At 43.6% G+C, this 288358-nt stretch overlaps 2 protein-coding genes across 2 annotated transcripts; one reads left to right on the forward strand and one right to left on the reverse strand.

Annotated features, from left to right (window-relative positions):
• Positions 1–102688: 102688 nt before the first annotated feature.
• LOC122925332 lies at positions 102689–238341 on the reverse strand. Its single transcript, XM_044276721.1, has 17 exons — positions 238296–238341; positions 238040–238113; positions 234328–234439; positions 230885–230959; positions 227992–228080; positions 224914–225076; positions 221807–221887; positions 209733–209797; positions 183570–183647; positions 152932–152992; positions 152145–152286; positions 150578–150657; positions 146044–146107; positions 136282–136322; positions 135001–135063; positions 127186–127233; positions 102689–102904 (listed from the first exon to the last, which is right to left on the reverse strand). Exons 2-17 carry the CDS (start codon positions 238057–238059, stop codon positions 102689–102691), a joined length of 1398 nt encoding a protein of 465 aa, XP_044132656.1. The 5' UTR covers positions 238060–238113; positions 238296–238341.
• A 26713-nt stretch (positions 238342–265054) lies between these two features.
• EXOC1L (exocyst complex component 1 like) lies at positions 265055–274851 on the forward strand. Its single transcript, XM_044295193.1, has 3 exons — positions 265055–265175; positions 272172–272302; positions 274588–274851. The coding sequence occupies exons 1-3, from the start codon at positions 265055–265057 to the stop codon at positions 274849–274851; spliced, it is 516 nt and encodes a 171-aa protein (XP_044151128.1).
• Positions 274852–288358: the final 13507 nt, after the last annotated feature.

Genomic DNA, 288358 nt, shown 5'->3' on the forward strand with positions numbered 1-288358 from the left:
GAAGGAGAATTTACTCATTTATCGGGCAATCGGCGACAGCCATTATAGGCTGAAAAATCAGCCAGTGTAATACAGCCTTTAGTTAAATGGGATTATCCACAAGCTAGGTAATACATGTCTAATACAGGGGCCCCACCACTGCACAACAACAGTGGGGAAAAATTGAATGGAGTGGTGGTCACTGGTCACACATGCGCCCAGCTTTTTAATTTTTTCCTATGCAAACAACAGAAACAGCACAGTGTACTCTGTGCTCCTAAACATTGGCGGTAGTGATGGTAGATTCAAATTTGTCCTATTTGGATGAATCTGAATAATTTTTCTGTGAACAGTAAATATAATGAGTTCCTGATTGCCGTATGTAAGACTTAACTTATTTGCCCCCGTTGCTGCTGAATGAACATGAACGCTAATAAAACAAGATTAAGGGAGTCAATACATGGCGTAATTTGGTGCAGAGGAGTGATTAGATGGACAAGAGCTCATCTTTTTACTTCTTTCCTGGAAATAATACTCCATATATAACAATCAGAGAGAAAATAGGGGATAGGTAGCATACGCTGAAGTCATATTATCTTCCCTCTGGGGTAATGAGAGAGGATGTTTTTTCTCTCCTACTGTAGCCTGTCAGTTCCCCCATTGTCCCCTCATCTGCTCCAGGCTGGCTGAGAACACAGCCAGCTAAAAGGGTGTGGTCTGCTTTAACCCTTCATATCTTGCACGGAGTAGAAGCTACAATAAGGACCAGGATCAAAGCATTAGCTGCCATAGGTAGTAAGATATAGCCTTTAGAAATCAAGTCAGGAATTAAATTAGTTGAAACCTGCTATCAGTTTTAGCTGCTTTCACTTTGATATCCTGGTCTTGGTTCAAAGATTAGATTTCCAGCTTTCAAACAAGAACAAGCCTATATCTCTTGCTGCTACACAGCCTGAGATATGAAGGCTTAAAGGGGTTGTCCGAGTTATGAAAAAAAAAAATATAGCACTGAAAATCTGATATATAACTGAGCTGAGCAAGTTTTATGCAAAAAAAAAAATATATATATTTCCTCATTTCCCTGGTTCTTTTCTGGCCCTTTGTTTACATGCAATAAAAACAATATCTGCCCCTCCCCCTGCACTGCTAAGGGAGTGAATACGAGAGCTGCCCTGAGTGACATGTCTGCCTGCTGGGAGACTCTGCAGCATGTTGTATGTGTAGGACTACAAGTCCCAGCTGTATAATGACACTGCTAAGGGAGTGGATACAAGAGCTGCCCTGACTGCTGGGAGAAAACAGCAACTTATAAGTGTAGAGCTACATGTACCACCTGTATAATAACACTGCTAATACACACAGGATCTTCCCCCTACCTTCTTGTGCAATGCTCTCTCTAGTCTGTCAACTCCAGTGCCCAGCATTGTCTCCTCACTGCCTGCAGAGCTGTGCAGCTGAAGGGGTTAAGAATCCTAGCAGAAAGTAGACGGCAGTGAAGGGGGGGCGTGGCCAGCACAGTGACGTCTCGTTTACAGGCTTGTAAACAACCTTTATCAGCACAGGGAGAGAAGCTGACATCACAGGTCATATGACCCTCAGTGAAATCTGAGAAACCAGCCACTGCAGATAAAGTGAGTGAATTGGAAAACTGTTACATTTGCTTAGTTAGGAACATAGAAAGAACAAAAAAGTAACTCGGATAACCCCTTTAAAGACACATAGCTTTAGTTCACCTGATTAAAACACAGTTGTTGTTTTTGTTGATCCAGTGCCCCATTTTTGAGTTATGGGCTTGGGCTCAAGCATATTAAGAAAAAGTGTCTTAACTTAGGAACGGAGCCTCAGATCAACAAAAGAAAAACTGCTTTTTAATCAGGTGAACTACAGCTATGTGTCTATGCAAACAGTTTGATAGGGAGGTCGCTAGTGACAGATACCCTTTAAAGCAGCCCTCCGCCCTTCCTCACCCAGCTGCTCTAGCTCTGTTAAAGCTAACCTGTTTTTTTCCTTTTCCCAAAGCCCGAACAGAGCTTGGGCAAAACTTTTAGAGGTTAAAACAAGACCTAGCTCATATCTGTTAGCTGCAAATCAGCTTTTTTATTTCTGTTGTTCTGCCAAAACAACAAAAATGGAAGCGGCATTTCTGTCAAAGGACCGAAACGAATTCCACCTGATACACCAATTGACTGTAATGGGGTCTGGTGTCCATTAGATAACCTGCATTTAACTGGACAAAACAAAGCAATGCACGTTGCACTATTTTGTCTTATATTTTTTACTAAATCTTTGACGGAGTCTCCGATACAGTTGTGAACAAAGTCTAACATGAACTTCTGTGCATGTAATCAATCCCCCAATTATTGTTTGTGGCACTATGGCTGATGGCCCTCAATTGGTTCTTTATGGATTCCCTATTAATCCGAGGCAAACACTATTCCATTGTCAGGGGCAAAGACACAGCAATGCAACTCAATTCTCTTTAGGATACAGTTCTTACACCAGGTGCCCTTTATACTTGGGGACAGGCTAGTTTCACATCTGTGGCAGGGCTATCCGGCCGCCAGTTCCAGCAGAGAGTGCTGACAATTGGCTGGACAAAGACAGTTCTTGTTCAAGTCCTGCAGCTGAGCCCTGCCTACTCCCTTGCATAGGCTGTTTCTGACAGTAAGCCCTTTGCTGTATGATCCATGGGCAAGAAAATCAGCACAAGGGGGGACCCTGAGCACTCTTTTGCTTTAAGGAATAACCCACTAATTTTCAATGATTGCGCTTCATGTTTTTGCCTTCCTTTCTGAAAAAACACTGCAAAGCGATAGAAATTTGCAGTCAATACTTTAGGTTAATCGCAGCAAAATGGTACAGTTTTACTGCGTTTTTACAAAAATCACAGCAAAATGGTATCATTTTTGGAGAAATCATGATAAGCAAATGATGCACAATCATTGAAAGAGGAGACAATTCCTTATATTAAAAATATCTGTGCCCAGGGAAGTAGTTTAGTGGTGTGCCTGTCTTCTGTGCCATGAATCCTGCATCAGGGAAATCTATTGGGGAAATTTACCCCCTCCCTATGCCAGTTTTCTGGCATAAAGAAGTTGAGAACACAATGTTTGAGACTTTTTAAACTCCACTTGCAATAGATTTCTGAAAAGGAGTGTACGGTAGGAGCAGGGCAGTGGGCCTTGGATATTTACCGTCTTTTGTAAGAGCTGCTGTAGCTTTTATTCTGATGCATGGGCTGCCAGAGAATGGGCCTTACCTTGTCATAAATTTGGTGTATCCTCTAGCAGCTCCTTAGATTTCAAAGACCCACGTAAAACGGCACGCTTTGATAAATCCCACTATTGGAACTAGCTCCCAAAAAACCTCCTCCCCCTGAGCTTCAAACATTAAGGCCTCTTGCGCACGGCCAGTTGTGCGGCCGTTCTTTGCATTGGGGACCACAATTTGCGGTCCACAATGCATGGGCAACGTCTGTGCGGCGGCCGGGACGGATCGAGACCCATTCAACTTGAATGGGTCCGTGATCCGTCCACACCGCAAAAAAATAGAGCATGTTCTATTTTTTTGCAGTGCGGAGGCATGGACAGAAACACCACAGAAGTACTCCGCAGTGCTTCCGTGGGGTTCCGTGCCTCCGTTCTGCACCGCAGCTCCGGATTGCAAGTGAATGGGTCCGCATCCATAATACGGGGAGCACATGACCGATGCCCGCATATTGTGGACCCTCTGTTTGCGGGCTGCAATACGGCCACGGCCGAGCAACGACCGTGTGCATGAGGCCTAAATCATACCAGAAAATGCGCCCACAAGGAGGCAAGACCATGGTAGAGAAAGAGGAGAGAAAGTGTGTGAGAGAGTTGCTTAGCTGTGGACCTGTCTGAGTATGCTGTCAGACAAGGCTACCGAAGACAGAGAGAGTAGACTAAGGTCTGATGCTGGGTTTGGAGGCCATAGTTCTTCCCTGGGACTAACTAAATAAAAAAAAAACAGGCTGGCACTACTTTGCATGGAACTCCCTACTTCTACTCATTTCAGCTGCTTGGTCTCCTGGCCTCCTTCATATTGCCAAAAGGGTAAAAGGGTCAAAATTAGTCCTAGCTAGTTCAAGACTAGTTTAGGCTCTGTTTGCATTTATCATATAATGGATACTGAAGGCACCCAACAGACCATATCACGTTGTAATGAGGCCCTTTGGGATGCCCTGAAATGTTTGTTTTTCTTTGAATGCTGCTAAAAAAAATTACAGCATCCTTAAACTAAAGAGAGAACATTTGTATGTAACTTTAAGGTGGACCCCCAGAGTCAATTCTACTGGTGGGCCATAAGCATCCTAGTCTGATACTGCATGGGTAGATTTAGACATAGTGGTAAGGGTTTGGTTAAATCTTCACTGGAATAAGATGCATGTGGTTTTGATGTTGTGTTTGATTAAGTTGCAATTTTTGCTAGGGAAAAACGTAAAAAATGCTAATACATTGAAAACCGTACAGCCTGTAAAGCTAAATAGACAGATTATTATTGATGTTTAAAAAACACACAGCCTTTTCCACCACTTTTAGCATCCTAATAGGAAGTCTGATGGGAGATTCTGTCACGCGTTAGCATTTCAGGAGCTCTTCTATAGTCAGTAAGGCAAGTATAACATGAGCATCCGAAACAGGGAAGTACTTTTTAGTAGTTGCTAGGAGCCCACAGACGCAAGTAGAATAATGGAAACAGGTAGGGGCGTAACTACCAGAGCGGCAGACCATGCAACTGCAAGAGGGGGCTCAGTCTTAGTTGGGATTTTCTCCTCTTCTACTAGAGGTAAAAACTTGGTCAGGACTCTACCCTCTAAAGCAGGGCCGGCGTCAGAACCCAGCATACCCGGGCAAGTGCTGAGGCCCACTGTAAGTTAGGGGGCCCACTCGTCTCCGCGGCGCGGCGGCGGCGCCTTTAAATTTTTACATACAAGTTAATTCATGCTGCTCAGCGCCCACCGCCCGGCCCCTCTCTCACATGATCTTCTGACTCCAGGCAGTTTCCATAGCAGCGCACGCCGCACAGGCACAGATCTGAGTCTGACTGTAAGCCTGCCCTCAGCCAGCAGCAGGACTCATTTCGGCGCAGCTGCAGAAGATTCAGAAATCAGGACTCATAGCCGAGCCCAGAGCGGGCCAGCCCAGAGGAAAGCCAAATGCTGCTGCTGCTGGACTCGTTTTAAATTTAGAATTTAGGTGAACTAGTAAGTTACTAGTAGTAACAGACAGTCACAGACCAAGACCAGTTCTTGTAGTGTGTTACATGGGGGGCCTGCCGCCTGGGGCTATCTGCAGTGTCACTAGTCTACACCAAAACAGCTAAATAAAGGCTCAAAGGAGCCAATAATTGAATAAAGAACAATTACCATGTGTTGCTTTGCTCTTGCTCAGCATCAGCAGAAAACATGCCTGTAAGGCCGAATGCACACGGGCATGAGCGGTCCGTGGTATCCCGGCCTGGCATCCTGCTGAGAGCAGGAGCGCACGGCGTCATTGGCTGCTATGACGCCCTGCACTTCATGCCGCCGCTGCACTACAGTAATACACTCGTATGATCTTTACTAGTGTTTTACTGTAGTGCAGCGGCGGCATGAAGCACACGGTGTCATAGCAGCAACCAATGACACTGTGTGCTCCTGCTCTCAGCAGGATGCCAGGCCGGGATACCACGGACCTCTCACGGCCTAAAACACAATATAAACTCCTATAAGAAAATACCAGAACACATGAAATCAATTATACAGTTTATTGGCAAAAATTCATAAGAGGAAATTTTTCTTGTAACGAGCCCCTGCTCGCTCTATTCTGCTCTCACGGCACTCCCTGATGTGACCACAATATCTGCTGGTTCCGCCGCTGATGATCCGGCCTCAAACGACCGCTCGTGTCGTTTTAATTCTCACAGAACTACAGACATCCCAACCTGCAAAAACTCATTTCAGGGAGGTGCACTTCTCATTTCAGGGAGGTTTTTTTTTTTGGTTTTTTTCACGAACTTTTTATTACATTTTCCAAACATATGAAGTATCTGCACACTTTTCTCTATGGTGTGGAGGACCGGGCTCATTACCCTGCCCCAAATTATCATATTTATATATATGATTAAAGCATCCAGGGGGTGTGAATTTAACTGGGGTAAATAATAGAATTAAAATGGAGGGTTAAATGTGTAAATGTATTTAAAAAAAAAAATGCATCTCTTTCAATAGTTATATAGCTACTGAATGAGACAGAAGGGATGCCTTTAACATATATATCTCCTTGAGAAGCCAATTTGACCCTAAAGGGTTAATTCAACCTGTAATCTAAACTCTGTCCTGTCACTTCTCTTATCTCTCTGCTCTGCTATCTGACTGAGATAAACCTTTCCGGGAGATATTGTTTCACATGCGGGTGTCAGGGAGCCGCTATCTAATAGCGGGAGACTCCCTGAACCTCCGGGAGAGTTGAGATCCCTGGAACTAACACCAGTCAGGCTGTATGTGAGTTCAAACTGACAAAATCTTTATTAGGGCCCTTTCACACCTGCGTTATAGTCTTCCGGCATAGAGTTCCGTCGTCGGGGCTCTATGCCGGAAGAATACTGATCAGGATTATCCTAATGCATTCTGAATGGACAGTCCGTCCTTCAGGATGCATCAGGATGTCTTCCGTTCCGGAACGGAACGTTTTTTGGCCGCAGCAAATAGCGCAGCATGCTGCGCTTTTTGCTCCGGCCAAAAATCCGGAACACTGCCGCAAGGCCGGATCCGGAATGAATGCCCATTGAAAGGCATTGATCCGGATCCGGCCTTAAGCTAAACGTCGTTTCGGCGCATTGCCGGATGCGACGTTTAGCTTTTTCTCAATGGTTACCATGGCTGCCGGGACGCTAAGTCCTGGCAGCCATGGTAAACTGTAGTGGGGAGCGGGGGAGCAGCATACTTACCATCCGTGCGGCTCCCGGGGCGCTCCAGAGTGACGTCAGGGCGCCCCAGGCGCATGGATGACGTGATCGCATGGATCACATGATCCATGCGCATGGGGCGCTCTGACGTCATTCTGGAGCGCCCCGGGAGCCGCACGGACTGTAAGTATACCGCTCCCCCGCTCCCCACTACTACTATGGCAACCAGGACTTTAATAGCGTCCTGGGTGCCATAGTAACACTGAAAGCATTTTGAAGACGGATCCGTCTTCAAATGCTTTCAGTACACTTGCGTTTTTCCGGATCCGGCGTGTAATTCCGGCAAGTGGAGTACACGCCGGATCCGGACAACGCAAGTGTGAAAGAGGCCTTAAATGCATCACATATATTTATATTGACAGTTGGAACACCTTTTTCAATTGGTAAATTGAAAAACCCCCTCTGATTGGCTATGCAAATGAGGTAAGCAGGGATTAGTTCAAGAGCTTGGCTGGGAGGCAGATGGGTGTGGCCATTGTCACAGAGATTCAAACCATGACATTCCTCTTATGAATTTTTGCCAATAAAGTGTATTATTGATTATTATTTTCTTATAGGAGTTTATGTTTTAGGCCTCATGCACATGGCCATTGTGTGCCCATGGCTATATTGCGGCCCACATACGGCAGGTCCGCACCGCAATACACGGGCACCGGCCCATGTGCACTCCGCATCACAGAGATGCAGAACGAACGCATGGATCGGAACCCCACGGAAGCACTACGGAGTCTCTCTCAGTGTGTCTGTGAAACTGCATGCTGTGAGAGGGAAGAGAGAGACATTGCTTTAGTCAGATATTAGTAATGACAGACTCACTGCTGGCTGAGACTTGTAGTTCTCTCAGAGACCTGTCTACAAGGCTTAGCATGTCCAGTCTGTTATTGCTGATTACCAGAGGACAGTACAGGGAAGACGGGCAAAGAACTATAAGTCCCCTTTCACACAAGCGAGTTTTCCGCGCGGTTGCAATGTGTGATGTGAACGCATAGCACGCGCACTGAATCCTGACCCATTCATTTCAATGGGTCTGTGTACATGAGCGATGTTTTTCACACATCACTTATGCATTGCGTGAAAATCACAGCATGTTCTATATTCCGTTTTTTTTTTTTTACGCTGCCCTGGCCCTATAAAAGTGAATGGTGCTTCAGTGAAAAACGCATCGCATCCGGAAGCAACTGCGGATGCAATGTGTTTTTCAATGATGGTTGCTAAGAGATGTTGTTTGTAAACCTTCAGTTTTTTATCATGTGCGTGAAAAACAGTATGAAAACACATTGCACCTGCGCAGAAAACTGAATGCAATCGCAAACAATAGTAACTGTACTTGGTTGCAAAATGGTGCGAGTTTTACTGAAAGCACCCTGAACGCATCCGGAGCCAATCCGTCACGCTCGTGTGAAAGAGGCCTAAGGCTCAGCACGTCCACTTAAGCCTTTGTCATAGTAGTCTGCTGCAGCCTGCCCTGCTGTGCCCCAAATTAAAATATCATCATATTGATATTTATTGGGCATTGGGGGCACAGGGGCAGGCAGCAGCATAGTGCTATCAGCATTCATATTGATATTTATTGGGTCACATCAGATCACATATATACAGCTGATATATACTTAGATTTTCATATGTGAAGTGAAAAATTTACCAATTTTCTTATATATGGTGACACAGATGAATGTCATGCTGGTAGGGAACAGCTTCCCAGGGTTGTCCTTTTGAGGTGATTACCGTGGAAGGGACTGAATAGGTGATATTGGTAGGGGCAGTTTATCTACATTGTGTTTACTTCAAATACCTCCAGGTACTGATGCTCGCACGCTTACAGATACCAAGTCATCTGAACTCACCATCTGAAGCTCACCATTTTTGCGTGATAACAGCGTGTCACTGCAGTCACAGAAACCTATACTTCTTATCTGGGACCTACGATCTATACGTGGATTGGTGAGTGACCTATGGTTATGTCTGGCATTATTTGCTAAATTATGACGTTGTTGTTTATTCATTTTGCACGTACCATGGAGGAGAAAAAAAAACACACAGCTGCCACCCGTATGCAACCATGTGCTGTCAAAGGTTTCCTTAGACTGCGCATTGACACACCTATTCTGATCCATAAAATACAGATCACAATAGGACAGGAGGTGAGTTTTTTCACATGGACTTGAATTCAATGGGGCTGTATGCCGTCCGTAAAATATGGCCTGAACAACGGCTGCATTTCACGTTTGCGTGAGCTCTTACTAAGTGAACAGTAGGGTTGTCATTCAATCTTATACATAATACTATCCTGTGTGAAGTATGGGCCTCCCAACCTTCCCTTCATAATGTTGGGGAGAAGTAAGATGAATTATTTTGAATTTGGTCATGCTTGCTACTATCTTCGCCTTTGTCTGACAGCATCTTACACTCCTCTCCACTGTTAAAACACACGTATGCTCAGCAGAGCATGCATGAGCATGCTGGAGTCAGGAGGCGTTTGGCTGAACAAGTGTTTGGTTGACAAGTATTTATGGTGTTTGAGCACCTTCTTTAATCCATTTGTGCTGATTTCAAAGAAGTACAGTGTAGGCCATTTATATGGATACACCTTAATAAAATGGGAATGGTTGGTGATATTAACTTCCTGTTTGTGGCACATTAGTATATGTGAGGGGGGAAACTTTTCAAGAGGGTGGTGACCATGGCGGCCATTTTGAAGTCGACCATTTTGAATCCAACATTTGTTTTTTCAATAGGAAGAGGGTCATGTGACACATCAAACTTATTGGGAATTTCACAAGCAAAACAATGGTGTGCTTGGTTTTAATGTAACTTTATTCTTTCATGAGTTATTTACAAGTTTCTGACCACTTATAAAATGTGTTCAATGTGCTGCCCATTGTGTTGGATTGTCAATGCAACCCTATTCTCCCACTCTTCACACACTGATAGCAACACCACAGGAGAAATGCTAGCACAGGCTTCCAGTATCCATAGTTTCAGGTGCTGCACATCTCGTATCTTCACAGCATATGCTGTGCAGCACCTGAAACTACGGATACTGGAAGCCTGTGCTAGCATTTCTCCTGCAGTGTTGCTATCAGTGTGTGAAGAGTGGGAGAAGAGGGTTGCATTGACAATCCAACACAATGGGCAGCACATTGAACACATTTTATAAGTGGTCAGAAACTTGTAAATAACTCATGAAAGAATAAAGTTATGTTAAAACCAAGCACACCATTGTTTTTCTTGTAAAATTTCCAATAAGTTTGATGTGTCACGTGACCCTCTTCCTATTGAAAAAACAAATGTTGGATTCAAAATGGTCGACTTCAAAATGGCCGCCATGGTCACCACCCTCTTGAAAAGTTTCCCCCCTCACATATACTAATGTGCCACAAACAGGAAGTTAATATCACCAACCATTCCCATTTTATTAAGGTGTATCCATATAAATGGCCCACCCTGTACATTACATTTTTAATTGTAAAATACTGCCAAATTAAAAAGAACACATATTGGAGGGTTAATTAAGCTATGTGTTGCCAAATGGCATTATGAATTGTCTCACACATGAAGCAGGGACTTTACTAGAAGTTATATTTGCTACCAAAACAAGTTGACAAAAGCATGAATACATCATTAAGAAGAAGACACCAAGAAGAAGACACAAGTTTGGGAGAAACAGAATGACTGCAATAAATGTTGCATGGACACAGCTACAGAAGAGAATGGCCTTCATTTTATTCATTTTTTTTAGGCCAAAATGAATAGGGATCAAGACCAAGAATTGGCAGGTCAACAAGCACCTTCCACCAAGAAGCACAAGTCTGGAAGCCAAAAAAGAAAAGAGAAGCAGATACTGGAAGACAAAATCAAGAAGCTAGCTTCCATTGACCGCTTCTTCAGGAAAAGTACACCTAAGGAGAATAAAGAGTCCTCCATTTGCACTACATCAGATATTCAACCAAGTGTCACTACCTCTCAAGAAGCATGTTCGAGCATTGAAGAAGTCAGTGAACTGGTTGTAGACCGGCCAGACCAGCGAACCTGTGTCCTGTAATTCTGGACCTCTTCCAGAGCTTAGTGATGATCCAGCAGAATGGCTGGATGTAATCACCTGATCTACTGAGATGCCAAACTATGAAAAGGAGCCCTAAGCAAGTGAAGCTGGAAGATTTTCCACTTACAGATTTTCCATATGGTACAAAAAGAAGATTCTTATGTTGTCATTATTACAGATTGCTGGGTAGTGGGAAAAAGGTTCCACGAGATTGGCTCATTTACTCAGTGCTTGGGGATTCCATATATTGCTTTTGTTGCAGGCTATTTGACAATGAAGCTAAATCAAATTTCTCAAGCCCATATGGATTTAAAGACTGGAAGCATGTTAGTGGTAAGGGATCCTTGCATTCCCATGAAATATCTAGCAGCCACCTGTCTAATTATGCAAAATGGAAAGATCTGGAATCTAGCATAAAAAAAGAAACTACCATTGACAAAGATTTGCATCGACAACTGCATTTGAAAGAACAAAGATGGCGCAAAGTATTGTTGCATTTACTGCAAATAATTAGCTGGATGGCAAAAGACAATCTGCCATTCAGAGGATCATCAGATACTGTGTTCACAGAACATAATGGTATTTTTCTTCAATTACTGGAGCTGATCTCTGAATTTGATTTTGTTCTGAAGGAACACTTGCAACGTGCCAAAGAAGGAACCAATGCGTATTATCTGAGCAAGGATATGCAAAAATAAAATCTGCATTTAATTGCCGATGCAGTAATTGAAATAATCATAAAAGCTAATATTTTAGCATCATTGTAGACTGCACACCAGACATTTCCAAACAAGAGCAGTTGTCACTTGTGTTGCGATATGTGGACATGATGTTAGCAAAACAGTGGAAGTCAAGGAAAGCATTCTGGAATTTCTGGCTGTCACAGATACAACTGGAAAAGGTCTTGCAAGTGTTGTTTTGGAAAGACTGACAGAACAACATGGACTGTGCGTGTCAAGCATTCGAGGTCAGTGCTATGACAATGGTGCTAATATGAGGGGACAATACAAAGGAGTTCAGGCAATTGTTTTAGAAAAAAATCCTCATGCCTTCTTTGTACCATGTTCTCCACATAACTGGAATCTCGTAATAGTGCACGCTGCAGAGAGCTCAAGCCGAGCAAAACATTTTTATGATCTGTTGAATCTAATTTATGTGTTCTTCTCCGGAGCAACTAAGAGGTGGGAAGTGGCTTCAGAGCATTTGTCACATCTGACACTTAAAGCTCTGTCTCAGACCCGATGGTGTGCTCGCCTTGAATCAGTGAAAGCAATTTTGTTACAGTTTTCCCAATTTGTTGATGCTTTAGAAGTTTTTACATGGTACCCAATATTCCAGTGACACATACAGTGAAGCAAAGATTTTATTGGATTCCATATGCACATACCCCTTTGTTGTCTCTTTATGTGTATGGTATGACATTCTCCTCCAAGTCAACCAAATTAGCCTGGCTGTACAAACAAAAACCATGAATGTTTCAAGCGTTATTCCACTTGTAAAATCTATTACCACAGCTTTTAAAGAATATAAGGTGTCAGGTTTCAAACAAGCTGAATGTAAGGCATCAGGTATTTGCAAAAAAGCTGATTATACCTACTGAATACCCGACACACAGGGTTAGAAAGAAAACTCGGCAATGTAGTGACAAAAACTATCAAGAGCCAGCATGCAAGCAGGCAAGTGGAACATCGTTTTTAGATGCAAGGCAAGAATTTGAAGAAATATTCTTCAAGCCTCTGCTTGAAACTGTCCTTGGTGAAATTGAAATAAGGTTCAATTTTTTGCAAACATTTACAGACAAGTTTGGATTTCTATATGACATTAAGAAAGAAGCCGCCGACTTGTCTAACTTACAGCTCCAGTGTTTAAAATTCTCTGACCCAGCAGTTGATGGAGAAGTTATGCTTGAGGAGATCAAGACACTGGCTAGGATGTTACCTAAACATCTGTGCCCACAGGAGACTTTAAAGTATATATTCTCCCACTCACTTAATCTGGCATTCCCAAACCTTGTTTTGGCATTGCAGTTGTTGTTAAAGGGCTTCTGTCACCCCACAAAAGTCATATTATTTTTTTTTGGGCTAGTTACATTCCTTATAGTGCGATATATGAGAATATAATGTTGTCACTTACTTTCATGCGGCCGTTTCTTGAGAAAACGAAGTTTTATAATATGCAAATCCGGTCTCTACCAGCAAGTAGGGCGTCTACTTGCTGGTAGCCGCCGCAGAAAACCGCCCCCTCGTCGTGTTGATTGACAGGGCCAGCCGTGATCTCCTCCTCCGGCCGGCCCTGTCAGTATTTCAAAAATCGCGCGCCTCTGTTCATTCGGCGCAGGCGCTCTGAGATCCCATGGATTGAAAGATGAAAAACAGCATGGGTTTACTTCAGTAAAATCGCGCGCCTCTGTTCATTCGGCACAGGCGCTCTGAGATGAGGAGGCTCGTCTCCTCAGAACTCCCTCAGTGCGCCTGCGCCGATGACGTCTTCTCTTTCGGTGATGTCATCGGCGCAGGCGCACTGAGGGAGTTCTGAGGAGACGAGCCTCCTCATCTCAGAGCGCCTGCGCCGAATGAACAGAGGCGCGCGATTTTACTGAAGTAAACCCATGCTGTTTTTCATCTTTCAATCCATGGGATTTTAGATGTTCCACAATCCTTTTCTTAAAGGATAACTGTCACACTTAGACCCTAATTTCAATTTTCATATATGTAGTTACTAATAACATGATATTCCAGAATCAGTTACTATTAGACTGACTCACCCCATATTTAATAAGATTCAGCCCTTAGCAACCAGTCTGCATAAAACTGCAATTTATCTTCTCAGTTAAGATGGCTGCCACTGCCCTCACCCTGAGGCTAATCCCGCCTGCCCTCACTAGCCAGTAACAATAGCCCCCCAAAAGTGTCAGTAACCAGAGCCCTCCCCCTAAAGGGTTAATCTTCTGCAGCACAAAGGGGTCCTCTTACCACATGTTGCTTTCATTTATACACTGAGCAGACGGCAGATATCCCTTCCCTGCTCTGCGCTACTTCGGCTCTGCATTCTCCAGCTCTGCTGAGTGAGGGAGCGTCTGCCAAGCGCAGGGACAGGGAGAAGTGCACACAGCCCAGGCACTGTTATCAGCTGCTGGGGAGGACCTGGCTTTAATCATTTACACACAGTCCCTGGCTGTCTGTAATCTGACCTTGCAGGCTGCGTGCTGCTGCGTGCTTCTGCGTCCTCCGTCCTTCAACACAGAGGACGGACCTGCCTAGCAACCTGATTTTAAGCACAGATAAAAATAGGCAGTACAGGGAACAAAACTGTGGAATTAAGGGGTAATTGAATACAAAGTGAAAAGTTGAAATAGGGCCACCAAGGAGATATTAATCACCACAATCCAATACTTCAAAAAAAAAAAAAAAAGATGACAGTTATACTTTAAGTATAGTTTCCATTAATTTCCCCACTATTGATGTCAGGCTTACTGGCCTATAGTTGCCCGATTCCTCCCTACTACCTTTCTTGTGAATGGGCACAACATTTGCTAATTTCCAATCTTTTGGGACAACTCCTGTTACCAGTGATTGGTTAAATAAATCTGTTAACGGTTTTTCTAGTTCACCGCTAAGCTCTTTTAATAGCTTTGGGTGTATCCCATCAGGCCCCTGTGACTTATTTGTATTCATTTTAGACAGCTGAACCTCTTCCTCTGTAAAGACACATGCATCAAAAGATTCATTAGTCTTCCTTCCTAACTGAGGTCCTTTTCCTTCATTTTCCTTTGTAAAAACTGAACAGAAGTATTCATTGAGGCAGTCAGCTAGTTCTTTATTTTCTTCCATATACCTTCCTTCTTTTGTTTTTAATTTGGTAATTCCTTGTTTTAGTTTTCCTTTTTTCATTTATGTATCTGAAGAATGTCTACTCTCCTTTTTTCACTGACTGCGCTAATTTCTCTTCTGCCTGTGCTTTAGAAGCTCTTATAACTTGCTTGGCCTCTCTCTGCCTAATCTTACAAATTTGCCTGTCATCCTCATATTTTTTTTATTTTTTATAATTACTAAATGCTATCTTTTTGTTTTTAATGATTTTGGCCACTCCTGCTGAGTACCACAGTGGTCTCTTCCTTTTTTTGCTTTTACTGACACGCCTAATGCAATTATCTGTTGCCTTCAATAGTGCCACTTTAAAGTAGTCCCATTTCTCCTGGACTCCATTGAAACTGTTCCAATCTGATAGGGACTCGTATACCACTAATCTAATTTTAGAAAAGTCAGTTTTTCTAAAATCTAAAACTTTAGTTTTTGTGTGGTGTGACTCAGTCACTGTACTTATAGTAAACCACACTGACTGGTGATGACTAGAACCCAAGCTTTCCCCTACAGTAATATCAGATACCAAATTTCCATTTGTGAATACTAAATCTAAAATGGCATCCTTCCGGGTTGGCTCCTCCACTACTTGCTGTAGAGATAATCCCAGTAGGGAATTTAGAATTTCTGTACTCCTGGCAGAACTAGCTATTTTGGTTTTCCAGTTTACATCAGGAAAATTAAAGTCTCCCATAATGATAACTTCCCCTTTCACTGTCATTTTAGCTATTTCCTCAACTAGTAGATCATCTAATTCTTTGACTATCTTTCACATACAGGGCACCCCCCCTTTCTTGCCTTCTCTGTCTTTCCTATATAGAGAGAACCCTGGTATTGTCATATCCCAGTCATTACTCCCATTGAACCATGTCTCAGTAACAGCCACTAAATCTATATTCTCAAATGCCATTATCGACTCAAGTTCATTGATCTTATTCCCTAAACTGCGAGCATTTGTAGACAAGACTCTGAGCTTGTCATTTCTTAATCTATGTGCTACTGGCATCTTCTGGCATTGTTCCGGGGGGCAGTCGGACTGCTGGATTATCACTCTTTTGCCCCCCTTTTCTTTTCCTTCATACTTTGAACTGTTCACTGAGGACATTCATTCCCTTGAGAGAAAGATGCAAACCATCTTTCTTGTACAGTTCTTTTCCATTCCAACGAGAGCTAACATAAGACACAAAGCCAAACCATTCACCATTCACCAAGCCATACATTGACTTCCTTAATGCGCATCTTCCTGTCATGCTGAAGCTTATGCACAGGCAAAACTGCAGAGAATCAAACAGTCAATGCAACCTCCCGTATATCATTACCAAGTGTGTGAAAAGCTTCCTTCACCTTTCAAACCTCATTGCAAGCCAAATCATTTGTCCCAAGATGGACAATATTATCCACCTCCATTTCCTGCATTGCTTGCCTAACAATATTAAGGATATTTTTTCTGTCCCTGCTAGAAGTAGCACCAGGGAGACATCTCACAAAACAATTTTCCTCAAACGTTACACTTTCTATGATAGAATCGCCAACCAACAGCTGCTTACTATCAGTCCACACCTTCTCCTTTTCTGTATTTGGCTGCAGTCTTGCATACTTTAGGCATAGGAGATGATTGTTCCTCATCCACTGTGCCTGAGACATCCTCCATGTTGCTCTTGCGCTCTGAAAGTGCTTCAAATGAATTATGGAGAGCAACAATTTGTGGGACATGTCTTCTATCCACAACTCTAATTCTACCAGAACCTGCAGTAACCCATCTTCCATTTCTAGGGGGCCTCTGTGGCAGTGCATTGCAACATTCCCAGCCTGAGTTTGTTTAACAGTTAATTTGCAAATCTTGGATTTCAAAATTGCAATTTCCTGCTGCATTATGCAGAGATGTCTACAGATCAGACAGCATCCAAACCTCCGAAGAGTGGAACCTGAAATAAAAGCACAGCAATTCCAGCACAGAACCAGGTCTGCCATTTTAAAGAGAGGAAAGATTTTAAACAAACAAATCTTACATTTTTAGATTGATTACCTCCTGAGTATCTCCTAAATATCTCAGATGCACTTAGTAATGCTGCACTTGAGAATGCTGCAAGCTATAATTAGGCAAGCTAATACTATGTTGCTATATATACACACACACTCCCACAAAAGCTCCTCCCCAATAACAATTGTAACACCTTAATCACCCTATGCTCATTTGCAATCAGACAATAGCAAAAACCAGTCTAACGAATTCCTTACCTGTTTTGAAGCACAGTATCTGAGTAGCCACCAAAAACACAGCTGAAGGTCGGCTATAGTGGAAAAGCTCTAAGTTAGTCCCCTGAATATCTCAGATGCACTTAGTAATGCTGCACTTGAAAATGCTGCAAGCTATTGGTACTTTGCGAGCTCCAATTTTTGTAGGTTCTATGTATTGTAATTGGCTTAAAAAAGTGCCTGCATTTATGACAGTGTGTGTATGTAAGAGTACCTGCATGTATGACAGTGTGTGTATGAAAGGGTGCCTGCATGTATGACAGTGTATATGTAAGAGTACATGCATGTATGACAGTGTGTGTATGAAAAGGTGCCTGCATATATGACAGTATGTATATGTAGAGTGTCTGCATGTATGACAGTGTGTGTATGTAAGAGTGCCTGCATGTATGACAGTGTGTGTATGAAAGTGTACATGCATGTATGACAGTGTGTGTATGAAAGGGTGCCTGCATGTATGACAATGTGTGTATGTAAGAGTACATGCATGTATGACAGTGTGTGTATGAAATGTTGCCTGCATGTATGACAGTGTGTGTATGAAATAGGGCCGACATGTATGACAGTGTGCATATGAAATAGTGCCGGCATGTGTAGAAGTATGTGTGTAACAGAGTTCTGTTGCTGTATCTATGCACAAAGCTTGGTTCTGTTACTTTATCTAAGTACAGAGCTTGGTATTGTTATGGTATCTAAGTACTGAATTTGAAGGGGGTGCCTAAGCTCAAATTTTTGAGGCCAAACTACAGGGATGCTGTTAAAATAAAAAAAAATTTAAAAAAAAACAACACTTAAACTCACCATCCTGATCACTATTTCTCACTCGTATCATTGAGGGACACAGGACCGTGGGGTATAGCTGCCTGCTGCCACTAAGAGGCGACACTAGGCTGAAAAAAGACTTAGCTCCTCCCCTGCAGGCTATACCCCCTCCAGCCTGGAGAGAGCATTTCAGTTTTTAGCTTAGTGTCTGTAGGAGGCAAACTTCCCTGCATAATGTAGGGCGGCTTACTTTATTATTTTTTCTTTTTCCATTTTAGGTTTTGGGAAACCTAGCCACTCTGTCTACCATGGGAGCAAGGCCAGTGTCAGAATCCCTCACCACCCGACCTCCCCAAAAAGAAAAGGTGGACCAGGGCAACCCAGCTTCCCTGCTTCCCGCCAGCCAAGGGGTCACCTGAATCCGGCGAGACCCCCCAGCCATTCCAGTCTCCTGCCACTTCGGGTGCCAGCTGCTGAAGAGGGGTGAAGAGAAGAGGATGAAGATGGGGTGAGTAGTCTGGATTAGGTGAGTATTGGTGGCACCGTACCCTCCCCACACCCCCCTCTCCACTACGGTTCTGGGCCTTTGGAGACCATGTCTGGGGGGGAGCAAACACAAGGCTACCATTCTTAAGTCCACAGGCCTCCCCCTCTTGCTCCTTAGGCCCTGCGGCCTACGCCAATTTTTCCCAGCCTGCGAGGGGGGAGCTCCCGCGGCCGGTAACTACAAGCAAGCGCCTTCTGCGCTCCATTCCGGGTCCCCCGTTCTTCGACCGGGCGTGCTTCCCGGTCGGCCAGGCACCGCACTTTATTAGGCAGCGTTATATCTTCTCGGCGGTGAGTCCTGGTCGGCCGGCACCAAAACTATAGGCCCCGCCTTTGCGGCCTACTAGGTCGCAAATTTCATCCCCAGGTATGGGGGGGTGGGTTCATCTTTCTGGCACGAATTCTTCCCGCCCAGCTGTCCCACTCCCCTAGGAGCCCGCTGACTCCGCCCCGGTTCTCAAGGCAGTTATAACCCTGCCTGGCCAACCACCTTTCAAAGACCGGCACCAGATTATCCGGGGTTTCTATCTGCAGGCAATGTGCCTTAATATTGAAGTATTCAGCCCTTCCTGCCTCTTGTCCACTTGAGGATGGGGCATCCCATACAGGTCCTGCCCCCTTCAGCCCACATCAACGCAGGACAACACTGACTGTGTGTACCATACTGGGCCCGTGTCCTATCCCGGACAGTGGAGGATTTCTTACAGTTTCCCAATCCGCCCTCCTGGGCCGTTTGGTTGATAATGCTCCATCTGCGCAAATCCAGTGGAGGACATCTGAAGGATTCCCAGTCCACCCTCTGGGTCGTTTGGTTGATATTTCTCCACCTGCGCAAATCCAGTGGAGAACATCTGAAGGATTTCCAATCCACCCTCCGGGGCCGTTTGGTTGATATTTCTCCACCGGCGTAATACAGTGGAGGACCTCTGAAGAATTCCCAATCCACCCTCTGGGTCGTTTGGTTGATATTTCTCCACCGGCGTAAATCCAGTGGAGGAAATCTGAAGGATTCCCAATCCACCCTCTGGGTCGTTTGGTTGATATTTCTCCACCGGCGCAATCCAGTGGAGGACCTTTGGTTGATAAAGCACTGCCTGCGCAATGCAGTGGGTGGACCTTTAGAAGTTCCTATTCCACCCCCTGGGTAGTTTGGTTGATGAATCCCCACCGGCGCAGCCTGCAACTGCCATGGGCAAGATTATGAGGGGTAGAACTGCGCACAAGCGGGCCAGAGCAGGACATGTTCCTCCTCGGTCATCTCCGCATTCCCCTCCCTTCCTCCCTAGGATCACGCTCAGACGCACCCTCCCTATCTGGAGAGGCTGAGTCCGAGGGGGGATCAGCAATTGGGACTCTGACATTCATCCCGTACAATCTTCCAAGATAGCATCCACGGTAGACAGCAGTATTTGTCATATGCGTTACCTCAGGAGGAATAGGATGGACTAACAGCACTAGCACTGGTGTCGGTGCCGGCCTTAGGCGTTCCCCCTTCCGTAGGTGGTGGAATTGCATTCCACTGGTACTGTGTTTGCCGTATGCATTACCCTCTTCCATAGGTAGTGTATTTGCACTACCTCGGAAAACTGTACTTGCCATATGCGTTACCTCCCTTCATAGGTGGAGTAACTGCACTACCACTGAGTGCTGTGCTTACCGCAGGCATTACCCCCTTCCATAGGTGGGCTAATTACAGTATCATTGAATACGGTCTGACTGTCGCGCAATTCCCTTCCTTTAGCGGAGTATTGCCCTACCACTGGATGCTATTTCATCAATTGCATTGCCACCACCATGCTTCCTGTTGCATTACCCCCTTCCACAAGTGATCCGCTAACGGGGGAATAACTAAGCATCTTGGATGGTAAAATTCAACTACGCCACGGCACTAGATGCCTTGGCTTCCTTCACAGGTGGGGCGTGGCAAGAGTCGATACCCGCTGTTGCCTTGTTCTCTTCATCTAGTGGCATATCAGTACCGCCACTGCATACTGCGGCTACGTATCCTTCGGTTCTTCCGGTGCTTGTTGGGGGCACCTCTCTCTTTCAGGGGGGTAACCCAGCAACACTTATGTGTCCTACAGACCCCCCATCCCCATGGGCCTCCACAGTTCAGGTCGGTCATGATATTGGTTCTCGACAACATGTAGTGCGTAAGCCATTGCACAGAATATTGTGTTTATGTTCCAGCGAGCCGAGTGTTGCACTGACTCTGTATTCTCTGTCCACCTCTCCTCCTTCTCTAGGTGTAGTGGTTATGCTGGCACTCTGGATTAGCTACTATAGGGTGTTCTCCTTGCAGGTGCAGTTTTCTCGCTAGTGCTAGAGAGTAGGGCAGCCCCCCTCAGGCAGAGGCTCTACCTGGGCGCTGGCTTCGGCGGTTGCTCCTGTTCAGCGCCCCTACTTAAGTGGGGCAGTGCGGTACCATGGCTCCTACTGGATGTCCTCAGGCCTCCTCCTCAGTTCTGCGCTGGAGGGGCATGCTGTAGCTATTACTGAATAAGGGGTATTTGCGTTACCACTACATACTAGGGTTACTACTGCATGGCTCCTTCGTCAGGTGATGGATTCTTCTAGCACTGGAATCGGTGGCCTCTATTGTGTGACCTCCTCCTCAGCTGGCGTATAGCGTTAGAATTAGATTTGTGGCTCCCCTTGTATGGCCTCCTTCTCAGGCAGAGTATTGCACTACAACTAGATTCTGTGGCTACTTCGGTATAGTGCTAGTATCAGAAGGGAATGGGCTTTACCCCTAGCCTCTTACTCATTTACACTACTGATAATTGCCATTTCTCTGACAACTTTGTCCTTCTGTTGTCAACACAGGGGTTTGCGATTGCATAATTGCTATAGCGGATCAGCACCTCACTTCGGGTGCGCTTTACTGGGTAGCTTAGTCTCTATGGAACTCGTCTACCACTAGGTTGCTGTTATAAGCGGGACTTGGGTGCTAATAGTGGATGCTGTGATGCCATCGGTGCTACCTCTCTTTAGACATGAGTAATGACTACGTCATGTCGGTCCGATGGTGGTCATACCTATCACTGCTCATTCCGTGGGTGGACTACAAGTCTCTCCACACCAGGCAGAGTGGGTGGCTGTCACACCTTGCCACTGCTGGTAGGGTTTCATTCCTACACGGGACACCCTTTCTATTTCTTGTCCCTCCTTGAGCTGACCATCTCCCCCTTCTGTCTACCTGACCAGTAGCCATGTATGGTACAGCTCTGGCATCCCAGCTCTATTTTTTCCCTACGTGACTGGGTTTCTCGGGTATAGTGGGGGTGTTGGAAGTCGTCCTCGCACTCCAATAGTATTTCTCTCATCTTGGTCCAGCGCATTTGCCCCTTCTGGCAGAGTTGCCTCACTGTCAATATATGATCACTGGTGATTCTCACGTCGGCTTTACTTCTACCTATCTCCAAGGTATTGGGTATTGGTTCTTTGGCATGCAGTTGGGCATGCCTGATTCAGGCGTTTTTTTCTTGGTGGTTCTCACCACAAGCCTCTACAGCTCTGGGGGAATCGATCTACTAATTTACCGCCTCCTACGGAGCGTTTCTCCTTACTACAGGAGGATCCTGCGGCCCTGGATTTTTGGTTCTGCTTCCAGAGTTGCGGCCAGGTAAACGGCGAATTTCGGATTTGGTAGCACTTTCTTGTACGTACATTTTTCTCTTGTTATGCACCCACATAAGGCGGTGCTCCGAACAATTCCTTAAATTTTTTTTGCTGAAGATAGTCGCCGCCTTTCACGTCATCCACCCAGTGGAGTTATAGCCCACCCGACCAGCAGTCGGCGCTTTGTGGGTTCATCTCCACCATGCATAAGCTTTACTGTTGTATAAGGCAGTGTCTTGGTCTTCCGGGCACGCGTTCACCAAGTTTTACCAGGTGCTTTCCTAAGCATCGGCAGATCCTACTCCGGGCTGCAAGGTCTTGCAGGCGGCGATGGATTATGCATCCTCGAGGGCGTTTTTTCCATGGGTGTGGGATTTTTTTTCCCTCCCCGTGGACTGCTTTGGGACTTCCCACGGTCCTGTGTCTCCCAATGATACGAGCGAGAAAACGAGATTTTTGTGAACTCACCTGTAAAATCTCTTTCTCGCTTAGTTCATTGGGGGACACAGCACCCACCCAGTATTTATTATTGTTGATGGTGATGGTTTGTTGCCAGTCGAGTATTCAGCTCGGGTTCGCTCCCGCCGTCAGATGTTTCTACTGCTCCTACTGCTTGAGCACACTGACATGCTCTCTACAGGCTGGAGGGTCCTGTGTCCCCCAATGAACTAAGCGAGAAAGAGATTTTACAGGTGAGTTCACAAAAATCTCGCTTTGATCCAGCACAAATACCCTTTTCTCTCCGTCGGGCTGCAGCTGGGACATAATGTTTTGGCTGTTGCTGTAAAATACCTGTGTACCGCACCTGACTGCTCTAACTAATAACTGGCCTCAGCAATCCAAGTGATTAGCTGCAGCACTCATGTGCGCTATTACACTACAGCTTCCTATATAAAGGACTATTTTAAAGAATGTTGATGCAAATCGGAAAACCCCCTTAAAGTGTTTCTGTCAGCAGGAAAATGGTTATTAACCTGGCTGACATTAGTGATGTACTAATGTCAGCTGAACATAACTATATTAGTGTCATCTCACTGCGTGCCGCAGTTATTGAGAAAAAAATAACTTTTATAATATGCAAATGAGCCTCTAGGAGCTCTTAGAGGCTCCGTTCTCCAACCTCTGGCCACGCCATGCTACACTTGATTGACAGGGCCAGGCAGCACTGGTCTCCTCTTGCCAGCCCTGTCTGCTGTGGAAATCTCGCGCCTGCGCCGTCCTGTTCAGTATTCGGCCTGCGCCAAATACTAAACGGGACGGCGCAGGCACAGGCCAGCTAACGCTAGCCCATATGTGCCACCGGAAGTCCGCTCTGGCCCCATTCTCTATAATAGGTGTGGGCCGGAGGTCCGGTTGCAACACGGCAAACAAGCTGAGAGGAGGCCAGACAGAAACCACAGAGTGCTGTCGTTTATGTCCGGCCGCCTCTCGGCATGTTTGCTGTGCTGTGGCCCGACCTCCGGCCCGCCCCCATTATAGTGAATGGGGCTGGAGCAGACTGTCGTTGGCACGGTGGGCTAGTGTTAGCACGGATCCTGCCGAACAGCCTCCCAGACCCTGCTGCCGCAAGTGTGAAAGTAAAGACAAAAATCCTCTGAGTCAATACTTTGTAGGGCAACCTTTCGCTGTAATTACAGCTGCGAGTCTTTTGAGGTATGCCTCTACCAGCTTTGCACATCTAGAGGCTGAATTTGTTGCCCATTCTTCTTTGTACAAGTTAGTCTTATATACCCCACAGGGTTCATTTTGCAAGATGGAAGTGGTTTCTACTAGTTACTAGAAATGCATTTGTTTGATGCAACTCCACTATGCGCACATTACCTATCTATATGTACTATAATATCTTTATTCTTAGTCCTGATACAACTTGACAAAGGTCCAGTTGGTGATCGAATGAACTCTCATTTATATGGATTATCATTTTCTGAAGTATGATTAGCACTGTTTGGAATTTGAACTGTGGATGGAGTACATATGCTACTGCTTTTTCAGGACCAAATAAATATTGACTGTAAACTCCCGAAATGTATTACAAGCTGTACTATGGTTTCTTTGTACAGATTGGATTGGAGTATCCTTCCGCTTGGCAACCAATGTGTAGAGGTGTACAGTACCATAATGCTATCTAATATATTTACTGTTACCTTTGTCACATTAAAGGGAATCTGTTATGTTGAACATGGTGTCTGATCTGTCTGATATGTGTAATGACAGGGATAGGCATATCTCCCAACTTTAGAAAAAGGGAAAGAGGGAGAATATGTGTGCCCAAACCATAATTATACAGACCCAGTATCTTTAATACCTTAATGTCCCCACATAGTAATTATTACCCCTTTATGCTAGCACATAGTAGTAATGCTCATATGTGCCTCGTCACAGTAGCAATGTCCACACTGTGCCCCTCACAGTAGTAATGCTCACATGGGCCCCCTTCACAGTAGTTATGGCCAGATATGTGCCCCCTTCCCAGTTGCTATGCCCAGATATGCCCCCTCACAGCAGTTATGTCCAGAAGTGCTCCCCACAATAGGTATGCCCAGATATGTGCCCCCTCACAGTAGTTATGCCCAGATATATGCCCCCTCACAATCTTTATGTCTAGATATGTGCCCCCTCACAGTAGTTATGCAAAGATATGTGCCCCCTCACAGTAGTTATGCGAAGATATGTGCCCCCTCACAATCGTTATGCCTAGATATGTGCCCCCTCACGCCAATTATGCTTAGATATGTGCCCCCTTTACAATAGATATGCCAAGATGTGCCCCCTCACAGTAGTTATGCCAAGATGTGCCCCCTCCACAGTAGATAAGGCAAGATGTGACCCCTCAGAGCATTATGGCCACTTGTGCCCCCTTTATAGTAGTTATGCCCACATGTGTCCCCTTCACAGGAAGTAAAGAAAAACCCAGAAAATACTCACCTGGTTCCTCTGATGATCACAGCTCAGCTGTAGCCCCAGCAGCGGCACGATGAACTGTCACACATTGTGCTTGCTGTGTAGGAGGAGCCTCTTTGAGGACATATCAACCTATTTATGTCACAAATCATGACACACTGCATATGGGCACCATAGTTTGCAACGTTTTAAACTTCTTAACGCTTTTCTAAAGTGACGGAAAGCAGTGGGGCTTAACTTGAAGGGCAGGGCTTTGCACATCCTGCAGGATTTACTATAACTTAAAGAAACTGGCATAAGTTATAGCTGAAGTCTACGCCAGCCCCTAGCTGGCGTAAAATTCAGTTTCTGGCGCTCGGAGTGACTAATTTACTAAGAGTCATCTGTCTCTTAAAGGGGTTGTCTCACTTAAGTAAATGGGATTTATCATGTAGAGAAAGTTAATACAAGGCACTTTCTAATGTATTGTTATTATACATATTGCTTCCTTTGCTGGCTGGATTCATTTTTCTATCACATTATACACTGCTCATTTCCATGGTTACAGGCCACTCTGCAATCCATCAGTAGTGGTCGTGCTTACACACTATAGGCAAAGCGTCAGCCTCTCTGGTGGCAGGGACCATGGGAGCTCACATAGGCTGGTGCTTTTTCCTATATTGTGCAAGCACAAACCACCACTGATAGATTGCAAGGTGGTCGTAACCAAGGAAACGAGCAGTGTATAATGTGATGGAAAAATGAATCCAGCCAGCAAAGGAGGAAATATGGATAATAACAATACATTAGTAAGTGCCTTGTATTAACTTTCTCTACATGATAAATGCCACTTGCTGAAGTGAGACAACCCCTTCAATAAATTAGGTAGATCTCACTCAGGAGCACAGGGATCAAGACTGGTGTATGGGTGTCAACACACCGTAAATGTCCAAATGTCCCTCCTTGTGTTTGGACCGCAAGCTTGTAAATATCAACTAATAAAATTATTGTAAAGAAACCAAAAACACCTCTTTACATAATTTATAGTATGCATCATTTTGGCTGCATTTTATAAAAAAAAAAAAAAAAAAAGAAAACCAAACAAACCAAATAACAGCCTATGATAAGTTGTGCCCTCAAAACCACACACCCTCTTTACCTCTGTAAACTTGGCTGGTGTGTTTTGTTGAGAAAAGTGGCAACCCAACCATAAACCACTAGTTATATTGAGCAGAATGCGGCTGAACAGAGCATATTTGTGTAGACCAGTGATGTCCATTAGATGAATGGTTACGTTTAACATATAGAGGCAGATATACAGTGTGACACTATCAAAAGAAAACTATGTTGCCCATAGCAACCAATCATAGACCAGCTTTCATTTTGAATTCTGCACTTGAAAAGTGAAAGCTGTGCTGTGATTGGTTGTTATGGGCAACAAAGAAAGTTTTCTCATCCATCTTCCCCACAGTATTTATTACATTGACAATGTATGCTGTACATACTGCGGACACAGAAAACGCGTGTCAGGGGTCTAAAGCAGTTACAGGAGCTCTCTGGTTCACATCATCCTGTTGTCAAATAGACTCCGAGTCATGTCTAATATTCTCAGGTCTGTAAGTCTGATTAGATGGACTTATTCAAATTCATAATTAATTAATGTTTAGCATACTTTTGACAAAACAAGCTGTGAAGTGGAAAAAATAATTACTAATCATATCATTAGTAATAGAACAAAGAACGAAAAGGGAACTTGCGGTCCGTCCACATACACAGGTCTGGAGACATGAATGTATTTGATTGCTGAACTTTACAAATGTCACAGGATGTTCATTTGGTTTTCCTATAATGTATTATCTACAGGCCTATTAATTGTATCAGTTAAATGTATAATGCCTGATCTTATAATTGCCGTTTTATATGTAAACTAGCCAGTAATTACATACTGCAAACGCAACTTTAAAAAGGAAAATGTCAATTTTTCTTATATGAATATTATCTTAATTAGAGGATATGTCCACCTTTTTAACCAATTTTTAAATGTCCCAATGCATCTATAATAAAGAAATGAATTAACAAACATCCTAACCACTTTATCTTTACCTATGTGTCTCCATGGTAACAGAAAGCAACCATTAGCATACAGTAGGGGACAAATGAATAGATTATATGGGGGACTGCTTGTTGTATCCTACCATGCATTGTCTGTACAGGAGCTGTAGAATCAAAATTACTGGATATTTTTAATTAGGACATTATAAATTTGCTCACCTTTTTATTTTAGAACCACTGAGACAATTTATAACATGGTTGTAAAAGAGGACATATGGGGTCATTTATCAAACTGGTGTAAAGTAGAACTGGCTTAGTTGCCTACAGCAACCAGAGAGATTCTACCTTTCATTTTTGACAGCTCCTTTAAAAAATAAAAGGAGGAATCTGATTGGTTGCTATAGGCAACTAAGCCATATCTACTTTACACCAGTTTGATAAATGACCCCAATATTCTTTAGTTAAAGGGGTTCTCTGGGAATTAAGAAAATTCAAATACCGTACTTAAAATAGTACTGTGGTACTCAGCAGAAGTGGCCAAAATCATTAAAAACAAAAAGATAGCATTTATGAATTATAAAATAAAAAAAACAAGGATGACAGGCAAATTTATAAGATTAGGCAGAGAGAGGCCAAGCCAAGTTATAAGAGCTTCTAAAGCACAGGCAGAAGAGAAATTAGCTCAGTCAGGGAAAAAAGGTGATAAGGCATTCTTCAGATACATAAATGAAAAAAAGGAAACTAAAACAAGGAATTACCTAATTAAAAACAAAAGAAGGAAGATATATGGAAGAAGATAAAGAACTAGCTGACTGCCTCAATGAATACTTCTCAGTTTTTACAAAGGAAGACTGTTCAGTTAGGAAAGAAGACTAATGAATCTTTTGATGCATGTGTCTTTACAGAGGAAGAGGTTCTAAGTCAACTGTGTAAAATTAATACAAATAAGTCACAGGGGCCTGATGGGATACACCCAAAGCTATTAAAAGAGCTCAGCGGTGAACTAGCAAAACCATTAACAGATTTATTTAACCAATCACTGGCAACAGGAGTCGTCCCAGAAAATTGTAAATGAGCAAATGGTGTGCCTATTCACAAGAAAGGTAGTAGGGAGGAATCGGGAAACTATAGGCCAGTAAGCCTGACAATAATAGTGGGGAAATTATCAGAAACCATACTTAAGGAGAGGATTGTGGAACATCTAAAATCCCATGGATCGAAAGATGAAAAACAGCATGGGTGTATTTCACAGAGATAATGTCAAACTAATCTTATTGATTTTTTTGTTTGGTTGACTAAAATAATAGATGGCGGAGGTGCAGTAGACATCGCTTATCTAGACTTTAGTAAGGCTTTTGATACTGTCCCACATAGAAGGCTTATCAATAAATCGCAGTCTTTGAGCTCGGACTCCCATATTGTTAAATGGATTAGGCAGTGGCTGAGGGACAGACAACAGAGGGTTGTAGTCAATGGAGTATATTCAGACCATGGTATTGTTACCAGTGGGGTACCTCAGGGATCTGTTCTGGGACCCATATTGTTTAATATCTTTATCAGCGAAATTGCAGAAGGCCTCGATGGTAAGGTGTGTCTAGGCAGACAATGTCATAGAGCAGAAGGAAATGCTAGCAGAATGCTTGGGTGTATAGGGAGAGGCATTACCAGTAGAAAGAAGGAGGTGATCATGCCGCTCTACAGAGCACTAGTGAGACCTCGTTTGGAGTATTGTGCGCAGTACAGGAGACCATATCTCCAGAAGGATATTGATACTTTGGAGAGAGTTCAGAGAAGAGCTACTAAACTGGTACATGGATTGCAGGATAAAACTTACCAGGAAAGATTAAAGGACCTTAACATGTATAGCTTGGAAGAAAGACGAGACAGAGGGGATATGATAGAAACTTTTAAATACATAGAGGGAATCAACAAGGTAAAAGAGGAGAGAATATTTAAAAGAAGAAAAACTGCTACAAGAGGACATCGTTTTAAATTAGAGGGACAAAGGTTTAAAAGTAATATCAGGAAGTATTACTTTACTGAGGGAGTAGTGGATGCATGGAATAGCCTTCCTGCAGAAGTGGTAGCTGCAAATACAGTGAAGGAGTTTAAGCATGCATGGGATAGGCATAAGGCCATCCTTCATATAAGATAGGGCCAGGGGCTATCCATAGTATTCAGTATATTGGGCAGACTAGATGGGCCAAATAGTTCTTATCTGCCGACACATTCTATGTTTCTATGTTTCTAAGTTACTTTTAAACACTGAGGACGGCGGCCATTTTATTTCTCCTAATGATTGCTCCCTAGACAAAATGATCCATTATAACTAATAAAAGATATTTGGGAATATATTTATAATAACGCAATATTTAAGTATTTTATATTTTTCAATTCCCAGAGAACCCTTTTAACCACCTAACTGTATTCCCCGAATCCTGACAAGCTGCAAGAGGAGAGAAAAAAAACTGTAAAAAATATATAGAAATGTGGCATTAGAATCAATGTACTGACCCGCATAATAAAATTAAGTTATTTTTACCGCAAAAAATTTGCTAAATAATGTAAAAATTGCAGGTTTTTTAATCTTTCCCCTAAAAAAAAAATATTAGGAATAGGATGCAGACCCATTCATTTCCATGGGTCAGCAAAAAATGTGGACAGCACACCATATGTCCATTCCTTAGCCCCACAAAAAAAAGAAAACATGTCCTATTCTTGTCCGTTTTGCAGACAAGGATAGGCATTGTTACAATGGATCTGCAAAAAAAAAAAAAACGGATGCCATACGGACGTCATCCATTTTTTGGGCGGATCTTCAATTTGCTAACCTAAAATCACATACGGTCATGTTAATGTAGCCTAAGGCTAAAATTAATGATGTTTCTAAGGGATTAAAAATGAAATAGGGTCCCCTGAGTTGTGCGCCAACAAGATTTACTGCAGATACACATTAAAAAATCTACAATAAAAAAGTGACTTTTTGGGGAGGGTTTTTCCAATTTTAACATGACTGTTAGAAGGTTAAAGGAGTTATCCGACACTAGCAAATGCCACCCCATATGCCGGGCCTTTGACACTAATTCTACTTACCTGGCTCCCCGCACTGCTCCTGGTCCCGCAGCTGCTTCTCCCTGTGCGCGGATGAAAACATCCGGTGTTGGTGGGGGAGGCAGCCAATAGCAGGCGGTGACGAGCCTCCCTATCATCGCGGGTGATGCCATTGGCTGCTTCCCCTCCCTACACCAAATGTTTTCATCCGTGCATGGGGAGAAGCAGCTGCAGTCGTGCAGAGACCAGGAGCAGCACAGGGAGCCAGGTAAGTAGAATTAGTGTGAGGGGTCCGGCATATGGGGGGGCATTTGTTAGTGTCGGATAACCCCTTTAACTTGTAAGTTTTCATGCATAAATCCATAGTACATATAAATATATGCAATTGTCATGTTCACCGACAGCCTGTGCTTCCTTTTTCATTTTTTGCATGCTTTCTGCAAATATTCAGAAACTTTTCCAGTCACTAAAAATAAATCCTCTAGTTTTAAACAGTTCTCTCATGAATACACCCCAGTTGCCCATACGCCTTATTACCATCCTCTATGAGCTAAAAGGATGGCCATTCATATTTTCCCCACGGTGTTCTAACGGCACACCCCAATTTCCATTAGGATATGAATACTCCATATGCTAGTTCCACCACGGATAGTGGTGTCGGGGACAAATGAATTTCCACGAAATGTAATAAAATTAAACTCCAAAAAATACATTCTTTTTTTTTCTTAAATAAAACCCCCATAAAAGCAGAAAAGAGCTAATGTAGAGTGGAAATAATTGTATGATCTGTGCAAATACATACACATAAATCTGAAATTAGGGTGGCAGATGCTTAATGAAATCCTCTTTATACCTACGTAAAGATCGTGACTGATTTATAAATTAAGGTAAGCTTGAAAAGTTGTGCAGTTGCATTCTTCGACCTGGTCTTCTGTTTTCTTTCTAACACAATGGTATCCTAAAGGCGAATGTAATTTCATTCTGCATCAACAGTTCTGAAGGTAGGTAATGCAGTGATCCAAAAGATAAAATGCTTCAAAGGCTTTTTACACCAGAATAATTTCATAATGCTACAAAAAATAGTAACAGCTTCTCTTCTGTTAGGGTCAAAATATAGCAATACATGTTTAAGTTTAAAAAAAGTCCATAGAACCCACTTGCTAATGAGTAAAAGACAGTGTGGAAGTCATTAACAATACTTTGTGATGTAATTGTATGCAGTAACACCCTTTCTGGACCAACGGTTCTTAAAAATGGCACCCACTTGTGAACGCAGATGGCGCATAGCTGCTGGGTTACTGTTGTTTTAAACAGCAGACACCTGGGGCTAATGTCTGCAATCAGTGATAATGCTGATCACAGATTTTAACCGATAGCATCTGAGGCGGCTTTCCCCAGGAGCACTTTGCTCCTGTGGCCTGAACAGCTCCACCATCCAGTGATTGGGGGAGGAATTCATTCTCTTCAATAGCCTTGGTTGCTCTGAAGAAACCCATGCTATTGCAGTTGTAGTTCAGATGGAGCCCTGCATGTGGCAAGGCTCCATAAGAACATTTTGAATCTGCAATGCTTTGCAATGGCATTTCATTGCAATGTATTGGAGAAGAAATTTAATAATTGCTTGTTATAGCCACCTAGGGTGACTAAGAAAAAAGTCAAATATATATATTTTTTATATTAAAATTCAAATCACTCGCCTTTCCCTATAATAAACATAAACAATAAAAAAAGCATCATAAGCATTTCTGCTTCCAAAAATGCCCAAACGTTAAAAATATAAACATAGTTATCCCATACATTGAACACCGTAACAGGGAAAAAAAACACTGATTGAGTTGTCACTGAAATAAAGACATGGCCGAAGACCTCCATCCACTGGAGATTTGGATGGTCTTATGTGTCCTTTAGTCAAACTGTCGGCAATATACTCTCTCATGGTCAGTCTTTCAGATCCAGAAAAGTAATACAATCTAGATTAGCTCCGGGAATAAGGTTGTGTCATGGTCTTACCTTCTTGCTGTTCTCCTTCGTTTGACATGTGCTGGCGGCCATCTTGGTTTCTGGGTTTCTTGTAGCCTCCCACCCTGCGGCTTCTCCTTCCCACTGGGAGGAGCTGGATGCCTAGCTAATATATATAGGAGGTCTGTGGCTTCAGTTCCTTGCTTGGTCCTCCTGTGTTCACATGCTTCTAAGACTGCTGCTGCTTCTGGTTCCTGATCCTGGCTTCGTCTGACTACCCTGCTGGTTCCTGATCCAGGCTTCGTCTGACTACCCTTCTGGTTCCTGACCTCTGGCTTCGCAAGATCCTGCTTCGGTTTAGCCATCCGTTTGGACTTTTGCCTTACAGCTTGATTTTCAATAAAGCCTTCTTATTTCCACTTATCTCTTGTTGTACGTCTGGTTCATGGTTCCATGACATTAGGACCAAGCCATGAATTCTGACGGTACAGGGCCATCCTCGCTACCTACGCTGGTTGCCAGACTTGATCAGCAGGATCACCTGTTGGGTCGGTTCGCTGTGGCGTTGCAAACCCTGCTTGAACGCACGGCTCATTTAGCTTCCGTTGCCGATGGGTCGGTTGTCGCTCCTGGGCCCGCTCCTACTGCCACTCCGGTTGTTGCGCCAGAGTCTACCCCGACACCTGTTGCTGCGCCTGCGGTGTTTCGGGGTATGACCGGTTCTGCCCCCCTTCCACAGCGCTTTGGGGGAGAGCCAACTCAGTGCCGAGGTTTCCTTAACCAGGTGGGCATTTATTTCGAGTTGCTGCCACATGCCTTTCCTACTGAGAGATCAAAGGTGGGTTTCTTGATCTCGCTGCTCTCGGACAAGGCCTTGGCCTGGGCCAGCCCTTTATGGGAGAACAACAATCCGGTGGTTGCCGAGTTTTCCGGTTTTGTTGCTTCTCTTCGGAAGGTATTCGATGTGCCGGCTCATGCTGCCTCTGCTGCGAAGCTCCTTATGTCCATCAGACAGGGTTCACGATCCGTAGCTGAATACGCCATTGAGTTTCGTACCCTGGCAGCAGAGGTGGGCTGGAATAATGAGGCTCTGGTCGCTGCTTTCTCTCATGGTCTCTCGGATGCCTTGAAGGATGAGGTTGCAGCTAAGGACCTACCAGTGGAGCTCGAGTCCCTTATTTCTTTCCTGATTTTGATTGACACCAGACTCAGGGAGAGACCTTCCTTTAAGGAGAGCCTGCGGAGGTCTTCTAACAGATTGGCGCCTACGTTTGCTGTCCCACCCGTGCCTCCCTCTCCTCCCACGCCTCCTGGGGATGACTTGTCTGGGGGTGAACCCATGCAGCTGGGGTTTGCTCGCCTGTCCGAGGGGGAGAGGGTACTCCGGAGACGCGAGGGCCGATGCATGTACTGTGGTCTCGGTGGGCATTTTCGGTTGGCATGCCCGAACCGTCCGGGAAACGCTCGCACCTGAGATCCTGTCGGGGGCAGATCTTGGGTGGAGTCTCCTCGTCCCCGGTTTCCCGTGTTGACAAACCACTGATTACTGTTGTCCTCTCCTGGGTCGGGGGCTCGGTGACGACCCAGGCATTGGTGGACTCTGGTGCTGGTGTTTTGTTCATTGATAGTGTGTTCGCTGCCGCCAATTCCATTCCTCTGCAGCCTCGAGGTTCCCCACTGGCTCTTGAGGCGATAGACGGCAGACCCCTTCTGCCGCCACACGTGACTCAGGAGACCCTTCCAGTGGGGATGGCCATTGGTGCCGTTCACAGAGAGTCGGTCTGTCTCCAGGTTATTTAGTCTCCACACTACTCGGTGGTCTTGGGGTACCCCTGGCTCCAGAAGCATAATCCGACTTTCGATTGGAGATCGGCCGAGATCCTCTCGTGGTCACCACAGTGTGGGGCTAGTTGCATTCATGGGCTTGTCAAGTTGCTGTGTACTTCCTCGGACTCCCTGTTGCCTCCTGAATACGAGGAGTACCGGGATGTATTCGATAAGGTGCGTGCGGTTGCCCTACCTCCGCACCGCCCATACGATTGTGCCATAGAGTTACAATCTGGTGCCGTTCCTCCTCGTGGCAAAGTCTATCCACTGTCGGTAGTGGAGAATGAGGCCATGGAGGAGTACGTGAGGGAGGCGCTTTCACGCGGACACATTCGCAAATCCTCGTCCCCGGCAGGGGCTGGATTTTTCTTTGTGAAAAAGAAGGGCGGTGAGTTGAGGCCTTGCATCGATTACAGGGGTCTCAATCGCATCACGATCAAGAACGCTTACCCGATACCCTTGATTTCCGAGCTGTTCGATCGCCTCAAAGGGGCCACGGTCTTTACCAAACTCGACCTGAGGGCGGCATATAACCTGGTAAGGATCAGGGCGGGCGATGAGTGGAAGACCGCGTTTAACACCAGGACCGGTCATTATGAATCCTTGGTTATGCCCTTTGGGTTGTGCAATGCGCCCGCAGTCTTCCAGGAATTCATCAACGATGTTTTCCGTGACCTGTTGCAGCAGTGTGTGGTGGTCTATTTGTATGACATCTTGGTATATTCTGAATCCATGGAGGCCCACATTCTGGATGTCAGACGAGTGTTGCGACGGTTACGAGAGAACAAGCTGTTCGGTAAGCTTGAGAAATGCGAATTTCACCGATCCCAGGTAACCTTCTTAGGTTACATCATTTCCGCTGAGGAGTTCTCCATGGATCCTGAGAAGGTTTCGGCTGTCTTACAGTGGCCCCAGCCCAGTGGTCTTCGTGCCCTGCAGCGCTTTTTGGGCTTCGCCAATTATTATCGGAAGTTCATCAGGGACTTTTCCATGCTAGCCAAGCCTCTCACGGATCTGACCAGGAAGGGCAGTAATCCCCAGGTCTGGCCGCTCGAGGCCATCCGAGCTTTTGAGGCTCTAAAGTCCGCCTTTGTGTCGGCTCCGATTCTGTCGCATCCCAACCCTGGGTTGCCTTTTGTCCTCGAGGTGGACGCGTCTGAGACGGGAGTAGGCGCCCTTCTGTCTCAGCGTAGAACACCAGAGGGTCCTCTGCTTCCTTGTGGGTTTTACTCCCGGAAACTGTCTTCCGCGGAGTGCAACTATCAGATTGGTGACAGGGAGTTATTGGCCATCGTGCAGGCCCTTAAAGAATGGAGGCACTTGCTCGAGGGCTCGGTGGTTCCGGTTCTCATCCTGACGGACCACAAGAATCTGACCTACCTCTCTGAGGCCAAGAGATTGACACCACGTCAGGCCAGATGGGCTCTGTTCTTGTCACGTTTTAATTACGTGGTCTCCTACCTACCCGGTTCCAAGAACATCAGAGCGGATGCCTTATCACGGCAGTACTCCGAGCTGTCCGGGGAGGAGTCGATTCCGACTTCGGTCATACCTCCGAATCAGATCCTGGCCGCTATTCGCACCAGCCTGACCTCTCCCCTGGGTGAGCAGATTTTGGCGGCTCAATCTGGTGCTCCCTCTGGGAGACCCAACGGCAGATGTTTTGTGCCTGAGGAGTTGCGCACTCGGTTGTTGCGAACCTACCATAACTCCAAGGCCGCGGGGCATCCTGGAAAGAATCAGCTGTCCTGGGCTGTTTCACGTCTGTTCTGGTGGCCTTCTCTACGTTCCGACATCGCCGCATATGTAGCGGCATGCTCCGTTTGTGCCCAGAGTAAGTCCCCTCGGCACCTTCCGTTGGGCCTTTTGCAACCCATAGCCACCGGGGAGCGTCCATGGTCACACCTGGGGATGGATTTCATTGTGGACCTCCCTGCATCCCGAGGCCATACGGTCATTCTCATGATTGTGGATCGGTTTTCCAAAATGTGCCACTGTGTTCCTCTCAAGAAGTTACCCTCTGCACAAGAGTTGGCCTAGATTTTTGCCAGGGAGGTCTTCCGGTTGCACGGTTTGCCCAAGGAGATTGTGTCGGATCGGGGGAGTCAGTTTGTGTCCAGGTTCTGGCGCGCCTTTTGCTCCCAGTTGGGGATTCATCTCTCTTTCTCCTCGGCCTACCACCCTCAGTCCAATGGGGCCGCAGAACGATCCAATCAGGCCTTGGAGCAATTCCTTCGTTGCTATGTCTCCGATCACCAAGACAATTGGGTTGACCTCCTGCCTTGGGCTGAGTTTGCCAGGAACACGGCGGTGAACTCTTCCTCTGGGACGTCTCCCTTCATGGCCAATTATGGGTTCCAACCTGCCGTGTTATCGGAGGTATTCTCTCCCCAGGATATTCCGGCTGTGGAGGATCACCTTTCCGTCCTACGTGCTTCTTGGGTACAGATCCAGAGGTCCCTTGAGGTCTCTGCGCAGCGCCAGAGACTCCAGGCTGATCGCAGACGAGCGCCCGCTCCTTCCTACCAGGTCGGAGACCGCGTATGGTTGTCCACCCGCAACCTCAACCTTCGTGTGCCCACTCCCAAGCTGGCGCCTCGCTTTGTTGGTCCCTTCCGAGTGCTTCGCAGGGTAAACCCGGTAGCCTATGCCCTTGCGCTTCCTCCTGGCATGCGGATCTCCAACGTGTTTCATGTCTCCCTGTTGAAGCCACTGGTGTGTAATCGTTTCACTTCCTCGGTTCCTCGGCCTCGTCCGGTCCAAGTGGGCAATCGTGAGGAGTATGAGGTGAGCAATATCCTGGACTCACGCCTGGTCCGCGGTCGGGTGCAGTTTTTGGTCCATTGGCGTGGTTATGGTCCAGAGGAGCGTTCCTGGGTTCCCTCCGCAGATGTCCATGCTCCTGCCTTGCTCCGAGCCTTCCACGCACGCTTCCCTCAGAAACCGTTCTTTACTCCGCGGAGGAGGGGCCCTTGAGGGGGAGGTACTGTCATGGTCTTACCTTCTTGCTGTTCTCCTTCGTTTGACATGTGCTGGCGGCCATCTTGGTTTCTGGGTTTCTTGTAGCCTCCCACCCTGCGGCTTCTCCTTCCCACTGGGAGGAGCTGGATGCCTAGCTAATATATATAGGAGGTCTGTGGCTTCAGTTCCTTGCTTGGTCCTCCTGTGTTCACATGCTTCTAAGACTGCTGCTGCTTCTGGTTCCTGATCCTGGCTTCGTCTGACTACCCTGCTGGTTCCTGATCCAGGCTTCGTCTGACTACCCTTCTGGTTCCTGACCTCTGGCTTCGCAAGACCCTGCTTCGGTTTAGCCATCCGTTTGGACTTTTGCCTTACAGCTTGATTTTCAATAAAGCCTTCTTATTTCCACTTATCTCTTGTTGTACGTCTGGTTCATGGTTCCATGACAGGTTGATAGGACAATCATATTCCCGATGCGGGGATAAATCCTGGCATCCACTCTCAGAAAATACATCGGCAAAATCAAATATAAAAGATGGTAATGTCCTAGTTGGTAAAACAGAAAAAGATGTATTTAGAAAATTTGTCAATGAAATACAGCCAGTTCCATAAATATTTATAAGTATGTCTTAATATATAAGACACCGACACAATTCTAACACTTTTGGCTCTATACACCACCACAATGAATTTGAAATGAAACGAACAAGATGTGCTTTACCTGCAGACTGTCAGCTTTAATTTGAGGGTATTTACATCCAAATCAGGTGAACGGTGTAGAAATTACAACAGTTTGCATATGTGCCTCCCACTTCTCAGCTGTTCCATGGCCAGGTGTGTGTTATTCCCTCATTATCCCAATTACAATGAGCAGATAAAAGGTCCAGAGATCATTTGAAGTGTTTGCATTTGGAATCTGTTGCTGTCAACTCTCAAGATGAGATCCAAAGAGCTGTCACTATCAGTGAAGCAAGCCATCATTAGGCTGAAAAAACACAACAAACCCATCAGAGAGATGGCAAAAACATTAGGCGTGGCCAAAACAACTGTTTGGAATATTCTTAAAAAGAAGGAACGCACCGGTGAGCTCAGCAACACCAAAAGACACGGAAGACCATGGAAAACAACTGTGGTGGATGACCAAAGAATTCTTTCCCTGGTGAAGAAAACACCCTTCACAACAGTTGGCCAGATCAAGAACACTCTCCAGTAGGTAGGTGTATGTGTTTCAAAGTCAACAATCAAGAGAAGACTTCACCAGAGTGAACACAGAGGGTTCACCACAAGATGTAAACCATTGGTGAGCCTCAAAAACAGAAAGGCCAGATTAGAGTTTGCCAAACGACATCTAAAAAAGCCTTCACAGTTCTGGAACAACATCCTATGGACAGATTAGACCAAGATCAACTTGTACCAGAGTGATGGGAAGAGAAGAGTATGGAGAAGGAAAGGAACTTCTCATGATCCTAAGCATACCACCTCATCAGTGAAGCATGGTGGTGGTAATATCATGACGTGGGCATGTATGGCTGCCAATGGAACTGGTTCTCTTGTATTTATTGATGATGTGACTGTTGAAAAAAGTAGCAGGATGAATTCTGAAGTGTTTCAGGCAATATTATCTGCTCATATTCAGCCAAATGCTTCAGAACTCATTGGACGGCGCTTCACAGTGCAGATGGACAATGACCCAAAGCATACTGCAAAAGCAACCAAAGAGTTTTTTAAGGTAAAGAAGTGGAATTTTATGCAATGGCCAAGTCAATCACCTGACCTGAATTTGATTGACCATGCATTTCACTTGCTGAAGACAAAACTGAAAGGAAAATGCCCCAAGAACAAGCAGGAACTGAAGACAGTTGTAATCGACTGCAAAGGATTTGCAACCAAGTATTAAAAAGTGAAAGTTTAAATTATGATTATTATTCTGTCCCATTACTTTTGGTTGTTTAACAAATGGGAGCACTTTGTAAATCCTACACCGTTCACCTGATTTGGATGTAAATACCCTCAAATTAAAGCTGAAAGTCTGCAGTTAAAGCAAATCTTGTTAGTTTCAGTTCAAATCCACTGTGGTGGTTTATTGAGCCAAAAATGTTAGAATTGTGTCGATGTCCCAATATTTATGGACCTGACTGTAATTACCCCAATCCAAAATCTGCCTAGTTTGCCAATCGATGGTTGAATTGTGCTTGCTTAACCATGGTAAACCCAGAACCACTGGAGCAGGGAGACCCTCAAACACAAAACACAAGATAAATTCTTGATGAAAGTCACCCACTCTTAATCTGATATCATGCACCACTTGAGATAAACACTTCTAAGTTAGAGGTGCAGAATCAATAGCAAAAACGAAAATGTTTTTTTCTAATGTACTCGGTGATAACCTGTGCATACAGACAAAATGAGCATCAATCAGGTTCACCCCAGCCCCGCTGTCGATAGCGCCACCTCAGCAGTCAGAAGAAATTGGGTACTACCAGACAAAGACAAATGCACATTTTCTGACTATCCTCTCACCCCCCCAAGAGTCAGATGGGAATTAAATGTCCCTATTTTTTCTTTTTGCCGTGGAATGTATGCACATACTCTGATAAAATGTCCCTGCTGTCCGCAGAAAAAGAAAAAAAACACTACCTTCCTATTACCAGTATGCCTAAAAGTAAATTCAGGAGTAGCTCCTCCCAAAAAATCTGTCCGGGAGGGCAATTTTAGGCTCCAGATAGGCTTGGTTGCCACCACTATCACTACCACAAGGACCAACAGTCTGTGATCTCTGCATCTGCGAGAGGGTCGTGCGGAAGTCAGTTACCTCTAAAGTTAGCCCTTGCAGATGACCTGCCAGTGCAGCAATAGGATCCATGGCTGCACACAAACAACCCAAAAATGATGGTTTTGTCGGTTTATAATGTCACACTTCAGTGTGGGAGGGAAACACCACACCGAACATAGGAGGAAGGGGGGAACAGGGAATCAGGCCTGAGAAAAAAGGAAAATGGACACCTCCTAGTGAAAACCCTAACCAAAATCCTGACTGACTACCAGTATGAACAGACCCCAAAGGTAGGTGAGTTCATACGCAGGAATACCTAGAGTCCTATCAAGCCCTATAGGACCCTGGTACTAATGGCAGGGACAAGACTACCTGTTCCTTCAAAAGGAAAGACAAACAGGAGTCTCCTTCAGGCCTAATACAAACAATAGGGAAATGCAACACACAGAACCCAAACAAAATACAAAAAGGAAAGGAAAGACTTAACTTCAATGGAGCAATGTAAGCACCAGGAACTCAGCCGAGATCCAACCAGCCACACCTGGGGAAAGCACCAGAAACAACACAGACGTCATTTGATCCAAACGGAAAACATGTCAGATCAAACCACGTGTTGCCAGTCTCACCGATCTTCTGCCACCTGTCCCGGGAATGTCTGTGACAAAATGTTAACAAAATAAGGATATTAAAGGATGCTGTCATAGGCTCTGTTTTAAGGCTCTGTCAACAGTTTCTTCAGATTTGACAAAAAGAGTAGCACAGCATGCAGCACTAAGCTTCCTGTCAAAATGACAGACACCATACTAGGAGCCATGATGGATGACAATTACTTTTTAGATTACATTCTGCACTACCAAGCATACGGGAGAACACAGCACTATATCCACTTACATCCAGTGATGTCCTCTCTGATGTACATTTTCTGTTTCCTCATCTTCTCCATTCAGACCAGATAGCCATGTCTCGTCACTGCACAGAGTTGGTACACAGACATCTTAGTTTTCTACGTTTCCATCATACTCCCTCCTTCTGAACACTCCATTCTGCCACCTCCAATACTGTGTCCACTGAGCTCCCCAATACTATACTGCAGAAACAGATTGTCTCCCCTAAAAGAAACTAGTACCTCACAAATAAAGCTTCCTTCAACAATTATTGCCATACTGTGTCCCCTAAAATAACTGCACGCAACAAATAGTGTCCCTGACAGTAATAGTGCCTTAAACATGGTGTCCTCAAAAATAATTGTGCTAAGGCCCTGTGCCAGGGTGCCCCCACAGTAACAGTGTTCCCAAAAGTCCTACCAATAGTAAGAATTATTTTCCAGAGTAGTAGTAATAGTGCCCCAATGTGCTTCCATTAATTATGCCCCCTTATAATGTGTGCCATTGTGCTCCAGAAGTAATAATGCTCCTCATGGTCCCCCCAGTAGTAATAAAGCCCATCATAATGCCCTCAGTATTAATAATGTCCTCATAAGTAATAACGCCGCCTATAGTGCCCTATTAATACTAATGCCACCTATAGTGCTCCAGTAGTAGCAAAGCCCCACCACAGTGCTTTTCAGTAGTTATAAAGTCCATCATATTGCCACCTGTAGTATTAAAGTCCCCACAGTGTGCTCCACTAGTAAATATGTACCCTAGTGGAATGGGCATACCTTTGGAAGGTTATGTATGAGTTTAATCTGGGAGAAAAATTTATTGGATGGGTTCAGCTTCTATATAACAACTCAAAAGTTAGGGTAAAAATTAATGGAGTAATATCAGAATCGATACCTTTGCAGAGGGGAACCCGACAGGGGTGCCCACTCTCCCCATTATTGTTCGCCATATTTGTTGAGCCGTTGGCTTGTAAGGTTCGAGCAGACGATAAAATAAGGAGGTTTGGGGGAAATGGTATACTGGATAAGATATGCCTTTACGCTGATGATATTTCGTTTTTTGCGGATGGGGGGGTACCAACGGTACTGTACCTGATGGAAATAGTAAATCAGTTTGGTCTTATCTCCGGCTTTAGGGTGAACTGGACAAAGTCGGTACTGCTCCCAATTGGCCAGGAAATTGGGCCGGAGGAGATAAATGTCAAAATTTTGAAACCCACGGAGTCGTTTGAATACCTGGGTATTAAAGTTAGTTCAAGGATACAGGAGTATCTAGAACTCAATATTGAGCCTCTTTTAAAAAGGGTTCTGGGAAAAACCAGCACCTGGCAAAAACTGTTAATCCGACAAGTGGATCGAATTGCGGTAATAAAGATGGTTCTGTTACCACAGATTTTGTATGTTATCTCCTCCTGCCCAGTCTGGATAGGGGACCATTTTTTCAATGCACTAGAAGGAGTGATAAATGACCTTATCTGGGGGAGAAAAAGGGTCAGGCTGAAACAAAAATACTTATGGCTAGATGAGGAAGATGGCGGCCTCTCCGTCCCATGTTTTCGGGGTTATTACTATGCATCCCAGCTTCAGTGGTTAATGATGGAGGATGATAGACTGCGCAGTTTTTTGGAAGGGGAATTAGGAGGTCTCCAATACAATATCATTAGCACTTTAGAAACTGGAGTGATAAAAATAAAGGGTAGGCAGTGCCCAATTAGCAATATGATACACTTAGTCTGGGTTAATGTAAAAAAATTACTAGGAATAAATTACTCACTAAAGTTTTCCCCCATTTGGGAAAATTTAAATTTAAAAGAATTTTGGAAGTTTGAAGATTTTGTGTTTTGGGATAAAAAGGGTATTAGGTTTGTGTCCCAGATGGTGGTGGAAGGACAGCTGAAGACAATGGAGGAAATGGGTTTAAATATAGATAAAGATTGCCTCACATGGTTTAGATATACTAGACTAAAACATGCATTTGATAAAACGGAGAACAGAGAATATTTCATTACGAAACACTCAGATTTAGCTGAATTTTGTTATCAAGGAATAGGGAGTAAAGTATCAATTTCACAGATTTATAAAAAAATAAAGAAGGGGTTGGGGGGGTGATTAGATTTAATAGTGGAAAGAAATGGGCACAAGAGGTGGAACCCTCAACTCTGGACTGGAGAAGTATTTATAAAAATGTAAAAAGGAGTACCATCTCCAGTAGTTTCCGACTGACGCAGTTTTTTATCCTCCATTGGACCTATATTACCCCTAGGGTACTGAGTAAGATGTACAAAACAGGGGAGGCAAAATGTTGGAAGTGTGGAGAGGAGAGGGCCGATTTTGTGCATTTGATTTGGTTCTGTTCGATTGTACAGGGGTATTGGACTCAAGTTTTCCAGGACCTTGGGAGAGAGATTGGTAAATCTGCACCTCTGGAGATCAGTATAGCAGTGCTGGGAGATACTGGAAGAATCGGGGGCGGATAAAGTAAGCGAAAGGAAATGGGAAAAGGGGTTGATGTTGGCACGTGTTGTATTGGCTAGAGGATAGGGAGCGGACAGTCCGCCAAGTGTCGCAGAGTGGAAAAATCTATGTCAAAGGGTGTATAGATATGAGAAAGTTAGCCAGGTGAAACTGGTGGGTAATAAGGAGTAAGAAGGGGAGAACATAAGTGCCTGAAAAGGGGTCATAGAAAGGAAATGCCTTGAAGATACTCCCAAGACAACCAAGAGGGTGGAAGGGAGGGTGGGGAAAAAGGTTTTTCTTTTCCTGGGTTTTTGAATTTATTGTGAAGCAAAAGTAAATTGGATGGGGGAAAAAAAAAAAATTGTCTTGGCACACCTTTGTAATCTACGACGGTGTATATATGTATATTTGCAATGTCTACCCCCTACCTTTGTCTTTTGTCTTGTTTTATTGTGAAGAAGAAAATGATAAATAAATATAATTTAAAAAAAAATATAAAAAAAATATGTACCCTAGTGCCCACGTAGTAGTACTGATACCCACCATAGTATGGTCCAGAGGTAACAATGCCCTTATATTGTGCCCCAGTGGTAATAAAGCTCCCATAATGTGTGCCAGTAGAAAAAAAATGCCCCCTTATAGTGCATCCAGTATTACCAATGCCATCTCATAGTGCCACCAGTAATACTAAAGCCACTGGAAAAAATGCCCCCTTATAATGTGTGCCAGAAGAATGAAATGCCTATTTATAAAAATATATGTATTAGAAAAAAATACCCTATTATACTTTGTGCCAGGAGAGAAAAAATGGCTCCTTATAATGTGTAGTAGAAGAAAATACCCTATTATAATATGTGCCAAGCGAGAAAAATGCCCTTATAATGTGTGTTAGTAGAAAAACTATGCGCCCTTATAATGTGCGCCAGTTCAGAAAATATGCACCCTTATAATGTGCACCAGTTCAGAAAATATGCCCCCTTATAATGTGTGCCAGTACAGAAAATATGCCTCCTTATAGTGCACCCAGTAGAACTAATGTTCCCATAGTGCTTCAAGTTAAAAAAATGAACCCCCCCATAGTGGTCCAACATCTAGACAGTGAAGTGGATCATTACAGCATGCCTTGAAGTCTTAAGGGGCCTTTACACGAGCCGAGAGTCCCGCAGATAATCACTAAAGATTGTTTATAAAAACGCTCGTTAGTGATTATCTGGCGGTGTAAATGTGCTGCCGTACGTAGATCATTTGTGCATAGGGCTGCAATGACTACACGATTAACTTGACACAGAAAAATCCTCAATGCAAATTTTTTGCACCGAGGATTTGTTTGTGTCATGTGACCAGGGAGCGTAAGTGAAGCTCTTGTTATTACTTAGTCTGACATATCGCCGTTGAAATGGGCCAGTCTCATGAAGGAGGAGATTATACAGCCCCCAGCTAGTAGCTAGAAAAGAGGGGAATAGATATGTGAAAAACTATAAGTTGATGAGGATTACAGGATGTGATCTAAATGGTGAACTGAATGTTGAAATATGGAAAATAGTGTTACAGCAATGTCAGGGAAAGTTGAGTGATGAAAGTTAGCTAGGTGCAGAGAAAGTGTGGTGCCAAACAGCAGGTCGTCTGGCTGGCAACGGGGATATAAGTCTGTAAGACTCTGTGAAGTTAGAGCTCGCAGACTGTGGACATCAGATCTCCTGTGAAGTTAAGGGGGGTTCTGATGGGTTAGAAAACAGAGCAGTATCAGGATGTTAATTTATGGCACTTTAGCAAGAGAGAAAGCGCCCTAATGTCTACAATCAGAAAGGCACTTGTGTTAAATGTTCAGAAAATAACTAGTTACATTTGTTTTGTACACTAATGCTATGTGTGTGTCCCAGAAGAAAAGATTTGTGGCCATAGCTTTAAGGATTAGAGTAGTATGGTAGGATGGTCTGGCTCTGTGTTAATCACAAAGTCTCGGGAAAGTTGGATGGCTCCTTGAGAGATAATCAGAAAAAGGGGGGCTGACGACTGTGGTGGGCTAATTTCCATCCCAGCTTTAACAGAGAAGCATGTATTTTGCTAGGCAAACATTCTTTAGATAAGAGATGCAGGCAATGCAAAAGGGACTATGAAGAAGGGGGAGGGAATATTCTATGCGGAGTAGGTATTGTGATATGTGTAATAACCTTTTGCAAGATGAAGAAAGGTGAAGATTTTCTTTCTTCTTTCCCAAACAGCTAACCTAATGTGGGAATCCAGCCTTCAACAAAAATTTATCTATTACTGTATGTTCAACACCAATTAAGACCACGTGGCATATAGGATAATTTGGGTTTAACAAAAATGATTACTTGTATGCTGTCTTCTTATAAGATTTTGATTAATCACAGAATGAAGACCAGAAGGCATTGGAAATAACAGCAGAAGAGCAACAAAGATTATCAACAATTCTGGCTGTGGTGTGTCTATCTGTTTCCAGGAAAGCTGTGTTTGTGCTGCAAGTTTTATGATGAAACAAAGAAAACTGTGTGGCTGGGATGGAAGCCATAAATGATTCAGTGGAATGTGAGTGGGTGTGGATTTTAGTTGTAGTTGAGTCGAATATGTGTGAAGACTGATGGATGCTTAGCAGAGTTGTGTGTGCAGTTTGTACGTAGTTACGTGTTATATGTTACGGTAAATGTTGTGATAACATCAGATATGTCCTCATGAACATTCAAGACAATACTGACGGAGAGAGGGAGGATCACACCGTCCAACTGGAAGGGGTGGACTTAGATGAATTAGAGGAGAGATTGGGGAGGACAGTGTGGATGTCACAGAATATGACATCTCTTGTGCCCATCTCCTAGTTACAAGACACCCCCATAAAAGATGAGAAGTCCTGTGTTTCATCTATTAAATTTCACATTAGGAAAAGCTGGGTACTTCTGTAAGCCAAAATGCAGAGTAACATCAAACAGCATTGGTGGTTCAGTGGTGCCAACCACAGATAGTGTTCCCTGGGCATTGCCTCAGCCCTGATGCAAAACGCCTAATTGAAGTGAGGAAAAATGGTCCTGGGAGATGCTGCAAAACGCCTAATTGAAGTGAGGAAAAATGGTCCTGGGAGATGGACCTGCAGAGTCTGTGGGACCCAGAACCCAGAAGAGAGAGAGTTGTGCTATGTGTGGTACTCCTCGTCCACACCACACGAGAGGACTGTATTCTGTGTTGACCATGCTCAGATCACTGTACGTTCCTACAGACACCCATGTTTTTGTCATGAGGATGAGAAATGAGGGAGAAAAGTTAGACCAAGATTAGCAAACAGGCAATCCAGTATCGGCTGTGCTTTTAAACATTTTAGCAGATTCAAGTCCCTCATTCTGGGTGATACAGAAGTAGTCTCGTTTTTGATTGATACTGGAGTAGCCAAGACAGTTGTGCACAGCAAATATGTCCTACCCTGAATTAATCTCCAAGGAATACAAGAAAATGTAGACTAGAACCTTTAGAATCACAGGTGCATATCCATGAAGCAAACATGATTATAAAAAAGAAAATGGCTGCACACCATTATACATACAAACAATAGAGCTAAGAAATGAGGGTCATTCTAAATAAAAGTGGTATAATACCTACTATAAATGAGTCATTGGAAGCTCCTAGCGCACATATTTTATCAAATGTGTGTCGGGTCCATCAACCAGGTGTCAAGGAGGCTTCCGCATATGGGTCCCTAACACTGATATACTGCCTCTATCCGACACACGTTTCATCAAATATGTGCACAAAGAGCTTCCAATGACTCATTTATAGTAGGTATTATGCCACTTTTATTTAGAATAATCCCCATTTCTTAGCTATATTGTTTGTATGTATAATGGTGTGCAGCCATTTTATTTATTTTAATCTCCAAGGACACCAGTCTTAGTAGTACACTTCCCTTTTATCAGAACTCATCCGTATTAGATTTGGCCTTAACCAAGAAGTGCTTGCCCGTTTGCTGTCAGTGACAACGCCCCTTGTTGCCTCCTGAGTACAGACTTACTTGCCAAAGTACATGCTAGCATCTCATATCAGGAGGACGGCACTGTGAAGCTCACAGGTGCCCTTAATGAACAGGAACTTTGTTTGTTGGTCATTAGTGATAAAACTCCCTGGTCCATGTGTCAGTACTCCCAGAAGATGAGAAGGAAGGCCTGCTTGCGGTAATGTCGGGACATCTGTGGGCTACTGGACCCACTGATGTTGGCAAACTCTCAGTCCCTCCTGTGAAAGTGGAGAGGAAAATTGATGCTCCACTTCCCAGGAAATATCTATTGAGTATGGCACAGTCAGAAGCCATATCTCAAACAGTCCAAGACTTTTTGAAAGCAAAAGGGGTTATCAAAGAGATTGTAACTTCTAACACTCTTTTGTAGCCTGTGAAAAAGAAAAGTGAGAAGAGCAAACCCACTTCACTGTGATTGATTTGACAAATGTTTCCTTTTCAGTACTACTACATCCAGACAGTTGGTATTTGTTTGCCTTCACACATGAGAGTAAACAGTAAACCTGGGTGGTGCTACCGCAGGGAGCCTAGAACTCACCCAGTATGTATACTGCAGCCATGTCACTCTTGTTCTTTTTTAGCTGATCATGGCTGCAAGTGACGAAAAAATTAATAAAAAATAAGATAAAAAGGAGAAAAACTTCAGTTTTGTTTTATTACTGTTACCTTCCTGGGGTGAAACATTTGACCCCTGAACGTAAGAAGGCTGTGGAGGTTATTTTTGGGCCCTGTTTCTTATCGCAGACCTTGGATACACAAGTTTGATGCAGCCTCTTTATGATTGTTTGTCTTTTAGTCCCTTCAACCTTATAGATGAGGTGATAGATGCCTTTTATACCCTAACCTGGCAATTTTATGCTCCTCAGCACTGGGCCTAGCAGAATATAACATTTAGATTGTATTGTTCAGAAGTGAGTGGCCATGCCTCAGCTGTCCTCACCTAATTGGATGGCCAGCAACAACACCCTGTGGCCAGAAGTGCCCCTTTATGCATCAGAGCTGTAGTAGTTGTACAAGTCATGCTTGATAAAAGCTCTGAGATAGTCCTGAACCACAAAGTGACAGTAATATTACATCTATCCTCATGAAACTACAACCCAAAAATCTTTTTGTTGTCCGCTATTTGAGAATGCAGTGTTCCATTTTGTTGCCTGACAATGTTACTGTCCAAAGGTGTAATAATTTGAATCCAGCCACCCTGTTGCCTCTGGAAAAAGGGGGGAGGGAAGAGTTAAGGCACTTAAACTTTTCTTCCAGATCCAGAGGAAGAGGCTCATGACTGTTTGCAGATGATGTCACAAGAGACAGCGGGATGTGGTAAATCAGCCATTAGGTAACCCAGATGATCTGCTCTTTGTGGATGGATTGAGGTATGACCAGGATGGCAGGTACTACAGAGGTTGGGCAGTGGTGATTAAACAGGACACTGTAAAAAAATTATAGTCCTTAACACCACACATGTCTGCTCAAGAAGTGGCGCTAAAGACTCTGAAGATGGCTTGCAGATATGCAAATGGTAAAACAGACAGCATTTACACTGATTCCAGTTATGCCTTTGGGATAGCCCATGACTATGGGCCCATTTGGAAAGACAGAGACTTCTAGACCACTTCAGGTAAACCCATCAGAAATGGGGAAGCAGTGAGGTCTCTGATGGAAGTCCCCATGTCACTAACTTGAGTGGTGGTGATGACAACAAAGGGTCACTGTAAAACAGACCCAGAGGAGGCAGAGGGAAAAGCCACAGCAGATCAGGCTGCAAAAAAATGGCTGCCAAATTGCCTAGGCAGACCCCTGCCTTAGTGGACACAGGATCAGGTCCCTGAAATAACTCCTCCTGTCTCCCTGGAAGTCCTTAAGACCTTACAGAACTAGGCGGGGAAGGAGGAAAGGGACTAGTGGATGGAAAAGGGGGGACTATAAATGAGGAAGGCCTAATACAGTTCCAAGGGAAACTCTGCCTTCCCAGGTCCCTCTACCTCACGATGGCACAGGCAACACATGGAGTGATGCACCAGTCAAAAGCCTGCTATGTGTGATTTAGTACATAGCGCATGGTACACCCCAGGTTTCAGCACTGTGGAAGTCAGATATAACAAGGATGTATGATTTGTGCCCAGAACAATGTGGGCAAGGTGGTTAAGGTGCCCCAGGAAAACACGTCTTCCCTCTTGTATTTATTTCAATGCTTGCAGACTACCTTCAATTACCAAAGGTGGGCATGTATGAGTATGCATTGATGTGAGATGACTTTTTTTTAGGATGGCCAAAAAGCATACCCAAAGAAGATTATGGCCGAAGTTGTATGCATGTATGGGGTACCTGAGACCATTGAAAGTAACAGAGGTGTTCACTTCACAAGTGAAGTGATGCAGGAGATGATGAAGGTTTTGGGAGTAGAACAGGGCTTACATGCTTCGCACCATCCACAAAGCAGCGGTAGGCTAGGGAAAAAAGGAACTGAACGGGACACTCAAGTTAAACAGAATGCCTGCTGGTAGCCCTCTTTTTTAGTATGGTATAACCATAATCGTAATCATTAGTCCCTATAAGGTCCTTTTTGGGTCAGGCCCTAGGACAGTATTGTATTTCGCACAGCAGCTCCAGATGCAACATGGTTGTCTGACAGATTATGTGATCAGTTTGCACAAGCATTTTATTAATATATATATTCTCGAGTTTTTGCTTCACTTCCAGATCTTGATAAAGTACCAGGAACCCACCCACTTGTGTCTGGAGATTGGTTGGTGTAAAGGGGGAATATTAATCACCAATATTATGCGAATATCGGTAATTAATATTCCTAAATAGGAGGAGCCGTCTAGTGAAGACTCCGCCTATTAATACCTTTATATAACAATATCACAATATCTTCGCTATGCTTTACACTGATCACTATACTAACTGCATGCGCCTTACTTACTACCGCTAACAAGTACACACTACACAAAGGGTACAAGTAACACAGTATATACAGTAAATATACAGTACTCAACTACACTACACGTTCCCAAATTCCACCCACAAACTAACTATACAATACACACATACAAGTAACATTAACAACCCACCCACCTGACTAATTCTATTCCTAAGGTGTACGACGAGGATCTACGGTGGTCGTGCTGGGGTAAAGCAGACCACAAACACAAAAGGTTTACAATGGGGTCAAGGCAGGGGTGATAACCAAGGGAATGGGGGTATGGCAGGGGTTAATCAGGGGAATCAGATAATAACCAGGGGAATGAGGGTATGGCAGGGGTTAATATAATAACCAGGGGAATGAGGGTATGGCAGGGGTTAATATAATGACCAGGGGAATGAGGGTATGGCAGGGGTTACTATAATGGGGGTATGGCAGGGGTTAATATTATGGGGGTATGGAATAGGGTTTCGTTGGTGGGATAGTGGGGGGGGTTAATAGGGTTTCGTTGGTGGGATAGTGGGGGGTTAATGGGGTTTCGTTGGTGGGATAGTGGGGGGGTTAATGGGGTTTCGTTGGTGGGATAGTGGGGGGGGTTAATAGCGATACTTATGATCCTGCTCGTTGTCCAGGGGGGCTCGTCAGTCCAGGGGATGATCCTTCAGGGAGGGTGGGCGGCCGGCTCTCTTCTGCCTAGTGTCGGGCCAGCCGGACTTATATGTCCAGCCGCCCGCACTCCGTGCCGCCCACACAGCGGCGCGCGAGCGCGCACCACTGTGAGGGACACGTGGGCCGCGTGTACTGGCTGACAGGCGGGAGATCCTTTGATCTCCCGTCTGCAGCTCTCGGCATTCCGGACATCGCAATGGTAATTGCGATGCCGGAATGCGCATAATAGAGGGAGCGGAGGTGTCTCCTCTTTCTCTATTATGCTTTAATTATCTCCAGCCGGGCTGGAGATAATTAGAACAAAAGGATTCAAATTCATTAGAATTTGAATCCTTTTGAGGTCACCAGAATGACCGGACCTTATCCGGTCATCCTGGCGCCTTTACTCAGAATGCATCAATGTGAATGCTTGGGCCACATTCACATTGATGCATCTGGGTCCATGTAGGGGGGGTTAATGTTATATGGGGCTGTGTGTGGCATGTTCCGGGGGCACATTACTTCAGGGGGCATGAAGGGGCACATACATATATATATATATACATATATAGATTGAAGGGGCACACTATATATATAGATTAAAGGGGCACATATATATTAAAGGGGCCCATCACCTACTAAAGGGGCCCATCACATATTAAAGGGGCCCATCCCATATTTAAAGGGGCCCATCACATGTTAAAGGGGCACATATGCATTCGCGGGCCACACTATATGAATTCCCACAGGGGCATGGATGAACCCCTGGGGAATATCGGAGGCGGATGGGCGCAGGTGCTGGGCACATCTGCGCACATCGTCCTCTGCACCGCCAATACATACACATACACACACACCCACACAATACGCGCCACCCTTCCTCAACAGTTGGTAGTAGAAAGACATGTTAGAAAAGTCCTCAAACCCTGGTTTGATGGTCCATTCCGAGTGTTGTTGACCACAAATACAGTGAAGCTCAAAGGAAAGCCTAATTGGAGTCATTTCAAGAAAGTGTTGATTCTGGAGAGGTGAAAGGATGATGTTTCTTGTTCCCCCTTGTGTAAATGCTGATCCTGACTCAAAAGAATATGGATTTTAAACGAGATAGTAAAAATAGGTTTCTGGGCAGTGAAAAATTTGTGCAAAAGGAAGAACAAAGATGTTACAGTCCGATACTTCTAGCCCAGTTATCCATTGATAGTATTGCCCAAAGATTCTCAGGATTAATAGTTCTTATGCTCACAATAGGCAGAAGGGCTAGAGAATTGATATCATCATCATTGTTTTTGTTTTGCTTGTACTAATTATCTGTTGTATTATTCCCTGTGTAAAGAAATTGTTCAGCTAGACAGTTGACAAGGCCGTAACAGAGATGATGATGGGAGAGTTGTATGAAGAATTTGATCCAGGAAAATCAGAAGCACTGATGACCTCTAGTCTCTCCCCATATGATGTAGAGTTGTTGCGATACCAATTTTTTGATTCGGTTTCGATACCATGAAAAAGTATTGCGATACTCGATACCATTCGATACCACGCGAAAAAAATAAACAAAAAAAGCCACGTGCATTCCTCATTTTTAAAAATGGCGAATCGCGCAGTTTTTATTTTATTTTTTCTGTTCCGGCATTCACCACCTAGATTTTTTTAATATATTTTAATAGTTTGGACTTTTCTGACGTGGCGATGTAATATGTTTATTATTTATATATTTTATATGTGAAATTGGGAAAAGGGGGTGATTTATACTTCATATTTTAGTGTTTTTTTTTTTTACACTTTTTATTTAATAACTATTTCCCCCTTAGGGGCTAGAACCTGGGATCTTTCATCCCTTTTCCTATTCAGCCTGATAGATCTCTATCAGGGTGAATAGGACTCCACACTGTCCCTGCTGCTCTGTGCTTTGTGCACACAGCATCAGGGATGTTACCATGGCAACCAGGGCTTCTGTAGCGTCCTGGCTGCCATGGTAACCGATCGGAGCCCCAGGCTTACACAGCTGGGGCTCCGATCAGAAGCTGCCACTGCACCACCAATGAGGGGGGGGGGGGGAGAGGTCCCTGTGGCCACTGCCACCAATGATTTTAATACAGGGGGGTTGAGAGGGGCCGGCGCACTGTGCCACCAATGATTTTAATGGGATGGGTGGGTTGAGGGGGGGGGGCAATGATAACTACCTCTTTATACAGGAGGCGGGTACTGGCAGATCAGCGGCAGTTAACTGCCGCTGATCGCAGCTCCCTGTCAGGGGCAGGGTGCCGGCAATGCGATTCTGCTGCCGGCACCCGCCTCCTGTATGTGTTAAAGACTGACTACTGTATATGAGTCCAGACTTTCACTATCAGGCCACACAGAGCGGCGCCCAGCAATGTCCCAGCACTCACCATTAGTCCTGGGCGCCGCTCCGTTCGCCCGCAGTGCCCCATTACTGTCTCCTGTCCTGCTCCACATGCTGCTGATTACTATCGGAGCGATGGGAGGAGACATCAGATTCACTAGTGGGCGTTCCTTCTCCCTGGCTGTAGCGCTGTCCAATCGCAGCGCAGGGAGAAGGAACGCCCACTAGTGAAGCTGATGTCTCCTCCCATCGCTCCGATAGTAATCAGCAGCATGTGGAGCAGGAGAGGAGACAGTAATGGGGCACTGCAGGCGAACGGAGCGGCGCCCAGGACTAATGGTGAGTGCTGGGACATCGCTGGGCGCCGCTCTGTGTGGAAATAATACTATCATTGGTGGCGCAGTGCGCCCGCCCCTCCTCCGCCCCTCGCTTCTCATTGCCGCCCCTCCTCCGCCCCTCGCTTCTCATTGCCGCCCCTCCTCCGCCCCTCGCTTCTCATTGCCGCCCCTCCTCCGCCCCTCGCTTCTCATTGCCGCCCCTCCTCCGCCCCCCGTTTCTCATTGCCGCCCCTCCTCCGCCCCTCGCTTCTCATTGGTGGCAGCGGCAGCAGCACAGGGGGAGGGAGGACAGCTTCCTTCTCCCCGTGCTGCTGAGAGAGAACATGAGCGCGCCGATAGCAGCGCGCTCATGTTCAGAGATACTAGACTGCGCAGAAGCGCAGCCCAGTATCGAAAAAACGGAAATCCCGGTATCGTATCGATACCGGGACAAAAGTATCGATTGGGTATCGAAATTTCGATACCCGCAACAACCCTAATATGATGTCAGCGCAAGTGAAGGAAAGATCATCTGACTTCTCTGTGCTCAAATCCAGTGACATGGGAGGCTATTCATTAGGAATAAGCTTGTCATGGAAGCTGGTGAAGAGGAGTCGGAGCATTGGGACATATGTTTAGGGAAAGAATGATATTGAAGGGGGTACTGATAGAGATATGTGAATATTATTCTATATTTTGTATCTCTAGGACTGTGTAAATGTATGTTTTTTTTGTATTTGCTTTAAGCTGCTTGTTCCTTATCTGAAGCGTCTACCGGCCCCCTTTGCTCGGGCTGAAGGGGGGGAGGGGAGGGGGAGTCACGCAGCTGTTGGCCAAGCTCATTCTCTAGTTTCACACAAACTGTGTGAAGAATGAGGTATAGATAGTGTTGATCGAGCACCATAGTGCTCAAGTAAATGGGAGAGCCCAAGTATCACGATCCCTACTCTCGGGTCACATCACTGGGGTGAATTATACTAGTGAGCTCATCAAGTTACCACAGAAATTCCCACCCACCTATTCTAGATGATGGAATTATGCTAACTTAATCCCCTAGATTCTAACACCCCAATATTTTCTATCACAATAGCTGCCACCACCTATACTATAAGGCAATAGGGGCCTATAATCAGATATTCTCTCAACCCAAATTTAACACCGTAACACAAGTTATCTATATGGGACCTAAAATCCTCTGAAACACTACTGGTAACGTTATTCCCTCCGAAAGAGCAAGTTCTATAAGACCACAAGGAAGGGACGTATCAATTTTTAATTTAATACACAATAGTGCAGTGCAATACAAAAAGAAAGTGTCAGATAAAAGATAAAAATATATATACAATAACAATGCAGTAAATCAGATAAAATAAAAGGGATACAATACAAACTATTGGCTTACTGAGATGCAGCAGTTATATTCCGGCTGTGGGGACAGCTGAAGATATGGGCAGTCACTCCAAACGATGTGGATCCCCAAAATGGCGTACAATTACCTGTTCCCAAACACCCATTTTTATCCCGAAGGGTGGGCTGTGAGGGAACCTCCCTCCTTTCGGTCCGGCCTTCTGGGATGTCTGATATTATTCAGGTTTTTGCCACACCTTCTTACAAGGCTGACCGATGTCACAACATGAATCACGGTGATTCCTCGCCGTTTGACAGGGACTGTGGGTACAGGTAAGATCCCGTAATCTGAGTCGCCTCGTCCCGGTCATACAGACACCAAATATGATCGAGTTATTATTTCCAGAAGGCCAGATCCTGAATATCGAGAAACGCCTCATGTTCAGTATGGCGTGTAGAGTTGAGCGAACACCTGGATGTTCGGGTTCGAGAAGTTCGGCCGAACTTCCCGGAAATGTTCGGGTTCGGGATCCGAACCCGACCCGAACTTCGTCCCGAACCCGAACCCCATTGAAGTCAATGGGGACCCGAACTTTTCGGCACTAAAAAGGCTGTAAAACAGCCCAGGAAAGGGCTAGAGGGCTGCAAAAGGCAGCAACATGTAGGTAAATCCCCTGCAAACAAATGTGGATAGGGAAATGAATTAAAATAAAAATTAAATAAATAAAAATTAACCAAAATCAATTGGAGAGAGGTCCCATAGCAGAGAATCTGGCTTCCCGTCGCCCACCACTGGAACAGTCCATTCTCAGATATTTAGGCCCCGGAACCCAGGCAGAGGAGAGAGATCCCGTAACAGAGAATCTGGCTTCATGTCAGCAGAGAATTAGTCTGCATGTCATAGCAGAGAATGAGGCTTCACGTCAGCCACCACTGCAACAGTCCATTGGCATATATTTAGGCCCAGCACACAGGCTGAGGAGAGAGGTCCCGTAACAGACAATCTGGCTTCATGTCAGCAGAGAATCAGTCTTCATGTCATAGCAGAGAATCAGGCTTCACGTCAGCCACCACTGCAACAGTCCATTGGCATATATTTAGGCCCAGCACACAGGCAGAGGAGAGAGGTCCCGTAACAGACAATCTGGCTTCATGTCAGCAGAGAATTAGTCTGCATGTCATAGCAGAGAATGAGGCTTCACGTCAGCCACCACTGCAACAGTCCATTGGCATATATTTAGGCCCAGCACACAGGCAGAGGAGAGAGGTCCCGTAACAGACAATCTGGCTTCATGTCAGCAGAGAATTAGTTTGCATGTCATAGCAGAGAATGAGGCTTCACGTCAGCCACCACTGCAACAGTCCATTGGCATATATTTAGGCCCAGCACACAGGCAGAGGAGAGAGGTCCCGTAACAGACAATCTGGCTTCATGTCAGCAGAGAATTAGTTTGCATGTCATAGCAGAGAATGAGGCTTCACGTCAGCCACCACTGCAACAGTCTATTGGCATATATTTAGGCCCAGCACACAGGCAGAGGAGAGAGGTCCCGTAACAGACAATCTGGCTTCATGTCAGCAGAGAATTAGTCTGCATGTCATAGCAGAGAATGAGGCTTCACGTCAGCCACCACTGCAATAGTCCATTGGCATATATTTAGGCCCAGCACACAGGCAGAGGAGAGAGGTCCCGTAACAGACAATCTGGCTTCATGTCAGCAGAGAATTAGTCTGCATGTCATAGCAGAGAATGAGGCTTCACGTCAGCCACCACTGCAACAGTCCATTGGCATATATTTAGGCCCAGCACACAGGCAGAGGAGAGAGGTCCCGTAACAGACAATCTGTCTTCATGTCAGCAGAGAATCAGTCTGCATGTCATAGCAGAGAATAAGGCTTCACATCAGCCACTACTGCAACAGTCCATTGGCATATATTTAGGCCCAGCACACAGGCAGAGGAGAGAGGTCCCGTAACAGACAATCTGGCTTCATGTCAGCAGAGAATTAGTCTGCATGTCATAGCAGAGAATGAGGCTTCACGTCAGCCACCACTGCAACAGTCCATTGGCATATATTTAGGCCCAGCACACAGGCAGAGGAGAGAGGTCCCGTAACAGACAATCTGGCTTCATGTCAGCAGAGAATTAGTTTGCATGTCATAGCAGAGAATCAGGCTTCACGTCAGCCACCACTGCAACAGTCCATTGGCATATATTTAGGCCCAGCACACAGGCAGAGGAGAGAGGTCCCGTAACAGACAATCTGGCTTCATGTCAGCAGAGAATTAGTTTGCATGTCATAGCAGAGAATGAGGCTTCACGTCAGCCACCACTGCAACAGTCCATTGGCATATATTTAGGCCCAGCACACAGGCAGAGGAGAGAGGTCCCGTAACAGACAATCTGGCTTCATGTCAGCAGAGAATTAGTCTGCATGTCATAGCAGAGAATGAGGCTTCACGTCAGCCACCACTGCAACAGTCCATTGGCATATATTTAGGCCCAGCACACAGGCAGAGGAGAGAGGTCCCGTAACAGACAATCTGGCTTCATGTCAGCAGAGAATTAGTCTGCATGTCATAGCAGAGAATGAGGCTTCACGTCAGCCACCACTGCAACAGTCCATTGGCATATATTTAGGCCCAGCACACAGGCAGAGGAGAGAGGTCCCGTAACAGACAATCTGGCTTCATGTCAGCAGAGAATTAGTCTGCATGTCATAGCAGAGAATGAGGCTTCACGTCAGCCACCACTGCAACAGTCCATTGGCATATATTTAGGCCCAGCACACAGGCAGAGGAGAGAGGTCCCGTAACAGACAATCTGGCTTCATGTCAGCAGAGAATTAGTCTGCATGTCATAGCAGAGAATGAGGCTTCACGTCACCCACCACTGCAACAGTCCATTGTCATAAATTTAGGCCCAGTACCCAGGCAGAGGAGAGAGGTCCCGTAACAGACAATCTGGCTTCATGTCAGCAGAGAATCAGTCTGCATGTCATAGCAGAGAATCAGGCTTCACGTCACCCAACATTGGAACAGTCCATTGGCATATATTTAGGCCCCGGCACCCAGACAGAGGAGAGGTTCATTCAACTTTGGGTAGCCTCGCAATATAATGGTAAAATGAAAATAAAAATAGGATTGAATGAGGAAGTGCCCTGGAGTCCAATAATATATGGTTAAGGGGAGGTAGTTAATGTCTAATCTGGACAAGGGACGGACAGATCCTGTGGGATCCATGCCTGGTTCATTTTTATGAACGTCAGCTTGTCCACATTGGCTGTAGACAGGCGGCTGCGTTTGTCTGTAATGACGCCCCCTGCCGTGCTGAATACACGTTCAGACAAAACGCTGGCCGCCGGGCAGGCCAGCACCTCCAAGGCATAAAAGGCTAGCTCTGGCCACGTGGACAATTTAGAGACCCAGAAGTTGAATGGGGCCAAACCATCAGTCAGTACGTGGAGGGGTGTGCACACGTACTGTTCCACCATGTTAGTGAAATGTTGCCTCCTGCTAACACGTTGCGTATCAGGTGGTGGTGCAGTTAGCTGTGGCGTGTTGACAAAAGTTTTCCACATCTCTGCCATGCTAACCCTGCCCTCAAAGGAGCTGGCATTGACACAGCTGCCTTGGCGACCTCTTGCTCCTCCTCTGCCTTGGCCTTGGGCTTCCACTTGTTCCCCTGTGACATTTGGGAATGCTCTCAGTAGCGCGTCTACCAACGTGCGCTTGTACTCGCGCATCTTCCTATCACGCTCCAGTGCAGGAAGTAAGGTGGGCACATTGTCTTTGTAGCGTGGATCCAGCAGGGTGGCAACCCAGTAGTCCGCACAGGTTAAAATGTGGGCAACTCTGCTGTCGTTGCGCAGGCACTGCAGCATGTAGTCGCTCATGTGTGCCAGGCTGCCCAGGGGTAAGGACAAGCTGTCCTCTGTGGGAGGCGTATCGTCATCGTCCTGCCTTTCCCCCCAGCCACGCACCAGTGATGGACCCGAGCTGCGTTGGGTGCCACCCCGCTGTGACCATGCTTCATCCTCCTCATCCTCCTCCACCTCCTCCTCATCCTCGTCCTCCTCGTCCTCCAGTAGTGGGCCCTGTCTGGCCACATTTGTACCTGGCCTCTGCTGTTGCCAAAAACCTCCCTCTGAGTCACTTCGAAGAGACTGGCCTGAAAGTGCTAAAAATGACCCCTCTTTCTCCTCCTCCTCCTCCTCCTCCTCCTCCTCCTCCTGGGCCACCTCCTCTTGCATCATCGCCCTAAGTGTTTTCTCAAGGAGACATAGAAGTGGTATTGTAACGCTGATAACGGCGTCATCGCCACTGGCCATGTTGGTGGAGTACTCGAAACAGCGCAACAGGGCACACAGGTCTCGCATGGAGGCCCAGTCATTGGTGGTGAAGTGGTGCTGTTCTGTAGTGCGACTGACCCGTGCGTGCTGCAGCTGAAACTCCACTATGGCCTGCTGCTGCTCGCACAGTCTGTCCAGCATGTGCAAGGTGGAGTTCCACCTGGTGGGCACGTCGCATATGAGGCGGTGAGCGGGAAGGCCAAAGTTACGCTGTAGCGCAGACAGGCGAGCAGCAGCAGGATGTGAACGCCGGAAGCGCGAACAGACGGCCCGCACTTTATGCAGCAGCTCTGACATGTCGGGGTAGTTGTGTATGAACTTCTGCACCACCAAATTCAGCACATGCGCCAAGCAAGGGATGTGCGTCAAATTGGCTAGTCCCAGAGCTGCAACGAGATTTCACCCATTATCACACACCACCAGGCCGGGCTTGAGGCTCACCGGCAGCAACCACTCGTCGGTCTGTTGTTCTATACCCCGCCACAACTCCTGTGCGGTGTGGGGCCTGTCCCCCAAACATATGAGTTTCAGAATGGCCTGCTGACGTTTACCCCGGGCTGTGCTGAAGTTGGTGGTGAAGGTGTGTGGCTGACTGGATGAGCAGGTGGAAGAAGAGGAGGAGGAAGCCGAGAAGGAGGAGGTGGCAACAGGAGGCAAAGAATGTTGCCCTGCGATCCTTGGCGGCGGAAGGACGTGCGCCAAACAGCTCTCCGCCTGGGGCCCAGCTGCCACTACATTTACCCAGTGTGCAGTTAGGGAGATATAGCGTCCCTGGCCGTGCTTACTGGTCCACGTATCTGTGGTTAGGTGGACCTTGCTACAGATGGCGTTGCGCAGTGCACACTTGATTTTATCGGATACTTGGTTGTGCAGGGAAGGCACGGCTCTCTTGGAGAAGTAGTGGCGGCTGGGAACAACATACTGTGGGACAGCAAGCGACATGAGCTGTTTGAAGCTGTCTGTGTCCACCAGCCTAAATGACAGCATTTCATAGGCCAGTAGTTTAGAAATGCTGGCATTCAGGGCCAGGGATCGAGGGTGGCTAGGTGGGAATTTACGCTTTCTCTCAAATGTTTGTGAGATGGAGAGCTGAACGCTGCCGTGTGACATGGTTGAGACGCTTGGTGACGGAGGTGGTGGTGGTGGTGTTGGTAGTACATCCCCTGTTTGCTGGGCGGCAGGTGCCAACGTTCCTCCAGAGGCGGAGGAAGAGGCCGAGGCGGCAGCAGCAGAAGAGGCCGAGGCGGCAGCAGCAGAAGAGGTAGCAGGGGGAGCCTGAGTGACTTCCTTGGTTTTAAGGTGTTTACTCCACTGCAGTTCATGCTTTGCATGCAGGTGCCTGGTCATGCAGGTTGTGCTCAGGTTCAGAACGTTAATGCCTCGCTTCAGGCTCTGATGGCACAGCGTGCAAACCACTCGGGTCTTGTCGTCAGCACATTGTTTGAAGAAGTGCCATGCCAGGGAACTCCTTGAAGCTGCCTTTGGGGTGCTCGGTCCCAGATGGCGGCGGTCAGTAGCAGGCGGAGTCTCTTGGCGGCGGGTGTTCTGCTTTTGCCCACTGCTCCCTCTTTTGCTACGCTGTTGGCTCGGTCTCACCACTGCCTCTTCCTCCGAACTGTGAAAGTCAGTGGCACGACCTTCATTCCATGTGGGGTCTAGGACCTCATCGTCCCCTGCATCGTCTTCCACCCAGTCTTGATCCCTGACCTCCTGTTCAGTCTGCACACTGCAGAAAGACGCAGCAGTTGGCACCTGTGTTTCGTCATCATCAGAGACATGCTGAGGTGGTATTCCCATGTCCTCATCATCAGGAAACATAAGTGGTTGTGCGTCAGTGCATTCTATGTCTTTCACCGCTGGGGAAGGGCTAGGTGGATGCCCTTGGGAAACCCTGCCAGCAGAGTCTTCAAACAGCATAAGAGACTGCTGCATAACTTGAGGCTGAGACAGTTTCCCTGGTATGCATGGGGGTGATGTGACAGACTGATGGGGTTGGTTTTCAGGCGCCATCTGTGCGCTTTCTGCAGAAGACTGGGTGGGAGATAATGTGAACGTGCTGGATCCACTGTCGGCCACCCAATTGACTAATGCCTGTACCTGCTCAGGCCTTACCATCCTTAGAACGGCATTGGGCCCCACCATATATCGCTGTAAATTCTGGCGGCTACTGGGACCTGAGGTAGTTGGTACACTAGGACGTGTGGATGTGGCAGAACGGCCACGTCCTCTCCCAGCACCAGAGGGTCCACTAACATCACCACGACCATGTCCACGTCCGCGTCCCTTACTAGATGTTTTCCTCATTGTTATGGTTCACCACAACAACAAAAATATTATTTGGCCCAATGTATTGTATTCAAATTCAGCGGGATATAAATTTGAGGCCTAGTATTTAGGCGCTGGGTGACCGGTATGGATTTACTAACAGAATTGGACTTGGAAATGCACAGCAGCGTGTGTGTGAAGTTATTCTGAATGACCCTATGTGCACCTTGAATATTATATACCCTTTTAGGGATAGATTTCAAATAGCTCTGATATAGCAGAAACCACTAAATTTTTAATTGCTAAATTGGGAATTGTATTTCAACCCAGAACAAAAAATGTGCTTTGACGGACACTAAATAACTTTCCCAGCCACAACAGGACAGCGGTAACGAGAGATTTAGCGGGATATAAATTTGAGGCCTAGTATTTAGGCGCTGGGTGACAGGTATGGGTTTAGTGACAGAATTAGACTTGGAAATGCACAGTAGCGGGTGTGTGAAGTTATTCTGAATGACCCTATGTGCACCTTGAATATTATATACCCTTTTAGGGATAGATTTCAAATAGCTCTGATATAGCAGAAACCACTAAATCTTTAAAATTGCTAAATTGGGAATTGTATTTCAACCCAGAACAAAAAATGTGCTTTGACGGACACTAAATAACTTTCCCAGCCACAACAGGACAGCGGTAACGAGAGATTTAGCGGGATATAAATTTGAGGCCTAGTATTTAGGCGCTGGGTGACAGGTATGGGTTTAGTGACAGAATTAGACTTGGAAATGCACAGTAGCGGGTGTGTGAAGTTATTCTGAATGACCCTATGTGCACCTTCAATATGATCTACCCTTTTAGGGATAGATTTCAAATAGCTCTGATACAGCAGAAACCACTAAATTTTTAAATTGCTAAATTGGGAATTGTATTTCAACCCAGAATAAAAAATGTGCTTTGACGGACACTAAATAACTTTCCCAGCCACAACAGGACAGCGGTAACGAGAGATTTAGCGGGATATAAATTTGAGGCCTAGTATTTAGGCGCTGGGTGACCGGTATGGATTTAGTGACAGAATTAGACTGGGATATGCACAGTAGCGTGTGTGTGTGAAGTTATTCTGAATGACCCTATGTGCACCTTGAATATTATATACCCTTTTAGGGATAGATTTCAAATAGCTCTGATATAGCAGAAACCACTAAATTATGAAATTGCTAAATTGGGAATTGTATTTCAACCCAGAACAAAAAATGTGCTTTGACGGACACTAAATAACTTTCCCAGCCACAACAGGACAGCGGTAACGAGAGATTTAGCAGGATATAAATTTGAGGCCTAGTATTTAGGCGCTGGGTGACCGGTATGGATTTAGTGACAGAATTAGACTGGGATATGCACAGTAGCGTGTGTGTGTGAAGTTATTCTGAATGACCCTATGTGCACCTTGAATATTATATACCCTTTTAGGGATAGATTTCAAATAGCTCTGATATAGCAGAAACCACTAAATCTTTAAAATTGCTAAATTGGGAATTGTATTTCAACCCAGAACAAAAAATGTGCTTTGACGGACACTAAATAACTTTCCCAGCCACAACAGGACAGCGGTAACGAGAGATTTAGCGGGATATAAATTTGAGGCCTAGTATTTAGGCGCTGGGTGACAGGTATGGGTTTAGTGACAGAATTAGACTTGGAAATGCACAGTAGCGGGTGTGTGAAGTTATTCTGAATGACCCTATGTGCACCTTCAATATGATCTACCCTTTTAGGGATAGATTTCAAATAGCTCTGATATAGCAGAAACCACTAAATTTTTAATTGCTAAATTGGGAATTGTATTTCAACCCAGAACAAAAAATGTGCTTTGACGGACACTAAATAACTTTCCCAGCCACAACAGGACAGCGGTAACGAGAGATTTAGCGGGATATAAATTTGAGGCCTAGTATTTAGGCGCTGGGTGACAGGTATGGGTTTAGTGACAGAATTAGACTTGGAAATGCACAGTAGCGGGTGTGTGAAGTTATTCTGAATGACCCTATGTGCACCTTGAATATTATATACCCTTTTAGGGATAGATTTCAAATAGCTCTGATATAGCAGAAACCACTAAATTTTAAATTGCTAAATTGGGAATTGTATTTCAACCCAGAACAAAAAATGTGCTTTGACGGACACTAAATAACTTTCCCAGCCACAACAGGACAGCGGTAACGAGAGATTTAGCGGGATATAAATTTGAGGCCTAGTATTTAGGCGCTGGGTGACCGGTATGGATTTAGTGACAGAATTAGACTGGGATATGCACAGTAGCGTGTGTGTGTGAAGTTATTCTGAATGACCCTATGTGCACCTTGAATATTATATACCCTTTTAGGGATAGATTTCAAATAGCTCTGATATAGCAGAAACCACTAAATTATGAAATTGCTAAATTGGGAATTGTATTTCAACCCAGAACAAAAAATGTGCTTTGACGGACACTAAATAACTTTCCCAGCCACAACAGGACAGCGGTAACGAGAGATTTAGCAGGATATAAATTTGAGGCCTAGTATTTAGGCGCTGGGTGACCGGTATGGATTTAGTGACAGAATTAGACTGGGATATGCACAGTAGCGTGTGTGTGTGAAGTTATTCTGAATGACCCTATGTGCACCTTGAATATTATATACCCTTTTAGGGATAGATTTCAAATAGCTCTGATATAGCAGAAACCACTAAATCTTTAAAATTGCTAAATTGGGAATTGTATTTCAACCCAGAACAAAAAATGTGCTTTGACGGACACTAAATAACTTTCCCAGCCACAACAGGACAGCGGTAACGAGAGATTTAGCGGGATATAAATTTGAGGCCTAGTATTTAGGCGCTGGGTGACAGGTATGGGTTTAGTGACAGAATTAGACTTGGAAATGCACAGTAGCGGGTGTGTGAAGTTATTCTGAATGACCCTATGTGCACCTTCAATATGATCTACCCTTTTAGGGATAGATTTCAAATAGCTCTGATACAGCAGAAACCACTAAATTTTTAAATTGCTAAATTGGGAATTGTATTTCAACCCAGAACAAAAAATGTGCTTTGACGGACACTAAATAACTTTCCCAGCCACAACAGGACAGCGGTAACGAGAGATTTAGCGGGATATAAATTTGAGGCCTAGTATTTAGGCGCTGGGTGACCGGTATGGATTTAGTGACAGAATTAGACTGGGATATGCACAGTAGCGTGTGTGTGTGAAGTTATTCTGAATGACCCTATGTGCACCTTGAATATTATATACCCTTTTAGGGATAGATTTCAAATAGCTCTGATATAGCAGAAACCACTAAATTATGAAATTGCTAAATTGGGAATTGTATTTCAACCCAGAACAAAAAATGTGCTTTGACGGACACTAAATAACTTGCCCAGCAACAACAGTACAGCGGTAACGACAGATTTAGCGGGATATAAATTTGAGGCCTACTATTTAGGCGCTGGGTGACCGGTATGGATTTAGTGACAGAATTAGACTGGGATATGCACAGTAGCGTGTGTGTGTGAAGTTATTCTGAATGACCCTATGTGCACCTTGAATATTATATACCCTTTTAGGGATAGATTTCAAATAGCTCTGATATAGCAGAAACCACTAAATTATGAAATTGCTAAATTGGGAATTGTATTTCAACCCAGAACAAAAAATGTGCTTTGACGGACACTAAATAACTTTCCCAGCCACAACAGGACAGCGGTAACGAGAGATTTAGCGGGATATAAATTTGAGGCCTAGTATTTAGGCGCTGGGTGACCGGTATGGATTTAGTGACAGAATTAGACTGGGATATGGCCAAAAAATAACCACACTATTGCTGGTTAAATGCACTTGGTGACGGGCGCAGCTTGCCCCTGATGTAGTATATGGCCAAAAAATGAACAGACTATTGCTGGTTAAATGGACTTGGTGTCACAGCTTGACCAACCACACTACTGAGGGTTAAATGCACTTGGTGACGGGCGCAGCTTGCCCCTGATGTAGTATATGGCCAAAAAATGAACAGACTATTGCTGGTTAAATGCACTTGGTGTGATAGCTTGACCAACCACACTACTGAGGGTTAAATGCACTTGGTGACGGGCGCAGCTTGCCCCTGATGTAGTATATGGCCAAAAAATTAACAGACTATTGCTGGTTAAATGCACTTGGTGTGATAGCTTGACCAACCACACTACTGAGGGTTAAATGCACTTGGTGACGGGCGCAGCTTGCCCCTGATGTAGTATATGGCCAAAAAGTGAACAGACTATTGCTGGTTAAATGCACTTGGTGTCACAGCTTGACCAACCACACTACTGAGGGTTAAATGCACTTGGTGACGGGCGCAGCTTGCCCCTGATGTAGTATATGGCCAAAAAATGAACAGACTATTGCTGGTTAAATGCACTTGGTGACGGGCGCAGCTTGCCCCTGATTTAGTATATGGCCAAAAAAATGAACAGACTATTGCTGGTTAAATGCACTTGGTGTGATAGCTTGACCAACCACACTACTGAGGGTTAAATGCACTTGGTGACGGGCGCAGCTTGCCCCTGATGTAGTATATGGCCAAAAATTAAACAGACTATTGCTGGTTAAATGCACTTGGTGTGACAGCTTCACCCTGATGTAGGCTTTAGCCAAAAAACAAACGCACCATTGAGGGTTAAATGCACTTGTTGACAGGCGCAGCTTGCCCCTGATGTAGTATATGGTCAAAAAAATAAACAGACTATTGCTGGTTAAATGCACTTGGTGTGACAGCTTCACCCTGATGTAGGCTTTAGCCAAAAAACAAACGCACCATTGAGGGTTAAATGCACTTGGTGACAGGCGCAGCTTGCCCCTGATGTAGTATATGGCCAAAAAATAAACAGACTATTGCTGGTTAAATGCACTTGGTGTGACAGCTTCACCCTGATGTAGGCTTTAGCCAAAAAACAAACGCACCATTGAGGGTTAAATGCACTTGGTGACAGGCGCAGCTTGCCCCTGATGTAGTATATGGCCAAAAAATAAACAGACTATTGCTGGTTAAATGCACTTGGTGTGACAGCTTCACCCTGATGTAGGCTTTAGCCAAAAAACAACCACACCATTGAGGGTTAAAAAATGTGCTTTGACGGACACTAAATAACTTTCCCAGCCACAACAGGACAGCGGTAACGAGAGATTTAGCGGGATATAAATTTGAGGCCTAGTATTTAGGCGCGGGTGACCGGTATGGATTTAGTGACAGAATTAGACTGGGATATGCACAGTAGCGTGTGTGTGTGAAGTTATTCTGAATGACCCTATGTGCACCTTGAATATTATATATCCTTTTAGGGATAGATTTCAAATAGCTCTGATATAGCAGAAACCACTAAATTATGAAATTGCTAAATTGGGAATTGTATTTCAACCCAGAACAAAAAATGTGCTTTGACGGACACTAAATAACTTTCCCAGCCACAACAGGACAGCGGTAACGAGAGATTTAGCGGGATATAAATTTGAGGCCTAGTATTTAGGCGCTGGGTGACCGGTATGGATTTAGTGACAGAATTAGACTGGGATATGGCCAAAAAATAACCACACTATTGCTGGTTAAATGCACTTGGTGACGGGCGCAGCTTGCCCCTGATGTAGTATATGGCCAAAAAATGAACAGACTATTGCTGGTTAAATGCACTTGGTGTCACAGCTTGACCAACCACACTACTGAGGGTTAAATGCACTTGGTGACGGGCGCAGCTTGCCCCTGATGTAGTATATGGCCAAAAAATGAACAGACTATTGCTGGTTAAATGCACTTGGTGTGATAGCTTGACCAACCACACTACTGAGGGTTAAATGCACTTGGTGACGGGCGCAGCTTGCCCCTGATGTAGTATATGGCCAAAAAATGAACAGACTATTGCTGGTTAAATGCACTTGGTGTGATAGCTTGACCAACCACACTACTGAGGGTTAAATGCACTTGGTGACGGGCGCAGCTTGCCCCTGATGTAGTATATGGCCAAAAAGTGAACAGACTATTGCTGGTTAAATGCACTTGGTGTCACAGCTTGACCAACCACACTACTGAGGGTTAAATGCACTTGGTGACGGGCGCAGCTTGCCCCTGATGTAGTATATGGCCAAAAAATGAACAGACTATTGCTGGTTAAATGCACTTGGTGACGGGCGCAGCTTGCCCCTGATTTAGTATATGGCCAAAAAATGAACAGACTATTGCTGGTTAAATGCACTTGGTGTGATAGCTTGACCAACCACACTACTGAGGGTTAAATGCACTTGGTGACGGGCGCAGCTTGCCCCTGATGTAGTATATGGCCAAAAAATAAACAGACTATTGCTGGTTAAATGCACTTGGTGTGACAGCTTCACCCTGATGTAGGCTTTAGCCAAAAACAAACGCACCATTGAGGGTTAAATGCACTTGTTGACAGGCGCAGCTTGCCCCTGATGTAGTATATGGCCAAAAAATAAACAGACTATTGCTGGTTAAATGCACTTGGTGTGACAGCTTCACCCTGATGTAGGCTTTAGCCAAAAAACAAACGCACCATTGAGGGTTAAATGCACTTGGTGACAGGCGCAGCTTGCCCCTGATGTAGTATATGGCCAAAAAATAAACAGACTATTGCTGGTTAAATGCACTTGGTGTGACAGCTTCACCCTGATGTAGGCTTTAGCCAAAAAACAAACGCACCATTGAGGGTTAAATGCACTTGGTGACAGGCGCAGCTTGCCCCTGATGTAGTATATGGCCAAAAAATAAACAGACTATTGCTGGTTAAATGCACTTGGTGTGACAGCTTCACCCTGATGTAGGCTTTAGCCAAAAAACAAACGCACCATTGAGGGTTAAATGCACTTGGTGACAGGCGCAGCTTGCCCCTGATGTAGTATATGGCCAAAAAATAAACAGACTATTGCTGGTTAAATGCACTTGGTGTGACAGCTTCACCCTGATGTAGGCTTTAGCCAAAAAACAACCACACCATTGAGGGTTAAATGCACTTGGTCGCAGCTTGTGCTGGCGCACCACAAGACACAAAATGGCCGCCAATCACCCCAGAAAAATGTGACTGACAAACGGTCTGGGCAGCCTAAAAACAGTGAGCAATTGAGGATCAGCAGCTCAATGATCCACAGCTGCAGATCGATCAGTTAATCAAGTCCTTTGGAGGAGTTAATCTGCCTAATCTCGCCCTACTGTCGCAGCCGCAACCTCTCCCTACGCTAATCAGAGCAGAGTGACGGGCGGCGCTATGTGACTCCAGCTTAAATAGAGGCTGGGTCACATGGTGCTCTGGCCAATCACAGCCATGCCAATAGTAGGCATGGCTGTGATGGCCTCTTGGGGCAAGTAGTATGACGCTTGTTGATTGGCTGCCTTGCAGCCTTTCAAAAAGCGCCAAGAAAGCGTCACAAAAGCGCCAAGAAAGCGACGAACACCGAACCCGAACCCGGACTTTTACGAAAATGTCCGGGTTCGGGTCCGTGTCACGGACACCCCAAAATTCGGTACGAACCCGAACTATACAGTTCGAGTTCGCTCATCCCTAATGGCGTGTATAAACTCTCCCCCCGAAGCCCATGACAGGATGAACACAATTATTAGGGTTCTGAGGATGTGGGTGTTATGAGGTCGGAGTTATGGCTTCTGATATTATTTCATTTATCTATTGAATGGGTTAGACCCCCCCGCTGGTCTAGCAGACAACATGTCTGGGATTGCTCTGAATTTTTAATACCTCACTTCCAGGTCTTCATTAGTGTGCCCAAATGGCTTGTAATTAGCAGGCCAGTGTTAAATAGAAAAAAATGTGGGGGGTTCATCTCGCACAACCCTGTTTGCAGGTGCACATTGCTATGGCGAAATACAGATACAAACGCAAAAACACAAATGCAATCGCACTCTGCAAACCAGCACTCTGCCCTGCCTTTATGCTGGATGTTGAATAAGGCATTGGTGTACATTTTGGCCAAAGCGTAATAAGCCACTCACCACGTCAAGGTCGCCTTCATGAGTGGTCCCTAACACTAGTTCCTACCTGTTATGGGCCACGACAGCCACACAAAGTTCAGGGAGCGCAGATACAGCATACACGCCAAGCACACTCTGTTTTTAACCCCGTCCGGTGCCATTACAGCTTTAATCGGATCCAGGGATGCAAGTACCAACATGCATGCTGAACCCACTATATACTTCTCCTGGAGCCAAATGGCTACTGGTAGGTGCTATATAAGCAGACTCCGTTTTATACTGACTTTAAAACCAGCCTCCAGGGCAGATTAACTGGTTAGGTGTGCATGACTGCTTGGAGATCGCCACGCCTCCAATATATATTACAAAGAAAAAAATGTTGGGGGCTCAGCCCGCACAACCAGCATAAAGGCAGGGCAGAGTGCTGGTTTGCAGAGTGCAATTGCATTTGTGTTTTTGCGTTTGTATCTATATTTTGCCATAGCAATCTGCACCTGCATACAAGGTTGTGCGGGCTGAACCCCCCACATTTTTTTCTTTGTAGTATATATTGGAGGCGTGGCGATCTCCATGCAGCCATGCACACCTGACCAGTTAGTATGCCCTGGAGGCTGGTTTTAAAGTCAGTATAAAACTGAGTCTGCTTATATAGCACCTACCAGTAGCCATTTGGCTCCAGGAGAAGTATATAGTGGGCTCAGCATGCATGTTGGTACTTGCATCCCTGGATCCGATTAAAGCTGTAATGGCACCGGACAGGGTTAAAGGCAGAGTGTGCTTGGCGTGCATGCTGTACCTGCGCTCCCTGGACTTTGTGTGGCTGTCGTGGCCCATAACAGGTAGGAACTAGTGTTAGGGACCACTCATGAAGGCGACCTTGACGTGGTGAGTGGCTTATTACGCTTTGGCCAAAATGTACACCAATGCCTTATTCAACATCCAGCATAAAGGCAGGGCAGAGTGCTGGTTTGCAGAGTGCGATTGCATTTGTGTTTTTGCATTTGTATCTAGTTTTCAGACTGGCTGGTACCTGGAGGTACAATCTGCATTTACTTAATAGATCAACAGCCACTGCTATACAATCAGCTATTGATAATATGTTTAGGAAAATATGAAATCTATCTATCTATCTGTCTATTACCTCAGATTTTGTTACACCGAGCATTAAACCAGGCACCCCCTGCTCTGAAGAGGGGAGGGTGCCTGGTTCATAGGAAAAGGTCAGAAATTGATGGAAACACCACTGAAATGGTTCAGGAACAGCATGGGGGGGAGGGGGGATGTCTGGATGCATCTTGTCTCCCAGATCGCTGCTGGGAACGATGTTGTCCGAGTAGAGTAACAATAATACACACAAAACTGAAGATAAAATAGATTTTAGAGGGAACATTGTTAGGAAACATTCTTTCCTGTATATTTACTTGTATATAAAGTGCAAGTGCTGCCAAAAAATGTTTTCTTGGTCGCGAAAAATCCACAATGTAATATTCATGAAATGCACTAGAAATACAGACGTGGGTCTCTATAGCTACATTTTTCAAGCTGCTAGAAGTTTCCTGAGACTGGAGAAAATGGTTGGCATTGCAGAACATTACAATAGCTTTATATGCAGATAGAGTGCTCCAATATATTTGCGATTGCGAAATCAGCACCAATGATGTGAATATTTTGGTGCAATATATGCAACTTCACATTTTAACAGGTCTGACTACTTATTAGTGATTGGTGCACTAAGCATTGTTGTGAACTTGTGACATCACAGCACTATGTATGTATATATATATATATATATATGTAGCATGTATGTATGGACAGCAGAACCTACAGCTACACTATATCACTATCTAACCTACACTGACTATCTCCCACTAACTATCTGTATTATATATATAAGCTAACTAACTATCTAATGTAATGACACAGGAAAGCAGAGAGCACAGCAATAACACTGCTGTCTCTCTCAGATCTGCAAAATACTGCACACAAGGGCTGCTGGGGAGGTTCTTATATAGTAAATAGTAGGCAACTTTCCTATTGGTTGCTAGGGATGTTGCTAAGCTCAGACCAAGACACTGCAGCCTTCTCATTAGCCCACAAACAAGAAGGAAGGTTACTGTTGAAAAAACTAGAATATTTGAAATTACCAATATATATCACTATATTCAAAATATTTGCGAATTCTCAAAGTGCCGATATTCACGAAAAATATTCACTATTCGAATATTCAAGCCCAACACTAATAATTAGGTGAGGGCCCTCTGGTGAGCTGACCCTCTAAAAGATTGTAGGTGAGGGCCTGCAGGTGAGCTGACCCTCTAGAAAATTATATGTGAGGGCCTGCTGCTGAGCTAACCCTCTAAAACATTATGGTTGAGGGCCTGCCGCTGAGCTGACCATTTACAAAATTATTGGAGAATGCCTGCTGCTTAGCTGACCATTGAAAAAATGTACAGTGTTCAAAGCAGGCCAGGTCGCCTGAATACTTCAGCTAGGGATAATGGAATAGGACTCCAGTTCTATTTTGTTGGTTTTTGGAACTGGGGCCATGATTAAGAGGGATGGCCAGGGGCATCTGTATTGCACCGCTAGAGGTGAAATTCTTGGACCGGTGCAAGACGAACCAAAGCAAAAGCATTTGCCAAGAATGTTTTTATTAATCAAAAATGAAAGTCGGAGGTTCGAAGATGATCAGATACCATCATAGTTCCAACCATTAACGATAACGACCGGCAATCCGGCGGCATTATTCCCATGACCCGCCGAGCTGCTTTCGGGAAACCAAAGTCTTTGGGTTCCGGGGGGAGTATGGTTTCAAAGCTGACAAAGTACACTGTATGTCAAAGATAAATTTTTAAAGCGCACACGTTACACTGCAGATGTGGCCCTGGTAAGATCACTGTCAAAAGCGTACACTGTCTACAGAAAAATTAGAATGTATGTCACAGATTTTTGAAGTGCGCATGTTACACTGCAGATGTGGCCCTGGTAAGGTCACTGTCAAAAGCGGACACCATCGGGGGCGTGGCCTGGCCGGCGATGTAGGAAGTCGCATCTCACTGAGCTCCCGACTGCTCCCGCCCTAATCCTTCACCATCCTGCGGCTGAATACTACCTCACCTCTGATCCGGAGCGCTGCCACAAAGACTCCGGCTCCTCCTCGTTCACAGAATCCCCCAATGATCATGACGAGGTCCGGTAAGACGGACCGGGAGGTGGCTGGTGCAATATGCACGCTCCTCCTCTCCAGCGGGCGGCGCAAAGAATGCGGGTCCCCCTGAATCCAAAAAGGACTTTGATATAAAGATGCCCAATGCCCCTGATGATAAGGCCCACAGTGGCCAAGATGGCGGACACCATGAGGGACAGAAATGAGCTGCCCCAGAAGCATGCCCTGCGACTGCAGACCAGGCCCATGCGGCCCAAGCAGGGCCTTCAATCCTCCCCCTGCCACAAGTAATGGACCCCATTAGCAAAGATATATATGCTGCAGTACAACAGTGCAGCTCTGTTCAGCTTACTTTGAATACATCAGTGGGATCACTGCAGGAGAATATGTAATTTATCCGGCAGGATATGCAAAGATAACGGAAAGAGTTACAGAGATCGAGGACCAGGTGGGCCGCTTGGAGGATCAAGTTCCACTGGTAAAACGGGACTTAGCCAAGGTCATTCACAATATTACGCTTCTGATAAATAAATCTGACGACCTGGAAAATAGGTCCCGTCACAACAATCTTCGCTTAACAGGAATTCAAGAGAAAGCTGAGGGACAATATCCTATCAGATTTTTTGAAGATTGGTTCAGAAATACGGTCGCTAAAGAATCCCTGTCTCCTTTCTTTGCTATTGAAAGAGCGCACAGGGTGCAGTCCCATCCTCCGCCTCCGAGGTCCCTCCCACACCAGTTTTGATAAAGCTTCTACATTTCCAGGACCGGGATAATATTCTTCGCAAGGCCCAGATCTTTCCATCGGTGGATACAAAATCTCCATTTTCCCAGACTTCTCGGCGGAGCTGCAACGATGTAGAGCCTGCTTCCTGGATGTGAAACACACTCTAAGGTCCCATGGAATTCAGTACTCTATGCTCTACTCGTCTAAGTTACGTGTGCAAATCCAGGGCAATACCCACTTCTTTGAGTCGCTGGAGGACGCCTACCGTTGGACTGAACAACTAGGATGCCTGTCTGCCATGCCGAGGGAAGATCCGTTGTCACAGACCTGAAGATGTCCTTATGCAGCCTTGACAGACTTTTGCCTTCATACCAGGGCGGATGAGTATTCTGCTCTATATTTGCACTAACTTTACTTTTTTCCTGCAGGACAGTATCTGTTGATATAGAGGATGATGAGATCCGCACACCCTATTGGGTAATGGGTGCCCACGGAGGACGAAGGATCGTCACGTGGTACAATGAAGAAATTCGTGGCACACCACAGTAGTTTTGATGCAATTTAATTATAGGTTGATGTTTTACATCATTTCATATATTCATATATTCACATATATAATTGATACATCCGGGTAGAGGCAAATCAAACTTGCATAGCATGTCCCAACGTTTCGGCCATATGTCTGGCCTTTGTCAAGGGATCTATAAGAAATTGTATAAATTGGAATCATTTGTAAGTTCATATGAATGAAATGAGGATCATGAAAGAGATTGTAGAAAAATCAATTAAGGGTCCAGTATATGTCAAAGCAAGAATAAAGCAACTTAAAGGGGAAATAATTCCAAGAGTATCATCATTACAGCAAGACACAGTGAGGCATTGACGGACAGCATATAAGGGGTAGCAATGGTGGCGTCATATGTCAGCATGATAATTATAAGTCAGTGGAACACTTGAATATATACATACATAAGTGAAGTCTTATCATATAAATCAGGAAGTCTGGCTATAAGTCCCCTGATATGGTGTCCATAGATGCCTATTTGTAATGTACAAGTCGTTAAATAGTCTGTAGAGGAAGAGGGAAGAGACCAGTAATTACCTGAAGTGGTTAGCTGTGAAGAATTCGGCCGGATGTGAACGCTGTGTGGGGCGCGCTGGGCTTTATAAAGGAGGCTAGAGTGTACTGTCTAGATGGTGGCTGCGTGCGTCCGCGATGACGTCATGCCGTTGGCGCATGCGCAATGGTCAATGTTAGTCACATAAGGGCATATATGTTGCCCTTACTGTAGATATCATAAGATGGAACCTGCGATGAATGGTTAGCTCTACTGTAGTGTGTGGCTATGCAAAGGGAACTATGGTTCACTGTTGTTATATGATCTAATTGATATGTATAGTTATGGAGGCCGCAAGTATCACACAGAAGGAGATCATATAGATGAGGACATCGCATTAATGGATTGTAAATCACATCATATTATGGATAACATCTTATTATGAATAACATTATATCATAGATAACAATTATTAATGATAGTCACAGATAATGATATATAGTAATAATAATATATATTATTAATATCTAATGATTACTAGGTTATGTGGATGAGGGGGAAAAAGGAAAGGGGATGAATGGGGTAAAGGGAGGGAGGGAAAAAAGGGAAGGGGGAAGGGGCAAGGAAAGGGGGGGAAGGGATGTAGGGGAGGGGGGTAGGGGGGGGGGGGGGTTCTCACCCATATGGTCTAGATCTGTATTCCAATTCTATCGAATCTGTGAGGAGAAACATATAATAATCATTGTTAATAAACTAGACAAATAAGATACAACAATAATAATATATAGAGTCCATTATATATTAAAGAAGAAATCGCATTCCCGATTTAGTCCTTTGGGGCTCAGTGTGTCCAGGCGATGGATCCAGTATGATTCCCGTTGTTTAAGCAATAGTATCTGGTTTCCACCCCTACGTGGGGTTTTAATATGTTCTAATACCTGGAATCTCAAAGATGAGATCTGGTGGTTCCTTTCCTTGAAATGGGCAGGGATTGGTAAAAGTAGTTGGTTGGTTCTTATGGTGGATTTGTGTTTCGATATCCTATCTCTGATATGCTGGGTGGTTTCACCCACATAACATAGTCCGCAAGGGCATTTGATGAGATAAACCACATTCGTGGAATCGCATGTAAAAAAGTCATTGATTGTGTAGCGTTTGCCCGAATGTGGGTGTGTCACTGTGTTCCCTTTAATCACACTTGAGCACTGTGCGCAATGGAGGCAGGGAAAAGTGCCCGTTTGTGGGGGACCTAGAAACCTCTGGCGTGGAAGTTTTGTCTGGGGTCCAATGTCTGCTCGGACCAATCCATCCCTTATGTTTTTAGTGCGTTTGTAACAGGTTAATGGCGGAGTTTGGAACTCTGTTATCCCTGGATAGGCTTGTGTCAGTATATGCCAGTGCCGTTTAAGTATATGTTGTATTTTTGGTGTTAGAGGATGGTATGTGAGTATACTAGGTATACGTCTAGAGGATTGTGGCTGTGAGGTAGTCGTATCTGAGGATTTTGGTTTCTGTGTAAAGGAATGATCGGGGTAACCTCTCTCAGCAAATTTCTTGGTCATTTCGTCTAGTCTCTTTGCCTTTATGGAGGAATCGCTGACAATGCGTTCTACCCGAGTTAGGCTACTTTCACACTAGCGTTCGGGCGGATCCGTTCTGAACGGATCCGCTCATAATAATGCAGACGGAGGCTCCGTTCAGAACGGATCCGTCTGCATTATATTAGCAAAAAAAAGCTAAGTGTGAAAATAGCCTGGGACGGATCCGTCCAGACTTTCAATGTAAAGTCAATGGGGGACGGATCCGCTTGAAGATTGAGCCACATTGTGGCATCTTCAAACGGATCCGTCCCCATTGACTTACATTGAAAGTCTGGACGGATCCGCACGGATCCGCACGCCTCCGAACGGCCAGGCGGACACCCGAACGCTGCAAGCAGCGTTCAGCTGTCCGCCTGTCCGTGCGGAGGCGAGCGGAGCGGAGGCTGAACGCCGCCAGACTGATGCAGTCTGAGCGGATCCGCCTCCATTCAGACTGCATCAGGGCTGGACGGCTGCGTTCGGGTCCGCTCGTGAGCTCCTTCAAACGGAGCTCACGAACGGAAACCCGAACGCTAGTGTGAAAGTAGCCTTAATTGGGAGCGTGGTAGTGATTTCTTGGTGGCTTTTGGGTGGTTGCTAGAATATAGTAGAAGGCTGTTTCTATCAGTCGGTTTATTGTATAAATCAAAAGTTATGTTGCCAACTTCATCTTTAAGTACTAGGGTGTCCAGGAAACTAATTTGATTATTATCAATTTGCATGGTGAAGCTTAATTCAGGATATATGTTGTTAAGGTACTGATGAAAGGCTTCTGCACTAGATGTGGGTCCGCTCCATAGACAAAAAATATCGTCTATGAAGCGTAACCACACGCGAGCATGTTGCTGAAAAAGAGGATGTTGGTATACATATGTCTCCTCAAAATGGGTCATGTAAGCATTTGCGTACGGGGGGGCCACATTCGCCCCCATCGCAGTACCACGTTTCTGCATGTAAAACGTGTCGCCAAAAAGAAAAAAATTCTCAAATAGTACTGTGGAGAGAAGGGCTAGACAAAATGCTTGTTGTTGGCCAGTGAGTATAGATTGTGTTTGGAGTAAATTGGCTGTTGCTTCAATGCCCTTCTGGTGTTCAATGGATGTATATAAGCTATTTACATCCATGGTTATTAGTATAGTGTTCACTGTAGATGTGCTCTGACTTAATTTGGTGATGAAGTCCTGGGTGTCTAGTAAAAAAGAGCGTGATTTCTTAATGAGGGGGGTCAAGATCTTGTCCAGATAAACGGACAGGGGTGATAGTATAGAATCTGTAGAAGCAACTATTGGTCTCCCTGGTGGATTATTGAGGTTTTTATGGATTTTTGGAAGAGTATAAAAAACTGGCGTGATTGGGTATTGTTTTGTCAGGAAAGTGACAGTTTTTTCATCTATGATTGTTTGTTCTTGATATTGTTGGAGTATGTTTTTAATTTTTTTAGCAATACTCGGAGTTGGATCAGTTGTGAGGGGTTCATATGTGTCTCGGTCATTTAGTTGGTTGGAGATGTCTGTGATATACATTGATTTATCCATGATTTATCCATAAACGGCACTGGCATATACTGACACAAGCCTATCCAGGGATAACAGAGTTCCAAACTCCGCCATTAACCTGTTACAAACGCACTAAAAACATAAGGGATGGATTGGTCCGAGCAGACATTGGACCCCAGACAAAACTTCCACGCCAGAGGTTTCTAGGTCCCCCACAAACGGGCACTTTTCCCTGCCTCCATTGCGCACAGTGCTCAAGTGTGATTAAAGGGAACACAGTGACACACCCACATTCGGGCAAACGCTACACAATCAATGACTTTTTTACATGCGATTCCACGAATGTGGTTTATCTCATCAAATGCCCTTGCGGACTATGTTATGTGGGTGAAACCACCCAGCATATCAGAGATAGGATATCGAAACACAAATCCACCATAAGAACCAACCAACTACTTTTACCAATCCCTGCCCATTTCAAGGAAAGGAACCACCAGATCTCATCTTTGAGATTCCAGGTATTAGAACATATTAAAACCCCACGTAGGGGTGGAAACCAGATACTATTGCTTAAACAACGGGAATCATACTGGATCCATCGCCTGGACACACTGAGCCCCAAAGGACTAAATCGGGAATGCGATTTCTTCTTTAATATATAATGGACTCTATATATTATTATTGTTGTATCTTATTTGTCTAGTTTATTAACAATGATTATTATATGTTTCTCCTCACAGATTCGATAGAATTGGAATATAGATCTAGACCATATGGGTGAGAACCCCCCCCCCCTACCCCCCTCCCCTACATCCCTTCCCCCCCTTTCCTTGCCCCTTCCCCCTTCCCTTTTTTCCCTCCCTCCCTTTACCCCATTCATCCCCTTTCCTTTTTCCCCCTCATCCACATAACCTAGTAATCATTAGATATTAATAATATATATTATTATTACTATATATCATTATCTGTGACTATCATTAATAATTGTTATCTATGATATAATGTTATTCATAATAAGATGTTATCCATAATATGATGTGATTTACAATCCATTAATGCGATGTCCTCATCTATATGATCTCCTTCTGTGTGATACTTGCGGCCTCCATAACTATACATATCAATTAGATCATATAACAACAGTGAACCATAGTTCCCTTTGCATAGCCACACACTACAGTAGAGCTAACCATTCATCGCAGGTTCCATCTTATGATATCTACAGTAAGGGCAACATATATGCCCTTATGTGACTAACATTGACCATTGCGCATGCGCCAACGGCATGACGTCATCGCGGACGCACGCAGCCACCATCTAGACAGTACACTCTAGCCTCCTTTATAAAGCCCAGCGCGCCCCACACAGCGTTCACATCCGGCCGAATTCTTCACAGCTAACCACTTCAGGTAATTACTGGTCTCTTCCCTCTTCCTCTACAGACTATTTAACGACTTGTACATTACAAATAGGCATCTATGGACACCATATCAGGGGACTTATAGCCAGACTTCCTGATTTATATGATAAGACTTCACTTATGTATGTATATATTCAAGTGTTCCACTGACTTATAATTATCATGCTGACATATGACGCCACCATTGCTACCCCTTATATGCTGTCCGTCAATGCCTCACTGTGTCTTGCTGTAATGATGATACTCTTGGAATTATTTCCCCTTTAAGTTGCTTTATTCTTGCTTTGACATATACTGGACCCTTAATTGATTTTTCTACAATCTCTTTCATGATCCTCATTTCATTCATATGAACTTACAAATGATTCCAATTTATACAATTTCTTATAGATCCCTTGACAAAGGCCAGACATATGGCCGAAACGTTGGGACATGCTATGCAAGTTTGATTTGCCTCTACCCGGATGTATCAATTATATATGTGAATATATGAATATATGAAATGATGTAAAACATCAACCTATAATTAAATTGCATCAAAACTACTGTGGTGTGCCACGAATTTCTTCATAGTATCTGTTGATAATCATGTCTTTTTGCCATTTCCTGTTGTAGGTTAGGGGTGCTGCTTGCTGCTGTGATGGCTTTTTTGATACCGCACAGGACTAAACAGCCGCTTGTCATGCAAACTTATTAATGGCCGGGGTTGCTGTTTGGGAGTTCTGATGATTAATTCTAAGTCTACTTTTTATGTGGGCTTGTTATTGCTTCCTATGTTGTGGGTTGCAGGAGAATTTTCTGTGCCTCACACTCTTCGTTGGGACCGCTGAGTATGTCCCTTCTTGAAGGCTGTTATCTTATGTTTTCTTTTTTGGGGGGAATTTTTTGAGCAGAGAGACAACTTTCTCTATCGCAACACAGTTGGGCGATAGGCTCCAGCATAACGGATTTCTTGCTATCCTACAGATATATGCACTGTTGAGTGATGGCGGGTAAAACCAATATTATAGTGTGGAATGTGAGAGGCTTGGGTAATCCAATCAAGCATCAGGTGGTCTTCACAGCTATTCAACCATATCAACCAGCCGTTTTATGTCTTACTGAGACCCATCTGACAAGTCAGCATCATAGACTGCTGGCTAAGCCTTGGATTTCACAAGCCTTCCACTCTACCTTTTCTTCGCAAGCTAGAGGGGTTAGCATTCTGGTTCATAGAGCAATTCTGTTTGAATGTCATTCTAGTAAATTAGACTCAGAGGGGAGGTATGTGTGCTTACATTGTGCTATTTTTAGGGTACAGTTCCTGTTGATAGCTGTCTACATTCCGCCCCCATATTCCACTGTGGCAATCAAGGAAATTTTGGAATGGATCTCTTGCATGCCACAGATTCCAACTTTGATGGTAGGGGATTTTAATAATTGTCTTGATCCTGAATTGGACAGGTTTTCATCGTCGCAGGCTGCAGTGCCATCTGGAAAGACCTCATTGGCAAGACTATTGAGAGAGGTAGATTTATATGATCTCTGGATGATTAGATTTCCAATGGAGAGACAATTTTCTTGCTTTTCAGATTCACACTCCTCTCTGTCCAGGATAGATTTGCCTATTGGGTCGCTGGAGGCATCTTCTTATGTATCTGTAGTTGAATACTTACCTCGCAGCCTCTCTGACCACTCCCCTATTCACCTTGAATTGATGCGTGAGGAATCCGGGAGTCGTCGGGGTATGTCACTGTGGAAGCTTAATCCATTCTGGATTCAATTATTGGATGCGGAAGAGCTGTTGACCAAATTCATCATACAATTCTTTGATAATAATGTAGGGTCTGCATCTCTCAACTCAGTTTAGGATGCTATGAAGGCATATGTAAGGGGCCTCTTTATTCAAAGAATACAGAGGCGTAAATCTAAGTCTAGGGCACTTACTAAGGCCATGCAACTAGAGGTGCAGACATGGGACACCCCGTCCCCACATGTAGAGGCCCAGTGGAAAGAAGCACAAGCTAGACTCAATAATAAACTATTCTTACAACAAAAATATTTTGAGGCGGGTGAAAGTACAGGTAGCTTACTAGCGAGGGTGGTCCATTCACAAGATGGTCCTTCTAGAATTGCAGCCATACAGACTCTCGACTGAGATCTTTCCGTGGAGAATGATACTATATTGAAGACATTTCATTGCTCTTATAGGGAGTTGTACACCTCAAAAAAACCTGTGAATAAAGAGGATATTCAACGATATCTTGCTCATATATCGCTTACTAGGCTATCACCGGAATCCGCTGCTCTCCTGGAAGAACCCCTAACACTAGAAGAATTAGAGATGGCCTTGAGCTCCTCTCCTTATGAGAAAGCCACAGGATCAGATGGACTCCCGGCGGAATTCTTTAAGCGATATAAGGAGTGTCTCCTTCCTCATCTATTAAATACATTTAATGAAGCCCTACAAGTTGGTATCCTTTGCGCATCCATGCGTGAAGCTATAGTGGTGGTGATTCCAAAGCCAAATAAGGATTTAACTCAACCCGAATCTTATAGACCCATTTCACTACTACCAAATGATGTCAAAATATTAGCTAAAGTATTGGCCAATAGGCTTAATAAAGTTATATCTCCGATAATTTACAAAGATCAATCTGGGTTTATGCCAGATAGAAGCACGGCCGTTAATCTAAGGAGACTTTTTCTTAATACACAAAGACCAGTACACACAGGGGGATGTCGGGCTGTAGTGTCACTAGACGCTGCTAAGGCCTTCGACAGTATAGAATGGAGCTATATATGGGAGGTCCTGACCGCTATGGGTTTTGGTAAAGACTTTATCTCATGGGTACAGTTATTATATTATTTCCTAGTTGCAAGAATCAGGGCAAATGGGCTGCTCTCCGAATATTTTCCGCTACATAGGGGTACTCGGCAGGGATGTCCCTTGTCACCCTTACTATTCGCAATTGCCATTGAACCCCTTGCCTGTCTGTTGCGCACATCGACACACTGGCAGGGTTTTCAGCTGGATCAACGGGAAGAGAGGGGACCTACAATACTCCATAGAGTCTATAATGCAGGAAATTATTGAATTTGGGAATTAGTCTGGACTCACCATGAACTGGGATAAGTCCACGATTCTTCCACTTGATCCACTCCTAGCCTCACTAGATGTAAAAGGCCTGCCCTTACAAGTAGCTGATAGATTTAAATATCTAGGGGTGGTGGTGACCTCATCTCCGATCGACTACATTAAATTAAACATAGAACCACTGATTGCTAAATTTGTCACTAAATCCAATACTTGGTGTAAATTACCTTTATCATTTATCGGTCGCAGTAATCTTATAAAAATGGTGCTTATGCCTCAGTTGTTGTATCTACTCCATAACTCTCCAGTTTGGATTCCACAAAGGTTGTTTTTTTAAATTCAAGGGATTTTTAGATCCCTAATTTGAAGGAAAAAGCAGCCAAGAATAAGTATTGCAACGCTCCAAAAAAATAAAGAGGGGGGGGGGGGGCGGATTATCTTTACCAAATCCATGGCTCTATTTTATAGCTGCCCATATGCAACATTTTAAAGGATGGCTCCGGACTGAAGAGTTGGATTCTTCGGCTCTCATTATCTCATCCATAACAAAACAAAGGGCTCCGATTGCCACAGTGAAAGTGGGATCCTTGCGCTTGACCACGTTCCCAACTCTGTCCTTAGTGACCAAAGTATGGTCTAAATTTAAAAGTATGATTGGTAGCAATGGTTTTTGTGATGCTACCCCTTTATGGCGTAATCCCCAAATGCCTGACATATTTCGCCTGGAGGGTTTTTCTCCATGGGAGAGAAAAGGTCTATTGTTCCTGGGACAACTTCCATCAGAAGGAGTTTTTCAAATCCTTTACGCAGTTGCAGGAGGAGTTTAGTTTACCTAACACATTTTTCTACCAATATTTAATTAAGGCAAGGGTCCAATGGGAGAGGGATCTTGGTGCATTGTCCCAGGAGCAATGGACAGATATTTTGGCCCTCACTCCCTCTCTGAACGTTAGTGAATCCCAGCGACTATCACAATTATACCTTATACATCGAGTATATAGAACCCCACAATTTCTTTTCAGAATTGGAGTGCGTTCCGATTTAAAGTGTCCAGGATGTGGGGAAGGGGATGCGACATTGCTCCATATGATTTGGAACTGTGTACGATTGCGATCCTACTGGGAGGATGTCAGATGTAATATAACAATGGCTACTCAGATACGTCTACCTGATGACCCTAGGGTTTGTATACTGGGGATACTGGACTCTCCGGGACTGGGAGACAGAAACTTCCTATGTATTCATAGACTCCTGTTCCAGGCCAAACACTGGATACGAGGGGCCCCGCCCACAAAACAAGAGTTAATTAATAGGATGAATATAATTTTGAGATTAGAAAAGGGAGTATACGCTAAACGAAAATGACCAAATAAGTTTATATTTTTATGGCAGGGGTGGGTTGAGTCAGCGCAACTAGCGTCTCAGGCATTAGTTTAATACTATATACAGGGACAAATGTCTTTCTTACACTCCCTCTCCAGGGGAAACATATAGTTACCGTAAAATGTTCAAAAGGCTGGCCTATTGTAGATAGACGGAACTGTTTTGGGGTCCAATTGTATAACTACTTTTAACCATACAGATACGGATGTATCTCTGCTCAAGTTGGGTTGGGGGGAAGGGTGTTACTGTGTTATTTTATACAAGGTACAACGTTCAATTACTTAAATGCTGTAATATTCATATGGATCTTGATTTACCATAATTGTCATGGGTGTCTGCGTACACCAATGTTTTTGTAAGTTGATATACTTATGTCCGACTATACAAAAAACGACGGACTCCTTGATGATATTCAAGTGATAATGTTTATTTCAATAAAAATTAAACTGATAAAAAAAAAAAACGGACACCGTCTACGGAAAAAGTTACAATACATGTCACAGAATTTTTTTGAAGCATACACGTTACACTGCAGATGTGGCCCTGGTAAGGTTACTGTCAGAAGCAGAAACCATCTACGGAAAAAGTACAATGTATGTCACAGATAAATTTTTGAAGCGCACATGTTGCACTGCAGATGCATCCATAGCTGGTAAGGTCACTGTCAGAAGCGGACACCGTTTATGGAAAAATTAGAATGTATGTCACAGAAAATTTTTGGAAGCGCACACGTTACATTGCAGATGTGGCCCTGGTAAGGTCACTGTCAGAAGCGGACACCATCTACGGAAAAATTACATTGTATGTCACAGATAAATTTTTGAAGCGCACAAGTTACACTGCAGATGTGGCCCTGGTAAGGCAATGTGGCGCAGCTAATCTCACTATCCGCAGCGGACACTGTCTATTTAAAAAGTACACTGGATATCACAGATATTTTTTGGATGTGCACACTTTACACTGGAGATGTGGCACATCTAATCTCACTGTCCGCAGCGAACACTGTCTATTGAAAAAGTACACTGGATGTCACAAATATTTCTTGGATGCGCACACTTTACACTGGAGATGTGGCACGAATAATTTAACTGTCCGCAGCGGACACTGTCTATGGAAAAAGTACACTGGATGTCACAGATATTTTAGGGATGCGCACACTTTACACAGGAGACGTGGCGCAGCTAATCTCAATGTCCGCAGCGGACACCGTCTATTGAAAAAGTACACTGGATGTCACAGATATTTTTGGGATGTGCACACTTTACACTGGAGATGTGGCGCAGCTAATTTCACTGTCCGCAGTGGACACTGTCTACGGAAAAAGTACACTGGATGTCTCAGATTTTTTTGGGATGCGCACACTTTACACTGGAGATGTGACGCAGCTAATCTCACTGTCCACAGCGGACACTGTCTATTGAAAAAGTTCACTAGATGTCACAGATATTTTTGGATGTGCACACTTTACACTGGAGATGTGGCACAGATAATTTAACTGTCCGCAGTGGACACCGTCTACAGTAAAAGTACACTGGATGTCACAGATATTTTTTGGATGCGCACACTTTACACAGGATATGTGGCGCAGCTAATCTCACTGCCTGCAGCGGACACCTGTCTATTGAAAATGTCACAGAGTGGATGTCACAGATATTTTTGGGATACACACACTTTACACTGGAGATGTGGCACGGATAATTTAACTGTCCGCAGCGGACACCGTCTACTGTAAAAATACACTGGATGTCACTATTATTTTAGGGATGGGCACACTTTACACAGGAGAAGTGGCGCAGCTAATCTCACTGTACGCAGCGGACACCGTCTATTGAAAAAGTACACTAGATGTCACAGATATTTTTTGGATGCGCACACTTTACACTGGAGATATGGCACAGATAATTTAACTGTCTGCAGCGGACACAGTCTACAGTAACAATACCCTGGATGTCACTGATATTTTTTGGATGCGCACACATTACACAGGAGATGTGGAGCGGATAATTTAACTGTCCGCAGCGGACACTGTCTATTGAAAAAGTTCACTGGAAGTCACAGATATTTTTGGGATGCGCACACTTTACACTGGAGATGTGGCACGAATAATTTAACTGTCTGCAGCGGACAGCGTCTATGGAAAAAGTACACTAGATGTCACAGATATTTTTGGGATGCGCACACTTTACACTGGAGATGTGGCACAGATAATCTCCCTGCCTGCAGCGGACACCGTCTATTGAAAAAGTACAGTGGATGTCACAGATATTTTTTGGATACACACACTTCACACTGGAGATTTGGCACGGATAATTTAACTGTCCGCAGTTGTCACTGGATGTCACTATTATTTTAGGGATGCGCACACTTTACACATGAGATGTGGCGCATGCTAATCTCACTGTCCGCAGCGGACACTGTCTATTGTAAAAGTTAACTAGATGTCACAGATATTTTTTGGATGCGCACACTTTACACTGGAGATGTGGCACGGATAATTTAACTGTCTGCAGCGGACACTGTCTACGGAAAAGGTACACTGGATGTCACTGATATTTTAGGGATGCGCACGCTTTACAAAGGAGAGGTGGCACAAATAATTTCACTGTCCGCATCGGCCAATTACATGGTATTTAGCACAGGATGCGCTAAAAATATATATTGCTACTGTCACACACAATAGTCCTTAACAGGACTTTTGGGTCTCTGAAAAGTTTTTTGTATAAAAATCTTCCTATTACACTCCCTACACTGTCTGTCCCTTCCTATGCACAGCTCTCCCTAACACTGAGCAATTTAGCACAGGTTGCGAAATACAAACATACTGTCAGGTCCATAAATATTGGGACATCGACACAATTCTAACTATTTTGGGCTCTATACACCACTACAATGGATTTGAAATGAAACGAACAAGATGTGCTTTAACTGCAGACTGTCAGCTTTAATTTGAGGGTATTTACATCCAAATCAGGTAAACGGTGTAAGAATTGCAACAGTTTGCATATGTGCCTCCCACTTGTTAAGGGACCAAAAGTAATGGGACAGAATAATTATCATAAATCAAACTTTAACTTTTTAATACTTGGTTGCAAATCCTTTGCAGTCAATTACAGCCTGAAGTCTGGAACGCATAGACATCACCAGACACTGGGTTTCATCCCTGGTGATGCTCTGCCAGGCCTCTACTGCAACTGTCTTCAGTTCCTGATTGTTCTTGGGGCATTTTCCCTTCAGCTTTGTCTTCAGCAAGTGAAATGCATGCTCAATCGGATTCAGGTCAGGCGATTGACTTGGCCATTGCATAACATTCCACTTATTTCCCTTAAAAAACTCTTTGGTTGCTTTTGCAGTATGCTTTGGGTCATTGTCCATCTGCACTGTGAAGCGCCGTCCAATGAGTTCTGAAGCATTTGGCTGAATATGAGCAGATAATATTGCCCGAAACACCTCAGAATTCATCCTGCTGCTTTTGTCAGCAGTCACATCATTAATAAATACAAGAGAACCAGTTCCATTTGCAGCCATACATGCCCACACCATGACACTACCACCACCATGCTTCACTGATGAGCTGGTATGCTTAGGATCATGAGCAGTTCCTTTCCTTCTCCATACTCTTCTCTTCCCATCACTCTGGTACAAGTTGATCTTGGTCTCATCTGCCCATAGGATGTTGTTCCAGAACTGTGAAGGCTTCTTTAGATGTCGTTTGGCAAACAGAGAACAATATGAGTGAATAAAATATGTATTTATTTGAACCTTGATCATAGAAATATATATTGGGAGTGATGTCCATAAATTATAACTATAACTTGAGGGGAAAAAAGGGGGAGGGGGGGTGTTACCCTTCCAAAATTGGACTGGAAAAATAGTACATGTAGTAAATATGTAAAAAGTTGAATAAATTACAGTCATAAACTAATATATGATGCAAAATTTCAGGTTAAGAAGATATTTTTAAAATGAGAAATGAAAAAAATGCATATATTATGCGGTGTATGTATTGGTTTTACCCTTTTAGTGGACAAGGAGGTTCCTCGTGTTTGCAGTCCCGCGTCAGTATAGAGTGTATATACATTTCCTTGATGGTAGCCTATAATCAGGCGTGAAATAGTTTTTGTGAATAGTCACAGGTATGAGGATGTAAAAAAGAATATATAGGTGGTAGAGTGATCACTCTCCATCACATGTCCCTATGCATTCATCTCCCGATGGGTAATTCAATAATAGATATCGTTCTGTGATCACTGAATTGAGGATCTGTGAGTAGATCCAGATAGCTTTCAATGAGATAATTTCCTTAATTGGAAAATTTATAGGATGTTTGAGTTTGTCTCCTCATTTTAAGTTAAAATGTATACCAGTCACTGTTAACATTCGGGTAAAAAAAACAATGTATCTATCAGTCAGTTGTTGCGCCTGGTGTGGCGTCCCACACCTTGTTAAGGCTCACACTCTGACTCAAAATACCTTCTCCAGTGGTTTCGTTCCTTACAGCTGCCGATGCGCCTTCCAGGGTTGTATCCTGTGGATTTTCTCCTTTGGCGTCCCACGTGTAGGTGACGTCACTGGCGTCCCACGTGTTTCGGGTCTGTTGGCGTTTGCTGTATTCGCAGTCTTTGTGGAAGGTTTGGGATTGGAAGCGCTTTCCAAGATATTCAAAAATTGAATCAAGCTAATGATTTTGTTGTGGGTTTTTCTGTATTCCTATCACCATACGCGTTTCGGGGGTCTCAACTGCCCCCTTCATCAGTGGTTACCCGCCATCTATTAATGGGCTGGTTTATATATCCTGTGTCTAATTAACGTTGAAAGTCTGGACTGTATTGTATTGTGTGGATCTGGCAAGTCTCATGATGTTACTTCTTTTCCTCTTTCGTTAGTTTTTTCTGGTTAATGATTACATAGGAATCAATATTGTCGTCTTTAGGTGAAAAGAAAATGGAAAGTGGATAAAAGTTATATCGCTTATGTGGTATGGTTAGTGTGTTTTTTATATGTGGAAGTAGCTGATCTGTGTTCCTGAATGTATTCTATATTTCAAGAGCATTCCATGGGTTGGATTTTGTAGATGTGGTAAAAGGTGTCAGTTTTTTTATAACTTTTCTTTTTTCTTTTTAACATAGTAACATAGTAACATAGTACATAAGGCCGAAAAAAGACATTTGTCCATCCAGTTCGGCCTGTTATCCCGCAAGTTGATCCAGAGGAAGACCCCTCTCTAGTAGCTATAGCCTGTAATATTATTAAGCTCCAGAAATACGTCCATGGCCCTCTTGAATTCCTTTATTGTACTCACCATCACCACCTCCTCAGGCAGAGAGTTCCATAGTCTCACTGCTCTTACCGTAAAGAATCCTTTTCTATGTTTGTGTACAAACCTTCTTTCCTCCAGGCGCAGAGGATGTCCCCTCGTCACAGTCACAGTCCTGGGGATAAATAGCTGATGGGATAGATCTCTGTACTGACCCTTGATATATTTATACATATTAATTAGATCTCCCCTCAGTCGTCTTTTTTCTAAAGTGAATAACTCTAATTTTGATAATCTTTCAGGGTACTGTAGTTGCCCCATTCCAGTTATTACTTTAGTTGCCCTCCTCTGGACCTTCTCCAGCTCTGCTATGTCTGCCTTGTTTACAGGAGCCCAGAACTGTACACAGTACTCCATGTGTGGTCTGACTAGCGATTTGTAAAGTGGTAGGACTATGTTCTTATCACGGGAATCTATGCCCCTTCTGATGCAACCCATTATCTTGTTGGCCTTGGCAGCAGCTGCCTGACACTGGTTTTTGCAGCTTAGTTTGCTGTTTATTAAAATTCCTAGATCCTTTTCCATGTCAGTGTTACCGAGTGTTTTACCATTTAGTATGTACGGTTGACTAGCATTTTTCCTTCCCATGTGCATAACTTTACATTTATCAGTGTTAAACCCCATCTGCCACTTATCTGCCCAAGCCTCCAGTCTATCCAGATCCCTCTGTATTAGTATACTGTCCTCATCAGTGTAAATTACTTTACACAGTTTAGTGTCATCTGCGAAAATTGATACTTTACTATGCAAGCCTTCTACAAGATCATTAATAAATATATTGAAGAGAATAGGGCCCAATACTGACCCCTGAGGTACCCCACTAGTGACAGTGACCCAATCTGAGTGTGTACCGTTAATAACCACCCTCTGTTTTCTATCACTGAGCCAGTTACTTACCCACATACAGATGTTTTCTCCCAGTCCGAGCATTCTCATTTTATATACTAACCTTTTATGTGGTACAGTGTCAAATGCTTTGGAGAAGTCCAGATATACGACATCCATTGATTCGCCGCTGTCAAGTCTAGAACTTACCTCCTCATAGAAACTGATTAAATTAGTCTGACATGACCGATCCCTCACGAAGCCATGCTGATATGGCGTTATTTGCTTATTTCTGTTGAGATGCTCTAATATAGCATCTCTCAGAAAACCTTCAAACAGTTTACCCACAACAGATGTTAAACTTACCGGCCTATAGTTTCCAGGGTCTGTTTTTGGCCCCTTTTTGAATATTGGCACCACATATGCCATGCGCCAATCCTGTGGGACATTCCCTGTCAGTATAGAGTCTGCAAATATCAGAAATAAGGGTCTGGCTATGACATTACTTAATTCCTTTAGGATACGGGGGTGTATGTCATCCGCTCCTGGCGATTTGTCTATTTTAATCTTTTTAAGTCGCTGATGTACTTCTTCCTGGGTCAGACAGGACACTTTTAATGGGGAATTTATTTTTGCATTCTGCATGTCATCTGACAATTTATTTTCCTCAGTGAATACATTGGAGAAAAAAATATTTAACAGCTTTGCTTTCTCCTCATCGCTCTCTGCGACTTCCCCCTCATTACTCTTTAAAGGGCTGACACCTTCAGATTTATACTTTTTAACATTTATATAATTGAAGAACATTTTAGGGTTAGTTTTACTCTCTTTGGCAATTAATCTCTCGGTCTCTAGTTTGGCCGCTTTTATTTGTTTTTTATATGTTCTATTTTTTTCCTTATAGTTTTTCAGTGCTTCCGTGCTACCCTCCTGTTTCAGTGAATGATATGCTTTCTTTTTGTCATTTATTGCTTTCGTTACAGTTCTATTTATCCACATTGGTTTCTTTTTATTCCTTAACCTTTTATTACCATACGGTATGTACCTCTCACAATGAGATTTTAGGATGTTTTTAAAGATATCCCATTTTGTGGCTGTATTTTTATTTTTGAGGACTTTGTCCCAGTTAGTTTGGCCTATGGCCTCTCTTAGTTGGCTAAATTTAGCTTTTTTGAAGTTTGGTATTTTTGTTCCTCCCTGTAGAAACGCTCTTTTGAATGATAATTGGAAGGTTATTACTTTGTGGTCACTATTTCCCAGGTGTCCCCCAACCTGCACATCTGTTGTTCTGTCCGGCCTATTGGTTAATACTAAGTCCAGTATGGCCGTCCCTCTAGTCGGGTCCTGAACCAGTTGGGAGAGGTAATTGTCTTTGGTTATTGCCAAGAACCTGTTTCCTTTATGAGATATACAAGTTTCAGTTTCCCAGTCTATATCTGGGTAGTTGAAGTCCCCCATAATAACCACCTCATTATGATTTGCCGCCTCGTCTATCTCGTCTATCAATAGCGCAGGCTTTATAATAGGCAATATCTGTGATTATATTACTTTTGTGCTGTTGCTATAGTGACTGGAAGTCAATATTGTGGTGTTTAGTTCAAGACATTTTTGTTTTAGACGTTTATTGCTAATAAAATCGCTTGTGCGGTAGTGCTGCGTTTTTTTATGGCATTGATGCGTTTTTATATATGATTTGCAGCTAGTGATCCCAAAAATTTCCCATGGCAAGATTTCTTTTCCAGAGCTTTTTTTTTTAAAAAGAAATATTTTATATATTTATTCCTTAATATTAAAGCTGTCTAGATCTGTAATTAAAGGGAATTCCTTTGCTCGAGAGGTGTGGGTAGAGTAGAATAGATGGTCCCCCCATTGAAGATGTCATGTGAAGAACTTCTTTGTGTGGTTATTTGATGATTTTATTGTGGGGGGAAACGCGTGTTGAGCATAAATGGACACTATTGGGGGCATCTAGTTAAGTGGGTATATACAGACGTGGACAAAATTGTTGGTACCCTTTGGTCAATGAAAGAAAAAGTCACAATGGTCACAGAAATAACTTTAATCTGACAAAAGTAATAATAAATTAAAATTCTATAAATGTTAACCAATGAAAGTCAGACATTGTTTTTCAACCATGCTTCAACAGAATTATGTAAAAAAATAAACTCATGAAACAGGCATGGACAAAAATGATGGTACCCCTAGAAAACACAGAACATAATGTGACCAAAGGGACATGTTAATTCAAGGTGTGTCCACTAATTAGCATCACAGGTGTCTACAACCTTGTAATCAGCCATTGGGCCTATATATATGGCTCCAGGTAATCACTGTGTTGTTTGGTGATATGGTGTGTACCACACTCGACATGGACCAGAGGAAGCAAAGGAAAGAGCTGTCTCAAGAGATCAGAAAGAAAATTATAGACAAGCATGTTAAAGGTAAAGGCTATAAGACCATCTCCAAGCAACTAGATGTTCCTGTGAGTACAGTTGCACATATTATTCATAAGTTTAAGATCCATGGGACTGTAGCCAACCTCCCTGGACGTGGCCGCAGGAGGAAAATTGATGACAAATCTAAGAGACGGATAATCCGAATGGTAACAAAAGAGCCTAGAAAGACTTCTAAAGAGATTCAAGGTGAACTTCATGCTCAAGGAACATCAGTGTCAGATCGCACCATCCGTCGTTGTTTGAGCCAAAGTGGACTACATGGGAGACGACCAAGGAGGACACCATTGTTGAAAACGAATCATAAAAAAGCAAGACTGGAATATGCCAAACTACATGTTGACAAGCCACAAAGCTTCTGGGAGAATGTCCTGTGGACAGATGAGACAAAAATCGAAGTTTTTGCCAAGGCACATCAGCTGTATGTTCACAGACGAAAAAATGAAGCATATCAAGAAAAGAACACTGTCCCTACTGTGAAACATGGAGGAGGCTCTGTTATGTTCTGGGGCTGCTTTGCTGCGTCTGGCACAGGGTGTCTTGAATCTGTGCAGGGTACAATGAAATCTCAAGACTATCAAGGAATTCTAGAGAGAAATGTACTAGCCAGTGTCAGAAAGCTTGGTCTCAGTCGCAGGTCATGGGTCTTGCAACAGGACAATGACCCAAAACACACCGCTAAAAACACCCAAGAATGGCTAAGAGGAAAAAATTGGACTATTCTAAAGTGGCCTTCTATGAGCCCTGACCTCAATCCTATTGAGCATCTTTGGAAGGAGCTGAAACATGCAGTCTGGAAAAGGCACCCTTCAAACCGGACACAACTGGAGCAGTTTGCTCATGAGGAGTGGGCCAAAATACCTGCTGAGAGGTGCAGATGTCTCATTGACAGTTACAGGAAGCGTTTGATTGCAGTGATTGCCTCAAAAGGTTGCGCAACAAAATATTAAGTTAGGGGTACCATCATTTTTGTCCATGCCTGTTTCATGAGTTTATTTTTTTACATAATTCTGTTGAAGCATGGTTGAAAAACAATGTCTGACTTTCATTGGTTAACATTTATAGAATTTTAATTTATTATTACTTTTGTCAGATTAAAGTTATTTCTGTGACCATTGTGACTTTTTCTTTCATTGACCAAAGGGTACCAACAATTTTGTCCACGTCTGTATGTTTCATAACAGGAGTCTATATGGAATTGCATATATCGATAGTGCTTTAATCTTCCTTCATAGGGTCTTTCTGTTTTTTCAAATATGGAACAGGGATAGATATTATCACTATATAATGGCGATGTGATTTATCTGTTTTGAGTGTGAGGGTTTCTTTTGGGACCACTTCTAAAAGTATGTTGTGGACATATGTTGGAGATAATCACTAAGTGATCACTCTACCACCTATATATATATTTTTTTATCCACATACCTGTGACTATTCACAAAAACTATTTCACGACTGATTATAGACTACCATCAAGGAAATTTATATACACTTTTTACTAATGCGGGACTGCAAACAAGAGGAACCTCCTTGCCCACTAAAAGGGTGAAACCAATACATGCACCACATAAAATATGCATTTTTTCATTTCTCATGGGGGACAATTACTACTGTGGAGCAGTGTGGGGGACAATTACTACTGTGATGGTAGTGTGGGGGATGTCGCTATTGGGTAGGAACTATAGGGGCATTTCTATTACAAGGACATATTAGGGGACATTATTTTTCAGGGACACTATTATCTGGAGCACAATATAGGATGTTATTATTACTCGGGGTACTCTAGGGGACATTATAATTGCTGTAGACACCATAGGGACATTTGGGGGTCATTTCAACTTTTAATTTTAGACAGCTCCTTTTGAGACTGCAAGGTAGAATCTGATTGGTTGCTATGGGCAACTAAGCCAATTGTACTATGCACCAGTTTGATAAATGACCCCAATTATGAGAAATCTAACATGTCTGTGTAACAAACTCTGTAGAGACGCAATGCGGCTGAAATAATTTTTCATGGCGGCCTGAGTCAAACGGAGGAGAAGAGGAAAGAGAAGATCAACATGACAGGAGATGTCACTGGATGTAAGAGGTATGTGGTACTGTATTCCCCTATATGTAGAGCTGGCTCCCTACTGTGACCTGCATCTTATCTTCTCCTCCAAGTGTTTTTTTTTTTATTATAAGGCTACTATCACACTAGCATTAAAGTTCTCCAGTATTGAGTTCTGTCATAGGGTCTCAATACCGGAAAAAAAACACTTCAGTTTTTCCCCAATTATTGTCAATGGGGACAAAACTGAACGGAACAGAAAGGAATCCTCCAAAATGCATTCCGTTCCGTTTAGTTGCGTTCCCAGACTAGAGAGCAAACCGCAACATGTTGTATTTTGCTTTCCGTCCTGGGATGTGGAGCAAGACGGATCTGACACAATAGAAAATTGATCCGTCCCCCATTGACTTTCAATGGAGTTCATGACGGATCCGTCTTGGCTATGTTACAGATAATACAACCAGATCCGTTCATAATGGATGCAGATGGTTGTATTATCAGTAACGGTAAGTGTTTTTGCTGAATCTTTCTGAATCCTGCCGGATCCAGCCAAGACGCTAGTGTAAAAGTAGCCTTATTTATGTATTTTAAATTTAGCAACAAAAAATTTAATTTGGCTCCTGGGTATTTTTGCAATCCTATGTAACACTACAGATAACATAATGTAAAAGGGTTCTCTGGGATTTACATATTGATATAGGTGATGTGGGAGGTGCAATATGTGGGTGTGGCTTGAGAGTGGGCAGGGACACAGGGGCCCCATAATATCCTATTTTCCGTGGGCCCCATGAGTTGTCAGTCTGCCCCTGTCAGAGGACATTACAGGGAGGACGTATAAGAAGAGACAACTACAACTCCCAGCATTTTCCTGGCTCTTACGTTGAATCCATACTTCTCCACACAAAACTCGGTCCTCTCATGTCATATGACATCATCACAGGCCCTTCACTACCTCAGTGCATCCCCACCGCTGAGCTCCGCCCCTATAATCACATTGTGATGTCATCACAGGCCCTTCAGCTCTTGCTAATTGCTGTTATCAGCCATTAGCAGAGCACTCTTACTAAGGGCGAGACGGACATAGCGGGACATGCACGCAACCGCCCAGGACAATAGTGAAAACGGGACGGTTGAGACCTATGACTAAGGGTCCATTCACATGTCCGCATGAATGGGTCCAAATCCGTTCCGCAATTCCGGATTGGGACCCATTCATCAAAAAAGATAGAGCATGTCCTATTCTTGTCCACAGCCACGTTCAAGAATAGGCATTTCTTTCACAGTGTCGGCTTTGTGTGGTACGCAAAATGCGGAACGCACATGACCAGCGTTCGTGTTTTGTGGATCCGCAATTTTCAGACCGCAAAACCCTTGCTGACGTGTGAATCGACCCTAACTACTGTGTGTGGGACACTAAGGAGGCATAACTACTGTGTGGGGGCACTGAGGAGGCATAACTACTGTGTGGGGGCACTAAGGGGACTGAGTGGGGTTGGACATGTATATATAGGCACTGGGCAGAGTTACAGGTATGGCATAGTGTAAAAAATGTAGCCCAATAGTGTCCCTCCTCAGGTCTTTTAAAACTTGAGAGGTATAGCTGAGCCATTAGCAGAAGGAGCAGACATAAAAAACCTGAGCAATTTTAAGTTTAAATTTCTGGTAGAAGGTACTTATGCTTTAACTCTATCCAACTGTAGGTTACATTATTTCACATATCTAGTGGCACATTAGAATTTGCACAATATACATTATGATTTCCAATGACTACGAACCAGTTATCTAGTAAATCGTATAAATATATATACCGCACCTGCAGACACTATGTTAAATTTTAATACCTTAATTACTAATTAGAACATGAAATAAAACTTGAACGCAGATCTTCAGGCTTGCTTTTCATACTTAATTTTCAACATTAATAGCCTGATGTACAATACATTAGCTGCACGGCGTATTATAAATTGACAAGTAAATTGGTTTGAATTCTGAGGAGATTACAAATGACTTGATAAACACGGAAAATGAGGCTTATGGCTTTATAGTACAATATTTGACTAATTAGGCAAAGTAACAGCTTCAGAAATGAACATGTCTTCAGTGATTCACCAGTCAGACGATGAGCGCACAGCAGGCGCAGTTCTACATGAAGGTAACTTCCCCTGTGCTCATACAGATTCGAGACAAAGTCATTCAGACATAGTAACCATGAACACTAGGGGGGTCATTTATGAGGACCGAAGTCTAGTTAATAACCCATGCGCTTGCAGTCGATCCGCTGAAGTTATGAAGAGGCGCCGGCATCTACATGACTTTGGCGCATCCAGCTCCAATCAAAATCTAAGCCAGCTTCCTTGCTGGCTTAAATTCAGACCATTTTCTACGCCTAAAACAGACGTAGAAAATCATAAAAAAGACAGGCATGCCGGCCCGCCCACGCCACGTCCCCTTTATTAGACCTGACGTGAGCAGGGAAAAGTCACAGATTGTGGTGCAAATAACCTTTGCACCGCAATCTGTGCCAGAAATATGCCATAAGTAGGCAAATTTAAATGACCCCCTAGGTTTTCTTTATACAGTGGACATCTACAGGAAATACAGACAAGAGGTAACCTTTATGTACTCCATTTTTGCTGTATAGTGTACCCACACAGGAGGCATAGGGCAGAGATGATGGGAGTGTGAGTAGAGGTTCCGACAGTGGTCACAGTCCTCACGGTGGTGATGGACCTCTCCAGCTTTCCCTGGGTCGCTCACAATTGTTGGGAAGGGCGCATCCTTTCTTCCGCTCGAGGCACAATCTGGGTTTTAGGGTTTCCTGCCTGATGGTGGGTTGGAGTGCCCTTGGTGTTGGTGGTGTATTGTGGGGTTCAAGGCAGGTAGACGGGCAGGGAGGCATGCCCGAAAACAGTCCACAACGATGAAGCCGCTTTTGCAACAAACAATAGTTCTTTACTGGAAATAACGGTGGCAAAGCTCAAATACACATGCCCATGGTAGTAGTCACAGGCAGACACAGTGTGGGAACATAAAGTCATAGACAGGTCCAAGTTGACAAGAGTTGAGGCAAACTCAAGTAGACATTGACAACTCAAGTAGGCAGGGGACATTGACAGATACAGCTAAAAATATGAAACAGCCTTTAGTACGTTGACTTTTTACGGTGCTTTGCGGATTCCAGTTGTGAAGTGGGTACAGTTAACATATACAAGTGCGTTTTTCAGGTGGACCACGCTGCTCCAGAGCAAATAGATAATCCTCCTTTCCGAATCAAGCAGATATCACTGGATATGGGAAAGCATTCAGGTCATATAGATCCACTTTCTCCTTTCCTTTGTGCACTTCTATGGAGGATCAAGGTTGCTGCAAATAGTGAAGTACAATCACAGAAATTAAACTGTGAGGTAGAAGCCAATTTTCCCCACTTTAGGGGAATAAAAAATTCCTTCCTGACTCCAATCAGGCAATCAGAATAACTCCCTGGATCAACGACCCCTCTCTAGTAGCTATAGCCTGTAATATTATTACACTCCAGAAATACATCCAGGCCCCTCTTGAATTCCTTTATTGTACTCACCATCACCACCTCCTCAGGCAGAGAGTTCCATAGTCTCACTGCTCTTACCGTAAAGAATCCTCTTCTATGTTTGTGTACAAACCTTCTTTCCTCCAGACGCAGAGGATGTCCTCTTGTCCCAGTCACAGTCCTGGGGATAAACAGATGATGGGAGAGATCTCTGTACTGACCCTTGATATATTTATACATAGTAATTAGATCTCCCCTCAGTCGTCTTTTTTCTAAAGTGAATAACCCTAACTTTGATAATCTTTCAGGGTACTGTAGTTGCCCCATTCCAGTTATTACTTTAGTTGCCCTCCTCTGGACCCTCTCCAGCTCTGCTATGTCTGCATTGTTCACAGGAGACCAGAACTGTACACAGTACTCCATGTGTGGTCTGACTAATGATTTATAAAGTGGTAGGACTATGTTCTCATCACGGGCAGTTGTCAGTGTTAAACCTCATCTGCCACTTATCTGCCCAAGCCTCCAGTCTATCCAGATCCCTCTGTAGCAGTATACTGTCCTCTTCAGTATTAATTACTTTACACAGTTTAGTGTCATCTGCGAAAATTGATATTTTACTATGCAAGCCTTCTACAAGATCATTAATAAATATATTGAAGAGAATAGGGCCTAATACTGACCCCTGAGGTACTCCACTAGTGACAGTGACCCAATCTGAGTGTGTACCACTAATAACCACCCTCTGTTTTCTATCCCTCAGCCAGTTACTTACCCACTCACAGACGTTTTCTCCCAGTCCGAGCATTCTCATTTTATATACTAACCTTTTATGTGGTACAGTGTCAAATCCTTTGGAGAAGTCCTGATATACGACATCCATTGATTCGCCGCTGTCAAGTCTAGAACTTACCTCCTCATAGAAACGGATGAAATTAGTTTGGCATGACCGATCCCTCATGAAGCCATGCTGATATGGCTTTATTTGCTTATTTCCGTTGAGATGCTCTAAGATAGCATCTCTTAGAAAACCTTCAAACAGTTTACCCACAACAGATGTTAAACTTACCGGCCTATAGTTTCCAGGCTCTGTTTTTGGACCCTTTTTGAATATTGGCACCACATTTGCTATGCGCCAATCCTTCCCTTAGGATACGGGGGGTGTATGCCATCCGGTCCTGGCGATTTGTCTATTTTAATCTTTTGAAGTCGCTGTTGTACTTCTTCCTGGGTCAGACAGGACACTTTAAATGGGGAATTTATTTTTACATTCAGCATTTAACCCTGTAGAATGATCCGGTGTTGGGGAAAAATATCCCTGACCAACCGAGTGTGATTTTCAGGAAGGCTTTGAGTCTTCGCACTAGATTAGTTCACAGTTCTATACATGTTGAGGATCTAAAAAAAGGAAACAGATTTACCTGTTGTGGGTTCTGCCTGCCGTGTCAGAATAGGAAAAAAGAAAAAGGGACACACAGACTGTGTATTATAATCAGAAGGATCAGGATTATAAAGTAAAGGGGCTTATTATCTGTGAGAGTGTAGGGGTGGTCTACGTGTTGGAGTGTCCATGCGGCCTCCAATATGTGGGCCGGACTATGAGGAAATTGAAGGTGAGAATTCAGGAACAAAAAACACAGGGGACATTGACAACTCAAGTAGGCAGGGTCAGCAATACAATAGTGCAGCCCACAGTACCAACCTGCCAGAACCAAACACCACAGTGCAGCACAATATTCTGCCCCAGCGGAACTAAATACCACAGTGTAGAACTAAATACTGTCCCAGCAGCACAAAATATCTCCCTAGAAGTACCTGACGTTCCCAGTGTTGATTAACAGTAAGAAAGTAAGGTTGTTATGTACCTGGTTGGCAGCCACGAGGAGGGCTCAGGCCCTCCCCTGGACGTTGGCCCTCTAGGAAGTTTTCCTGTGGGGTCTTTGGCCAGTCCACCCCGGTCACAAATTTTATTGAACATTAATCCAACAGATCTTACACGTCTTGCAGTGCAGAGTCAATCATCCTATATATTCCTTACTTTCTCTCTCTTTGATCAGCCACAAGGGTCAATATCTCTCTTTATCTCTTTCAATCTCTCTTATTCAAAAAAATGCAGCACTATGAATGCCCATCTGCAGGGTATATTAGCAGATCTACAGTCTGCCTCCATAGTATGCCTGGGTCCTTTAAAACTTTCTATTCTCCGAAACAAGTGTGCTATGGAGTTATCTCTACAGATAAGCATTTTTTTTTTTTTTTTAGCACGCACCTCCTCTCACTGGCTGATATACTCCAGTATATCTCACTTGCTTCCTCAGAGGTTGGCATAAGGCACTGTCTCACTTTAGTTCCCTTGGTGCCTGGTTTCTCCTAGGGCTACTTTTTACTTCCTCCTTTCTCACTTTCTCTACTCCAAGCTCACTCATATGGAGAGGGTGAAGCAGCCCCACCTACCAACTGTTCCTAAGGGTCCATTCACACGTCTGCAAATGGGTCTGCATCCGTTCCGCAATATCGGGAACGGGTGAGGACCCATTCATTCTCAATGGGACAGAAATGGATGCCGAGAGCACACTATGTGCTTTCCGCATCCGCATTCTCCGAACTTCTGGGCTTAGGCCGCGGCGCCACAAAAAAAATAGAACATGTCCTATTCTTGTCCGCAATTGCGGACAAGAATAGGCAGTTCTATGGGGGGTGCCGGCCGGGTGTATTGTGGATCTGCAATTTGCGGATCCGCAATACACTACAGACGTGTGAATGGACTCTAATGGGTAGGTGTTAACTCTGTTTGCAACCTTTAGGATGGATCAAATAGAAAGACATTTAACCCCTTGTGCAGTGGGCTGCCAGCGCACTGCATTTATTCAGTGGTCTTTAAAGCCTCATTATAGTAAGCATCTATCACTTTCAAATTTTTGTAGAAGATCCATAAGCTAACATGAGCTATACTACGACATAAAGTAACACCAGTCAAGGAAACCAAAATTGTATTTATTTATTTTTTTCAAACGTGAACTTTTATTAATTTGATGCAATTTATACATAAGAAAAATATCAAAACCTGAGAAACTAATCATCAATCACCTCCATCCAATAACCATGTAAGACAAATGGACTGTAATTAGATTCAAATCAGGATTACAATAGGCAGAAGAACATTAAAAAGTAGGCCAAGTGGAACATAAATTGGTGGACACAGAATACAGTACGTTATTTGTATAAAGTATCATATGTAGGGCGTATTCTACTAATACAAAGTACTATGGCCTACTTTATCAAAGTATCTAAAAGAATAACTGGCCCATGTTGCCCATAGCACCTAATCACAATGCAGAGCTAATTTTCCAGAGCAATTTAAAGTTGTTGTCTGTGACACTAAAGGGTTTATCCAAGATTTTATATTAATGGCCTATGCTCAGGATAGGTCATCAAAATCTGATCAGTGGGTGTCCAACTCCCGACGCCCCTGCTGTTTTACGAGGCCACTGTGGTTGTGCTTGGTATTGCAGCTCAGGCCCATTCACTTGAATGGGACTGAGCTGTGCCTAGGCCCTGTGACCGATGAATGTGACATTATTGATTGGCGATGGTGCTGGTAACATTATTCACCTGATGAAGGGGAATTTGTCCCCAAAACGTGTAGTGAGCTTGCAATAAATATTTCTGAATATACGACATAAGCACCTGGTTGGTTCCTTGCGCTGAGGGATGTTTACAATCTGATATTGATGACTTTTAGCTTAGCATCCCATGCCTGCCGCTGCCTCGCTCGCCCGCTCGCTGTCTTGCTTATCCTCCTTGTCCTGCCCAGTGGCCCAGTTGCTGCCCTTATTCTTCCTTGCCCACGAAGGGCCCAGCCACCAGGATCTTATTCTGCTCCTACAGGCCACAGTCTTTTGGCGCAGGCACTTCTTGGCCTAGACTCCTCTGCCCACCTATGGGGTATGTGCGTACTTCCTTGCTTTTAAAGGGCCAGTGCGCACATCTTTATTCTTCCCCAGCCTATGGCTGGAGGTCTCTGAGTATTTTAGATGCCTTCCACAGTTGGAGGATGCCTGAGCTTAGGTTCTTAGTTTTCTAGTTTAACCAGTGAATGTGTGCTATTCTGACTGTCCACCCATGTACAGAACTTCTGCCTGTTAGCTGATTCTGATACTCTGCTGCCTGCTTTGACCTTTTTGTTTCGTTTTTCAGAATTGCTACCTGCGTTGACCTCAGATTAGTTTTTCAGAATTGCACAAACTCTGCCTGTCCTGCTCTCTGCCTGTTAAATGACTACGAGTATTGCCTGATCCCTTGGTGCTTTAAATCGGTGTATCTCACACTCGTGGGTCAGCTGCAACCTACTGTGGGACTATTCCCAGAGGTAGCGCCTTAGTTCACAACCATTGTCCATAACAATGACCTATCCTGAAGATAGGTCATCAATATCAAAATCCTGGACAACCCCTTTAAGGAATGAACACTGAGCTCTGGGTGCAGACATGTCAACCTAGAAGAGTCCTTTACAGGGTGATACTTGATCATTGGGTCATGGCAAAAATGGATTGGTATTTTCTAGCAGAATTGCTTATATAAAAGGGCTTGGATAACTTACAACCGATGATCTGTAACAGTACTCCCACCTCCATAGTAGCCAACATAATCAACCATTTAAACCCCACCACCGGGACCTCTTCCAAAATGCTCATGCAACAGGTGCAAACTGTGTACTTTGAGGTAAATCTGCACTGCTCCCTTTCCACCTATTTCCCAGGACTGTTGCCAACTATGCTCCTACTATGTGCCATCTATAATACTGGTACCTTAATATCTGATATCAAAGCTAATATGTATCAGCAATATTTAAATACAGATCAGTTTGATGCCTAATGTATGTTGTACATACCAAACCAGTATCTGATATGTGTTAGACTTTTTGCAATATACACCACTTTGTTAGTATTAGGCCTCATGCACACGGCCATCGCCCAGCCGTGCCCGTATTGAGGCCCGCAAACAGCCGGTCCGCTATAAACGGGGCATCACGGAAGGAGCCGGTGCATAAGGGAGGCATGGAAGCTAAAAAAAAAAAATTCTATATTTTTGCTGTGCGGATGGATCACGGACCCAAGTTGAATGGGTCTGAATCCATCTGCGGCAACCACATGGATGGTGCCTGTGCATTGGGTACCGCAAATTGCGGTTCCCAATGCACGGAACAGCCGTTAGTGTGCATGGGGCCTTATACTGTAGATCAGTATCATGTCCAGGAAAAGACACTGACAAATTCCAAATGGGCTCGGCAAATTAATCTCAATGTAGGCAGGTTGTCCACACACAAATCAATGTAAAATGTCAGAACCAACATGTCTTCTCTGAAAGTCACAAATATTGAGGAGGCCTACTATGAAGTCCTACAGCAGTTAACCTCTTGCTTGTTGTGACAGGCAAGACTGCGGTACAGTGAAGTAGTGTTTAACTCAGGCTGGATATAGTGCCCATACTTTTTGTACATTTTAAAGATTGAAAATTCCTCAACACTTATTTCTTGGAAATTTCATGCCTAATGGCTTTCGAATAATTTTTTCCTTGTAGAGCCTCCAAGTTTGCAGGGTGGCGTAGCATTCTCTGATCTTTGTCTCTGTTGGGAAACTGTGCACCATCTCTTGTGCAATCTGTCTAGCCTTCTCAGGTGCTTCAGCCAGGAAAAGTTTTGTTGGAATAAAAATGCAGTCAGCTCCTTCACTTATCTGTTAAACAAAAATTATTGTCATCCAAAAATAACCAATTAATTGCAGAATTGTCCATAGTGTCAAGTAGAAGTTGGAATATGCATCTACTGTATGTAGTACTTGTGTAGGTCTCAACTTTCTGTTCTGTGCATGGTAATGTTCAGGTTAGTGGACTGGAAGTAATGGTCATTAATGAACACACTGGCTACATTGATCCTCAGAAATATTTTTTGCTGAATAGAAAGTTGAAGGGTATCTGTCACCCGCATTCCTGACTGACTGATGCCATTAGTTTCAGCTCTGATATGCTATTGTATTGAGGCTAGCTACTGTCCAGGGGGTGGTACCCAGAACTGATTCTCAACAGGAAGTAGACCACAGTGATATGACAGTGTGCAGTCACTGAGGATCTACAACAAATCCAGATGAAAAAGATTTGAAGATTTTTTAAGAATTCTTTTTTGTTGAGTTATTACAGTTGTCAACATTTTAAAACATTTTACGAGGAAGGAAGCAGTTTTGGGTCAAGGATCCTGGGGCTGGGCAGAGACTGTAAAAAACTCGGGTGCCTTAAAATAGGGTCAGAATGGGGTACAATAACAGTGAGAACTCCCCATTACTGATCCCCCTGAAAATTTTTGATTCTGATGTAAAGTTTTTTTATACAGTTTTTTGAGCCAAAGCCAGAAGTGGGTTGAAAAGGAATGGGAAATATAATGGAACGGTTTATACTTCGCTTTTGGTGTGACTCCACCCTAAATGAGTTATCCCACAAAAGTTTTTGTCACCTATCCACAGACCCCATGTCATACCAATAATGAAGGTCCCTGAAGTGCCCTATCTGAATGAAGCGCTAATGCATATGCCAGTACACTGCTCCATTAACTTCTATCGGACTGATGTAGATTGTGCTCCGTCAATCTCATAGATGTAAATAACAGTGCACCAACATACACACTACTACTCTGTTAAGACAGGGCACTCGGGGACCTTCATTCTTGCGATCACTGAGGGTCCCAGCAGTTGGACCCCCATTGATCTGACATTTATCACCTATCACCACATAGGTAAATGCTGTTCACGGGATTGTGTCTAGTATATAAGGGCTATAAACTTTTGCCCACACATAGTGTCTTTAGAAAATGACCAATTGTCTTTAAAAAAAATTGGGGTGATTTCATTTTTCCATGTCACTATCTATGTTGAAAAATGCCTATATCATGCAGTTTTCGTACTGGCTACTAGGCCTAAGGGCTCTTGCACACAAACGTGTGAACCATATGGCTGCTGTATGCAGAGACAGAACCCATTCACTTGAACGGGGTCCGGGATCTGCATCTGACGGTCCACATCGCAAAAAAGTAGTACATGCACTACTTTTTACGCGGTGCGGCGGCACAGACAGAAACCTCTCGGAAGCACTCCATAGTGCTTCTGTGGGGTTCCGTGCCTCTGGTTTGCACCCGACCTTGAATAGGTCCACACCCATGATGTGGTGCACAAACCGCCGGTGCCCATATACTGCAGACATGCTGTTTGCGGTCTGCAATACGGGCACGGCAGGGCAACGGTCCTGTGCATGAGCCCTAAATATGTGAAGACTTCCTCTTCTGTACAGGCAACTTTACAGCAGTTGTCTTATTATCATCACAGGCAGGATTACAGTGGCAGATAGATAGACAGACAGATTGATCAATCTAGATCAGAAATTAAAAAAAATAGATTTTACATTTTAAAAAAAATGATTTAAGCTATTCAAGCATTTTGTGCCGACACATTGATTGAAAACTCGGATAATGCACCGTTTGTCATCCGCGTCCTTGATCCGTGTTTCCAGTCCGTCAAAAAAATAGGACCTGTCCTATTTTTTTCACGGACAACGGTTCGCGGACCCATTCAAGTCAATGGGTCCGTGAAAAAACACGGAGGCACACAAGATTGTCATCCGCGTCCGTGATCCATGTCTGTTTTATTATTTGCAAGGCAAACTTGACTTAGATTTTTTTTCTATTTCCTTCATGTTTGGTGATCCTCCAAAAATCAAGGAAGACACACGTAAACAAAAACGGAAACGGATCACGGAACAACGGAACCCCGTTTTGCGGACCGTGAGAAAATACTGTCGTGTGCATGAGGCCTTAAGATAATGATTTTTTTATTTCATGTTTTCAGTTGAAGTTTGCGGGGAAGGCTACAGAGAATACTTGTTGGTTTGTAGCACATGTTTTAGGGTACTTTCACACTAGCGTTTTTCTTTTCCGGTATTGAGTTCCGTCACAGGGAGCATTCCGTTCAGTACGCATCAGGATGCATCAGTTCAGTCCCTCTTACGTTTTTTGGACAGAGAAAATACTGTAGCATGCTGTAGTTTTCTCTCCGGCCAAAAATCCTGAACACTTGCCGGAATGCAGAATCTGGCATTCATTTCCATTGAAATGTATTAGTTCCGGATCAGCCATTAAAATTGCCGCATTGACGATTCCGTTCTTCCGTTTCGCTCATGCGCAGACCTTTTACTCTGTGAAAAAAAAAAATACCGGATCCGTTTTTCCAGATGACACCAGAGAGACGGATCCAGTATTTCAATGCATTTTTTAGACGGATCCATCTGACAAATGCCATCCGTTTGCGTCCGGATTGCCGGAACTGCCTGCCGGAATCCTCTGCTACAAGTGTGAAAGTACCCTAAGGCCCCTTTCACATGGGCGAGTTTTCCGCGCGGGCACCCACACTGAATCCGGACCCTTTCATTTCTATGGGACTGTGCACATGAGCGGCGATTTTCACACATCACTTATGCGTTGCGTGAAAATCGCAGCATGCTCTATATTGTGCGTTTATCACGCAACGCAGGCCCCATAGAAGTGAATGGGGCTGCATTAAAATCGCAAGCATCCACAAGGAAGTGCGGATGCGGTGCGATTTTCATGCACTGTTGCTAGGAGACGATTGGGATGGAGACCCGATCATTATTATTTTCCCTTAAAACACGGTTATAACCATGTTATAAGGGAAAATAATACAATCTACACAGCACCTAACCCAAACCCGAACTTCTGTGAAGAAGTTCGGGTTTGGGTACTAAACATGCCGATTTTTCTCACGCGCGTGCAAAACGCATTACAATGTTTTGCACTCGTGCGGAAAAATCACGCATGTTCCCGCAACGCACGAGTGAAACCAGCCTAAGGCATGTACTTGATATATCATTTTATTGAATGTATATTAAACAGCGCTTCCTGAAGAACCTTACAATGTAAGAGCAGAAATGACAGGCTGAGCACACTGGAGAGATGGTCGTTTGCTGCAGCGCTAATTGCATCAGAAATGAGGCCCAGGGGATCTCATTATTTATCAATATGGCAATTAAAATATTCAGGATAGTCAGTTTGTAGACATTTGTGGTTTCCGGATCTCAGTAATAATGTTATTAAAGTGTGCTTGCTACTGCTGAATCACTGCTTATTTCTCTAGATTCAATTCAACAATTTTACACGGTTTTTAAAATTCTAAGTGAGGGAAATCGACAGAACTCCTGCATGTCTTAGACCCTATGCTCACAACCATATCTGTTTTGTGGTCTGCAAATCTTAGGCCCCTTTCACGTGGGCGAGTTTTTCGCGCGGATGCGATGCGTGAGTTGAATGCATTGCACCCGCACTGAATACCGACCCATTTATTTCTATGGGGCTGTTCACATGAGCGGTGATTTTCACGCATCACTTATGCGTTGACTGAAAATCGCAGCATGCTCCTCTTTGTGCGTTGCGGTGCGATAATCCACGCAACGCAGGCCCCATAGAAGTGAATATGGTTGCGTGAAAATCACAAGCATCCGCAAGCAAGTGCGGATGCGGTGCGATTTTCACACACGGTTGCTAGGAGACGATCGGGATGGAGACCCGATCATTATTATTTTCCCTTATAACATGGTTTTAAGGGAAAATAATAGCATTCTGAATACAGAATGCATAGTAAAATAGCGCTGGAGGGGTTATTTCTGCTGTTTCTGATCGCCGCGGTCCCTGACCGCGCCGATCAGAAACTTTAGTGTGCTGAAAATATATATGTATCACCCCTCCTGCACCCCTGCATGATTTTAGCCCGGTGGGAGGTGCAGGGGGGGTGTTGCGGGCGGTGCGGGCGGTGGGATCGCAATCCCCCGCCCGCCTCCCGCCGAATAATCGTTGGTGTACAGTGGTTAAACCAGGGTGTCAAGTGGAAGTCAAAGAACACATTTATCACTAATTAAAAATGAAAAAAAAAAATTTGAAAATCAAAGAACACATTTATCACTAATTAAAAATGAAAAAAAAAAAATTCCTACACATGTTTGGTATCGCCGCGTCCGTAACGACCTGATCTATAAAATGGTCATGTTACTTTCCCCACACGGTGAACGCCATAAAAATTTAAACTATGAGAAAATTGAAATTTTGCCCACCTTACTTCCCAAAAAAGGTAATAAAAGTGATCAAAAAAGTTGCATGTATGCCAAAATAGTGCCAATCAAACCGTCATCTCATCCCGCAAACATTGAGACCCTACCCAAGATAATCGCCCAAAAACTGAAAAAACATGATTTTTGAATGAAATCATTGTGTAAAACTTACATAAATAAAAAAAAGTATACATATTAGGTATCGCCGTGTCCGGATCGGCCGGCTCTATAAAAATATCACATGAGTTAACCCCTCAGGTGACCACCGTAAAAAATAAAAATAATTTTTTTTTGTCATCTTACGTCACAAAAAGTGCAATAGCAAGCGATCAAAAAGTCATATGCACCCCAAAATAGTGCCAATAAAACAGCCATCTCATCCCGCAAAAAATGAGACCCTACTTTGGCTCTTAGGCTATAGAGACACTAAAACTTTTTTTTTTTTAAAAATGAAATCATTGTGTAAAACTTACATATATAAAAAAGATTGTATACATATTAGGTATCGCCACGTCGGTAACAACCTGCTCTATAAAATTACCACATGATCTAACCTTTCAGATGAATGTTATAAATAACAAAAAAAAAACGGTGCAAAAAAAGCTATTTCTTGTTACCTTGCCACACAAAAAGTGTAATATAGAGCAACCAAAAATCATATGTACCCTAAACTAGTACCAACAAAACTGCCACCTTATCCCGTAGTTTCTAAAATGGGGTAACTTTTTTGGAGTTTCTACTCTAGGGGTGCATCAGGGGGGCTTCAAATGGGACATGGTGTCAAAAAAAACAATCCAGCAAAGTCTGCCTTCCAAAAACCGTATGGCATTCCTTTCATTCTGCGCCCTGCCGTGTGCCCGTACAGCGGTTTACAACCACATATGAGGTGTTTCTGTAAACTACAGAATCAGGGCCATAAATATTGAGTTTTGTTTGGCTGGTAACCCTTGCTTTGTTACTTGAAAAAAAATATTAAAATGGGAAATCTGCCAAAAAAGTGAAATTTTGAAATTGTATCTCTATTTTCCATTAAATCTTGTGCAACACCTAAAGGGTTAACAAAGTTTGTAAAATCAGTTTTGAATACCTTGAGGGGTGTAGTTTCTTAGATGGGGTCACTTTTAGGGAGTTTCTACTCTAGAGGTGCATCAGGGGGCTTCAAATGGGACATGGTATAAATAAACCAGTCCAGCAAAATCTGCCTTCCAAAAACCAAACGGCGCACCTTTCACTCTACGCCCCGCTGTGTGGCCGTACAGTCGTTTACGGTCACATATGGGGTGTTTCTGTAAACGGCAGAGTCAGGGCAATAAAGATACAGTCTTGTTTGGCTGTTAACCCTTGCTTTGTTAGTGGAAAAAATGGGTTAAAATGGAAAATTAGGCAAAAAAATGAAATTCTCAAATTTCATCCCCATTTGCCAATAACTCTTGTGCAACACCTAAAGGGTTAACGAAGTTTGGAAAATCAGTTTTGAATACCTTGAGGGGTGTACTTTATAGAATGGGGTCATTTTTGGGTGGTTTCTATTATGTAAGCCTCGCAAAGTGACTTCAGAGCTGTAGTGGTCCCTAAAAATTGGGTTTTTGTAAATTTCTGAAAAATTTCAATATTTGCTTCTAAAGTTCTAAACCTTGTAACATCCCCCAAAAATAAAATATCATTCCCAAAATAATTCAAACATGAAGTAGACACATGGGGAATGTAAAGTCATCACAATTTCTGGGGGTATTACTATGTATTACAGAATTAGAGAAACTGAAACTTTGAAATTTGCAAATACTTTTTTTGACTTCATTTTACCATTGTCATGAAGTACAATATGTGATGAAAAAACAATCTCAGAATGGCCTGGATAAGTCAAAGCGTTTTAAAGTTATCAGCACTTTAAGTGACACTGGTCAGATTTGCAAAAAATGGCCAAGTCCTTAAGGTGAAATAGGGCTGAGTCCCTAAGGGGTTAATACACTTGCTCGCGTAGCCGGCATCTCCTTCTGTCTTCATCTTAGCTTTGTGTAGCAACAAGGACCTTTGGTGATGTCACAGTCATCACATGATCCATCACATGATCTTTTACCATGGATCATGTGATGACCGGAGTGACGTCACCACAGGTCCTTGTTGCTACATACAGCTAAGATGAAGACAGAAGGAGATGCCGGCTATGCGAGCAAGTGGACTAAGGTGAGTTAAATAATTTTTTATTTATTTTTAACCCCTCCAGTAGGGATGAGCGAACTCGAACTGTATAGTTCGGGTTCGTACCGAATTTTGGGGTGTCCGTGACACGGACCCGAACCCGGACATTTTCGTAAAAGTCCGGGTTCGGGTTCGGTGTTCGTCGCTTTCTTGGCGCTTTTGTGACGCTTTCTTGGCGCTTTTTGAAAGGCTGCAAAGCAGCCAATCAACAAGCGTCATACTACTTGCCCCAAGAGGCCATCACAGCCATGCCTACTATTGGCATGGCTGTGATTGGCCAGAGCACCATGTGACCCAGCCTCTATTTAAGCTGGAGTCACATAGCGCCGCCCGTCACTCTGCTCTGATTAGCGTAGGGAGAGGTTGCGGCTGCGACAGTAGGGCGAGATTAGGCAGATTAACTCCTCCAAAGGACTTGATTAACTGATCGATCTGCAGCTGTGGATCATTGAGCTGCTGATCCTCAATTGCTCACTGTTTTTAGGCTGCCCAGACCGTTTGTCAGTCACATTTTTCTGGGGTGATCGGCGGCCATTTTGTGTCTTGTGGTGCGCCAGCACAAGCTGCGACCAAGTGCATTTAACCCTCAATGGTGTGGTTGTTTTTTGGCTAAAGCCTACATCAGGGTGAAGCTGTCACACCAAGTGCATTTAACCAGCAATAGTCTGTTCATTTTTTGGCCATATACAAAATCAGGGGCAAGCTGCGCCTGTCACCAAGTGCATTTAACCCTCAATGGTGTGGTTGTTTTTTGGCTAAAGCCTACATCAGGGTGAAGCTGTCACACCAAGTGCATTTAACCAGCAATAGTCTGTTCATTTTTTGGCCATATACAAAATCAGGGGCAAGCTGCGCCTGTCACCAAGTGCATTTAACCCTCAATGGTGTGGTTGTTTTTTGGCTAAAGCCTACATCAGGGTGAAGCTGTCACACCAAGTGCATTTAACCAGCAATAGTCTGTTCATTTTTTGGCCATATACAAAATCAGGGGCAAGCTGCGCCTGTCACCAAGTGCATTTAACCCTCAATGGTGTGGTTGTTTTCTGGCTAAAGCCTACATCAGGGTGAAGCTGTCACACCAAGTGCATTTAACCAGCAATAGTCTGTTTATTTTTTGGCCATATACTACATCAGGGGCAAGCTGCGCCCGTCACCAAGTGCATTTAACCCTCAGTAGTGTGGTCAAGCTGTGACACCAAGTGCATTTAACCAGCAATAGTCTGTTCATTTTTTGGCCATATACTACATCAGGGGCAAGCTGCGCCCGTCACCAAGTGCATTTAACCAGCAATAGTGTGGTTATTTTTTGGCCATATCCCAGTCTAATTCTGTCACTAAATCCATACCGGTCACCCAGCGCCTAAATACTAGGCCTCAAATTTATATCCCGCTAAATCTCTCGTTACCGCTGTCCTGTTGTAGCTGGGAAAGTTATTTAGTGTCCGTCAAAGCACATTTTTTGTTCTGGGTTGAAGTACAATTCCCAATTTAGCAATTTCATAATTTAGTGGTTTCTGCTATATCAGAGCTATTTGAAATCTATCCCTAAAAGGGTATATAATATTCAAGGTGCACATTGGGTCATTCAGAATAACTTCACACACACCCGCTACTGTGTATTTTCAAGTCTAATTCTGTCACTAAACCCATACCTGTCACCCAGCGCCTAAATACTAGGCCTCAAATTTATATCCTGCTAAATCTCTCGTTACCGCTGTCCTGTTGTAGCTGGGAAAGTTATTTAGTGTCCGTCAAAGCACATTTTTTGTTCTGGGTTGAAGTACAATTCCCAATTTAGCAATTTCATAATTTAGTGGTTTCTGCTATATCAGAGCTATTTGAAATCTATCCCTAAAAGGGTATATAATATTCAAGGTGCACATTGGGTCATTCAGAATAACTTCACACACACCCGCTACTGTGTATTTTCAAGTCTAATTCTGTCACTAAACCCATACCTGTCACCCAGCGCCTAAATACTAGGCCTCAAATTTATATCCTGCTAAATCTCTCGTTACCGCTGTCCTGTTGTAGCTGGGAAAGTTATTTAGTGTCCGTCAAAGCACATTTTTTGTTCTGGGTTGAAATACAATTCCCAATTTAGCAATTTCATAATTTAGTGGTTTCTGCTATATCAGAGCTATTTAAAATCTATCCCTAAAAGGGTAGATCATATTGAAGGTGCACATAGGGTCATTCAGAATAACTTCACACACACCCGCTACTGTGTATTTCCAAGTCTAATTCTGTCACTAAACCCATACCTGTCACCCAGCGCCTAAATACTAGGCCTCAAATTTATATCCCGCTAAATCTCTCGTTACCGCTGTCCTGTTGTAGCTGGGAAAGTTATTTAGTGTCCGTCAAAGCACATTTTTTGTTCTGGGTTGAAGTACAATTCCCAATTTAGCAATTTCATAATTTAGTGGTTTCTGCTATATCAGAGCTATTTGAAATCTATCCCTAAAAGGGTATATAATATTCAAGGTGCACATTGGGTCATTCAGAATAACTTCACACACACCCGCTACTGTGTATTTCCAAGTCTAATTCTGTCACTAAACCCATACCTGTCACCCAGCGCCTAAATACTAGGCCTCAAATTTATATCCTGCTAAATCTCTCGTTACCGCTGTACTGTTGTTGCTTGGAAAGATATTTAGTGTCCGTCAAAGCACATTTTTTGTTCTGGGTTGAAGTACAATTCCCAATTTAGCAATTTCATAATTTAGTGGTTTCTGCTATATCAGAGCTATTTGAAATCTATCCCTAAAAGGGTATATAATATTCAAGGTGCACATTGGGTCATTCAGAATAACTTCACACACACCCGCTACTGTGTATTTTCAAGTCTAATTCTGTCACTAAACCCATACCTGTCACCCAGCGCCTAAATACTAGGCCTCAAATTTATATCCTGCTAAATCTCTCGTTACCGCTGTACTGTTGTTGCTGGGCAAGATATTTAGTGTCCGTCAAAGCACATTTTTTGTTCTGGGTTGAAATACAATTCCCAATTTAGCAATTTCATAATTTAGTGGTTTCTGCTATATCAGAGCTATTTGAAATCTATCCCTAAAAGGGTATATAATATTCAAGGTGCACATTGGGTCATTCAGAATAACTTCACACACACCCGCTACTGTGTATTTCCAAGTCTAATTCTGTCACTAAACCCATACCTGTCACCCAGCGCCTAAATACTAGGCCTCAAATTTATATCCTGCTAAATCTCTCGTTACCGCTGTACTGTTGTTGCTGGGCAAGATATTTAGTGTCCGTCAAAGCACATTTTTTGTTCTGGGTTGAAATACAATTCCCAATTTAGCAATTTCATAATTTAGTGGTTTCTGCTATATCAGAGCTATTTGAAATCTATCCCTAAAAGGGTATATAATATTCAAGGTGCACATTGGGTCATTCAGAATAACTTCACACACACCCGCTACTGTGTATTTCCAAGTCTAATTCTGTCACTAAACCCATACCTGTCACCCAGCGCCTAAATACTAGGCCTCAAATTTATATCCTGCTAAATCTCTCGTTACCGCTGTACTGTTGTTGCTGGGCAAGATATTTAGTGTCCGTCAAAGCACATTTTTTGTTCTGGGTTGAAATACAATTCCCAATTTAGCAATTTCATAATTTAGTGGTTCCTGCTATATCAGAGCTATTTGAAATCTATCCCAAAAAGGGTATATAATATTCAAGGTGCACATAGGGTCATTCAGAATAACTTCACACACACGCTTCTGTGCATTTCCAAGTCTAATTCTGTCACTAAATCCATACCGGTCACCCAGCGCCTAAATACTAGGCCTCAAATTTATATCCCGCTGAATTTGAATACAATACATTGGGCCAAATAATATATTTGTTGTTGTGGTGAACCATAACAATGAGAAAAACATCTAGTAAGGGACGCGGACGTGGACATGGTCGTGGTGGTGTTAGTGGACCCTCTGGTGCTGGGAGAGGACGTGGCCGTTCTGCCACATCCACACGTCCTAGTGTACCAACTACCTCAGGTCCCAGTAGCCGCCAGAATTTACAGCGATATATGGTGGGGCCCAATGCCGTTCTAAGGATGGTAAGGCCTGAGCAGGTACAGGCATTAGTCAATTGGGTGGCCGACAGTGGATCCAGCACGTTCACATTATCTCCCACCCAGTCTTCTGCAGAAAGCGCACAGATGGCGCCTGAAAACCAACCCCATCAGTCTGTCACATCACCCCCATGCATACCAGGGAAACTGTCTCAGCCTCAAGTTATGCAGCAGTCTCTTATGCTGTTTGAAGACTCCGCTGGCAGGGTTTCCCAAGGGCATCCACCTAGCCCTTCCCCAGCGGTGAAAGACATAGAATGCACTGACGCACAACCACTTATGTTTCCTGATGATGAGGACATGGGAATACCACCTCAGCATGTCTCTGATGATGACGAAACACAGGTGCCAACTGCTGCGTCTTTCTGCAGTGTGCAGACTGAACAGGAGGTCAGGGATCAAGACTGGGTGGAAGACGATGCAGGGGACGATGAGGTCCTAGACCCCACATGGAATGAAGGTCGTGCCACTGACTTTCACAGTTCGGAGGAAGAGGCAGTGGTGAGACCGAGCCAACAGCGTAGCAAAAGAGGGAGCAGTGGGCAAAAGCAGAACACCCGCCGCCAAGAGACTCCGCCTGCTACTGACCGTCGCCATCTGGGACCGAGCACCCCAAAGGCAGCTTCAAGGAGTTCCCTGGCATGGCACTTCTTCAAACAATGTGCTGACGACAAGACCCGAGTGGTTTGCACGCTGTGCCATCAGAGCCTGAAGCGAGGCATTAACGTTCTGAACCTGAGCACAACCTGCATGACCAGGCACCTGCATGCAAAGCATGAACTGCAGTGGAGTAAACACCTTAAAACCAAGGAAGTCACTCAGGCTCCCCCTGCTACCTCTTCTGCTGCTGCCGCCTCGGCCTATTCTGCTGCTGCCGCCTCGGCCTCTTCCTCCGCCTCTGGAGGAACGTTGGCACCTGCCGCCCAGCAAACAGGGGATGTACCACCAACACCACCACCACCACCTCCGTCACCAAGCGTCTCAACCATGTCACACGCCAGCGTTCAGCTCTCCATCTCACAAACATTTGATAGAAAGCGTAAATTCCCACCTAGCCACCCTCGATCCCTGGCCCTGAATGCCAGCATTTCTAAACTACTGGCCTATGAAATGCTGTCATTTAGGCTGGTGGACACAGACAGCTTCAAACAGCTCATGTCGCTTGCTGTCCCACAGTATGTTGTTCCCAGCCGGCACTACTTCTCCAAGAGAGCCGTGCCTTCCCTGCACAACCAAGTATCCGATAAAATCAAGTGTGCACTGCGCAACGCCATCTGTAGCAAGGTCCACCTAACCACAGATACGTGGACCAGTAAGCACGGCCAGGGACGCTATATCTCCCTAACTGCACACTGGGTAAATGTAGTGGCAGCTGGGCCCCAGGCGGAGAGCTGTTTGGCGCACGTCCTTCCGCCGCCAAGGATCGCAGGGCAACATTCTTTGCCTCCTGTTGCCACCTCCTCCTTCTCGGCTTCCTCCTCCTCTTCTTCCACCTGCTCATCCAGTCAGCCACACACCTTCACCACCAACTTCAGCACAGCCCGGGGTAAACGTCAGCAGGCCATTCTGAAACTCATATGTTTGGGGGACAGGCCCCACACCGCACAGGAGTTGTGGCGGGGTATTGAACAACAGACCGACGAGTGGTTGCTGCCGGTGAGCCTCAAGCCCGGCCTGGTGGTGTGTGATAATGGGCGAAATCTCGTTGCAGCTCTGGGACTAGCCAATTTGACGCACATCCCTTGCTTGGCGCATGTGCTGAATTTGGTGGTGCAGAAGTTCATTCACAACTACCCCGACATGTCAGAGCTGCTGCATAAAGTGCGGGCCGTCTGTTCGCGCTTCCGGCGTTCACATCCTGCCGCTGCTCGCCTGTCTGCGCTACAGCGTAACTTCGGCCTTCCCGCTCACCGCCTCATATGCGACGTGCCCACCAGGTGGAACTCCACCTTGCACATGCTGGACAGACTGTGCGAGCAGCAGCAGGCCATAGTGGAGTTTCAGCTGCAGCACGCACGGGTCAGTCGCACTACAGAACAGCACCACTTCACCACCAATGACTGGGCCTCCATGCGAGACCTGTGTGCCCTGTTGCGCTGTTTCGAGTACTCCACCAACATGGCCAGTGGCGATGACACCGTTATCAGCGTTACAATACCACTTCTATGTCTCCTTGAGAAAACACTTAGGGCGATGATGGAAGAGGAGGTGGCCCAGGAGGAGGAGGAGGAGGAGGAGGAAGAGGGGTCATTTTTAGCACTTTCAGGCCAGTCTCTTCGAAGTGACTCAGAGGGAGGTTTTTGGCAACAGCAGAGGCCAGGTACAAATGTGGCCAGCCAGGGCCCACTACTGGAGGACGAGGAGGACGAGGATGAGGAGGAGGTGGAGGAGGATGAGGATGAAGCATGGTCACAGCGGGGTGGCACCCAACGCAGCTCGGGTCCATCACTGGTGCGTGGCTGGGGGGAAAGGCAGGACGATGACGATACGCCTCCCACAGAGGACAGCTTGTCCTTACCCCTGGGCAGCCTGGCACACATGAGCGACTACATGCTGCAGTGCCTGCGCAACGACAGCAGAGTTGCCCACATTTTAACCTGTGCGGACTACTGGGTTGCCACCCTGCTGGATCCACGCTACAAAGACAATGTGCCCACCTTACTTCCTGCACTGGAGCGTGATAGGAAGATGCGCGAGTACAAGCGCACGTTGGTAGACGCGCTACTGAGAGCATTCCCAAATGTCACAGGGGAACAAGTGGAAGCCCAAGGCCAAGGCAGAGGAGGAGCAAGAGGTCGCCAAGGCAGCTGTGTCACGGCCAGCTCCTCTGAGGGCAGGGTTAGCATGGCAGAGATGTGGAAAACTTTTGTCAACACGCCACAGCTAACTGCACCACCACCTGATACGCAACGTGTTAGCAGGAGGCAACATTTCACTAACATGGTGGAACAGTACGTGTGCACACCCCTCCACGTACTGACTGATGGTTCGGCCCCATTCAACTTCTGGGTCTCTAAATTGTCCACGTGGCCAGAGCTAGCCTTTTATGCCTTGGAGGTGCTGGCCTGCCCGGCAGCCAGCGTTTTGTCTGAACGTGTATTCAGCACGGCAGGGGGCGTCATTACAGACAAACGCAGCCGCCTGTCTACAGCCAATGTGGACAAGCTGACGTTCATAAAAATGAACCAGGCATGGATCCCACAGGACCTGTCCGTCCCTTGTCCAGATTAGACATTAACTACCTCCCCATAACCATATATTATTGGACTCCAGGGCACTTCCTCATTCAATCCTATTTTTATTTTCATTTTACCATTATATTGCAAGGCTACCCAAAGTTGAATGAACCTCTCCTCTGCCTGTGTGCTAGGCCTAAATATATGCCAATGGATTGTTGCAGTGGTGGCTGACGTGAAGCCTCATTCTCTGCTATGACATGCAGACTGATTCTCTGGTGACATGAAGCCAGATTGTCTGTTACGGGACCTCTCTCCTCTGCCTGGGTGCTGGGCCTGAATTTATGACAATGGACTGTTGCAGTGGTGGCTGACGTGAAGCCTGATTCTCTGCTATGACATGCAGACTGATTCTCTGCTGACATGAAGCCAGATCCTCTGTTGCGGGACCTCTCTCCTCTGCCTGGGTGCTGGGCCTAAATTTATGAAAATGGACTGTTGCAGTGGTGGGTGACGTGAAGCCTCATTCTCTGCTATGACATGCAGACTGATTCTCTGCTGACATGAAGCCAGATTGTCTGTTACGGGACCTCTCTCCTCTGCCTGGGTGCTGGGCCTAAATATCTGACAATGGACTGTTGCATTGGTGGCTGACGTGAAGCCTGATTCTCTGCTATGATATGAAGACTGATTCTCTGCTGACATGAAGCCAGATTGTCTGTTACGGGACCTCTCTCCTCTGCCTGTGTGCTAGGCCTAAATATATGCCAATGGATTGTTGCAGTGGTGGCTGACGTGAAGCCTGATTCTCTGCTATGACATGCAGACTAATTCTCTGCTGACATGAAGCCAGATTGTCTGTTACGGGACCTCTCTCCTCTGCCTGGGTGCTGGGCCTAAATTTATGACAATGGACTGTTGCAGTGGTGGCTGACGTGAAGCCTGATTCTCTGCTATGACATGCAGACTGATTCTCTGCTGACATGAAGCCAGATCCTCTGTTACGGGACCTCTCTCCTCTGCCTGGGTGCTGGGCCTAAATTTATGAAAATGGACTGTTGCAGTGGTGGGTGACGTGAAGCCTCATTCTCTGCTATGACATGCAGACTGATTCTCTGCTGACATGAAGCCAGATTGTCTGTTACGGGACCTCTCTCCTCTGCCTGGGTGCTGGGCCTGAATTTATGACAATGGACTGTTGCAGTGGTGGCTGACGTGAAGCCTGATTCTCTGCTATGACATGCAGACTAATTCTCTGCTGACATGAAGCCAGATTGTCTGTTACGGGACCTCTCTCCTCTGCCTGGGTGCTGGGCCTAAATTTATGAAAATGGACTCTTACAGTGGTGGGTGACGTGAAGCCTGATTCTCTGCTATGACATGAAGACTGATTCTCTGCTGACATGAAGCCAGATCCTCTGTTACGGGACCTCTCTCCTCTGCCTGGGTGCTGGGCCTAAATATCTGACAATGGACTGTTGCATTGGTGGCTGACGTGAAGCCTGATTCTCTGCTATGATATGAAGACTGATTCTCTGCTGACATGAAGCCAGATTGTCTGTTACGGGACCTCTCTCCTCTGCCTGTGTGCTAGGCCTAAATATATGCCAATGGATTGTTGCAGTGGTGGCTGACGTGAAGCCTGATTCTCTGCTATGACATGCAGACTGATTCTCTGGTGACATGAAGCCAGATCCTCTGTTACGGGACCTCTCTCCTCTGCCTGGGTGCTGGGCCTAAATTTATGAAAATGGACTGTTGCAGTGGTGGGTGACGTGAAGCCTGATTCTCTGCTATGACATGCAGACTGATTCTCTGGTGACATGAAGCCAGATCCTCTGTTACGGGACCTCTCTCCTCTGCCTGGGTGCTGGGCCTAAATTTATGAAAATGGACTGTTGCAGTGGTGGGTGACGTGAAGCCTGATTCTCTGCTATGACATGCAGACTGATTCTCTGGTGACATGAAGCTAGATCCTCTGTTACGGGACCTCTCTCCTCTGCCTGGGTGCTGGGCCTAAATTTATGAAAATGGACTGTTGCAGTGGTGGGTGACGTGAAGCCTCATTCTCTGCTATGACATGCAGACTGATTCTCTGCTGACATGAAGCCAGATCGTCTGTTACGGGACCTCTCTCCTCTGCCTGGGTGCTGGGCCTAAATTTATGAAAATGGACTCTTACAGTGGTGGGTGACGTGAAGCCTGATTCTCTGCTATGACATGAAGACTGATTCTCTGCTGACATGAAGCCAGATCCTCTGTTACGGGACCTCTCTCCTCTGCCTGGGTGCTGGGCCTAAATATCTGACAATGGACTGTTGCATTGGTGGCTGACGTGAAGCCTGATTCTCTGCTATGATATGAAGACTGATTCTCTGCTGACATGAAGCCAGATTGTCTGTTACGGGACCTCTCTCCTCTGCCTGTGTGCTAGGCCTAAATATATGCCAATGGATTGTTGCAGTGGTGGCTGACGTGAAGCCTGATTCTCTGCTATGACATGCAGACTGATTCTCTGGTGACATGAAGCCAGATCCTCTGTTACGGGACCTCTCTCCTCTGCCTGGGTGCTGGGCCTAAATTTATGAAAATGGACTGTTGCAGTGGTGGGTGACGTGAAGCCTGATTCTCTGCTATGACATGCAGACTGATTCTCTGGTGACATGAAGCCAGATCCTCTGTTACGGGACCTCTCTCCTCTGCCTGGGTGCTGGGCCTAAATATCTGACAATGGACTGTTGCATTGGTGGCTGACGTGAAGCCTGATTCTCTGCTATGACATGCAGACTAATTCTCTGCTGACATGAAGCCAGATTGTCTGTTACGGGACCTCTCTCCTCTGCCTGGGTGCTGGGCCTAAATTTATGAAAATGGACTGTTGCAGTGGTGGGTGACGTGAAGCCTGATTCTCTGCTATGACATGAAGACTGATTCTCTCCTGACATGAAGCCAGATTGTCTGTTACGGGACCTCTCTCCTCTGCCTGGGTGCTGGGCCTAAATTTATGAAAATGGACTGTTACAGTGGTGGGTGACGTGAAGCCTGATTCTCTGCTATGATATGAAGACTGATTCTCTGCTGACATGAAGCCAGATTGTCTGTTACGGGACCTCTCTCCTCTGCCTGGGTGCTGGGCCTAAATTTATGAAAATGGACTCTTACAGTGGTGGGTGACGTGAAGCCTGATTCTCTGCTATGACATGAAGACTGATTCTCTGCTGACATGAAGCCAGATTGTCTGTTACGGGACCTCTCTCCTCTGCCTGGGTGCCGGGGCCTAAATATCTGAGAATGGACTGTTCCAGTGGTGGGTGACGGGAAGCCAGATTCTCTGCTATGGAACCTCTCTCCAATTGATTTTGGTTAATTTTTATTTATTTAATTTTTATTTTAATTAATTTCCCTATCCACATTTGTTTGCAGGGGATTTACCTACATGTTGCTGCCTTTTGCAGCCCTCTAGCCCTTTCCTGGGCTGTTTTACAGCCGTTTTAGTGCCGAAAAGTTCGGGTCCCCATTGACTTCAATGGGGTTCGGGTTCGGGACGAAGTTCGGATCGGGTTCGGATCCCGAACCCGAACATTTCCGGGATGTTCGGCCGAACTTCTCGAACCCGAACATCCAGGTGTTCGCTCAACTCTACCCTCCAGCCCTATTGTACTATGCATTCTATATTCAAAATGCTATTATTTTCCCTTATAACCATGTTATAAGGGAAAATAATACGATCTACAGAACACCGATCCCAAGCCCGAACTTCTGTGAAGAAGTTCGGGTTTGGATACCAAACACACGCGATTTTTCTCACGCGCGTGCAAAACGCATTACAATGTTTTGCACTCGCGCTGAAAAATTGCGGGTGTTCCCGCAACGCACCCGCACATTTTCCCGCAACGCCCGCCTGAAAGGGGCCTTAGGCCTCTTTCTCACGAACGTGATGGATTAGGTCCGGATACATTCAGGATGCGTTCAGTGAAACCCGCACCATTTTGCAAGCAAGTTCAGTCAGTTTTGTCTGCGATTGCGTTCAGTTTTTCCGTGCGGGTGCAATGCGTTTTGATGCGTTTTTCATGCGCGTGATAAAAACTGAAGGTTTACAAACAACATCTCTTAGTAACCATCAGTGAAAAACGCATTGTATCCGCACTTGCTTGCGGATGCAATGCATTTTTTACTGAATCCCCATTCATTCAATGGGGCCAGGGCTGCATGAAAAACTCAGAACATAGAGCAGGCTGCGTTTTTCACGCAACGCAGAACTCATGCATGTGCACGGTCCCATTGAAATGAATGGGTCAGGATTCAGTGCGGGTGCTATACGTTCACGTCACGCATTGTACCCGCGCAGAAAACTCGCTCATGTGAAAGCGGCCTTAGATCCTTAAAACACGGCTACCAACCATGTGTGTCCCCCACACGTCCCGCCCTATGTTAAGAATGTCTACTCTTTCTTTTTTGCGGGACAGTGGAACAGACAAATAGATGCGGTGTGTTGTCTTCATTTTTTGTGACTTTGCTGAAATGAATGTATCTGTATCCGATCCACAAAAAAAAGGGGAGCGGATGCAGAAATACGGTCGTGTGCATGGGGCCTTAGGCTAAGTGGCATGTGAACGGAGTTAAAATTATTTAATATGGGAGAGAGAATCTGAATCGCACATCCTCATTACTATGCTTTTGATATAACAACTGTTTAAAATTTAAGCATGATACAACATGGCTATACAGCACTATTATCAATATATTGCTATGCACTATTAGGAGGCATTAGTATACAGTTTGATCAAAGAGCATAGGCCCACTTACCACGACAAGGTTGCCTCTTTTAAGTGGGGACCTACTCTAACTTTGGCGTGGCACTGTGCGGCGACCATCGTGCCCCCACACCGCTCCAGCAGGCAACGGGACCCAGCAGCCACAAAGCAACCTCACTGTGCAGCAAAGCCACCTAGGCCCTGGGCCCCATCACTCCACCAGCACAGCACAAAAGCAGCGACGGCCACCGTCCAGCACCGCATAATGTGAACAGGTGCAAAGAGATGTAGTGTCCCACTATGTAGGAGTGGGTACTGCACAAGGGTCAATTGGGTAACATGTTACTTCTGCTCACAAGGGACAGTGATATTGTATTTATCCATGCATTGTAATGTATTTCCTGTGTGTTTTTGCATTGGTATGTTTCCCCTGTTAATGCTTAGCAGGCCTAGTTGGGTATAATTAGACATCCCAGACACTAGAGGGAGATAGGGAGTCCCTAGTATAAATGTCCAGGCCCAGACAGGGAGAGGTTAGGTCATAGTCAGGAGTCTGTGGAGACAGAAGTGAGAAGGCACCAGCCCAAGATATGCTGAGGGCCTCCTCCTGACATGCAGCTAGATAGTCCTGGTTTCTAGTTGCACCAGGAGGCTAGAAGGAATACAGCCTGCTTGGAGACCCTTTAACCCCCTTTTCAGGTTGATTAAGGGTATTGCAGCACTTATTTTTATATGTGCCATTTGAATAATGTGGACTATTTTTATGTGCTGTCGTTTTACTATGCAACTTAAATTTAAAGGAAATGCGCCCAGGGATAGACTCTAATGCGCATGAGCCTCTGAGATCTTGCTACTATTTTAAAGAAATGTGCCCAGAGATGGACTCCACCGTATGTGAGCCTCTGTGATCTGGTACCTCTGCTTCTGCTTTATATTTGGCTACACTTGTCACTTTAAACCTGGGTACGGACTCATTTATATGCTTTGAGCCTCCAAGAATTGTTATTTGGTATTTTACATTTTCTATGGACTACTACCGTTTTATTATGGACTATTTGCACTTAAAGTTTTATATGGACTAATCCTGGTATCCTTGATACGCTGCACCAGGTCAGCGCCCCTGTTCCCTCACATTATCCTGAGAGAAGAGAACGACGCCCCTTTTCACCGAACTTGCTCCTTAGCCAGTGGAACTGCCTGATATATACATATAATGTATTTCGCAAATGTAGATGTATTTTCCTGCTTTGCATTATTTTTCTATTACAGGTGCAGTATCCAGCTGGGCAGGGCCCCTTTCATGTTGCGCCGAGGACGGGCAACGTCGTAGCATGGGGGTATGTAGTGTCCCACTAGGTAGGAGTGGGCACTGCACAAGGGTCAATTGGGTAACGTGTTACTTCTGCTCACAAGGGACAGTGATATTGTATTTATCCATGCATTGTAATGTATTTCCTGTGTGTTTTTGCATTGGTATGTTTTCCCCTGTTAATGCTTAGCAGGCCTAGTTGGGTGTAATTAGACATCCCAGACACTAGAGGGAGATAGGGAGCCCCTAGTATAAATGTCCAGGCCCAGACAGGGAGAGGTTAGGTCATAGTCAGGAGTCTATGGAGACAGAAGTGAGAAGGCACCAGCCCAAGATATGCTGAGGGCCTCCTCCTGACATGCAACTAGATAGTCCTGGTTTCTAGTTGCACCAGGAGGCTAGAAGGAGTACAGCCTGCTTGGAGACCGACTGTATGCCAGGGGACTAGAAGCGTCACCTAGTCAGCCTGAAGCTCCTGAGGCTAAGCTTAGCTCAGTTGAGACACCCCAGTAGTAGGAGAGAACCTCCTGGGAGAAACCTGCAGCCACCTTTCCACTCCAGCAGAGAAGCCAGCTAGGAAACAAAGGTACTGTAATCTAAAGCAAGTGCCAATACTGGAGGAAGAATTATATATACCAAGGATTTAAGCCAGCAAGTAGGCATCCGGGCCTTGGGATCCAGCCAGCTAGAATAGCTGTGGGGATACAGCAGCATTGTACTGCAAAGCATTAACTGTATACCCTCCAAGTATCTTGCAAGATTGAAACCTGCTGTGCTAACAAGTAAACCTGCTGTGCATATGTACTGTAAAGGACTGCATTATACACCACTGCAACTGATTGTATAAAGTTGGACTGTTGTCTAAAGTAAAGCAACGTTTGGTCTACCATCTGTGTACTCCATTAATCCTCCTGCAAACCGGTGTGCCACCGTTACAGGCACTGGAGTCACGATTCTTAAAGGGACCTTACCTAAGGCACTCAAAATACCTGCAACATCCAGGGCACCTCACACACCATCAGGCCAGGTCCCTATTTACAGAGTGTGCCCCAGAGGAACTAGTGTCTACCTCTCCTTCACTGTCGCATGCCTGCCCAGGGTTCTCCTCAGGAAAGTGAGTAACCCTCGATTGCCCATAACCGTGACCTCACTCTCGCTATACCCTGCAGGTCTAGCGTGCTGCAGAGATCACCTGTTCACCTCTCAGGGACACCAACTCAGCTGCTTTTGTGCTGTGCTGGTGGAGTGATGGGCCCAGGGCCTAGGTGGCTTTTCTGCACAGTGAGGTGGCCTTGTGGCTGCTGGGTCCCATTGCCTGCTGGAGCGGTGTGGGGGCACGATGGTCGCCGCACAGTGCCACGCCAAAGTTAGAGTAGGTCCCCACTTGATAGAGGCAACCTTGTCGTGGTAAGTGGGCCTATGCTCTTTGATCAAACTGTATACTAATGCCTCCTAATAGTGCATAGCAATATATTGATAATAGTGCTGTATAGCCATGTTTTATCATGCTTCAAATTTTAAACAGTTGTTATGTCAAAAGCATTGTAATGAGGATGTGCGATGCAGATTCTCTCTCCCATATTGAGAACGGGGTAAAAATTATGGTTGCAACATGACAAATTTTTTGCTATAGAGATAAAATCTCAAGCGATAAAGTGTCTATATGTTTTTTTTTAGAAATTTTACTGGAAGTGTGCCTCTATTTACATGTGAGTTCATGTTGCTGTTGAGCTCTACACTAACAGAAGCAAAATAAGGTAGTTACTGGCAATGCTCGGTTTGGGAAACCCCACATGACCGAGTCTCTTTACTATTTCAGAATTTAAAGTGCTACATTTATATACGCAAAGATAAAAGCAGCCTCTCACCATAAAATAGTCTCTTTGAGATAAACAGTTTTCCCCACAAATGACATTTATCATCAAACAATAGGATAATGAATGAGTGGCACGTGGGTACGCAGACCTCCCAACTTTGTAAACGAATAAAGAGGGAGAGCAAATTTTTTCCACACTAGGCCATGCCCAAAACATAACTATACACCTAATCCCACCCAGTCCCCTTAATGCCTCCAGATAGTAATTGTCCCCCCTTCATGCCACCGCACAGTATTTATGCCCACATTGTGTCTTCACAGAATTATGTCCACATTGTTCCCCCAGTAATATACCCACATTGTGCCCCCTGTAATATGCCCAGCTGTGCCCACAGTAATATTCCCACCTTGTGCCCCCGTAATATGCCCACATTGTGCCCCCGTAATATGCCCACATTGTGCCCCCAGTAATATGCCCACATTGTGCCCCCAGTAATATGCCCACATTGTTCACCCAGTAATATACTCACATTGTGCCCCCTGTAATATGCCCAGCTGTGCCCACAGTAATATTCCCACATTGTGCCCCCGTAATATGCCCAGCTGTGCCCCCAAGTAATATGCCCACATTTTGCCCCCAGTAATATGCCCACATTGTGCCCCCAAGTAATATGCCCACATTTTGCCCCCAGTAATATGCCCACATTGTGCCCCCAGTAATATGCCCACATTGTGCCCCCCCCCAGTAATATGCCCACATTATGCCCCCAGTAATATGCCCACACTGTGCCCCCCAGTAATATGTCCACATTATGCCCCCAGTAATATACCCACATTGTGACCCCCAGTAATATGCCCACATTGTGTCCCTCACAGAAAATGAAAAAAATAAACAGAACATACAGGTGAAACGTGAAAAATTTGAATATTGTGCAAAATTCATTTATTTCAGTAATGCAACTTAAAAGGTGAAACTAATATATGAGACAGACTCATTACATGCAGAGCGAGATAGTTCAAGCCTTTATTTGTTATAAGGGTCCATTCACACGTCTGCAAAATTGGTCCGCATCCGTTCCGCATTCATTTTCAATGGGGCTGGAATGTGCTGTCCGCATCCGCGGATCCGCACTTCTGTGTAAAAAAATAGAACATGTCTTATTCTTGTCCGCAATTGCGCTTTCTATGAGAGTGCCGGCGATGTGCGGTCCGCAAAATGCGAAACGCACATTGCCGGTGTCCGTGTTTTGCAGATCTGCAAAACACATACGGACGTGTGAATGGACCCTAATTTGGATGATTATGGCTTACAGCTTATGCAACCCCAAAGTCACAATTTTGAGGTCCCCTTTGCTCAGGGGGTATGGATTAATTAGCTGACTATAGTGTGACACTTTGAGCCTAGAATGCTAAACCTTTTCACAAAATTCAAATTTTAAGCTGCATTAATGCAATTCCTTTTAATTTGCATTACTGAAATAAATGGACTTTTGCACGATATTCTAATTTTTCGAGTTTCACCTGTACTTACCCCCTTCCTAGCAGCAGCAGGACATCGGCTGCTCTTATCTGTGAAGGAGGCGGAGCTGAGGCTGACTGCCAGGCCGCGCGCCCTCCTCCCGCACAGACCAGAGGAGTGAAGAGCCTGCAGGGGGAGGGATGATAAAGCAGGGAGCCACTTCCTATTGAAGCCGGGACAGCTGCCAGAAAGCGGGACATACCTCCCACGTACCGGGACAGCCTCTGTAATCTGGGACTGTCCCGCTGAATCCGGGACGGTTGGCAGTTATGGCGTATGCCCAACTCAAACCCTTCCTCATTGCACTCATGCAAAGGTGATGAATGTAATTTGTGGGGAAACCCCTCACTTCTCAATTTTTAGTGACACTTATTCTAGTGACTTGGGAGGGAATTCATCATTCCTCTCTGCCAGCCTTGCCTTGTTGGTGTAGATTAAATTTTCTGCCGCACAAATCTCCTGAGGACCTGCCAAAATTATAAAATTATAAAATATAATAATTCTAGGACATTGTTCTTCTGTGGGGTTTGTTGTTAAGACACCAGTCTTAAAGGGGTTGTCCAGGATAAGAAAAACATGGCAGCTTTATGCCAAAAACAGCTCCTCATCTGTCCATGGGTTGTGCCTGGTATTGTAGTTCAGCGCCACTGAAGTGAACTGAGCCACCATGTTTTTCTTTGTTAAGGGCATCCCTTTAGTGCACCCCCCCTATATATTTTTCATTCTTCTGCCCAATGACCCATCTTAGACAATTAATAGAGGTGAGATGGATCATGTGAAATACAATCATACTAGAATGAATAACTGTGGGACATTATGACTTCTAGTGCACCTGACCAAGTGAGAAAATGAGGAATGCTAATGTAGGCACTTATTATCATTCGCAAGGCATTGCTGATATGTGTTAAGCTTTGTGTTTTTCTGATTATATGTATGGGACACCTAAAGGTCCAGTCATACTCTTACCTGTAAATACTTACCAGGCTGTAGTGTAGATTGGAGGACCTGAACATTGTTTCTGCCAGTCCCTGCGAGTGATAACAAAATAATATACAATCTCAGTATACTAAAGGACACCAACCTTAAAGTCCAACATCTAGTTCATAAAATTAGTATAGCAGAGCTTTCCAGAATGTATGTTTTTTTTCTTTTTCTTGCAGGACCACACTTAAAGGGGCTGTGCCATGAACAATATTCAATACAAAACCGCACCTGGATCTATTTAGTATAGCCACTGAGTTATTCAATTAAATCTATATGTATAGCGCCACCTGTTGTTTGTTCTTTTCCCTATTTTTTGTCCACCTCACTGATGTGGTCGAACGCGCTAAGTTTAAATCTTCAACTGCCACCAGCCTTGTCTTATGTTAGAAGCTATGGCAGTTACAGGGAAAGAGCTACAGCAGAAAGGACACAACCCCTGATCTACCAGACTGAAGAGAATATAGCAGAGCAACTGGAGCAATGAATGAGGAGATCTCTGGATCTATGTGAGGTACAGGGCTGGTTCTGACTTTGTTAGAAAGAGACTGTCGTGTACTATATACATGGAACAAAAATATAAACGCAACACTTTCGGTTTTGCTCCCATTTTGCATGAGCTGAACTCAAAGATCTGAGTTTCTATTATGTAGGCCCCACAAAGTGACTTCAGACCTGAACTGGTCCTTAAAAAGTGGGTTTTGGAAAAAAAAATTAACAACTTTTAGAATTGCTTCTAAAATTCTAAGCCTTCTAACATCCCCAAAAAATAAAATGACATTTACAAAATCATGCAAACATAAAGTAGACATATGGGGAATGTTAAGTAATAAATATTTTATTACATTGTATGCTGTTATTTAATCTACCATCCACAAGGACACACAAATAGTGTTACATCCCCTAGGACATATGAAGCACAAAGATTATTACTACCAAGATGCATAACTTTACATTTATCCACATTGAACCTCATTTGCCAAGTTGATGCCCAATCACTCAGATTGTTCAAGTCAGCTTGTATTTTATGGACATATTCCATAGACTGCACTACTTAGCTTAGTGCGATCTGCAAAAATAGAAATGGTGTTATTAATCCCGTCACCTATATAATTTATTATTAAATTAAATAATAAAGGACCCAGCACTGAACCTTGGGGTACACCACTTATAACCCGGGACCATTCTGAATAGGAATTATTGACCACAACTCTCTGGACACGATCCTTCAACCAGTTTTCAATTCAATCACAAACTATACTTTCCAAGCCTATAGACCTTACTTTACCTATTAAATGTCTATGAGGGACAGTATCAAAAACCTTTGCAAAATCCAGAAACACTACATCCACAGCTGCCCCTCTGTCCAGGCTACTCACCTCCTCATAAAAACAAACCAGGTTAGTCTGAGAACTTCTGTCCTTGGTAAACCCATGCTAGTTATCACTTATAATATTATTTACAGTTACATACTTTTGTATATAGTTCCTTAAGAGTCCTTCAAACATATTTCCCACAACAGAAGTTAAACTAACTGGTCTATAATTACCTGTAGAGGACTAGATCCTTTTTTTGAATATGGGTACCACATTTGCCTTGCGCCAATTACTTGGCACTGTACCAGTACCTAGAGAATCTTTAAAAATTATAAACAGGGCCACAGCAATGACTGAACTGAGCTCTTTAAGAACTCTTGGGTGTAATCCATCCGGACCTGGAGCCCTGTTCACATTTACCTTATTTAACTTAGCTTGGACCATATCTACAGTTAGCCAATTCAGTATATTACTGGATGTACTAACAGCCCCAGCACCACAGATATCAGCTCCTTTCTCTTCTTTTGTATATACAGAGCTAAAAAAAACATTTAGGAACTCTGCCTTTTCCTTATTCTTAGTGACTAACCCCCCTTTATAATTATTTAGGGGACCTACCTGTTCAGACCTTGGTTTTTTAGCATTTATATATTTAAATAATTATTTGGGATTTGTTTTGCTCTCTGCTGTTCGTTTTGTATTTTTACAAATTTTATCTCCATTTTACAGATTTTATCAAGCCCTTTGTAAACTTCAAATGCTACAGCTGACCCCTCAGATTTGTATTTTTTAAATGCCCTTTTTTGTAATTTATTGCCCATTTTACAGTAGCTGTACACCAAATTCAGTGTTTTTGCTTTGCCTGACAGAGTTTGCTTCTTATAGTTTAGGGGGAATATAATTATATTGTGGTCACTATTACCTAGTGTTTCTCAAACAGTAACATTTCCAACACGCTCTGCATCATTAGAAATTACCAGATCCAACAGAGCATTGCCCCTAGTGGGAGCTTCTATAAACTGGCCCATAAAGTTGTCCTGCATCAAGTTGAGGAATCTTCTCCCCTTTGCGGTTGAGGCAGAAGCATGACCCCAGTCAATGTCTGGGAAGTTAAAATCTCCCATTATGACCACTGTACCAGCTAGTGCAGCCTGCTCTATTTGGTTATACAGTTGAGCTTCTATCTCCTCTGTGATGTTATGGGGTCTATAGATTACACCAGGGCTTTTTTTTATGGTGAAACGCACAGGAACGGCGTTCCGCCACCTTTTGACATCGCAGCCTGCCATGCTCCAGCATCGCAGGCTGCGATGTATCAGCGGGGAGGGAGTGGGAGGAGGAGCTGGGAGCCGGTGCGTTCACTGTGCTCCGGCCCCGCCGCTCCAGTACAGTTATAAAATGTGTAATTCAATTAATAATGATTCATGCTGCCCCCTCTGTAGTATAACATTCAATATATCCTACTCACAGGGCTACTGTTATATCGTAATGCAGGCCGGCCTACTTTATGAATGAAGCAGGCGGCGCAGGCACGTGACGTCAGTCAGTCACGCTGCCGCTCGTCTGACCGGCCGGCCTGCATTACGATATAACAGTAGCCCTGTGAGTAGGATATATTGAATGTTATACTACAGAGGGGGCAGCATGAATCATTATTAATTGAATTACACATTTTATAACTGTACTGGAGCGGCAATGGGGGGGTCTGTGGATGACACTGTTAAGGGGTGGGGGGGTCTGTGGATGGCACTGTTATAGGATGGGGGGGTCTGTGGATGGCACTGTTATAGGATGGGGGGGTCTGTGGATGGCACTGTTATAGGATGGGGGATCTGTGGATGCCCCATAACAGTGCCATCCACAGATCCTCCACCCCATTAACAGTGCCATCCCCAGATCCCCCATTAACAGTGCCATCCCCAGATCCCCCATTAACAGTGCCATCCCCATCTGGGGGGTTTCTTTGCTGGGCTGGACTTTTATAGCCCCCCAAATTTTACTTGCATCCCTGTTCTCTAAAGGGGCAGTTTTAGGGGGCGGTCCTAGGGGTGGGTAGGGGCGTGGCCAGGGCAGGGGGAGGTGAGTTCCACCACCTTTTCTCTGAGAAAAAAAGCCCTGGATTACACCAAGTATTATTTTTTCAGTGTTTATATCCCTTTGAGCTTCCACCCATAAGGTTTACACATCCTCACCACCCTCACCCACAATTGCCTCTTTTACACTTGTCTTCAGATCACTCACATACAGGCACACACCACCACCTTTTCTATTGACCCTGTCTTTCCTAAATAGTGTAAAACCCTCATATAATGTCTGATTAATTTTTACATCAATCATGACATAACTCCTTTAAAGCCATCATACTCATTAGGCTATTGTCAGCTTAACCAATAAGTTTTGCTAGGACCAACCGACAATCTAATCTGTATGGGGAGCTCCTGACATCATCTGAATCGGGCACTTTGAATATTAGCACCTGCTCTTTTTGTTCTCCCGGAAGATAAGTCACCTCCAGGGATGTCTGACAGCTGCTTTCTCCTCTCTTCCTGATGAAGACACAACAGGATGTTAGCCCAGCTCCTCGTTCCTGCGATTCTGACCCCACACACAGGTACGGGCACCAGGCTTCTTTACCCCTTCCCGCTGCTGCACGCCCTGCTGACAAGCCGGGCAGCAGAGTTCTTAGCTGTGGTCTGCATTCTTGCCACCAACATTTCCCTCCTGGCTCTGAGCAGAGCTTAAACTCTGGCTTAGAGTTCCTTGTGTATATTTAGAGTGTGTGCCGTTTTGGACTTTGTATTACGTATTACGGACTTTGCCTGATTGCCGCCTGCCCTAACCCTGATCTACTTTTATGGACTTTGCCTGACTGCCGCCTGCCCTGACTTCTGCCTTCATACCCTGACTACACCTCCGTCTGATCAGCCTCTGGTCTCCCTGGGTTCACACTCTAGTCCCGATTCCCTTGTGTTCCAATTCCCCTCTGAGGTAGCACCTGGCACTCCCCTCGGGAAAGTCTCTCATCACCCTCAGAAATATTGTGTAAAGAACAAGGGGTGTGCTCAGACATTAGAGGGAGTTGTTCACGTGGGGCAGCGGGTTCCCACCCACTGGTCATAACAGTTTGCTCAGGCTATGGATGCCGCTCAACAGAACCTGCCAAGCCTCCCCGAACTATACAAGGAGATGGCTCAGCAAAGGGAACGTCAGGATCAGATTCTGGTCCATTTACGCAAAGTGAACATGCGTCTAAATGACTTTACGTCCACCAATCCTGCAGCGCCCACTGCAGCGGCTAACTTGGCACCTGCTCTGCCAACTCCCTATGTACCAGGATCAAGCCCCCATCTTTCAGCTCCGCCACACTTTGATGGAGACCCTAAATAGGGGGTTCATTCATCAATGCACTCTGAACTTTGAACTGTTGCCGCATCTCTTACCGAGCCAAGGTCGTTTATTTAATGTAGCACCTTACAGAAGAAGCCCTGGCATGGATCAACCCACTCTGGAAGAGGTGCGACCCAGTCCTTATGGATCTATAGGCTTTCCGTAGGGTGTTTGATGAACCAGGACGCACCACGACAGCAGCTTCTTCATTACTGCGGCTGTGCCAAGGAAGTCAGTCAGTGGGCCAGTATGCAGTCCAGTTCCGGACCATTGCTTCTGAATTTGGCTGGAATAATGAGGCCTTAAGGGCCACCTTCTGGGAGGGTCTTTCTGGGAAAACTAAGGATGAGCTGGCTGGTCGGGATGTCCCCTCTACGTTGGATGACCTTATTTCCCTGGCCACGCGGATTGATCTGTGCCTCCAGGAATGTGCTAGGGAGATAGCACGTGAGAGTAAATCATATCATCCAGTGTCTTCTTTCCAGCGGTCTTCAGACTCTCTCTTTTCCACGTCTGCTGCTGTGCCAAAACCCATGCAGGTTGACAGAGTCGCACTAACTGAACAAGAACATAATCACTGTCGCACAAGAAGACTTGCTTCTACTGTGGCGGTGCTGGACATGTTCTTCATTCCTGTCCTCTGAAGCCGGGAAACTCCCTAGCCTAGAGTCTGTTGGGGAGGTGACCCTGGGTGAAGACAATTCCTCTCCCCCTCTGAAAAATAACATCAAAGCAGATGCTCTTTCCAGGTCCTTTGAATCTACCGATCAGGAGGAGAAACCTCAACACATTATTGATCCAGCTAAGATTGCTGTCTGCCCTGTTAAGTTATCTGAGATCTTGGAAATACTTTCGCCGCTGGTCATAACACAGGATCAGCCAAACCGACTATTCATGTGTATGGGGGAGCTGGGGGAGAGGGCTGACAGCCGAACAACCACTCAGCCAAAAGATATTGAAGGTGTATAGGCATTCTTAGCGTATAGGGTTAGCTTAGATTTTCTAGTAACCACTTGCTTTTCTGTATGAGTGACTACTAGTTTAATACTGTACATTGTTGTACATACTGTAAGTGGCCAAATCAAGCTATTTGTACCAATGCCTTAGGAAAAATGCACAACACCACTGCAAAAGAAACCATAACGTTTCATGTATAACTACTCATCTTCTGACATGACATTGAGGTACCATACATGAATCAACAGGTTCATCTGCTTGGAGGGGAGCTATGCTCACCACTATAGCAGCAACACCTGAGCTGGCCAGGAATAAAATTATTACCAATATACACTTGTATGCCACCAAAGCCTACATATGAGAGAAGCATTGGAAACTGAATTATCAGGCAGCCACATGTAGTCAGGAAAGAATTATTCACAACTAGCTCTTGGAAAAGTTGAATCTGTGTAACTATGTAAGCCATCAGACATACTATGATTATAATAAATAGCAATTCCCTAGTATGATTTCCTAATACACTTTAACATTGAATTTTGCTTTAAAGAGGACCTGTAACCTCTCCTGACATTTCTGTTTTATGAACTACCATATTTTACGTTTTATAAGATACACGCTTGGGGGGGGGGGGGGGAATGGCAGTGCGTCTTATAAAGCGAATAGTTCAATCTTACATGGCTGACACATCACATGCCATGATGTGCTGCATAGGCATAGTGGCCTGCGATGTACCAGATACACGTGTGATACGCAGGGCCGCTATCGGGGAGGTGCCTGGTCAGAAGCTCCATCTCAGGATGTGGGAGGAAGGGGTGGAGGCCGGCAACTGCTGTTGAACTGGCGGCGGGGATGGGGTAGTGACTGTACTCCATTACACCGGGCCCCGGTCACACATGTAAAGTCTACTCAGTTCATCCTTAAGTAGTGCTTTGTTAAACTAATCATCTGTAATAGTACTCACTATAAAAGCATTCACGTCACACACCCTGTCACGCTCCTGCTCCGCCAGCTTCATTAATGAAGTGGGATGAGCATGACTAAGTGACTGAAGTGACACTGCTGGCCTGCCCGCTGCTTTTATAGTGAGTACTACTACAAGTGATTAGTTTAAAAAAGCAGAACCACTGCTTGAGAATGAACTGAATAGACTTTACATGTGAGAGAGCTGTGGCCGGGGCCCGGTGTCACTATTCACTGTAACACACAGGGACATGAGGGGACACATTAACCCCTTCACAACCAGCGGCGTACATGTACAACACTGGAGAGAAGTACAATCATGGCAGATAACCACCGCGACCGGCAGTAATGCCGATCGCAGACATTAAAGCCCTCCGGGTGTCTTACCGGCATGAGGATGCCGGTAATTGATTTCAATGCACTGGGTCTCACTGAAGAGACCCAGGGCATTTAAGCTGCAATTCTTAAACAATTAATTGGTCTAAAAAAATTCATGATTGTTCAGAATTAAAAAAAAAAATTGGATTTTGTAGGCTCAAATACAAGCTTCAAAATCATAAAAAAAGTTTAAAAAAGAACTTTAAAAATCTAAAAAAAAAGAAAAAGAAATAAAGTTTGAATCACTCCCCTTTACATAGAATAAATAAATACATAAATAACAAAAAATATAAACTTAATGTGTATCACCGCGACCATAAACGCCCGTACTATTGAAATCAAAAAATATTTTTCCAATACGGCGAATGGCGTAACAGAAATATAAGGTCAAAATGGCCAATTTGCCATATTTTTTCATTGCTTCTCTTACCCCAAAAAATGAAATAAAATGTGATCAAAAAGTCGCACACACTCAAAAATGGTATCAATAAAAACTACAGATCGTCCTGCAAAATATGAGCCCCCCTACAGCTCATCAGCTTGTTGCCAGTTGGGTGGGTGTCCCTGCCCAGCATAGAATTCTGTGACTAAAATCAGTGCTGTCAGTGTCAGACTGTACAGGAAAACTGGTAACCCTCAGATCAAAATTTATTGCAGACCTATTAGGAATAATAGAGGCATGGTACAAAATAGAGTTATATGAAAAGATGCTCCAGAACTGTTCCAGAGCTACTAAAACAGACATGTCAGAAGAGGCAACAGCTCCTCTTTAGGTAATTATACAGATATATCGGAAATAAAACCAATTAAACTCACAAAGATGCCTCCACGTTCCAAAGTCCCAACGGTAACAAATCGAACTGATGATAATGTGCTCACCTGTAAAAATATAAAGTACGTACTGAAATCTGGACATTGGGGGCCACTTACATTAATAAATGTAATACATTTCTATTTGAAACTCTTAAATGGTGATATTTTGGTTACTGAGGGAAGATTATTTAAAAAAAATGGAGTATGCAATCTTTTCTGCAAAGGTGTACGTTCCTGCATCACCGTAAATATGATTTTTCTTTAAATAAGTACAATCTGTTCAGATACGGTAAGAAAGAATATATATGGCTATTTACCATAATCTTATTGACTGTTGGCACCGCACTGTATAAGCACAGTGCTTCCTGACTGCAGGGACCAGGGAGGAAGGGGGTTAATTGGGACTAGGTCAAAGAGGCCAATGTGCTGCTGGCTGAGGTAGAGTCAGAGGGCTTCACCCCTTCAGCATAACACATCCATTATGACAGGGCTGTGCAGTTTCCAGTAATCAGTTGTATGCAGCCAGTTCTAGGCATAAGATGCTAAAAAAAAGGTATTAAGAACTGAGAACGACCCGCACTTAAAGTGAATTAGCATCTGTGCCCCTTTTTTCATTGTATTGGGTGCATGGTTGCCAACCGTTCAGAAATTCCTGGACAGTCCGTAAAACAGGGGACTTTTTTTTCCAGTGTCTGTGATTTTTTTGTGTCTGATGGTACTTGAGCAGGTCACTTTGCAGTTCTCAGCATTTTAGAGCTCATAGTAAATGCCGGTATTGTGTTCAGTATTAGTATCTAACCTATAACCATGTATTACTTATAATCTTAATAGTTCAATATAGTTTTCCAAATTGCCCGTAAAAAATGTTGGCTGTCTGTGATTTTTGGATAAATTGCCCAGAAAAAATAAAAGTTTAGGTTGCCAACCCTGATTGGGGGTTCTTGTTAACTTTGGTTCTGTTCCAAACATGGATTCTTCATGGATATCTTCACAGATGAAACACCGACAGATTTTCCATGAACGTCAGACTGACACGGAAATGTGAACAAGCCCTAAGCAAACATTTCCAACACCCAATAACATTTAGAACCATGCAGAGTGCCATCTGATCAGTTCCTTTTACCTCCCAAGTACTGTATAGCACCATGTGGAATAGTGCCAACACATATACTGGACACACATAAACACAGATTTATCTAGGGCCAGCTTTAAAAAGATAGAATTTTTTTTTTTATACAATTCCATAAATATCTCGCTTTTAATTGAAGTGAAAATATATCTTACGTCGTGCTGGTGGCATCCTCCTTTGTCACCAAGCCTCTTGTCTGAGCCAACAGAAAACAGTTTTAATGTTTCTACAATGTAAAATCCAAGTCACGTAACAAACTGTACATTTTTTTTTAAAACTCCTAAAAAGTTGTCACTGATTTGGCACTTAATCAAGGTAAAGTTAATGAGTGGTTAGTAATTGATCGGTAATTGTTCTGCTAGCTGTATCCAACAATTAGGGCTTATGCAGATGACTGTGATCGGCCTGGGAAACATGCGCTGTGTGTCAGCTGCATCTCCCAGACCAACCGCGGCTCCCCCGATCTATCATGTGAGTACACCGCAATATCACAGCGCTTAGATACAAACTGACTGTATTTTACATTACTATGATATAGTCACTTTGGGTCAGGGGAGATGCAGCTGACACATGACCCTGTTTTCCGGGTCGATCCAGGTGGTGTGCATGAGCCCATATGTACACACATAAAGGTTGATTAGCCTATCAGTATGTTTTTAAAGCAGGTAGGAAATCCAGGTACCTGCAGAAATACCACTGAGCCACTGTGCTACCCCTAGTGCAGGATTGTATGTGTGTTGCCACAGACCGGTAGGAATAGAGTGGAGGATGGGTAGGGTAGTGCCTCTGGCTGCAACAGTTATTTACATAAATCGCAATGGCAATCCTCACATCAATGCTTCCTAGGGCCTGGCAGTGACAGGAGGGCACACCCTTTCTTCCCTTAGGGCACTGATATTGGGGCTACTACCTGATGGTACTGTAGTTGGGCTGCCCTTGGTTTTATGGATCTAGTAAAGGTGCTAGGCAGCAGATGTAGGTGCTATGGCCGACAAATGGTGTTGGAGTCAGTAACCAGGCCAGTTGTAGAGAATAGACAAGTCTCTATGTAGTACACCCAACAGTATCAAAACTGTTCAAAATAATGCACAGTGCAAATCTTTTCTGATAGCGTTGTATGGATGTAAGCAAGGATGGGGGGTTGTGGTACTCCTTCCCTTTATCATTCTTTCTCTGCAGTATCCAAGGTTCTTGCAAACTTGTCTTTAAATTCCAGGCTAGGGGGTACAGTAATAAAATATGGGACCAGGACTATTAGTACTGTATAGTAGATGGCTTTCTTGATGCAAATATCTCACAGAGACAGTGATCCTCTGGAACTCATGCCTAGTCTTCTGAGGAGTAAGCACATGTAGCTCCTCTTTCTTCCTCATCTAACATTAGACTCCTCTAGGGGTGGACTAGTCCATACAGGTACAATCTACAGTTGCAAGAAAAAGTATGTGAACCCTTTGGAATTATGGATTTCTGCACAAATTGGTCATAAAATGTTATCTGATCTTCATCTAAGTCACAACAATAGACAATCACAGTCTCTCTTAAACTAATAACACACAAATAATTAAATGTTACCATGTTTTTATTGAACACACCATGTAAACATTCACAGTGCAGGTGGAAAAAGTATGTGAACCCTTGGATTTAATAACTGGTTGAACCTCCTTTGGCAGCAATAACTTTAACCAAACGTTTCCTGTAGTTGCAGATCAGACGTGCACAACGGTCAGGAGTAATTCTTGACTATTCCTCTTTACAGAACTGTTTCAATTCAGCAATATTCTTGGGATGTCTGGTGTGAAACGTTTTCTTGAGGTCATCCTACAGCATCTCAATCGGGTTGAGGTCAGGACTCTGACTGGGCCACTCCAGAAGGCGTATTTTCTTCTGTTTAAGCCATTCTGTTGTTGATTTACTTCTATGCTATGGGTCGTTGTCCTGTTGCAACATCCATCTTCTGTTGAGCTTCAGCTGGTGGACAGATGGCCTTAAGTTCTCCTGCAAAATGTCTTGATAAACTTGGGAATTCATTTTTCCTTCGATGATAGCAATCCGTCCAGGCCCTGACACAGCAAATCAGCCCCAAACCATGATGCCCCCATCACCATACTTCACAGTTGGGATGAGGTTTTGATGTTGGTGTGCTGTGCCTCTTTTTCTCCACACACAGTGTTGTGTGTTTCTTCCAAACAACTCCACTTTGGTTTCACCTGTCCACAGAATATTTTGTCAGTACTGCTGTGGAACATCCAGGTGCTCTTGTGCAAACTGTAAACGTGCAGCAATGTTTTTTTTTGTACAGCAGTGGCTTCCTCTGTGGTATCCTCCCATGAAATCCATTCTTGTTTAGTGTTTTACGTATCGTAGATTCGCTAACAGGGATGTTAGCATATGCCAGAGACTTTTGTAAGTCTTTAGCTGACACTCTAGGATTCTTCTTCACCTCATTGAGCAGTCTGCGCTGTGCTCTTGCAGTCATTTTTACAGGACGGCCACTCCTAGGGAGAGTAGCAGCAGTGCTGAACTTTCTCCATTTATAGACAATTTGTCTTACCGTGGGCTGATGAACAGCAAGGCTTTTGGAGATACTTTTATAACCCTTTCCAGCTTTATGCAAGTCAACAATTCTTAATCGTAGGTCTTCTGAGAGCTCTTTTGAGCGAGGCATCATTCACATCATGAAATGCTTCTTGTGAAAAGCAAACCCAGAACTGGTGTGTGTGATTTATAGGGCAGGGCAGCTGTAACAAACAACTCCAATCTCATCTCATTGATTGGACTCCAGTTGGCTGACACCTCACTCCAATTAGCTCTTGGAGATGTCATTAGGCTAGGGGTTCACATACTTTTTCCACCTGCACTGTGAATGTTTACATGGTATGTTCAATAAAAACATGGTAACATTTAATTCTTTGTGTGTTATTAGTTTAAGCAGACTGTGATTGTCTATTGTTGTGACTTAGATGAAGATCAGATCACATTTTATGACCAACAGAAATCCATATCATTACAAAGGGTTCACATACTTTTTCTTGCAACTATACATACTGGAAATTATGGTGGCTTTCAGGTATTAACATATAAAAATCAGCAGCCAAATGTTACATACACTCATTGACAAAAAATAAATAAAGCACCCAGATGTTGGATTGCCAAACAACTCGGCCGGCAGATATGCAAGTGATTACAGGTGTGGTCTGATTAGACATTGGGTCTTGCCACAATAGGGTAAAGTGCTTCCCCCACTGCCCTATAAAAAGGCTCTCTCTTGGGGAGAAATGTTGACTGCTAGGCATTCCTCTCTGACAATTTGCCCAGTTGACATACTTTGACAGAGGTACAATATTAGGCTAAGAGAACCAGGATGGTCCTTTTGATGAACTGCCCACCATCTAGGCCGTTCTGACCTAGCTATTAGGAGGTGTTGGGAGCAGTTGTTATGTGAGGGCATTCACAAACTGCAACAGACCACTAGTAGACAGGATCAATTGATCCATCTACACACTCCTGTCTTTGCTTGGACCATTTCCAGACACTTAGCAGAAGGAAATTTGGTGTCAGGGCGTCCATTACATATCCATTGACAGCCAGCTAATGTCACTTTCGGTGTGTTGAGAACAAGAAACCTGGACTGCTACAGACTAGAACCATAGAACCATATGATCTTTAGAGAAAAATCAAGGTTTTGTTTGGGATCCAACGATGGTTGGGTTCAAGTATGGAGGCCTGGTGGTGAGCTCTTCATTCCTGCCTTTGCTGTGGAGTAACACACTGCTGGTGTGATGATCTGGAGAGCCATCACATACAACAGTCGGTCACCACTAGTAGTGATAGGAGGGACACTAACAGCTCAGCGATATGTGCAGGACATCCTGTGGCCACATGTGTTGCCTCTCATGGCAGGGCTTCTAACTGGCATTATTCAGCTGGTTCTCACCCACACACAACAAGGGTTTCCCAGGAATGTCTCCACCAGATTACAACACTTTCTTGGCCTACCCATTCACCAAATTTATCACAATTGAGCATTTATTTGGGACCAGCTGTGATGTCCACTTCAGCAACCGACAAGTGTGCAGGATCTACAGGCCCAAAGACAACATCTCTGGGAAAATTTGCCTCAGGATACCATACAGAACCTGCATGCCTCCATGCCCAACTGTATCTCATATGGTATCCAGGCTAGAGGTGGTCCAACAGGGGAATAGAGCCTCCTTTCAATTGAACAGTTTTCCCAATAAAAGTCATTTTGCTCTAATATTGTAATCACTTACATATATAATCATTACATTACACATAGAAAGTTTCATTTTATTCCAACTACTCCTTAGTAGTTGGTGCCTTATTTTTTTTTGTCACTGATTGTATATGGAAATGTATAATCTCCTGTTTGCACATGCTCAGGGTGTGCTCTCCACCTCTTTTTCTGCCCTTTTGGGTCCGCATCTGAAAAATAGCGAAACGGATGCGGACAGAAAAATACGTTTGTGTGAATGGGACCTAAACTGAATCACAAAATTTGAGTTCATTAGAATCAGAACTTTTTGAAAAATTCAGCTTGAATTTTTGAATTTTAGAATCAAGTCGCTCATTTCTATTAAAATCATTATCTATTAAAATCATCGCCTAAGATTTGCCATTTTTAGGTAAGTCAACCCATAGATGGTCTAGCGTCAGAGAAAAGTGACTTCCTGCACCACATTTATCATCCAGCCTGAGCCTCTGTGATAAAATCTGGTGCAGGTCTAGACAGCCTGGTTTACGCCACCTGTAGGATTAGTAAATCTGGGGCTGTATGTTTTACATTTTTCTATGCTTGTTAACAGTGTCGGACTGGGATGCCTAGGGCCCACCAGTAAAATTTATTCTGGGGGCCCACTGTAAAGCTACATGCAAGTATTACCTGCTCACACAGCAGCAAGATGCTACCAGATGACTGAATATGGGGGTCAACTTTGAGAAGGTAGGTCCTGGGGAGAAGACGATGCTGGTAGCTTTCCTCTATATCTAGAAGTCATCTCAGCTCTGATCGTGTCTATAATAATACACTGGGGAGTTTCTTTAATAATCGATCAATTTTTTTCTATGAACACAGGCTGGTGGAGGTGCTGTACATTGAATATATGTATATAGTGCAGTACGTCTACTGTGTTATGTGCCACTTGTGCAGGGGGTGGGAGACTAAGGGCCCACCTTGCTCAGGGGCCCACCTGGGGATTCACCTGTACCCCTGTGGGCCAGTCTGAGCCTGCTTGTTAATGTGTAATTAATTAGGCAGAAGTGAAATAATAAATCAACCCAATTCTGCAACCAGTCCACAAAGTAGATCTGCCAGCCACAGGCATGTGAATCTATTTGCCAATTAATCATTTTAATTTGCATAAAGCAAACTACAAGCATATTTAATTGATTAAAAAATTCACTAGAATTGTTCTCTATTATTCTCTACTGTGTCCCTAATGTGTCCTTACTTACCTTTCCTCTTGGCTTGAGCTACCCTGAGACCAAAAGCATCAGATGACCAACTTTAAAAAAACAAACTTTTGCATTACTCTGTCAGGTTTTGGCAAGTAACGCAAACGTTTTTTGTTTCTAAGTCGGTCATCTAGCGCCACTCCTCTTAGGCTGTATTTGGCTGACAGGCTGTAAATGACAATTCATTGGGAGGCACATTGCTACATGGGACATTCACTTTCATCAGAAATGCAGATTACATCTATCTTTAAAGCAAACCGTCACCATGAAATTGCAGCAGGTTATAGAACAGGAGGAGCTGAGCAGATTGCACTTGTAATTTATACATTTATATCTCTGAGATTAGGTGTCCAGTGGGCGGTCCTGTCTCTTTGAGGGCTTATTCACATGACCGTGCCGTGTTTTGTGATCCGGAAATTGCGGATCCGCAAAACACGGATGCCGCCCGTGTGCCTTCTGCAATTTGCGGAACGGAACGGACGGCCCTTTATAGCAATGACAGACATGACTTATAATTTTTGCGAAGCAACGGATGCGGACAGCACACGGAGTGTGAAGTGAATGGGTCCACACCCGAGCCGCAAAACATGCGGCTCGGATGCGGAACTAAACCACGGTCCTGTGAATGAGCCCTAAGGCTGTCAGTCACTACATAGGACTGCCAATATGACTGCTTAGCATACAAAGATTTAAGGATTGAGATGAATAAATGACAAGTCATGCTGGAACTTTTCTGGCAAATCTGCATATCAATCTGCTCAGTTCCTTGTGCTCTATACCACGCTTCCTGCATTTTCATTATGACAGGTTTGCTTTAAAATTAATGAGTTCATTAAACAGGATACTAACCTGTTCTAGTGTTCAGATTATTCCGATCATTTATCGTTTTTAGGTTAAAATCACAAGAATCATCTATTGCCAGAATGTGGCAAGGTCCAAGAATTGTTCCTGAGCCACTCAAAAGATTTAATGGGTGTTGTTAAGGATGATCTAATAGCAGCTAACATTATTTTGGGTCTGGATCAGATTAAAAACAATTGGTCAAACTTATTAGATCTTTCTGTGTGTTCCAGCTGAAAGGCCCCACTGGTAACTCCTGCCAGAAGGCTTCATTTCTATACCGACCACTTACTACTGAGTAATGTAGATGATTCTTCATGATAAATGACATAATTATCCACATTGTCCTTACTGTAGTTGAGCTACATAGTCTACTTTGGCCTATTGGTCGAGAGAAGACACAAGTCCTAATCATTTACCATAGAGCTCAGGCAACCATACTTTGCAATCCATTTAACTCAGGCATGCTCAACCTGCGGCCCTCCAGCTGTTGCAAAACGACAACTCCCATAATTCCCTGACAGCCTACAGCTATCATCCTACAGAAGGGCATTGTGGGAGTTGTAGTTTTACAACAGCTGGAGGGCCACAGTTTGAGCATTCCTGATTTAACTGATATATAGATACAGAGATATTTAGTACACAAATTGTCATTGACAAAGGAAAAGAGTTGTTCTGCCTTGTTGCTGACAGCCCTTGGTCCTCCCCTGTCCTCCTAAACATAAAAAACACACCTGTATGCGGTCCCGCCACTGGCCCTTTCTCAGCTGCATCCGGTCCCTGAAGGACCAGGGACCGGCTTGGTCCCGTGACCGCTTTGGCCAGTCCCAGGCCCCAGAGATTACAGCATTTTGAGTGGTATAGTACATCAATGCTGTGAAGTACTGTTCAAGCTGCAGTGGCCGATGGGAAAGGTGATTGCCACGGTGGTCAAGGGGCCAAGCAGCTTCCTGGTCCTACGATAACGGAAGGGGGTAAGAGCAGAGCTGCGGCAGGACATCAGACAGATGCGTTTTTTTTTAGGTTTAGAGGGAGAAGGATGGACCCCAGAAACTCCTTTAAGGCATAAACTAAGATATATTCTTTATAAGCACTTTGGTAAATGTGATCTTGATGAGTATGGGTCATCAGTTATTTGATCAGTTATTTCCACCAGATTTGATCAGTTATTTCCATCAGTTATTGTGAGCCAAAACCAAAAATGGAGCCTACAAGGAGATAAGGTATAATGAAAGGATTTCCCTGTTCTGTGTTTTGGCTCACAATCACTTATGGAAGTCGCTGACCAAAACATTGAAGTGTGAACTAGACCTTACAGTCAATGGGGTCCGTTAGACGCATTCATTTCTGAACATTAGATGGAACCAGAGCTGCTATTTTTGCTTCTTTAGCTTTTTAAAATTTTACAGAAAAATCTGCAGATATGAATGCAGTCTTGTCACATCTGTATACCAGTGCTTTAGGATGAAAAATAGCACCATACATTATACAATATACTGGGGGGCCTGCTACAGATCTTGTATTGGAGCTAAAGAGCTTTTTGGGCCCAGAGCACCAATGGCAGCTCGTATCCACCTTTACTACGACAGGGAACAGCTAGACCCATGAAAAACAACAACATAAAATGCTAAGAAATTATGTTTTTGGTGGAAATGGTCTCTGTACACTGCCTGCTGAGTATTTATGAGAAATACATTAAAATGTTTCTTTAAAACTGTGTTTACCGAGTCTCTTTTTTCCTAAACACTTGAAACACAATAACAAATTATTATATGAAGTAAAATTACTCTTCACGTCTAACAAAACAAAAATGAAGACAGGTATGGGACTGTTTCCCTCTCCGAGCACACACATCCTGTCAATGCTTTAGCTAATGAATTAGGCTGAAGAAAGGGTCGTGCCCTCGTTGACGACCACATGTATCAGTGGAATAAACAAGACTTAGAAGATCAATGCTCCAGGTTATTTAACTCATCAGCCATGACTCACATGTAAGCCAATGTTTTCTATGTGCAATGGGCAATTTTATGTAATCTTTGATAGAAGAAGACAATAAAGAAGACATAGTATGGAGGTCCCTGACATTGTTTTAGCTGTAGTTCTTAAGAACGGGGTCCCATCGTGAAAAACGAGGATGCCTATTCCTCCATTTACTGCTGCTCGAGGACTTTTGAAACGATCTAAGCGCCAACTTGGCTGTTTTCAGAAGTCCCATTGAAAGTAGAGGAGGCCATGCATGACCAGCTTCCTTTCCTTTCATGACGGGGCCCCATTCTTGAGATAGGAGTGAGACCCACCCCTATTGGAAATTTATGGCATATCCTATAGATATTCCCTTAAATGTCCAGCTAGGACAACCTCTAAGTCAGTATTAGTAAAGAACCGCTGAGCCACTGGTTAGGCAGTACTGATATAGTGCATACTGATCAGGGTATATGCTATTTATTCAGGTTTTTTTTTCTTTCACTAAACGATAAGTTTTGACAAGAACATATTTAAACAGCACTAGTCAGCAGGAACAACCTTTTTTATACCAGACATAATTCCTGGTAGAGTTGATACCTGTGAAAAAGTTTGCAGCATTCCCAAGAAAAAGAATTTTAGGCTCATGCAAATTTCAGTCCCCAATGCACGGGCACCGTCTGTGTGCCCGATGCTCAACTTCAATGGGTCCACAAAATAACAGAGCGTGTTTTATATTTTTGCGGTGCGGAGGCACGGACCGAAATGCCAGGGAAGCGTTCCGTGGCCTTCGCTCCATGCGTCCACTAGCAGGGTCTGTGAAGAAATCCATAGTCACCTGGTCCCCATGACTCCATTACGGCTTTCTGACTTCTGGACTGTCTTCAGTAGACTTCTGGCCCCATCTGTTAACTTCTTTCACAGTGGGGGGGTCACATGTGCTACTGCAGCCAATGACTGGCTTCAGCGGCGACGTGTCCCCAAATGGTACATGACACAGCAGTGATGTTCCACTTGGGGACATGTCACTGCTGAGGCCAGTCATTGCCTGCCACTGTGCATGTTACCCCATCCGTGCAGAAAGTTGATAGATAGGGACCTAAGGTCCAGTGATGATAGCCGGGAGACAGGGAGTCAGAACTGAACAACCAGGTGAGTATGGATTTCTCCACAGGTCCCAATGGCTGAAGCGAAGGCAGCAGAATGTAAAAAAATAAATAAAAAAATGGACAGACCATATAATTTTTTTTAAACAAGTCCCTCATTTTTCTTCACAAAGGAACTTGAATTTATAACCTGATCCATTGTAAAATATCGAAGTCTATAAAGTCATTTTATATCACATTGCTTTTATAATTGTTTTTGAAATATACTATTTTTCCGTGATTTAACCTACAGAATGTGATGTATCTTGGACTAAACTGACCTTAAGAATTTCTGCCATGAGCAGACAACGGCGTGTTACGTTTGTGTGTGTTCCTCCACTTCCTTGAGTGGATACATAAAATTATAAGACGCACATCCTCGTGACTCATTCTAAATTCCATGATGTTAGTGTAGTCACAGAACACGTCAGCGCTGACATATCAAGTAACAGAGGTAATCACCAGTATAACGTTGTGCCATCCCCATAGATTTATTACCTGCACCGTCTAAATCACAATGAACGCTCCTGTCTCTTAATGAGAAGGTAGATGGTCCTGCGGTCTGCAAAACATTAAGCAAGAGTAAATGAATGTCATTTGTCACAGGAGGAATAGGCTGCTTCGGGCTGTTGCAGCTAGCACCGTGACAGCGATACGCAGGCTCAAGACAGACGCACTGCCAGTTAAAGTCCATTTCATGAAGTCATCTATCATTGAATCGTTTTACTGTGACTACTGTAACTCTCTAATTGCTGCACAGGATGGTTCTGCAAGCGATGAGATGATCATATTAACGCTAGCGCACAAATACTATTCTGTGATTTATGTTCTTTATATCAAGGGCACATACACGTCATAAATGAAAACTGCTCTTATATAAATGTTACACCATTTTTCTTTTACCCGCAAGGTAATTTACATTTGTATATCATCCTGAATGCTATATAACATGACTGTGTATTCAATTACGTAACTGCGTCTATGAAACTATTACACCAAAAATTGAAAGGGGGACTAGGCAGGGGTTCTGCCTGTGGTCAAAATTATATATAGAGCTTTGAGCAAACATATAAGAGCAAACCCAGAAACAATATGGAAGAGGGGTTTACAATTTTGGGGCCATTTCAGTAATTATCAGGAATGGACGTTCATCGGAACATATGTAGGCCCGTATAATCAAGCAGCCAATCAGACAATAAACAAGCAAACTCTTGTATGTCGACTGATGGGCATATTTCACCAAGGTGAAAGACGTCCGGTTATCGGCAGGACTTCTCCCTGTGTGATCAGGGATGTGCTGCCAATAATGAATAAAACAGTATGAGGGAGGAAAGACTGCGGTATCAATTGTTCCTCCCACATTCACTTTGCCTTGGCCTGTGTAATCAGGTCTGTGCAAACGTGTGCCAATAAATATATTATAGAAATTAGCAAATCGATTCTAAACTAATCGATTTCACGGCAAATTTCACAAAAATTCGTCATCCAAAGAAATCCAATGCTTTTGCGATTTGTTTCATATAATGTTGATGATTATGGCTTATAGCTAATGAAATCTCAAAAGACAGTGTCTCAGAAAATTTGAATATTGTGAAAAAGTTCAATATTGTTGACTCATGGTATCACACTCCAATCAGCTAATCAACAGAAAACACCTGCAAAGGTTTCCTAAGCCTTTGACTAGTCCCTTAGTCTGGTTCAGTAGGCTACACAATGATGGGGAAGACGGCTGACTTGATAGTTGTACAGAAGACAACTCAGCAAGGAGGGTAAGCCTAAAAGGTCATTGCTAAAGAAGCTGGCTGTTCACAGAGTGCTGTATCCAAGCATATTAATGGAAAGTTGCATGGAAGGAAAAATGTGGTAGAAAAAGGTGCACAAGCAACAGGGATAACCATACCCTTGAAAGGATTGTCTAGAAAAGGCCATTCAAGAATTTCGGGGAGATTCACAAGGAGTGGACTGCAGCTCGATTCAGTGCTTTAAGAACCATCACACACAGATGTATCCAGGACATGTGCAACACCAGTGGTCCGCAAGGGGTCCCTTTAAGATGAGATACTGTAAATGTTTTGTGACGCCAGTTGCAATGAAGTAACAACGGGACAGAGTCCCTTTTAAGAAATGGTGTTGGTACCCAGGTGTAGGAATGCCAGAGTGGTGTAGGGCAGCCCAAATGTCCCCTAAGGTGTGTTGCACGTGTCACGGTGCTCCTACCTAGATACACTGGAACCCCAGGCGTTGCTGATGATGCACAAAAAGGGATAGTTGATGAAGGGGGTGATGAAATAAATTTTATCCAGACCTTGTGACCAACTTTGTCTTGGTTACCAGCAGGCTTTGGCTTTTACTGAACTGTGGCTGGCAAACTCCTCGTTGCTACGTCTGTTGCTCTTTGGCTCTCTTGTGCTAACAGGATTAAATAGGAATCTTTTCCTCTCCTTTCTGCTGTACTTAGCTTGGTAGTCGGTCTGTCTCTAGATCTGTCTAGGGAACTCTTTACTCCTGGCTTCTGAGGCTTAAGGCTTTGGCCTCTGGATCCAGCAGAGCTGAAGGTGCTCTAGCTGGTCCAAACAGGGCTCGTCCAGCAGGGACGGGCTCCTGCTTCCTTCCCCAAGCAGGGGTATTCTGAACTCACTCCTGACTAGCTAAACTCCTCCCTAGAGGGAGAGAATAGAATAGAAAGAAGGCTCCATTCTAGGCAAGGTAGCTCTGCCATTAATGCCGCCATCTACTGGGGAACCAGGCATATTACACTTGAACAGTTACATAACATTAGAAATATGAGTACACGTTTTGCTGGCTCTGCCATAGGAGATAGTTGCGGGGTGCAGAAGTGCTAATGCACCTATGGGGCGTTACACATGGAGTAAAACTGTCTCACACCTTGTATCAAGCCACTCATGACTCAGAGACAACGTCAGAAGCGTCTTACCTGGGCTAAGGAGAAAAGGGACTGAACGGCTGATCAGTGGACCAAGGTCCTGCTTTCAGATTAAAGTAAATTTAGCATTTCATTTGGAAATCAAAGTCCCAGAGTCTGGAGGAAGAGTGGAGAAGCACAAAATCCACATTGCTTGAGGTCCAGTGTGAAGTTTCCATAGTCAGTGATGGTTAGGAGAGTCATGTCATCTGCTGGTTTTGGTCCACTATGTTATATTGAGTCCAAAGTCAGCACAGCAATCTACCAGGAATTTTTAGAGCACTTCATGCTTCCCTCTGCTAACAATCTTTATGAAAATGCTGATTTCATTTTGCAGCAGGACTTGTCACCTGACCACACTGCCAAAAGTACCAATACCTGGTTTAATAACTACGGTATCAATATGCTTGATTGACCAGCAAACTCGCCTGATATAAACCCCATAGAGAATCTACGGGGTATTGTGAAGAAGAAGATGAGACACCAGTCCAACAAAGCAGACGTGTTGAAGACCGCTATCAAAGCAACTTGGGCCTCCATAACACCTCAGCAGTGCCAACGGCTGATCGCCTCCATGCCACGCCACACTGATACAGTAATTGATGCAAAATAAGTCCTGGCCAAGTATTGAGTGCATATACTGTACATTTTCAGTAGGCCAACATTTCTTTATTAAAAATATACTTTTAATTGGTCGTATATAATATTCTAATATTCTGAGATCCTGACTTAGGTTTTCATTAGCTGTACGCCATAATCATCAACATTAAAGGGACACTGACAGGCCCAAAAAGCATATTTAGGTATATATATGACAGTACAGGTCATATAAAGTGTATTAGAATCATCTAAGTATCCCCCCTGTCCACCTTATAAATACAGTAAAAAGAAGTTTTATAACCTGCTTTCATCGTGTTCAATCTGCCCAAGGGGCGGCGTTTCATCTCCACTTGCGCCCAGCCAGCCTCGCCACAACTGCCATTTGAAGCGCCGCCCAGCTAATCAATATTCACTTTGCTGGGCGGCTACTAGTGTCCCCGGCCATCTTCAGCGCATGCGCCCGGCACCCTCACTGGCCGGGATCGCATCGCGCCTGCGCACAGTCTGATTCCCAGAGGCTGATGCAGCCTCTGCTTAATGCGCATGCGCCGAGCACAGCAGCGCTTCAGAGTAGCCGCCCAGCGAAGTAAATATTGATTAGCTGGGCGGTGCTTCAAACGGCAGTTGTGGCGAGGCTGGCTGGGCGCAAGTGGAGAGGAAACACCGCCCCTTGGGCAGATTGAACACGATGAAAGCAGGTTATAAAACTTCTTTTTACTGTATTTATAAGGTGGACAGGGGGGATACTTAGATGATTCTAATACACTTTATATGACCTGTACTGTCATATATATACCTAAATATGCTTTTTGGGCCTGTCAGTGTCCCTTTAAAGGAAATAACCGCTTCAAATAGATCACTCTGCGTGTAATGAATCTATAGAATATATGAGTTTCACTTTTTGAATTGAATTACTGAAATAAATTAACTTTTTGATTATATTGTAACTTATCAAAATATGGTCCCACTGAGAGAGATTTATCTCTCCCAAATCCTGTTCCAATTTGTCTATAGCTGCCATTTTATGATCCCCAAATCTTTTGTTCACAGTAAACTTTTAACTTTTGGACATCCTACTTTTCCTCCCAGACCTTTACTGCTCAATCATAAATTTTCAAATAGGTTTACACTTAACTCTCCTCTTACTTGATTTGCATGATTAAATTGAAAGCATTTAAACACCTCTCTGACTAACTTCATATTCCAGGATAACTCATGGTGGACTCATGAGCATTAACATTATCTGCCATTGCTGGATCTCCAGCAATCAGCTGTAATCTGAGGGGAACTCTGGCAGTAAGTGTTCCGTTTTCCTATATTGCCACCACAGGATCTTAAACAGAGGACACCCAAAGATTCCCACTGCTCCCCATATTAACTCAGAATTCCACAATAAGGTTTATGAAAATGGGATTTCTAAAGCGGGCAACCTCTTTAAGTACAACCGTCATAAGATAAATATGTTACTTTGGATCTGTGAGAATTACAGAATTAAAATAAGTGTATTGCCTTTGGCCGAGGTCTCCTATCCATCTCAACAGAATGAGCTTTGAAGGAGGCTGAATAGGATGTCCTTGGCAAAATAGACCCTGATAAAAAAAAAATAAAAAAAAATTTAGAACATACAATTGTATGTTAACACAGCTATTAGGAGCATCGACATAATTCACATAATCATCATTTGTACGAGATAATAATAGCTTACAATAGAAGTTAAACATTTAGTGCAAATGTAATTAAACATTACACAACACATTTTTTTTAGCAGGATGACTGATTTTGGACTAGTGAAATACATACTACAGTGTACAGTATATGATTTGTGTATATATGATACCCTTGGCCCAAAAGGATGACTCCAGGAAAAGCTATATACAGTGGATATAAAAAGTCTACACATCCCTGTTAAAATGTCAGGTTTCTGTGATGTAAAAATATGAGACAATGTTTAATGTGATCTATAAACTGTACAACTCAATTGAAAAACAAACTGAAATCTTTTAGGTAGAGGAAAGAAAAAATATAAACCTACAATAATATGGTTGCATAAGTGTGCACACCCTTAAACTAATACTTTGTTGAAGCACTTTTTTATTTTATTACAGCACTATTTTTGGGTGTGAGTCTATCAGCATGGCACATTTTTACTTGAATCACAGGGTACCTCCTGTTCTAAAACATAACCTTTAATCTTAATCACATATAAAATAACAAACTCCCACAGACAAACAAAACATAAAAATGAAAATAAAGAAAAAGAAAAAATAGTGCAACACATCAAGGGTATGTCTTGCATATACTCAATGGCATTGCTTGTATTCCACGTTAGTAGTTGGATGATGTAACATTTAGGCAAGGTAGTATCATGTGGTCTTGGGTCTGTCCCTGGAATTGACCCTCTACCTTGTGATCCCTGCCTAAAAACGGAATGGCCACCCCGATAGGGGCGATCCCGTATTCAGGAACCTCCTGATATTCCCTAGGCTGACCCTATAGCGTCTCTCTGGGCTAAACCATATGGGATGCCCATAAATAGCGAGTGGCCTAGCCTAAGTACATAAAATAACAAATCAGTCATACAGAGAGCGACCAGGTGCCACATCCGTGGATGCCCTGATAAATAATAAACAGTGCTCTTGACCGTGTTATCAGCACCATATGATATGGCTATCTATGTGTAACCCGCACATGCAGATTAAATTTCAATATACCGCGGCAGCGGTTCCAGGCATCTTGTTTTACCTTGTTTGGCATCTGAATATTTGTACTGTATATATATTAATATCTGCATGTGCAGGTTACACATAGATAACCATATCATATGGTGCTGATAACACGGTCAAGAGCACTGTTTATTATTTATCAGGGCATCCACGGATGTGTGTAGACTTTTTATATCCACTGTATGTTGTTAGAGTATTAGAACATAACACAGTGGTGGAGAATTTCAATTTTATTGTAGTGATCCTGTCAATTCACAATATGTTTCTTGAGCAACTTTTTAAAATCTCTTTCTCTTGCTTCCAGGGTTGCATTGCCTTGGTGTAGTAGTTTATATGAGGTCAGAAAAACTTACTTTGAAAAGGAAGAAGTGGAGAACCTTCTCTTTTCTCAAGCAGAGATGGCACAGTAGGAAGGCGATTTAACAACATGCAGTTTGTTGGCTTATAAGTTGACGGCCTATCCTGGGTGAGATGCACCACGATCAGGCATTTACCCTGAGGAAAATACATAGGTCTACCTAAATAATATATATACAATCAGTGGAGCAAATATGAAACAATATAGATTAGATAGATAGATAGTTAGCTAGATAGAGCGGCACTGGCATGTCCTGAGCTGGTCTTACACAGTGAAACAGCGAGTACGAGTCCTGCGCTGTTGTCACTGTTGATCGTTGAGTAATTAATAAATCCAGAACTAATGCTCCTCAGTAGCACAGTGAGGGAAAGGTCCTAATCTGATCTTCTTCCCTAACACAGCGCATAGAGTACTGTACTAATCAGTACTCTATGCGTTGTCACTATGTAAAGGATCAGTTGCGCAGGGCTGCTGCCCCCCCCCCCCCCCCAGATGGCGCTGCTCGAGGCAACCGCCTCACCTTGCCTCCTTAGTGGTGCGCCCCTGGATAGATAGATCCATAGATAGAAAATAAATATCCACAGCACTCCCCAAGTAGATGACTGAAAAAAGCTGTGACATGAGTGAATAAAGGCAACCTTTTTCACAACCATCTTTTTTCTATTTATTGGGGAAGTGCTGCTCTGTTCCTGAGATAGATAGATAGATAGATAGATAGATAGATAGATAGATAGATAGATATAATAGATATAAGTAATTGGCTTGAATTAATCAGTACTTACAGATTTCACTAAGACCAAGGATGAGGATTTGGTGCTATCCACAACAACTGTTGTCCCGGCCCTATAAAAAAGGTAGATTGTGTTGGCTCACAAGGCAGAAGCCCAATCAGCTAGGTAGAATATGTCTAATAGTAACCATATATATACATATTTAGGCTATATGTAACAGTCTGTATTTACTTTTAACTCATCTAGTGTTTTGACTTCAGGTGTATGATATTAACAGGTATGGGAAACATGGCTATGGGAAGTTTTTGATAGGTCTATAACCTAAAAAGTACATACAGTTTCTGAAATACACGTATGTAGTACAGGGAGAACATTTTTGTTTTGCATTTCATGATTCTTTGCTGTCAGTATTCAAAATGCAGCTTACCCGCAATAAATAAAAAAATGGATTTCAGTGGAAAGGTAATTCCTGATCTCCCTGTGGCAATAGAATGAACAGCTATAACCATTCAAGGTTGAACAATAGTGATGAGCAGCATAGGCAATATTCATTTTCGCGAAATTTAGCAAATTTTTGGCCTAATCATCGCAATAAATTTCAAAATTCTAGAATTCGGGATCTCCAGTCATTATTTTCTTGATTGCGAAAATCGGCAATGTAATATGCACGTATTGTGCACGCAATACAGGTGTGAATCCCTTTTGCAACATTTTTCAAGCTGCTAGACACTAATCCCTATCACAGCACAGTAATTCCTATCACACTACCTAACACCCTGCACTGGAACCTGTCAGCTACATTATATCACTGTCTAACCTACACTGACTATCCCCCACTAACTATCTGTATTATATATATAAGCTAACTAACTATCTAATGTATTTGGATAAGGAATAGGATCCAGATGACTCAGCAAAGCACAGAGCACAGCAATGACACTGCTCTCTCTCTCTCAGAACTGAAAAAAAAACAGCAGAAAATGGCTGCTGGGGAGGTTCTTATATAGTAAGGGGTAGGCAACTTTCCTATTGGTTATTATTATAGGAATTATTCCTATTCCTAAGCTCAGACAAAGATATTGCTGCCTTCTCATTGGCCCACAAGCAAGAAGGGAGGTTACTGATGAAAAAAAAATCTAGAATATTAGCTATTACGAATATATAGCACTATATTCTACATCTTCGCGAATTCTCGAAGTGCCGATATTTGCAATAAAAATTTGTGATTAGAATATTCGCGATCAACACTTTTTTTTTAATAAAATCTTTATTTTTGTTAATTAGAGGATAACAAAAACATAATACACCACATCAGTGTACATCGGAGAATACAATAATAGTTAAAATCAATTGAATCATCCCCTCCGACTCTGTAGCTATATGGCAATAAACCCAGCGACAATATCACAGAAGTTGTATACATTTCTACTAGGAGGTAACAGTAGATCTATGATAAGCTAGAGCAGTGTTTCCCAACCAGTGTGCCTCCAGCTGTTGCAAAACTACAACTCCCAGCATGCCCGCACAACCAAAGGCTGTCCGGGCATGCTGGAAGTTGTAGTTTTACAACAGCTGGAGGCACACTGTTTGGGAAACACTGAGCTAGAGTCACATAACCCTACCATTCACGCAAATGATGACTGTTACCCTGTTTAGGCTTTGACCAATGGGTTTATCTCTGGTGGACTGGACCTTCATCATATTTATCAGGCAAATCCAATATAGTGAAACAAAAAACAATAATAAACTCAAATAAACAAATGTCAGCTAGGGTCTCTTCTGTCTAGCATAGAGTTCTATTGCTTACATTTAATAAACTCTCTAATTCAGGTGAGTGATTGTGGATGACAGGGCCATTGTTTTAAGTGTTTAGATGTGGACATCTCTGAGAATCATGTCACGATCATATTGTCAAATTGTAAGCTGACGCATATCGCTCAGCCATGTGGGAGAGCCAGGGCTGCCATATTTTTAGGAATTCACTCCTTTTATTATTCTCCCATCCCGCTTATTCTTCCATACGACATAGGAAGTACATTTTCTCATACCACATATTTAGGGTGGGGGGGTCCGTCTCCCTCCATTTAATTGGAATAAGAAGTTTTGCTGCTGTGATCATATGTGTAGCAAGAGAAGATTTATTTGGCCTAAAATCCTTCTTGGGAAGCCACAGTAGTACCAGAGGGCCCGAGAGTTTCATTTGGGAGTGATAAACCTTGTTAATGGCAGACTCGACCTCGTACCAGAAATGTTTCAAACCACCAAATATGAGAGATGTTGCCCACTCCATCGGAACATCTCCAGCATTTATTAGATGGGATTAAGTTAATTCTATGAAGGAAGTCTGGGGTACGGTACCACCTAGTGAGTATCTTCACAGAGTTTTCTTGAACCTTGACGCACCTAGAAAAACCATGTGAATGGAATAAGACAAACGCCTTATTTAATTCATTTAGTGTAATGTTTAGTTCTTTCTCCCACTCCCTCAAATATGCCGGGGTCTGCTGATCTCTGCTGGTCAGGAGTTGATTGTATATTAAAGATAAGCACTTTGCGGGAGTGGAAGGTAGTAGAACATAATTCTCTAACCAGGTCGGATCCGATAAAGGCAGAAATTTAGATTTTTTTTAACTTGGCACATGTGCTCTCGAAATCCCACTTCTGTATCACACATTTTTCAGGTAGAGGACCCCCCAGTGAGGGTGGCATAATAGTCTGAGATCGTTGACAGTCGAGCAAGATCGCCTAATCTACATCCTAGGACAGCCGCCCAGGCTTCCGACCTGGTAATGGGGTGAGCCGAGAGCACATGTGGAAGCAAAGGAAGAGGCATTAGGGGGGAGAGATAATTGCGACCCATATTGAGTGCTGGAGAAGCATTACAGTGTTTAATAGTACAACTTGTGAGAACACTGACCCCTTCTTGTCTATTAGGTGTTGTGTTGTGACTCCAGAGAAGATGTTCTCTGTTCCTCCCTAGCAGAGCTTTTTCCATTGCTATATGAATGGGTGTTGGATGTGGTCTGGATAGGGCTACCCACCTTTCTAAGTGTATGGCTTGAATATATACTGATAAATCCAGCAGGGAAATACCTCCTTGTTTCTTCTTCCTTGTGAGGAGGGAGAAGGATAATCTAGCCTTTCTATCAGCCCACAGAAACTTTCCCATGATCACCTTTATTTTTATTAAGGAACATACCCGGAACAGATATAGGGAGAGAGCAAAGAGTGTACATAATTTGCGGGAGTACATATGTGGTTAGGACATTCTTTCTTCCCAGCCAAGTCATATTAGGTATTATGGTCCTGGAAAGGAAGGATTGTATCTTACCTATTAAGCGTGTGTAATTGAGTCGGAAGAGGAGCTTCAGGTTTGCTGGTTCTAAGATTCCTAGATATTTAATAGCATTAGGGGGCCATTTGAATGGGGTTGATTCTATAATTTGTCTCTTTTGAGTATGTTTAAGTGATAATCCAAGGGCTTCGGACTTCTCCATATTTATCTTAAAGTTGGAGACTGTTCCAAATGAGTTGACAATCTCCAGCACATGGGGCATCGCTTCCTTGGGGTTAGTGATCATTAGCAATAGATCATCGATATTTTATGTGAGACTCCTCCCACCTGCACCCCTCTTATGTTAGGGGATTGTCTAAATTTTAGAAGAAGAGTTTCCAAGGTTAGTATAAAAAGGGTAGGAGAAAGGGGGCAACTCTGCCTAGTTCAGTTTTTTAATCTGAAAGGCATCCAATAGAGTTCCATTCACTAATACCCAAGCAGAATGAGCTGAGTAGAGAGAAAAAATTGCATCAATGAGTTGATTAGGGAAGCCAAAAGCTTCTAGACTGGATCTCATATACGGCCAGCTAACTCTATTGAACGCCTTTTCAGCATCCGTTCCTAATAGTAATAATGGTGTCTTCTTCTCTTTGGCTAAATATACAGCATGTAATACTCTGCTGATGTTATGTCTCCCCTCCCTACCACCTGTTCTTCCCCTATCAGCTCAGGAAGCAATTTAGAAATGCGTTGGCGCAACAGCTTCGCCCACCATTTCAAATCTGTGTTGAGAAGCGAAATGGGGGGGGGGGGTAACTGCCGCACGCCTCTGGATCCTTCCCTTCTTTATGTATAATGGTAATGTGTGCTGACTGAGCTTGTGGGGAGAGGGTAGAGTCTAGCATCAGAGAGTTGCACATTTTTGTAAAGTGTGGGATCAAGACATCTCTGAACTTTTTATAATAAGTGATAGGGTACCCATCAGGGCCAGGGCTTTTCCCAGATGGTATAGCATTTTTTCTACTTCCATCTCCGTGAAGGGTGATAAAAGGTTATTCTTCCCTTCTTCAGATACAATTGGAATCTTGATAGATTGAAGGAAGGAGTTAATATGGTTTTGTAATAGGAGGGCGTTATTCCCAATTTTGCTAGTGTGCTCATCAAGGTTGTAAAATTACTTAAAAATTTTCTGCAAAATTCCACAGCTATGGCAGGGGTCGTGGTCAATCTATTGCCTTCCTTGGACTTAATTGCACTAATAAAGGTTTTATTTCTCTGAGCCCTCAGAAGGGAGGACATTAATTTAGAACCTTTGTCCCCATGTGAATAGTATTTGAAGCACAGTGACTGTAGAGTCCTTGCTGATTTGACATTTAGCGTGTCTTTCAGTTGGGAGCGTAGAAGTATATTCTACGAGAGAGTGTATTCTGTGTGTCTTCTGTCAAAGTTGTCTTTTTTTGGGGTCTTTGATTTTTTACCTTGTGCCCAAGCTAATCATTTCCCCCCTGATTATCGTTTTGTGGGCTTCCCATAATATTGTCCTGGAAATGTTGGGGGTATCATTAGTTCTAAAGTACTCTAAAATCCTCTCCTATGTGTTCCTTGTTAAGTGCGTCTTCAATTATTGTGGTGCTTAATCTCCAAGCCCAAGCTTTAGGTGGTATATTTTGTAGTGTCATCTGCAGACTTACTGGGGCATGGTCTGACACAGTAGAACCTATTGTAGTGCCTATGACTGATGGGAGAGCATTATTTGAGAGAAATAAATAGTCCAGCCGTTGGTAGGATCTATGGACCCGAGAATGGTATGTATAATCCCTGTCCTCTGGGTTAAAGATTCTCCATACGTTAGGAACTCCTAAATCTGTTAAAGCTATCTAGAGTCTGCGGATTTGGCAGGTGTAATCGCTGTTTTAACTGGTTAGCCGGGCAGTGTGGTGAGGAGCTCAACGCTCAAGTGTCCTGCACCATGCTCCGACGGCTACCCCCCTACCCGGTGATCAACACTTTTGAACAAGTGATTAAAAGGAAGATTCACATTGATTTCAGTAATGGATTATGTCAATGTGATGTCAGAGTTTGTAATTGTGCTGTATCTTGCTAGTTGATAAACACATTAATATATCAGAAGTAAAGATATAATGCATTAAAAAAAAACTCTTGTAGGATTCCGAGTCTGTAGCCTAATATAAATTCCCAGAAACAGCCATAAATAGGAAATAAATCTCCATGGCATTAATAAAATACACTATTGCGCAGTTACCTTGTTTTTCTATAGTTATATTGCATTATCTTGTTTATATGTTTTCATACTTTCATTATCTAGTCTAAATTATTTACAAAATGGGGAAATCTGTGGACTTGCTATGAGCAATCACTGGGAATGAACAGAGCACTTGATATGATCTTGTGTTCTTTTTTTATCTATCAATCTGATTCAATGTGCTGAAATATGTTGAAATGATTAGAACATTAAATACTACCTCCTACACCCTGGAAATAATGCTCTGCTTCTACGTCCCTCTCAATGTACTATTTCCAGTAAATATGTTAAAGGGGTTGTCCGAGTTATGAAAAAAATATATATATCACTGTAAATCTGATGGGCAGTAATATATAACAGAGCTAAGCAAGTTTTAAGTAAAATAAATTATATTTCCTCATTTCCCTGGTTCTCTTCTGACCCTTTGTTTACCTGCAATAACAACAATCTCTCCCCCCCCCCCCGCTCTGCAAAGGGAGTGAATACAAGTGCTGCCCTGAGGGACATGTCTGCCTGCTAGGAGACTCAGCAGCATGTTGTATGGGTAGGACTACAAGTCCCAGCTGTACAATGACACTGCTGATACACACAGGATCTTCCCCCGACCTGTTCTTGTGCAGAACTCCTCTAGTCTGTAAGCTCCTGTGCCCAGCATTTGTCTCCTCACTGCCTGCAGCTACTCAGTAAAGCTTTCAGCCCTGGGTCTGTGCAACTGAAGGGGTTAATCTTTCCTGAAGTATCCAGTGGGAGGGAGAAACAGGGCATAGAGTCTCAGTAGCAGCAGAGGCAGAGCGGGGGGGGGGGGGGGCAGCCCACACGTCTAGTGTACAGACTCATATCTGCTCTCTTAGGCTTTGTGCACGAAACATCATCAGAGCAGGGAGAGAAGCTGACATCACAAGTCATGTGACCCTCAGTGAAATCTGAGAAACCAGCAACTGGAGATACAGTAAGTCAATTGTAAAGTCGTTTTATTTGCCTAGTTAGAAACATACAAAGAACAAAAAAATAACTCGGACAACCCCTTTAAGTGGTCGGACACCAGCATTTTCAAGATCCATTATTCCTTCTCTTTTTTGGATCCAGAGAGAGAGAAAAAAACATATTTTCAGCCACTGACTGTCAGGGCATGTTGGGAGTTATTGTCACGGGATGCAGAGGCGCTCGCTCTCCTCAGCGCCGTCGGCGTCCCTTTGCTGTACAGAAGAGAGGATGCGCACAGCGTCCTCGTCTCCTAGGTAACAGATTGCGGGACAGACCGGCCGCGCACGTCTCCTCCGCGTGGCCAGCATCCTCAGTTCACCCAGTAACCAGGGAAAGTCTGAGCACCGAGCTGGACACTTGGTGCTCGGCTGTTCTACCTGGTGTAGGTCATGTGGTGCTGGCCACATCACATGACCTCAGCCTGCCAGTATTTAACAGGCAGCCTGCTGGCCACAGGTTGCCTGTTAATTAGGTATCTAGTGTTTGTTTGGTTTCCTTTATACTCACCTGATCCTGTGTTCCCTGACGATTCTGTGCCTGCTCCTCCTGTACTGCGCATCTCTCCTGGTATTCTGACCCCGGCTTCCGCCTGACGATTCTTTGCAGACTCCTGTTGTACTTCGTCTCTCTCCTGGTATTTGAGCTCGGCTTCTCCTGACTATTCTCTGCTTATTCCTTGGTACTGCGTAGCTCTCTTGGTATTGACCCGGTCCGTTCACGTTCCGTTATTTGTCTTGTCTGTCCTTCCCGCACGTATCCTAAGTTAGGGACTGCCGTCCAGTTGTCCCCTGTCATCAGGACTCATGTAACAAGTAGGCAGGGACAGGGGTGAGGATGGAGCGCAGTGGTCACTATCCTCCCCCCTGTGTGTGTGTGTACGTGACCGTTACAGTTATGCTGCTAGTTTTCCAACAGCTAAAGTGAAGCTCATTAGACTAATTTGTGGGAGCCATTCAGTTCAATCCCCACTGATTAACCTGAGCTGGGCCTATTCAAGCAGAACAGGACAATACTGTCTTGCATGAGTCCAGTTTGGGCTGTGTGGCCACTGAGGGCTCTTTTGTAATCTAGCATGCAGCTAGAGCTGAGTTCTTGGTCTTGTTTTAAAATTAAGAGTCTTTAAAGAATATGGTTCTAGCCATAATCTAGCCTGAGTTAGAACAGGTTGAAGTGAGAGCTGCATGTACTGTACTTACACCTCTTAGTTGAGACTGCGTGGATTAGGAGAGGGGAGGCTAAAGGCAGCGTGGAGTGAAAGGAGAAGTCTCACAATCCTTCCTTCTGTCCCTGTATGGGTTTAGATCATCCCAGGGAAAGGATGACATTAAGGCTGGTTCACGTCATGTTTTTCCTATACGTTGAACGTATACAAAAAACGTATATGTTAAATGGATGCCTCAGACAGATGCCATATACCATGAGTTCCACTGTAAAAAAAAAAAAAAAGAACATTTTCTTACCGGACTGTGCAGGATACAAGAACGTGGTGTGCTGCGTTTTTGTATCCTTTTTTTCCTAATATATACTACAAACACTTCATGACAATCAGAGAGCATACTTGCGCTCCGATTACCAGATATGGTTGGGTTCTTTTCTTTCAGAAAAAGAAGTGAAAAGATTAGTTCTTGCTCATCCAGTCATCCTCTACGTCTAATTAGCTGTTTAATGTCTCGAAAGCTGCTGTGATTGCTGACAACGGCACCTAAGTGGAAAAAAATTACGTAAAAGAGAACTTTTCTCCTTATACAATGTTTTAAATAAAAAATATATATATAACACACATGTAACAACCTCATACTATAAACTAAATTGTTTTTCATCTGTCATTCAACACAGTAAAAGGTGCTGTGGTTCGGGATATCTAAGAATTCCGTTATGGATTCTGCTACCAAACTGCTGCACTCAACTTTTCCAGAGTCTGATATTGTCCACAACTCTCATCTTTCCTTCTCATCCCCTGGTATGTCTGTATGGAACTTTAATGTCTCTTTCCCTGCTGGATTTATTGAGTATTTGTTTACATTGGCTATTTCACCCCTGTATCTGGTCCTCCCTTGATAAGGCCATATGTAGCCCCCTCCCCCCTTGGTCACACCTAATTGAACACTGAGTGGTATAAATCTAGGTCCTTAGGTCTTTCAGACCTTGGTCTTTTCAATGCAACATCTTTCAAGTGCACATACCGAATTATACCAGAATTGAACCAGAAGGGGACCAGAGGTAATTACAGAAATAGTTAATGCAAACAATGTCTCACTTTTTCATCTTACTCTTCATACCTCCTGAAATACCCCCACATCCATTCACCCAGCAAGTAACTATTCATCTCTCCCTCCATCTTACCTACGACGGCTTGCACAAACCTGTTTGCTAACATTAAAAACACTTCCTTCCGAAATACACACAGATACTTCATGTGTAACGCCCCACAGGTGCATTACCACCTTTTACACTTTCCTACTATCTTCTATGGTTGATTTTATATAATCATGTGTATTTATTGCCAGGGCCTGCAAAATGTGTATTCCTATTTTCCTGTAATGTTATGTTTAAAAGTAATGTGCCTGGTTTACCAGCAGATGGCAACAAGCTTTGCAGGGTTAGTTTGCCTACAGTGGAACCTTCTGTCCATTCTAGCCTTCTCTAGAGAGGGAGGAGTTGAGTTAGTGAAAGTCAGTCTAGAGTACCCCCTACTTGGGGAAGGCAGCAGGCCCTCGTCCCTGCCAAAGTGAGTCTATCTTACCAAGGGGAAGGCTGTGAGCCAGCCAGCAGAACCCTGTCTGCTCTGCTGGAACAAGAGAAAAGAGCAAAGAGCCTCAGAAGCCAGCTCCCTTATACTTATACAACTACTCAGTCCTCTTCTCCCAAAACCTGCTTCTCCATCAATACAGAAGAAAAACTTTCCACCCTACTCACCAGATCATATCTCACCACCTGCGCACTTGATCCAATCCCATCCTACCTCAAGCCTAACCTCACCACAGTGTTTATCCCAGCCATAACTCATCTCTTCAACCTATCACTAACCTCTGGTGTGTTTCCCTCTGGTTTAAAACATGCTACAATTAGCTCCATCCTCAAAAAGCCTTCACTTGACCCATCCTCTTTGTCCAGTTATCACCCCATATCACTTTTTCCATATGCCTCAAAGCTACTTGAGCAACATGTCCATTCTGAACTGTCCTCTCACCTCTCCTCCTGCTCCCTCTTTGACCAGCTACAATCTGGCTTCCCGACCCCACCACTCAACTTAAACTGCCCTTACAAAAGTCAACAATTACCTGCTAACTAGGGGTGGGCGATATGCGATATATATCGCAATATATTGTTTTCAATTTTTTTCTATTGTTTTCTCTTTTTTTTTTTTTTATAACTATTAGCCACCTTAAGGGCTAGAACCCTTGTCATATTCACCCTAATAGAGCTCTATTAGGGTGAATAGGACTTTACACTCTCCCTGCTGCCCTGTGCTTTGTGCACACAACAGCAGGGAGCTGAGTCCCCTCCCCTAAACAGTGCCATCCACAGATCCCCCTACACTAAACGGTGCCATCCACAGATCCCCCCCTCCCCTAAACAGTGCCATCCACAGATCCCCTCCCCTAAACGGTGCCATCCACAGATCCCCCCCTCCCCTAAACGGTGCCATCCACAGATCCCCCCCTCCCCTAAACGGTGCCATCCACAGATCCCCCCTCCCCTAAACGGTGCCATCCACAGATCCCCCCTCCCCTAAACGGTGCCATCCACAGATCCCCCGCCTCCCCTAAACGGTGCCATCCACAGATTCCCCCCTCCCCTAAACGGTGCCATCCACAGATCCCCCCCCTCCCCTAAACGGTGCCATCCACAGATCCCCCCTCCCCTAAACGGTGCCATCCACAGATCCCCCCCTCCCCTAAACGGTGCCATCCACAGATCCCCCCCCTCCCCTAAACTGTGCCATCCACAGATCCCCCCCCCCCCCTTCCCCGACGCTCACAGGAATACATTTATAAACTAATCAGTAACTTTAACTTTATTCATTGGTGATCTCTTTACTGTATACCTTACTATGTCTTAGCTCCAGTAACAGCAGGCAGTGCGGGGGCAGCGCTCACTCACTGACGTCACGCGCCTGCGCCGCCTAGTGGGAGGAGCAGGCACGTGACGTCAGTGAGTGAGCGCCGCCCCCCGCACTGTCTGCTGTTACCGGAGCTAAGACAGAGTAAGGTATACAGTAAAGAGATCACCAATGAATAAAGTTAAAGTTACTGATTAGTTTTTAAATGTTCTACTGTGAGCGGCGTGGCCCTGTATATTCTAACCCCCAGGCAAGCGTCCCTGTCACCATGGGAACGCCTGGGGGTTAGACTATACCATCGGATTTGAGTTTTCACGAGCTCACTGAGATCTTGAAAACTCAATGATTTACTGTCAGTCCCTCCCCTCCTCCTCTGTTCTCATTGGTGGTCAGCGGCAGCCGCGTACAGCGGCTCCCGTGGGGAGGGACTCCTTCCTTCTCCACTGTGCCCAGTGTGCCGGCTCAGGAGAACATAGTGCACACAGAGAGCGCGATCATATCGCGGTCCAGCGATATGCACAAAATCCATATCGTGGCACAAATTTATATCGCATATCGCCTATATCGCCCACCCCTACCGCTAACAGCCAAAACCAAAAAAAAAGTACTCTGTCCTCCTTGACCTGTCCTCTGCATTTAACACTGTCGACCACTCCCTTCTTTTACAAACTCTCTTATCTCTTGGCATTACTGACCTGGCCCTCTCCTGGATCACATCATACCTCACAGGCTGGACATCTCACACACCACCTCCTCGTCTCATTCCCTCTCTGTTGGTGTCCCACAAGACTCTGTCCTAGGACCCCTGCTCTTTTCTATCTACACTTTCGGCCTGGGACAGCTTATAGAGTCCCATGGCTTTCAGTATCACTTTTATGCTGATGACACGCAATACCTCTCTGGTCCAGATATCGCCACCTTACTATCCAGAATCCCACAATGCCTATCTTCCATATCCTCCTTCTTCTTCTCTGACTTTCTTAACCCCTTAAGGACCGGGCTCATTTTCACCTTAAGGACCAGGCCATTTTTTGCAAATCTGACCAGTGTCACTTTAAGTGCTGATAACTTTAAAACGCTTTGACTTATCCAGGCCATTCTGAGATTGTTTTTTCGTCACATATTGTACTTCATGACACTGGTAAAATAAAGTCAAAAAAATTAATTTTTTTGCATAATAAAATACCTAATTTACCAAAAATTTTGAAAAATTAGCAAATTTCAAAGTTTCAGTTTCTCTACTTCTGTAATACATAGTAATACCCCCAAAAATTGTGATGACTTAACATTCCCCATATGTCTACTTCATGTTTGAATTATTTTGGGAATGATATTTTATTTTTTGGGGATGTTACAAGGCTTAGAAGTTTAGAAGCAAATCTTGAAATTTTTCAGAAATTTACAAAAACCCAATTTTTAGGGACCACTACAGCTCTGAAGTCACTTTGCGAGGCTTACATAATAGAAACCGCCCAAAAATGACCCCATTCTATAAACTACACCCCTCAAGGTATTCAAAACTGATTTTACAAACTCCGTTAACCCTTTAGGTGTTGCACAAGAGTTATTGGCAAATTGGGATGAAATTTGAGAATTTCATTTTTTTGCCTAATTTTCCATTTTAACCCATTTTTTCCACTAACAAAGCAAGGGTTAACAGCCAAACAAGACTGTATCTTTATTGCCCTGACTCTGCTGTTTACAGAAACACCCAATATGTGTCCGTAAACTACTGTACGGCCACACAGCGGGGCGTAGAGTGAAAGGTGCGCCGTATGGTTTTTGGAAGCCAGATTTTGCTGGACAGTTTTTTTGACACCATGTCCCATTTGAAGCCCCCTGATGCACCCCTAGAGTAGAAACTCCATAAAGTGACCCCATCTAAGAAACTATACCCCTCAAGGTATTCAAAACTGATTTTACAAACTTCGTTAACCCTTTAGGTGTTGCACAAGAGTTATTGGCAAATTGGGATGAAATTTGAGAATTTCATTTTTTTGCCTAATTTTCCATTTTAACCCATTTTTTCCACTAACAAAGCAAGGGTTAACAGCCAAACAAGACTGTATCTTTATTGCCCTGACTCTGCTGTTTACAGAAACACCCCAAATGTGGCCGTAAACTACTGTACGGCCACACAGCGGGGCGTAGAGTGAAAGGTGCGCCGTATGGTTTTTGGAAGCCAGATTTTGCTGGACAGTTTTTTTGACACCATGTCCCATTTGAAGCCCCCCTGATGCACCCCTAGAGTGCCCCCATCTAAGAAACTACACCCCTCAAGGTATTCAAAACTGATTTTACAAACTTTGTCAACCCTTTAGGTGTTGCACAAGATTTAATGGAAAATAGAGATACAATTTCAAAATTTCACTTTTTTGGCAGATTTTCCATTTTAATATTTTTTTTCCAGTTACAAAGCAAGGGTTAACAGCCAAACAAAACTCATTATTTATGGCCCTGATTCTGTAGTTTACAGAAACACCCCATATGTGGTCGTAAATTGCTGTACGGGCACACAGTAGGGCGCAGAAGGAAAGGAATGCCATACGGTTTTTGGAAGGCAGATTTTGCTGGACAGTTTTTTTGACACCATGTCCCATTTGAAGCCCCCCTGATGCACCCCTAGAGTAGAAACTCCAAAAAAGTGACCCCATCTAAGAAACTACACCCCTCAAGGTATTCAAAACTGATTTTACAAACTTTGTCAACCCTTTAGGTGTTGCACAAGATTTAATGGAAAATAGAGATACAATTTCAAAATTTCACTTTTTTGGCAGATTTTCCATTTTTATATTTTTTTTCCAGTTACAAAGCAAGGGTTAACAGCCAAACAAAACTCATTATTTATGGCCCTGATTCTGTAGTTTACAGAAACACCCCATATGTGGTCGTAAACTGCTGTACGGGCACACGGCAGGGCACAGAAGGAAAGGAATGCCATACTGTTTTTGGAAGGCAGATTTTGCTGGACAGTTTTTTTGACACCATGTCCCATTTGAAGCCCCCCTGATGCACCCCTAGAGTAGAAACTCCAAAAAAGTGACCCCATTTTAGAAAGTACGGAATAGGGTGGCAGTATTGTTGGTACTAGTTTAGGGTACATATGATTTTTGGTTGCTCTATATTACACTTTTTGTGCGGCAAGGTAACAAGAAATAGCTTTTTTGGCACGTTTTTTTTTTTGTTATTTACAACATTCATCTGACAGGTTAGATCATGTGGTAATTTTATAGAGCAGGTTGTCACGGACGCGGCGATACCTAATATGTATACAATTTTTTTTATTTATGTAAGTTTTATACAATAACTTCATTTTTAAAACCAAAAAATTGTTTAGTGTCTCCATAGTCTAAGAGCCATAGTTTTTACAGTTTTTGGGCGATTATCTTGAGTAGGGTCTAATTTTTTGCGGGATGAGATGACGGTTTGATTGGCACTATTTTGGGGTGCATATGACTTTTTGATCGCTTGCTATTACACTTTTTGTGACGTAAGATGGCAAAAAATTGCTTTTTTTACACTTTTTTTTTCTTTTTTTTTTACGGTGCTCACCTGAGGGGTTAGGTCATGTGATAATTTTATAGAGCCGGTCGATACGGACGCGGCGATACCTAATATGTATACTTTATTTTTATTTATAAAAGTTTTACACAATTATTTTATTTTTGAAACAAAAAAAATCATGTTTTAGTGTTTCCATAGTCTAAGAGCCATAGTTTTTTCAGTTTTTGGGCGATTATCTTGAGTAGGGTCTCATTTTTTGCGGGATGAGATGACGGTTTTATTGGTACTATTTTGGCGTACATGCGACTTTTTGGATCACTTTTATTACCTTTTTTGGGAAGTAAGGTGGGCAAAATTTCAATTTTCTCATATTTTTTTTTTTTTATTTTTTTTTATGGCGTTCACCGTGCGGGGAAAGTAACATGACCGTTTTATAGATCAGGTCGTTACGGACGCGGCGATACCTAATATGTGTAGTGTATTTTTTTATTTTTATTTTTATTCAGTGATAAATGTTTTTTTATTTTATCTTAACTTTTTTCACTTTTTTTAAAAAAAATTGGACCCAGACCCACTTGGTTCTTGAAGATCCAGTGGGTCTGATGTCTGTATAATACAGTACAGAACCTATATAGGGTTCTGCACTGTATTTTACTTACACTGAACAGATCTATGCTTTCAGCACAGATCTGTTCAGCACCATGGACAGCAGGACGCCTGAGCAGGCGTCCTGTTGCCATGGGAACCTTCCCCGTCTGTCACAACTTCGCAGACGGGGAAGGGTGAGGACGGGGCTTCGGGGGGCTCTCTGGGGGCTCTCTCCCTCTCCCATCGGGGGGCTGCAAAGGCACAGCAGCCCCCCGATCGGAGAGGGAGGGAGCTCCTTGCGCTGTTAACCTTTTCCATACAGCGGTCCGTACGGACCGCTGCATGGAAAGGGTTAAACGGCTGACATTGCATCACCGATGTCAGCCGTTTATACCAGGGTGCCAGCAATGTGCTGGCACCCTGGTATAACCCACTAGACGCCAACGATTATGCAATGGGAGGCGGGCGGGGGATCGCGATCCCGCCTGCCGCACCGCCCGCCTCCCGCAACGCCCCCACTGCCTGCGACACCCCCCCTGCACCACCCGCCGCCATCAAATCATGCAGGGGTGCAGGGGGGGGTGCGCAATATTGATTTTAGGCACTCTGAAGTTTCTGATCCCCGCGGTCAGGGACCGCGGGGATCAGAAACTGCAAAAAGCGCAGCAAACCGCAGGTCTGAATTGACCTGCGGTTTGCTGCGATCGCCGACACGGGGGGGTCAAATGACCCCCCCCTGCATTGTTACGGGATGCCGGCTGAATGATTTCAGCCGGCGTCCCGTTCCGATTAACCCCCGCGGCGCCGGAATGCAGATTTTAAGTCAGGACGTACCGGTACGTCCTCGGTCCTTAAGGACTCGGGAAATAGGGCGTACCGGTACGTCCTCGGTCCTTAAGGGGCTAAATTTAACATAGATAAAACAGAACTCATCATCTTTCCCCCCATCTTGCTCAACCCCCCAACAGACCTATCTATCATGATCAATGGCTGCACACTCTCCCTGGTCAACCAAGTCCGCTGCCTCGGAGTGACCTTGGATTCTGCCCTCTCTTTCCGACCACACATCCAAGCCCGTTCCACCACCTGCCACCTCCAACCCAAAAACATCTCCCGCATCCATGCCTACCTCAACTTTGAGTCTGCGAAAATGCTTGTACATGCTCTCATCATCTCCCGCCTAGACTACTGCAACATTCTCCTCTGTGGCCTTCCATCTAGCACTCTCGCACCCCTCCAATCTATCCTCAACTCTGCTGCCCGACTAATCCACCTCTCACCCTGTTACTCCTCTGCCTCTCCCCTCTGCCAATCCCTTCACTGGCTCCCCATTGTCCAGCAAATTCAGTTGAAAATACTAACAAATACATACAAGGCTGTCCACAAGCAGTCCCCTCCATACATCTCTGAGCTACTTTCCCGATACATCCCCACACGTAATCTCTGATCCTCACAAGACCTCCTTCTCTCCTCTCCTCTTATCACCTCTTCCCACAATCGCCTCCAAGATTCCTATCGTGCATCCCCCATACTCTGGAACTCGCTACCCCAACATATCAGACTCTCACCTACAGTGGAATCCTTCAAAAGAAACCTGAAAACCCACCTCTTCAGACAAGCCTACAACCAGTGACCCTGCTGTCTCTGTACCGCCATGACTAGCTTCACCCTCTACTACTGTGACCTTTTCCCATACCATGTAGATTGTAAGCCTTCACGGGAAGGGCCCTCTCTCCTTCTGTACTAGTCTGTAACTCGTCTTGTTCACGCTTAGTGCAATTGTCTGTATTATGTGGGTATACCTCTTCTCATATGTAAGTGGAATGAATGGCGCTTTAATAATAAATAATAATATAAGGGTATACTTATTTTTGCAACCCTGTTTTACACTAAAGATGCCTACGTTCTTTATTTTACAGATATTAATGACATATCATTTTACATTGTTATTGTTACATTTAATAAATAATTATTTTGTCTCCATAAGTTAGGATCACTGTTTTCTTATTATTTGGATCCTTGGCACATGGTTACTAAGGTTTGAGGAAGACACATGTGGGCAGTTATGTGTAAATATCAAAATGCTGAGGAAATGAAGGATTCTAATTTTATTTGTTGAGGAAATGTGAAGAAACATGCACTATGCAAAGTCTGCAAGAACACTGGAAGCCGAATCTGAAACGAGCCGGCAGCAACTCTAAAAAACAGAGCAACAAGACACATACTGAACTATACAGTCTGTCAAATAATAAAGATAAAGCTACAAAGCTAGAAACGCATATATAGAAAAATGACTTTGCATAAGGTAAAGTCCTTGGGCCACTTTTCTATTTATATCACTGATATGCAGAAACGTATAGAACTGTCATTACCCCATATAATGGATCACATTAGCTTACTGCTCCTTTATTTTTGCAACCTTTTTTGTTCTCTAATAGAGATGGCCTTGCAGTTCGCCCAGTGGTTGTTTCGCGACTAACTTTGCTCGTTCGCGGTTAGCTGAACTGGCGAACATATGTCGATGTCCGCCGGAGCCATATTCTTTTACATTGTGAAGAACTTTGACCCATGACACATCCATCAGGTGGTACAGGACAGCCAATTGAGACGTTTCAGCACATGAACACCCCCTACCTTATAAATAAACCCAATCTGGCCGGCATTTTACATTCAGTCTTTTGCCAGTGTAGGGAGAGGTTGCTGTGTGGAGCAGGGACAGACTGTTAGGGACACAAATCGCTAGCTAATAGGGCCACAAAAGTCCTTTTAAGGACTGGCATAGGTGTGCTATTGATAGGTGTGATATACTGAGGGATGTAATATACTTATAATATACTTTCTAACATAGAAAGTATATTATAGTGCATTTGTATTGTGTAGCAGTTGTATGCGGTTCTGCTGTGATACTGCAGCTATACAGAGGGACAAGCGCTATTAGAACAAATAATTTCTACTGGTGTGATATACTGTATCAGTTGCCCCCCATAAAAACTGATTGAAGCAGGGGTGTTATAGTATGGAGATGGATGACTGAGACAGAGTTCGCATCCAACTAAGAACTTTTACTGTAAACAGGGTCTTGACAGCAATTTACATCCAGATATAAACAGTCTCTTATGAACATGGAGGTTGGATGTGGTAAATCCAGGTAACAGGCTGTATATGTGGCTATATCTCAGGCTACAGCAGGAGGTTGTGTACTCACAGGTCCTGAATCTGGTCCTGGTCTCAGTGATGGTGGTTTTAGGATCCTAATCTTGTACTTCAGTGTTGCTACAAATGGCCTTTCTGTACTTGTAATAATAAACGGTGAGGCTGCTGGAAGCTAATGAATCCTTCACCTTGGTACAAAGGTGCCTGAAGCCTAGTAAAATGGCTATTGTCCTCCCATGTCTTTATATACAGTAGAAAACTAGCTGAAGGACCCGGCTTCGCTCGGGTATATTTAATCTATTTCATTTAATGTGTGTGTGTCGTTAAAAGATATCAACACTATCCACTAGAACAGTGACATCTACAGCACCCCTCCCCCAAAACAGTGACCTCCACAGCCCCCCACCCCTTAACACTGACCCCCCCCCCCCCCACAGTGCCCCGTCCCTTAAAATTGGACGTCCACAGCAGCCCACCCCCTTAACTTTGACCTTTACGGCAGCCTTCCCCTTTAACAGTGACTTTCACAGCATACCACCCCCTTGACAGTGACCTCCACAGGGGCCTGTCCCCTTAACAGTGGCCTTTACTGGATCGGGGGGGTGTCCTTTTGAACAGCTCACTCTAAGACAGCAGCACTGTACTGTCTGAGTGTGATCTGCAGGGAGAAAGTCACCCTCCCTCCCACCCCTGCATCTGACAGAAGTTGATTTTTCGCAAAAAAAACACAAATGCAATCGCACTCTGCAAACCAGCACTCTGCCCTGCCTCTATGCTGGATGTTGAATGAGGCATTGGTGTACATTTTGGCCAAAGCGTAATAAGCCACTCACCACGTCAAGGTCGCTTCCATGAGTGGTCCCTAACACTAGTTCCTACCTGTTATGGGCCATGACAGCCACACAAAGTCCAGGGAGCGCAGGCACAGCATGCACGCCAAGCACACTCTGCTTTTAACCCCGTCCGGTGCCATTACAGCTTTCATCGGATCCAGGGATGCAAGTACCAACATGCATGCTGAGCCCACTATATACTTCTCCTGGAGCCAAATGGCTACTGGTAGGCGCTATGAAAGCAGACTCAGTTTTATACTGACTTTAAAACCAGCCTCCAGGGCAGACTAACTGGTCAGGTGTGCATGACTGCTTGGAGATCGCCACGCCTCCAATATATACTACAAAGAAGAAAATGTGGGGGGTTCAGTCAGCTTGATTTTTACCTTCATTTTTTTAAATCCCTGTCGGCTAAGGAGTTGAGGAGGCATGGACTAACCAGATATGGGCGCGGCTTAGCGGGACCTAGAAGTTGATTTTTAACTTCATTTTTTCAATCTCAGTCGGCTGAGGTGTAGGAGGGGGCGAGCCCTAACCAAATTGGGGTGGTGTCCTTTTGAACAGCTCACTCTAAGGCTCCATTCACAGGTCCGCAAAGGGGTCCACATCCGTTTCGCAATTTTGCGGAATGGGTGTGGACCCATTTATTCTCTCTGGGGACGGAATGGATGCGGACAGCACACAGTGTGCTGTCCGCATCCGCATTCGCGGAGCGCGGCCCCGATCTTTGGGTCCGCAGCTCCGCAAAAGATAGAACATGTCCTATTCTTGTCCGCAGCTGCGGACAAGAATAGGCATTTCTATAGGGGTACCGGGCGGGTGTGTTGCGGATCCACAATTTGCGGGTCCGCAACACACCACGGACGTGTGAAAGGAGCCTAAGGGTCCATTCACACGTCAGTAGAATGGGTCCGCATCCATTCCGCAATTATGCGGAACAGGTGCGGACGCCATTCATTCTCTATGGGGCCGAAAGAGATGCAGACAGCACACAGTGTGCTGTCCGCATCCGCATTTCCTGAGCATGGCCCCAATCTTCCGGTCTGCAGCTCCGGAAAAAAAAAGCATGTCCTATTCTTGTTCGCAATTACGGACAAGAATAGGCATTTCTATGGGGGTGCCGGTTGGGTGTATTGCGGATCCGCAATAAACTACGGACGCCTGAATTGAGCCTAAGTGTAGTGGACCCTAAGTGAGTGTGAGCTGCAGGAAGAAAGTCACCCTCCCTCCCACCCCTGCAGCTGACAGAAGTTGATTTTTACCTTCATTTTTTCAATCCCCGTCGGATCAGGGGCGTGGCTTAGCGGGACCTGGGGGCGGGGGTTTAAGTCTTTTGAGGGTGGACACATTGTGGCAGGGGGCGTGTCTAGGCTCCTTCCTGCAAGAGTGACGCCCCTATGGTAACCTTTACATATCAAATAAACTGGATTTTCAGAGGATAAAAACATCTATTCCTGGAACAAAGGCATATCTTGAAATAAGGTACTAAGTGCTATTAGGCCATGGCTTTACTTCAATAGCAATTATCCTGGTGACAGATTTCCTTAAAGCTGACCTACAGCAGTGAAGATAAATAGCTGGGTTGTTATGGAAACCTGGAGTAAAACTGTGTATGTGGAGGCTGGAGGACCTGCAAGCTTCTATTGGCTGATAAGGGTCATGTGACCAAGCTTCTATCGGCTAATGCATTTTTTTAATATACGGTATATCTCAGGAACGGTACGTCCTAGAGAGTTGAGACCTGCTCTAAAACCTTCCCGGACACCTGATGTACCTGTGTGCCAAATTTCGTGATTGTAAATGCGACGGTGCGGATTCCTTTAGCGGACATACACACATATAGACTCAGCTTTATATATTAGATAATCTTTCACTGGGCACCCCAAAAGGTGTACCGTAGAAACAAGGTCAATTTTTGGGCCTATTCCTTGTCCTAGGTCTGGGCTACTCTGGGCCGTGGAGCTCCAGAGAGCTGAGAGGAGGGGGTCCTCTCATTCCCCCAGCTCCTCACTACTCCTTCTACTACATCTCACCAACTCCTCTAACTAGGCCTGAACTGTAGTATATATACTGTGGTGCTATCCCCATCTAGTGGTGGAATATGTGTAATGCACCCAACAGCCTGTTAACAGGGATCTTTATACAAAAATGCAATCCAACATGATACAACATACATCATAACAAGATTTGCAGTGCCCACATATGCAAGGGGGACGCTGCAATCTGATAACCTTTATCTCTGAACTGCTAAAAAGTTATGAACACAGTAAGATAAGAATTGAGCTATAATGAGTGTTTATGAGCTATTAGGAGATTAGAGATAAGCTTCACATGAGCTGTCTTACGGGACACTGTGTAAACAGAGAGCCTGGTACTAGAAAATATCAACCATGTACAGAGAAAGGGGATGACAATTTTTAATAAAGACCAATTGAAAAAAATGTATTTTTTAGCTCAAAATTAGTACAATGCAATAATAAAAAAAATATGCTATATGAATGCAATAGAGTACAAGACTAAGGTTGGTGGACACAATGAACAAATCAGGGGCCCTGACTGTTTGGTCAAACATTACTGATGGCGTTACCTGTGGACATTAAAGGGAATCTGTCACCAGAATCATCACCATTACACTAAAACTATTGTCTTGTAGCACTTACTACCGCCTTTCCAGATGTGCTTTTCTTTCCTTGCTGCTTGGTTTCTATCTTTAAAAAAATCCACTTTATTCCAGTTCAACTAAGGCAGGGGTGTCAAACTCAAATTCATCGGGGGCCGCATCGGCAGTTTGGTCACCCTCAAAGGGCCGGTTGTATCTGTAGGACTATGTGTCCACTCTTTATTATCATAAATTATTGTCACTGCATTCAATTATTACAGTTTTTTGTAATAATGTAAGTAATAACTAGCTCTGAAAGCTTGACCCGCAAGCGCTGACTGGGGTCACATAGCATTATACTGATTTATGATGCTATGTAACCCTTACAGTTCTGGAATGTGTTGGATAACACTGACATAATGCTGTCAGTGTTATCCAACACATTCCAGAACTGTAAGGGTTACCGTATTTTTCGCCCTGTAAGACGCACCGGCCCATAAGACGCACCTAGGTTTTTGAGGAGGAAAATAAGAAAAAAAATATTTTGAACAAAAAGGTGTGCTTTTGGTGGGTTTTGAACTAATTGTGGTCTGTGGGTGGCACTGTTATGGGGATCTGTGGATGGCACTGTTATGGGGGATCTGTGGGTGACACTTATGGGGGATCTGTGGGTGACACTTATGGGGGATCTGTGGGTGACGCACTGTTATGGGGATCTGTGGGTGACACTTATGGGGGATCTGTGGGTGACACTTATGGGGGATCTGTGGGTGGCTCTTATGGGGGATCTGTGTATGACAGTTATGGGGGGGATCTGTGGATGACACATATATAGCATCTTATGCTATGTGTCATCCACAGATCCCCTCCATAAGTGTCCCTGTAGTGAATGACCCTCAATACACGGGCTAGGGGCCGGCATCTGCTTTTATAATGACAGCGGGGCCCGTGCAGTGACTGTATTCTACTACACGGGCCGCCCCGCTCACTGTATAATCCTATGTCTAATAGTTAATTGTATGTAATCGCATAATCAGCGCTGTGTATTACGGTACTTACAACTACAAGCGCTCGCCGCTCGGTAGGCAGAGAGGAGGCAGGCCGGGAGGACAGGCGCTGGCAGCGTGAGACATACGTCATGCGCCCACGCCGCCTGCTTCATTCCTAAAGTAGGCGGCTCAGGCGTGTGACGTATGACTCACACTGCCAGCGCCCATCCTCCCAGCCTGCCTCCTCCCTCCTCTCGGCGAGCGCTTGTAGTTGTAAGTACCGGTAATACACAGCACTCCTTATGCGATTTATTATCACTTCCTGCAGGGGCCGCCTGCAGGAAGTGATAATAAAAGGTGAAGGCTGGCGGGCGGCGGCTACGCGGGCCACATGACGAGGTCTGGCGGGCCGGATTCGGCCCGCAGGCCTTGTGTTTGACACCCGTGAACTAAGGGAATCAGCCTCAAACGTTTCACTGCGCATGCGCCTAATCCAGTGACGGTTTCATCCTCTGCTGGAAGAGCGCGGCGAGATTTGTCAGTGACACTGAAGGCAAGGGTGGGCAGGGTTCTCTGCTGTTAGTGATATAGTGTGTGTGTGTGGGGGGGACAACGGCGCTGCTGGGGGCGTAGAGTATGAGCCGAGGAGAAGCGTGCTTGGGCTCGGCTGGAGGGCGCCCTGGGCACTCAATGGGGGTGTTCCTGGGCGCCTTTGAACAAAAATAACGCCCCTCTGGGCACCTTACTGTCTCATTTTCATAAGAAATAAAGTGGATTTTTTTCAAGATAGAAACCAAGCAGCAAGGAAAGAAAAGCACATCTGGAAAGGCGGTAGTAAGTGCTACAAGGCAATAGTTTTAGTTTAATGGTGATGATTCTGGTGACAGATTCCCTTTAAGCAAAAGGTATATGTCGATGTTAGGTCATTTGAATAAAAGGATGGCTGCTTGCTGTAACCTTCTGTTCATTAGCCATTGTTCTTCAAGCATCCGAGACTGGTCCTTCTCATCCATGCAAAGAAAAGTAAATCCAGATCCTACAAAGTCAGGCTGCTTTCACACTAGCGTTCGCTGGTCCGCTCGTGAGCTCCGTTTGAAGGAGCTCACGAGCGGACCCGAACGCAGCCGTCCAGCCCTGATGCAGTCTGAATGGAGGCGGATCCGCTCAGACTGCATCAGTCTGGCGGCGTTCAGCCTCCGCTCCGCTCGCCTCCGCACGGACAGGCGGACAGCTGAACGCTGCTTGCAGCGTTCGGGTGTCCGCCTGGCCGTGCGGAGGCGTGCGGATCCGTCCAGACTTTCAATGTAAGTCAATGGGGACGGATCCGTTTGAAGATGCCACAATGTGGCTCAATCTTCAAGCGGATCCGTCCCCCATTGACTTTACATTGAAAGTCTGGACGGATCCGTACTAGGCTATTTTCACACTTAGCTGTTCTATGCTAAAAATAATGCAGACGGATCCGTTCTGAACGGAGCCTCCGTCTGCATTATTATGAGCGGATCCGTTCAGAACGGATCCGCCCGAACGCTAGTGTGAAAGTAGCCTTAGGTTGTCTAAAACCAGTGGCTTTATTTCCCTTAGGTCAGTTATTTCAAAAAGTTCTCAACAGAATTTCCATTAGGCCTCATGTACACGACCGTCGCTGTATTTCAGTTCAAAAACCACATCCACAACATATGAATACCTTCCTTGTGCACTCACGCTGACAACGAGGACGAAAAATATAGTCTTGTGCAAGAGACCTTAAAAAGATGTGGCATGCCAACATCAGCCTGGCCATGGGTTAGGACTTCACAGCTTTTTCTGGGGGCAAGCAATCACATCTAGCAGCCAGTTTGGTTTGCTTTTTTATTTTGAGTGTAGTAGTATTTTGTGTTTAATTTTTGTATTTTGAGTGTGTAGGGTTTTTGATCACTTTTAATTACTTTTTTGGGAGGTGAAGGGAATAGGCCATTATGTCACTGACCATACAGGATAAATATTTTTATATTTTAAAAGTACAGGCATTTTGGGATGCAGCAATGCTAATGATGTTCTTTTTTTTTTTTTATACGGAGAAAGATAGGTGATTTGAATTTTTTTTAACTTTTTCTTCACTTATTTTAACTTTCCCTAGGGCACTTTAATATGCGATCGTCTGATCACTTCAACCAAAGACTGCACTGATTAAAAATTGCAGCCTACGGAACCTTCACTGTGTTACTATGGAGCCCTGCTATAGGCTGTGTCCATAGGAATTTCGCTCTAGAAGGCCTCGAAGCCTTCAGAAGGCCTGAGACTGCTAAAGCAACCGAATGGTTCCCTCAATCTTTCAGAGCTCAGATGCTGTGGTCACAATTGACCACAGAATCTGAGGGATTAAATGTCTCTGATCAGCATTATCGCCGATCACAGACAATGCCTTCAGGTGTCTGCTGTATCAAACAGCAGGCATCCAGCGACTATGACACCCGTACTCGTCTTCCACTATACATGTACATCGAAGGTTGGGAAAAGAGTTAAAAGGTTACACAGGATTAGAAAAACATGCCTATTTACTTCAAAAATAGCCCCATACTTGTTTATGGATTTGTGGTGTGCTGGTATTGCAGTTCAGTTCATGGAAGGTAATGGGACCAAACTGCAATACCCAGGGTTGTACACAGATCTCATAGGGCCCCATAAAAAATGTCAGTATGGTCCCTCTTGCCCCACCCAGATTTCCAGTATGGAAGCATCAAACACTCCTAGGTAGAGATGAGCAAATTAATTTGTCTCATCAACAAAAGTTCTTCACCTCTGTGGGGTTGTCCCCACTGCTGAAGAAGCTCCCCCTGCTGCTTGATTGACATGGATGGACATCTCACCTGGCCACACCAATGTTGTTCCCGCACCGCTGCTCTGAGTAGTGGTGCAAGCGCAGAGACTCTACTTCTGCTTCCATAGCACCGACTGTACATGTGCTGCTACACTTCCAGGTAGTGGTGTATGAACAGTCACTACATTGACAAATCTCCAGCTTCCCTTTACACAGTATATTATAAAACTGTCTGCCTGCAGCCACCACTAGATGGAGCTCAGTGCATAGAAATGCTTGCAGTTACCATTTATTTTAATGGTAGTTGTGAATACTGTATTTACACTGAGCTCCCCCTACTGGCGCCTTTTGGACAATGCAGTGAATCTGTGTTGGGGACAGGAGAAACATTTCAGCCCTAGGTTCCCCTTGTGGTCTGCCTCTGTGGTAGGTACAGCACTGGCAACACCACACACAGCCTGTGGACAGCTTTGGTTTTTAGTGTAATATTCGTCATTCACAGTCACAATGATGGAGGTCCAACAAGCCATTCACTCAATTGTAATATTAAGTGGAACATGAAGACTTGTCTGAACTATACAATTAGGGTGGATTTACATGGCCCCAAGGGGGGCCAGAACGAGCAACGATCCAAGATAAAAAAAAAACAGCAATCAGTGCTCTTTTAAAGAGCCTTCATACTGACTGAGCATTTTTCTGCTTGCATAAAAGATCAGATTGGGCTGATCATTGATCTACTTATACTGGGCAGTGCTCAATGAGTTAAAGGGTCTTTAAAGACAGGTAATGAACTAGACTAAATTACAGATACTGACGCTGTTCCCTCATCCACTACTTCAGATTCAGCTCGATAAAGGTCTGTATTGAGACCAAAACATTGCAGCTTAATTGAATCTGATAGCACAGCTACCTACGTGATCAATGTTTTATGGACTATCAGTCACAACCAATAACAACATAAGAAGATGACAGACATAAATAAATATATTGGAACGACAGGCACTCACCATCCACAACCACCCAGAGATGTCTTAAAAGGTTAATGTTTATTGCCTTGACAAATAAAAAATTCTACGAACTACGTGATGGATAGACCGCGCTGAGTATACAGTGTCAAATAATAAATGTCATAATATGTAGCACATTAAATGATGTCCCCTACTATGTCCACCGTTATTAATTAAAATAATGACCGGAGTCAGTACACATTAAACATTCTAGTAGGTGATCCACTTATATAGATGATTTGCAAAAGATGGTCACTTGCCTATAACGGGCTGACTCACGGAGTCCTTCCTGATCTTCCTGGTACTCGTACTGGGGGATGACTGTGGTAGCTCTATCTTCAGGTTTCCTCTGCAAGCGTGCGCGGTCCCGGCCGGTGACTCGTGCGCGTGAGGGAAACCCTAGCTGGTGATCCACGAGGACGTTACTTCCATGTGACGTCACACTAGGGATGGATGCCTTCTCAGACCAAAAAACCACCAACGCGTTTCGAAATTAACGAATTTCTTCCTCAGGGATGGTTGTCGGTTGTTCTCGCTGCAATTAAATAGGCGTCCGTCTCCATGGTCACCCGTTAACTAGTCACTCTCCAAGTTACAGATTACCAGCGTGTACTATGTCCTCTGTTTTTACCATTAGGATGGATTATAAGATTCTATTGACCAATTTTGTACATGTAGAGCAAAAATAAATATTTTATAATACATGATATAGTGCACTATATTATGAATGGAAATGCATATGAAAAAATTATGAATTATATTATCCTGATAGTTGTCATATTGGATTATTATATGCATTTCATGTGATTTTTTAAATGTGATTTTTTAATCGTGGATTCTAGGGGAAAGCAAATAGTTCAATTTCTTGATTCAGTCCCACTGGTGCAAGGGTCTTCAAATTAAAAATCCACTTAGTTTCATTCCTGGACATTGCTCTAATGTAGTCTCCACCTCTTTGGTCCGGTCTAATGTGTTCTAACGCTCCGAACGTAGATCCCCTAAAAATCCCTCCATGTTTTTCCGCAAAATGTCAAGACAATGGATGACCGTCAAATCTTTTCTTTATATTGGCCATATGTTCTTTTGTCCTGGTTTGTAAAGTTCTTTTTGTTCTGCCTACAAGGACACTTGATGAAATAGATCACCCCACTGGTATGGCAAGTGAGATGACCCTCTATCCCAAAAGTCCTCTGCGCACCCTCTATAGTTTTTATTGGTTTAATCCGCCTTGTTGTATGACAGGCTTTACAAATTTTACAGGGAAAGAAACCAGAGTTGATATTATGTATTATTGTTTTGGTGTTCTCAGTATTAGATGTTGTTTGTGTATTATTCTGTTTTATTGTTGTTGTTTTGACAGACGGGGCTATTATATTCCCCAAGTTTTTGGCCTTCTTAGGCTACTTTCACACTAGACTGATGCATTCTGAGCGGATCCGCGTCCACTCAGAATGCATTAGGTCTGGACGGAAGCGTTCGGGTCCGCTTGTGAGCCCCTTCAAACGGAGCTCACAAGCGGACAGCCGAACGCTAGTGTGAAAGTAGCCTTAAATACAAAGCATGGGTATTTAGATATTTTTTCCCCTATTACTTTGTCTTGTTTGAGGGTGTCCCAATGGCGTTTGACAATTCTTTTGAAAGCATTCTCTTTTTCGCTATATTGTGCTATAATTGGGATTTTAAAGATGGAGTCATTTTCATTCTCTGGTTGGTCTTTTTTGTCGTCCTTTTTATGTATAAGAGTCTTCCTGTCAATTAGTGCTATTTCTGATTTTATTTTCTCCAATTCGCTAGTCTTGTATCCCTTTTCTTCAAATTTATCTTGTAATATCTTAGCCTCCTTCTCAAGCTGGTCTAACAATGTACAATTGTGTCTCAATCTAATGAATTGACTCCGTGGCACGTTGGTTAGCCAGGTTGGCAAATGGCAGCTCTCCAATGAGATATACTGTAACTATTACTATCAGTAGGCTTAGAGTAGGTTTGGGTAAGTATTAAATCATTCTGGATAGTAATAGTTAGATCTAAAAAGTGTATCCGATCTGTACTGAAGGTTGAGGTAAATTGTAAATAAAAATTGTTTTTATTAATTTCTAGTAAAAAAATTTGGAGTGTGTCTTGCCCACCTTTCAGATAAAAATAATATCGTCGATAAAACTATGCCAGAGCCCTTTGTAAATTAAAAATTCTGTTAAAATAAACATAATATGAACACATAAAAGATGCTAAAATGATGATAGTACTTTCCCAAACCAGTCACATACAATGTTGTGTGTGGCGCATGGACAGGGGACACCAGCCAACAGGACCAGGTGGATGGCTACCATCCATGCAACGACACCATCCCATGTAAGTATCCACCTACGCAGTATAAACAGCAAATTGGGTTTGGAGTGGTTCACACTTCCTCAATATGCCCTCCTAAGTGAGAGGTTGCTAATATTCAAAGGATATGGAAATCTTTCTCCACATTGTCACATGCAATAAAAAGTTAAACAAAAAAAAGAAAAATAGCACCGATAATCCTTTTTGATCCTCCTGGACTATGACAGACATTTGGAGTGTACCAGTATATCCCCTGGGATTACGGTATTCCACAAGACACCCACTAGAGTTAGTTATACTTTATGTCCACTTAATAGTTCATGGTTAGTCAGACTTTTTAGATCCAAATGAAAAGGTTAACTAAGTACCGTGTATAGGTCCGTGTGATACAATCTACACACATCAATGTACATTCGTATACTGAGTAGCCGTTTTCATTTAAACACTGTAGCAATGTAGATATAACTTTGTTAGCAGGATTAGTGTCTGCCGCTACACTGTGGCGTCCCACGTGGCGGTTAATAATAGAGTAAGTTTTACCTCTTTCCTGCCCGAAGCATGAGGCACGCTACCTTGTCTCCCGGCTGTGTCACTCCTGGAGGTCCGTGTTCGGTATACGACGTGGCTTGTTGGTTCAGTGTCTGGTGTCTCACATGAGCCGGCACTCCACTCCTACCCCCATAGCTTATGAATAGAGAGATGGAAAAATGGCTGCAAGTTCCACACAGCGCTGATCCTTTAGCTTGTCAAATTGTAGCTACAAATCTTTATCCATGGATATTCCGAGTGGGTCTTCAGATGTGCAGGTATCATAAACACCAGACGCGTTTCCGAGTGTTAACTCACTCCTTCATCAGTGGTTACCTGCTACGCCATGTCCTGCCCACTTTTATAGTCAACTGCTAGTTCACCTGGGATAATGATCCCTTCAAAAATCCGTACTGGACCCATACCTGTCTCCTGTGCATTTTATTATTGTTGGTCATGCCTTAATCTATCATGTTTATGACCTGACCACATAATTACTTATAGGTAATACAGAACGCAATCTTCTGCAACCTCTCACAAAAAAAACGCAATAGCGGCTCCAAAAGCGTTTTTGATGCGTTTTTTCCACCTTTATGTGTTTCCCACTATATCATTACTGTTCATTATATGATTTGATAACCAAATAGTCTTTTCATCAAAAATAGTTAGAACACAGCATGTTTCAGAAGGTGCGGCCCACTAGCCCTACTGGACCCATATCTGTCTTCTGCACTTCCTATAATTGTTGTATATAATGCCCTCACAAACTCACCAATTTATGTGTTAGTTGTACCCAATATAGTACGAACAATAGGTACAAAATGGTTTAGAATAATTATTGGTGATATGAATGAAGGTTTGGATATTTCTGAAATATAGAATAGTAAAACGCCACCTTTGACTTACTGCACATTGCCTTAGTAATCAGCAATTGTAAAATACAGTGCATTGAATAAGTATTCATACCCCTTGAACTTTTTCACACTTTTTTCTCGTTACACCCACAAACTTAAATGTATTACATTGGCATTTTATGTGATAGACCAAAACAAATGTCGCAGATTGCGGCGCAATAAACCATTGCACCGCAATCTGCGGACAGATATACGCCAGGAAACTGGTGTATATCAGTTGGTAAATGACTCCCTTGTTCCCAAAGAGGTTGCCCACTCACTCCTGATTGCCATCCCATTGATTGAAAATACCTGACTCTAATTTCACCCTTAAATTATCTGCAAATCCTAAAGGTTCACAAACTTTTACCACTTACATATTGTATTATTTTCTTCAATAAATAAATACATTTTTTTTACTCATTTGTCTGATTTGGTTGTCTTTCTCTACTTTTAGGACTTGTGTGAAAATCTGATGTAGTTACCGGTTAAATATATGCAGAAAGACAGAAATTTCAGGCGGGTTCACAAACGTTTAAGCACCGCTGTATACAACTTATAATAGGGAAAGGGAAGGTGGCAAATAACAAATAACATTGGTGACAGACAGTATTACAGTATTTGTTGTATATAGATAGAATGACAAAAAAAAAAAAGAAGTCCAGAGGAGTGCACAGGACTATGTGAGAGCATTCTACCTTCAGCTTGTTTATCTTTTATCTTTTACACTACCCTGGAGAGAATGGGGTTTGATTGACTGTTAGAAATAAGGCTCAAAAAGGGACAAAAGGAGACCATTTAGATATATGTTGCTCAAAATCTTCTTATAAGAACATTGTCAAAATACAGTATGCAACAGATATTTTATAATTTCTGTTCTGACCTGTAACTTCTTTGAAGACAGCAGTGAACAAGAAGCTCTAATTTCTCAGAAGGCCATGATGAAAACAATGACAAACCCCTAAAAGGGAAAAAAGAAACATAATTACAAAATGTATTTAAAATCATGTAAAATAAAACTGAACAATTCACACAGCAAATAACAATTTTGATCATCTATATGGGTCTGCCTGTACTAGCAAACAATGGATGATCACTCATATCATGTGCTTTGGTTATTCGCATATTATTAAAAGAATCATCCCATGAAAAGTGTTACTATGCAATTAATATTTTTCTATTTTTATGTACATTTTCCTCTCTGGTAGCACCCCCTGCTGTCTATCCTTCTGTTCTACCGTCTCCTGCATTCAATGCTAGACTAACATGTCATTAACATAACAGTACCTCCCTGCTCCCTCTCTTTAGTGCTGGTATAGAGATCTCATAGTGAAGCAGGTGAAGTGGTCCACACACTTTTCCTTCATTAATCCCTAAATTCATAGACATTAGTGTTAAGGGAAGCATTCAAAGCAGAATTTGGTCCAAAGTTGAGGAAAACTTTGATTATAATTTCCTAGCGCTTTGTGATAACGATTCAGTTTTTCCTGAAATGCATGTGTTACAAAGTGAAATTAAGAATGCCAGGAGCGCGAGATCACCCTCATCCCGTGCAGTGTCCGCCATTGTCCTGTGAGCTGAGCATAGGGAGAGACGTGGCAAGCGCTCATGTGCTAGGGACACTGTTACTAAAAATGATTAATAGAAGAATATTGGAGAGGAAGAGTGCAGGGAGACTACAGGGAGAATGCAGGGAGAGTGCAGGGAGACTACAGGGAGAATGCAGGGAGAGTGCAGGGAGACTGCAGGGAGAATGCAGGGTGAGTACAGGGAGAGTGCAGGGAGACTACAGGGAGAATGCAGGGAGAGTGCAGAGAGAGTGCAGGGAGACTTATTCTGCGTCAGTTTTATTTATTTATTCCTACATTTCCTTATTTCTACATCAGCCATAAACTAAGATATGTAATTCAATACCAATAAGATGGAAGCCTTTATTATTCCACTGCCAGCGTGCCAACCAATACCATCCAGTCTGCACCCCTTAGGGGGGCCAGGTCTTAATGATGACCATCCTCATCTTTTGCTGGCTTTACTTCTTCCAAATCATCCTTTAAAGTCTCCATGTCCTAGAAAAGTCAGCAAGAGGAAGAGAGAGGAGGAGCTGGATGTTCCTGATGACATATTCTCATTGATATTAGATGATGGAAAATATGGAAAAACAGATGGCAGAAGAAGGGCTCCCACCTGTAGGGTAGGAGAGCGCTGAGGTTGGAGCAGTGGGTATGCCAGAGCTGATTAATATTCTGTGTTTACTGTCAAATAAGCTGCAGGAGACTGCAGGCCAGAACAGCAATAATATGCATATTGTCCCTCCAACCTAACCAGCCAAACCCCATACCAGCAATAACCTCTGTTTAAAGGTGCTGCGCTGCCATTAATAATGAAGGACTATAAAGTGCAGTTTCCATTATATATGATAGGCAGCTGCAGGCTAATTGGCCGCGCGGTTCTTCACTGCAGGATGGCTACAACTCGCCTGCAGCACGGCCACTCTGTGTGGCCATCCCCTATGGCAGAGTGGCCTGGGTATACCTGATTTATAGCAATTTGTGACAAATTAATTTGAAACGAATCTAATTTCTTGGCTAACTTCGGAGAAGTTGCCGAATCGAATTTTTCAAAACTTCACTATTTCTAATAGAAATATATAGTTATATCTCTCTAGACAGTGGAGAAGGAAACTGTGGGGCATTACATACCATATGGATCTCTAGGGCTATTTGTGAGAGACTATTTTCTATGCAGTGAAAAAAAGGGTTAAAATGAAATTAATTGCAATGCATTAATGCATGCTGAGAGATGCAGGCACTTGAAGAGTTGCTTCCCACCCACAGAAAGGAAAGAAGTCATCCAAATATGTAAGTAAAATCCAATTTCAAATTTGTGGGTTAACCCCTTTAAAATAGAATACATAGCTGCTATTACTAATTCAGCAAATTTCCAATATTGTTATCAATCATAAAAGACTATATAAAATAAAAATGTCACCTGGGGGGAAGGGGGGGGCGAGGTAGGTAGAAGTAAGAAGTAAAGTAGGACATTCTTGCAGAACTCCTTTTGCTAGTTCTTTGAATATCGAACATGTAAGAGGTTAAAACAACCTCAGATACCTAGAGTCTCACTTCAGTTTTCACAGAACACCTTCCATTCCAAGAACCTCTATAAATACTGCATTTCCTGACAAGATGTGTACAAATAAAACTTACTATTAAATTATAAAAGCTCATTGTGTACACTGTGGGTAATCCAGTATGGAGAAAATATTATTACAAATGCATATTGCAGTGCTCGGATGGAAGAGCTGAAGCCCTTGTTAGCAAAATACACTTAAAATCAAATTTGTCTCGAAAAATTCTCTCAAGCATAAAATAACACACATATAGGAAAAAATTGTATTACAGGTATGGATTTTATGTGGAATAAACTATATTATTGCTGTCACCTCTGTCATTAGTCAGTCTCTAATGATATCATCAAGCGGCTGCTGGCTTTTTTTACTCTGCCAAACATTTTCACTTGATTAGAGGGAATTATGCTGCCACCTAGTGTTCATTTTAAGATAAATGCAGAAAGTACATTAGTTTGTGGTAGCTGGGTTTCAATAGTCAGTTTTCTATTTCTATCTGTCTTGTTAGGCTGCGTTTACCATCACCGTTTAGATTTCCATTCTTCCGTTTATTTAGACGGAAAAAAGTCCCACATGCAGTACTTTTGTTCCGTCTAGAAAAACGTATCTCAGACAGAAATAGCTCAAATGGATGCCAACTGATGCAACAGGATCTGGTTTTTTTTTTTTTTCTCTTCTTCTGACAGATCAGAAGAATGGAAAACTAAAGGGTGATGTGAACTCAGCCTTATTCAGAATCTGCAGCATGATGTTACATGTAGGGTGGAATTGCTTTATCATATATTGTCCCTGTTATTGAGTATCATTATTATTAATGTTATTATTTGTCATCTCTCCTGACATGTCTGTTTAGTAAACACTTGTATAAAAATAAAAAACTAAAGGTCACAGTGCTGCCAAAGGAATAACAGTAAAAAAACAATGCAGTTTGATGCAGAACTTGCATCTTCATCAGGCCATACAAACAAATGGTACTTACTGTAGATGTTATAATAGGGGAATAGGAGAAGAAAAAGGCACCAAACCACAAGATGCCTTTTGACCTCAGGCGGGAGACAAAGATATAAATAAAACAATTTATGATAAAAATGAGAATTAAATGCATGATGACAAATGAAAAGCAAATAAAATACAGACTATATACATAACTAAATTAATTAATATTACAACTGATACATAGCATAATCGGTGGCAAAGCCCCACCACCACCACTTTGACTGACAGGTCCCGGCAGTGAAGACGCACTCAGGCCAGGCCCTGAAATCTCAATGTTGCTCGTTCGTTTCACTGTTCAGCACAGGCACAGTACAGAATCCATTGGCCATACAATCCTGCACCATACAGTGAAGAGAACAAGCAATCGCGAGACTTCAGAGTCAGGCCTGACTGATTCTTTACTGTCTGGCCCTGAAGTGGTGGGGGTGTGGCTGGCTGCATGGCAGATTGGCTGGCTGCATGGCATTATGGGTGATCTAGTGTTCCCGCTACAGTTTCACTTTGTAACTCGTACAGACGTCATTTTAGGAAGACCTGATTCGTTGCCACGAAGCGTAAGAAAATTCGGATTCTTTAAAAAATATATAAATATAGCTCAGACTATGGAGACACTAAAACAGGATTTTTTTTTGTTTCAAAAATGAAATTATTGTGTAAAACTTAAATAAATCATACATATTAGGTATTGCCACGTCCGTAACAACCTGCTCTATACAATTATCGCATGACCTAACCACTCAGATGAACACTGTAAAAATAAACTGTCAAAAAAGCAATTTTTTTTTCACCTTACATCACAAAAAGTGTAATACCAAGTGTTCAAAAGGTCATACGCACCTCAAAATAGTGCCAATCAAACCGTGATCTCATCCCACAAAAAATGAGACCCTACCTAAGACAAAATCCCCCCCCCCAAAAAAAAAGAAACAACTAGGGCTCTCAGAATATGGAGGCACTGAAACATGATTTTTTTTTAAATAAAAAAATGCTGTTATTGTGTAAAACATAAATAAATAAAAAAGTATACATATTAAGTATTGCCACGTTCGTGAGAACCTGCTGTATAAAAATATCACTTGATCTAACCCCTCGGGTGAACATTGTAAAAAAATAAAAAAAATGCAATTTTCTGTCACCTTACATTACAAAAAGTTTAATACCAAGCGATCAAAAAGTCATACGTATCCTAAAACAGTACCAATAAAACCGTCATCTCATACCCAAAAAAATTTGACCCTAAATAAAATAAAACTACGGCTTTCAGAATATGGAGACACCAAAAAAATCATTTTTTTTCAAAAATACTTTATTATGTAAAACTGAAACAAAACAAAAAATTGTCATATTTGGTATAGTAGCATCCGTAACAACCTGCTCTATAAAAATAACAAATGATCTAACCTGTCTGATGAGCATTGTATATAACAAAAAATAAAAACAGTGCCAAAATAGCAATTTTTTGTTACCTTGCCTCACAAAAAGTGTAATATAGAGCAACCAAAAATCATATGTACCCTAAAATAGTACCAACAAATCTGCCACCTAATCTTGTAGTTTCCAAAATGGGATAATTTTAAGCTGCCATGTCACATTTGAAGACCCCTGATGCACCCCTAGAGTAGAAACACCCAAAAAGTTACCCCATTTTAGAAACTACACCTACACTCGAGGTATTCAAAACTGATTTTACAAACTGTCATGGAACCATGAACCAGACGTACAACAAGAGATAAGTGGGAATAAGAAGGCTTTATTGAAAATCAAGCTGTAAGCAAAAGTCCAAACGGATGGCTAAACCGAAGCAGGGTCTTGCGTAGCCAGAGGTCAGGAACCAGAAGGGTAGTCAGACGAGGCCAGGATCAGGAACCAGAAGGGTAGTCAGACGAAGCCAGGATCAGGAACCAGCGGGGTAGTCAGACGAGGCCAGGATCAGGAACCAGAAGCAGCAGCAGTCTTAGAAGCATGTGAACACAGGAGGACCAAGCAAGGAACTGAAGCCACAGACCTCCTATATATATGAGCTAGGCATCCAGCTCCTCCCAGTGGGAAGGAGAAGCCGCAGGGTGGGAGGCTACAAGAAACCCAGAAACCAAGATGGCCGCCAGCACATGTCAAACGAAGGAGAACAGCAAGAAGGTAAGACCATGACACAAACCTTGTTAACCGTTTAAGTGTTCCACAAGAATTAATGGAAAATGGAGATTAAATTTCAGAATTTCACTTTTTTGGCAGATTTTCCATTTTAATCATTTTTTCCGCTAACAGAGCAAGGATTAACAGCCAAACAAAACTCAATATTTATTGACCTGATTCTGTAGTTAACAGAAACACCCACAATCCAATACATGTACCAGTTTAGTAGCTCTATAGAAACATAGAATGTGTCGGCAGATAAGAACCATTTGGCCCATCTAGTCTGCCCAATATATTGAATACTAGGGATAGCCCCTGGCCCTATCTTATATGAAGGATGGCCTTATGCCTATCCCATGCATGCTTAAACTGCTTCACTGTATTTGCAGCTACCACTTCTGCAGGAAGGCTATTCCATGCATTCACTACTCTCTCAGTAAAGTAATACTTCCTGATATTACTTTTAAACCTTTGCCCCTCTAATTTAAAACTATGTCCTCTTGTAGCAGTTTTTCTACTTTTAAATATTCTCTCCTCTTTTACCTTGTTGATTCCCTTTATTTATTTAAAAGTTTCTATCATATCCCCTCGGTCTCGTCTTTCTTCCAAACTATACATGTGAAGGTCCTTTAATCTTTCCTGGTAAGTTTTATCCTGCACCCCATATGGGGTCGTAAACTGCTGTATGGGCACACGGCAGGGCACAGAAGGAAAGGAACGCCCTATGGTATTTGGAAAGCAGATTTCACTGGTATATTTAAAGCTGCCATGTCACATTTGAAGACGCCCTTATGCACCCCTAGAGTAGAAACTCCAAAAAAGTGACCCCATTTTAGAAACTACACGCCTCAAGGTATTCAAAACTGATTTTACAAACTTTGTTAACCCTTTAAGTGTTCCACAAGAATTAATGGAAAATAGAGATGAAATTTCAGAATTTCACTTTTTTGGCAGATTTTCCATTTTAATCAATTTTTTGCCACTAACAAAGCAAGGGTTAACAGCCAAACAAAACTCAATAGTTATTGCCCTGATTCTGTAGTTTAAAGAAACACCCCATATGTGGTTGTAAATTGCTGTACGGGCACACGGCATTGCGCACAAGGAAAGGAACTCCATATGGTTTTTGAAAAGCAGATTTCACTGGGATAATTTTAAGCTGCCAGGTCACATTTGAAGACGCCCTGATGCACCCCCTAAAGAAGAAACTCCAAATAAGTGACCCTATTTTAGAAACTACACCCCTCAAGGTATTTAAAACGGATTTTAAAAACGTTGCTAACCCTTTAGGTGTTACACAAGAATTAAAGGAAAATGGAGATGAAATTTCAGAATTTCACTTTTTGGCAGAATTTTCATTTTAATCAATTTTTTCCACTAACAAAGCAATGGTTAACTGCCAAGCAAAATGTAATATTTATTGCCCTGATTCTGTAGTTTACAGAAACACCCCATATGTGGTCGTAAACTGCTGTACGAGTACACAGCAGGGAGCAGAAGGAAAGTAACAACATATGGTTTTTGGAAGGCAGATTTCACTGGTATAGTTTTAAGCTGCCATGTCACATTTGAAGACCCCCTGATGCACCCCTGGAGAAGAAACTCTAAAAAAAAAATGTCATTTTGGAAACTACGGGATAAGGTGGCAGTTTTGTTGGTACTATTTTAGGGTTCATATGATTTTTGGTTGCTCTATATTACACTTTTTGTGAGGCAAGGTAACAAAAAATAGGCACCGTTTTTATTTTTTGTTATTTACAATGTTCATCTGACAGGTTAGATCATGTGCTATTTTTATACAGCAGGTTGTTACGGACGTGACAATACCAAATATGACTACTTTTTGGGGTTGTTTGTTTCAGTTTTACACAATAAAGCATTTTTTAAAAAAATATTTTTTTAGTGTCTCCATATTATTATTTTTTGGGGCGACTGTAGGTTCTAATTTTTTTCTGTATAAAATGACGGTTTGATTGGTACTACTTTAGGGTGGGTATGACTTTTTGATCGCTTGGTATTACACTTTTTGTAATGTAAGGCGACAAAAAATTGCTTTTTTTCACACTTTTTATTTTTTATTTTTTATGGTGTTCACCTGAGGGGTTGTGATATTTTTATACAGCAGGTTCTTACAGACGCGGAGATACCTAATATGTATACTTTTTTTATTTATTTAAGTTTTACACAATAACAGCATTTTTGAATAAAAAATAATCATGTTTTAGTGTCTCCATAGTCATAGTTTTTTTTTGGGCGATTGTCTTAGTTAGGGTATCATTTTTGCGGGATGAGATGACGGTTTGATTGGCACTATTTTGGGGTGCATATGACTTTTTGATCGCTTGCTATTACACCTTTTCTGATGTAAGGTGAAAAAATTGGTTTTTTTTTACACCGTTTTTTTTTACAGTGTTCATCTGAGGGGTTAGGTCATATGGTATTTTTATAGAACAGGTTGTTACAGAAGCGGTGATACCTAATATGTCTACTTTTTCTTTTTGATCGCTTAGTGTTGCACTTTTAGTGATGTAAGGTGACAAAAAAATGTTTTTTTAGCACAGTTTTTATTTTATTTTTTTGACAGTTTTCATCTGAGGGGTTAGGTCATGTGATATTTTTATAGAGCCTATAGAGCCGGTTGATACGGACGCGTCGATACCTATTATGTCTACTTTTCTTTTTTTCCCTATTTTTTAAAAAAACTTCTTACTTTATTTTGATAAAAGGGCACTTTTTTTTACTTGAAACTTAAAAATTTTGTATTATAAAAAAAACACTTTTTTCACTTTTTATTTTTGTCCTACTGTGGGACTTCACCTTTTCAGGGTTAGATCCCTGTCTCAATTCAGTACAATACATTCTGTATTGTACTGAATTGAACTGTCAGCGTCTTAAAAAGTAAGACGCTGACAGTTGCCTAGGAGACCCAGCCCTTAGGCTGAATCTCCTGGGCTTCCGTAGCTGGCAGGCCCTGATGCCTGTGTAAGGCATCAGGGCTGCCATGGCAACTATCGGGTCCCCGCCACAGCAGCGCGGGGACCCGATGGCTAAGCGGGAGAGAGGGAGTGCAAACCTCATATATGCCGCGGTCAGCGCTGACTGCAGCATATAAAGGGTTAATCCACCGGCATCGCCGTTATCACTGATGCTGGTGGATGCAGCACGGATCTGGCTGTCAGTAAAAGCCGGATTGGTGCTGCTGATTGCAGCAGCGCACATGGGGGGGAGGAAGGAACGCAGGACGAGAATGCTCGTCCTGGGGCGCAAAGTGCCGGACATTTAGGACGAGCATTCTCGTCCTGGGTCGTTAAGCAGTTAAGGTGATGTTTATAAACAATGTGGTGTAGTATTTACAAATAAACTGCTGCTTAATTACATATCGTTTTCTCCACTGATTAGGCTGTGTATCAGCTGTAATATTAATTAATTGTCTTATGTACTGTATACGGTATATGTATCATATATCCTTTTAATTATTTCTCATTATACTTTAATTCTCTTTTTTTTTTTATCATGAATTGTTTTATCTGTTTATGTCTACCTGTATGCAGCCGGAGGTCACGGGGTATCTTGTTGTTTGGCACCAATTATCCTCTCCTGTTCTATTATAATGATGAAGTGCTAGAAGAAATATGAAATTAGAGTTCCAGGCGCCACATAGGGTAGTACAATTATGACAGAGACAGTTTAAATGATTGAGCTATAGAAACATAGAAACATAGAATGTGTCGGCAGATAAGAACCATTTGGCCCATCTAGTCTGCCCAATATAGGTATTGCTTTAACCTTCTTTGGTTATAAAGAGTCACAACCACTGTAAGCGCATATAGATAATGAATGAAGTAGGATGGCAGCCGGTGGTAAATTCTTGTCAGGGATAAGCTGGACGTTAGTCGAATGTGAGCAGAAGTTGGGACACAGAAGTGTCCTGGATCAAAGCAAAAGAAACCTGCGCCAGATTCTTTAAATGATTTAGGTCTCTATTCCAAAACTGTGATGCGTTTCAGGGATTAACCCCTTCTTCATACAAACAATGAATATATAGTGTGTATATACTTGGACAGCTGTATCTATACTAGAAAACCCTGGAATGACACTTTCAAAAGGTGTAAGCATGACTAACATTAAAATCTTTAGAATAAACAAAAAATTACATTTCTAATACTACAGTACAGTGTTATCCTTTCAAATCGCCACTTGGGGCCTGTAGACAATTACCGTAGATAACTACTGTGTATGGTTATTAAATATTTATTAATTACACTGGAAGGCGGGCCATTAAAGGACCGGGTTTGCTTTGTTACGACCGTTTGCTAGGTGACAAAAGATGCTTACTGGCGTGGGATGTCCTTGGCTCAAAGGCCAATTGCTGAGCGACAGGGGCGAGGTCCCGGTCTCTGAGCAGATCAGACTAGTTGCGGGCACTGGGAAAGAGAAAGGGAGCATTTGGGCCATAAAGCAGCCATGATATGATCATACTGCACAGCTGATATTATGAAATCAAATGTTTGTGTACATGACTGGGTCCTAGATCACATGGGTGGCGTTTAGAATGGATATAGAGAAAATGGGCATATTGAGAAAATTTAAAGCGAACCTTTCACCTCATTTTCACTTTATAAACTAGCAACAGTACCTTATAGATTATCTTGAGTGTGTTGTTATCCATGTTACTGCCGCTTTCCTGCGCTGTTTATTCATAAAAAAATCATCTTATAAAGTTCACATTTCGTGCTCCAACAGTCAAGCAACAAGTCAAGGGGGTAGCCCTTCCCTCTCCTCTGGCCGTACCACCCCTGCCCTAACGCAGCCTCTATGCCTTGTAATTGACAGCCGGCTCAGTCGCCGGGACGGCGCTTCTGAATCCTGCGCATGCGCCGTCCTCCTCATTCGCCTGAAGATAGTGGAGCGCGCGCACGGGAGGGAGAGCAGACAGGCAGGTATCGCGTACCGCGCATGCGCGATTCTGTTACATGGTCACGCTTGTGTCCGCCAGAAAGACAGGATCGAGCGGCAAATGAGGAGGACGGTGCATGCGCAGGATTCAGAAGCGCCGTCCCGGCGACTGAGCCGGCTGTCAATTACAAGGCATAGAGGCGGCGTTAGGGCAGGGGCGGTACGGCCAGAGGAGAGAGAAGGGCTACCCTCTTGACTTGTTGCTTGACTGTTGGAGCACGAAATGTGAACTTTATAAGACGATTTTTTTATGAATAAACAGCGCAGGAAAGCGGCAGTAACATGGATAACAACACACTCAAGATAATCTATAAGGTACTGTTGCTAGTTTATAAAGTGAAAATGAGGTGAAAGGTTCGCTTTATATATAAGAGATAAATAGCTTCACTATTTGTTGCCCTGAAACTCGTATCATCAAAAAGTAAATTCATTAAGTTATTTTTAACGTAGAAATATTGGCCTACTTAAAAATATGTACAGTATATGCACTTAATAATTGGTCGGGGCACCTTTTGCATGGAGGCATGGAGGCGGTCAGCCTACGGCAGTGCTGAGTTGTTATGGAAGCCCAGATTGCTTTGACAGTGGCCTTTAGCTCCTCTGCATTGTTGGCTGTGGTGTCTCTCACCTTCCTCTTGACAATACCCCATAGAGTTTGCTGGCCAATTAAGCACAGTGATACCAGGTATTGGTTCTTTTGGCAGTGTGGGCACGTGCCAAGTCCTGCTGAAAATGAAATCAGCATTTCCATAAAGCTTGTCAGCAGAGAAAAGCATCAAGTGCTCTAAAATTTCCTAGTAGACTGCTGCGCTGACTTTGGACTTAATAAAACACAAAAGACCAACCAGGGGCGGACAGGGAATTTAAAGTGGCCTCATGTTGTAGGAGGGCAACAAAAGTAGGCGGATCAGCAATAATTTACTATCCAGCAAAAAGATATACCGCAGAGCAGCACAATACACTGCCCCAAAAGCTGTCCCTTTGCCCCAAAATCTGTGGTGGCCATGAATAGATGTCATTTTTTGTCTTTCTTCTGTCTCTGATTAAGATATGGTGCAGGGGGGCTTACGAAGTGAGATGCAGGCCACCGCAGTTGAATTCAGTAGAGCATGTGCGGTTGCTGGCTGGATACATGAGTATCTGATTTTAACAGTGTTAATTACCACTGATAGCTGATAATGTACACAGCCAACGGCAGAGAGGAGGGCTTGTGTGGCCCCCAAAGGCATCGTCCCACCGGGAAATTTCCCTGTAAGGTCTATGGCCAATCCGCCCCTGGGACCAACGCCAGCAGATGACATGGCTTCCCAAACATTCACTGACTGTGGAAACTTCACACTGGACCTCAAGCAATTTGGATTGTGTGCCTCTCCACTCTTCCTCCAGAATCTGGGATTTTCAAATGAAATGCAGAATTTACTTTCATCTGGAAACAGGACTTTGGACTAACAACAGTCCAGCCCTTCTTCACCTTTAGCTCAGGTAAAATGCTTCTGACGTTGTCTCTGGGTCATGAGTGTCTTCACACAAGGAGGATGACAGTTGTAGCCCAAGTCCTGGATATGTCTGTGTGTGGTGGCTCTTCAAGCACTGACTCTAGCTGCAGTCCACTCCTTGTGAAACTTCCCCAACTTCTTGAATGGCCTTTTCTTGACAATCCTTTCAAGGCTGCGGTTTTCCTTGTTGCTTGTGCACCTTTTTCTACTACATTTTTCCTTCCACCCAACTTTCCATTGATATGCTTAGATACAGCACTCTGTGAACAGCCGGCTTCTTTAGCAATGACCTTTTGTGGCACCCTCCTTGTGGAGGGTGTCAATCACTGTCTTCTGGGCAATTGTCAAGTGAGCAGTCTTCCCCATGATTGTGTAGCCTACTGAACTAGACCAAGGGCCCATTTAAAGACTTAGAAAACCTTTGCAGGTGTTGATTAGTTGACTGGAGTGTGATACCATGAGTCTACAATATGGAACTTTTTCACAATAATGTAATTTTCTGAGATACTAACTTTTGGATTTTGATTAGCTGTAAGCCATAATCATCAACATTAAAGGGGTTGTCCAGGATCGGAAACATTGGTGTATGTGTACAACAGTCCCCTAACTATTACATTCATGCCTGTCTTACCTTTACCAGACATTTCTGATGCCCTTTTTGCAATTCACTAAATCTCAGCCGGAAGTGCCATTTTTCTAAGAGTCAGTGATCTACCGGGTCTCTTTCTGCAAAGCGAAGCCTCTTCTTCCACTTCGCAAGGAGCCCGGTGACCTCACCGTCAGCCACAGTAATTATTCACAGCGCATGGATGGATGGTAACTAGGCATCAACAAACTGCGCTAAGTCACGCCCCTCTGGTCCGGTGACGTCACCGGGCAGGGCGCTTTATTATTAATGAGTCAGGAGGCGTTTAGGGGCGTAACTAAGGGGGAGGAATATGTGCGGCAGGAGTCGGCATATGAATTAGGGGGGCGGTTGCATGGAGGAGAAGACAGACACCTGAAACCACGTGATGCTGCGCTGGGACCCAGAAGGCAGTGCGGCAGGAAGTTATGCAGTACGCAGCCCTGAAGGGTGAGCGATGGTGAGGTCACAGGGGTAGTTACTAACCAAGGGTGTTTTTGGTACTCACAGTTTTTATATACCCTGGGCAGGCGTACAGCAGTGATGGAGAGGCTGGCACATGGATCCTCTGGGGCACTCTTTGTGTATAGGGACCAGGCCGGGTGGTAGGTGAGGTGCCCTGGATGTTGCAGGTTTTTAATGTGCCGGTGGCAAGATCCCTTTAAGTTCGTGATGCCAGTGCCGTTAACGGTGGCACACCGAATTATTGTTGTAATAATTGAGGAACACAAGTTGCAGTAAACTAGAACTTTCTTTTACTGAGACAGTTCAACTATTTACAGTCTGTAGTTGGTTCCATATGTCAAAAGGTGGAATACAGGCAGGCTTTATACAAAACGGCAGGCAAAGTCTTTGCAAGATACTCAGAGGGCATAAACACTTACAGATCAGGCTGCAATTTTCCTCAGGTTCTGTCTGGATTACTCCAAGGCCCGTATGCCCTATTGCTGGCTTTATCCTTGGGTAGGGAAAACCTTCCTCTGGTATATGTCTCATTGCTATAAAATATCCTTCAGCTCTCTGTTTGGCTGGAATAAACCTTGTCTCTGCACTGTACTTTTATAGGAACTTGGTTTCTCAGGAGGCAAACTCTTCCCCTGGATGGCAGCTTCTGAGCTTCTTTGCTCAGCAAACTCAGGCAGGCTAGACTGCACTGACTAGCCTCCTGGACTATACTGCACTGACTCTTTCCTGTCTGGGCCTAACTATATATACTAGAGGTTTCCTAGCTCCCTCTACTGTCTAGGAGGAGGAACTACCCCCAACAGGCCTGATACAGGAGATAACAGGAAGAATACATAAAAAAACATCATATAAAATACATACAATGACCATGTTCCACAGGAGGTGGAGAATAACGTGGCCATATTGACCCTTGTGTAGTGCCCACATTTACCTGGTGGGACACTACAGTTACCACACACATAAACATAGATGTCAACAATCAGTGGGTGACTGTGGGAGCCCTGCTGAAGTCAAAAAATACATAAAAACATCTGGGGGGACCTTGAAACAACTATTAATAGTGAGTAAACTGTTTTGTAGAAAAAATGTTGATCCTGGACAACCCCTTTAAAGAAGCATTCCCACAAAAATGTTTAGAAAGGTACACAATGTAAATTGTAGTAAAGGTAATCTTCTTACCAAAGATTGTATTTGTGAGTTACAACCTCCTTTCTGATCCTCAGCTGTGTCATGTGACCAACACCTTGATCTCCATCTGACACAGGACAAGAAGTCAGTTACTTCTCTATTCATTCCTATGAGACTGACATTGAGTCTCCCATAGGAATACATAGAGAAAATGGCTTCCTGTCCACACATAAGAAGCTGTGTTATCTGGAAAGTCAGAGTGTTGGTCACATGACATAGCTGAAGATCAGAAGGGTGGGGATAACTCAGAAATACAGTCACTGGTAAGATAATTACCTTCACTACAGTTTATACCATGCACCTTTCTAACAGGTCAGAGAATAAAAATTGTTATGGGAGTGCTTCTTTAAAAGAAATAAATGCTTGGAATAGATCACTGTATGTAATGCATCTACATAATATATGAGTTGAATTAAATTACTGAAATACATTAATTTTTCGATAATATTATAATTTATTGAGATACACATATCCAAAAAAATCTGCTCCAAAAAACACCTCTAAACAGCCTCCCATTCATTTCAATACATTTATTACACGTGTAAAAAAGAAGCATGGAAAAAAGAAGCAGCATGTCCTATCTTGAGGCAGAATTAGCGCTGAATCTTCCATTGAAATGAATGGGAAGCAGAAAAAACTCCATGTCCATGCTTTATTTGTGCATTTCCACGCGTTTTTTGGTGCAGATCTGCTTCAAAAACCTCAAGCTGAAAAATCAGCTTTGTATTGAACCTACTGATTAAAAAAAATGCATAAAAAAAATTGTGTAAAAAAAATGCACAAAAAAACATGTTTTTTTCGTGCTGAAAAAAGACACGTGGATTCTGTGCTGATTTTTTTACGCATGTTTATCAAAATCATTGTGTGAACTGGCCCTTATAATAGTCCGCCTTCCAGTTTAATTAATAAATATTTAATAAACATGAATGCCTAATTGTGTAGAGGCCCTAAGTGGCAATTTGAAAGGTTAACACCATATTGCAGTATTGTCAATGTATTTTTTTGTTTATTCTAGACAGCTGTCTCTGTATACACACTTACACAGGGAATGCTATAAGTCCCTGATAATACCTCTCCTGTGTACAACTATCAGTGACTGACAGCTATCTCTGTATACACACTTACACAGGGAATGCCATCAATCACTAATAACACCTCCCCTGTGTACAACTATCAGTGACTGGCAGCTATCTATGTATACACCTTACACAGAGAATGCTATCAATCACTGATAACACTTACCCTGTGTACAACTATCAGTGATGACAGCTATCAATGTATACATACTTACACAGAGAATCCTATCAATCTCTAATAACACCTCTCCTGTGTACAACTCTCAGTGACTGACAGCTATGTCTGTATACATATTTACACAGTGAATGCTATCAATCACTGATAACACCTCCCTCATGTACAACTATCAGTAACTGACAGCTATTTATATATACACATTTACACAGAGAATGCTATCAATCCCTGATAACACCTCCCCCATGTACAACTATCAGTAACTGACAGCTATTTATATATACACACTTACACAGAGAATGCTATCAATCACTGATAACCCTTCCCCGGTGTACAACTGAGATCAGAAATAACTATACATTACAAGTTTTACTGAATCGTTTCCCACAAAGCTATATATCAATCTGCTCAGCTCCTTCTGCTCTATAAGACACTGCCTGCAGATTGCACAGCACTTCAGGGTGACAGGTCCTCTTTAATAGACGACCTCTATTCTATTTCCCGAGCAGTGCTTTGGCTTTTTCATTTTTTGATTTTTATGCGGATACATTGACTGAATTATAGGCATTTCAAAGAGTTGCGCCTGCCTTCAAAACCCTCTAAAGTGAGCAGATTTCCTCCCTCTGTCTTTTTGGTATAGGGGTAATTGCATTATGGGGATCCAATCTTTTCTCTTCTGCAGATTAGTAAATACTTGTAAATACACGTTTTCTTAGAATTATGCACTGTCCTGTCCCTCTGTTAACCCTACTAAAATGTGTTAAAATAAATTGACGATTGGGTCTCACCTTTCCCTTTGTCAGTAGTGTAGTAGAGTATCTCCCTACACAGTCGAATCAGTGTTGACCAACTCATACTGAGCAATATATTAGCTTGTATGAGTATAGAAAACATTGCATAGAAACTATGCTTTACCTGCACTACACAGCATTCCTTGAGCATCTTAAAATTAAAACCTGTCTTCAGCCTTCTAGTGTCTCTTTATTGTAGCAATGCAAAGGTATATCATATGGTCTTTCTGAGTGGTGTGTTTTATGCATATCATTGCTGTATAAATATAGTAAACTATCCTCAATTAAGTGAGTAAACGATCACAATCTTTGTCTGAATATGCTTGTCTGTCATCGGCTTTAAATCACTAAATGTGATTGTGTCATTAATCGCCTAAACCAGGCATGCGCAACCTGTGGCCCTCCAGCTTTTGCAAAACTACAACTCCCAGCATGCCCAAACAGCCTATAGCTATCAGTCTACAGCAAGGCATTGTGGGAGTTATAGTTTTACAACAGCTGGAGGGCCGCAGGTTGAGCATGCCTGGCCTAAACAGTTATCCACTCGTCTATATGCACCATAACCTATATAGCAATTTGAAAAAACAACAGGTACATGAGTCCATTGCAAAGAAAAAAGGGGGGGGGGGTCAGTCAGCACATCCCAAATCGCAGGAGCACGTTGCTATGGCTGAGGGCAAGATTGTTAAGCAAGAAATACAATGCAACAGCTCACTGCAAACCAATAAAGTATGCTTGGCAAATCATTTTGTACAAAATTATTTGAGCCCGTCTGCCGCACGTCAAGGCGATCTCTAATTAGACGGGTTCCTAACACTAAATTCTATCTGTAATGTGCCATGACGGCTACCATGTAATTCAGCAAGTGTAGGTTCCACATGCATGCTGGGCCCGCTTTCATTTCTGTCATTTTTTGGTGCCAAAATGGCGTTCATTATATCCAAGGAAAGCAGGTACCAACAGGCACTATAGAGGTGGCCGTTTGGCGCCAGGAGTGGTGTGGAGTGGGCCACTCCACACCACTCCTGGCGCCAAACGGCCACCTCTATAGTGCCTCCCATAATGTGCTACTATAAAATGCCACTATATAGTGTCCCCAGTAAATGCCCCCATATTGCTTCTCTCCCCCCTTCCCCATAGTGCCCCCCATAATGTGCCAGTATAAAATGCCTCTGTCTAGTGCCCCTAGTAGATGTCCTCATAGTGTCCCCCGTAATATGCCAGTATAAAATGCCCCTGTATAGTGCCCCCAGTAGATGCCCCCATAGTACTCTTCCCCCCTTCCCCATAGTACCACCCATAATGAGTGCAAGTATAAAATACCCCTTCTTAGAGCCCCCAGTAGATGCCCCCATTGTGCTTCTGTCCTCCCCTTCTCTATAGTGCCCCCCCATAATGTGCCAGTAGATGCCCTCATAGTGTCCCCCCGTAATATGCCAATATAAAATGCTCCTATTTAGTGCCCCCAGTAGATGCCCCCATAGTGCTCCTCTTTCCCCCTTCCCCATAGTACCACCCATGATGTGTGCAAGTATAAAATACCCCTTCTTAGTGCCCCCAGTAGAAGCCCCCATTGTGCTTCTGTCCTCCACTTCTCTATAGTGCCTCCCATAATGTGCCAGTAAAAAATGCCCCTATATAGAGCCCCATAGTGCTCCCCCCCCCCATAGTGCGCCCAACAGCTGTACTTTGCTCATCTCATGTGGTGCAACGAAGATGATGATAAGCTTCAGGCCTAAAATGTAGAGAGATGAGTGCTTCCACAATGGCAGTGCTCATTTCTCACGGCCCTGCAGTCACCGCCGCCCCCACTTAACTCCAGGGCAATTGCCTCACCTCGCCTAATTGGCAGTACTGCCCTGGGGCCAGTGGCATACCTCCCATACAGGCAGACCACGCAGCCGCTATGGGGCCCTTAGTGGAGGATAGGCCCCACCCCTAATTACCTTAAATACCGTCTTGTTGTGGAAATTTTATTATAGAGACATTTTATCTTAGGATGTGTGTGTGTTTTTAAAGATTGTCATCTGTCTCCCTGTGTCGGATTTAGCCAAAGAACGCTCTAGCAGAGGGTACTTGGGTTGAATCGGGACCAGTGGTAAAACCGTCAATATGAAAACCTTCTAATGGGCTTGGAGACGTGTTCTCAGTGTGTAGGGGGCGTTTGCCGGTTTGTGAGCACTAAGTCCAATGCACTAGGCTTCTTCCCTTCAAATGTCTATACACATTAGAGAAGTGAAGTCTGCATAACGAGAGATACATATTATACCTCTGCTGCGGCTTCGCTATCCCTTTCTGGATACATATCTGCTTTTAAGACATGCATATCTGCCTTGTCGGTATACTCGTACCGTATACTGACAATAGCCGTAGCAATGTCTCGCAGATAATCCCAAACCTATAAGAACCAGTAGAATGATCTTCATTAGATACTGGTCACTTTTAAACAGTATTGAATGAGGTCCATGCTGACAGTGATGGGGGGTGGGCGGCCACCTGGCTGGTCAGACAATGGACATGACTCATCCTTATACAGGGATGGGGTGTGCATTGTCTGTCCAGCCACATTGATTGCCCTTCCCTGTCCTTTGACATGTCATCACTTCCTGTATGTTATCACTTCCTGTATCCTTGTCTTGGGCCAGCCCCTTTTACATCTTTTGTGAGTAAATAAAATAAACAGACTGGGCAGGGAGAAGGAGGAGTGCTCAGCAAGAATTCAAGCAAGATGGTAACACCTGGGTCTGCCTCTGACTGTGGCTGAGGGAAAGGGGGCTTACATTTCCTTACACAAAGATATTGGAGAGCAGATTACAATTATTAATATTTCTACAACAGTTTGGCGAGCTTGGAAGGATTCCAAGGATTTTTTTCTCTGCACAACAGGTAAAAGGGAGAGGATAGTAAACTGTAGTTTTGTCTGCTGCGTCAGAGAAAATTTCTGCTTGTTAAAGGAAAAATTTTCACTCTATTTGTGTAAGGATAAGGTAAGAGTTTTTCCGTTGTGTAGTTTTTGGTTGATCTGAGTTGATTGTACAGAGATTGTGATGTGTGTGCTGAGCAGTACAGGGTATTGTGTTTTTTTGTAACTTCTTAACTTTTATATTACTGTGATTTTGTAGGAGGCGATTTTATAGAGGTTTATAGAGGCAGCAATTGGTTTTAGTGTTTGTACATTAGAGACAGCATTTAGAGAGTATTTTTATATTGTTAACCTGTAAATCACCCACAGAGTGGAGGTTTTGCTCTGGTTTTGGGGGTGGGGAACAGGGAATATAGAAACTGTTTCTATTGCTGGATTTTGTAGACACTATCTTGATTTCCTTTGTGTGATGACCATGTGGCTTGTCGGCCATCTTTAAGACCATGTGCCTTGTCGGCCATCCTGAAGACCATGTGCTTTGTCGCCCTTCTTGGTTAGTTTGCTATGGAAAGCGATTTTGTTGTTTTTGCCTGAAATGTTTGTTTTGTCCAGAATAATTATCTTGTATTTTTGTGTCTTTCTATGTACAGTTTGATTTTGTTTTGATAAGTTTTGTGCTGGATATCAGTGGAGTGTTCGGTTATGGTATAGCTCAGTGACCAGTCTGATACAGGAATCATTGTGTGAACATTAGTGGCAGTTTAGCGGTGAAATCGTCCTATAGTTGATGATTCTGCTTAATGTTTGTATATCTGTGGCTGTTACACTGAATTGTAGACTTGTTTGGGATAATTAATACGGATACTACAGTGAAGAAAGGAGGTGCTTGGTACCAGTGTTTTGTTTTCTTGTGCAATGGAAAGTATTTTTAAAGAAGTTGCAAAGTGGAAGGACATGGCGGCCATTCTTCAGGCTATGTAGGGATCTACTGATCCATGGCTGCAGGCTCAGAATTGTGTAGCAAACCTGATCGGTACCAAAAAAGGGCGCAAAAGGAAAGGCAAGTATGCTCAGATTTTTGCTGCTGGGTGGATAGCGGATAAATATCAGGAGTCTTGTAGGCTGAAGCTGAGTTTGGAAGGAGAAGTGGAAGATTTAAAAGTGGAAATTGTCAAATTGAGAACTCTTGTGCAGCAGGCAGCTGAAGCTAGCGCTAATTATGAATGTACTGTGAGGTGTAATACTTAGCTGCGCAAGGAAAATTAATGTTTATCTGAAAGCCTGACGCATGCACAGGGTGCTGTAAGGGAATTGCCAGAGTTATTGAAACAACTATTGGAGAGTAATGTGTCTGGGATTAGAGGAAATGTATGGGCCGTAAGCATGGAGGACTGTGGGTCGCATGGTGGATCTGAATCAGGGATGGAGATGGACAATGTGTCTGACCCTGGAGTTGGAAGTATGAACACAAGGCCAGTAGATTCCTCAGATGAGTCTGTGCTAGGATGGTTAATGTTTTGCGCCAAGTCAAATCACCATGTGCCCAGACAAGATATTGTGCAGGGAGGCAAGCTATTCGTTGTTTTGCATGCAGGGAATACAGGCACATTGCACGATATTGTAACGTTGCTAATGGCAACAGACACAGGTATGTTAAGTACCCCAGAACCACACCTAGAAGTGGTTTATTCAGCAAGGTGGGGTAATGGTCCCAGACATGGTTCTTTGCAAAGGCAGAGAACCCAGGGACAGCCAAGGTCATTTATCAATGTAGCAGATTTTAAATCCCAATATGAACGGTTAAAATTTGAAAATGTGAAGCTCAGAGAGGAAAGAGATCGGTTCCTGGAATTCAGTAGAGTTTCAAAGAAGGGTACATTAAGGTCTTTGTAAACCATTTTAACTCTTAAGACCTAATTTAAATAGATTTTTTTCCCGGTTTTGGGACCTTGTGATGTTAAATACTGCTTCTCTGGTAAAATGAATCTGAAGCTGTTTAGGGCTGGGCAAATTAATATTTCAATGACTGGGTGGGTAGAAATTCTCCTGTACGGTTTCAGGTGAACCCTCCAAGACATTGATTTGTTAATTCAGTCCTATACAGTTGAATGTGTTCCAGAGGGTTTTTGTTTTTGTATTTGGGTCTCAGTTTTAAGTTAACATTTACTTTTTACTGAATCTCAATGTATATAGCAGGACTGTCTGTAAGTGAAGTTTTCTATGTTGTTTGTTTTTCTCTCCTGTTTACAGGTCTTCTTCTACTAATCCATTTTTATTTTTTAGGTTTTTATTGAATTTTTTTCAGTTTTTCCTTATTTATCAACCCATTTTTATTTTTAGTCTATTATAAATTTTTTCCTTTTTCATATTTTGGTATCTTTTTTGGTTTCATTTTCAGTTATTTTTGTCTATTTTTGTTTACGTATTTCTTTGCTTAATTTACATTTACATTTTTCTTCTTTTACTAATCAATTTTTATTTTTTAGGTTTTTATTGATGTAATTTTTAAGTTTTTTTTTTAAAAGTAAACTTTTTTAAGTTTTTCCTTATTTACCAACCCATTTTTTTTTATTATTATTAATTTTTTCCTTTTTCATATTTTGGAGCTTTTCTCTTTTTCTTTATTTTACTTTCTTTCCCTATCTCTTCTCTGTAGATTTGGTTAGGAGTACTGGGGGTCTCATGATATTGTGTGGGAACTACTGTCTGAATTCAAGGGTTGCTGCTGAGCGAGAGGTTTTTTATCAGTCACTGCAAAAAGGGCTTCGTGTGCTGTTCAGCTTGACTATATAGAATCATATCGGCAAAGGAAAGTGAGTTGATGAGCTTTTTTTTTTAAGGAGACAAGGTGATATATATCACCCAGGCATACCAATAGCTGTGTGAGTAACCCCATTCCCCACAGGAGTACTGTGTGTTTGTTTCCTGTGCACCCCTCGTCCCCACAGAAGGTACTGTGTTCTCTGTGCACCCCTTTTTCCACTCCAGGTCAATTGGAAGCCCTATCATGTGGTCAGGTCCCTATTCAGAGCCAAAACCAAGGCTGATATATATCATTTTGAGACTCAGAGGGCCGCCGTGTGTCAGCAAGAGCCCTTTTCCTCACACTGATTACTCCTTTTCCTGAGGTCTAACTAGGGTGAACGGAGTCTGTGTGTCAGTGCCAAAAACCCTAGGGCAACTCAGAGGCGAATGAAGGGGAGTAGCAGCAGTCCAGGCGTGTGTCACTGGACAAGTCCTAGCGTAGGTTGCGGGACACTGTAGGATGGACGCAGCTACTTTTAGAAGGCTCGAGCATGGGTTTAGGATAATTTAGTGAACAGAAGGGTACCACTTCTGACTATAGGACAGCCAAGCAGTACATGAAATCCATCTATGGAGGAGGAGTTGTTAAGCCACTCAAAGATTGGCACCAAGGGACTGTAGGTTCAGAGTGGACTATCCCCACAAAAGGGACCTTTGAAGTCTGGATTGGGAAGAAGTTCGTCGGTAAATTCCCCACTAGACTCCAAAGCCATGGTTCCCTCCAGAAAGCAGAACTGTGGCTGCACAAATCCATCGATCTCCAGCAACAGGGCATTCAAAAGTCCCAGACAGTGCGAACTAACACTGTCATGTACTACCGTCCCGCTAAGACTGCAGATTCCAAGAGAAGCACTTTTCTCTTTCTCTATCTCTCCCTCTCATCCCTCCCTCATCTCTCCATCTAACCTTGAGACGATGCACCATGTCTAATCCAGCTTCTCTTCGTCCTGGTTTTAAGGACGATGAGAAGGGGGGAAAGTGGCGCAGAAAACAACGATCTTCAAACTTTCTAACCTCTCAAATGTCAATCAATTTCTAACCTAGTAGGGAATTACGTTGAGAACCATCACGACTGCCTTTTCTTTGATGGTACTTGGGTCAGATTTTTGCAAAGAAAGTAAAAATCACGGCCGATCCATGGCCTGAATGTTCCGCTGTAACCCTTTTATTCTATCAGGTATGCCCCCAGGCAGCCCCATGGGTTATCACCCGATGTCCACCACCGGGTTCGGGAGTTTCTCCCGGACCGAGACTCAATAACCAGTGTTCATTCTAGTCAACCAGGTGATTGGGTCGTGCTAAAGAAACATCCGAGGACAGGACGAAATATCTTGGGCCATTCCAGGTGCTGCTGATGACGCCAACCTCTCTGAAGTTCGAGGGACGAGACAACTGGATCCACACAGGTCACTGCAAGAAGCTGCTCAACTAAGTCAAAGAATGCAGAGTATCACTTTTGTTTATTTGTTACATGGAGGCATTTGTTGATAGCACATAACGATACAGTCCTAGAGGGTAATATTAATATTAGCTCTGGCTCCTGCTCCTCGCTTGTTAATCCTGTATGGGTGTCCGGGCAGCTAGGCGACCCGTAGATGTGGGATCCTCCAGTTGTGAGGAAGGAATACTGTTATGCCTGGCTAGCAGACACCATTGACAAGGGTCAGGCCCATACTGACAGGAGCAGGGCAGAGGCGGAGCTATTACTAGTAGGAGTCAGAATACTTTTTAAAGCTTTGGGAGGTCTTGGGGCTCACTGGTTTTCCATTGGATCTGGGCGAAAGGAAATAGGACATGTACTTATGTTTTTTTGTTTCCATTCCTTCTATACACCGGAGTGAGATGTTCCTGATGTCTAATCGACCGAGTTACCAAAGCCTAAACTGACAAGACGCCCTGAAGACCAAACCATGGACCAGATGCAGAGGATCCCAAACCAGCCGGCGACCAACGCGAAACGCCACCTCCTAAGTCACCTCCCGAAGAAAAGAAGCTACATGTCAAGATTGACTTTCTGTTTTCCATCATCTGTTTTGTTTTATGGATTCAGGACTTTTCGTAGACAAGACTGTTTTTTTCAAAGAAGATCGAGATTCGTCGAGGGACACTAGGGAGCATATGACAAAGAGGAGGGACTGTTGTGGAAATTTTATTATGCAGACATTTTATCTTAGGATGTGTGTGTGTTTTTAAAGATTGTCATCTGTCTCCCTGTGTCGGATTTAGCCAAAGAACGCTCTAGCAGAGGGTACTTGGGTAGGTTAGTAATTCAATTTCTAACCTAGTAGGGAATTACGTTGAGAACCATCACGACTGCCTTTTCTTTGATGGTACTTGGGTCAGATTTTTGCAAAGAAAGTAAAAATCACGGCCGATCCATGGCCTGAATGTTCCGCTGTAACCCTTTTATTCTATCAGGTATGCCCCCAGGCAGCCCCATGGGTTATCACCCGATGTCCACCACCGGGTTCGGGAGTTTCTCCCGGACCGAGACTCAATAACCAGTGTTCATTCTAGTCAACCAGGTGATTGGGTCGTGCTAAAGAAACATCCGAGGACAGGACGAAATATCTTGGGCCATTCCAGGTGCTGCTGATGACGCCAACCTCTCTGAAGTTCGAGGGACGAGACAACTGGATCCACACAGGTCACTGCAAGAAGCTGCTCAACTAAGTCAAAGAATGCAGAGTATCACTTTTGTTTATTTGTTACATGGAGGCATTTGTTGATAGCACATAACGATACAGTCCTAGAGGGTAATATTAATATTAGCTCTGGCTCCTGCTCCTCGCTTGTTAATCCTGTATGGGTGTCCGGGCAGCTAGGCGACCCGTAGATGTGGGATCCTCCAGTTGTGAGGAAGGAATACTGTTATGCCTGGCTAGCAGACACCATTGACAAGGGTCAGGCCCATACTGACAGGAGCAGGGCAGAGGCGGAGCTATTACTAGTAGGAGTCAGAATACTTTTTAAAGCTTTGGGAGGTCTTGGGGCTCACTGGTTTTCCATTGGATCTGGGCGAAAGGAAATAGGACATGTACTTATGTTTTTTTGTTTCCATTCCTTCTATACACCGGAGTGAGATGTTCCTGATGTCTAATCGACCGAGTTACCAAAGCCTAAACTGACAAGACGCCCTGAAGACCAAACCATGGACCAGATGCAGAGGATCCCAAACCAGCCGGCGACCAACGCGAAACGCCACCTCCTAAGTCACCTCCCGAAGAAAAGAAGCTACATGTCAAGATTGACTTTCTGTTTTCCATCATCTGTTTTGTTTTATGGATTCAGGACTTTTCGTAGACAAGACTGTTTTTTTCAAAGAAGATCGAGATTCGTCGAGGGACACTAGGGAGCATATGACAAAGAGGAGGGACTGTTGTGGAAATTTTATTATGCAGACATTTTATCTTAGGATGTGTGTGTGTTTTTAAAGATTGTCATCTGTCTCCCTGTGTCGGATTTAGCCAAAGAACGCTCTAGCAGAGGGTACTTGGGTTGAATCGGGACCAGTGGTAAAACCGTCAGTATGAAAACCTTCTCATGGGCTTGGAGACGTGTTCTCAGTGTGTAGGGGGCGTTTGCCGGTTTGTGAGCACTAAGTCCAATGCACTGGGCTTCTTCCCTTCAAATGTCTATACACATGTCACGGCTGAGGATGGGGGAAACCCTCAGCCGTGCGATGACAGAATTATAATCTAGTTATGGGGCCCAGTGATTTCTATGTACACCCCTGCCTGGGGCCCCTAGGAGCATTCACTTCAATGGGGCTGAGTGTGATAACAAGCACTCCCTCAGTGCGCCTGCGCCGATGACGTCTTCTCTTTCGGTGACGTCATCGGCGCAGGCGCACTGAGGGAGTGCTGAGGAGGCGAGCCTCCTTATCTCAGAGCGCCTGCGCCGAATCAACACAGGCGCACGATTTTTGAAATGCGGACAGGGCCGACCGGAGGAGGAGATCGCGGCTGGCCCTGTCAATTAACAAGAGGAGGGGGCGGTTTTCTGCGGCTGCTACCAGCAAGTAGACGCCCTACTTGCTGGTAGAAAGGTAATTAGCATATCATAAAAGTAAGTTTTTAGCAAAATCTACTGAACGAAAATTATTAATAACATAAGGTATAGCAATATCGCAGGATAGGGATTATAAGTACACAAAAAAAAAATGTAAGTTTAGTGGGGTGACAGAAGCCCTTTAATGCATATCCAACATATAACCAAAAAGAGTAAATCTAGAACTCTAAGTAAATTTTCTTTATAATATTCAGTGCTGGTAGGCCGTTGTTTCTCACTGTCAGGACTGAACACAGACTTTGTGACGTAAGCAGAACACAGTGAACAAAGAAAGGTTACCTTAGGAAATCACATGAGGCATAATACTCTTCTTGCACCTTTGCAGCGAGAATCTCTTTGAATGCCTGAAAGTCAGGACAGGATTTCACTTCAATCATCATACATTGGGCATTTTGTTCTAAAATCAATTAAAGAATTATTAGCAGAACAAATGAAGCTCTGGAACAGAACAAGCTGTTCCTGTAACACAAAAACCTCTATGGAGAATATTCATTATTATCGACCAATTTACAAAGGGATTAAGCTATTCCTTTAAAGTACATTGAAAGTCCTGTATATTAGTACAATATCCCCTCAGTATTTGTGTTACCACTAAGTGCTAATCTATCCGTATACCAATGTTGCACACTTTTTCTTTATCATTGTACATTAAAGTGATATATAGTGTGGGGGCTGTAAAAGTGAGTGGGGCTGACCTCTGGGTACCCTACTGATTCTGAGAACAAAGGATTTGCAGCATTGGTTTAGCACTGTGTCCCCCGCTGAACTTTGCCCGCACATCGGCACTCCCGAACACCTGGTTGTACAGGGAACAGCTCAGGTTGTAGTTATTAGTAGTAGTATTAATATATTTCTAGTGGGAATAGCAGAGGAATTACACACCATAGAGTCATAAGAGAAGATGCTACAGAATTCTCATTTTGGGTGGACTACAGGACCTCTTTACATGAATCAATTCTGGCTCTCACTGTTTAAACTCTTTACCTGTATAAAAGCCACCTGTCCACACACTCAATCAATCACACTCCAACTTCTCCACCATGGCCAAGACCAAAGAGCTGTATAAGGACACGAGGGACAAAATTGTAGACCTACACAAGGCTGGGATTGGATACAGGACAACAGGCAAGCAGCTTGGTGAGAAGAAAACAACTGTTGGTGCAATTATTAGAAAATGGAAAAAACACAAGATGACTGGAAATCTTCCTCGGTCTGGGGCTCCATGCAAGATCTTACCTCGTGGAGTAAAGATGATTTTGAGAAAGGTCAGGAATGAGCCCAGAACTACACAGGAGGTCCTGGTGAAAGACCTGAAGAGAGCTGGGACCACAGTCTCAGAGATTACCATTAGTAACACACTACGCCGTCACGGATTAAAATCCTGCTGGACACGCAAGGTCCCCCTGCTCACCCCAGCACATGTCCAGGCCCATTTGAAGTTCGCCAATGACCATCTGGATGATCCAGAGGAGGCATGGGAGAAAGTCATGTGGTCAGATAAGACCAAAATATAACTTTTTGGTATCAACTCCACTCGCCATGGAGAAAGAACCGTTCCAACTGTGAAGCAAGGGGTGGAAATATCATACTTTGGAGTTCTTTTCTGCAAAGGGGACAGGTCTACTGCAACGTATTGAAGGGAGGATGGATGAGGCCATGTATAGCAAGATTTTGGCCAACAACCTCCTTCCCTCAGTAAGAGCATTGAAGATGTGTCACGGCTGGGTCTTCCAGCATGACAATGACCCGAAACACACAGCCAGGGCAAGTAAGGAGCGGCTCCGTGAGAAGCATTTCAAGGTCCTGGAGTGGCCTAGCCAGTCTCCAACCCCGAAACCTGAAAGATCTGGAGGAGTGGGCCAAAATCCCTGCTGCAGTGTGTGCAAACTTAGTCAAGAACTACAGGAAATGTCTGACCTCTGTAGTTGCAAACAAAGGTTTCTGTACCAAATATTAAGTTCTGCTGTATCAAATACTTATTTCATGCAATAAAATGCAGAATAATTATTTAAAAGTCATACAATGTGATTTACTGGATTTTTTTTTTAGATTCTCTCTCTCACAGTTGAAGTGTACCTACGATATAAATCCAGACCTTTCTCTGCAAAATCGCCAGTGTATCAAATACTTATTCTCCCCACTGTATCAGTCGTCCCAGCTCCTGAAGCCTGCTGAGCTCTGAACGCAAGATTAGAAGTCGACTGGGCCACTTTTACTAATATGATTGTGCCCAGATGTTGGTGTAAAATGCACCAAAATTTGGTGCTTTTCTGTTGAGTAACCTCTCATCAAGGTTTTGACCTGTTTATGAAGCAAATACGCCAAAAAGAATAACCCACTGCACCCTGCTTGATGAGGAGTGTAGCATAACTCGCAGGCGGCAGGAGGTGGAGGGTCATGGCTTAATATGCTGCAGTGTCTGCCAAAATTTGGGCGCAGTAAGACAAATAATAGTTGGTGTAAAGTTAGACAAAAATATCTAGCCATACCTCAAATTTATCATCCAGCCTGCGCCACTGTTATACATTTGAGACAGTTTCAGTAAATATGTTACTAGGTATCTGATCGGTAGGGGTCCGACTCCTGCTACTCCTGCTGATCAGCTGTTTGAAGAGGCCACGGCCTTCATCCATAACAAGGTCTAAGTGAAGCTCAGCGCCATCCAAGTGACACCAAACACAGCTGCTACCCAATGGACCGCACTGTACTTGGTAAGCTACGAGGTGGACGTAGCGCTCACCAGAGTGCTGCAGCCTCTTGAAACGGCTGATCGTTCCAGTGATCATTACACCGATCACTTACCGATGACCTATGCTGAGGATAGTAAAAACACAAGTTAAGAACAGCACCAAAGACCCATTGAAGTCAGGGATGCAACAGGTCATCTGTTGAAGGATCCTCATCAGCCATTTGAGCGTGATGCCAGCATCTTCTCCAAACGGTTCCGTTTATTTACGCGATACACATAAAACAGCAGAGAAGCTGGCGTCACGCTCATCTTTTTCATTATCCTGAGGAGAGGTCATCTCTATAAAACCCTTTAGAAACAGCTGTAGATGTGCTTGAGGACCCAGTGTGAGAATCTTCTAGCCATGGCGTAGAAAAGACAGATCTGATCTATGCGACAGGTACGGGTATGCCATCGCCGAATATATTATGCGAGAGTAACATTTAGTAGGCTAAACACCCTGACGGCTGTGCGTAAAGCAGATGCTATTAGAAAATGCATAAATAATTGTTGTTGTCGGGAAATTGGCAGCAGCTACCGGTACACTCCATTTACTACTCACCACAAGGAAGAACTGATGAACTATGCATGAGTCCCCTGCTTTAAGTATTAACACAAAACTACCATAAATAATCATTTGAAGAAGTGTGAATATTTTTAATATACTCAACATTCTTGGGGCTTTATTTAAGTAATGTACGACAGCCAGCAGCATATCTTAAATGGCTTTTTACAATACTAGAAGTTTTGTCATAGCAATAGGATATTGCGGTGAGAGTCAGCCTACCGGGACAGAATACTGGGCCGTTAGTAGAGACCCTTTATTCTTAGGGAAAACAGTGCACCAGGTCCCCCGGCAGTGGGTCCCTAACTCTGCCATCTGTGCTGGTGTCAAATATGCCAGCAACACCCTCATCTGCCTCCTGTAAGAGCTAATTTTTGTGGTGCAAATTTTAGGTTTTATTAGTACCATTTTGGGCTATACACAACGATTTGGCCACTTTTTATTCCATGTTTTCAGAGGTAAGAAGACAAAAATAGGTCAGACTTTTATAGGTGCAGAGATACCAATTATTTATTAAAATTTTTACATCATGTTTGGAAAAAGGGGGGTTTAAGCTTTTCCAGTACAGGCCGGACCTAGGGCTGCAAGACTGGGGGGAGGCCTGGCATGACAGAGGCCTGGAGGGACTGGAGCTGTTAGGGAGTTAAGGGGTTAATTGGTGGGTTTTAGGTGGGCGTTGCATTAGGGGAGGGGGTAAGGTTTTAAAACGGGTGGGAGGTGCGGGAAGAGGGGCCATTTTGCAGGGAACAGCCAAATCTGCAGCAGCCGCATTGTCAGAGCTGCTGCATTACTTCTTTAATGGCTCTTCGGTACCTGCGACTATGTCTGAATCGATGTGCTGCTGGCGCAACTCCGGGCGGCAGCGGAGAGTAGGGGTCAGGAGTGGCTGCAGGCTTCTGTGGCGGGCCTGCTGCCAGGGTTGGGATATCCAGTTTCTACGGATGCCCCCATTACCCGGCCGCGGTAGACCAGGTCTCTGGCGTGCCTTAGTCCGGAAGAGACCCCGAGGGTCCAGCGCCGGGTTAGGAGCCCCTCCAGGGACCCTCTAGCACGCACCGCAGGTAGAAACACCAGTATCAGGCGGTCACGTGCCGGGAGGAATCCTGTAGGACAGCGGGACCCTGGGTGGGGGAGGCAAGAGGTCGGACTCACCTTGCCCGGCAGGGGAGAGATACCCTGTCTTCCACGTGTCGGCGGCGTCAAGATGGCGGCCCTGTGCTTCCTTCTCTTATCGGGCAGCATGTGGCTGGCTCAGAGATGGCTCCGGCGCAAGGGCGGTCTCTAGTGGCGGAGCTGCAGAAGCGCAGGGTCCTGGGCTTTCTTCAGTGATCGGGCAGTCACAGTTGGTTCCAGCTTGTACGATGGCGTCTTCTAGTGGCGGAACTGTGGAAGTGCAGGCTCCAGTAGCAGCAGCAGCAAGTGGTGGCACAGGCAGTGTTGAAGTCCAGATGACATCCAGAGGAGAGATCGGCGCTGGTCAAAGTCAGTTTCCGCCGTTTCCGGCTGGTGGATTCACAGCATCCACGCAGCCAGGTGAGATACGCTAGGAGTCCTCATTAGCAGTTGCTTGTCTCAGGAGGGCTTCCGGGGTTGGAGGGGGCCCGGGGGGTCCGTAGCTGGTGGGCTGGGGGATTTATTACTGAGTTTGCGGGAGCTAATAAAAGGACTGGCGGGACCTGGGATGGGGTCACTACTGGCCACTTGGGGCGTGCAGGGGTCAGGAGTACTGGGTATTGCGGAACGGATGGGGGGCCAGCGGGGCGTTGTGGGCATCGTTACAGGGTTTGAAAGATACGGATGGGGTTAGGGAGAGTGAGGGTGGTAAGGATAAGGACGGGGGAGCTGCGTTTTGACAACACTGCGTGAGGGGAGGTTTATGTTTGCTTTGAGGGGCCTCTGGGGGCACACTTGAGGATGGATGTAAAAAAATTATAATTTAGAAAGGGGAATATGTGGACATTTTCTCATTGCTCCCCCTTGAGATGTTTAATTTGGATAGGGAGAGGAAGGATGATAAAAAAGAAAGAAGACAAGGATAGACGGCGGTATCGTTAGATTCCGCAGACTTTTTCCAACTGGATGCAGGCGTTTGTGATCCTTGCCAATGTCATTGGGGAGAAGCCGCCTGGGAATTGTTCTGCGCTTTTCTGTTATCTGGACGCGATAGGGGAGGCATATAGGGTATAGGAGGGGCTCGGGTGGTTGAGGTATGATGAGCAATTTCAGCAACAAAAAGCGGCCTAGCATCTGGTGGGATCATAAAGATATAGGTTTGTGGATGCGGGTGATGGCCCCAGTCAGGGCACGGCAGTCTTTTCCAGGGGGCGCCGGGGGTTCTGGGCAATCAGAGCGCTTGGCGGCCTTACAAAAGGGGTGGATGCAGGTATGGGGATAAGTGCAAATTTAAGCACCAGTGTTCCTCATGTGGGGGGAATCATGGAGCGCAGCGGTGCTTTAAAGGTCATAGAGGAAAGGGGGGGCGAGGGGTATGGAAAAGGGGCGGACGCCAATTCGGGTAACTGAGATGGTACCCTTTCTAAATAGGTACCCTAATGTGGAGGCGGCAGCGTTTTGTTTGGGGGTTTTAGGGAGGGTTTTCGGATTCCGTTCGTTGGGGGTGATTTTTGGCAAGGGAGAAAAAATTTGAAGTTGGCGATGGAGCGTCCAGGGGTGGTGACCCACAAATTTCAAAAAGAGGTGGAGTTAGGTTGCATGGCAGGGTCCTTTCGGGACCTGCCGATGCAAGATCTGTGGGTGTCACCATTGGAGGTTGTGCCAAAGAGGGAGCCTAACAAATTTCGCCTTATCCACCACCTTTCATTTCCAAAAGGGGGTTTGGTTAATGACGGGATTGCGCCGGAGTTGTGTTCGGTGGTGTATACCTCGTTCGATGAAGCGGTTCATTGGGTTCAGTCTTATGGGCAGGGAGCGTTGTTGGCTAAGGTGGATATTGAGGCGGCTTTTCGTCTGTAACTGGTACACCCGGATTGTCAGCACTTGCTGGGTTGTTTTTGGGACTGTTTTTTTTTTGTTGATCAGTGTTTGCCTATGGGTTGTTCGGTGTTGTGCGCTTATTTTGAGACATTCAGCAAATTTTTGGAATGGGTGGCGCGTAAGTGGTCGGGTTCGATTATTCACTATATGGATGATTTTTTCTTTATTGGGCCGCCAGGTTCGAATGGATGCTCCGTGATGTTGCATTCTTTTGAAGCCATGTCGGAACTTTTTGGGGTTCTTTTTGGGTTTTGGTGCGGGAAAAAACGGAAGGCCCTACAACGGTGCTTTGGGGTGTATTTTCAGGGTCGGTGGTGTGTAGGCGAGTGGCCGCTGAGATGAAAGAAAGAAGGCTGGGTGAAGAATTTAGTGCTGCTAGAGCTTTTTCCTATTGTGGTGGCGGTGTCCATTTGGGGGGAATTTTTTCGAATTAGGAAGGTGTGATTTTATTGTGACAACTTAGTGGTGGTGGTGGAGGCTATTAATCGTATTTCGGCTTCATCTCCGCCAGTTGTGTGCTTGCTTCAGCATTTGGTTTTGGGTTGTCTATCACTGAATGCTTGGATAGTAGCAACTCATGTGCCGGGGGTAAGTAACTCAATTGCAGATGCCTTGTCTCGTTTTCACGGGGACCGGTTTCGGGTGTTGGCACCGGAGGTGGACAAGCATGGAGTGAGCTTTCCCCAGGAGCTGTGGAATCTGCCATTTGGTCGGTTGGAGAGTTGGTGAGGGGATCCTTGTCGGGAAGGGGGGGGGACCTGGGTGGCATATGATAAGGCATGGGGGTGTTGGGAGGAATGGTGTCAGCGTTTTCAGGGGCAAGGTCTGGAAGATGGGGTTCTGTTGTTCTTTGTCGGCATTGCAGACAGAAGGGGTGGTCGGTGTCCAGAATGGGGAAGTTTATGGCGGGAGTGGCTTTTGGTTGTAAGTGTCGGGCAGAACCGGATGTGACAAAATCATTTTGGGTGTTGCAGGCATGAAGGGTTGGAGGAGGCGATCTCCCAGTGAGGATCAGCGTAGGCCTATTTCCTTCACGCTGTTAGCGGACATGGTGGAGCAGTTGGGTCGGGTTTCTGTGTCGGTTGGGGAGGTTAGGTTTCAGTTAGCTTTTTCTTTGGCCTTTTTTGGGGCATTACGCATTGGGGAATTGGTCAGTCCGAGTGAGAGCCGTGGGGGTGGGCTTCAGAGAGAGGATGTGGAGTTATTTGCTGACAGGGTGGAATTTCGTATTAGGAGGTCTAAAAAAAGGATCAGTTGGGTCGGGATTGTTGGGTTGTTTTATACCAGATAGTAGGATCACGTGCCCGGTTCGGTGTCTTAAAGAATTTTGGGGGAACATGGTTGAGGGTGATGGGCCACTGTTGGTGCATGAGTGTGGGTCTTTTCTTTCACTTTTCCAGTTTTTAGCGTTGTTACGGGCTTGTTTAGCAAGGTTGGATAGGGACCCCTCGCTGTTTGGGGGTCACTCTTTCCGGATTGGCGCGGCCACGGAGGCCGCTAGGAGGGGGTTGGGGGATGACGCCATTCGCAGCATTGGGCGGTGGGAGTCTATCCGGTTCCTATCACTAGATCAGAGACCAGCTGGGAATGGAGAGGTGGCAGCGTATACACAGCTCTCTTTATTCAGTTCAATAGCAATTTTGAAAATACACAAGTTTGTGCAAGTGAATAATGAAGTTAATAGAGAGAGACATGCATACGCGGCCACCTCTCCATTCCCGACTAGGTGCCATGGAACCCTGTTCTTGAGATAGGAGAGGGTCCCAGAGTTAGAATAAGAAGTGATCCAAAACTCATATTTGTCCCAGAAATTGTAGCAATGTACAGCAATGTAAGCATATGGCTGTCAGACTATGCCAACATAAAAAAAGTTTAGTTTGTTAAAAGTGATTTTTATGTAAAAGTAGTAAAATATACCAAAAATACACAAATGTGTTATTGTTGTAGTCAAATAAACCTGCAAAATCAAGTTCTGATCTCAATGATGCCATATTTAGAATCAGTGATGGCCAGTTCGCTGTGTTCGCCCGCGAACACATGCGGGCTGCCATCTTAACTCACAAGTCCGGCGAGGCACAGGTAAGCCCTTACCTGTGCCTGTGCTGCGAGTCGGTCTGAAACAAATGCGGTCACCGGGAGCAGGCAGTTCCGAGAACAGCCCGATGAAGGCCCCCGGCAGCTGTTCTAGGAAATGCCTGCTCCCGGTGACTGCATTTATTTCAGACCGGCTCACGGCACAGGCACAGGTAAGGACTTACCTGTGCATCGCCGGACTTGTGAGTTAGATGGCAGCCCGCATGTGTTCACCGGCGAAAACGGTGAACTGGCCATCACTGTTGAGAATGTCATTTAAATAAAATAGCTTTTTTTATTTATTCCCCATCCCCAAAAAATTGAATAAAAAGTGATCCACTAGTCATATGTACTCCAAAAATGCAATGAACTATACTGTTTTGCTTCTGCATAACACTAACCTTCATACAGCTCAGTTAATAAAAAAAATTACAGCTGTCAGACTATGATGACAAACACACAAAAGTAGAAAAAACTATAACAAAACTATATGAATTAGATATTGTTGTAATCGTATCACCTAGCAGAATAACAGAACATCTTAACTTACAAATTTCAGAATAGTTTTTTGGTTTATCCTAAATCTTAACCCCTTCCGGACTGCCGCTGTACATGTATGCCAGAAGTCTCGAGTTTTAAAAAGGTGCCGACACCATAGCAACTGGGTTTCTTCTGTTTTAAACAGGAGGCACCTGGAGCTAATGTCTGAGACAGATCGCAGATATTTAACCCTTCAGATGCCAAGCGACCTTTACTCAATAGGCTTTAATGTAAGTCACACATGACCAGCCTAGTTTTCACACTCTTGATGCCTCGATTCATTCAAAAACTTTGATGTTAATGCTGCTTCTGTACAGCGTTAAAATGTATTGGCTCCGTGGAGCCAAATCTCTTCTCGCCTCAGTCAGTTACTACTGTATTCCTATCTGTGTATTTCAATACAATTTAAAGTAGCAATCCGTCTGGAACCTCAGTACCAAAGCCCACTTCGGATTCCTATTTTAAATTGTTTTTAAATACACAGATATGAATACAGTAGTAATCCACCGACGTCTCGAACGACTTTGGGTGAAGTGAGGTTTGGCTGCACGGAGCCAATACATTTTAATGCTGTACGGAAACAGCGTTAACATCAAAGTTTATTTTTTTTTGTTTAAAAAGGCTTTAATGATAATAAATGTAAATACACTTAAAAAAAAGAAGTATAGCAAATATAATCAATAACATAAAACTGTAAGTAAAGTGGGTATTGACTTCGGATCTATGATCCAAAGGTCGATTCGCACAAGACTAATTGCAACCAATACATTCAAAAAGGTACAGTCCTGTTACGGGGTTATACTCAAAGAAGAAAATAATCTTATTCTCCTTCTTCCTCTCCTTTTTCCCATAGACTTAAGTCATACCTTTTTGCTTCACTGCTTTTTGAAAAACTATTATTTGTTCCAGGTAATCCCTCTCCCCCAGTCTCTCTGTCAATTCTTGTGACTGTACCAAAAAATTACTGTACTCTCTATTGATTTTAAGTAATCTTAAAAATTGCCCGTAAGGTAGTGCTTTTTTTGTATGGTTCGTATGATAACCATTATAGTGTAAATGGGAATTTGTAAGCGTTATTTTCTTGTGACCCTTTGTACAGTATGTATGTTATTATTCTCAATATTAATGGACACATCCAGAAAGTTCTGGGCATGTCCTCCAAACCCCTCCTATAAATTGCATATTCAAATATTCACTTTCACTACCCCTCCATACCACTAGGGTATCATCAGTGAATCTGTTCCAATAACTACTATATGAAATGAATGGATTCTTATCCGTGTCCACATAATCCTCCTCCCAAATTGCAAGAAAGAGGTTTGCTAGAGTGGAGGCCACAAGGGTTTAAAAAAATATATATATATGATTGAATTTTACTCATTTTAGGCTAAAAATCTTTTTTTCAATTGGTCTTTATTTAAAAAAAAAAAAACATTGAGCTATTCTGTCACAAAGTGTTAAAGGGGTTATCCGAGTAATTTTTTAGTTCTTTCTATGTTCCTAACTAAGCAAGTGTAACAGCTTTCCAATTCACTCACTTTATCTCCAGTGCCTGGTTTCTCAGATTTCACTAAGGGTCACATGACCTGTGATGTCAGCTTCTCTCCCTGCTCTGATAAAAGCCTGTAAACGAGACGTCACTGTGCTGGCCACGCCCCCCCCCCCCCCCCCTTCCCTGCCGTCTGCTCTCTCCTAGGATTCTTAACCCCTTCAGCTGCACATACTGGCTAGCTGCAGCAGTGACAATTCTGGGCACAGGATCTGACAGACTAGAGAGAGCATTGCACAAGAAGGTAGGGGGAAGATCCTGTGTGTATTAGCAGTGTCATTATACAGGTGTGACATGTAGTTCTACACTTACAAGTTGCTGTTGATTCTCCTAGCACTCAGGGCAGCTCTTGTAGCCACTCCCTTAGCAGTGTCATTATACAGATTGGACTTGTAGTCCTACACATACAACATGCTGCAGAGTCTCCCAGCAGGCAGACATGTCACTCAGGGCAGCTCTTGTATCCACTCCCTTAGCAGAGCAGGGGGAGGGGCAGACATGTCACTCAGGGCAGCTCTTGTATCCACTCCCTTAGCAGAGCAGGGGGAGGGGCAGACATGTCACTCAGGGCAGCTCTTGTATCCACTCCCTTAGCAGAGCAGGGGGAGGGGCAGAGATTGTTTTTATTGCATGTAAACAAAGGGCCAGAAAAGAACCAGGAAAAAGAGGAAATATTTATTATTTTTTTGGCTTAAAACTTGCTTAGCTTAGTTATATATTGCTGCCCATCAGATTTTCAGTGCTATATTATTTTTTTTCATAACTCGGACAACCCCTTTAACTGTCTAGCTGTGTGAATCTTACTTTTTACTTTTACTTTGTGTCATCTAATAATGCTTATCTATAATTTAGCAAGAGGTCATAAACATATATTTAAGCCACGTTCTTATTAGTAAGATAACAACTGAGCTATGATGAGTGTGTAGGAGGTCAGAGATAAGGAGCCAACAGCTGAGCTGTCTGATGGAACTGAGTAAAAATACAGATCCTGCTGCTAGAGAATGTCAAAGCTGTACAGGGTAAAGGGCTCAAAATTGTTAATAAAGACTAACTGAAAAAAAAAATATTTTTAGCTCAAAATGAGTATGAGTACAATGAAATAATAACAATAATACTAATAAACATTGCCCCCAAAGGATACAGTACATAGCCTTTAAAGCCATTGTCCAGGAGCCCAAAAATGAGTCATCACCTACAGGGATGATTGCCTACTGTTTATTATTTATCTTCCTCAGATTTCATTGTTTACCTCCACTCTATTAGGACAGAGCTGTGATCTGTGACTACAGAGTTATACCACAGTGCCTACAGGGAGACTGAAGTCATCTGAGACAAACCTCCTGTCTCATCGTTGGCTCAGAGTGTTGCTCTCTCCCTCCTCCATGCACATTTACCTGTTCTGATTGGTTGTGTATACAGTGGGGGACTGGGGCACCTAGGGACCACCAGTAAAGTTCATTCTGGTGGCCCAATGTTCAGCTACATGCAAATATTACCTGACCCCCATTCGCAAATTCCTAAAACTGCACCAACAGATACAGTATTTATTTTCAGTAGCAGCCAGACTGTTCTGTCATGAAAACCTTGTCTCTGTGCCTAGAAGTCATCTCAGCCTCTCCATCCATCTATAATAATAATTAGTGGGCAGCCCCATTGTAAAAATGCCTATTCTGTTCCTCAATACGGACAAGAATAGAACATGTTCTATAATTTGCAGCATGACCACACTAACGGGGACAGCACAGACGACATCTGCGCTGTCCGCATTTTTTTGCATCCTAATAGAAATTAATGTGACCGCTTTCCATCTGCAAAAAATGTGAATTGGATGTGGACCGAAAATACGGTCATGTGCATGAGACCTAAGGCCTTAGTCTTACACTAATTGGAAAGTTTCCGATTACCTCTTTGTCAATCACCAGTAGTTCCACATCTGATTTGCACACAAATGATACCAGTCTTTCGTTGGTTACAAGGCCAATATCCTGCCAAAATAAAGAAAAATGCAATAAACCAAATTCACCAGAAACCTTTTTATATTACCTGTGCTATTGTACAGTGCTATCACAAATGTGAAAAACCCTGATGAAGCCAGGTGACTGGCCATATGCGTAGGGCGTTTTCTCTTCCCCTGACACAGGTGCACAATGGGGCATATTTTTTACCTTTAGATCATTTGTGTTGTATGTTTTATGTGCTGATGGTAATTTTTTTTTTTTTGCCTATTGTCTTAGGCTAGTTTCACACTAGCGGCAGGGGAGTTCGGCAGGCTGTTCCGGCGGGTGAACAGCCTGTCGGCTCCGTCCTGCCGCTAGTTCATGTGTGCCCCTGGACTGCCGCTCCGTTCCCATTGACTATAATTGGGGAGGGGGCGGAGTTCCGGCGGCAGCACGGCAGCGCACAGCGAGAGGCAGCCGGACTAAAACTACTGCATGTAGTAGTTTTAGTCCGGCTGCCTCTCGCCGTGCGCTGCCGCCGGAACTCCACCCCCGCCCCCAATATAGTCAATGGGGACGGAGCGGCAGTCCGGAGGCACACGTGAACTAGCGGCAGGACGGATCCCACAGGCTGTTCATCCGCCGGAACAGCCTACCGGACTCCCCTGCAGCTAGTGTGAAAGTACCCTTATCATGTGTGTACCTGTTTGTCTATAACATGCTGCCTGCAGATTAGACTCAATGTTCAACCTGACAGGTTTCTTTAAAGGAATATGGTTGTAACACTGTTGCTGCTGTCTAATGAGGATAACCCCTGTGAGGAATATGTGGAGTTATGATTTAATTCCTGCTACCTGCTCAGGTTGAGGGGTAGTTGGGCAGATCCACAGGTGGCCCTGCTTCAAAACAGACCACATGTTCACATTTCACAGCCCACCCAGGATGAATACCTGTGCGGGGCCGAGGTGGTCAACAATAACAAACAAGAAACTCTCTAGACATCCGGGAGCTGGCAGTTCATAAGAAATTATGACCTAACTGTACATCGCATAAATACACCGTTTACGTCTCTGCGACCCTGGGACCAAGACGGACTTTTCACATTCTTCGTTTGCTGGTAGGACGCAGGGAAGGGGAGATGCGGAGAACTCCTAATTCGAACCAAATATCAATGCCGTGTTTGGTCTCCACATGCTCCAACGGTTCAGTCGGATCCATTGGTACCAGAACCATCTCACTATAGCCTTCCGGTGAGGAGCTATAAGCCATAATGGGTTTGTGGATTTTTGGCTACCAGGACCAGGGAGGGGGAGTGGGATCCTCTCAGGGGGAGGGAGGGGAGTGACTGACTAAGGGTTAAAGTGCCCGTGCAGGGCACAGGCCATTGTCTTTCTCTGATGGGGCTCACGTTGTATAACGTGTTTGGAGGGACCTTGGAAAACCTGCTTATGTCACTGCCTCCCGTGTGGCTACGGCATTCACTATCACAGCCTTTATCCAGTAACTGATTGTCATTTGCTAAGTGATTGTACGTCCATCTGTATTTGCACATCTGACCATTGTATATACCTGTGTGTATATAGTGTGTCTAGTGCGCCCTTAAGGCAATTAAATATATAAATGTATCTTGCGATGTTCTGTATCTCGATCCACGAATCCCCACGTCTGTGTTTTGGCATAACATCATACACTACCCCGGTTTGTTCCTGACCCGATATAATCCTGTCAACGAACTGGGCTTATATCTGAGGAACTGGTGGCCGTCTACCAGGCTGGAAGTGCTCTGTTTCACTGGGGCAGTGAAAAGGCTCTCTCAGCTCGTCAGGGTTCTGGGTGAGCGTTGTGTCTGGACCACCCTCTCTCACTCCCCATGCCTCCCTGTGCCCGTGCGGACAGGAGGTGTCTGTGTAAACTGTGCCAAGCTGGGACAGACCATGACGTTCTCTAGTCCTAGCAAGGGGGGGAACTAACTCTCCTTAGGGAGAGAGCACCTTAATCAGTGTGAGGAGACTTATAGGCCGTACATGCTCCTCTGGAATTCTGGGAGGGAAGGGATCCAAATCAGCTCTTAACAAGCTTTGTCTCTAATGCCACCAGATGGAAGGCAGCTATCCTATAAGTCAATATCCAGCTCCTAAAAATAGTTCTCTAGTCCTGAAATGCAATCAGATGAAATTCTCATCCAGCTGAAGCCAAACAGAATTATTCCTGTGGTTTTCACATTAATTTGCCTTTAGAAATCTGCCTTTATTTGCGTCGCTGTTACTGCCGTTAGAGCTGCAGAAGCGGGGAAAAAGAAAAGTCCGATTTTTCAGGGTAACTTATTTACCAGACTTGTCATGTCTTGGTAACCAGTGACGAAATCGTACTGCACGATCGCGATGTACAGTGACGTCAGGCGGGGCTGCAAGGTGTGGTGTCGTCACAACCCCTTTTAATTTAATCTGGGATCACTAGGCTTTTGTATTTAACACTCATGTGACATGGAGCCTGCAAGCACCCATGTGTATGACACCTATACAAATTACATAGAAGGCTGAAAGTGTGTGAATGGTGAGTTTTCTATCACGTTGTTTGTTTAGATGATAACTCAAGCCATGCGTGAACACAATTATCCATTAGGTCAGAAAACAGACCCATAAATATGGTTATATTAGGCGTGCCCACATCAGTGACCATGATCTTACCCAGTTATTATGAACTTGCAAGAGCCAAAAAATCCATTAACAACCATTTATGGGCAGTTCGTTTAAATAGGGCACTGGAGGTGCAGCGTGCACAGGATACAGTACAGTGCTGTAATCATCATTTTAGAGTTTACATTCTGCCCATATATTCATATTATGAACACCCACCAATATTGCAATTATTGCCTGTGTGACCTGTGTTGCTGTTTTGGAGGGGAATTTTGGTGGCGTTTTGCATGCGATAGCCTAGAATTTGCTTTATTCCATTGAGAGTTCACAGTGAAGGGTGATATTATAGCGGTACACATTCAATAGGTTCATTCCATTGAAACATTAAAACCGTAGAGCAGGTTAGAGAACTGTTTTTACGTTTCAGGCTTCTCTTACCCCAACAAAATCTCCTTCTTCAACTTCATATAATGTAGAAGATGATGAACTTTGCTTCCTGAAACTTGACTCCTCTGTTGTTGCCTCTAGTCGCCCAGATAATACGATATAACACTCACATGGTACGTGTCCACGTTTAATAACTAAGGTGTTTGATTCATATCTGTAAAACAGAAAGCTCTCATGTTTTCTCCAAGCACTTTAGTTTCCTTCAGCAAGATAAAATTGGTTATAGTGTGTATATGGCTGACATGCAGGAATTAGAATCTCCATTAGGCCACTTTTACACGGTCAGTATTTGGTCAGTATATTCTCTCTCTATTTGCAAGACAAAACCAGGCGTGGAACTGACCGAGAAAAAGTATAATGGGAAGATTTGTACCACTTCTGGTTTGGTTTACAAATACTGATGAAAAATACTTACTGTGGGTAAGTGACCTTAGACCAGTGGTGATGAACCTATGGCACAGGTGCCAGAGGCGGCACTCAGAGCCCTCTCTGTGGGCACTCGCACCCTGGAAAAAGTCTATAGTGTACCAATTTGCCTTAGACTTTTCCTGCCATTCATCAGCACAGGCGCACTATGAACAGCACAGGCAGCGCACTGAATGTAGGCAGGATATTATAGCTAAATGATAAATTACATTGAAGATATACTATATTGGTATTCATTGCCATTGCAGTCTTGGCACTTTGCGATAAATAAGTGGGTGGTAGGGTTGCAGTTTGGGCACTCGGTCTCTAAAAGGTTCGCCATCACTGCCTTAGACCATAAGCTAGCATAGACATGGAAAGATGTTTTATACAGCATTTAGTTGCTAGTATGTTTAAATGTCTTTTGCTTGGATAAGTAGTTTTGTCACCTGATAGCCACCTAAAGCACACATTGTAGATTTTTATGTAGAAAATACTCATGAAAACCACATTAAAAAAATACACATAAATCTGCACTATTTATTGTGGTTTTGGTGCATTTTTTATGTGTTTTTTGTGCAGTTTTTTGTGTGGATTTTGGGGGTCATTTATTAATCTGAAATACACCTAAACGCAAGCAACAGGAAGACCAAGGAACCTCCAAATAGCTCAGAGACAAAGTTGTGGAGAACGTTGGGTTATAAAAATATCCCTAAATTAATAGTCCCACAGAGCACCAATAAATCCACTATAACAAAAAGGAATGAATATGGCACAACTAGAAACCTGAGAAGAGAAGGCCATCCACCACAACTGACAGACCAGGCAAAGGGAGGCATGAATCTAAATCTATTCTGGAGAGGTTTAAGGGGGAGACCTTTAAATGTCTTGGAATGGCCTAGTAATATATGATAAGCAAAAACTTGCTCCTATGCGGTACTCCAAAATCTCTCTACTTTTTAAAAGAATGGGAAAGAGATTTAAACACCTCATTTACAAACGAAGAAACCAGAGATATTACTCTCACCCAAACTTTCCTCAAGATGTACTAATATACAGGAAAACACGTACAAGGTGATATTCAGATGGTATCTCACACCTGTCAGACTAAGCCAAATGTATAGTACTACCTCAGACATGTGCTGGAGATGCCTAAAAGAGAGAGGCACCTTTCTGCACATATGGTGGTCCTGTCCACATGTACAAACATTCTGGAATCGGGTGTTTGGTCACATTAACTGCATTCTAGACAAAAAAGATTCAAAGAGGATCATCAGTTGTCCCAAGATCGCCTTATTAAACATTATGCCAAATTCAATATCCTTTTCTGAGAAAAGTCTATTAAGACCACTTATAGCAGCAACAAGAATTATCATAGCTTCAAATTGGAAATCACATGGCCCTATACCTGAGACACTCTGGCTTCTCAAAGTTGCCTCAATCTCCAGACTTGAAGAACTGTCGCATTGGGAGTTGAGGTCACATCATAAATACAAAAAAATCTGGTCCCCTTGGCACAAATGGAGATCCTCATTACCTTAATCCCTATTATAAGGTCCTGGGCTCAAGAGATCACAATCACTAACTTCAGATAAACAGACATTCCCCCTTTGAACTATAAAGACATTTCTTTATAGTTCTTCTTTTCTTTATTTTCTCTCTTCCATATCAGATACTTACATATCTTGCTCTTTAACTGGTACTCCCCCCCCCTTCCCCCTCCCCTTCCCTACCTCCCACTTGTTAAGTTTTTGTTCTTATCAATGTCAACTTGCTATTGATGTTATTGTCTCCTATCGGCTATTAATTCCATTGCCTTCAAATATAAGTCAACAGACTAAATACCCGTGCTTAACTACTCACTACGGGCGTAAAAGTCCCATGTATCCATCCTTGGTAACTAGGGCTTATTATTATTATTATTCTTTGTATGCTCACTACAATATCTCTGTTACTATTCATAGGTAATATGGAACGTGACTATTGATAGCTTGATTTACAAACTGTTTGTAACCCCCCTATATGTTTTATCTTTGAAATCAATAAAAAGATATTAAAAAGAAAGGAATGGCCTAGTAATAACCCAGAAGTAATCCAATGGAGACTCTGTGTCATGACTTAAAGACTGCTGTACACCAATACAACCCACCTCAGGCTAAGTTCACATCACCGTTTCATTTTCTGTTCTTCTGATCCGTCAGAAGAACAGGAAACAAAAAAGATGGATCCTTTATTTTGAGCATCCATTATACTCAGTTATGCAGGTTTTGCATCCGTTTTAGACATTTCCGTCTGAGAGACATTATTTTAGACAGAAAAAAATAACTTTTTATCCCGTCTAAAATAATGGATCTCAGACGAAAATGGCTAAAACGGCTGCAAAATGTGCATAACTGAGCAGAATGGATGCTTTTCCGAGATTCATTTTTTTGTTTTCTTCTGATGGATCAGAAGAACAGAAAATGAAGCGGTGATGTGAACCTGGCCTCACATGAAGAAGTGAGAGCAGTTTTGCCTGGAGGACTTCAGTGTATAGTTGTGTTAAGCTAAAAAAAAAAAAAACAGGGGCATGGATATTTTTACAATCTACCTTATTTGTGCAAAACTCACAAAACCTTATTTACATCTTTCTCCACAGCCGATGCTTTCCCTTTAAGCACTTACTCTTGGTAGAGGAAATGGTTACAGAGTTCCAGTTGAACCTTGTCAGGAAGACTCTGAAATGCTCTGTTCTTCTTTAGACAAGACTGTATCTTTAAGAAAAAAAATAAAAATTAATGTATTGTTTGTGGTTATGTAATTGGTGTGATATTTTAAGGGTCGCTGAGTTTTAGTAAAATGATATGTCTGAGAAATATCTAAAATTTTGATTGGTGGGAGAGCGCCACTGATCGCTAGAACGAGGAGATGTAAGCACTCATGTATTACATTCTAATAATTAAGGGTCCTGAGGTGTAGAAAATAATTTTATTTGGAGCTGACTGTGGAATAAGATCAGGGTTAGATATACTATGTGGAGCTGCACGAGGGCCCAAGAGGAAAAGGGGCCCAATGCATCCTAATATCTGCTCCATTGTAAGTAAACTGTTGTCATAGTTGTTACTGGTGGATTAAAAACTGCAAGAGAAGTTGAGACATCGCTAAACAATTTACTATAAAGGAGCTCTATGATAAGCGCCTCACTCTGAATAAACTAGCTGTTACATACAAGGGCCCCAAAAACTTTTTGCAGGGGCCCTTACCAGTCTATGAGGATAGGCCCTCAGAAGCATCTCCACTGGTGGGCCTAAGGAACTTCAGTCCAACACAGATTTTAGCTCATACCTTACAGGTTCGTCTGACTTCCTCTAGACCAGGGATGGCCAACCTACGGCTCTGCAGCTGTTGTAAAACTACAATTCCCACCATGCTGTAGGCTGAAAGTTGGAGACAGTCTGGGCAGGGGCGTAACTACCATAGCGGCAGACCATGCGACTGCTATGGGGCAAGAGGGGACCCAGTCTTAGTTGGGATGACCTTCTCTTCTACTGGAGGTGAAACCTTGGTTGGGACTCTACTCTCTAAAGGAACAACTTTTAGCAAATGAGGCAGTGTCATTGAAAAAGGTTTAGGCAGAAACCCTTCTTTCCTGTGTGGGGGGCCTGGTTTGATCCTTGCTATGGGGCCCTTACTTCTCTATGTACGCCACTGAGTCTGGGCATGCTGGTAGTTGTAGTTTTGCAACAGCTGGAGAGTTGCAGGTTGTCCCTCCGTGCTCCTCCAGTAGAGGATAACAATAGTATAATATTTATCCTCCCCCATTTTTTTCTTTTTATCCACATCCTCCCATTGATTGAAATTTGTGTTTTTGTGTATTTTTTCACCCTCCTACGTGAGATGCCACATACACCACTAGATCAATAATGGTAAAATACCTTACAAGACTTCTTTACACCAGATAATGTGAAAATAACTGGTTGCCTTAGGTGTAGAGAGGCTGTAGGGAGCTACTGTCTTTTACCTTTAGCCTCTACCAGACACAACACCAATTTGCCCAATTTTTTTGCATTGATCCGCTGGTTCTCTGTTAAAGAGTTAATGCTGTGATTCACTGCTAAAGGGTTAACACTATAATATGTTATGTTCACTTCTAACTAGGATCCATACACTTTATATTCCAATAGGTCGTGTATGGGTAAGAGGCAGTTAATTGGCAGTCCTTAATAATTGTTGTTAGGTAGTGGTCTGGTGCCAAACTCCCCTAGCTAGTGGGTAATTGCTAGTATGCAAGCCAAGAGTCAAGTTGGAGATAATTCTCCAGGGAGGCACCATCCCTGTATGAGTGAAAGGTGCCAGAAAAGCAACTTCGCTAAGAACCAACCTTAAGCATTGAATTTTTGCATAAGGTTGAGGACGATTATGGACAGTGCTTGGACAAAAACAGTAAAGAAATCGCATGCTTACAGCTTTGGACTTTACTGCATATGGTTAATGTTAATTGCTTCAGGCACCCACCACACTATTGAGACAGGCTGGCCATTTGATCTGGGACTCCAGCCCACAGTTGGGCATTGCAGAGAAAGAGAGAATGCATTCCTTTGCTCATTTGGGCATGTACTCAGAAAGAGACTCAGGGAAGATAACCATAGTAGCCATTCCCTATACACAGCTTTTGGGAAAAGCCTACTCTGTGAAATACTTGAGAATTGTGCCTACTGCTTGTATCTGCACTGTGACACCTATAATCTATTCCATAAAGGAGATACTTTATTTTACTATAACCAAGGCGGGCTGCTCATTGGGTTCCACATCCGGATCATCCCCCCCTACTCTCCTGCCTTGCACTCACACCTTCCCCCTACAGGCCAGCAAGCTTCGTGTGAATGGTGGGAGGTACCATATTGTGGACATAGCATACCAAAACATATGTCATTGATCATTATAAATACAGAGTTCCTATATGTGAATTAATATATTCTGTATACAGCACTGCACAGTATGCTGCAGCTATATCAACATAAGGAAATAATATTTATGCAACAGTAACATGGATGAGTAATAACTCCTGGCTCCCAATCGCATGTGACATTTCCTAGCATATGCTGATGTAATCCGACATTTAATTCTAAAGTGCTCCAATTGGCCTGCAAATTTGTGTAAGAGACTAATGTCTCCTAGGATATCTCTCTTGTCTCTCGCTTTAAAAAATTAACTGTATATATACTGTATTATAATTTTTTTTCTTTTGGATTTGGGTGAACCTCGAATTTTCACAAAATTCCTGTCGAATCTGATTAGTTTGCAATCGATTAGCTCATTTCTAGTCACTAGAGGTCCCTGAATATTACTCTGCTAATAAATAAGACACCGTATCAGTTTTCCATATACGTCACCAAGAAGTGTGAACTGAAGCTAACCTGTTCTGTTTATTCGGACTGTAATATCTCAATACAGGTCAGGTGATAAGTGCCATTTATTCACATGGCTGCAGCAATGGATGACATGTTAAGAGTCATTAATGCCCAGCGGCAGCACTTACAATGAATAATCAATATTCCAGGACAAACATGAGTTCTACCTGTCGGAGAATTTCTGGACTCCTTTGCTTTGGACACACAGATAGCAAGCTCTTCAGCTTTTCAAAGTCCTTTTTCTAAAGTAATAATGAAATAGAAAATCAATAATCAGTTTAGCTTTATTTCATAACTAAGATAAACCCAGCACACATACAGACGTGGACAAAATTGTTGGTACCCTTTGGTCAATGAAAGAAAAAGTCACAATGGTCACAGAAATAACTTTAATCTGACAAAAGTAATAATAAATTAAAATTCTATAAATGTTAACCAATGAAAGTCAGACATTGTTTTTCAACCATGCTTCAACAGAATTATGTAAAAAAATAAACTCATGAAACAGGCATGGACAAAAATGATGGTACCCCTAGAAAACACAGAACATAATGTGACCAAAGGGACATGTTAATTCAAGGTGTGTCCACTAATTAGCATCACAGGTGTCTACAACCTTGTAATCAGCCATTGGGCCTATATATATGGCTCCAGGTAATCACTGTGTTGTTTGGTGATATGGTGTGTACCACACTCGACATGGACCAGAGGAAGCAAAGGAAAGAGCTGTCTCAAGAGATCAGAAAGAAAATTATAGACAAGCATGTTAAAGGTAAAGGCTATAAGACCATCTCCAAGCAACTAGATGTTCCTGTGAGTACAGTTGCACATATTATTCATAAGTTTAAGATCCATGGGACTGTAGCCAACCTCCCTGGACGTGGCCGCAGGAGGAAAATTGATGACAAATCTAAGAGACGGATAATCCGAATGGTAACAAAAGAGCCTAGAAAGACTTCTAAAGAGATTCAAGGTGAACTTCATGCTCAAGGAACATCAGTGTCAGATCGCACCATCCGTCGTTGTTTGAGCCAAAGTGGACTACATGGGAGACGACCAAGGAGGACACCATTGTTGAAAACGAATCATAAAAAAGCAAGACTGGAATATGCCAAACTACATGTTGACAAGCCACAAAGCTTCTGGGAGAATGTCCTGTGGACAGATGAGACAAAAATCGAAGTTTTTGCCAAGGCACATCAGCTGTATGTTCACAGACGAAAAAATGAAGCATATCAAGAAAAGAACACTGTCCCTACTGTGAAACATGGAGGAGGCTCTGTTATGTTCTGGGGCTGCTTTGCTGCGTCTGGCACAGGGTGTCTTGAATCTGTGCAGGGTACAATGAAATCTCAAGACTATCAAGGAATTCTAGAGAGAAATGTACTAGCCAGTGTCAGAAAGCTTGGTCTCAGTCGCAGGTCATGGGTCTTGCAACAGGACAATGACCCAAAACACACCGCTAAAAACACCCAAGAATGGCTAAGAGGAAAAAATTGGACTATTCTAAAGTGGCCTTCTATGAGCCCTGACCTCAATCCTATTGAGCATCTTTGGAAGGAGCTGAAACATGCAGTCTGGAAAAGGCACCCTTCAAACCGGACACAACTGGAGCAGTTTGCTCATGAGGAGTGGGCCAAAATACCTGCTGAGAGGTGCAGATGTCTCATTGACAGTTACAGGAAGCGTTTGATTGCAGTGATTGCCTCAAAAGGTTGCGCAACAAAATATTAAGTTAGGGGTACCATCATTTTTGTCCATGCCTGTTTCATGAGTTTATTTTTTTACATAATTCTGTTGAAGCATGGTTGAAAAACAATGTCTGACTTTCATTGGTTAACATTTATAGAATTTTAATTTATTATTACTTTTGTCAGATTAAAGTTATTTCTGTGACCATTGTGACTTTTTCTTTCATTGACCAAAGGGTACCAACAATTTTGTCCACGTCTGTATGATGTATTCCATACACAGTATCTTTCAGGACTCCCTTGATAAAAATATAACAGCACAATAGCGTCTTTTGCGCTAGAATGAGGTATAGACAGGAGTGCAAGTCAACGAGGCAAAAACATAATTGCACCTCAGATGGACAGCAGTTTATCCGTGTATTAGGAGCACCACATGTACCTGCCAGCCTTTTCCACCTCTACATTCCTTCCTTTGTAGTAGAAACGCTCAACCAATTGACAGGTTGGGCAGAGTCATGCATTCCCCTTACAGTTTGAATCTTCTCCAGGACGTCCCACCACCATTTAGGAGCCACCAAAATGCCAGCTGCTCAGCTCACCCCTTCTGAGGTACACTTGATAATATAATTAGGATGTTACTTTCTGTTTTAGAAGATAGAAGGGAGTGATCTCAGTCCCTTCGACATTTTTTAGACACCATATTTAGGGAGCATAAGCACAGAGATGATGGTTCTCTTGCTATCATATGGATTGTTAAAATGCGTCGTTGCCTAACAAGATGCTACAATAAGGGTAAATGCAGTATATGAAGAACAAGGCTTTTTTGAAGGGTTTCCAGAAGGACAATATTGATAGCCTATCCTCAGGAGAGGTCACCAGTGTCAGATTGGTGGGCGACTCTCAGCACCCCTGCCGAGCAGCCATTTGAAGAGGCCACAGTGCGCACTGGATACCAAGCCCACACCATACATTGTATAGTGGTTGTACTTGGCAATGCAGCTCAGGCTGATTCACTTGAATGTGACTGAGCTACACACAGGCCATATGACTGATGAATGTCACACCACTGCCCTAAGAAACAGTAGATCAGAGTGGGGTGCAAGGAGACGGATCCCCACCAATCCAATATTGATGATCTACCCTGAGGATAGGTCATCAATATTTTCCTCCCGGAAAACCCATTTAGTTATATAGTCAAATATCTAAGGCTACTTTCACACTGGCGTTTGGGGCTCCGCTTGTGAGTTCCATTTGAAGGCTCTCACAAGCGGCCCCGAACGCATCCGTACGGCCCCAATGCATTCTGAGTGGATGTGGATCCGCTCAGATTGCATCAGTCTGGCACCGTTTGCCCTCCGCTCCGCTCAGCAGGCGGACACCCGAACGCAGCTTGCAGCGTTCGGGTGTCCGCCTGGCCGTGCGGAGGCAAACGGATCCGTCCAGACTTACAATGTAAGTCAATGGGGACGGATCCGTTTGAAGTTGACACAGTATGGCTCAATTTCAAACGGATCCGTCCCCCATTGACTTTCAATGTAAAGTCTGGACGGATCCGTCTGAAGCTACTTTCACACTTAGAATTTTTTCTGAAATATAATGCAGATGGATCCGCTCTGAACGCAAGTGTGAAAGTAGCCTATGTGTATCTTTCCTTTTATGGGAACCTATTAAAATGATCATGCTTCCCTATCCGCAGGCACGATTACTGACAAACACCCACCAACTGGTGCCTTAAAGGTATTTTGCAGAACCCTTTTAATTTATAGCGAGGTGGGCAGAGGGAAGCTGGAATCAGTGGTAAAACTATATTTTCACAAAAACTCTGCAGCACTTTAAAGTAAAACATAGATTGATAGATCACGCTGCCTGCATATACTTTAATATCGATGTATACTTTAAGCTAGTATGAAATTAGTTACCATATTGTTTTTTGAGAAGCTGCTGATATTGAAGAGCAGATCTCTTCTGCTCTGTATCTGCATCTGGAGGTGAAAGAGTGCCCATTCCACTACACCGTTCCTCCCAATATATCTACAGAAAAACATACAGACCATAGGCAGAAGCATATATAATACGGATCATGGATATTTTTTACTACTACTGAGTGAACTAATTCCAGGACACGTACAACTTTATTATTTGCAGTAAAGTAATGTTATAATATACTATACATACAGGAGAACATCTAAAAAAGTGATACGCAAATTTAATGCAAACATAGAATTGACAATATTGGCAACTATGTATCTCTGCAATAAAACTGGGCACTGTATATCGCAGCTTACTTAATAGTAGCTACAGTGAGGAACAGAAGTATTTGAACACCCTGCGATTTTGCAAGTTCTCCCACTTAGACATCATGTAGGTGCATTCCCATTGTAGGTGCATTCCCATTGTAGGTGCATTCCCACTCTGAGAGACAGAATAAAAAATAAATCATCCCAGCTCTCTTCATGTCATTGACCAGCTCCTCCCTTGTAGTTCTGGGCTGAATTTTTTTATTTTTTATTCTGTCTCTGAGTGGGAATGCACTTACAATGTGAATTTCAGACCCCTCCATGATTTCTAAGTGGGAGAACTTGCAAAATTGCAGGGTGTTCAAATACTTCTGTTCCTCACTGTAGTAGTAGATCCATTTTTACACTGCAAGAGCCCTGTGGTAGATATTGGACATTATTATCTATATAAGTGTGCACACAGTAGAGATATACCTATACAGGAGGACTACCTGTATAATCTTGATTTGCAACAATATAACATTTCTATTCACCATTTATTGATCTGTGTCTTTATATATTTTTCTTTTATTATTTTTTATTTTCATTTGTATGCTGTACTAGCTGAAGGACCCGGCTTCGCTCGGGTATATTTAATATATTTCATTTAGTGTTTGTGTGTGTCGTTAAAAGATATCAAAAGATATTTCAAAAAGGACCATTATGTCCGGCTAATGCAAATAAAAATCACTTAACCAAAATCTGGAGTGCTGTCTAAATTGTTGAATATTTATACGTTAAAAGATATCAACACTATCCACTATAACAGTTACCTCTACAGCACACCGCCCCCTTCAGACTCCCAGTCCTCCGTCTGGCGCAGGGCCTGGACAGACACAAGGATGTCCTTTTGAACAGCTCACTCTAAGACAGCAGCACTGTGCTGTGAGATAGATTTTTTACTTCATTTTTTTAATCCCTGTCGGCTGAGGAGTGGGAGGGGGCGTGTCCTTTTGAACAGCTCACTCTAAGACAACAGCACTGTGCTGTCTGAGTGTGAGCTGCAGGGAGAAAGTCACCATCCCTCCTACCCCTGCAGCTGACAGAAGTTGATTTTTAACGTCATTTTTTCAATCCTTGTCGGCTGAGGCTTGTGAGGGGCGTGGCCTAACCAGATCAGGGCGTGGCTTAGCTGGACCTAGAAGTGGATTTTTAACTTCATTTTTTCAATCTCGGTCGGCTGAGGAGGGGGAAGGGGCATGGCCTAACCAGATCAGGGGCGTGTCCTTTTGAACAGCTCACTCTAAGACAGCAGCACTGTGCTTTCCGAGTGTAAGCTGCAGGGAAAAAGTTTAACCTCCCTCCCACCCCTGCAGCTAAAAGCAGTTGATTTTTACCTTCATTTTTTCAATCCCTGTCGGCTAAGGAGTGGTAGGGGCGTGGCCTAACTGGATCAGGGGCGTAGATTAGCGGGATCTGGGGGCGGGGTTTTAAGTTCATCTTTTGTGGACACATTGTGGAAGGGGGCGTGTCTGGGCTCCTTCCTGCAAGAGTGACGACCCTCTGGGCACCTTACTGGCTCATTTGCATACCAAATAAACTGGATTTTCAGAGGATAAAAACATCTATTGCTGGAACAAAGGCACATCTTGAAATAAGGTCCTAAGTGCTATTAGGCCATGGCTGTACTTCAATAGTGATTATCCTGGTGACAGATTTCCTTTAAAGCTGACCTACAGCAGTGAAAATAAATGGCTGGGTTGTTATGGAAACCTGGAGTAAAACTGTGTATGTGGAGGCTAACGGCCTGTGAGCTTCTATTGGCTGATAAGGGTTATGTGACCAAGCTTCTATTGGCTAATGCATTTTTGGGGAATATCTCAGGAATGGTACGTCCTAGAGAGCTGAGACCTGCTCTAAAACCTTCCCGGAGACCTGATGTACCTGTGTGCCAAATTCTGTAATAGTAAATGCGACTTACGGAATGCGGATTTCTTTAGCGGACATACATACACTCAGCTTTATATATTAGATCTCCTATAATGTTGATTAATTATTTGAGGTTATGTATTTTATTTGTATGAAGATAGACTGTACATTAGGGATTTTTTAACAAACATGTTAAACATTTTTAATAAATGTGTATCTATATCAAATCCCATTGGCAGTAAGTGAGAATGCCAGTCCGTATCCCTATATGGATTTTTTTTTACTACTGACAGTAGAAGAAAGTGTCAGATGTCACACAGTCCTGGTTTTTACACCATGAAATAAACGAATTAGGGCTCATGCACATGACCGTGTCCATTTTGTGGTCCGTAAATTGTGGATCTGCAAAACACTGATGCCGGCCGTGTGCATTCCACATTTTGCATAACGGAACGTCTGGCACTCAAGACTAGTCTATCCTTATCCGTGATACAGACAAGAATAGGACACATTCTATATTTTTTTTGTTTTTTGTGGGGCCACGGAATGGACATGCGGATGCGGCACCTTTTAAGTGAATTGGTCCACATCAGACCCACATAAATGCAACTTGGATGCGGACGGTGTGCATGAGGCCTTAATTGTGATCAATAGCACGTGTCTCTTCTCCACATGTATACATTTATCAGACCTACATAATCACTTCTGCATTTATGTCAATTGCCATTAATATAAAAAAAAAAATACTCTGAATTTACACGCAACTCAATGTATTTTTATGGACTGTGATTGTCAGGGACAAACACCTCGCACAAGAAGACTATAGGCAACCTTTTGAGTTGACAGTCTAGAAAATCACCCGCCAAATTCTCTGCTGGATGGCAACTGACAATTAATTATAGCGAGTAGGAATTAATTATTTCAGCGCCCCACTCTTCAAATAAGGCTGGATTTACATCACTGCTTCATTTTCCATTCTTCTGATTTATGAGAAGAACAGAAAAAAAAACGGATCCTATAAAAAAAAAAATGGATACTTTTTTTGGGGACAGAAAAAAAGTACTAATTGCAGAACTTTTTTTTCTGTTTAAGAAAACTGATTTCAGATGGAAATGGCTAAAACAGATGCAAAATGTGCATAATGAATGCACAGGATCAGTTTTTTTTTTACAGGATCTTTTATTTCTGTTCTTCTGACAGATCAGAATAACGGAAAATGAAACAGTGATGTGAATCCAGCCTAACATAACGATCAAAATATGTCTTTGCTTTGAACTTGAGGAAGAAATCCAGATTAAACGTCCAATACTCCAAACATGAAGAAGACTAGGCAGCTGTAACGTTGCTGCTTTGCAGGTGCAGCCCTGATAAAGTAATACAAATCTTGACACAGATTTCAAGCCCTGGTATTTCGACCTTGGGATGCTACAAATAATATTATATTGATGGCAAAAACACAGGTTAGGAAGTCTCCAGGTGACAGTACCTTTTCATACTCAGCAGCATCCCACACACATGCTTTATATTGGTGGCCACGCGATAGAACCGCCGACATTCTCCCTGCAAGAGGGCATGAAATATGTATTACAGTAAAACCACAAAGATGAGACTACTTATAGGAGATCATTCATTACCTTTTCATTAGCAAGGAGCACAGTACTCATGCTGCAGTCTACGCACCGTCCTGTGACGACAATGAGTTGCTAACACAGCAGGCTGTATGAAGAAACATGTTTACCTACCTCAATGATTCTGTGGTATGTGTAGCCAGGGAGACATTGCGTGCAAAATAAATGATATTTCCTGTAAGACCTGGAGATGAATGACTGTGTACTTGTACAGCAAGCCCAGGAGGAGCTATAGGGGTGGAGGGGAGTGGTAGTGCCTCTGGTTGTTACTGTCAATCACAGTCACTGTCCTCACACCGCTGCTCCCTATGGCTGTGCAGTGATAGAAGGGTGCACCTTCTGATGTTGGGACTCCTAGCTGATAAAAGTCAGGGTGTCAGGGATGTTGAGTGTTTGTATGGGGTGCAAGGCAGGGCATGTAGAGCGCAATGGTTGGTATATGGTGCTGGAGTCAGTAACCAGGCCAGATGGAGCAGAATGAAATATCTCTCTTTACTTTATTTGAAGAATGAGGTTTGTAGTACATCCGATGATGGCAAAAACACAGTTCCCACAGTACAAATCTCCCCAGATGGTTTCGTATAGTTATGAGCAAGGTAGGAAATGATCATACTCTTCCCTCTCTAGCTTTCTCAAGTCTAATCCTACAGAATCGTGCTTTTAATTCACAACTGAGGCGTACAGGTTTTTCAGGATAAGACTGGCGTGTCCAAGTGTGAAGAGTGTCTTTACGGTATTCCCCTCACTGCAATAAAGTCTAAACAGCTTAGGTAGCAGGATACCTTACTATCACGACCATGGTCATGGTCGTGACTCTTTGAGCCGCATGCAGTTGCCAGTGGTTAGGTTTGTTGTCAACCTCAGGTGAGGGCTGTTAGTCTCTTGCCTCATTGAGCTAGGAGGAGTTTGGGGGCGTTACTGAGGGGGGGGGGGGGAATGTGCGGCAGGAGGCTGAATATGATTCAAGGGGGCGGATGCATGGAGGACATGGCGATGTGCGGCAGGAGGCAGAATAACAATGAGGGGGCGGAGTCACGGCGGAGAGGAGAGTCATCTGAATGCACGTGATGCCGCTCTGCACAGTGCAGAGCGGCAGGAAGTTAGACAAAAATAAACAGAGATGTAAACAGCGCGTGGGGGACCGTCAGAGCCGTTTAGAAATGGCGAAAATACCTTAAAACATATGGGGGGACCTAGAATCACCTGTTAACAGTGAGTACACTTAAAAAAAAAATTTATTGATCCCGGACAACCCCTTTAAATCACAGTAAATGGCCGTAAATAATGTGACAAACATCAATTTGCAAATACCTCTAGCTCTAGGGGTTGTCCGCTTTATTTATACTGATGATAGATCGCAATTTCAGATTTAACTTCCGGTACCCCCTCTGATCAGATTTTTCAAGCAGATTACGTGCAGTTTTTTCATGCAGATTTTAGTGCGGAAAAACCGCAGCATAATACAGTACCAGCAAACTGTATGAGATTAGAGAAATCTCATGTAGACTTTGCTTTTACCTTAGTACCAGGAATTTACCTGTTGTGTGGATTTTAAAATCTGTAGTTTGTCAAATGTTGTTACGCTTTTTTTGTGTGGATTTCACCCTTTTCAATGGAAGGATGAGATCTGCAGTAAAATTGTATCAAATCCTCATAAACCAAAAACCACATAAAAACGCTCTAAAAATGCATAAATAGTGCAGATTTATGTGCGATTTTCTTATGGATTTTATGTGGATTTTTCACACATGAATCTGCATTGTGTGCAACCAACATAATAGTTTCTGATCTTAAAGGGGTTGTGTCACTTCAGCAAATAACATTTATCATGATGTTAACACTAGGCACTTACTAATATACTGTTATTGCCCATATTGCTTCCTTTGCTGGCTGGATTCATTTTTCCATGCCATTATACTCTGCTTGTTTCCATGGTTATGACCACCCTGTATTGCCAGCCTTTCTGGTGACCGGGACCGTGGGAGCGTATATAGGATGGTGTATTTTTCTATAGTGTGCAAGCACGGCCACCGCTGATGAATTTCCGGGTTGTAACCATGGAATTGAGCCACCTATAATGTGATAGAAAAATGAATCCAGCCAGCAAAGGAGACAATATGGACCAAGTCCCTTGTATAAACTTTCTCTACATGATAAATGTCATTTGCTGAAGTGACATTACAGAATACAGGATTCAGTATATTCCAATGCGGTGCTGCCACTTGTTTGCTATCATTGGACTATACTAGTAATAAACCTGGAAGCCTTGTACAGGTTAAGGCCTATTACTAGTATGGCCTTCCCCGATCTTAGCCAGGTAAAGGCATCCGGGCCGACAAGTGTGCGGCTCTCAGATACTGTGGTCACAGTTGACCTGTGGCATCTGAGGGTTAAATGTCTGCAATCCACATTACCACTGATGGCAGACCATAACTCCGGGCCTCCGCTGTTGAAAACAGCAGAAACCCGGTGGTTATGGCACCCGGTGCACTCACGAGTGGGCGCCCTTTTTCAAGACTGGACTTTCACCGTACATGAACATCAGAGGTCCGGAAGGGGTTAAACCATTTTTTATACAGACATTAGCAACTTGAGTACTCAGGGCGGAATAAGAAGTGACAGACACACTGATTTTAGCAGCCTATCACTTATCTGCTAATGGAGGTAGATGTAGAATACGTAGAGTACGTTCTCACATACTCGCGGTCAGATGCAGTTAAAACTGTGATGTAATTCTAAAGTGGTTTTCAATGTGGTTGCAGTTGTTAAAAGTAAAAACATGCTAAAACATGAAAAAAAAAATCCAACACAAAAAACTGCATAAAAACCACACAATAGTTTTTCCAACATTTTGATTCAGTTTTAATCTCTGTTGCTAAATATACACATACCCTTACTGCATCATCCATATAGTGTTCATGAGCTCCTCTGCCAACCCACAGCTGACTGACTGCTTTCCCCTAGCAGGTGGGTAGTGAAAGCAGGAGATCAGGGATAAGTAGGACATTTTGCTGGCAGCCTGTGTCTCTTCTCCAGCACGCACTGCTTGGATTATACTAGGGTGACTATATTTCAGTTTTCAAAATGGACACTTGGGGCAGGATGGTGGCATGGCAGTAAGGGACGCCTTCCCCGATCTCAGCCAGGTGAAGGTGGTCTTGGCCGGCATGAGGCAGACGGACAACTGCACTTGGAGGAAGTTGGGGTGTTATTAAAGGGGGCACTATATGTGTGGTACTAGTATTTTCAGTGGGATTATCTGTTTTTGCCGTACAGTTTCGGGGACCACAGTGGGCACAGTAGACACCTTAAAGTATCACAAAAGTAACACATACAAGAAATGTTTAAAAAATTAGTCACAGAACAGGATAAGGTGGTAACATTAGAGCACAGAAGGGCTGTGTTACCTATTGTTCAATCTAAGTGGCATGTACAACCAATCAAAACAGTCTTCTGACGCAATAGTAAAAGGCATTACTGCTGTCAGGGCATTCAAGATGTAATAAAACAATCATAAGTAAACAGAAAATGATATAGCCATGTTGCACTTTTGTACAACCTGTCCTGTTAGACAAGATAAATTGCCTGTCTGCATGCCTACATAGTAATTAGAAAACATACTGCTTGAAGTTTTTAGTATCAAAGGGATTGTTATGGTGGTGCTCCGTGCCCGCCACTATCCTGCCATCCAGAGTGGGCAGGCATGGGATTCAGCCAGTTCCCTCCAGTTCCAGTTGTTAAAATTACAACTGGATCAGAGAACCGTGTTACCGGTTGAATCCCGATCCGGTCCTCTGGCGGCGGCAGAGCAGCTGGAGATGTTCACTTCCATTGCTTTGTGCACCACTGATAGTTTAGCTCCTTTGTTGCGTGGTACAGGAATGTGTGTGTAGTGTATATACGGTGTATTTATGTGTATGTGTACCATGTATATGGTGTATTTATGTGTGTTGCATATATATGGTGTATGTATATGTAAACATGTGTCGTGACGCTGCGTGTCCGCCGTTGAGTAGAGAACCTGTTAAACATTTGAATCCCACCCCTGAGAGTGGGATCACTCATTTAGTGTCCCATGCTGCAGCCCACTGTGTCTGCCAGGTCTCTTCCTGTGTGTGCATTAGGATTCATTCAGACGACCGTATATTTGTGTCCTCATCTGTTCCACAATTTTGCAGAACGGATGTGGACCAATTCATTTTAATGGGGCCGCCAAAGATGTGGACAGCAAAATGTGCTGTCCAAATCTGTAATCCACTCCGTGGCCCAGCAAAAAAGATAGAACATGTCCTTTTCTAAAATAAGCATTTTTATTATAGAGCCGACGTTCCGTTCCGCAAAATGTGGAGCGCACACGGCTGGTATCCGTCTTTTGCGGATCTGAAATTTGTGGACCTCAAAATGGATATAGTCATCTGAATGAGCCCTTAGTGATACTTTTCCCTGCAGTGCTGCAGGAGTTAATGTCCTGTCTGATTCTTGACCAATGAGCTAATCAACCCACCTATAAAGCTGTTCCTCTGACTTCACTTCTTTGCCTGTGCAATTCATCTCTGTCAGAGCTTGATCTCTCTAGCCAGAGCCTGTGTGAGCGCTATATTCTGTTTGTGTTCCAGTGTACCAACTGCTGCCTGTCTCCTGAACCTGTGCCGCCTGCCCTGACGTATAGATTGTTTCACAGATTTAAACAAACTCTGACAACCCTGAACTCAGTCTGTTATTGACTACATGATTGCCTGTTCCTTCTGTGCCACGCACCGGTTGTCTAGGCCTTTTTGGATTTATACATTACCCTGAGGAATGGCACCATTATTACAAAAACTTACAGGAAACCTACAGCGACAAATAATCTCCTTAGGTGGGAAAGTCATCACCCAGAAAACCTTAAATGTGGCATTCCAAAGGGCCAATACTTGCGAGCTCGCAGAAACTGCACCACCCAGAAAGATTTCTTCAGTCAGGCCAAAGACCTTAAGACTAGGTTTAACCAAAGAGGTTACCCGGATTATCCCTTACAAAGGGCTTTCAGGTCGGCCTTGAGTAAAAATAGAACAGATCTTTTATCACCTAAACCCAAAAAAACATGACACTGACTCCATCTTTCGCATAATTGGGACATATGATACCTGCAGCAGAGAGGTTAGAAATATTTTTCAAAAATACTGGGATATGCTTTTGTTGGATCCAGATATTCATGACATACTTCCATCTAAACCTGCCATAACATACAGAAGAGGTAGATCATTAGGTGACAGATTCGTTCATAGTCACTATACAGCTGTTAAAAAACCTGGCACTTGGCTAGATAGAAAACCTTTGGGGACCTTCAGATGTGGTTCCTGCATAGCCTGCCCTTACATATACCAAACTAAAAATTTCACGAGTAATACTACCAACAAAACATACGATATTCGGGATTTTGCAAATTGCAAAACGACCGGGGTGGTATATCTCTGTATCTGTTCATGTCAACTTCAGTATGTCGGAAAGACCAAGCGGGAATTCAGAAGAAGAATTGGGGACCATCTAGGGGACATTAAGCATAAAAGGGATACCACCCTCTCTAGACATGTTCATGATCTCCATGATGGAAACCCCAAATGTCCTAAATTCTGTATTATTGAGGTTATTCGCCCATCCCCTAGAGGAGGCGACCTCAATAGGAGAATTTTACAGAAAGAGTCCGAATGGACTTACCGACTGAAAACGATGAGCCCATGTGGGCTCAATGAAATTTTGTCCTTTGGTTGCTTTATCTAAAAAATTGTGTTCAAATATATTGTTGTGCGTTTTCTCATTCGGTCAGTTCTAGTTAGGTTTTGAGAATAATACACTATTTAATTAAGTTTACCCATCATTCTCACCCTTCTGGACAAATAAATATATTTACCTTTTTGAAAACTTGTTGTATATAATCTCATTGATCATGATTATAGTATATTATTTTTCGGATTATACAAATTAAAATATCAGACCGGAATAGGTCTACATTTCAATATCTATATTTAAATGGTACTCTTATCAGATGGTAGGACTAAATCATTAGTTCTAGTATAAACAATAGAATTGTCCTCCCTTGTTTCCATTTACCGTCCCATACCATTCATTCCAACTCCTAAAGTGATCTATATATACACTATTATGACATTTTTACCTCAATGAATTATAACCTCTTATCATGTTTATTGATTATGCCCTTACATGTAATACTTCCTCCATTTTGCGATGTATTATCTAAAATTCTAGCGCATATTTATGATCGAATCACTTTGGAACGCATATACCATGCGTTCCAGTGTCCCTTTACGTCACTTCCGGCGCATTATGCCGACTTCCGGTTTTCCATGCGTTCCATCGACAGCCAATGGTAGCGGTCGGCGCTCATACTATGACATACTTCCGGTCTCGACTTGCACGATGGTGGAACGCACGCCGCACATCAAAAAACCATGAGGTATTTATCTAATATATAATGTTAATTAGAACCAGTATATATAGAGGGGCAGTCGCAGAGAGTACTCTGGACTGCATCATTCAGTTGGACATATCTACAGAGAGCTATTGGGCTGACGGCTATTGTGCCATTCATCCATCTGATCATCTACATCTTTATATATTTTTTACATCCCCTGATGAATCCGGTAATATATGTATCGGAGGAAACGCGTTGGGATTATATAACAACTTTATTTTGGCTGCACTGACACTGGGAGCTATATATTTTTTTCAGGGACAGGATAACAGGGACAGCCGTCGATAAGTGGGGTCGCTCCCTCTGGGGGTGATTCTCCCGCATATAGGCGGGAGACCTCTCCGCTTTTAGGCAGGGCCTCACCAGTCGGATAGGGATTTAATCTTCCCAGCTATCCACCTGTCCTGTATAAGAAGAGCCGGTGACTACAATACCCCTTTATCAGTTTTTGTGGACCTTCCCACTATCCTGCTGCGGTACGACTCTTCTCCGTAAACAGAACAATCACCAAACCGTGAGTGGGACTATTTGGTCCAAATTCGTGCTCTTTATTGTGTACATTTACCCTGTGCCTCATTGTGCTTAAGTCCACTGTATCTGATATATGCAGCTATCGAAATTTCTCTGTGGGACCTATTTTAAATAATAATGACTAAAAGTTAAGTTTTAAGTAGGATAACTATTCAGTGATATACTGCCACGCACCGGTATCTGTGATCCCGTTGGCTCAACAGTCAACCACATCGGGACTATTCAAAGAGGTAGCAGTCTGGTGGCTCCCCCGCAGCAAATTCAAGATCCCTGTATAGGGATTATAGGGTGAATACCAGGGGACTGCAAGGACAACATCTTTAGGAATAACCTGAAGTCAAACCAGTTGGTTAGCACAGTGGATCCACCTCCACTGCTAATAACAGGGTTTTTATAGTCCTTTTACATTGATGGCCTATCCTTAGAATAGGCCATCAATTCTGATCATTGAGTGTCCTCCATCTCCTTTTCAACCAGCTTCTAACCAACGACAATCAGAAATTAAAGGCAGAATAATCCATGCCTGGTCAGATGTTTCTTCCTGTCACAGGGAAATTGAACTATTACATGGCATACATTTAAATCCTTTAAATGACCATCCATGTATTGCATAGAGCAGGGATGTTCAACCTGCGGCCCTCCAGCTGCTGCAAAACTACAACTCCCAACATGCCCAAATAGCTGTAGGCTGTGCAGGCATGCTGGGAATTGTAGTTTTGCAATAGCTGGAGGGCCGAAGGTTGGGCATCCATGGCATAGAGAGTATTAAGTAGGTTTCCCCTACTCTATGCTGGTTGTCTTCATAAGATTGTCTTTACATATAAGGCTGGTCCTGCTGTTCTTTATACTGATATAATTACAAAAAAAAAATGTTCTAACTTTGCACTAAACATGTTACATCTCATTTCATGCAACCAGTTGTATCAGTTTCAGTTCACATTGTATCCCCAGTATGTTAATAAAATATGTCTTAGATGCTGAAAAAATACTCCACATAGGCCCCCCACCCACCCCTAAATGTCTGCTTTGGTATTCCTCATCGATTGAAATAAAAGTAAGATTTTTTAATTATTTTATTGTTGGTTAGGCAATATCATATACTATCATTTACTTCAGACACTATTGGGAAAAAGTTTCAAGTTTCAAATGTTGGCACAAGTGCTGCTTTACATAGTTACATAGTTGAAAAGTGTTATAACAATGACTGTGGTTTAGTATGGTTTTGATTTTCTAGACAGATTTTTCATTGTGACTTTTTTTTTTAAGTTTCAGAAAAGTTGCAAAAGCACACCAGCTAGAAGGATGGAAAGGTGGAGCTGCCTTTTTAGGCAGTTTAAAGATGTTGTGACACTTTTTATTAATTTGTTGTTCCTTTTGCCAACTCTTATGTGAATTGAAAACCAACTTGAATACATTCGCATCTTGATACATTCCCCCTATATCTTCATCCTCTAGATAACCAATATGTATCTTTATAGGAAGTAAGAAAAAGAAACATGGTATACATCAGCTGTACCTCTTGTTAAATAGGATACATTTATTTAGGAACACAAAACACAAAAAATAAAATCATTGTATACAATTACGACATTGTGTGTGGATCCACAATATATCCAACACACATACTCACAACAACCTGGTTCTAAATAGGAACATCTGTATGCCACCGCATAAGTACACAATATATGAAATATAAAAATATGGCACCAAAAATTATGGACTACTTATCATATTAACAGATGGGTGGCGCAGGTTGGTGGGCAATACACCCCACGTGTTTCGCCGGATAACGCCAGCTTCCTCATGGGGCAACTATTCATGTTGAGTGTGATATATACACATATATATATATATATATATATATATGTGTGTGTAAATTAAACTACAATCGTATTCACCTGTTTTGAAAGTAAAATCAGCTGGAGAGAGGGTGTGGTAAAAACAAGTGCCCCTGGTGCAGAACCCATAAGATTGTACAATGGCGCTGTATGATGTGAGGCAGCTTCTCAGACCTGTCTACGCGCATGTACAAAATGGCGCTCAAATAGAAGCATCCTTGCGATGCATTCCATAGCCAGGAAATGAATCCTGGACATGACGAGCGCCATCCACGCATGAGCGAAAAGTGCATTGTATATCCTGGTGTACGTATCAACGACAGGAAATATATCCTGGCATGCGTTCCGTCAGCAGGAAGTATGGATAAGTATAAAATGCCTGCATAACACCATATATATCATCAAAACGGGTAAAGAGGAAAAAATCTATTAAGTCGAATATTGAGTACAAGATAACAGCATCACAGCAAATAAAGGTGCCCTATAATCAAAACAGATCAATTCATCACAAAACACATGATTATATAGAGAAATCAACAATGAGCATGATTGTAAAAGCAAGTATATATGTGCATATATATGTTCCTCCCTTCCTTTTTATATATCTAATAGGCCAATAATTCATAAAATAATAATAATAATAATAAAGTGCAAAGTGTCTACATTAAAAATAGAAAATGTAGAAAAAATTATTAGAAGTATTATATTATATAGATGAATAAAATACAATGCATAATTCATATAGACCAATTTGTTTAAAAAAATTTTAACTATTACACCAACATCATGACAAATCAATAAATAAATAATTAAGTGCATGTAAGCCTTAAGACAATTATAGTAAGTAATCCATCATGATCAGAAATGCTATACAAATAAAATGAATCGTGATTAGAGAATTAAAAAAAAAGAAATATTTTTTTTTATTATTATTTACCGTATATATCGAATATACTGAATCGTGTATCATAATTAGAAATCTTCTAAAACACCATGATCAATTCCCACAAAATGACTATAAAAATTAATATTACAATATATCATCAAAGTAGCCATTATTATCAAGAAAAAATGCAATTATATTTGGATGTACTCAAAACATGATTATGTCACTAATATCCTATCTTAAATAGGCATAATTATATTTATAATATATATGATCCAATTGCAAACACAATAGAGATCCAAAAAGAGGATCAGCTACTATGTTACCCTATAGGTCTGCACCGGGGAGACAACGTGTTTAGGGGTGAAAAAATGAATGAATTGATCAATATCAAAAATGGTTGCATAGACGTGATATTAAAGTCCATTTAGTATATCTTCTATGTAGCCCTGGGAGGCCGATGGTCTTGAGGAGGATGGCTTCTAGAATGTCTTCACAAATCCATCTAAGCTCTATTAGTGTACCCATTATAGTGAAATCCATTTGAAAGTGCAGTGTGCTGATGACATCCCCCCATTGGGCAAATCCAATCCAAATGTGCCCAACTGTGTATTATAGTGATCAACCTCAACAAAGGAAAGATAAAACACGTAAATAACAATCACTGAAAAAACAAAACAAAAAAAAAACGACTGAACTACTGGTGCTCCCCTAATGTTATTATGAATACGATTCAAACGTGTGATCCTCAAGCCACTGCACCTACCGCCATGATGTTCCAAAAATGTGCTGTGTGACGGACCGCTTGGTACCCCTACTGGGTACCTGTCAGAAAACAGCTTCCCCTCCGCTAGAACCAAAATTCCAGTGTCCTCAGCCCAAACCTGCCTAATAATTGGACAGAGCCAATATAAGAGGACAGAACGCTAAAGTCCTCAATCATCAGGCAACACCAATGTTGAAGAGTAAATCACGAACTGACTTTATTGAAGACCAACTCAGTATATGTACAGTTCAAGAAGTCTAACAACATAACTCAATCAAACATGAACAGCATGCAAACAGACATCCCCTCCCCACTGTCTTAATGAAAAAATAGGAAGAGAGGAGACACATGTGATGGGATTATCTCCTCAGCGTATCATAGGGTGGTCTACACCTCTACACCAGAGTCGGCTACTCCTAGAGTCAGCTATCTTAATCCCATCACTAACACAATAGAACAAAGGGACTAATAAACTAACACATTCATTGGGAGTCTCAGAGCAGAGTTAACCCTTTTTGTTTTGCGGGATTTCAACGCTGCACCTTTAATGGGCAATAGGAAACATGTGGCCTAAAACTCCAAACATAAATCAGGGGTAATAGTTTTTTGTAACCCCAAGAGGTCTAAGGAGGGTCTCCATAGTTCTGGGTCCATAGTCCATAGGAAGGAGGCTAGCCCTCAGGCTTCTCCAGCAGCCCCAGTGATGGTTCAGTCTGTCACATGCTGCAACTGACATCAAAGATTTGTCTTTTCTAGATCTGTCACGTGATGCCAAACTAATATTAGAGAGATGTTGTATTCTCTTGCATAGCTCCTGTGTTGTTTGTCCAACATAGATTTTTCCACAAGGACACAAAAGGGTGTAAAACACATTTTTGGAGCGACAGTTCACATAATTTTTCTAAAGGATATTCTTCTGATTGCTTAAGTTAGTGAAAGTATCTATAAATTGGCATACATTGCAATTGCCACAAGGATAATTGCCTTTCAGTTTGATACCTCCATCTGTCATACCTGTGGGACGTTGAAAATGACTATGCACCAGTTTGTCCTTCAAATAAGGTGCCCTACGGGCAATTATCCTCAGTTTGTCATCAATATATGGAGTAAGAGGTAAGTGGATACCAATGTGTATCCAAAATGTTATACAAATCTGCCCATTGATTTTTATATTGAGTCTTGGGTTTAGGTTGAAACAAATCAGAACAATTTGAGCCTTGGGCCAGACAAAAGACCTGTGAAATAAATCCTTTTTGGGTATCCCCTCTTCTGGAAATGTGATGATAGATCAATCGAAGCCTCCCTGAAGTCTGTCAGATGTACAATTGCGACGGAGTCTTAAAAACTGGCCTTTTTGGTATCTCCTTCTTCAAGTGAGTGGGATGAAAACTATGATAGTGAAGTAAACTGGCAGTGTCCTTGTGGAACAATGATCACAATATGAGAGCCATCGATCCGGACCTTCAAATCAAGAAAGTCGACTTCCACATCCGAAATTTTGTGCGTCAAAAACATTTTAAGCCGATTTTGATTTAGTAGGCCTATGAACTGTTCACATACCTCTATTGGTCCCTGCGGAAAAAAAAGGACATCATCAATGTAGTGATACCAGCCCACAATGTGTTAACGGAACAGATCTAGTGGGTGCACACGTGTCTCCTCCCACCAACCTAAAAAAAGATTGACATAGCTAGGGCACACAGCGGCACCCATCGCTGTCCTGAATATCTGTTCGTAGCAAATACGGTCAAAAACGAAGTAATTATGATTGAGATTGAATTCCAGTAAATTTACCAGAAAAGTGTGGTGGGCTGGATTGCCTCTCGAGGATTTGGCCAAAAAGTATTTTGTAGCAGAGAGACCATCTGTGTGTGAGATGTGACCAACAAAGTATTCAGCGATTATGTGGCATCATGTAGACTCTCAATCAAATGCATGGAATCACGTGACATAAGATCCTAGGCCTAAAACAAAAGGTTAGAGAAAAAAATCCAAATAAACACAGGCCTGCTCACAAAGGCCACCTATACCAACCACAACTGGGCGACCCGGAGGGTTAGTCAAAATCTTGTGCACCTTTGGTAGCATGTTAAAAGGTGGAATGACAGAATGGCAAACTTCCAAGAACTGTAATTCCCTCTTTGTAATCTTTATCTTCACTAGTAGAGGTTGCAACAAAAATATCCAAGACATTGAATGGGGAATCAAGGTGGAGATTTGTTAAGACCGACATTGTGTACGCCATTCTCATTATGCCCTGCACTAGCGGAAGATGTGACAAATTTACTAAGGGGCACATTGACTCAATACATTTGTTGCATCTTCTGCTGTGCATTCACCAGAAATGAAATGTACTCCAGCCCAGAGCTGAAAAAGATTTCTGGCATAATGAGTCAGGCCACAGAACTTCTGCTCGCAGCACCCCTCCTCCCGCTTATGTTCAAAAAAGTGGCAAGGGCATTTGAAAAGGCTTAAGAGGCACAAATTTTGCCGCAAGTGCAGGTTTGGGATTTTTCTATGCCAGAAAACTGGTGTACAGCCTTACAAGGGTTTTTTGAGATTTATAATACTGATGACCTCTCCCCTGGACAGGTCATCAGTATTTGTTAGGTGGGGTCCGACACCAGGACCCCCCGGCTATCCACTGTTTGAGAAGACACTGGCTCTTTTGTGAAGCACAGTGCCGTATATTGTATAGTGGCTGTGCTTGGTATCGCAGCTCAGCCACATTCACTTCTATGGGGCTGAGCTGCCCCGAGTATTTACTGGTAGCTTTACAGTGGGCCCCCTGAATTTATTTTATTGGTGCGTCCTAGGCTACCCAGTCCAACACTGCTTTTAACCATAAACGCTGCCTACAAATTCATCAAGCTTGCCAAAATATTGCCCTGTCTGCCGGAACCATAACACCCTTATCTGGATGCACAGGAGTAGTGCGCATGCAGATGCCATCCACCTCTCCCTACTTCTACCATGCTATTCAGCATTTGTTGAGCTACTGTCTATTAATTTTCCCTGACAATGGGTGGCCAATGATTTCTATAAACAGGATGGGGGGGGGGGGGGGCAATATTCAGAGATGATTTTCACATGAAGAAATCAGGAGTCAGGTAACTAAATACATGACATTTTTTCTTATAATCACTTGTTCTTTGTCTTATTCAAATAATTTGGAATGACAGTTATGCCTTATTAACTATAAAACAGACAAGGTTTTACATATGAACCGACTGACAAATAAAAGGTCAAGTTACTTGTCCAAAGAGATTTTTCTTTCTCTCAAAGGGCTCGGAGTGGGTTAAAAATAAAAGAAGAGACACTCACCTGACAGGCTCCCTCCATTCCCATTGTGGCTTACTGCGGTCCTACTGGTCTCTACTTCCTGATCTCATCTTGACACAAAGGAAGTACTTGTTTATCCAATCACTGGCCAATGCGGTGATCTGTCTCAGCCAGTGACTGGCTGGCCTGGCATTGCTGGGGACCAGGAAGTAACCACCAGCAGGGACCTGGTAAGCATTAGAGTGGAAGCGGGGAGGGATTCGTGAGGAGAGTATGACTAAGCCATTTAAGAAATTTTTTCCCCAATGGAAAACCCATTTAATGGCCATAGTATAATGTCCATTTTGAGTCTTGGCTCTCCAGGAGTGTACCTCAGCTGAGAATACCATTAGATATAAAAAAATATTTTTTATTTAGTAATGGAATATGAAAGACAACACTATTTAAAGTAGACACACTTGAAGGCAATGAGTATAATCATGCTCCATTAAATATATACTTGATGCACATATTAATGGAGAAAGCTTTGCTCGGCTAAGCTATGGAGAGGCATCATAAATAACCCCCCACTCCTAAAGTGCTCCTTCCCAGAACAATGGGCTTAGGAGACCAGAGTTATTATGGAAGCGCATAATAAGCACGTACTTGTGTGATTACATGTAAATCCTCTGCGTATTACCCAAAATATTTCATTTGTAGAATTCTGTATTATGGATACTTGGTGGATTGTATGAATGAAAAAGCCTGTAGTATGATATCAAAATTTCTTTTATGACCATTACTACAGCCTATACCGATGGTCCCATCACTTTATGATGTCAGGGTTGTCCTGTAACTATAGTGTTCTTCTGTCACCAAAAGATTAGGACAAAAATCTTCGCATAGTAAACATAAATAAACTTTATTAACAATGTAAAAATACATACATGATGGTAAAAAAGGCAGCACAAAGGCGGAACACAAAGGAGAGCAATAGGACCCAAGGAGGGGCTGGGAGGTCAGCACACCAGAAATCAGGGGAAAAAAATATGATTGAATGCTGGTCACCAAGATACCTCAGGACAATAAGCCCCAAACAAAAGGAAATGGAGGCAAATGTAAGGATAAACAGACTTGGTGATTAAAAAAGAGAAATGATAAGCATACCCTGAGTGGTGTGTCGATCCATTCAATCATCTTTTTTTTCCCTGATTTCTGGTGTGCTGACCTCCCAGCCCCTCCTTGGGTCCTATTGCTCTCCTTTGTGTTCCGCCTTTGTGCTGCCTTTTTTACCATCATGTATGTATTTTTACATTGTTAATAAAGTTTATTTATGTTTACTATGCAAAGATTTTTGTCCTAATCTTTTGGTGATAGTTAAGGCTCCTTGTGGGTCGGCAATTTTTTGCGATTTTTTTTCAGTCCGGCAATAATTTGGTAGCTATAGTGTTCTTCTGTCACTTGTCACTATGATGCCTACATTATTATTGGTGTGTATGGATGACATTGTAACAGGACTGGAAAGACTTGAAGCCCGAAAAAAAAACTGAGTCGTATAAGGCTAATTTCACACTCGCGTTTAGTGCGGATCCGTCAAGGATCTGCACAGACGGATCCCCACCAATAATACAACCGTCTGCATCCGTTCAGAACGGATCCATTTGTATTATCTTTAACATTGCCAAAACAGATTCGTGGATCCGTTTTCTATGGTGCCATATTGTGTCAGTGAAAACTGATCCGTCCCCATTGACTTACATTGTGTGTCAGGACGGATTCGTTTGCCTCCGCATCGTCCGGCGAACACCAAAACGCTGCAGGCAGTGTTTTGGTGTACACCTCCAGAGCAGAATAGTGACCGAACGCATGCAAACTGATGCATTCTGAGCGGATCCTTTTCCATTCAGAATGCATTAGGGCAAAACTGGACCACTTCTGAGAGCCCTGAATGGATCTCACAAACGGAAACTAAAACGCCAGTGTGAAAGTAGCCTAAGATGCAGAAGATATACTGGAGGCTGCACCAAATGGACTCAAGTTCATGTGTCATATGGCCTTTTGACACAAACGCCTACACTTTCTAGTGATGTTGATGGCCTGTCATTGTTTGCTGACTGTAAAGCCCAGTAGGAATTTGGTCACTACATGTATACTTCACCTTAAAACCAAATAACTATAGCTTTAAAGTTTAAAAGGTTACCCAAGATGCAGACTTCCGGTTCCGGCGCGAGCATGTAAAGACGCTGGTGACTGCTGCTCCGCTCCACCGCCGATTATATCAGCTAACATCGCCGCGTCAGGAATCGTTAGAGGGCCGCCGCTAGTGAAGTGGAGCCCTGGAGGGTGTATGGAGCGCTATCTGCTAAGAAGTGGCCAGAAATCTTTTCCCCAGGCGGCAGCTAACACCGACTGCACGGACGGGACCTGCTCCAAGATGGCGCCGTTCCCTCCCCCCTCGCCGAAGCCTGCGTCTCCTGAAGAGCAAGATGCCCAGATCGCTAACACACAGCTGGATCTGTTCGAGACCTCCGGTAAGGCTATCGATGTTAAGACCCTGGCCATAGAGGTGGCGAAACAGTTGGCCCCCGATATTATAGCCTCTCTATCTACCACCCTGCAAGCTGCGCTCAATAAACTGAAAGAGGAGGTGGACTTACAGGACCACAGGGTGTCCGAGGTGGAACAACGGGTGGCTTGCAAGTAGGAGGAGGCAGCAGACACCGCACAGCGGATGCGGGAGCTATATCAGCTAGCAGAAAAATGAAGAATGATCGCGTCGAGGATCTTGAAAACAGGTCCAGACGCAGCAATCTGCGCTTGGTCGGGGTGCCTGAATCGGTGCCAGTGGCAGAACTTTGAGTCTTTGAGGCTGAGTCTTTGAAATTGACTTACCGCAGGCCTTGGGGCTCCAGGGCGGAAGGTGGAGAGGGCCCACAGAGTGGGACCCTTGAGAGACCACGGTTCGTCTGCTACTACCAAAGCTGACCAGAGGCCAAGGCAGGCGATTTGCAAGTATTTGGACTACTCTGATAAAGAGGACATTCTGCGAGCTTACCGAGCAAGACGGGAGCCTCTAATACTGAGAGGGGTCAGAGTCCTGCTTTTTGCCGCTTATTCTGCAGAAGTGGCACGGAAAAGGAGAGCTTTTGGGCCTGTTTGTTCTAGCCTTTATAAGACCGATACAAGATTTCAGCTAGCATATCCTGCTATATTGCGGATACAGTTGTCGGATGGCGGCTCTAAGCAATTCACGGATCCCATGGAGGCGGAGGAGTTTGTACGACATCAAGCGGATCGGAGATCGGAAACGGTCGATATTATGGAGGATCGTCAAGACACTTCCACGCGGCAAGGAAGCCATGGATGGCACCGGGTGCATCAAACCTCCTCGTCTCTCCCACAGAGGATGAACAAGATTCCAAAATCGTCGGGAGCGAAGTTTACACGGCAGTCAGGAGGACTGTGATACCAATGTCAGATTCTGTTTAGGTTATTGGGACCTATCTCCATAGTTCTGGGGAGGGGGGGAGGGAGGGTTTATTCTTTTCTGACATAACAGGAATACTTACAGGGACCTTCAAAATGCTTGGGGACACTGGATTGTATCGGCTAATAGGCGGTGGTGGTGAGCGTCTAATGCTAGAAAAAAGGGAGTTCTTAAACTGACTGTGGTGTCTATTGTACGCGGTTTGACTTTGTTTAGTTTTACTTGCATTACTTAGCCATGGTTCCTAGGTGGCTTATATTTCTCTGTTCTGGGGCAATATGTACACAATTAATGTATGATGCTGTATGGAGTGCTGTCGGGCTGGGAGGCAGTGCTTTAATGGATACTATTCAAATTGCGATAGAGAGGTGGGGTGGGGTTCTCTGTCGACAGGTGGGTCTTACGTAACTATTCCATTTATGAGAGTGATCTCGTGGAACGTAAAGAGGCTGAAATCTCCCAATAAGCGCATGAAGGTTCTTAGGCATTTGCGCAGGCTAAAGGCGGATATTGCTTTGTTGCAGGAGACCCACCTGTCGACGGCGGACTTTCATAGGATGAAGAAGCTGTGGGTGGGGGAGGTATATGGCTCCACGGCGGTAGACAGAAAAGCAGGAGTCCTGGTGTTAATAGGGCGTCACTTGTCACACACTGTTCACTCTGCTACAGCTGATGACGCGGGAAGGATGATACATTTGCATATTTCTGGCCAGTTTGGGGATTTCAGCCTTTACAATATTTATGCACCCAATACAGGTCAGAAAGCCTTCTTCGATTCACTATGTACCAGAATATTGCAGGATACGCATGGTGCAAAAGTACTAGGGGGGGACTTTAACGCTGTAATGAATCATTTTGAGGATAGGAGGTCTACTAGCGATGGTTGTCGTCATCATTCTCTGGGGGACTTTGCTGAGTCGTTGTCTCTCAGGGATATGTGGAGGGTCTCCAATCCTCAGGGTCGGGAGTTTACCCACTACTCCCATGTGCACCAGAGTTGGTCCAGAATCGATTACCTGTTGGTCTCAGCGGCGCTTGTGCATAGAGTGGCTGATATTGTTATAGGGGACATGGTAATATCGGATCATTCACCTCTCCTAATGGATATCAGGGAAGTATATAATGGGGGGGGGGGGGGTGAGTATAGATGGAGATTTCCGAATTATTTGGTGAGGGATGCTGAGTTTGTAAAGCTTTTGAAAGGATGGTGGATGGAATTTGTTGATGACAATAGGCAGCATGTGAATGATCCGATATTATTCTGGGAAACGGCCAAAGCGGTATTGAGGGGTAGATTGATGGCATATGTGTCCTCTATCAAGAAAATAGCCAGAAATCAATATGAAAAGGCTAGTGCACGTTTAAGGGAAGCCTATAGCAACTTTCTCTTGGCCCAGACCCATATTGCTAAAGAACTGCTGGATCTCTCGCTAAGAGAGACTTTGACGACTGGGCGGAGAAAATAGAGATTTCAAAAAGATCTCAACTAGAGGCCAGGATGCACAGATTCGGCAATAAGTCTGGGAAGCTACTAGCTTCTTTGGCTAAAGGTAGGCGTCCTCTGAACCACATTCAGGTGGTGAGGAGAGGAGATGGGACCAGGGAGCACAGGCCACAACAGATTAATAAGTTGTTTGAACGCTATATGGAGATATTTTACCAGAATGCAGGGGATAGGGTGGAGGAGGGGAGGGCTTTCTTGGAGCGCATCTCCTTGCCAGCTCTGACGGTGGAACAGTTGGACATCTTGAACGCCCCATTGACGGCAACTGAGGTTCAGGCGATTGTTAAATCCTTCCCCTCTGGGAAAGCCCCAGGCCCGGATGGGTATACGGCAGACTTTTACAAAGCTTTAGATGCTCAGGTGGTGCCTTACTTAACGTCCCTTTATTCCTCTGTAGTGGAGGGATCTTCTTTGCCGGAGCATATGAATACGGCTCATATAACGTTACTTCATAAAGCTGGGAAAGATCCGGAGGATTTGGCATCTTATAGGCCTATATCACTGATTAATCATGACCTCAAGATCATATCAAAATTGCTTGCTAACAGGTTGGCTGCGGTTCTTCCCTCATTGATCTCCCCCGCACAGGTGGGTTTTATTAAGGGTAGGGCTGCTGTTACAAATCTGAGGAAAGTGTTATTAGCTCTCTCTGTAGCCGGCAAGGCGGAATGCCGAGGACAGGACCCAGCCATTCTCACTTTAGACACAGAAAAGGCTTTCGATAGCATTAATTGGAAATGGCTGGGCCTTGCTTTAGATTCGGCAGGTATTAAAGGGATGTTCCGCACGCTTTTAGATGGGTTATATCTGGGCCCAAAGGCAAGGGTCTGCACAGGAGGGTGTATATCTGATCCTTTCCCGTTGAAAAGGGGAACTAGGCAAGGTTGCCCCTTGTCTCCTCTCCTGTTTGACCTGGCTATAGAGCCATTGTCGAGATGGCTGGAATCGGGAGATTTGTTTGAGGGTTTAGGGGTGGGTAAGAAGCAGCTACGTTCGGCTTTGTTTGCTGATGATGTTTTGCTTTTCTTGTCCAACCCTAAAAGGGATATTGGGAGGATCATGGAAGCCCTAGAGGAGTTTGGTCTTCTCTCTGGATTAAAGATAAATAAAGCTAAAAGCGAGATACTGTTCTTAAAGGGAGGGGGGCAGAGGATGATGGGTAATGTCCTAGGGGGCATTCCAATCGCTAGGTCTTGTATAACTTACTTGGGGATTAAAGTGGGGACCACTCCCGAGTCTATATATCGACTTAATTATGACCCGTTAATCGCTAAAATAGTTCAAGAACTACGTAGATGGCATAATCTTCCGCTGTCGTTGCTGGGGCGTAATCATCTTATTAAGATGATGTCGGTTTCTAAATTACTTTACCCTATGCAGACTATCCCCATTCTGTTAAAACATAAAAGATGTCTCCAAACTTGTTAAGGCGTTCAAATTCTTTTTGTGGCATGGCAAGAGACCTAGGATATTAATGCGTTCCCTGGTGAAGGGAATTGAACAGGGAGGGATAGCATTTCCTGACATTAGGAACTACAATTTGGTGTGCATGGCTAGACATGTGTGTGACTGGATTAATGGTTCCAGTTTTTATTCAGCCTCTCTGTTGGAAAAGGAATTCTGTGCTCCCTGGTCCCCGGTGGCGTTGCTGCATTCGCGGTTGCAGGTGATACCTATATGGATTAAACAGTCCTTATTGTTCAAAGACACAATAGCTGCATGGAGGGCTCTCAGGAAAAAGTACTGGTTGTCGTATAGGATTTCCAAGCATCTTCCATTATGGGACAATCCTGAATTCCCACAGGGTATTAGTAACAAGCTGTTTGAGGAATGGAGGAGGAAAGGGATTTTGTGTGTAAAACATTTATTACATGACTCGGAGCCTAGGTGGCTGTCTGGAAAAGAAGTGATTGCAATGTTTTCTTTGTCGTCATTTCAGACTATTCAGTGGTCTCAAGTGAAGGAAGCGGTGGTGAATCAGTTGGTGTTGGTGCAGAAGGAGATACGTAGAAATGTGCTGGATAAGATTCTAGACTTGGGGGGTGGGAGGGTCTCGATTTCTACGATCTACGCAGATATGAGGAAAGAAGATGGGACTAGGGATAGGAACAGCTGTTTCAAAAAATGGGCGGAGCAGCTGGAGGATGGGGACATTGAACCAAAGATAGTGAAAGGGTGGGAGGCAGTTAGGTGGCATATAGTTAATGAGTCCTGGAGGGACACCCAGGTTAGGCTCATGTATAGGGCTATCTATGGCTTTAATATACCCCCTCATCCAGCTAAGCCAGACAGAATTACGAGTTGCCCGAAGTGTGGGATAGGGTTCTCCGATTCATTTCATGGGATATGGTCCTGTCAAAAAAGTAAAAGGCTATGGGAGGAAGTGGGAACTTTGGTTAGGGGAATTTGGGGACGGGAGTTTCCGTTGTCAGCTAAATTGTACTTATTCCACTACGAGGAGGGAGAGGTAGGACAGGGTGGGATACCCCGCCTGTTCCACACGATTTGCATGGTAGTGAAGCGTGGTCTCCTGCAGCAATGGCTTCAGGATGATACCCCAGGGTTACACTCTATAATTGAGAAGCTGAAACATGTTTTTCATGTAGAAAGGTTGAATTCTCTCGCAGAGAAGGAAAGACAGGCAAAAGGGTTATTTCAAAAATGGAAGCCATTTATTGTGCATTGTATGTCAAATGAGGAGATAAAGCTGATCATGCGGCCGTTTACACTCACGGAATGGTATTTGATGTGTCAGCTGAAAGGGACACTGGGTCGTCTGCGGCTTACATCGGCCAGCTCCCCTTGATTCTGTGTAAAGGTATGGTTGTGTATACTTTATACATTAATTGTGAAGTATGACCGCTTTGTACCGAGGAAAACATATTGCGCTATGTTTGTGATTGTATTGTCTGCGGCACCTGTAGTGCCTTACTTTGTTTTTGTTATTTAATGTGTTCAGAGATGTACACTCTGAATGTATTGTATGTCCTGTCGAAGGAAAATAATAAAGAATTATAAAAAAAAAAAAAGGTTACCCAATATTTAAGCAAATGTTGCTGAGCAGCAATACCTGACAGCCCATGATGCAGCGTTGAAAACAATTTTCCTAAATGTGGACAACTCAACACTCATCACTATGGACTGAGTGATATCATTATGTTTTCACTGACCACTTCTGATCATTTCTGGATGCCATCTCTACCACTGACCATCTGGTTCCTGGACACTGATTGTGCCATAGCTTACCAGATGCCCAACAATGAACATTGTACTGACCGCTGGATGCTGGGTGATCCATTTATCACTAGAGAACAGACAGGCCGGCTTCACATGAGAGCAACACACCTGCAAGTCCCGGCCTGGCTGTAGGTATCATAGAATGCTTTCCAGCAACCAAGTGGCCTTCTGTTTCCAACAGCTCTAAAGATAATAAAAGTATCATTACAATGTGCTTGTTTTTTTTTACCATTACCAGCTTTTTGCATTAAGCTTTATACTTACTTACTGGTGCTGTAAAACCAGAGTAAAAAATAACTTGTGGCTTTTATCATACTGTAGTTAGCTACAAGCGCACTTATGATTTTGTAAAAGAAACTGTTCCAGGAAAATTAGAACTGATTGTATGGAAAACTGCAGTTTTACATGTTTTTTTTTAATGCAGTTTAGCAAAAACCACCAAAAAATTGCAACTTATATGTCTCATTAAGTTACTCTACACCACCAGCACCGGCCTATACACATACATTAGGACTAGAGATGAGAGAAGTTAGCCAAGAAATATGATTTGTTCCGAATTCATTTGTCACAAATCGCTATAAATATACCCAGGCCACTCTGCCTTAGGGTACGGCCACATGGAGCAGCCATGCTGTGGGCGGGTTGGGACCATGCTGCGGTGACGAACCACGTGGCCAATTAGTTTGCAGCTACCTTTCATGCAGGGAGGGCTGGCAGCCTTAGTTCTGGGGGGCAAATCCAATCAAGTGGGCCATCACCGAATCAGCTCACCATCCACGCCCACCTTTTCCTTATAATGGATATTGATGTTATGAAGCAAGACAAATATGATACAATGTGGTAAATGTTGTGTTAGTAAATGTTTGCTGGTTTTATGTAACTCATTGTCATATTTTCAAAAGGCAGTGTTTACAGTAAAAGGCTTGCAGAAACATGCTATAGACACCAGAACTACTACGTTTAGCTGTTGTGGTTCTGGTGACTATAGTGTCCCTTAATATAGAGGGGGGTAAAGAATCAGCACCAAAATATCAAATAAAATGGCTGTATCATTCTAAAAATTAACAAAAAGCACAACTTCTGACACAAATATATAGTATTTTGCAGATTACTTTTTTCTTCTTTTTTTTTACAATGTGCAGATAGTACTGTACCCCTCCATCCACCCCCCCCCCCCTTCTCCAACCACCCAGCACCCTTACTCACATAAAACAAGTAATATATATAATATAGCTTACAGTGAATTACTGTAAATACTTACAGTTCTGAAGACTCCAGCAGGTGCAGGATCAGTGCTCTGGGCAGCTGGACTCAGGGCTGGAAGTGGGCACCGCTCTGCAGTTCAGGAAGGAGACTGGGGTTCACCCTAGCGTTGCAGTGCCTCCGTGTGACATCACGGCGCTCGGCGCACGCAAAGGGCAGGGGAGATCGGGAGGAGGAGCAAGCACGTACCGTATTTTTCGCCCTATAAGACGCACCTAGGTTTTAGAGGGGGACAGTAAGAAAAATATTTTTCATTATACCTCGGGTCAGACCACCAATCGGACCCCCAATGTTAATCAGACCTCAGCTAACAGCCCCAATAATATCCACAATGTTAATAAGACCTCAGATCAGACCCCCAATCAGACCTCAGCTCATACCCCAATATGAATGACCCCCAATCAGACCTTATATAAGAGCCCCATACCTCTCATCATCCCCCAGTAGCCTCATATCAGCTGCCAGTTGCTTCTAAGCCCCAGTAACCTCTCATCAGCCCCCAGCAGCCTCTCCATCAGCCCCCAGCAGCCTCTCCATCAGCCCCCAGTGCCTCTCATCAGCCCCCAGCAACCTCTTCATCAGCACCGAGTAGCTTCTCAGCTCCCAGCAACCTCTCCATCAGCCCCCAGTGCCTCTCATCAGCCCCCAACAGCCTCTCTATCAGCCCCGAGTAGCTTCTCAGCCCCGAGCAGCCTCTCCATCAGCCCCCAGCAGCCTCTCCATCTGCCCCAGTGCCTCTCCATCAGCCCCCAGCAGCCTCTCCATCAGCCCCCAGTGCCTCTCATCAGCCCCCAGCAACCTCTTCATCAGCACCGAGTAGCTTCTCAGCCCCCAGCAGCCTCTCATCTGCCCCAAGTGCCTCTCATCAGCCCATAGCCTCTCCATCAGCCCCTAGTGCCTCTCATCAGCTCCCAGTAGCTTCTCAGCCCCCAGCAACCTCTCCATCAGTCCCCAGTGCCCTCACCAGCCCCCAGAAGTGTCCATTAAAATAAAAACACTTACCCTTCCTGCTCCTGGACGCCACCGCTCCTCTCCTCCAATGCGATCTGCATCCTCCTGCTGTCGGCTGTGCTGTGAAGGCAGCACACAGCATGACGTCACAGAGCACCTTACGCCTGTGTGCAGCCCTGCACAGCTGACAGCCAGGGCCAGTGCAAGAATTTTTGCCAACACAAGCTAAGCTACATTTTGGCGTCCACACTGCCACCAGAACTAGGTGGGGGTGATGTAAAAAGGAGTGGGTAATGTAACATGGAGGGGGAGAAATGTGACACAGGGTGGGATGAGAAATGTGACACGGAGGGGGGAGAAATGTGACACGGAGGGGGGAGAAATGTGACACGGAGGGGGGAGAAATGTCAAATTTCTCCCCCTCCATGTCACATCACCCCCTCCTTTTTACATCACCCCCTTTGTGTCACATTTCTCCCCCCATGTCACATTTTCCCCCTCCCCTCTATTAATGTTGTGTAAAAAACATAATGCTCACCTGGCCCTGGTCCCGTCTGCAGCGCAGCTCCCCTTATTCTCTGTGTGGTCCTGGTATCTTCTCTCTGGGCTCCCGACAAGTTGTTGAGGACCTATCCCACTCAGCCAATCAGTGGCCGCAGCTGTGTCATGTGTCAGGCCAGTGATTGGCTCAGCTGGAAATCACTGGCCTGACATGTGACACAGCTGCAGCCACTGATTGGCTCAGTGGGAAAGGTCCTTTACAACTTGTCGGGAGCCTAGAGAGAAGATACCAGGACCAGATTGGCGGTGCGCAAGTCATTTCACCGTTTCCTGGTGCTCAGCGGCCGTTTTTAACATGCTTTAGGGTGGCCTGGGGGGCAATTGCCTCCCTGCCCCCCGTCGCAGCCCGCCCCTGCTTTCATGTAACAATGAAGACCGTCCTGTATAGTCCTTCATTGTTAATGGCCGCGTGGCACCTTTAAATTAGGGCTGTTGCTGAGATCGGGTTTGGCTGGTTAGGTGGGGGGACAATGTGCATATTATTGCTGTTCTGACCTGCAATCTCCTACAGGTTGATAGTAACCACAGAATATTAATCAGCTCTGGCATACCCACTTCTCCAAAACCAGCGCTCTCCTTTTTCATATCATCTAATCGATGAGGATATGTCATCAGGAACATCCAGCTTCTTTTTCTATAGGATGGCTCCTTCCTATACACTTGTATAGGATTAGTTTTTCCATCACGTTACACGCTGCTTGTTTCTAGGGTTTATGACCACCCTACAATCCCGCAGCGGTGTCCGTGTCTGCACACTATAGGAAAAAGCACCAGCACCACCTTGTATCTCCGTTTTGTAGCAGTGGTCGTAATCCCTGGAAAAGAGCAGTGTTTTAAAATAGTTGAGGTATGTAGCATGCATCAACTACAGATACTATAGTACGACTATATAACGCTACAGGACGCTCAAATTAAATGCACTATATGAGTAAGGCAATTTCTGCCCCATGTCTCATGTCCCAGTGCATTTCCCTATGAATAAAATCATAGTACATTAGGGACTTGCTTAAGCTATGAACAGTGAGGTAGATATAAGAAATGCTACCTAGTCGAAAAATAGATATGTATAGCACACAAAATGAAGATCGTATAAACATGAATAATACAAACTAACAGGTCGCACAAAGAGTGCTGAAGAAGGATCAAATATATCAAATAAACAGTTAAATCTACCGGAGTGCCGTGGTATGATTGTGGAATTTGCATATTTTAAAAGATCGATTTTTAGTGAAACCAAGCCACAGAACAAGGTAAGAGCCCTATATAGGATTTTAATATGCCCAAAAATGAAAAATGAGTTTTGAGGGGTGACAGAAGCCCTTTAAAGCCAATTTATGGAGAAGGACTTTACATTGTCATTGTTCAGTATGAGATGCCCACAAGAAAGGAAGGCCATAAATGAGCGTTACGTAGCGGATATAAGGGAACTTATAGAGAAGTACTGCACTGATCTGCTCACTATTAATGAAAATTGATTTCAGGTACAAAGTGTTTTTTAATAAATTACTCCTGGCCCCTGTAAAGGGCAGGCCCCAATATAAATGAATACAGCTCTTTACATGAAGTGATGCTCTCCGAGATAATGCAGGCGATGCTGAATGGTTTTAAAAAGCGGTTTTGGACTGGGAATTGTCTGGCTCCTTTTTCTAAAGCAACGTCATGGGTATAGACTTGTGGGAAGCGTTAAGTGTTCAGCAGTATAAAAGAACGGCCCTGCCTTCATTTGCTACTTGTAATAATAGTCTTAATGGAAGAGGAGCTGAATCAATACATCAAGACAGCTGTTAACAGATTATTTTAATGGAATCTAAACAGCTTTTTTTTTCTGTTATTTTGGAGTTTCAAAATCTCTACAAATGACAAGAACGTTAACGCAACGTCTCTATGTACATCAAAATATGACTTCTCATACAAGCCCGCTGGATGCAAGAGATCACAGAACTTGAACGTAGAGGATATCTGCTGCAAAGACTTCCATGAAATCGGTCTTCTTAAGACACTTGGAGGCTGTTAAGGTGCCACACTTCTATGGTACCGAAAGGCCTACACAGGAGGACAAGCAGAAGATCACTCTTGTGGATGATTTTCATTTACATAAGAGAATCAACAACTGGACATGTCATCACTCTTAAAGGAAGACATGGAGAAAAAACTTTTCAAACCTCAAGGACACACTTTGCATGAGTTCATCGAGACAAAGTCTAAAAGCAAGGAGAGGTTTTATCTCTGTGCCTCAGGTAATGTATGCTTCACTTTCACCAGCAATATGTATTATCACATTAGGCTATGCAATGTTATTATGTATCAATGACTTCTCTCAAATCTACAGTTCTTTACAGGCAGAAAAGTGAATATTATATTGAAAAGTTAGTTGCTTTATACATTATTAGTGCTATTTCATTAGCAATTTTACAGTATAAGTGTGCTACTATATTCAAAAAGTCATAGGAAACTGACACAATATAGACATTTTATTTTCCTCGAATTTCATATGATGCATTTATATATATATTTTTAAGGTTATGTTTATCTGAACGTATATTTTGTCTCCTAGTGACACAAAAGAGTATTATTGACCATGCTACTGTGCCACATAATGCTGATCGGCACACTATATGTAGAGGAACGCAACACTTTTTGGCTGAAGCCCAAAAAGCTTTCCACCCTTTGGCATAAATACTATACATGTTATATACTGTATTATAAATATATATATATATATATATATATATATATATACATACACACATATAGAATCATTTGTTAATAGCAATATGGAATTCTATCAATATACAAAAACTGGACAATTATGGACCACAGACAAGTAACATAGGGACAGCATACATGATTTAATACAACCCCAAAAATGGAGTCCATGTCTACCCACTTCTCTAGATATCCATTTATAAACATGGCGTCATCCCAATGTTTCAGTTCACAGTCTGAACCACTGATTGATGTATCCAGGAAGTTGTGATAATGGAGAGGTGCCGACTTCAGCTATAAATAATACTTTTGGAAACACTCAAGCCGAAATGAGCCAAAAGTGACTTCCTCTTTTACCTACTCTACTGCATGGCTCCACTATGGAAGCTGAAGATGAAGCTAATATCCAATTTTGTGTTATTCTAACAATGCTTATTGCTGGAGAAGACACGTTTTTGCTGTTGACTCCATTGCTTTTTCTACAACAAATGAAATTCTTGCTTATGACTACAAGCGATGATAGAATTTGGTCATCTCATTATACACATATTGATTCAATAAATTAAGAAATAATCTGTTTTATTCCTATAGTTTTAGAACACTAAAAGAGACGTCATGTTTAAATATATAACAGCATTAGGCCTCATTCACACAGTGTTCAATCTGTGATTTCCATCAGTGATTGTGAGCCCAAACCAGGTGCGGCTCTAAACACAGAACAGGAGCAAATCCTTCCATAATACCTCATCTCTGTGTAGTCTCCACTCCTGGTTTTGGCTCACAATCACTGATGGAAATCACTAACAAAAACACTGACGTGTTGCAAAAAAAAAAATTATAATTTTCAACTTGCAAGGAACGGGTTAAAGCTTTGTGCAAAGGCCAGCTTAAAAGGTATTTAGGGATCATGCCCTTTACATCTGCAATCAGCAGATTTTTAGAGTTAAAATTGTTGTACAGTACTAATTCATTTGTCAATGTAGACTCCCAGTGATAAATCAGTGCTCGTTCTATCAGAACTAATTACCTGTATAGCATTCAAAATTAATATTTAATAAGCATGGAAAGAATTTTATTTCAATTTCCAAAACACCTGCTTGTGTCTGCATGAATATCTTTACTACAGGGAGGCTGCCATTTCTCTCAGGCTCATTTACTGCCAAAGCAAACACTGATGTTACCTGTTTTCCAAAAAGTTTCCTCAATTTTTATATACCGTACATATAATGCTCCATTTTATAAGTTACTAATACTAATACTGCCATATATGATATGTTGAATATATATATATATAATATGACTCTTTGTACATTGAAGACCGTGTATTACTTCTCTTTGCTTATGCGGCAGGCGATGACTCTCCTGGGTAGAAATAAGACTAGGGCAATTTAGTTTGAGTTGGCTTCCTGGTTTCATGGTGACAAAATGGCGGTGGGAAGTTGTGGGTCAATTTTGTAGGAGGCTTGTTCCACTTAAAAGGCTATTTACACCTTTGGAGACCATTTTTTTTTATTATTGCATTGTACTTATTTTGAGCTAAAAATCATTTTTTTATTTGGTCTTTATTAAAAACATGGAATCCTTTTTTCTGTATAGAGCTGAGATGCTATACAAGCTGCCTGTGGATTTTATGTCTTTTCCTTCAGACCAGGAGCTGACGGGCTCCTTATCTCCGCTCTCTGACATTATAAACACTCATTATAGCTCTTACCTTACTGATAAAAATGTGGCTTAAATACGTGCTTATGACCTCTTATTAAACTAGAGATAAGGGATATTAGATGACCAGCACCAAGTGAATGTACCAGTCACACAGTTAGAAAAACAGTTAATCCTTTGTGACAGAACTGCTCAATATTTTTTTAATAAAGCCAAAAATGAGTAAAATGCAATAATAAACAAAAATTGCCTCCAAAAGGTGTCCATAGCCTTTAAGGTCATCTCCACTTGGGAAACTTGTAGTGGCACTGGGAATGTATGGATGCTGGTATGCTGTGCTATGGTGTTCCCTTTTGTGGGACCCCAGAAAGAGATAAAGGCAGAGGGTTTTGGTGCATGAGTGGCTGGGCAGTCATCCCTTTGTTATGTTTGTTGTGTCCTGTCCCTGAAGTGACACAGCTGAGGACAGTGGCGTACAAAGAGAAGTAAGGGCCCCATAGCAAGGCTCAAACCAGGCCCCCCACACAGGACAGCAGGGTTTCTGCCTAAGGCTAATTTCACACTCGCGTTTTGGCTTTCCGTTTGTGAGATCCATTCAGGGCTCTCCCAAGCGGTCCAAAACGGATCAGTTTTTCCCTAATGCATTCTGAATGGAAAAGGATCCGCTCAGAATGCATTAGTTTGCCTCTGTTCCGCTTTGGAGACGGACACCAAAACGCTGCTTGCAGCGTTTTGGTGTCCGTCTGACGAGACTGAGCCAAACGGATCCGTTCTGACACACAATGTAAGTCAATGGGGACACAATAGAAAACGGATCCGTCCTCTATTGACTTTTAATAGTATTCAAGACGGATCCGTTTTGGCTATGTTAAAGATAATACAAACGGATCTGTTCTGAACAGATGCATGCGATTGTATTATCTGAACGGATCTGTCTGTGCAGATCCATGATGGTTCCACACCAAACGCGAGTGTGAAAGTAGCCTAAACCCTTTTCAATGACCCTCGGGCCATTTTTCCACTGCCTTATTTGCTAAATGTTGTTCCTTTAGAGGGTAGAGTCCTGACCAAGTTTTCATCTCCAGTGGAAGAAGAGATAATCCTCCCTCTTGCCCTGGGACCCATAGCAGTCGCATGGTCTGCCGCTATGGTAGTTACGCCCCTGGCTGAGGGGATATGTATATAGAAAAGCAGCATTGAATGGGAATGACATTTCCAACAAGGTGTTGTGAGCCATTAGTGAGAAAGCTGCTGACAGCAAGGTACTGAGTGGAAGCATGGACGAGAAAAGGTTCGAGCGAGGTGCTCTGCAGCCAATGCAGAAAATAGCCAAAGAGACAGAAGTGCCAGCAATGGAGATTGTAGGTGGTAACAAGTACATATAACTTTCAAGCCATAGGACGTGCCACAGGCCTAAAGTAGGCTGTGAGGATCACCTAAAGTGGGAGAGCTGGAGCCTACAGATGTATATAGATGGGTAACAGATAACTTCTGCATTACAGCTAGAACTCAGGGACAACTGATAGCCACCATCCTAGGGCCAACCAAAGTCACACAATTGACATAGTCATTTACAAAAAGACTGTTAATGATGTGACTGGTCTGGGAGCTGTGCTACTATAATTAAGTAAATTGAGGCAACTCTGCCAGCCAGCTCAGTATGAATACTACCCCTGAGGGGCCTCCTCGGCACACCCAAGGCTGTGGGCGCTGCACCACTGCCAAAAGTGGTGAGATTAAACTGTCACTGCAAGTAGAGTGTTTCAGTAAGTAACCTACAAGTGTTATGCCTATTACGTTTTACGCCTCTTGTGAGTTAAGGACTGAGTAAAGTTATTTTCTACAATGTAAGGCCTCATGCACACAACCATTGTGTTCCGTTCCGCAAAATGAGGTTCCGTTGTTCCGTGATCCGTTTCTGTTTTTGTTTCCATGTGTCTTCCTTTATTTTTGGAAGATCACCAGACATGAAAGAAAGTAAAAAAAAGTCTAAGTCAAGTTTGCCATGCAAATGATAGGAAAAAAACGGACACAGACGAGTGGACGCGGATGACAATCTTGTGTGCCTCAGCGTTTTTTCACGGACCCATTGACTTGAATGGGTCCGCGAACCGTTTTCCGTAAATAAAAAAAATAGGACAGGTTATATTTTTTTGACGGACTGGAACCACGGATCACGGACGCGGATGACAAACAGTGCATTAGCCGAGTTTTCAACGGACCCATTGAAAGTCAATGGGTCCACAGAAAATCACGAAAAACGGAACAACGGACACGGAATGAAACGTTTGTGTGCATGAGGCCTAAAGCTGTTTTTTTTAACATTCTTGCCCCTTGTCTTATACCACAATTTGACTCATATTACAGGGATATATCACCTAGGAGGGATGTCCAATTTTTTATTGCTTTACTGTGTTTATAATACCTACAGTAAGTAGGTAGAAACTTGTAAGGACAGAAGTTACAGGCAGTAATATGAGATCTGTATATACAGTATGGAGAGGCTGTTTTTGTTCAAGGATGTATTGATCTGTGCTCAACATCTAAGCTACTGTAACTACCTAAATAAGGGTCGATCTTCAGGGAGAAAATTTAGGTTTGACCGTGCAAGATGAAAGTGGAGAAAAAAATGTAACTTAAAATGACCCTGTCTACTGAGAAGCATGGCTAAAGTTGATCACGTTCAGAATCCATTAATCTGTTGAGAAGATATTTGGAAACAAAATTCTAGTAGCCAGCATTAGATGTTGGAAATGAATAATAGGCTCTTGTCCCCCTATACAATTACAAAACATATGTATATTTTACGTTAATATTCTTTGATATCATAGCAAGGGTCCATACATGCAGCAAGGCCTTGTATTGAGCACTTCCATAGGTACATATTGTTTTGCACTGATTCACAATTTATTTTTGCTTCCATGTAAAATTGGACGCACATGGATGTACAACCTAACTCCATAGCAGTCTATTGGCATTCTCTTATGGAAAGCGTGTATTTCAGTTGTCCCCCCTCTTTCCTGCCCTCCCTTTCTCCCTCTTACCTTCCCTGGTCTTTTGTCTGTTTCCCTGTCTATGTGGGTTGACCTTTTCGTGTTTCTCACCATGAGCCACGATTTTCGAAGCACTATATTCACCTTACTACTATTATGTAATTAGGGTTCTCGATATGAGTGCTTGCTACATTTACTTTCAACATACTTGGCTTTACAACCAACATTCTATGTTCCCTTTTATTACTATGCCGTTATAAGTGATTGCACTATCTGGTACTCGAGATGGCTCACTTTCTTCAGTTAAAGTGTTACTATGTTCCCAAGTCAGGGTTCACCTTATTTGGCCGTCCACTATTACGTAAGGGACCTCAGTCCCACAATCCCTGCTATCTTGGGAGGTATTTATGGTTTACTTAGTCTCAAATTGTACTTTGATTGGAGCATAACGCTGTAACATATATTTGTCTAATCTCTGAATCCTCTACTTGTATTTAGGGGGCATTTACTGTTTACATTGTCTACAATGCTTTGTTCACCTGCTTTGTCCTTCTTTGCAATAAAAAGAGATTCAACAATAAAGGAAAGAGGATGAAGTCTGTCTTCTTTATGTTGAGTTTTAGGTAATGAGAGGAGGATATAGCTGGTAGACATGCTGGAATTCTGATTCTAGTAAAGAGGTAACACCTGCGCCAGAGAGATACATTTTGAGTTTCATTAGAATGGAAATGGTACTGAACGCCATGAGACTTTATGAGCTGTATGTAAATGGTGACTATCGATATCGGATAAGTCATTCAGCTCCCTTCTATACACAACCAAATTTGCCGTTTTGCATTAGGCCAGTATTACATTAACCAATTGTTGGAAGGGAAGCATTCCTTCTTGGCAATTCAGCAGAGGAGATGGCTGCTATTACATGCAACAATCTCCTCCACGGTATGGGAAGGAGCGATCGTTATGTCATCGCTCGTCCCCATACTGACTAGTTGTTTGCTGCCATCAAATCTTGATTACACAGCACAATCTGCCGCCAGCAAACAATGATTTTTAAGCCTGCTTAAAAATCTGGATCGCCTGATGATAATCGTATTACACAGCCAGATCATTGTTGATATGGTGGACAATCGGTCAGTGTAGTACTGCCTTTACAAGTACTGTACCAGCAGATAGTACCTGGCCATGAGGTTTGTGACACAGGTGACTGGATCTGGGCAAAGCCCTAGTACCCAGGTCTAGTGGTAAGAGGAACAGTATTAAATCATTTAGCAATATTCAACTATGCTGCATTAATGGCATTGCCCGCCTCTAGATATGACATTGCCAACCCATGATAGTAAGAAATGCTGATTTATTAAATCAAATTTTGCATAGACACACCATAGTCACACTAGTAGGCATACAAGCCTGTAAGTTCCTGGGTCTAGTTTGCTTATCTCTCAAGATGATTATGTAAGAACCTTTGTAACTACAGTATGCCTTTTCAATGCATGAAAAGCTCTAAATTGTTATTAAAATCACCATTCCCCCATACATACTCTGGACCCTGCGTTTATATACAGTTGAAACCTATAAGGAAAAAGTAGTGACACTTAAAGGTAAAAATACAGATATAAAATCAGATATGAATTGAATTCATTCAGATAATTCAGATCTAAAATGATGAAAGTTAGCTGCTGTCCTTGTCGATTTTCTTACTAATTTGACGTCTGAAAAAGATCAATTATAGATAAACGACATCTAAATATAAATCAAATCCTTTTTTTTCCCTGCCACTTTAAAGAGTCCCAGGAGGAACATTACAGTCTTTGAATATTTCAGGCAGATGATTCATGTACATATCATTTCAAGAGACACTGTAATTATGTCTTCCAGTGGCTAAGCAAGAAGAAGTTCACATATCCTTGGTGAAACACTACAGAGCCTGTTTAGATGAAAAATATGAAGTGGCTGAGACGTGGCTCCTAAAAGATCTCAAGTTCATTGATGGGAAGGAACCAGACACTGTAAGTTTTTAAGAAAAACTTTTTATCAGAAAAATATTATCAGTAGATTTACCATAGCACATACCATACTGGTTCTCCATATGGAGAGACAGATGGTGTAGAGAGTCTTACAGGCAATGCTGCCTGGGAAAATATATGCAAATTATCTGTTCTCCAGATAGGGAGGCCACCAGGGCAGCAGTGGCGGTACTGTGGACATGGCACCTTGTTATAAGGATATGATTTTCTGTGCCCAATAGAGATTTGTAGAATTATTTCTATAGTAAAGGCTATGGCTGAAAAATTGAACTTTGACTGTCCAGCTTTGCTTTAACCGTTAAACATAAAAATGTTCTGCAATGTTAATGTTTAAAAAAAAAAATAATGGGGCAAAAACCATTACAGTAAATTCGTTTTTTTTTTTTATCATACTTAACATACTTACTATTAAAGATCACATTGTGAACACATTATTTATTTTTTCCTTCATTTAACCTGTAATAAAAGTTGATAGAAAGGAAAATCTTACTTTATATATTCACACAAATAAGTAGAACTGTGACCACATGTTCTCCTTTGTGCTACAAATACATATATTTCTCTCATACACACAACAAATGTGTAGGAGGAGATTAAGCCATTGCCAGACACCTCATCTCTTGCAGTAACAAAGGATTAAAGGGGTTGCGCAGGCCATATATATTGATGAACTATCGTTTATCAATATCAGATCGGCAGGGGTCCCACAGCTCAGCTGTTTGAAGAGGAAGCGGCTCTCCATGCGATTGCTGCTTCCTGTTCATTACACTACCTGTCGCTTCGGCGGTGCAGTTTACCGTAATTACAAGCACTCGCTCCATTCACTTGAATGGAGCAAGAACTTGTAATTACACTATGCAGCTGCCTCTTCTAACAGCTGATCGGCAGGGGTGCTGGGCGTCAGACCCCCTGCCAATCAGATATTGATGACCCGACGATAAGTCATCTATATAAATGGCCTGCACAACCTCTTAAAGTGTGTTGAAATATAATATCCCTTATCCTTTTATCCCAGACATCTGCCACAGAGTAAGGGCCTCATGCACACTGCCGTGTTTCACGGCCGTATGCGGGCCGTGGAACCGCGGCCTGGATCCCTCCTGAGAGCAGGAGCGCACGGCGTCACTGGTTGCTATGACGCCGTGCGCTCCCTGCTGCCGGCACAGTACAGTAATACACTGGTATAGATCATACCAGTGTATCACTGTATTGCGGCGGCAGCAGGGAGCGCACAGCGTCATAGCAACCAGTGACGCCGTGCGCTCCTGCTCTCAGGAGGGATCCAGGCCGCGGTTCCACGGCCCGCATACGGCCGTGAAACACGGCAGTGTGCATGAGGCCTAAGGGTCCATTCACACGGAACCCCGCAAAAAAGATAGAGCGTGTCCTATTCTTGTCCACAGCCACGGACAAGAATAGGCATTTCTATCACAGGTCCGGGCCATGTGCGGTCCGCAAAACAGTTGCGGATGTGTGAATGGACCCTAAGAGTCGGGGGTCTCCATACACACTAGACAAGCAGTTGATCCCAATTAAACAGGTTGTGTCAACATTTATGTACTATGAATGTCTGGCATTAGGTTTTGAGCAGTACGTTTTATCCATCTTCTGTAAAACTTATGAGGTTGGTTGAGTCTTAATAACTAGTAGTAGGTTTTTCAGACACCGTCATTGTTGACCTAGGTGGTCTCACCGTCCCAGTACTCAAGGTTGAAAAATCTGCAATACTGAGCACATGATAGCTACACATTCATTGAGTAACCCCTGCACCCACTTGTTAGTACAGTGCTAGGAGTCTTGGAAGAGAAGATGAAACCATCATTATTCATGTACCATCTGTTACAAAAAAAAACAACAACAAAAAAAACCTCTTTTAGGTCTACCATACACACTGAAATTGTTGTTTGGTAAAAATGTTATAGCTAAAGTGACCAATTCTTATCTCAATTTCAATTATTATTATTGGATATGGAGGTCATCTCTGCAATATGGAATTATTTTCACTATCAACATATTACACAAAGATACTTTACAAATAGAAGAACATAGAAGATAAGTGATTGCATAAAATCTCCTTAAACATAACATTATTTAACACATAAGTAAATATAACTGGAAATAATATGCTTCACAAAGTAACACAATCAAACATTTTGGGGCAAAAAACAATCTTAAGCTGCCCAGGAGGTTATTCATGCATTTCATTGACAACTACTCCCTGCTCCCTATGTTCTGTGCTTCATGTGACTCTTCTTTGTATTCTGTAGGATAACCCATATTTCGACATGATGTTTGAAGAACTGTGTAATGTGGAAGCCTACAGTTGTGCCTCCAAGTACGCCTTTGCCCGAAGTTTAATTAAATTGAACACTCTCCACACAAAGAGGGACATCAAGGTGTTAAATTTTGATTCCTCCTACATAGAAGAGGGTTTCATGTGGTCTTCAAACAACGGGGATTGTTTAGTACTTATGAGAATATGTTTTTATGCATCTAATCTTCTGTGCTTATCTTTATGTCCTATGCCGTAGGTGACCTGATTAGGAACAATGAGGTGACCTGCTCAGTGATCTACTAAAAGACACATGTGAATTTTGTCGATAGGTCTGTCTAGATTAACTGTCCTAGTGTTAGAGCATGCACGGTCCAGGCTGTAGAGGACATGATCTATGTCATCCAGATTGTTACTGAACTTTTTTAGGTGTGAATATATTGTGGGGATGAGCTAAAAGCAATAGTAAATGTTACATAAATGACAAGTGTAAGAATGAATAAAGAGAAGTCATTACAAACTACGATAATAGAGGAAAACATCAAATCCAGTCACTGAGAAATACTTCAACACACATGTATTGCTAAAGTCTACTGGTCAATCACTGCAACTGGTACAGGTTATAGTTCAGCTAGAAAAGATGAGAGTCACATACAGGACATGCCACTGGGTTGAGTCTGTGAACCTGGGTCCTTTCCCTCCATTCCTAAATCGAAAGGAGTCATGATTTTACAACATGCGAACTATTTTTGAATCTCGACAGACATCCTGAAGAAGACATCAAACAACTGGTCTACTGCACCCTATAGAACAAACTATATTGCTGATGCACTCATCATAGAAAGCAACTGTTTGGGGAACTGGCCGAGTCTAGAGGATATGTGAAAGGACGGCATTAGGCATAATTCTCAATCATGAGAGTCTGGCAGCTAAAGCCTCAACATTTGCCCTCAACTATGGGCACCCAGTACTTAGTTAAAGGGAACCTAAACATGGAAAATGCATACAAAAATCTAGAAATATACTTCTGTGTACCCGATTCATCCTATTTTGTCTCAAATTACAATTAAAACTGTAAAATCTCTGTAAGACAACTGGATGAAGCAGAAGCCTCCAGTGGGACAAAAGTAGGACAAAAAGATTGCCTCACTCTCTTTGCAAGGTCCTTCCACCTCCACTGGCCACCAGCTGAATATAAAAATGGCTCAGCACAAAAAGGTCCACTAGGTCCCTCAAACCCACCTCTTTTACACTTAACACGCCTGTAGGAGAAAGTTTGTAATTTAATTGCGGTTCCAAAATCGATGGATCGGCCTCTTAGGAACCTCCTCTTCTGAATGTACTGCTTACGCCAATGTCACGTCCTTTAACAGGTTTCTGGACCAGGACCTGTTCAACTCCTTTACCTAGCGTATGAGCAAACTCCTAAATCAACCTCATCTGCACATGCACCAGGGAGCGAGATAGTTCTGGCCCAGACCACAGAGGAAGTGACATTCCATCCATAGCCCAAGCCAGAAACCTGGTAAAGGATGTGACATCAGCAGAAGTAATGTTTTTAAAAAAAAAAAAGGAGCGTCAGGAGACAAGGTTCCTGAGAGGCCAATCCATGCAACTGGAACAGTAAGTATTTTACCAACTTTCTCCTACAGGTGTCTTATCAGGAATTTAGGAGTTTGTAGAAAAAAAACAAAAAACTTAAACTTCTGAGTTCTCTACAGGATTTCTAGTCATGATCATGATAGAGCAGTACTAAACTAAACATACTGGGTTTTGAGTGTGTACAAAGATTTCAGCCATAAGTACTGACCTATGAAGGTAGGGGCGTTGTGGGTTGATAGTCATCTGGTAGAATACCTGGATATCAAGCATAATGCAGAATCATAGCAATGATGATATATCTTACACAGGGCAAGGATTCTGTAGCCCTCAACAGTATCTACATTCCGTGGTCAGGGCAGGATGGCTTGGTAGATCACAATCCCTGGCATCCACCATTGCCAGACCTAATATCAGATTGTCGCTACAGTGAATTGCAATTTTGTTATATAATTGCCATTTTACACTAAGTCTTCTCTGTCCAAACTTTAAACTTCCAAAGCATAGTATCAACCTGTACTGTTAACTTTACATTAACATTACCCAGGATAAAACCCATTTATACAACAGGATCAAATGTCTTTTCTACCAAATAAAACACATATTGGCTCATATTTTCTGCTACATTTCCTCTTTTGTCTGCATACCTTTAATGTTATCAATAAAGTATATACAATGTCAAGGTTGATTCAGTTTGTCAGTACATTTTGGTGTTGCCATAGATTCATTTTTAGTAGTTTTCTAAATAAGTAAATTAAAGGGATTGTCCAAGTAAAGGGGTTCTCTGGGATTTTGGATACTGATGGGCTGTCCTCGGCATAGGTCATCAATATCAGATCGGCAGTGGTCCAAGTTTCGTCACCCTTGCCAATCAGCTTTATGAAGAGGCCGCAGCGCTCCATGAGGTTAGGCCTCTTCCTAGACCACGTGACATCACGTTCATCGGTCATGTGGCCTGGGCGAAGCTCAGGCCCATTCAAGTGAATGGGCCTGAACTGCAAGACCAATACACAGGCGCTATCCAATAGATGGCACTGTGCTTGGGAAGCTGTGAGGAGGCTGCAGTGCTCATGGAAGCTCCAGTGATCACCGAGGCTTCCTCAAACAGCTGATTGGTGTGGGTACGGACCTAATATTGATGGCCTATCCTGAGGATAGGTTCAGGGCCGGTTCTAGGTGAAATGGGGCCCTGGGGCGGAAAACAATAAGGGGCCCCCGCCCCCACATGACACTTGCTGACTTTAATGTCCCGTATTGTCCCGGATCCGATCCAGTTTAATCAACCTACCTACCAGACTGGGATGGATCCCGATCCAGTTTAATCAACCAACCACTTACTGGTAGGTTGGTTGATTAAACTGGATCGGATCCATCCCAGGCACCATCTCACCCGTCCCAGTGCCAGTATACTAGCCCGCTCTGGTTCTGTTTGGACAGTTAGACTGGAGAAATGTGCATTTAGGGGGGTGTCACGAGGGTGTCAAGAGCCACGTCTGACTCCGTTATACCCGGGGTCAGGAAGTCGCAGCGGGTGGCTGCGCACTCTATGTCTAAAGATCACATTGTTTTAGTGATTGTTTTCAGTGTTTGCCTTGCAATCCTTTTTGTCTCACTCAGGGATCCGTAGCTTCTCCTCCTCAGCTGTTTCTTGTCTGCCACTCCCAACCTCCTTATATTCTCCTCTCACACTTCTCTAGTTGCCAGTTATAGAGCTTCCTGCCTGGACTTCTATACTGACCCACTGGAGCTGTGAATCCTGGTTGTTGTTCCAGAGTGCTACCCTCCGGATCCCTGTTGGGCTTTTTGTTGTCTCCTGTTGTCGCCCACCTGGGATTATATGTTTAGTCTGTATTGTCTGTCCTCCCCTTGGTGTTTTCCTTTAGAGCTAGTGGTGCGGACTAGTGTTCCCACCGCCCTGTTCACTATCTAGGGCTCATCTTAGGGAAAGCCAGGGTTTTAGGCACGTGATCGGCGTACGGGTGAGGAACCCGTCTAGGGACGTCAGGGCAGCCAGGTGCCAGCCGCAAGGTGAGTCAGGGGTCACCACCTTCCCTCTCACTTGGGCAGGGCCTTCCTCTTTCCCGCCCTCTGTGTCACGTATGTGATAGTCACGCCGATCGTGATATTATAACTGGCCCTTATTTTTTGGGAGAAAAAAATAAATAAAAAATTTCTCTCTACTTAGAATCTAATATGGATCCTATTGCTGCTTTGGCAAAACAGCTTCAAGGCCTGTCTTTGGAGGTGGCAGGATTGAAGGCGTCTGTCCTCCAACAACAGCAGCAAATGCAGCAGACCGCAAGCCCAGCGGTTGCTATGGGTAACCAGGTTGTTACAGAACCCAAGGTTGTTCTTCCTGACAGATTTTCTGGGGGAAGGGACAAATTTGTGACGTTCCGTGAGGCCTGCAAATTATATTTTAGGCTGCGCCCTTACTCCTCAGGTAATGAAGAACAGCGGGTGGGGATTGTTATTTCCCTGCTTCAGGGGGACCCGTAATCCTGGGCGTTCTCGTTACCCCCTGGTTCCCAGGCTCTCCGGTCAGTGGAGGGATTTTTTGGGGCTTTGGGTCTCATATATGATGACCCTGACCGAGTCGCCCTGGCTGAGTCGAAGTTACGGAGACTCCTACAGGGAGATCGGCCAGCAGAGGAATATTGCTCAGAGTTCCGTAGGTGGGCTACGGATACTCAGTGGAACGACCCGGCTCTCAGGAGTCAGTTCTGCTCTGGGTTATCTGAAAGGGTTAAGGATGCGCTGGCGCTGTATGAGACCCCCCTTTCCCTTGATGCTGTTATGTCCCTCTCTATCAGAATAGATAGACGTCTTAGGGAGAGATCAAAAATTCCTGAGCAATTGGTAACCTCTCCCAAGCAGCAGTTAGTCTGTACTGACTTAGATGAGCCTATGCAGCTAGGAGGAACTTCTCGTCAGGTCCGTCCTCCTGAGGTTCGCCGTAGGTGGGGGGCTTGTTTTTTCTGTGGGGGGAGGGGTCATTTCATTAATGTCTGTCCCTCCTTTCTCAAAAACAAAAGACCGTCGGAAAACTACTAACCCCAGGCTGTGCGGAGGATGTCAGCCGGGGGGTATACGTTTCCTCCATACGAACATCTCAATTTGTGTTGCCAGCGGTTATTGTTTTTGGTGTTAAGACGGAGTCTATTTCTTTTTTTCTAGACAGTGGAGCAGGGGTAAATTTGATAGATGCCCATTTTGCCCGCACTATGGGTTTGTCTCTCTGTACGCTGCAGAGACCTATTCCCATATTCGCTATTGATTCTGCTCCTCTGTCTCAGAGAAACCTCACTCACATTGTCCATAACTTACACCTTCGGGTAGGGGACCACCATAATGAGTGTCTTTCATGTTACGTTCTGGAGGGCCTTCCCTCTCCTGTGGTATTGGGTCTTCCCTGGTTGGTAGCGCACAATCCAGTGGTGGATTGGCAGGCCAGGGAGATATTGGAGTGGAGTGAGCATTGCAGAGAGAATTGCTTAAATAACAATTGCTTAATCGCCTCCATAGCTTCCCTACCTACATTTATTTCGGACTTTGAGGACGTTTTTTCTGAAAAGGGGTGTCAGAAGCTACCACCTCATCGTCCTTATGATTGCCCGGTTAACCTGATTCCCGGTGCAAAATTACCCAAGTCCAGGTTGTATAATCTTTTGGGTCCCGAGAGACAAGCCATGAAAGATTATATCTCCGAGAGTCTGGCTAAGGGACACATCAGACCCTCTTCTTCACCCGTGGCTGCAGGGTTTTTCTTTGTTAAAAAGAAAGATGGGGGCCTGCGTCCTTGCCTAGATTTCCGTGAGCTAAACCGGATAACCATCCGAGACCCATACCCTCTTCCTCTCATTCCTGACCTTTTTAATCAGATTGCGGGTGCTAGGTGGTTCTCCAAACTTGATCTTAGGGGGGCCTACAATCTGATTCGTATCAAGGAAGGGGATGAGTGGAAGACAGCTTTTAACACCCCTGAGGGGCATTATGAAAATGTAGTCATGCCTTTCGGTCTGACCAATGCCCCTGCTGTCTTCCAACATTTCGTTAATGATATTTTTAGTCATCTCATCGGCAGGTTTGTAGTCATATACCTAGATGATATCTTAATTTATTCGGCTGATCTGAAAACACATGAAGTACATGTCAGGCAAGTACTGCAGGTCCTACGGACGAATAAATTATATGCGAAAATTGAAAAATGTGTCTTCGCCGTTCAGGAAATACAGTTCCTGGGATATCTATTATCTGCTTCAGGTTTCCGTATGGATCCTAGGAAGGTCCAGGCAATTTTAGATTGGGATCTTCCTGAGAACCTTAAAGCTCTACAACGGTTTTTGGGTTTCGCAAATTTCTAAAGAAAGTTCATAAAAAATTATTCAGTGATCGTTAAACCCCTTACTGACATGACTAGGAAGGGGACTGATTTTTCTAAATGGTCTGACGCCGCTAAAATTGCATTTTCCTCTCTAAAAGAGAGATTTACCTCGGCACCTGTTCTAATTCAACCTGATGTCTCCCAGCCTTTTATTGTTGAAGTAGATGCGTCAGAGGTGGGAGTGGGGGCTGTATTGTCTCAGGGTCCGTCTCCTGGCAAATGGCGTCCTTGCGCTTTCTTTTCCAAAAAGTTATCTACAGCAGAAAAGAACTATGATATTGGAAATAGGGAACTGTTGGCGATTAAACTGGCGTTTGAAGAGTGGCGTCACTTCTTAGAGGGAGCAATCCACCCCGTCACGGTGATTACGGATCACAAAAACCTTCTGTACCTAGAATCGGTAAAAGCGTCTCACCCCTAGACAAGCTAGGTGGACGCTATTCTTTACCAGATTTAACTTTGTAATCACCTATCGTCCTGGGGCAAAAAATACCAAGGCAGACGCATTATCTCGTAGTTTCCCTGGAGGGGGTAATGTTAGTGATCCGGTACCTATTTTACAAAGAGGAGTGGTTGTCTCTGCTGTACACTCTGTTCTAGAGGGAAAGGTGTTAGAGGCCCAGGGGGACGCCCCGGCCTCTTGCCCCTCAGAGAAATTGTTTGTACCGTTAAACCTGCGTCTTGAATTATTAAAGGAACATCATAATTCGGCACTTGCTGGGCACCCGGGTAGTAAAGCAACCTTGGAGCTATTGTCTCGTCGTTTTTGGTGGCCAAGGTTGCGTCAGGATGTAATGGATTTCGTGTCTACTTGTGCACGCGCGAAAGTCTCTCATACACGTCCAGCAGGGTCTTTATTGACACTTTTCATCCCCAATAGGCCATGGACACATCTGTCAATGGATTTCATCACTGACTTACCGTTGTCTGCGGGTAAAACAGTTATCTTGGTAGTAGTAGACAGGTTTAGCAAAATGGTACACTTTATTGCACTACCCGCACTTCCTAATGCTAAGACTCTTGCTCAGGTGTTTATCAGTGAAATCGTGAAGCTTCACGGGGTCCCTTCCGATGTGGTTTCGGATCGGGGAACCCAGTTTATTTCTAAGTTTTGGAAAGCTTTTTGTTCCCGTTTGGGGGTACACTTGTCCTTTTCTTCAGCTTTCCATCCTCAGTCGAATGGACAGACTGAGTGTACCAACCAAAACCTAGAAACATATTTAAGGTGTTTTGTGTCTGAAAACCAAGAGGTGTGGTCATCATATTTACCGTTAGCCGAGTTTGCCATAAATAATCGCTGTCAGGAATCCACTGGCAAGTCACCATTTCTTGGTGCATACGGTTTTCATCCCCAATTTTGTACTTTCAAAGAGGGGGGGTCTTCTGGGGTTCCCGAAGAGGAACGGTTTTCTTCATCTCTTTCATCGGTATGGCAGAAGGTGCAAGCTAACTTGAAAAATATGAGTGGTAAATATAAATGCATGGCCGATAAGAAACGGTCGCCAGGTCCGGACCTAGGAGTGAATGACTATGTGTGGTTGTCTACTAGGAATATTAAGTTGAAGGTTCCCTCTTGGAAACTGGGCCCTAGGTTCATTGGTCCTTATAAAATAGTAGCCGTCATTAACCCTGTGGCTTTTCGCCTGGAGCTACCTCAGACTTTTAAGATCCATAACGTCTTCCATAAGTCGTTACTCAAGAAGTATGTTCCACCTCTAGAACCATCACCGCTGCCACCTCCTCCTGTTATTGTGGATGGTAATCTGGAGTTTCAAATATCCAGAATTGTTGATTCTCGTCGGGTCCGCCGCTCTCTTCAGTATCTGGTGCATTGGAGGGGTTACGGTCCCGAGAAAAGAATGTGGGTTCCAGCGTCAGAGGTAAACGCCAACAGGTTAATTCAGGCTTTCCATGCCTCTCATCCTGAGAGACCTGGTCCTGAGTGTCCGGAGGCCCCTCGTGAAAGGGGGGGGGTACTGTCACGAGGGTGTCAAGAGCCACGTCTGACTCCATTATACCCGGGGTCAGGAAGTCGCAGCGGGTGGCTGCGCGCTCTATGTCTAAAGATCACATTGTTTCTTAGTGATTGTTTTCTGTGTTTGCCTTGCAATCCTTTTTGTCTCACTCAGGGATCCGTAGCTTCTCCTCCTCAGCTGTTTCTTGTCTGCCACTCCCAACCTCCTTATATTCTCCTCTCACACTTCTCTAGTTGCCAGTTATAGAGCTTCCTGCCTGGACTTCTATACTGACCCACTGGAGCTGTGAATCCTGGTTGTTGTTCCAGAGTGCTACCCTCCGGATCCCTGTTGGGCTTTTTGTTGTCTCCTGTTGTCGCCCACCTGGGATTATATGTTTAGTCTGTATTGTCTGTCCTCCCCTTGGTGTTTCCCTTTAGAGCTAGTGGTGCGGACTAGTGTTCCCACCGCCCTGTTCACTATCTAGGGCTCATCTTAGGGAAAGCCATGGTTTTAGGCACGTGATCGGCGTACGGGTGAGGAACCCGTCTAGGGACGTCAGGGCAGCCAGGTGCCAGCCGCAAGGTGAGTCAGGGGTCACCACCTTCCCTCTCACTTGGGCAGGGCCTTCCTCTTTCCCTCCCTCTGCGTCACGTATGTGATAGTCACGCCGATCGTGATAGGGGGGCAGTTACTGGTAGTACCAGAAACTGCCCCCCCCCCTCCCCCCAAATGCACATTTCTCCAGTCCAACTGACTCCAAACACAAACAGAACCAGGGCTGCAGGGCGGGCTAGTAGTACACTGGGAGGGACGGCCCGGACGGGTGAGATGGTGCCTGGAAGTGGGACTAAGTAAGTCAATGAGTGGGAAACTGGGAATGGATGGATGGATGGATGGATGGATCGTGGATCCGATCCAGTTTAATTAACAACAAAACAATATAACCAATTAACCTACTAGACAGAGACAGTAACTGTAACTGGTCTGTGATGACTGACTTCTTCTATAGACTGGACTTTGATTCTTGGAAGCAAGTTGGAACTTCAGTGGAAGTTTGGAACTTGGCTGTGGGCTTGCTGCCTTCTGACTTTGGGCGGCGGGCCTTCCCTGGCGCTGCTGGCAGAGTCAGACTGGGCTCTGGGCTGTGGCTGGCTGCCAATGGCGCTTGCTTGCTCCTTAAATTCAATCCAAGTTCTCTGCTCTGGGGGAAGGGGGGGTTATCAATATGAAAATCCAGGAGAACCCCTTTAAGACAACTTAGCCCCTATCCACAGGGCAAAGTGGCATGTGACAAAAAAACTGTCACGTCACAGTCACAACATGTCTTATGTCAGATCGCAATCATTATAATGCGATGTCATATTGCATCTTCACATGTTGCTTTGCAGCCCCAGGGCTTGTTCACACGAAAGTGCCGTGTTTTGCAGTCCGCAAATTGCAGATCCGCAAAACACGGAATGCGCCCGTGTTCCTTTCGCAATTTACAGAATAGACAGCCCTTTTTAGAAATGTCTATTCTTGTCCGAAAAACAGACAAAAATAGGACATTGTTGTCCACGTCTTTTGTCCTTACTTGAGCCACAAAAAATGCGTCTTGGATGCAGAACCAAACCACGGTCATAACATATACCATAACCTATAATTAGCCACATTTCAGTCTACAGATACAGTCATGTGAAAAAATTAGGACACCCTTTGAAAGCATGTGGTTTTTTGTAACATTTTTAATAAAAGGTTATTTCATCTCCGTTTCAACAATACAGAGAGATTAAAGTAATCCAACTAAACAAAGAAAACTGAAGAAAAGTCTTTTCAAGATCTTCTGTAAATGTCATTCTACAAAAATGCCTATTCTAACTGAGGAAAAAGATAGGACACCCTCACATGTATTCCCTCTTAAATTGGCTCAGATCTCACACAGGTATATCACACCAGGTGCACATAATTAGTAGATCGTTACTCTGCATGTTGAATGAGGCTTGCCCTATTTAAACCTCAGACATTTAGTTTGGTGTGCTCCTGACTGTTGAAGTGAGAGTGAGCACCATGGTGAGAGCAAAAGAGCTGTCAGAGGACTTCAGAAAAAAGATTGTAGCAGCCTATGAGTCTGGGAAGGGATTTAAAAAGATCTCAAAAGATTTTGAAATCAGCCATTCCACTGTCCGGAAGATAGTCTACAAGTGGAGGGCTTTCAAAACAACTGCCAACATGCCCAGGACTGGTTGCCCCAGCAAGTTCACCCCAAGAGCAGACCGCAAGATGCTAAAAGAGGTCTCCAAAAACCCTAAAGTGTCATCTCGAGAACTACAGCAGGCTCTGGCTACTGTTGATGTAGAAGTACATGCCTCTACAATCAGAAAGAGACTGTACAAGTTTAACTTGCATGGGAGGTGTGCAAGGAGGAAACCTTTGCTTTCCAAGAGAAACATCGAGGCCAGACTGACATTTGCCAGAGATAAAGTTGACAAAGACCAGGACTTCTGGAATAATGTTCTTTGGACAGATGAGTCCAAAATTGAATTATTTGGACACAACAGCAGAGGACATGTTTGGCGTAAACCAAACACAGCATTCCAAGAAAAGAACCTCATACCAACTGTGAAGCATGGAGGTGGAAGTGTCATGGTTTGGGGCTGCTTTGCTGCAGCAGGACCTGGTCAGCTCACCATCATAGAATCCACGATGAATTCTACTGTGTATCAGAAGGTGCTTGAAGAACATGTGAGACCATCAGTTAGAAAATTAAAGCTGAAGCGGAACTGGACCATGCAACATGACAATGACCCAAAACATACTAGTAAATCAACCAAAGATTGGCTGAAAAAGAAGAAATGGAGAGTCCTGGAATGGCCAAGTCAAAGTCCAGATTTGAATCCCATTGAGATGCTGTGGGGTGACTTGAAAAGGGCTGTACGTGCAAGAAACCCCTCAAACATCTCACAGCTGAAAAAGTTCTGCATTGAGGAGTGGGGTAAAATTTCCTCAGACCGATGTCGAAGACTGGTAGATGGCTACAAGAACCGTCTCACTGCAGTTATTTCAGCCAAAGGAGGTAACACTCGCTATTAGGGGCAAGGGTGTCCTATCTTTTTCCTCAGTTAGAATAGGCATTTTTGTAGAATGACATTTACAGAAGATCTTGAAAAGACTTTTCTTCAGTTTTCTTTGTTTAGTTGGATTACTTTAATCTCTCTGTATTGTTGAAACGGAGATGAAATAACCTTTTATTAAAAATGTTACAAAAAACCACATGCTTTCAAAGGGTGTCCTAATTTTTTCACATGACTGTAATTACATGGATGTGATATAGGATACAAGAGATACATGCCCAACCATTGTCTACCTTGCTACAATTGCTACATGGAGTTGAAGCCTGTCTTCTTGTTAGAAGAGATTCAGCAAAGCAACAACCAAGAGGCTAAAAAAAAAAAAAAAAAAGTATATTTCTTCCCATGGTAATTTGAAGTACACATTGGGATGCAGTGTATGGCTCCCACCAGTTGGTGTCACTGCTGTGCAATCTGTATTCTCACTGCAATCATGAGGGTTCACACTGCACAGTGAGCAAAGGAGAAGGTTTTGTTACATTCAAATGTGATTTTTATTACATGACAGGTACATTTTAATTCAGCCCATTTGTAATGAATCCAAAATGTCACAGAAAGACAAAATATTTCTGTAAGTTTTATAGCAGCAACCTATTCCTCAGCGCTGTACGGAGAACGCCATCATTCACATCTCAATGCTGTTCACAATTTTAATTTCCCACATACGCACTAGGGCCAATATTTAATCCAATAATACAGAAACTGACTGTAACTGCAATTTGGATTTAATATAGGCGTCACACACGGCCTAGATATCAGTGCTGATCTGCTTCTCACTGGTCACAGCAAGCAGAGTTTGTACAGTAGAATGCAGAAAATGAATGTCACTAACGGTCGCCCTGACACAAAAAAATAATTCCCCCACAATAAATTTTGCTGCCTCCTCTAACAATAGTCCTTAAAAGGACTTTTGGGTCTCTGAAAGGTTTGAGATCAAATTCGCTCTACACTCGCTCTGTCCCTTCCTAACAGCAGCTCTCCCTGACTCGCAATGAGCCGAACCCGCGTGACCGGGAGCTATATAGCACCCGATGACGTGTTCCGGCCAGCCAATCACTGTAATGGCAGGAGAAAACATGTCTAATGGCATTACAGTGATGGCAGTACTTACCAGCATGTTTATTGGCTGCTTAGAAGGCGCCAAACGTCCGGGGAGGAGACTCGAGCATGGCGCTCGAGCACATGTGGCACTCGGCAGAGCGCTCGGATCTGCCGAGCATAGCGATGCTTGAGCCGAATCGGTACTCGGCCGAGCATGCTCGATCATCACTAGTGAATACACTTATTGCTGAATACACTCGATATCTATAGGCTACACCCCTGCTCTAAAAACACCCTCAATGACTGTCCCCCGACATGTTTCGTCAGCTAACCTGGTGTCCTCAGGGGATCAGACAGTCTATGCCCGTTAGCTGGCGAAACATGTCGGGGGACAGTCATTGAGGGTGTTTTTAGAGCAGGGGTGTAGCCTATAGATATCGAGTGCATTCAGCATAAGAATAGGGGGGAGTCTGGAGCCAGCGCGCAGCTTCCATTCCCTTATTGATTTACAGTCCAGATAGTGAACTGAGTATAAATTGATCCATTAACAGAAAATAGGCAACACAACTGATAGTTTTTAAATGGGTAGATGTAATGGTCAGTAATAATGATTCAGCTGTAATGAAAGTTAAGTTTTATGGGAGTGAAAGGCATATGTCAAGATAAGGCAAAAACAGTCTTAGAACTATAGGCAAATTATGTATAGGGAGTTAACTGGCTCAGTTGTTATGTGGTTGCCAGGTGTGGGCTGGTCCCACCCAGTCCTATAGCGTGAAACAATTGTGTGTAGGCTGTGTGGAGGTTTGCTCTGGTAGGCAGATGGTAGCGGTGGCAGTATAGAGGCTCAGGAGACAGGCTTTGTGTCCAAACCGTGCTCTTTTATTCACTCCAGTGCATCACATCAAAACTGTGCAATTCACACAACAGCAATGTCCATAAACCCCACCTCCCACAACGGAGCCCCAAACGCTGCAGGCGTCTTGGTGCCTGTTCACACAGTCTCTCACATCCGTGGTCAGTACTACACCTTGTCGTGGGGCGGGTTTGTCCAAGTTTGTGCAAGTTAGACAGGCCACGTGTCGGCCTGGACAAGGGATTGGCTCCGGCCACAGGATCCCTTCTTTGGTCCTTCCCTGAGCCTGCAGAAATTGGGCAGTCTTTGTTAGACGAGCGGACTACAGAGCTCAGCCCGACCATGCGATCAGCCTCCCGTACAGCTTCCTGCAGTGAGACAGGAGACCACACTTCATCAGCCCCACAGTCAGTGAGCATCAAACCTTTATCCACAGCCCTGGGTGTAGCAGGCAGACCACACCCACTGAGCATAGTGAAGGATTAACTCCTTCCCTACCCAACTAAGGCCAGAGATAACCAACCTGCCAGGATCAGTGTAGACTGACACCAACAACCGAAACCCGTCCACCCGTGGTGGTCCGTGGGGAACAGACACCCACCCTGCTCTTTGCCTGTTCCCAGTAAGAGCCAGCCCGGACCGCTGTGTGACAGCACTCACTGCTGACAAAACACAAAAGACCCGGCTCTTACTCCACCGGGGCCATGACCCCCGGTGGCACGTATCTTCCATCCACTACCACTCCAGACACTCTCTTACAGCTGCGAGTGAGAGAGCAGCTAAAGTGAGAAAGCTAAAGAGGGAAACTATTGCCCTCTGACTCA

This window comes from Bufo gargarizans, chromosome 1 (assembly GCF_014858855.1).
Source record: "Bufo gargarizans isolate SCDJY-AF-19 chromosome 1, ASM1485885v1, whole genome shotgun sequence".
Lineage (NCBI taxonomy): Eukaryota > Metazoa > Chordata > Amphibia > Anura > Bufonidae > Bufo > Bufo gargarizans.

What these genes read in the sequence shown, in the direction of transcription:
- EXOC1L (XM_044295193.1), top strand. Translation starts at nt 265,055, where the DNA reads ATGTCATCACTCTTAAAGGAAGACATGGAGAAAAAACTTTTCAAACCT. An exon ending in GTTTTATCTCTGTGCCTCAG is followed by an intron (nt 265,176 to 272,171) that starts GTAATGTATGCT and finishes TATGTCTTCCAG; the next exon opens with TGGCTAAGCAAGAAGAAGTT. An exon ending in ATGGGAAGGAACCAGACACT is followed by an intron (nt 272,303 to 274,587) that starts GTAAGTTTTTAA and finishes TGTATTCTGTAG; the next exon opens with GATAACCCATATTTCGACAT.
- LOC122925332 (XM_044276721.1), bottom strand. Translation starts at nt 238,059, where the DNA reads ATGCTGCTGAGTATGAAAAG. An exon ending in ATGCTGCTGAGTATGAAAAG is followed by an intron (nt 234,440 to 238,039) that starts GTACTGTCACCT and finishes GTTTTTCTGTAG; the next exon opens with ATATATTGGGAGGAACGGTG. An exon ending in TGTCTTCAAAGAAGTTACAG is followed by an intron (nt 152,993 to 183,569) that starts GTCAGAACAGAA and finishes CCTTTTTTATAG; the next exon opens with GGCCGGGACAACAGTTGTTG.